This window comes from Prionailurus viverrinus, chromosome D4 (genome assembly GCF_022837055.1).
Source record: "Prionailurus viverrinus isolate Anna chromosome D4, UM_Priviv_1.0, whole genome shotgun sequence".
Taxonomy (NCBI): Eukaryota; Metazoa; Chordata; class Mammalia; order Carnivora; family Felidae; genus Prionailurus; species Prionailurus viverrinus.
The window spans coordinates 22435908-22724265 of record NC_062573.1 but is presented as its reverse complement, the minus strand read 5'-3'; the positions used below and the strand labels follow the sequence as shown (position 1 = coordinate 22724265).

Genomic DNA, 288358 nt, shown 5'->3' with positions numbered 1-288358 from the left:
TTAAGATCAGAACATTTTAATTTTCACCATCTTTTTGATATCTGGCACTTAAGGTTTTCCATTATTAGAAGCCTCAACCATTCTCTGTTTCTACCTTTCCTTAACACTCTACATTCTCAAATACCACATATATTAAGTCAGTAAATCCTGTCAAGTCTGAAAAAGTCTTACCAGGACTCGGCTTCCATTTCATTCCTACCACTGGTGCTACATTGAATCCCTCTCTAGAGAAATTGCAGAAGCAAATATTTCTCTATTCAAACCCACCTTGATTTAATCTTTTGTCCAATTTAAATGGGGTGGAAAAAAAAAGTAGAGCACAGATATTCCAAAACATGACACCATGCCTGTAGACTTGACATTTAGGAAAAGTAAAAAATATAGGTGTGTTTAAATATAAAGTATGGGGGGCGCCTGGGTGGCTCAGTCGGTTGGGCGACCGACTTTGGCTCAGGTCATGATCTCGCAGTCTGTGAGTTCGAGCCCCGCATCGGGCTCTGTGCTGACAGCTCAGAGCCTGGAGCCTGTTTCAGATTCTGGGTCTCCCTCTCTCTCTGACCCTCCCCCGTTCATGTTCTCTGTCTCAAAAATAAATAAACGTAATAAAAAAAATTTAAATAAAAAAATAAATATAAAGTATGAGGTTTATTAATATATAAAATGTAATAAAGAAAACATTGGAGTGCTTATGAAAAAAAATAATGGGATGATTTCATTCTCCTCTAATTTCTCATTGCTTACAAATTAAGGTCAGACTCCATAATACAGTATAAAAGCTTCTTCAAAACTTGACCAACTCTCCAGCCCATTCTTCCCCATGGAATTCTTTTTTCCAGCCATGAATCCATCCATGCTTTCTTTAAATCATTTCTGGAACTCTCTATCTAAGGATACTGCCTCACCTTCTAAATCCCATCTCTAATTCCATTGCTTCAGTGAGAACTTTTTCAAGTCCTCAAGGCAAAGTTAGTTTACTCCCTCTATGTACTCATTTTGTAAATTCACCCATTTTACAACCTATGTTATACTGTGGTTCTTGAATGGTATCTATGACCAAAAGGTTGAGCTCTTCTCATTTTTCATTCATTAGCTCCTGACAGAGAACCCATCACACATTAGTGTTTGTTGAATAAATAAACATATAAATAAAAACATAATGTATTATAGGCTGATAAATGTAAGTAAATAAGTAAATACATAAATAAATGGCTGAAAAAGCTTATTGGCTTTTCTCAAATATGAGCTGATCTCAAAGAACCAGAATAGTATTGTGGATAAAGATGTGATTTGAAGTTGAATGCTGTGGATTTCTGTCCACTTTGACATTTTCTTACTATGTGACCTTGTAAAAGTTATTTAACTTCTTGAGCCTCAATTGCCTTCTCAAAGAAGAAGAAGATGACAAAGCTGGCTTTAACTCATGGATTTTATAACAGATTGTTGTAACCCCAGGGTAGGTCTGAATCACTAATGAAGACTTATAGCTCTTAGCCCCTTGCTAAGATCTCTAATTTCCTTCCTAACCCACATGACTTGATCACATTAAACATGCTTGACATCCAGGCTCTTAAAGCAGAAATTGTGTAGTGGGAATTGGGATGCAGATGTCAAAATAAGAATTATAGTTTATGCTATTGCTAACATCATCCCCTGCCTTAGATCTGAGAATTCTCACCAGCAAGTCTCCGCTCGCCTGAGAGTCTCTTTAACACAGAAACCTGAGAATGAGATAGCTAGAGAAAAGGTTTATTTTATCCTATATGTGAGTCTGTAATTCTTCATCCAGAGGAGGAAACAGAGACCAAGGTCAGAGCTCAATAGCTCAGTGACTATCTCTGATAATTGGAAACCTAGAAACAACCCCCATATACATTATAACCACACACATCTATTCCTGAAGAGCTTCACCCACCTGCTTGGTCCAAGAGTTTTGATACTTTGAAAGGTTACTGCATTCATTGCTTCACTTTTTCCTATCAAGGTTGGGGTAGATTCTTCATTGGACAAGTTACAAATCCTATGACCATATAGCTCTTGAAACTCTATATGCACCTGGTTACACTAGCAATTTTTTTTCAGGAGAGGGGACATCCTCTCTTTCTGTCTCTGTGTCTTTCTTTCCTTCTGTGTCTTTTGTCTGTTTCTTTTCCTGTCCTTCTTATAGACAAATTCCCCCCACACAGGCAATTTAATCTTAATACTTCTATCTAGTCTATGTTCTTTGTTTGACACAGACAAATTTATAACTGGATGATATTTTCTTAACAGCAAATTCAGTCCTAACTCTGCTCTTTTATATATAACTTGTTCCAGAACTTATAGTCAATGACTTAATTATTCTTAAACAACAAGTCCTCATCTAAAAATGCAGGTAATAACAATTCTTCTTTTTTTTTTTTTTTTAATTTTTTTTTTCAACGTTTATTTATTTTTGGGACAGAGAGAGACAGAGCATGAATGGGGGAGGGGCAGAGAGAGAGGGAGACACAGAATCGGAAACAGGCTCCAGGCTCTGAGCCATCAGCCCAGAGCCTGACGCGGGGCTCGAACTCACGGACCGCGAGATCGTGACCTGGCTGAAGTCAGACGCTTAACCAACTGCGCCACCCAGGCGCCCCAACAATTCTTCTTTATAGGGTTTTTGCCATGTCTACAAGACCCTTAACACAGTATCCAGCACACAATAAACAGTAATTTTGTTTACTATAATCTTAGACCCCTAATAGGGGCCTACATACAATGGCGTGCTGGAACAAGCTCAATAGTAGCTTAGGAGAGCCGCTTGTTAAATATTCAGAAATTTTATTAATCAGTTGTTAAGCTATTGGTAACTTGAAATCAGCCAAATTGTGAACATATAGACCAAGGAATATAACAAATGCAGCAAATCAAGGTTTGTTTTCTTTTGTTTGAAAGCTGGTTACCAACCTAGAAATGCTTATATATAACATATTGTATGAGTCTGTCAAAAAAAAAAAAATAGTGGGTTAATGTTTAACATTATGAGTATAGGACACTGTGTATGAACTCCAAACTCCATCTGATAATAAGCACTTCTCACTATAGATTTCCTTCATTATAGTTGTAGTGATGGTGACACAAGCTAAAGTGTGAAAAATAATATTATAAATTCTAAAGTAAGTTGTAAGAGGATTTCCTATTCTGATATTAGAGACAATTCATAAAGGGACATGATTATAAAAGAAACCATTGATTAAATTCTCTTTTCTCATTAACATTCCAAAAAATATTTGTACTGTGGCCTTACTAAATTTATATTGACTGATATGCCACATGTTTTGTTCAGATGAGGAAGAGATTAACAGTTGACAGAAGCAAGGCCGCAAGACTTTTCACTAAAGAACATGCTCTAAAGCTACTTCATTTTACCTTTCCATGGTTGGGACTGTGGCAAAAGCCTTTCCAACTAATGAGCTCATCAACTGAGACTATTCATCCCCTCATTCTCTTTATATGAACCCTATAATTCAGCCTCACCAGTCTACTCCATTACCCAAACTCAGAATACTGTTCATTTCCTTGGATAATTTGCATATGGTGATCTATATCTGAAATGTCCTTTTTTCTTGTCCCATCCAGGAAAATTTGCCTCTTTCCTTTGCCTCCATTCCTCTTCTAAAATCCTGTGACAACCTGGACCCATCACCATTGAATATATCATTACATAAATTCTAATCATTTACATACCTGATTGTCATTTTTGGAGATTTTGAGCACTATGAATGTTTTGGAATGAAAAATGTGTAAGAGCACTTGTATTCTTTTTAAAATTCTGCTGATATCTTACTTTTCTATACAGTAGTGCATAAAGATTCTAAAAATAATTGTCATTCTGAGAAAGAGTGTTGAATGGAATGGATCATATTTTCTGGAAACTTTATTTTACTAACCCAGAAAGTCACAATCTTAAAGGACACAAAATAAAAGCACTTATGAAATTATTTTAGGTTTTACCCAATTATAAAACAGGCCAGTCAATGTAGGCGTAATTCCCATTTGCTAATCTGTAAAGCAAAATGGATTTATCAAGCCTTGCACAATATCTGATAATGATGGGAACATCAGGATGGGTTAATCTTCACCATTCAGCTGATGGAGCATGGTGCAAACAAAGCCAATATGATCATTTTGTTTCCTTTATGATCCAGTTAATTTTGCCTGAGCAATTTGACAGAGAGGTAAGATCTCAAGCCTTCTGGTTTATATTCACTAGATATTATGATATAGAGGGGGAAAAATCAAACCTCTCAGTTAATTATAATATACCCATTTTTATTACCAATTACAGTGTCCTCTCCCATATCACCTGTAGCCTTGCTAATAGTTACATTCATTTCAATCAAAACCATTCATCGATAATCACTCACTGGCAGGAAATGCACATTTCTGTTACAACTATATTCCTGGGCCTGTTGACTGTTTTTTGAGCACCTACATAAGGTTGAAATCCCCTGAGTTTGTGGGTTACAGAATGCTGTCCATACCATGTACCTTGTCTTAAATCCTGGTGCATGGTCTTGACCTGACAGTCTCCAATGCCTCTGACTAACTATATCTTCCTTTCTTTGTCGAACAAGTGCACCATTGTTAGTAATATCTGAGTCCCCTAGGGGCCTCTTTGAAGCACCTTATTGAGGGGAATATTCTCCCAGATACAGCCTCACACTCCTCTGAACTCACTAAAGAAAACATTCCAATATAACAGTATAGCAAAGAGTGGCCAACACCCAGTTTTCCACAGCCATGTGTGAAACTACAAATTACTGTGGGAATGGTGCTATTGATGGGACTCTACACTTCAAAATGATGGTCTATCTAGGAATTGCAAAATACAATCAATTTCTCTCTCCTATTTGTGATCAAACATGGGGCCTTGAAGCCATCTTAAATCTGTTTTATTTAACTTGTATTGTGCATTTTGCCTTTAAGAAATGAAGAAATTTCATGAGGACAGGAATTGTGTTTGTTTTTTCATGCTCTATAGCTAGTTCCTAGAATAAAGCTTATAACATAGATGCTCAACAATATCTTCTGGGTGAAAGAATGGAAGAATCTCATAAAACATATGCAGACAATAATCATAGCTGACATCTAATGAGTGCTTAGTTTATGTGACTCTCTGTTTTCCATGCTTTGTGTAGACATGCTCTTTAATCCTCAAAACACTAGAAGGTAGTTACTGCTATCATCCTTGGAGTGAAGATAAGAATACTGAGTCACAAAAAGTCTCCCTAGATTGAAAAAGTTCATATTGCCAGTTAGCTGACTGCAGAACCTGTGTTCTTACCAACTAATCTAGAACAAGAACAAGTCCTAAAAAATGCAAAGCATGCAAACATGCAAAATGTTTCACATGTCTATAAAAATTCATGTCCATACTCAATTATTATTGTGAACAGATAGATAAAAGTGAAAATCATATTCTGAAGGGCAACATTCTAATAAACAGGAGAAAAGCAATTATGTTGTATCTAAGATTAAATGCAGTTGCTAAGGCAAGCAAAAACAAAGAAACCATAACAACAAATGTGCTCTAAGCCTGACATTCAAGGTATTTGGAAACATACAATTACAATTATTTTAGAGGTGAAAAACACTCTCTTTATTTTCATGGGATAGTCTTATGTGACATTAAATTCCACTTGTGGAAATATAGGAAATGTTAGAATTATGTGCTAGACAATATTTTCATAAGAGGTATAAAAGTAGAATTAAAGTACACATTAATGACAATCAACAAACACTAACTCTACAGAATGTTGACTTAGTTATGCAGACTACAGTTTTGATAAAAGCATAATTCAAGATTAAATTTCTAGGCAAAAGAAGAATAATATGAAATAACATGATAAAATAAGGAAAACAAAAGGAAAATCATAATAGAGCAACTTGGTACTATTGGAGTAAAAAGAAAAACACAAGACAGAAGGAATAATCAAAATATAAGTGAAAAAAATTCTTTATGAAAAGATCAATACAAATGTAAGGAATTGTCACATACCAGGATAAATCAATTTAAAAAAATTTTTAAATTGTTTTACATTTATTTATTTTTGAGAAACAGAGTGAGACAAAGTGTGAGCAGGGGAGGGGCAGAGAGAGAAGGAGACACAGAATCTGAAGCAGGTTCCAGGCTCTGAGCGATCAGCACAGAGCCTGACCCGGGACTCGAACCCACAAACGGTGAGATCATGACCCGAATTGAAGTTGGACGCTCAACCGACTGAGCCACCCAGGTGCCCCGCAGGATAAATCAATTTTAAACAAAGAACCATATACAGGTAAATTCTTTAATCATACTTGAACTACAAAGTAAAGCAGGAAGAGAGTGAACACATTCTCTATGTGTGCACAAATCAGGTTTACTTTATGTTCTCTACAGCATCACAAAATATGAGACATACATATATGGAAAAATATCTCCAATTCTCAAGGAAAAAACTATGAATCAAGAATATTAAGTGAAGTCAAGCTACAACTCACATGTGAAACCAATAGAACAACTCTTTTGGTTAAGGAAGTGTTCAAAATATACACAGTTCTCATATCATTTTGGAAAAAAAGCAAATGAAGATATGAATAGGAAAAGAAATTAAAAAATATAGGCTCAAGAATAGAAAATTCATGGACTAAAAAAGGACTTGTATGCACTGAAATCTAGAAAAGTGTGGTGTTTGTATGTGTACAACACATGTATTTAATATACAGACATACATATATATGCATGCACACGTACACAGATAATTTTTCTCAATATGGTCATTAAACTTAATGTAAATACCAAAATTAATTTGAAGATCTATAATATAAAGTAAATTTTTAAATGAATATAAAATTCATATTATATCAAAAGAACATTGAAATATGTGTGAGGAGGGGCGCCTGGGTGGCTCAATCGGTTAAGCATCCGACTTCAGCTCAGGTCATGATCACAGGTTCATGAGTTTGAGCAACACATCGGGCTCTGTGCTGACAGCTAAGAGCCTGGAGCCTGCTTCAGATTCTGTGTTTCCCTCTCTTTCTGCCCCTCCCCTGCTTGCTCTCTAACTCTCTGTCTCTCTCCAAAATAAACATTTAAAAAATTAAAAAAAAAAAAGAAATGTGTGAGGGGAGGAGAGAAAAATTATGTAGGAAAAGCAAAAGTCAATATGAACTACTTGTCTTAAAGAGGTGTGCTAGGAAAGATGCTATCTCACTCTTGACACTGACATTTAGAGAAACATAAAGTAAAGAATACATGGTGGTATCTGGTGCAAAGAAAAAAAAGGAAGATCAATGAAACAAGATAGAAAATACAAAAACTACTTGAGAATATAATAAACTTAGCTTATGATGAAGGTGACATTTTATATCAGATTGGAGAAAATGATGGATGTTTTAATGAATGCTTTGGGGACAAATGGCTAGCCATTTGGAGAGAAAAGTAACATTAGATTCACACTGCACATCATATATAATAGTAAGTGCCAGATAAATTAAAGCTTTAAATGTAAAAACTGAAACCATTTCTGGAAGAAAATGTTATTGAAAAGGAATCTAATCTTCGTATAGCACAGCATGTCGAAGCACGACACTAGAAAAGAAATAAACAAAGAAAAACCAAGATGAATAGACCAACACTAGGGGAATTTTAAAATATTTTGTCGCCCCAAAATGCACCATTGGCAAACTGTAGGCACAAACTGTGAACATATTTGCAACATGTATGACAAAAGATTCTAAGTCTCAACATTTTAAAGTTCTTACAATTTAATAAACATACCCAATTTGAGCAATGGACAAAAACTTGAGAAAACTGTCACAAAAGAAGGAATACAAAAATCCAATAAATCCAGAGAAAAGTTTTTAATTTCATAAGCAATAAAAAAAATAGAATGACTTTTGATATTGGATTACAAAAAGAGTCATACAGGGGTGCATGGGTGGCACAGTTAGTTAAGTGTCCAACTCTTGATCTCGGCTCAGGTCATAATCTTGCAGTTCATGGGGTCAAGCCCCACATCAGGCTATGTGCTGACAGCATGGAACCTGCTTGGGATTCCCTCACTCTCTCTCTCTCTCTCTGCCCCTCCCCTGTTCTTTCTCCCAAAATAAATAAATAAACACTAACAATTTTTTTAAAGAGTAATACATAGTATGATTAATATTTTAGGAATTTGTTTCTCTTTAGATTATAACGCCCCCTCCCCCGCAGTAATCTCTAAACTTTCATAATATCTGTTGCCCCAAAGAAACTTATAATCATAGTGCTGTGGGAAATAAGGAATCCTGAAACCTTTCCTCCTCATCCACTGGCCTGGCTATCCTAAACGGGAGCAAGCAAATCCAGGTGTCTGGAATTTGACCTGACCGCAAGTAAAGTAAGTTAGAAGAATGAGGTTCAATATAGTCATTGATCGTCAAACCACTTTTTTCTTCAAATAAAACAGAGGACAGGCTTCTGAATGGGAGTGAACTTTTTCCTTCTATCTGAGAGCCCTGCAGGCCTCAGACACATACTTATAGAATAAACATGTAAGAAATGAGAATGAAGACAGAAAGAACTCACATAGATCACATCATTGCACTTTCCAGTGTGGTAGCCAGTAGCTACATAAGGTTGCTTAAATTTAAGTTTACGTTAATTACAATTAAATGAAATTAAAAACTCAGTTTCTCTGTGGTGATAGCACTCTTCAAATGCTCAATGGTCACACGTAGCTACCTTACTGGACAATGCAGATAGAGAAACTTTCCATCATTGCAGAAAGTAATATTGGATGGAACCACTTATATATAGCCTTTTCTAGTCTCAGGTCTAGATAGAATTAACCACACTGACACAAGGCTACACTGTACCATGGACAAATCTGTCATTTATTGAACCTACTTGTTTACGTGTCTGTCTTCCTTGCTAGATTTCAAGCTCCCCAAGGGTAAAGGAATATCTGATTTGTCATTATGAACCACAGGAGCCACTTTTTGAAGGATGTTTAATAAGTAGTGGTTGATGTAAGGAAATGTTGGGGGTAAGATTGAATATCAAATATCCTTTAAGAGAAAATAAAGAAGGAGGAAATCAATGAGTCCTTTGCTGCTTCGTCATCCTTTTTTTTTATTATTATTATCCACTTAATCTTTTATTTTTACCAATCCAGAGGGTTAATTGATTTTGAAGTACCTTTGCAATGGGAAAATAATTTCTCTAAAAATATGTAAATGGACTCTAAGAATATACCTGCATTTCTCCTCAATCCCATATTCCAATTCAAAGCAGGAAAAGGGCATTTCCTTTGCTCTAGTGCTTCTAATTTCTACATTATGATGGAAGCACCAATCTTTTTGTCCCATGCAAAATAAGGGTAAAAAATGCATTAAGTGCATGATTACATACCAATTATTCTTTATGATCTATATAATCAAATACCATCTGGCGGTTTGTAAAAAATTCTACCACAGTAGCAAAAGTTGAATGCCAGAGTCAGATAAACTCTTACCCATCCAGCAGTGCAATCAGGCCTTTCCATAGACCTGTGAAACACCAGGTGATTTGAAAAAGGAAGCATATTCACTGATTCACTGATGCAGTAGCAAATCATTTTCACCTGTGAGTCAAAGTTTGCCTTGTGAGGACCAAAAACACTGAAAGGCAAGAGGCCAATTTCAGCTCAAGGAGGCAAAGGAGCTGATAAATTGAGGTGAGTTAAATACAAATGACTGCTGAATATGTTTTGATAACTATCTGCTGATCTTAACTGAAACAATTCTCAAAATTTTGCAGAGAAATGCTCTAATGGCAAAACAGTATAAAAATATGCTCCCAGAGAATCTGAGGACATATCCCAAACAGCTGGTCTTATCTCATGTTTTCTTTTTTTAAAATCATGCAAATTTTCCCTCAACTTCATATTAAATATGTGCTGTTTGATTATCAAAGTAATGCTTTAAATTATTTACCAAAAGAGAAAAATGACTTACCTGTCTCAGTTAATATAACAAGAACAATGCATAGTCTTTTTGATTTTAGGAAATTATGCTGCATTGAAGGGAGCTGACACTGTATATCAAATTTAGCATGCAGACAACTTATCTGTTCTGTTGTGGCATTACTATATATTTTGTATACTCAGAGACATGCAAATACATGGATATAAATAGCATTTTAAACACAGCTTTATGGGGCGCCTGGGTGGCTCAGTGGGTTAAGCATCTGACTTCTGCTCAGGTCATGATCTCACAGTTCATGGGTTAGAGCCCCACATCGGCTCTATGCTGACAGCTTAGAGCCTGGAGCCCGCTTCAGATTCTGTGTCTCCCTCTCTGTCTGCCCTTCCCTGGCTTGCACTCTGTATTTCTCTCTCTCTCTCTCTCTCTCTCTCTCTCTCTCAAAAATAAATAAACATTAAAAAAATTTAAACACAGCTTTATAATCCATAGTTGAAAAATTAGTAAGGGAAGAGGCTTAAAATGCTGCTACGGAAATGTAGTATATTAAAATGCTTTTAACTTATTGTGAGTGGAAATATTGGTGTTTGTGTCAACTTCCTTTGAGGTCAAATTGTTAGTGTTATATGATAATTGAAATGATCTCTGATCCAGTGTTGTCTGGTTGGTTTATTTTTTATAACAATATTTAATAATATACATTTGATAATGCATACTATATACATATATATATATAAATGTATGCATAGCATGTGCATACAACAAAGCATTGGTTATCTACAAAAGAACACAAATCAGGTTTACAAAGTGTTTTCTCTACTGTATCACTAACTGAAAGAAGTGAATGGAAGAATGTGTACTATTTTGAGAGGGAAAAAATCTGAACCAAGAATAAAGATGATTAATGATGACACCCTTTATATTTCTACTAATGCTATAAATTTCAACCCTGACTAATGGATTGAATTCCATTAGTAGTCACTAAGAATAAACCTCTCCTTCCAATTCTAAAATTTCATTTTCAGTTTGTAGAACACTATCTGACACACAATAGGTCTTAATGAATGCTTTAAATATATGAATAATAGAAGTCTTGATATGTGCAAAAAATATGTTTGGTTTATGTTTTATATTATTTACTGGTTTTGGCCTCAATATTTTGTAAAGGACAATGCTATACTGACTCCATCTTGATTTTTACCTTCAGCTGTAAATGCCTTTTGTTTGTCCTTGACAGACAATAACAATTCAACCTGTGTTCAAGACTTTAACTTGTACCTTCGCCTAGACAAGAAAACTTACAGGGATCTAGAACAAACATTTAATATCATTTCCCCTCCTATTACACTGTGACCTAAATAGAAATCTGTTTCCAATGTAACCATCCCATTAAACACACTTTAAAAGAAAGCGGGTTTGTTCAAGTGTGTGAAGGATCTGATTTAAGTACTATTTGCATAGTTGGGCCCATCAAGGGTAGGGGGTCATCCCTGCACTCATTACATGTCTTATTTGTCCTAAAGTGATATGTGTACCACCATCTCCCAATGCCTACTATTTATTTATTTATTTGTTTGTTCATCATCAAGCGATTTGGAAATTATCATTGTGAATATCGGGACCTAGACAAATAGAATGTTAAATACATATTTTTATCTAGTGCATGATAAAGCATGATCTTAACATGAGTCACTCAAGTTGTTCAAGTTGTTCTTTTGAACTCAGTTTTTTTTTTAAATGTTGAATGGTCCTTTTTTCCTTCCTTTAACCTGCCTCCCTTTTGAGTGAAGACATATTTCACTCTGCACAGTCTAGGAATTTACCAAATGCTCCCTCTCTCCCACATTGTACACATTTCATTCCATAAGGCAAATCTGAAAAGCATCTTGAAGGAAACTTTTTAAAAAATCATTTATTTGTTTGTGTGTTTTCTTAGGCTATTTTGCAACCAGACTTCTCTTTTTGAACAGTTATAAAATTTCCACTGATTTTCATTTAACTTTGTATGACTGCTTTTTAATTGTTGCTATAAGAATCATGATCTTTGCATTAGTATTCAGGGATTCCTAAGAAAGAGACACTGAAGGCACTTGCATTGTATCTGCATTGAAAAGCATCTCTCTCTCCCCCCTCACACATACATATACACCTTAAGCAAACATCTATTTACTCCCCATGGCCTGATTATTGACTACTGCTGCTAACTACCAACTTACTATTTTTTTGCTGGATTAAATATTTTCATTATCACAACATAGGTAATTATAGAGAGGCTTGGTTGGGGTGTAAGGGGAAGGGTCCTGCCTGCTGCAATCTAGATGATTTCAGGTTGTTCTGTTTTTCTTTATAATGTGGTATGCTTTCGATGGGTAAAAGCCCATGCTCCAAAAATATTTTTTGTAACTTCTGTTTTGCTTTAATTAGGTATACTTTTCTTATTTCTGAAGTGAATAAAGTGGATTTTATTTAATGTCTCCTTTCTGAGTGGGTCCCCACTAATAGAGAAACAGATTCGCCAATGATATTTGATGTATGAAATTTAATGACACTTGTTGTTGACCCAAGACCCAGTGGAGAGTAAAAAGCAAGGTCCTTTGCTTAGACAGTGGTTCTCATCACATAGGAATGATATGTGGAAAGTGGACAGATTAAGGGCCCCTGGGGAACACTGGATCTGCCACAAGATCAGATCTTTGCCATTCAAAGAATGGCTGTTCTTTCAGTGGGTTCCAGTGGCTAAAACAATAGTAGATGGCACTATGGGACATGTCCTATTCCATCAGGTTGCTCCAGAAAAGTGGCCAGAGAGTACATTCTTTGGTAGGCCTACATGAGTGAGGATATTGCTCTAATTAAAAGAATGAAGATCTTCAGCCAGACTGCAATTCCACCCTAACTCACTAATTTATTTGATGCAGATAGGCTGGGTCTGAGAACCTAGGGAAGGGTCCCCTAGGGTCAGCCAAGAGGGTCCTTAGCTTCACACATGTGAGAAATAAGCCCACGACCCAATTAAGGGAGGGACGCAGAGACCCAGTGCACAGCAAAGCAAGGCTTTAATGAGTGTTCTTGCAAGAGTGGGTGTCTGATGGGCAGGTGCACTTGGGGCAGTTACAGCAATTTATCTCCTAGTATGCAAGTCCCTCCCCTGGTTCCTCATTGGCTGAGTACTATAGAGGTTATAGTCTTACCCAGACATTGCCTATGCCCACATAAGGCAAAAAGTAGTCTGACTGGAACAAACATACATACCCTTAGGTGATGCAGAGACTTTCAATCCCTCCTCCCTTTATTCTTTGGCACATGCTCTTTGCAAAGCCCATGAAAATAAGCCTGTGAAGCAGACAGGGGAAGAAGAAGCAGGAAGTGAAGTGCCTAAGGGTTTGGGGCTCCATCGTGGGGAGGGTTCATACATGTTTGCAATAGATCGTAAACCTGTTAACTGGACAGCATAGTTTTATTTGGTATTTCTGAAAATGAATCATCTTCCTTATTTCTCACACATAGGGTAGAAATCAAACGTGAGCCAGAGAAAGTGAAAACAGAGTTTATTGAGTAGCATGAGTGACAGACAGAGACTAGCAGATGGAGTGTCTGGGAGACTTGGAAAGGAAAAGAGAATGAGTTTTGTTGTTGTTTAGGGTTAGGGATTTATATTGGAAAGGGGTCTAGGGTATGTGTTTCTTCAGGAATCCAGGGTAGGGTCTGATCAAAGCCAGTGTCAGGTGAACAATGAACGTTATTCCATAAACTACTAAAGGTAGGGGGTACTGATGCCAGCATCAACTGAGGTATGTTTGAAGCTAATGTCCTGGAACATGTTTGGGACCTGGCTCTTCTTAGGTATTTGGGGCCTAGGACAAAACTCAGAGATTGACTAACTTTCTTGCTTCTCCCTTGAAATGGAAACATTTCATCCTTTGGCTTATTCAGAGACAAAATATGGATCATGAGTGAATGGGGCCTAGCAGAAAAGCAGTAGAGATGGAGCCATTCTAAAATGGAGCCCCTTCAGCTTTCCTACCTCACATTCACACCAGACCACTAAAAGACCATTCAAGATTTTATAAATGTAACACAGTATCTGTGTTTAAACTCAAATTCCACACTGTAATTCTTTTGGTTTTCTATTGCTGCATAACAACCCACACCAACATTTAGTGGTTCCAAACCACTGTGTTATCTGCTCATGATTAGACAATCAGAGCTCTGCTGGGAAATTCTGTTGTTCTAGCCAATAGTCATTCATATGGGTACATTCAGCTAATGGGTCAGCTAGGGGCCAGCCTCAGCTAGATAATGGGGCAGCTGGGCTTTTCCCTCTCTCCATGTACTCTCAAAGCTTTTCTTGTGTCAACTTGTCTTTCTAGCAAATAGAAGGATTTTACACAAGGAGGGCTAAAGATCCCAAGAGTATAAAAGTAGAAGCTTTAAAGTATTTTTAAATTTAGGCCTGTAATTGGCACAGTATCACTTCTGTGACATCCTTTTGATTAAAGCAGATCATATACCCAGCCTAAATTCAAGTGGAGTTGATGACTCAGGGGTTGAATACTAGGAAGTGTGGCTTCTTAAAAGTCAATTAACAAACTCCCATAGAAACAAAATCCTCTCAGAGATAAACCTAAAGGTAAAGCTTCATTATAAGATAGTAATAGTTACTGAATAGTTAGTTAGTCTAGGCCCCCAATATAAACCATTTTTCTAGAAGACTCCAACCAATGAAAATCTTAGTTTAATGTCAAACTGTGAAAGTGTTAAACTTTAAAAATTAAAATAAGAATTGACATTTAAGAAGATCACCACAAAAATGTTTTGTGTTATAGAAAACTCTTAAGCAGAAAGTGATTGTGTGTTTATTTAATTTAAGCAGTTGCAGCAGATTGTTGAAACTAATTTCAGGGAACCAATTTTTTGTGTGTAAGTGAAATTAGAAACAACAACAACAACACTAGTGCCCAAGTAGACAAACTTATTTTTCTAAAAACCAACTGTGCTGGCTGCCACAAGGGAGTAGGAACAATTATAATTGCAAATCTAGTGAGCTAGCTAGTGGCATTATCATGTTTTTACTAAGGTACAACCCTGCATTTACATCAGTATAACTGTACCAACAATCACATGAGTTATCAAGTAATAAAATGAGCAAATTCTCCAATTACTGCACATGAGTTTTCTTCCATTTGAGATGTGCATACCCTTTCCTAAGATTGGACTATGTATTCATAATTTTGCTCAAATCAGGAAATATTTATAAAATTTTTCCAAAGGCGTTTGAAGAAGTCGACTCCCAAGAACTTATAACAGTCTAACCTGATGCTTTCATATGCGTTATAGCTCACCAACAACTACAATAGCTTACCTCAGCTTGACACTTAATTTAGGGGCTTTTCCTCTCAGACTTGGAAGAATATTATATTTTTCCTACTTCTTAATTCATATCTTACTCAAAATAATTACATCTCCTTTTCCCAGACCTAGTGGTTATCTGTTTAAATAGCTTTTACAGATTATTTTGAGTAAGATATGAATTAAGATCTTAATTATTTCATTTTAGCCATTTAATTCAAATATAATTAAAATAAAATATATATCTAAAAATCTAACATACCCTATTAAGGAGTAGATAAGAAACATTTCTCTTGTTATAAGGATTCCAGGTTTAAATTTCAAGGGCAGAGTTTCTTCTTATTTAACTTTGATAGAGTCCTTTGATTCAAGCATGCAATTATTTTTTTTTAATTTTTTTTAATGTTTATTTATTTTTGAGACAGAGAGAGACAGAGCATGAACGGGGGAGGGGCAGAGAGAGAGGGAGACACAGAATCTGAAGCAGGCTCCAGGCTCTGAGCCATCAGCCCAGAGCCCAATGCGGGGCTCGAACTCATGGACCGCGAGATGTGACCTGAGCTGAAGTCCGACGCTTAACTGACTGAGCCACCCAGGCGCCCCTCAAGCATGCAATTATTGACTTCTAATATATACCAACAACAATTCATGGACTGTGCAAGATGGAAAAGCAAACCAAATGCAATTTCTCTCCTATGCCCTTCTGGAATTTACAAGTCTAGGAAGTCCTAGAAAAGGCTTTTTTTTTTTTTTTCCTAGTGTACAGGTTGTGAAGTCAAGTTGGTTTTGTATAGGGAGCCTTATGTACAATGTGAATGTCAAAGTAATTGATGCCAAGTGCACATTTTCTCAGATTTTTGCAAGGCTCTCTCCCTCTCTTTTTCAGGTTTCTGCTTAAATAGCACCTTCTTAAAAAAAACCTCTCAGGCTACTCATTAGCTGTTCCTGGAACTGATCTTTTTACTCCTTGGATAATCATTAGCACTTGTAGATCCCATTACAAAGTCACAAAAACTGGGTAGCTTAAAATAACAGACATTTATTTTCTCCTACTTTGGAAGACTAGGAGTGTAAAAATCAAAGTATCAGGGTTAGTCTGTTCTGAGGGCTCTGAAGAGGAGTCTGTTCCATGCCTCTCTCTTAGCCTCTGCTGACAGCTGGCAATCATTGGCATTCCTTGGCTTGTAGGTGCAACACCCCAATATCTACCCCATCTTCACATGGTGTTCTCCCTGTGTTTCTCTGTGTCCAAATTATACTCTTTTTATAAAGACACCAGTCATATTGGATTAGGCCACCCTAACAGTCTGATCTTAACTTGATTATACCTTCAAAGACTACTTCCAAATAAGGTCACATTCACAAGTACCAGGAGTTAGAGTTTCAAAATGTCTTTTTGGGGAATACATAATTCAACTCATAGTAGTGCTTTCAACATAAGTTTCCATTCTCCCCCATTTCCATCATTTGAAGCATTATACTTTTTGGCACTTTGTGTTGGAGTGTGAAGGGTGAGACATATGAACTTTTGGCCAATATGTTATGGAATTGATATCTTTATTTCCATGATAGAGGATTTAATTGCCTTTTAAAGACCTTTCTGAGCTCTCTTTTCCCTTGGACACTGTATTCACCAATATTTGAGGTGGTGGGTGCACAGTTATTCTGGATTCTGACTGTAGAGAAGAGAACTCTCCTGCTTTCACATAAAGGACCTGTAGAATGAGCAAGAAATAGTTATTTGGGTTTTGAGCAACTATGATTTTAGAGGTAGCTTGTTAGTACTGTTATTCTGACTGATACACCTGGTTGATTTTTCTCCTTAGATCCTATATAGAAGTATATATTATCCACTTCTTTTGTTATCTTTAGTGTCTAATTCCCCCACTAGAGTGTAATCTCAATGTGACAGAGAATTTGTCTCATTCTCTATTTAATTCTAATCCTTAGAAGAGAGGTCACAATAAAGGTAATCAACCAAAATTTTGTGGATGGGTGAATGAATGGATGAAAGAATGAGTAGATGTATATAGTACTGAACTATACTCTTCCTTTTTTTGTCTTTAGCACTATATTCTTTTGGTTTTATTTTAATTTTTAGTTATTTTATATTAACAATTAAGTTTTAATGTCCTAAAAGTCATAAACTAGGATTCATCTCAGATAAAGCATAGATTTAGGAGAAAGTCAACCTTGGAATTGAATCATGGTTTTTACTACTTAAAAGCTATATGTGTGTGTGTATATATATATATATATATATATATATATATACACACACACATATATATACACATATATACATATATATATCTTAGGGAAAGGTATTGATTCATGATAAACCATGTTTCTCATCAGTAATAGGAGACTCAGAGAATTGCTCATTATTTAAGAATCAAGTAAGATAATTTAAGAATTTAATAAACTTTATTCTTCTTCTTTATGCTCCATTGTGTTTCTCTTCCCCTCAAAATGCCAGAATAATGGACAGCATATAAAAATACCTAAGAAAACATTTTTAATTGTAATTATCAATAATTAGAAATAATACTGTTTTAAAGTGTTTAATTTTCTGAGTTACAGTTTAAATTAAGCTCATTATTATAATTTTGAAAATTATATTTTCCTATCACATAGTTTCTTCTTTACAAACATATAAGTAAAAATAAATTATTTTGTAAGTTACATTCTAATTGAAAGGTCTATTTGACAGACACATATCAAGCACACTCATTTTATCCCTTTATACTTAAGATTTCAGGAATGAATTCTTATGTTGTCTGTGGCATGTTCAGGTGCCAAAAAAAAAGATAGCACACCAAAGGGAAATGGGTGATTTCCTGAGCCATATTTTTAAAATTCTCTTTGTGTGTTAATGAATCTTCTGGCAATAAAAGATTATATGGTGTGAGGGAGCAAAGGTAATTTATCTTAAAAAATTAGAATTGTACATTTTCCAATGGGATCAATATCCTTACATATATACAATACATGGAAAAAATAAATGGCTAGAAGTTCAAATCTTTATCTTAAACCAGCAACCTACTACCAATTCAGATTCCCAAGAGCAATATGCATCAAGATATATGCACCAATGTTATTTCTGCTATTTTGTTTATCTATTGCCTCAAAACCTTTATGTGGACTCTCGACCATAGTAAATTAGGCCAGATTATAAGGGGATACCAAGGGTTACCTTTTTAACCCTTTTCCTAATGCCTAGACTGGAAGCTTAATAAACAGACTTCTTGAAACCTTTTCCTTAGACACATTCTTCTCCCTAGAGTTCTTATCTTTCAGATGGTGAGAAATATCACACAAAAAGTTCAAGGAAAATACTGCCAAAATAGAGAGACTTAGTAACTCTAAAATCTAGAGTAAAATTGGCCTAAATATACATTCTCAGTATAAATACAGTGTATTTGTTTTCCATTGTTGCCATAACAAACCACTATGTACTAAGTGACTTACAACATCAATTTATTATCTCACAGTTCCATAAGTCAGAGGTCAGGTGAGCTTTGTTCTGGATTTCTCAAGTCCAAAATTAACATGCCAGCTTGCCTAGGCTCTTATCAGGCTGCTCTGGGAACAATCTGCTTCCAAGCACATTCAGGTTATTGGCAGATTCACTTCTTTATGGTTACAAGCTGAGGCCCATGTCCTGTTGCTGGCTTTCAGCCAAGAGCATCTCTTTAAAGTCACCTGCATTCCTCATCATGTTGTCCCCTCCATTTTCACACATACCAAATCCTTCTCATAATTTTAATCCTGCTGACTTCTCCTTATGCCACATCTCATCTGTCTCCCATCCTGAGATATTTCTCTGTTTTTAAGGGTTCATGTAATTAGATTGAGCCCAGCTAGAATAATCCATGATTGTCTCCTGATTTTAAGGTCTGTAACCTCTTTTTTTAAAAATATAATTTATTGTCAAACTGGCTTACATGTAACACCTAGTGCTCATCCCAACAAGTGCCCTCCTCAATGCCCATCACCGACTTTCCTCTCTCCCCCACCCCTGCTCAGCCCTCAGTTTGTTCTTTGTATTTAAGAGTCTCTTATGGTTTGCCTCCCTCCCTCTCTGTTTGTAATTATTTCCCCCCTACCCTTCCCCCATGGTCTTCTGTTAAGTTTCTCAAGATACACATATGAGTGAAAACCTATGATATCTGCCTTTCTCTGACTGACTTATTTCATTTAGCATAATACCCTCCAGTTCTATCCACTCCTCTTTTTTTAAAAAAAAAAAGTTTATTTATTTATTTTGAGAGAGAGAGTGATCATGTGCACACAAGCAGAGGAAAGGCAGAGAGAGAAGGAGAGAGAACCCCAAGCAGGCTCCACACTGTCAGTGCAGAGCCCAGCGTGGGTCATGAACTCACAAACCATGTGATCATTTTCTGAGCCAAAATCAAGAGTTAGGCACTTAACCAACTGAGTGACCCAGGGACCCACGTTCTGTAACCTCTTAATTACAGCTGCAAAATTCCTGTTGCCATGTAATGTAACATGGTCAAAGTTCTGGGAATTATGTCAAGGACATCTTTGGGAAGAGCATTATTCCACCTATAGCACACATTTTGAAAATAATCCAAAGTGAACATGAACTTTTTGTCACCATAATCTTATTCTGTTCTAGAACTCTGGCTCAGATATTACTCTGGCCTTAATATCAGCCTTCCTTATCTTTAGAAATGCAGCTGAGGCTAAGCTTTGAGTTCACTTTCCTCTTTAAGTTTGTTAAGATGTCACAATCCTATAGATTTTAGTAAATGTAACTTTTAGAAGAACAATGGCAGAATTTGTAAATAATTACCATTTGTAAATAATTATGGGTATCATTAATGTAGGCTGCTTTTGTATGATGAATTGGTGATGGATAGTTCTACAAGATCACTCTCATGTAGGAGCCAAATAAACTTTCATTTTCTTTCAACATGTCCGTATGGGTTGGGAAATAGAGGCTTCTCTATAAACTGATTATTAGTTGATATCCGTTTTTTTCTTGTATTATAAAATTAAAAAGTCGTGTTCTGTCAAAAGTTTTAAAGTCATCTGTGCTTGTAGTTATCATTTCATTTGTTCAGTGTTTTTAATATTTTCTCTGGGCTAAGCTCTAGGTATTAAATATGTAAGACAGATATGTACTTTAGCCTCCAGAAGCATATAATCTATGGGGCATCTGGGTAGCTCAGTTGGTTAAGCATCCGACTCTTGAATTTGGCTCAGGTTATGATACCAGGGTTATGGCATTGAGCCCCATGTCAGGCTTCACACTGAGTGTGGAGCCTATTGAAGATTCTCTCTCTCTCTCTCTCTCTCTCTCTCTCTCTCTCTCACACACTCTCTCTCTCTCTGTGGCTCCCCTCCCCCAAACTTGCATGCACACACATGCTCTCTCTCTCTCAAAAAAAAAAAGCATAAAGTCTAGCCTAGCTCATATACACTTTAACAGATATTTTCATGTGTGATGAATGTGTTATTGGAGAAGTACAGGATACCATGGGAGTGAATAATAGTAGTGCCTAATTTAATCATAGAGTTCAGCAAATGCTTCACAGGATTTGGATCTCCAAGCTTCAAAAAAGTGATGAGTGACAATTAAGGAAGTTATTATCTGCACTTTACACTTGGAAAAACAGAGGCACAAAGACTTTAAGTTACTTGACCACAATCTGCAACAATCTCATACAACATCCTAGCCTGGGACTTGAACCCAAAATCCAACTCAAAGTTCCTAATGTTTTGTCACGCTGTGGATAAACCACAAATATGTGCAAATATGTTCAGTCATGAAGAAAAATAAAATTTAAAACCTAATGTAAGGTGATTTATGCAATCATAAATTATTGAAACTATGTATTAGGGCCAAGAAAGCAGAGAAACTATCTCAGTGAAGCCATCAAGAAGGCACATTTCAATTATAAAAATACCTTAAGAATAGAAAAAAGAAGATTGGTATAAATTTTAGTATGAAGGTGCTAACCCTGAAAGTTATTGGTAGCTAATCATTACAGTTGTTATCCAAATTTCTTTTCATTCTAATAGAGTTTCTTCCACATCACCTCCTCTATTTCCACAATTATGTTGTTATTCTTTATTATTGTAAATGGGGAGTTTAATTTTTCTATTGTAATTTTAATCTCCTTGCCTAGGCTCCAGCTACTGAAACAATTTAATTTATTGTTTCCCTTTGATTTTAGATTATTATATACAGGTGGCCTTTATTTCAAACTGTTTTTCCATTATTTCTGTTTATTAACTGACAAAGTATATCTAATGCACTTAACACAGTCCCTGATCCTATTTTGGTATTTATGTTTGTCATTATTGTTTTCATTTTTTAACGTTTTTTTTTTAATTTATTTTTGAGACAGAGAGAGACAGAGCATGAACGGGGGAGGGGCAGAGAGAGAGGGAGACACAGAATCTGAAGCAGGCTCCAGGCTCTGAGCCATCAGCCCAGAGCCCGACGCGGGGCTCGAACTCACGGACCGCGAGATCGTGACCTGGCTGAAGTCGGACGCTTAACCGACTGCGCCACCCAGGCGCCCCTTGTTTTCATTTTTAATGTGTTTCAGAGGCCTGATTTCTTGCTTTCTTTGGAAAATACAGAATGATTTATTGAGTTTTTCTTCTAGTTTCTATATTAAATACTTTTCAGAAATATGTTTTTTGGATACTTGATGGTTCACTGGCTACTGTCACTATCTCTGTCTCCTGGGATGTTGATTAATTTGTCATTTAGAAGACAGATTTATTCATATCATCTACATCTCAATTTCTACTTTCTAATGAACATTAATTTTATTCTGTTCTTCCATATTTATATAGCGTTCTCGTTTCATTGCTTATTGCTTTTTTGGTAACTGATCTGATATAAAAGTGAAAAATTATATTCCTAAAAGGTATTCCCAATGTAGGAATATATTTTAGGGAGTTCACTTTCCAGGTAACATTGCTTATTCACATTACCCATCATATATCTTTATTTGCTGATGTTTGCTTGGAGTTATTTCCTGAAAGACAGACAAAGATGGAAGTAAAAGTAGGACTGTCATTACTTCCAAAACAATACTCATGAAAGACAGGGATGGCTCCAGCTGTTTGATAAATACACACCTTAAATGTCTGATATAAGAGAAAGGCACCAAGAGAGGAAATGAGTCTTTAAATTTATTTTCCCTCAATTGAGATGGCTTTGTTTCATGAGCACAAGTACATCACTACACAATTAATAATTTATCTAAATCTTGCTCTTTTGACTTAAAATGTGCTGGAAATTCTTCCCAGATTCAGACAAAATATTTCTTTTCGGGTTTCTGAACTGTTTTGTGAATTATTCTAACTTTTTATATTTGTACCATGTCTTCATAAAATTTTCCCCCATGCAATTTAGCAAGAACACACACACACACACATACACGCACGCACACACACACACACACGCAGACACACACACACACACCAGGAACCATTAATACAATGTCACATGATTTGGTTGTGAATTTTCTGTTTCAAAGTAAATTTTGAGCATGGATTCAAGCTACTAAATTACTAAACAGCTTAATTATGAAAATAATCTGCTAGAAATCTGAAAAAGACTATTTTTAAGCAAAATAATGTGGCTTTTTGTCCAAACTTCCCTTTGGGAGATGAGAAAGCTTGAAGTTTGTTGCTCAGATGCTGGGATGGGATAGGAATGGCTCACTTTGTACTACAGAGATTTAAAGCCCAGGTTGTTCTAAAAGATAGCTGATAGGGCCAAAGCCAGATTGAATACTTCAGGATAGACCATTAAGCTAAGACTTAGATATGGAAGAGACAGTCAGAGGCTAAACCCAGGTGTTTGGCATAAAGGAAGAAACTGAGTCTAACAAATCACATTAAGAAGGTCCAGGGGCGCCTGGGTGGCGCAGTCGGTTAAGCGTCCGACTTCAGCCAGGTCACGATCTCGCAGTCCGTGAGTTCGAGCCCCGCGTCGGGCTCTGGGCTGATGGCTCAGAGCCTGGAGCCTGTTTCCAATTCTGTGTCTCCCTCTCTCTCTGCCCCTCCCCCGTTCATGCTCTGTCTCTCTCTGTCCCAAAAATAAATAAAACGTTGAAAAAAAAAAAAAAAAAAAAAAAAAAAAAAAAAAAGAAGGTCCAGAAGGCACAGTAACAGGGGGGCATGGAGACCCTGATGCAGTGCCCTTTGAACTGTGAAAGTGTGTGTGCAGATGCACTTGCTGAGAATGTCAAACTAGCTCACAGGGGCTCAAAACTGTGAACTTGCCCTTTAGTTAAATACAATCAGTGTGTCTAATCTGTTGACTTTAGATATTTTGGCATCCAGTAATAGTTTTGAATACTTCAAATACTTCAGCTGGGATAATGATTGTAATTATAGAACAATATATAGAATGATATATGTAACTGATTTTTTAAATGTTACCTGTCTTCACTTTTATTAACTTCTCTAAGTCTCTGATCAGGTTCAAATCCAATCCAACATTTCACATGTGACTCTTTGTTTATGGTTTCTTATGGTTGAGACTTAAGTTATTTTACTACTAATTAGGGTAAATAAAATACATGTTAATATTTGTTTAAGATATTAAATATTCTTCTCTCCGGGAATTGCACACTTTAGAATTAGAATAGAATATAATTCCTCTCAAGGTCAGGAGTCTGCCATCCATACTTTTGTATCCTTTAAAGCGACTACTACTTTTATAAATTGACTACCTATCAATATGTTTTTGAAATTTTTGGTTTTTTCAACGTTTATTTATTTTTGGGACAGAGAGAGACAGAGCATGAACGGGGGAGGGGCAGAGAGAGAGGGAGACACAGAATCAGAAACAGGCTCCAGGCTCTGAGCCATCAGCCCAGAGCCTGATGCGGGGCTCGAACTCCCGGACCGCGAGATCGTGACCTGGCTGAAGTCGGACGCTTAACCGACTGCGCCACCCAGGCGCCCCCAATATGTTTTTGAATCACTAAAATAAATTAAGCAATTATTTGCGAGGTATATAAAACTTAGCATGTATTTACATAAACATAATCTCTTTGAATCCTCAATATAGCAACTATTACCATCTCTATTCTATGAGTAAGAAAACTGAACCCTAAGATCACATTTTTGCTATCATTAATTGTGAATATTTATAAATAAACACAAAAGTAGAGGAAATTAATCACCATTTTTATCATCCATATTCCGCATTTGTAAATATATACTCTCACCTGTTTCAATGCCCTTCCGTTTCTTTGTTTTTTAATTTTTTTTAACGTTTTTATGTATTGTTTTTGAGAGACAGAGATAGAGCTCCAGTGGGGGAGGGGCAGAGAGAGAGGGAGACACAGAATCCGAAGCAGGCTCCAGGCTCTGAGCTGGCAGCACAAAGCCCCACTCTGGGCTCAAACCCACAAACTATGAGATCACAACCTGAGCCAAAGTGGATCAGTTAACCGACTGAGCCATCCAGGCACCCCTCAATGTCCTTCCATTTCTTAAGTTATCATCAAAACATTTTATTTCAAAACATTTACATAATATAGCAGGAATTTCCAAAAATATAGCCATTTCCTTACAGAACCAGTGTGTTTTTGTCACAACTAGCAAGTTAAAAATAATTCCCTGATATCATCATATACCCAGTCTTTACTATAATTATCCATGATTATCGTTTTATAGCTGGTTTTTGAATCAACCCATCTGGTAAATTTTCTTTGTATTATAATACAGAGGCCTTCAAATCAATCATCAATTCACCAGAAAAAAAAAATTTAATAATGTACCTATTTAGAGAAAATACTGGATGATTTGACATTTTACCTCTAATGTGTAACACTTTCCTAGTGTAGAAGTAACAGTTTTCTCTGCCAGTGCCCTTGTGCCACTAATTCTGTAGTTGTGTAATTGCATCACTAGCCATACCAGAAGAATAGCGCAGATCTCCTCCTGCTTCCCCAAATGTCACTGGAGATAATGAAAAAAAGGAAAATATTCCAAAATCATCAAAAACCAACTCAAGACAAGCATGAATCTTAGAAGACTTAGGAAAAGAGAAAAATAGAAGAAAAAATCAGAAATTCAAAACATTGTAAGATTGTAAAGAATGATTTATGATATTAAATTTATCTAATTAAATGAATGTTATATCATTATTAAATGTTAAGTAATTTTTATCAGAAGCAAAAAATGTTAAGTAGTTATTTAGAGCATGGATTTGAAGACAGGCACACTGGGGTCTATGTCTCCACATGGCCCACAATTAGCTTTGTGGCTTTGGGCAAGTTTATTACCTCTCTAAGCCTCGGGATTTTGTTCTTTTGTATTTTGTTTTGTTTTCAGTTTTTTCGTTTTAACAATGGAGAAAGTAACAGTGCTTAACACACAGTTTTTGTGTGAGTTTTAAATATCTGTAAAGTAATGAATAGATCTCGTGGCACAGATTCTATGCTCAGTAAGATCTAGATCTTATTATCACAGTATTTCATACTCCATATATTAAAGTTTATAATATAAATTTTTAAAAACATACATGTAAAAACAGACAAAGACATCATAAAATAAAACTGCAGACCAAAGTTTCTTATGAATGTGAATGCCAAAATCCGCACAAATTCTAGTGAGCCAAATCCATCAGCATATGGAGAATTCTACACCATGACCAGGTGGAATTTACCTCAGGGGTGCAATGTTGGTTTTACGTCTGAAAATAAATTCGTATAATACATTCTATCAGTATAATAGAAAATGAATATCACATGACCATTTTAAAAGATGAAGAGAAAACATTTGGCCAAATTCAACACCTTTTATTATAAAAATACTCAACAAACTAGAAATAGAGGGGAACTTCCTCAACCTGATAAAGGATGTCTATGAAAAACCCATAGCTAACATTTTAGTTAATGGTGAAAGAGCGATGCTTTCCTTCTAATTTCATGAGTAAGACAAAGATGTTTGCTCTTGCCACTTCTATTCAATATTGTACTTAGAGGTAAACTAAATTTATACCAAAGAATGAAGTTGGATTTTTACCTCATACCATATACAAAAATTAACTCACTATTGACCAAAGACCTAAAGTAAGAGCAAAAAAACAAAACAAAACAAAACCCCATAGGAGTAAGTTTTCATGACTTTAGATTTGGGAAAGAATTTTTGAAAAGATTTTATTTTTAAATAATTTCCATACCCAGTGTGTGGCTCAATCTCACAACCTCAAGATCAAGAGTCGCATCCTCTACTGAAAGAGCCAGCCAGGCACCCCAGGAAAGGAGTTTTGATATTATACCAAAACACAAGCAACAAAAGAAAAAAATAAATTGGACTTCATCAAAATTAAAAGCTTCTGTGCACCAAGAAAGTGAAAAGACCCACAGAATGGGAGAAGTATTTGGAAATCATATATTTTAAGCAACTTACGTCTAGAATACATAAAAAAACTTTACAACTCAATAATAAAAAGACAACCTATTTTTTTTAATGAGCATAAGATATGAATAAACATTTATCCAAAGAATATATATAAATGTCTAATAAGCACATGGAAAGATGGTCAATATCACTTATCATCAGGAAAATGTAATTCAAAACCACAGTGAGATACCATTTCAAACCTAAAAATCAAAAAGTCAGGTTACAGGTGTTGGTGAATATGTGCAGAAATCAGGACACTTACACACTGTTAGTAGGGATGTAAAATGGTGCAGCCACTTTGGAAAATAACCTGGCAGTTTCTCAAATGATTAAACATAGGATAACATATGACCAAGCAATTCACTCCTAGGTATATCCCAGGAGAAATGAAAATATATACCCTCACAGAAACTTGTACACAAATGCTCTTAACAATATTATTCATAAAACTGGAAAGGTAGAAACAACCTAAAAATTCATCAACAGGCATGGTGAACCCATGCAATGCTTACAAAAAAATAAACCAACATTATGGATACTCTCCTTAAAATGGAAGGGTTTCTTTATGACAGGGTGGGCATCAGGGACACTCTATATATAGACTAGGCACAGTTCCAATTCACCCCTGTTAGGCCAGACAAAAAGGAACCTCAAATATGAAATGGGCCACTGACTACCAAGGTTTCATGGACAGTGAAATAATAATACAGAAATGGAGTTTCCTGGCTGACACTGCTCTAGCCTACAGCTCCCTCAACATACCCTCAAGCTGACTACATTAGCTAATCTGTCAGATCATAATCTGAGAGGAACATTTGTAGGCCACTATGTGAACATTGGGAATATCTACAAGGATTTCATGAATGTCCTGTGGGCTCGACTTTAGCTATATGCTAAATGCTAGATGAAGAGAACATTTATATTTTCCTAGATTAGTAAAAAAGGGGGGAAAGTTACTTGATACTGTGACAAAACTTCTAAACCCATATTTCCTAGGAGTCTTGAGGATTAAGAGAGATGATATAGGAGAAGTGCTTAACACAGTGAATGAAACATAACAAATGTTCAGCATATTTTACCTATTTCAATAAGGCTGAATTTGATGAGCACCCTAATTTAGGATATAAGCTCGCCATGAGAACAAACAATAAGGAGAAAGTTTTAAAGTGTGACTTGGAGTAAAAGTGATATTTGAGTTAAACTCAGAAGAGAAACAAAGCTTTTGAAAATCTGGGATAAGGGAAGAGGATTTCAGATATAGAGAACATGAGGAAAAATACATAGCATACCTTAAAGCAAATATTTGAAGAAACAGGATATTGTGTATGTGTGATGAGACATCCTCACATTTTCCTAATTCATTTTGCATTTTCTAGTAATAAAATCAGTGTAATTATCCTCTTAGGAAGCATTCTGATGGAAAGCTTTATCTCTATACTGCTATTCAAATAAATTAAATTAACCCAAATTATCTAGGATTTATAAGTGAATGAATAATTAAGAAAGGAAAAGGAAGAAAGATGATAAATGATGGATAGATAGATAGATAGATAGACAGATAAGAGAAAGAGAGAGAGAAATAGATAGACAGGTGCACATAATTGGCCTGTCATTGAATTTTTCAGTAAGGGGACGATTCTCCTTTTCATTACTTTGACATCAGCCTTTCTGGTAAGAGACTTATGTACCCAGTACAAGCAAATAACTGAAATTCCTATTGTAATTCTATGAAGGACTAACAAATAATCTCCAGGTCCTAGTTACCAGATACCCCTTTTGGCTTTTAATTTCCCAACCCCACTTCATTCTCTGAGTGAACACTGCTACCTATTAGGTGTGCGGTTTTTTTTAATTGTTTCCGTGAGTTTACATATACATGGGTATTCGTATTGCTCCGCAACTAGCTTTTGTCACTTAATAGTGAATCTTTAAGTTATTTAGATTGTATATCTAGTTAATTTATTTGAATAGGTAGACATCATTCCATAGTATGTATCAATATATTTTCTTAAACTTTCCACTTAAAAAAATTTTTTTAATGTTTCCTTTTTTTTTTTTAATTTTTTTTTTCAACGTTTATTTATTTTTGGGACAGAGAGAGACAGAGCATGAATGGGCGAGGGGCAGAGAGAGAGGGAGACACAGAATCAGAAACAGGCTCCAGGCTCTGAGCCATCAGCCCAGAGCCTGACGCGGGGCTTGAACTCACGGACCGCGAGATCATGACCTGGCTGAAGTCGGACGCTTAACCGACTGCGCCACCCAGGCGCCCCTAATGTTTACTTATTTTTGACAGAGAGAGAGAAAGAGAGAGCCAACGGAAGAGGGGTGAGGGAGAGACACAGATTCCAAAGCAGGCTCCAGGCTCTGAGTTGTCAGCACAGAGCCTGATATGGGACTCATACTGATGAATGGCAAGATCATGACCTGAGCCTAAGTCAGACAATTAACTGCCTGAGCCACTTTCCACTTTTGATGGACATGTATGCTTTTCCAAATTCATTTTTTGACTTTTCAAGAATTCTCAAACAACTTTGTGATTAGGTATTAATGTATTATATATATTAATATATATATTTCCACGGGGGTAAATAGTACCTTTGTAAATACATTCATAGACGTGGTATTTCTGAGTCAACGTATATGCATCTTTGTTGACGTATACTGCCAAATTTCTCTCTAATGGCCTGTACCTGATTTATTTCCAACTAGCTGTGTTCAACTATGCTTGATTATCCCCCTCTTGCCAACACAAGATATTACAAACTTTTTTTTTGTCATTCATTTTAATTTGCATTTTTCTGATGATAGTAAGGCTGGACATCATTTTGTATTTGTTTTATTCATTTGAATTACTTCTGCTGAATTTAATATCTTTTGAAATTTTTAATGGGTTTGAATTTCTAAAATAAAATGTAGAGTGTGACACATACGTGTGTATGTGCGCACGCATACATATTTGTGCATCTCATATATTATAAGAGAAATTCAGGAAGGAAATATACCAAACTGTTAAACATAATTACTTCTAAACAGAATAGTAGGATTTGAACAAAGTGTTAAGGAAGATATCTAGGGTTTTTTTAATTTTTAAAATAAATATGGATATTAAAATATTAAAAGAATGGGGTGCCTGGGTGGCTCAGTCGGTTAAGTGTCCAACTCAATTTTGGCTCAGGTCATGATCACTGTTCATGAGATCAAGCCCCCACACTGGGCTCTGCACTCATAGTGCAGAGCCTGGTTGGGATTCTCTGTCTTCCTCTCTCTGCCCATCCCCCATCCTGAAAAATAAATAAACATTTAAAAAAATAAATTATTAGAAGAATGAATTTTGCCAGGATATTTCTAAAATAAGATTTTTAAATGTGTTATTGCATATTATTATTTCACTTGCATTTAAAGGGCTCTTACATAAAAGACTTAAATCTTCAGTTCTGGGAAATTTTATTACTTTACTTATTTTATTAACCATTTCTCCACCCATCCATTCCCACTTTTTCTTTGTTCTCCCTTTCTGGTTCTCCTATTTGATGGCTATTGGAACTCCTGGAACTATTTTATGGTTTCTTTTTTTTTTTCTTTGTGTCTTTATAACTGTCTTTGGAAAAAATTCCTTGGTTCAATATTCCCCTAATTCAATTTTCAATATTTCCATTATACTAGTCATCCCATCTATTAAGGTGAGGTTTCTTTCAGTAAATATGGTTTTAAATATCAAAAAGAGAGCTAATTGCCTATTTTTTCCTCAACAATCTGTTCCTGTCTTATCCATAAATTTCTTTTCTGATGATATTAGTTGTTCTTATTTCAAAATGTCCTTCTGTTTACCCTTGGAGTTAGTTCTATTTATTGTTTCTGTTTTCCTCAAATATTTGGTGATTCTTGATCATCTGTTTATGTTTACAGAGGAAAGTAAAGGTTTATCAGCCTAACTGTTAGAATGTATTTTCTCAGCGTGAATGATGCCTATGCTGCTGACAACAGTACAATTTTTATTACAGTGTTCGATGCTCTTCCAGAATGCTAGAGTCCATCTTAGTTGATTTTCCTTAGGTTATGCAAAAGGCTTGTTTTCTAGCTACATGGTTTACACTACCAATCCCGGTAGTGTTGTATATAGTTCTCTCAAGGGCACATTTTTGGATTGTAGTCGTTTCTGACAATCAGCTTCATCTGCTATTTGATTTCAGGGATGGATGCCTCAAAATTGCTGTCTATTGATTGAAGAAAATACTATTCCTAGACTTATTGTGAATGCATGCACACACACATGCAAACACACACATGCTTCTTAAAAATGACAGATAAATATGACAGACGGTTCACCCAATTCCATATAAATGGCTATATATATATATATATATATATATATATATATTTGGTGTGAGTTAAACGCAAGTGTTCAGTCCTCACATATACTCAAACCCTTTGAGTATTCACCATTTTCATAAACTCTATTAGCTTTGATTGAATAAATATGCTAAAATATGAATTCCCTTTTATAAATAAAAGGAGTTCAAATGATTGCTTGCCTTTTCCATTTATTCAGTGTAAAAGGAAATGTCCTTTACTTCCTTTGTTTATTCCTTACTTTCTTTTTCATTATTTTCTTTTCCAACCTTTCCTTCATTCTTCCTTTCTTGTCTATTCAAGTCCCACCAAAAAAAAAAAAAAAAAAAAAAGGAGGGGTGGAGGAGGGTTTTTTTGCATTTTAAATTTAAATAAAAATAATTACATGAAACTGATTCTTATTCTCTATGTCAAATTCTATGGCTTTTCCTTGAGTAGTACTTTAGGATTTTTGCCTGATAACTTTGAGATTTATTTTCTGAAAAGGAAAGTTACAATAAAAAGGTCATTCAGTCATAGATTGTGGAATTGATAAGATGTTGTCATCCCCTTTAAATAGAGAATCAAACAATAGCTTTAGATATATGTCTATAGTTTTATATTTTAAAACTGTTTTTTTTAATTTTTTTTAATGTTTATTTATTTTTGAGACAGAGAGAGACAGAGCATGAACAGGGGAGGGTCAGAGAGAGAGGGAGACACAGAATCCGAAGCAGGCTCCAGGCTCTGAGCTGTCAGCACAGAGCCCGACACAGGACTCGAACTCACGGACCGTGAGGTCATGACCTGAGCCGAAGTCAGATGCTTAACCGACTGAGCCACCCAGGTGCCCCTAAAACTGTTTTAAATCTTTTATGTGAAATGTCTTCTATCTTTAGACCTTGCAGTAGTGTGTCTTCATTTCAAATGCTTACATAAAATGTAATTACAGGGATTTTATAGCATGTTTCTCTCTTCATTCTCTTCTCCCCAGGTTTACCTTAGTAGCAGAGTTTGAGCACATTTCAGCTGTAATCAGGAGTGTCTTAACAGACAGCTAACAAAATGCCTCCAATTTGCCCATTAGAGAACTTTAAGAATGAAGAACTTTAAAACTTCCAAAGTCTCAGGAGTTTTTAATTCTTAAAATTAATATTTTCCTTAGCATCCTGAAATGTGTACATCTGCTAGTCTGAATATTTTAATGAGCTAATGTCTACCATATGCCAAGTACAATCTGCAACTCCCCGTTCTCTGGTGTCTATAATATTAACCGCTTAGCAGGCATTACCTTCAGCAGTCACAATGATAAACATGCAGTTTGCTATTCCGCTCCCATTTGTCACAGTTGACACATAAGCATCGAGAGTGACTTTCCTCTACCCTCAGCTCTGGCAACAGTAAAGCTTATTAACATAGCTGGAACATTTTTAATCTCCTACAGCTCCTGGCTTTCTCAGCCAATAATATTCCTTTGAATATGTGCCACAATACTTGACATTTCTCCTTAATATTTCTCAAATCCATTCTTTTACCTCTACCTTCATGAATGCCACCTTGTTTCAGGTAACCGTCAATAGTCACCTGGATCACTACAACAGCCTTCTAACTTCTTTGCCTCCAGTCTCACATCCTTCAATCTACCCCCTTCCATTTTGCTATCAGAAGAGTTCTTCATAAAGCAGCAACCTTATTGTTACTCTTTGATTAGTTTGGAATTCCTTAACACTGCTTCTATGACCCTTGTCATTGAAGCATTTTCGTCTCCAATTTCATCTTGCATGATTCTCTACTCAATCTCTTCAGACTCAAAATATTTGAAACCATAAGTAGTATCCCTCTTAAAGCATTCTTTTCTCTGGGTTCTAAAGTTTTGTATATGCTGCTGTTTCTGTCAGGAATTCTTTCCCCAACTTCCCACTTTTATCAAGAACTCCCATAATCAGCTGATGCCTTTTCTATGTGAGTCTAAAATACCTTGTATTCACTGTACTTTGTTGTGATTGTCTGCTTACATTCCTGTCTTCTATAAGTGAAGGTAAACTGTAAGTCAGGTTAAGCATTATTCACCATTGTTTCTCAGTCTTTAATACAGTTTTGACTTGAAGAAGGTGTTCACTAAGTGTATCTTTAGGATGCTGTTTAGAGTTAAGCACATTTCTGGAGTTGTACCATACTTTAAAACCATCTGAATAGGTACTAAAGATTTACTATCCAAATTAGTTTTTTTTTTTTTACATTTTATGAATGGATTTAATTACAAAAAATATCCTTCATGATCTTCACAGAGCCCGGCACGGGGCTCGGACTCACGGACCGCGAGATCATGACCTGAGCCGAAGTCGGACGCTTAACCGACTGAGCCACCCAGGCGCCCCAGAAAGATACAATTATTTACAGCAGACTGTGGTAAATACTCTCATAGAGTGCTGATTGCTATACAAAGGGAGCAAAGTGGAAATGTTACTGAATCCCAGTCTTTATATATTATTTGTGTCATAAGGCCACAAAAACAGATAACTATTCTGTTCAAAGTACATTTTTAAATGTCATTTTATCTAAATGTACAGCTAGGTACATAATAAAATTTGACATTTGTCCTTGAAACTAAAATGTTGGTATGAGTTTATAAATTCACAACACACATTTATATACAGACATTATTTAGTTCAAGCACATTAACATCTTTAAACATCTCCATTTTAGAATGAATTTTCTTATATTTGACTTTATTAGTAAGTTACAAATATTGTCAAATAAAGCACACACATACACATACAAAACACACACATACACACACAGCCATTTGAAATCAGACACAAGACTGTCTGATTGTAAATTTAGAAACTCTTTAAACTTTCTAGCACATTTTACAGTTAAAAAAGACCTAGGGGGTTTCCCATGATTTGCTTTAAATGTCACTTAGAGTTTGTGGTAAATTTCAATCTCCTCCAATTGTTCACACATTAGTGTGTACATCAATCTTTCCCCAACCATGAGTTCTCTTATTGGAAATTAAAAATATATGTGGATTCGCTTTTGTGGATTACATTTTCCCTAGCAGTAAGACTTGTACACAGAGTAAATGTAAGGAAGTCAGTTAAACTAAATGAGTCATTGTTCTGCAGACAGACTCCTGAAATGGGATGTACCTCTGAGTCACTTTCCTTTTCACCTTTGTTCTTCTGCTGGTGGCGTGCTAGCAATCAGTCACATTCACTCTTCTCATGAAAATATATTGTTGTTGCCCTTCAGCTCTCCCCTCATAACTTGGAAACCCCGGTAGACATTTAAAAGACAAAGATCAATCTGGCTTTTAGATTGTTAGAAGATTGCATTAACCCCTGATGCACATTGGTATCACAGCAGGAGGTAACGGACCTCTGATCCTACACCTTACAAGTTGGCTTTTTATAAAAGAACTGTCTGATCCAGGTCACCTTATCTACTCCTTTAACAGCCTCTCTCACATAATAATCAATTTAAACCCACCGAGTGTCCAAGTGAATCCGCAGATATTCAACTCATTATACAATAGAAAAGAATCTCCTCGCATCATGCTTTTGTAGCCACATTGTTGCACATCTTCTTGCAAAGATAAACCCAATATCACCACTTGGCAGTCAACCAAACCTTCTTCATGGAGCTAAGTATGTTGGTCATACAGCACTAATCTTTAGGTTAAAGTTCAGTGGGATTAAAAAATTTTAAATGGAAGAATAAGAATTTCAGCCAAACATAAATTCGCTGCCACAAATTTATGTTATTCAAGTCACATCTAGTTAAATATCTCCTCTAGAAAAATAATAGCAGGTTTACACATAAACTATATAATTTAAATAAACAACTCTGCCTGGGAAAACTCTAAATGACAGCCCAGCTGCCAAAAAATAAGCTACACTGGAAATTAGGTCTGAAAGATTCAGGAGTGTCCTTTGTCCTTCTTAGTATACCTTTTAAAGCAAGGAGGCTCACCTTACTCCATTTCAAATGTTTCCTTACACCCCTAGAAATACAACAACTCAAAAAATTAATTAATATGAAGAATTAAACAAGTGAATTAAAATATTTTTTTAGTTGCAAAAGTGTTCTGTGAAAGAGAAAGCAAAAAGCAATGAGCTCTCTATTCCACAGAAACAATGGTTTCTTTTCTTTCATGCATAGTCATGTGGGGCTTAGGTAGCATGCACAATATTGAGTATGAAGTAAATAAACACCTAAGCCGCTGCTGTCAAAAAGACAGAAAATACTATAAAGCTACATATGATGCTCAGATTCCAAGAAACAATTCTCAGTGTCATAGAGAAAGAGAGCTGCAGTATCACTCAGCCGTTTCTATTAACTTGAAATGCAAGCCGACCGAATATGCCAAGCCATTTACAGGGAAATGAGTCTTTTTCTAGAAAGCAACTTATATATAATATGGTACCTTAACGCTTTGCTTTAGCAATGTCCAAGGACTCTCTTGGCTGCTAATATAATAAGCAGGAAACTTAGAAAGGAAACTTAGAGATAGGCATATGCTAAAGACACAGATTGCAGAATGAACAAAAACCATTCCATACGCAGCATATAGGTGATGTCAGTAAGGAGGAGCTGGAGACGGATATTAAGACCTTTCATATGCCTTTCATGGTTCATCTATTTCATAGAACAATACTCTGTCAAGTGTTGTTTGTTTGTTTGTTGTTGTTCTTAGCTAGGGCATTTTATTTGTTATTATTTTTACTTAAATTTTAGTTAATATACAGTGAAATATTGTTTCAGGGGTAGAATTCAGTGATTCATCACTGACATACAATACCCTGTGCTCATCCCAACAAGTGCCCTCCTCAGTACCCATTACCCTTCCAGACCCATGTCCTTCTGTCAGCCCTGATTGTTCTCTATCATTAGGAGCCTCTTGTTTTTATGTTTTAAAACTCATCCTCTACAGATTCTTTTGTGGTCTCTACAAGGATCTCAAGTAAAGAATCCTTTGAAATACTAGATTTCTGCATTCTCTGAATGTCCCAAGATAAGCACAACTACAGAACAGCCACAGCATCCTTAGGGTGCTGACTTATGAAAGCTACACATGCTCATGGTAGAAATTAAGAAAATATATATAAACAAAATTAAGAAAGTAAAATGATCTGTATTTTCTTCAGCTGGAAATGTTGGTGTAAATCTCTCCTATCTTTTCTTGCTATGTATATTTATTTCTGTTAACTTACAATATTAGCAAAGTAGATATTTATGACTGAAAGCACCGATCCATTCATTAAATGCAAATATTATATATTGATGCCATTTATTTCTTAATAGTATACAATCCTATGTATCATTTAAATTTTTTAAATAGCATGTTAATAAACGACGACCCCCTACACGTATGAACAAGTAAATGGGTGATGGAAACACAGAGATTGCTAAGGGGAACAATATGATACCTTTAAAATATGCACACGTATATGTTTTCCTCATATATATATATATATATGTTTATGAGAAAGAAAACCTCTGCCTGAATTGTTTGCAATGAATAGAATAATGCTTTTAGAAAGCTGTTTGGGATTAATAAAATTATAATTCACCAATAAAGATTTTAGATCTAATATTACCAGTTATATAACAAAATTAAATCTATAAATGTCTCAATCATATAAATAGCAAGAAAATGACATGAGGTAGACCATATTCAGATGAAGTAATATCCAAATGACTGAAAAATGCTACTTAGTATACATATAATCTGCAACTAGAAAAATATATGTATAGAATTCATTAAAACTTCAGGAAATGGGGCACCTGAGTGGCTCAGTTGGTTAAGCACTGACTTCGGCTCAGGTCAGGATCTCAAGGTTCATGGGTTCAAGCCCCGTGTTGGGATCTGTGCTGACAGCTCAGAGCCTGGAGCCTGCTTCGGATTCTGTGTCTCCCTCTCTCTCTGCCCCTCCCCCACTCATGCTCTGTGTCTGTCTCTCAAAAATAAATAACATTATAAAAAATTAAAAAAAAACACAAACTTGAGGAGACTATTGTCAATAATGCTGCTTTGTTGGTTATAGGTCTATTCAAGCTTTCTATTTCTTCCTGTTTCGATTTTGGTAGTTTATATGTTTGTAGAAATTTATCCATTTCTTCTAAGTTGTCCAATTTGTTGAGATACAGTTTTTCATAATATTCTCTTATAATTGTATTTCTCTGATGTTGGTGGTTATTTATCCTCTCTCATTTGTGATTTTATTTATTTGAATCCTTTCTCTTTCCTTTTTTGATAAATCTGGCTAGAGGTTTATCAATTTTATTAATTTTTAAAAGAACCAGCTCCTGGTTTCATTGATCTGTTGTTCTATTGTTTTTTGTGTGTTTTTTTGTTTTGTTTTGTTTTTAGTTTCTACACAATTTATTTATGCTGATTGGAATTTAAGTAAAAACTTTTAAAAAATAAAATCAAACTTCAGAAGGCATCAAAGTTCCAAAATTTCTGGGAGGGAAGTAATCCACGTTCTGGGATGTGAAATTGTTAGCATGTGCCATGGTCTGCTTAAAACTTTGACAGTAAATATAGGAGGAAACACAACATATCTTGCTGCAACATGAAAGAATATTGAATATTTGGGAAGATAATTAAGAATATATGTTATTTTCCTGAACAGGTCTTTAGCACCTGAGATTGGTCTATTATAAAACTCTTCATTGATTGTATATTCATTTGAAAGAGGGGAAATAGCTTTAAGGTAGCAAAGATCAAGCTAATTATTTTTGGAGTCAGTACATCAGTGGACTTCAAGAAAAATCCCATAGTTCACTAGAATCCTAAACATTTTTCTTTTGTGGGGAAGGAAAATTAATCTCCTATTCCTTGAGTTAAATTTTGTAAAAATGAATATCTTTCCATAGTTGAGGACATTATTAAAATATGTTTAATTTATTAGGTTGAACATGATTTCATAGAAAAATTACATCAAAAATTTTCTAAATCTGTGCAATGCTCTTATTTACTTATTGTCACTCTATGCTTATCTTATGTTTGAAATCTTATTTCCTTCAAGAAAGATTTTATTCCTTTAATTCATGGATCAATATTTGGTCAAAGCATTTAAGAACTGCCAAAGGATATATGTTTAACCATATAGCAGATTTCATTAATGAATGATCTTCAATTTACATTGAAAGAATAGTTTTTGCCTTAACAAGAATTAAGTGATTGATGAATAAATTAATGCAATGTTGATTAAATATATTAGACATTGTGGGATGAGGCCACATATAGTGTTTAAGCTTTCCCTTCATTGACAATAGATTAAAACATTGAAACATCCACATGGCTTTGAGGTTGTGCATTAAGTCAATTCAAATTCCCTTCCTACTAGACACTTGCTCTCAGGAATCATCAGAGAAATACTTCAGAGCATGGTTGACATCACTGAGTGATGATGTGGTGTAAAAGAAAGTTATGGGAATAAATATGTGGCTGCCTCCAAAACACTTGAGTTGAGCAATTCCTTATTCCAGGCTTCAAACCTCCCTGATGAAGCAATGGAAATCAATCATTTCCTCAGCATGAAGGTTGACCTTCAGAAAAGGGTTGAATGATTTGCTGCAACTTTATAAAGAGGTGCAAAGAGACCTTCATTAATAGTCCATTCAGATTATAAGTCATGTTTTTTCCTAAAGTGATCTTGAAAGAACCTTCAAAGGAACAGAGATCAGAATCTGATTAAAATAGCATCTGATTAGCCATCCTTGACTCAGTCTTCCAAAATTTCCACAAATATATACTAATGAACACACATAAATAGATGAAATCTCATCAAAATACTGAGAAATAATAATGACAATTCTCCCACTAGACTCTTGAAGGAAATTCTACTAAATTCATGATCAGTATAGATGAATAAAGAATCACAAGTGTTAGAAAAATTATTATTTAATGCCTAAAAGAGACCAAACCTGTCCCTCAGAAAGAAGGTAAGGAAACCCACTCTTTTGCCACTACATGAATACTGATTCAAGGGCTCAGGACAGCCTTTTCTCTATATATACACCCAGAATTATCAACTGAAGTGAGTATTCAAACATACTTTCCTGAACCCAACCCAAGAAGTATTAAGTAAAAATATATATAAGTTTAAAACATAGAAATCAACATTTTCAGTAAACATCCTGGATGATTCTCCAGCACATTAAAGTTTGAAAACCACTATTTTATATCATGATAATTCTTTTTTTTTAAGTAAAGTTAAAAAAAAGTAATATACAAGTAATATGAACTCTGACCACATGAATATGACAGGAGAAACATTTCAGCTGAATTTTCCCCATCTACCACCACCATTTAGCCCTTAGATTCCATTTATATATAGATTTCATGAAGACTTTCTCTATTAATGTTGATATGGAGACTCCATAAGGAATCTTTTTTTTTTAAGACTTCTAGGTAAAGCCCAATCAATCTGGCATTCGAGTCCTAAGAAACAATTAATTTCGCATTAGGCTACAGAGAATAAAAATTAAAAGATCATCTGAAAGTATTTGCCTGGACAGAAGATATGAATTTGTCAGAAATCCATTTTAAGATCAGGAGTAGCAATTTCTTATTGTGTAAGGTAGGAAGTGAGGTTGGTGGTTGTTCCACTCCGATTAACAAAATTAGAAGAGCCAGCTATCCCTTAATTTTATAAAAAGGTTATTTACCCAATACTTAGTCATGGAGAAAAAAATACATAAAACTTTCCTCATGATCAAGTGGGTTTTTAAAACTACCTAAGACTATGATCTATAGTCACATATTTGCAGAGACACAGTACAAGAGCTAACACCCTGGGATCTTCATCTCTAGACCATATCTAAACCCTTTCAACTACAGTTGTTGTGATTTCACTGAAAACATACTTTAGAAAATTCATCAAATGTGAAGTTCTTGGTATGACAAAGTATTAGGCAAACTTCAGATCATGTTTGTATAGCTCACCCACACTTTATCCATGCAGTCCTGGTTAAAGCATTTCAAACTAGTTCATAAAAATAAGTGCATCTATAAGCACCCTGGGGGGAAAAAATGTTTACTGAGACAATTCTCAGAGATGGATCCCTCCGATAAGAAAGATTGTGATGAACCTTTTCTGAGGAGGTTTCAGTCAGTCAACAATGTGGAGCAGCTGGAATGCCATTGTTCCCTTTAACTGGAGGGAACACTAGTTTGTGGACAGGAAATGCAGTCAGGATACTTCAATAACAGAATGTGCTATTCTAAATGAGAGCAGCATCTCCCCCTGCATCACTCCCCTGGTTGGCCCTGAAGCCAAGAGGACCAGGAGAAGAACTAGAGGGAATAAACAGATAAACAGATGCAAAGCTAATCCCTCCCACCACCACCCTCCAAAAAACAACAAAAAAATATACACCAAAACTCTGTATTTGGTAACATCATTAAAGAAGTAAATCATTAAATCTAAAATCAAATTTAAAATAAAATCATTAAAGAAGTAAAATTAACTTTATATTAATTTTACATGAATATTTTCAACAAACATCTCCAAACGTATCTTTGGATCAATCCAACTAATCATTTGAGAATCAGAAGTGGAAATTTTAAAACTGATTCATGTCCATGGGTAAGAAGATTTGTATTCATGAAAGACATGTAACTTAGATGAATTATATGTTTTCTCAGACTGGTTCAAGCATTGTCTGAATTTAAAACAGGCTCAAAATTGGTGCCTCTTAAATGTGAGTTGGGTTCTCTTTACTGTAGGAAGACCTCATAAATCTATGTGTGTGTGAGATTAGTAACTGGGAGTGCATAATAAGTACCTGAATGAATAAAAAAGAAATATAATCTGTAGGGAGAAGGCAGAAAGGGCAGGAATACTTGTACAGAATTAGGACAATGAATGTGTTTAAACCAGCACAACCTTTCACACCCCTTCAACTACAGTTGCAAACTACAATGCATCAAAAAAATGAGGTTAAATGGAGAGTTATGTTAACCATTCAAAAAAAAGATTTATCACTATAAATGCTTTGAATGCTCTTAGATGTATTTTGATGATTTTGAGCCCCAGAATATGAATAAAATACATAAATGTGGATATAAAGCAAAGATATATGTGCATATGATAAATATTTGCTTAAAGGTTAATTAACTTAATTGAGGAGATAAAGAAAACTTTCCTAGAGAAGGCCCAAGTGAGATTTCTCTTGAAAGATTGGTAACATTTCAACATAGAGAGTTGACAGATTTCAGAAAATGGAAACAACACAAGTAAAGACATGGATAAGGAAAAATGGAGCTTGGAAAAGTAATTCCAAGTAGGAGAGGAATGTGAGATAAGGCTAAAAATATGCACATGTGACTTAATTCAGTGAAGCAAAATAATCAAAGGTTGGGACCGTGGAGACGTGCAAGTAACTTTCATAGATCCCAGCTAATAGGCATAGCTATCCTCAGAAGGTAGCCAGCTGAACTCTGTGCTCAGGGAAGATCTACCAGCTTAGACAGCTGAATAGGTTAAAATGGAAGAATGCTGTAAGAGAGATGCAGAGGTAAGAGCTGAACTGATAAGTAGAGCCATTTTTGTCCAGACACAGCAGGAAAAAATTAGCATCAGGGTGAAAAGTGTTATGGTATATATTACAAGTGGGAACTGGGAGAAACTCCCCGGGAAATCAGCCTGTAAGCAAGGGTCAGTTTAAACCATGGAGCCCATATCTCTTTGGTCTTATCTTGTACATCTTGATGTAGCTCCGCTCAAGGATTCTTACTTGGCAAGAGTTTTTGGAATAATCGTGTTATTATATTTTTCCTATTACTATAAAATTCTAGTGACTCTCTGTACAATCTGTTGTCAGATCCATGAGCACTCTGGAATTAGAGTTACTATGAACTAATGACAATTATAAATACAATAATGGCTATAATATCAGAATCATTTGATTTGGGAATACAAGTGTTGGTTTGTATCAACTTAGTTAAAATTTAATGGAATTCAATCATCGATGATAAGCCCCATACATCTCATCAATTTGTGCCTGGGGACAGTAATCTGGGTAGGATTCTTAAGTTTCTTTTATCTCAGAGATACTTTCTTAACCCTCAGATCCCCTAAATTTTACTTTATTTCTGTATTCTTCTTCACAGGGAAACCTATGCAATAATTAGACTCACTTAGACATCACATCCTGCAGCCTCCTAATGCACCCTATTTTCCACATTACACAACTCACCACTCTTTGTTGTAATTGCCTCTTTGGACCACTACCAGTCTCTTAATTCCAAGAGGGCAGGGGCAGGATCTGTCTTATTCACTAGGGAATTTTCATCTCCTAAACAGTAGTGTCATGCAATAATGGGTTTTTTCGGTGTGTTTATTTTGAGAGAGAGAGAGATAGAGCACATGCACATGAGCAGGGGAAGGACAGAGAAAGAAGGAGAGAGAATCCCAAGCAGGCTCTTCACTGATAGAGTGGAGCCTAAAGTGGGGCTCAATCTCACAAACCGTGAGATCATGACTTGAGCTGAAATCAAGAGTTGGATGCTTAACCGACTGACCCACCCATGTGTCCCTAAATGTTTTTTTAACTAAATGAATAAAAGAGTGGGGACACAGAAAAGTCCATAAGGTGTGAGTGACTATATTCTGCTCAGCATCAATCAAAACAAGTATCAATTCCAATAATGTAATGAACTTTCAGAATATAATGACCATAAAGGACAGAAAACAGACAATAATTAAAACACACACATACAAACCACAAAGTGAAAGGCTTCAAATCACAAGTGGCTTAATTACATTTTTTTGCTTTGGGTAAATCAAAAGGCTTTTCAAGCTCTACTACAATTATTATAAAGATTCTAAATATTAAGTGCTAGATCTAAGAATAAGTAAGCTGAAGTAACTGAGTGTGAATAGGAACAAACACTATCAAGTCTTCCTTAAGAAATGTCATTTAAAGGTCAGCCTTGCTCTTTGCTTTTATTTTCTTTGGATTTAACAAACCAAACATTATTGTAAGCCATTTCCCAGAAAATGAAAGCAATCAACTCAAAACTCAAAGTCCATTAAAGAAGCTTAAAAAGTATACACTTTTACCATGTATCATATGCTATTTTCACCCTAGGCCATACTTTGATAACTTGTGTTTTTGTCTCTAAGTCCTCATCAGTGAAGTTCTAACATGTAGGATACTAGAATATAGGTTATTTCATCAGGAGTCTTGGTTAGATGAGGAATTAGGAAGCTGCTCACCAATTAAAGAGTTTACACAAGTTATTCCTGACACAGTACAATGAATTCTTGAGTCTAACAGACCGTGCACACTCATTTAGATTTTCAGTGACTTGGTCTATAGCCTCACTCATTCAGATGTTACACTCATGTATTCAGATATTACTTTCAAAGATTGCCATTCATTTCATATATATTTGAGTAGGCATTCCCACACATAAGGACCTGAAAACAAACCTTAAGTTTTTTGAAATTCAATTTTCTCCTAAAACACTCATTAGAAACCTGTTGGAGTACTAGCCCTTTTATATCACCTTGTACCACATCATGAGGATAACAGCGGGTCTGTGCTGCACATGTTACATAATACCAAACATTATACATGTAATTTGGTAAAATCACTGTATGCTCCAGGGAACAGTCTTAACCTTTATCTTATGTTCTTACAGCTAGTGTGTCACCCATAGATCTATAGTCTCTCAAAGTTCTAAGAGTATTAGATAGAAACCTGCTGTTTATGCTAATTAAAGGCCATTGCTTCTGCTAACTTCAGTTACGTTCCATAACTCACACTTATTAGCAAGTACATTCACTTACGTTCTAGGTGTTTGATTTGTGGTTAAACATTTTTCATACATTATAGTTACAATGGTTAAAATTACTGACCTTTAGAGCTAAGTGAATTTGACCTGGGATAGAGGAAGCTATTCATTCCTAGATTAAGCAAGCATAATTTTTAAAAGTATGACAGTCAAACATTACAGAATAGTTTGAAGCTTTGGGGAATGAAGGCAAGAGGATTTTAAATCTCTGTATTTAAATAAAGGTCTCATGGCTTCTGCACCCTGATTAAATTAAATCAGCTGCCTGTAAAACATACTTGCATGCTTAGCATTACCAATTTACTTTCTACTTGGCACACTCTGAAATGTGTCATATCGAAAACTAGCGTAATTCTAATTGACATTGACCTGTGTCAACTGTGGATTAGCAGTTTTGCTTCAGCGATTGCGTCAAGAGTGTGCAATGCCTAATTGCCATAATTTTATTTTAATATAGGCTGCAGCTAAACTAAACCAGCTAAAAATGGCAATGTACCCTTTGAATGAGCTCTTATTCACTTAACTATTTACAAATGAAAGCTAGGAAACAATGTGGAAAGAGGTGAAGACAATTGGATTCAGAATTCAGAATCTATTACTGGATTTGTTATGAACTTGCATGGCCTTGAATGAGACATTTTATATTTCAAGGCCTCACTTTCCACATCTTTAAAATATGGGATGGATTGAACTATTCTTAAAGTCCTCTACAGCCCTAAAATGCCCTGACTTTCAATCAATTACTAAGGTTGCATTTTTAAATTCAACAAGGAAATCACAATATATTCTGTTTCTTGAACATGGTTTATTTCTGCTGGAAGCTGTGCATTTGCTCAAAGATCTGTCATTTTGATCATATTTTTATGCAAATTTTATGTGCATGTAGCGATTATTTTAATACAAATAGGTACTCTAGGGGTAAGATTCTACTGGTTTATCAAATAAAATTTTTTTTAATTTGAATGTTTGAGTGTAATACCCCTAAAGTCATTGCTGATCGAATGGCGTCTAGTCAATTGACAAATTTCTAACACCTGATCCAAATAAACATCTGCAGAGGAACTTTAATTCAGAGGCAGATTGGAGGTTTTGTTATTGTTTTCCTTGTTGTTTTGACAACTTTTGTTGGCATGGTAATAGAAGTGCTTTTGTTTCAGGGTGACATTGACATGGATCTGCTTAAATAAATTAGCATTCCAACATCACGTTGACATTTGGTTGGAATAACAAGTTCATGTCAGTGTGAACTGACCCAAATAATTCCACTAAAGTTCATGAAAAATACAAGATATATTATTATGTATGCTTGCTACCAAAATGGGGTAGTAGCATTGGATTGACATCCATTGCCCTACATCTGATCTTATGTGTGTGCATGTACTGAATACTAATAGCATAGAGAGAAAACATAGGTAAAGAGAAGGAACAGAAGCAGTGTTATTTATGAAGATGTGATTACTGGCACTTTTTCAAAAAGCTATTTTCAATGGAGATGTTACAGGGCAAATATAAAATCCTTTTACCTAGTTTACCAGACCATTCATGTTCTGACCCTTGCCCAACTCTTCAGCCTTGCTGTCTATTTCTTCACTTCTCATTTTGTCTCAGCCCCACTAACTGATTTTATTTATCGTTTTCTGAATATGTCTTCCTTTCATGACTCTGAGACTACGTGCTATTTTCTCTGCCAAGTGTGTCCTCCCTTTCTTGTTCACCTGGCAAAATCCTCTTATTCCTCTCAATCTCTGCTCCAACATGACTTTCTTCATCCACTATTTGAGCAATATTTATCACATACCTTCATGTGCAAGAGGCTGGTATAGATGCTAGGAATGGTTCTGAAAGCTTACAGTGAAATGAAATAAGCCAGCAATTTATAAATAGTGTAAGAGTTCGTGAGGGGGAAATATAAAATGTTATAAGGAGGCACAAGTCACCCAAATGGGTAGAGGCTGGGAAGGTGTCCCACTCAGACCCACCCTTCAAGACTGAGACGATTGTTCACCCATCTTCTGGGAGTGTTGGTGTCAAGAAGACCTTCCTCTGCCCTTCAAGGTCCTTCTAGTTGGACTTAGAATCAAATTGATATGAGCTAGATTAACAGGAGAAAATCAAGCTTAATAGGCATTCATGTGGGGAATCCACAAACATGAAATTCCAAAGATAATGAGGCAACATGAAGCATATATGAGCTAAGGAGAGGTAGGGCCTGAGGATATAAGGAGAGGAAGGCCATTAGCACAAAGGTGAAAGGAGATGTTTTGCAGGTAAGTTTTTTAAGTAAAGGGAAGACTCTGTTAATAGCTTCCTTCCAGGTATAGGCTCACCTTTCCATGTGAATTTAGACAGTTATGGACCAAGAAGAGAGCTTTTATTGTATCGTCTGTTTTTTTTTTAATTCCAAGTATTCATACTAAAGTGGCCCATCTTGCCCTTCGTCCCTACATTTGCAAGGGACAGCTCACAGCTGAGACCATTTTTGAGAATTTCAAATGGCAAAGGGACCTTTCTTGTCTAAATTTACACCCCCTTCCCTGCATCAGTTCAATGTGGAGTAGAAGGATACCAAGACCTGGCTGACCTCTTTGCATCAATCTCTAGCCATTCCAACTTTCATTAAGATTATCAGAAACCTCTGATAAAAATGGGATCACAGGGCAATTTGTGCCCAGCCTAGTTTCCCCACACTTTTTAAGGTATTGATCCTGACAATATTCTGCAATAAACCTCCACAAGCAACTTTCCACATTGGAGTTGTTTACCTGGGAACATGACCTAAGACAGAGGAAAGGTTTACGAGAGGACATTAACATCTGGGATAACAGTTAAAGGGTAAGTAACAGTTAACTAGATGAAGAAAATTGGGAAAAATTCTATATAAAGAGAAACACATGCATAAATTCACAGGCAAGGAAGGGAAAGTGTGTTTTATTTTGTTTGGTGTTTGACTATGAAATTTTGACTACTCATAGAGGGTAAGGTGATCAGCAAAGAGAGATGAGGCTAGATCTTGTGGTAAAACCTGAATCTGAGGCCACCTTGATCTTCATAATTAGCATGGTGATCTTTAATAGGTATTCTTAAGTTCATATGATTGATTTACTAACCCTCATTGTATATCTATAAATCTTACATTTTTTTCCAGGAGGACAATAGAAAGCCCTTGCACATCACAGAGCAGGAATTAAACCTTTTACATAACCCTCACACACTGAAAGCTGTAAATAGCCACTACTAAATTTACACAGGATCAGGAAATGTTGCAGGCCACTGCACCCCCTCACTGATCACCAACGCCATGTACCTTTAAAACTCTGTTGGCACTGCAGAAACTTGGATTTGGCTTTTGGACAAGAGTCCTCCTTCTCTCCAGATGACTGGCCTCTTGAATAAAGTTTATGTACCTTTTTAGGCAACACTCTTGAGTATTGGCCTTTGGAGCAATGGACAGCTGAACTTGGGGTTCAGTAACAAATCCTGAAAGACAATCACATAAGACAGTTGCAACTTAAACTGACGCTATCTGAGGCTGAACCCACTATTATGCAGGGTTTATCTTTGCGTATAGAATAGAGATACCCCTAGCGCCTGGGTGGCTCAGTCGGTTGAGCGTCCGACTTCGGCTCAGGTCATGATCTCGCGGTCCGTGAGTCCGAGCCCCGCGTCAGGTTCTGTGCTGACTGCTCAGAGCCTGCAGCCTGTTTCAGATTCTGTGTCTCCCTCTCTCTCTGACCCTCCCCCGTTCACGCTCTATCTCTCTCTGTCTCAAAAATAAATAAACGTTAAAAAAATTTTTCTAAAAATAAAAAAAAAGAATCTAGATACCCCTTAAATTCCTATGTTAAGGAATTCATTTTTTGCTAAATATTTTATAGAACTCCAAGGGGGGCTCTTTAATGCATACCACATAGCAAACAGACTCACAAATTTCTTCTTTCTTATGTTCCTATCTGTATCCATTTTAAACATTTAAAAATATTTCCATAGGTTCATTGGTATTCCTCCCAACAATAGCTAAAGCTGATTCCTCTCCCCTTGAATGTAGGCTACAAGTAGTGACTCCCTTAATAATAGAATATAGAATAATAGAATGTGACAGAGGTTCTGCTATGTGACTTCTGAGGCTAGGGTGAATAGCTTCTGAGTGTCAATATAGCTAGTGGTTGAAAGGATAGCTCTGCTTTGTTCTCCTCTTGGATCACTTATTCTAACGGAAGGAAGTCACTATGTTTTGAGGACATTCAGTGAGCCCTAGAGAGAGCCCACCTAGAGAGGACCCACTATGTCCCTCTTCCCATCCCATTTCTCCCTATTGGCAGCCTTCAAGTCTGACAGCTAAGGCTCCAGACACTGTGAAGCAGAAATAAGCTCTCCACAGCATATCTGTCTAAATTCCTGATCCACAGAAACCATGAGATAATAAATGGCTGCTGGTGCTTTTAAAGTACAACTTTTTGGGGTGATTGATTTCACACTAGTACGTTAATGCACTTTCCCAAGTCCCTCTAGTCGTTCAAACATCTAAGAGTTCTCTTTGTTTCTCTTGTTTGGATCTACTAAGCATTACCCACTCCAGCTTCTTTATTTTTATTTTTTTCTATATATACCCAGAAGTGAAATTGCTGGATTGTATGTTAAAGATCCATTTGTATCTCATCACCCCTCTTGGAAGGAATCTTTCTGCTCACCATACTCAACTGTCTAGATTCACACAGCTGATAAGTGAGTTTTCCATAATTAAAACTGTGGCTAAACTCAGTCATTGTGATAGACTGCTTCACCTACCCCACACAATGAAGTGCAGTTGAAGAACTTTAAGCAGAGGAATGTATTCAGCATTGTACTGAATATGCTAGTCAGTGACATCAGATAAGAAAAAGAAATGAGGTATAAAAACAATTAAAGAAACAGAAAAAGTGCTCCTGCATGGAGATGCAAGTCATTTCTACATAGATATTTATTGATTCAGTCCCCAGCTTTAAAACCAACAATTATACAATTTCCAAAACCCACTGGTAAGCAGGGCTATGGGTAGAAAGAACTACTATTATCCCGACTCCTTATATTTTATGTTTCTCAAAATATGTGGATTTTTTTAGGTAATCTTGGTTGTGGTTAGGAAATTCAGAACGAGTAGTGCACTTAGGATGGAGTATATGCAGAGATATCCTTGTTTAATTAGATGAGAGTTTCTATACGGTTTTTGTTTCTATGTTCTATGAACCCCCACTCACTTTTTATTAAAATTCTATCCCTGACTGATTACAGTAAAAACCTTGGCTCATTAAAAGCATTTCTACTGACTTTTGGATCAAGCAACAGGGCAGGTTAAATTAACATGGTCCCCTTCACCCTCTAACACAAAGAAATATTGGATAGAATGCAGAGACAACAATAAAAACAAAGAGAAATAAGTAACTTGAGTTTTAGAAGAGAGAGAAGAAATTCTTTTTTTAATCTTTTCTTTTGGAACTCATTGTGTATTTTTGTTGTTATGGTTTCCAAAAATGAAAATGAAAGCAAGATGAAGTAGCATTTCAGGGGGGATTTAGTTAGAAGACGGCCCAACAAGAGCATGAGGTCTTAACACTCATCTGAGGACATGGAGCCATTTGAGGCAAGGAGCTGTGACTGAAAATCCCGCAAAAATCCAGAATCTTAAAAGGTCTGCCTGTTCACTGACAGAACTAAATCGACAGCTCACTTACAAGCCAGGGAAATGATAAGCCATTTACTTAAAAATGCCTGGGTTGGGGTGCAGGAACTGGGAATAGCCTGCACTTAAAAACAAGTTTAATGGTCATATTTAGATTAACTAAATTATTTAGGAATTTCCAAACTAAGAAATTAACATAAAAACAACTCCCACAGAGGGCACCTAATCGCCCCAACCAGCCTGGATTCCTAACGTAGACCAGTACGAACTCCTGGGACCCTCTGGGAGGCGCCTGATTCTGCCATCAAAGATAGCTAGTATCCCTATATTTTGGAAAGAAAGCAACAAACTTCTCAATAATCCACCAGTGAAATAAATAAATAAATAAATAAATAAACTTCTGAATCAATGCAAACATTAAGGATCCCAGCAAGAAGAAAAATGTAAAACTTTTTAAAAAAAATAATGATTTCTTGGGGCACCTGGGTGGCTCAGGCAGTTTAGCATTGGACTCTTGATTTTGGCTCGGGTCATGATCTCATGGTCGTGAGATCAAGTCCCACATCAGGCTCCACACTGAGCGTGAAGCCTACTTAAGATTCTCTCTCTCTCTCTCTCTCTCTAACCCTCTCCCCCACTCGCACTCTCCCTTTCTCAAAAAAATAATAAAATAAAACAAAACAAAACAAAATAAAAAATGATTTCTCAATGAGGGACACACCAAAAATAGAAATAATTCATCCTAACCGATATTCTCCAGATACATGAATAAAAGTAAATTGAAAGAAAATCTAAGACTATGAAATAAGTATTTCAAAATTTAGTGGATAAAAAAGGAATTGATATAAGGGAAATGAACAGGCAGTTTTGTAAAAGAAAATCTGAACGCTTTATATTTCTTGAAATTAACAGTTCAGTGAAAGAGGAGTGCCTGGCTGGCTCAGTCAGTAGAGTATGTGACTCTTAGTCTCAGGGTTGTGAGTTCAAGCCCCATGATGGACGTGGAGCCTACATAAATAAATAAATAAATAAATAAATCCATGAAAGAGTTAGATTAGATATGACAATTTGCAAACTGAAAAAAAAAAGAAAAAGAAAAAGAAAAAGAAAAGATATGAGGACAACACACAAATAAAGAGCAAGACAGAAATGTCCCAGAAGAGAGGACTGAGAGTGCTAAGCTAGAACTTACATTGAGGTAATACCTTCTGTACAACCTTTAAGGTTATATAGCCCTGGCAGTTGATATGAAAGTTCAAAAATTGCAGGGCAGTTGATGTAACCCTACCCACTACCCTACTATTGGTATAGTACATCCCTCCAGCAGACGTGCTATGCAACAACATGAAACATACAAAGAATAGGCATGACTATTTTATAGGTTTTAGTGCTAGAAGGATTTAATAGCAGCCTATTAAGTACATTAGTAGCTCATGTTATAGAAATGTACTAAATGTTCTGTGCCTAACTAAAATCTGACATTTGAACAGTGGTTGCTAGAAACCCTGAGACTGATCTGCCTAAATATATCAATCTTCATCAAAAGAAGAGGCTATTCTGGTGCAGATGAGGAAAGCAAATTAAAATAACCACCATGTTACACAAAAGAGTATCAGCATGTAATGCAAAATCAGGAAACATAAATGTATACAAAAGATAAGAAGAAAAATAATACCCTTAACTGAATTTGCCCAAAAAATTCTCTAATAGTTTCTTGGGGGCAGTATTGGAAGTTATTACTATGTTGGAAAGCTGCTACTATATTAAGAAACATTTTATATATTGATGTAAAATGCAGATGTATATCATATAATTTATGCTTACTTCTTTTATACTTTTATATTAATAAACATTATCTGTTTTATTGCATTATTTGCTTTGAGCTCAAAATAAATTCTTCTGCTATTACTAAATAAAATAACTAGACAAAATGAAAATTACAACTTTCTGTTTCTCAGAAAGAGCCAGTTCAGGTAATCTTATCACACTTGTCTCATAATCCTCACCTGTGACCTGAGTCCTTTAAATGTATCATTAGTAAATAGAATGACAACATAAACTTTTCTATGAAATATACTCCTCTGTGAAAATATTAAGAATAGCAAAATGTGGAGTGCCTGCATTAGTTGAAAGAGCATGTGACTCTTGATCTTGGGATCATGAGTTCAAGCCCCACACTGGGTGTAGAGATTACTTTAAGTAAATAAATAAATAAATACATAAATAAATAAACAAACTTAAAAAATACAGAATGGAAAAATGAAAATCATCAAGGACTTATCCACTGACACATTAATGAATATATCATTTCTCATTGAGATTATATTGAAATAATTGATTATTTCATATTTATAAGAGAAAAATCTTTGGGTTGTTACTAATGAACTCATTATGCATCAGGTAAAGAAAAATGAATGTGCTATACAATGGATGGAAAAGACAAACTCACTATGAAATGACAAACCATCCTGTTATATTGTCTTTAAAGAGATAATTATCTCTATCTTTAAAATATCTTTAAAGTACATGAAATCATCAGTGGTTTGACTCCATTTGGCAATTGAAGAGAGGCTTTGGTGTTTACAGGTAGAGTAATGAATAAAATATTCTCAAAAATAAAGAGTATGCCAAGTAAAGTGGGAAATGGCAAACTGGGATCTCAGGATCATGTAGAGCAGGCCTATGGGTAGTCAGTCCTCTGAGTTGTCTTCAAGTATTATCCTCAGATTTCTTTCTGGGCATCTTGGTTCCTCCATTTAAGAATGAAAACTGCTTACATCATGAAACTTTGTATTATTTACTTTCTCCATAATTTCTTACTCACCTCCATATTTGTCGAAGTTTTGAATTTCCAGTTAGTAATATTGACTAGGACACTATGATTATTATCCCCATTTTACAGATCAGGAAACTAAGGTTCAAATGCTAAATTGTTTGTCTGAGATCAGATCACAGAGCTTACAAAGGCGTAACAAGATCTAAAAGAGCGAGAGTCAGGCATTTGGATTCCAGCCTTAGCTCTTTCACTGTGGGCTTTGGATGAGTCACCAAATTCTCTCTGGGCTTTTTTTCAGTTGTCTGTGAAATGAGGTTTTGGACTCTCAGAAATGTTTCTAGGTTTCTTTAAGCCCTAAAATAGTATCAAGGTTCTTAAAGAATATTATGGATAGTGAAGATTTCAGTCATCTGAAAATGGAGTTCCCCCAGATAGGACGGGAGATAGGGGCATTTAGAACTTGGTAGAGTCCTTTATTTTCGTGCCATGTATTTTCTAAAAAAAAATTTTTTTTAACGTTTATTTATTTTTGAGACAGAGAGAGACAGAGCATGAACAGGGGAGGGGCAGAGAGAGAGGGAGACACAGAATCTGAAACAGGCTCCAGGCTCTGAGCTGTCAGCACAGAGCCCGATGCGGGGCTCGAACTCACGGACCGCGAGATCACGACCTGAGCCGAAGTCGGACGCTTAACTGACCGAGCCACCCAGGTGCCCCTCCTGCCATGTATTTTCACAAGTTGTCTCCATTTCATGTAATTACATACATTTTAATGAAGATTAGTTATTAAAAGTATTATAAAGCATGTGTTTTAAAATAATTATATAAAACTCTTCACACTTTTCCAAATTTGCAAACTCCAAAACATTTTTCTATCAGATCATTAGTTATAATTTTGGTCAGGAAATGTGGTCTCTAATAACTAACTCCCCATGTACAATGCTGGGCCTGTGTGAACATGAAAATAAAAAAGGTATATAAGCTTCTGTAGAGTTTTATGTTTACTTTTATCAACCTGTGTCTCTCAATCTGTGTTGTACATGAGAATTTCTTCCAGGAAGAAAACTCACAGAGGTAAATATATCAGAAACAAAGCAGGATGATTAACAGAATACTCAGAGAGTAGGGACCATAATTGCTAAATACTGCAGTACTGTTCCAACACGAGAAACGATACATACTTGACTGACCTTTTTCCAGAGAATAAAAGAGAAAATATGGAAAGAGAATATAAAAGAGAATAAAAGAGAAAATAAAGAATAACAACCAAAATGCCAGACTGCATTAGATATATGGGGTCTTACTCTCATTCAAATCACTCCAATTTAATGAAATATAGAGGGTTCTCATGCAAGGTGACATGTGTTGAAGCCAAGATTGTATGAAAGAAAGCAACCATAAATAAATATACACGTAAATAATGTAAATATTTATTTATTTTAATATTATGTATTTTATATATATGTACGATTGCACGGGATTGCGTTGACAGGTGGCGTGAGCCGAACTCCTTAGGAAGAGTCTGGGAGGAGGAGCCTCAGCGCAGGGGCACCCAGGTGTTTCTCATCCCAGGCCTCCCAGGCCAGCCGGCTCCCAAGATCCCGCGAGATCAGGCTTCCGCCCGGAAATGTGCCTGCAGCTGCTTGCAGTGCCTCGGATCGATGCAGTTACTTGGCTGTCTCAAAGTTTTCAACACCTAGGAAAAAAACAGTTTCTCTTTCTGGCTTTTATTCTCGATATTCTTTAGCTAAATTTGTTTCACAAATTAAAAAGAAGAAGGAGAAGAAGAAGAAGAAAAAGTGAAGAAGCAGTTTCTTGTTCCTGGTTCTAAGGACACTAGAAAGCCTACATAGAAACCAGGGGACATTGATGACTGGATCTATGTAATAATGGGTGAGTTGCCTGACATCTCTGTATTTATTTTCTTTGGATGTAAAATGGATATAACAATACCTTCCCCGTAAGTAGGGTCATTTTGAAAATTAAAAGTTTTAATAAATGTACGTGGCACATAGTAAGCTCTAAATAAATAGTAAGTGTAATTCTCATGGTGTCATCGTCAGTATCCACAGAGGCAGCAGCATTAGTTGCCATTTATTCCTGTAAATAAGAACTTATCCATTGGATTGTGTAGTCAAGTAACTTATCCCACTGACCTGATAAACACTATTTTATATAATAACCCATAGTCAGCTTTACATCTAGTAGGCAAGAGAATTTGAATTGTTTTATGAATTATACTACTTTGTGAAAGTGAGGAAGTCACTGAAGCAGATGGGCTACACTTGTTTTCTGTGGAAACCTACCAGGATGGTTCCTGGAGAGAAGAAGATTAGTTAGTTCACCCAGAAAACTAAGATATATATATATGCAGAACAAAGTGGTACAGTTGCCTTCCAAGTAAATTTTTGTTTTCCTGCCTTGAAACAGACAATTCTTTATGGCCCTAAAGCATACTAATCTCACTGCAAGGAATCATACGTCCTTGACGAATGTCACCCGTCCAGTCTGTTGGGAAACTAGTGACAGTGTGGGCAAGGATAAGACACAAGGGTAAGTGAAAATTGTCTCAATCATTGGAGATAGAAACGATAGTGTAAAAGAGACATTTTCCTAATATTTAAACTTCTTTCCATGGTAAATTGACCTTGCTATGTAAATTATTTTGCTATAATTTTGGATATGATTTCCTGTTGGCTTATTTAGAATTTTCTCATTTACTATCATAATTAACAACCATCTATACTATAGTTTAGTATTGAAGGTTTTTTTTTTTTCAGGCTTGTTCTACCAGATTTACATTATAAACCATTAGATGTTTTTCTGTATTTCTTCATGCTCTGAAAAGGCAATTATAGTATTAAAACATGCTATACAGACTTAGAGGTTAAATTAATGTAGAAAGCTATTTACTCAGAGTTTATCTCATTATTTCCTTATAGTTTTCTATATCTATCATCTGTGTTTCTTTGAGTCAATTCATAATAGTGGTTTGAATACAATGCATAATTGTAGATACTGAATATATCAGTCAGGGTTCTCGAGAGAAATAAAACCAATAATAAAACCAATAGAGTGGTGTGCATATAAAAATATTTATTTTAGGAAATTGGCTTATATGATTGTGAAGGTGGGCAAATTCAAATCCTGTAGGATAGGTTGGCAGACTAGAAATCCACATAGGATTTCTGTGTTGCAGTGTTGAGTCATAATTCCTTCTCCAGGAAACCTCAAGCCTTCAACTGATTGGATGAGGCCCACCTCAGCATCAAAAGCTATTTCCTTTGCTTGAAGACAACAGATTATAGATGTTAAACAAATCTGTAGGATACTTTCACAGCAGTAACACAATATCCAGAATACTGTTTGACCAAGCAACTGGGAACTACAGCCTAGCCAAGTTGACACACAAAATTTAATCATCATAAACATCCTGCTTTTTAGAGTCAAATTGATAACAACTCTTCTTGAGCATTTTCTCTCTTAGCTTAGCCTTAGTTGCTAATAAATGATCTGAGGTCTCAAAGACTGACAGAACACATGTTTATTCTTTACATACCCTACCCGTGGGTAGGCTTGGCTATGGTTCTGCCCCATATTGTCTTCCTTTTAGGACAAAGACTGGTGAGGCAACCTCTAGCTAAAACACTGCCAGTCTCATGGCAGACAGGAAAAAAAGAGATGATGAACCCTATGCTGGCTTTTAAAGTTGGTATTTATGGTATACGTATTCAGAATGTATTAGCCACAGAAGATCACTTGGCCAAGTCTGCTGTGGGGGTGTAGGAAGGGTTATATAATCCTCTATCCAGGCAGAGCCTGGTAGGTGAAATGGTCAAGCCTGACAACTATGAGACAGTGATGTGTAATCCTCCCACAGGAGGGAGAAGCAAAAAATAGTACTATCTATCATAAAGGTAATTTTCAATGTGTCATCAAAATAGTCTTCTCAAATGTTTAAATAGTTTGAGCTTTCTATAAAATTGTCAATGAATATTCACTATGCAAACAAGGACTTATAGGAAGTAATGTTAACTTCAATGTATTTATAGTAGAACAAGATTTTTTTTTGATGTTTTTTCTTTAAGGTGTGAAAGTGGTTAGTAGTTTTAAATTGATTCTCCTACTTAATAGTTTATATGCTCTGATTAATTCCATAATTAGTAAGTTTGGTAAATATGGGATTATGGAATATAAACTATTCAAGATAAAGATGTCAAATAGTTACAGGTGTTGCATTCTTTCTAGCTCCCTACCCATCTGATCCTTAGTAATGTGACAGAAATGAGCATGGAGATGTAAAAATAAGGGAAAATATGCATCACTACTGAGAGCTATGGAGAGTTTCCACTTAAATTCTAGAAAATGCTGTACCTAATGTGGAAAGTTTAGGGAATAACCCAGTGGGTAGCTTGCTTTTCATCTTCTAAGTAAACAATACAGAGCCCTTTGGATACGTAAACAAAGATTATGTACCCCAAGGATAATTCCACAATTCTGTAGGTGGGAGAATCATAAATAAAGATAGGATATGAGAAATGTAAAGAATACAGAATATTTTACTTGAAAACCCCTTTCCTGCCACAGAATACAGAATTCGAAGGTATCTAGCTGATTGGTGCAAGGACTGGGTCCAAGTCTTCAAACACAAAGTTTGTAGTGATGTGTGTGGCAGTGTTATCCTTAAATGACCAGAGAATCTCTACTGATAGCATGAGAAATGAAGATAAGAATAATTTGAGGAATTAATTGCCGTCTAAGAAAAATGTAAGGAAGTTACATTAAGAAGGATGATCGAAGTAAGAGCTTCTACCCTGAAACAGCAAAAGGCAGAATTATGGGGGTGAGAGGGGAGATGTACAATTTATGACAGGCAATATATACAATATAGGCCTCCTATATTTACTACTAAATGATTTATAAATTAACAAAGAAAATACTAGGAAATATTGTGTGCATACACACACACACACATACCACAGGAAACACCTCAGGATAGCAATTGCTCTTATAATGGCCCTAAAGGAAGCTGGGATCTGAATCACTAGCTTGGCTCAGAGTTTAATTGTGGGCCTAAGAGTGCAATTATGTTTAGACTAGTTTCTCGTCTCATAGAAACAAATCCACTTCCGTTCTTACCAGAGTTGGTAGTTCATTTCTGGTACCCATCCAGAGAGTGGAAAGAGATATTTTAGGCCCTATTCAGTGCACTCTTGCTCTGTACTTCAAGATGGGAGTCCACATCTGTCCTCAACCTATATGTAGTTCTTGGCTTAAGGCCCTGACCTACATGTGTTTCAAGACCTCATGCCCAAAGACTGTGTTCCTAGCTTGCCCTATGTTATGTACCATCTGTCCCCATTTACTGACTTAGGCCTTCTGTCTCAGATAATGATTTCTCTTTCTTGATTTCAAAAATGAATATGTATATATGTATTTAAATACAAAATTATTATGAGTTTAATGCAAGAAGGGAACATTTTATTTTTAAAAAGGGAACATTTTAAAGTGTTCTTAGCCTTCTTGACCCAAAAGTATCCAGTACTTTTTGTATACATAGAGATGCCTTTATAGAGCAAATGTTTCTGTCCTGTTTTATTCTAATAGGTGAGCCAAATTTGGTCTCTGTGTATTGGACCCTAGCTTGTTTGTTTCTTTTGTTCAATTGTTTATTTATTTGTTTTGAGAGAGAGAGAGAGAGAGAGCAAGCAGGTGAAGGGCAGAGAGAGAGAGAGAGGGAGAGAGAATTCCAAGCAGGCCCTGCACTGTCTGCGGAGCCCAAAGCAGGGCTTGAACTCACAAACTGATATATCTTGACCTGAGGCGAAACCAAGAGTCAGACGCTTAATCAACTGAGCCACCCAGGAGCCCTGCTTGAGTATTTCTTTACCGTGTACCAATACCCATCAGCTCAAATATCCACCAGTGCCAAACTTTTTACCCAACCAGTTATTTAAAATATAGTCCAACAGCAGATTTTTTCTTCAGAATTCTTTGGCCCAAACATTCCCTGCCATGCTGCAGAGTGACATCACCTAGACTCGTAAATTCCCCTCTGATATCCTTGCCCCTGGGGAAGTTCCCTTCCCTTCTGAATAGGGACCCCATGCTATAGCCCCTAGACAGACTTCCACTATGTGGGACTTGGTGTCTCATGCAGCTTTATCCAAGTGTCTCCTGATACTGCCTCAAGTGGCCATCTTCCTTGATTATCCCGAAATCCTTTTAACCCCAGCTGCTGTGTATGGGGACTGTAAATGATTCCAATTTGATGCTTTTACTCCTGGATCCAAGCTTCTGTTTTCATTATTAATTCTAGGAGTTTTAGGTTGACTCCATTTTTAAGGCCCTTTCTCATTTTTTCCAGGTAGCCATTTTGTCACGTTTTTCCAGATAGTCATATTTCAAGCATGTTCATATGATTTTACCCAAAACCAAAGTAAAATGAGAGTAGATAACCATTGAAAATGTGTTGTGAAGAAAAAGCATGAGGAAGGCAATCTAGTTTTATTAATAACCAAGTATGATTTAAATAGCAATCTCTGATAGTAGCTGCATGCAAATCAAATGAATAAAACAAAGTTTATTCTGATACAATAACTCCACATAGAGACACAAAATTAAATTTCTCCTTTCCTTTATCCGTGCAAAACACAAATCATAAGAATGTACTTATATAGGAATTTAATTATATGTTCAAATAAATGTATATCTTAAAAAAAAAAAAAGACTCCAGGCAGCACCAGATTTCTTTCCCTCCAAACAGCTATGAAATTTTGGGTTATACGGAGCTTATTTACTGCTTTCTTATAATAAAATGACAATCTCAAAGAGCAAATATTTTTGATCTCAAGATATCACATCATTCCATAAATAGATCCCAAGATATCACAAAATATTCCATGAACACCATAGTTCATATCATAGGTTTTATACTTATTGCCAAGGAACAAAACTATCTACAAAAATTTTATCAAACTGAGATTTCTACATATTAAAGGGGTGATTAGAATTATTTCTCAAAGTGATTATGATGCCCAAATTTTATACATTACTATCTTTTATATCTTTAGTGACAGTTTTTAGCAAACACAAGATAAAATTGAGCATTTACCATTCTATAAAACATTAAATGGCATACAGTCTGATAATAGAACTTCTGATTACATAGAAATAATTTGCATAAACTGTAAACTTACTGTTTGGAAAGTGTATTTTAGGTTCTATATCATAATTATAATTCAGTTTTTTTTTTTTTTTCAACGTTTATTTATTTTTGGGACAGAGAGAGACAGAGCATGAATGGGGGAGGGGCAGAGAGAGAGGGAGACACAGAATCGGAAACAGGCTCCAGGCTCTGAGCCATCAGCCCAGAGCCTGACGCGGGGCTGGAACTCACGGACCGCGAGATCATGACCTGGCTGAAGTCGGACGCTTAACCGACTGCGCCACCCAGGCGCCCCTATAATTCAGTTTTAAAGCTTGCATCAGGAGATGTTAATTCAAATGCTTTCAGCAGGCAAGCAGGTAATATAAATGCATAAGACATTATAGATAGATGACAATCTATCTTGGTTATTTGGTCAAAGATAGAGTTCATTTCTGACTTAAAGCATTAAAATTCTTTTTTATTATTACTTAATAGCATCCTAATTCTCAGATTATCTGATATTATCACTGGCATCAGTTTGCTCTCAAGATTTCCAAAATAATTTCACACGAATTTTTTCACTTGAATTTTACAGTCTTCCAAAGTGCAGTTTATCCCCCATTATCTAATAATAGATGACAAATTTAAGGTCTGGACATGTTGATTAACTTTCTAAGAATGACCTGTGAAATTATATACATAGATTATGTCATAGAGAATGTAGACATGGTTCTGAGAGATGCTAGTCAGCACTGACCTGGAAGCCTTACCCACACCAGCAGCCCGCATAGAAACAACTCCACTATTATTGGACCACTATCATTTTCCTCAGGTTGGAAAGAAAGCAAACCTAGTCAGAGAAAGGGAAGAAAGGTATGATGAATGGAAATTTGCTCTCAAAATTTGTGTTACTAAAGTATATAGTGAGGAAACAGTCCTCTGGAATACATAAATCCTGACTGTGGAAAAGGATAGCGATTAATAGTGAATGGAGTTGGGATTCAGAGGTCCAGAGTTTGATGATATAACTCTTCTGTCATGGAAACAGAGGTCACAACAAAGCTGATCTTACACTGACTCTGAAAGAACTAAGGAAATGGGAATCCCATGTGCATAGGATCCATTACCTGGGACAGAAGCAACTAAAGAGTCACATGGCTCAGCTTCACCAACCACCTGGTACTTTTCAAGAAATCATCTGCATCAAATGAACAGGTTATATGTTTCCTTTCAGAGGAAACTTTTAATTAGAAATTTTAACAATACAGGATTTATTAAAAGATGCAGACTCCTTACTTCAAGTCAGCATGAATAGTCCAAAGGTATTCACTATGTGTTTAAATAAGTAAGGTATATAACAGAAAAAAACAGTAACACAAACTCATTTATTCAGAAGTAAATTATAAAAATAATTTTAACTATTCTTATGACCACTGAATATCCTAAGACATATGGTTCAACAACAATATTCTATAAAATCAAGGACAAGAGATTTCCTATCCCATTGGGTTTTTCTTAGGCAATATGTAGATTTTGACTAACAATCTTATAAGCCCCCACAGAGCACAACTTAACATAAACATTAAGAATTGATGCAATTACCACAAACCTCTCTGAGCAGACATAGACCAAAAGAAAAGTAAAAATTTCTCCAGAGCATGCCTTTTGCATTCACTATTGTTAATTTATTTGCTTGTTGTTTTTAGATCTATCATAAGTATATTCAAGGAAAAGTGAAATCAATAAATATAACAGATTCAAATGTTTGATCAGCAAGTTGTGTGCATATAATGAATCAAAGGGACTTCATTTTCCATTTCAGTTGTATGCTAAAAGATGTGGTTTTATGATTAATAAATAAAAGATATATTTTTATGTTTGCCATAAAAGAATTATGTTCAAGAATATAAAATTTAATTAAATTTCACATAAATTCCATATAAAAATATATTCATGTATATTAAAATATATTCATATACTCATATAAAAACATTTTTCATAGAGAAATCAGTGTGGTCATTGAGAAAAAGGTAGAAGATATTTCTGTATAAAATCACTTTACTAACATAGCATCATTTTGAATAAGCAATACTAAGAAAAACTATTAACAATATATAAATATTTTGAGAAATAAGCATAAGAAATACTTAGTAAAAATGTTAATTTGATTTTCTTAGTTTTTTTAGCCAAAAGGAAAAAAAAGTTCCTATCTCTAAACAATTTCATCATATAAAGACAGTTTAATAAAAACAAGAGTTCCATGAATGTGTTTTGCCCTGTAGCTCTACATTTCACCTAAGTTGGTAAAATATATATCCCAAGGAAATTTAGCAAGAATTTATCAAATAGATAAGAATTTATCATTTTTTAAGTGAAGAAAATTTAAAATTATTCCTCTAATGGCTTTTTTATTACTATTTTTTAGTGTTTATTTAGTTTTGAGAGAGAGAGCACGAGCCAGGGAAGGACAGAGAGAAAGGGAGACATAGAATCTGAAGTAGGCTCCAGGCTCTCAGCTGTCAGCACAGAGCCCGATGCAGGGCTCAAACCCACAAACCATGAATTCATGACCTGAGCCGAAGTCAGACACTTAACCAATTGAGCCAAACAGGCACCCCTACTGACTTACTTTTTTAAATAAAATTAAAACTTAATATTTACATAGTAATAATTTCCACATTGTTCTCCAGAAAACCCAGTGGCTCCAGCCAATATAATATAACCACATATACACAAAAAGTGAATTGTGAGCAGCATATATGTAAATCCAAATACACACATGTATTTGTAGGTTTTTATTATTTATAGTGTTGACCAATTTCCTCAAGTATTTGTATTTTTTTTCTTTTTTATATATTTATATCTGCATTCTCATTATTGGTTTTTCACAATTGCTAATTCTCTATTGTATGTCTTGAATGAACTATCTCCCAGTTATCTCTTTCACTCTCTGCTGGCCCCCCCCAAAAAAACTCATGGATAAATTTATATGTGAAACCTAGCTTTTACATTTTATCCTGATTGTTATTTTATGATTTTGCCAAGTTGATTTCAGTTGTAGGCTAGCTTTGAATTTTAAAAATTGGGAGACTTTTCCAAAATATAAATTTGTCCTAGTTTTTGTTATTTTTATTTACAGAATTAAATAATAGTTGTAAAACAAAACTAAAAGAGTACTAAAGTATATAAAATAAAAATAAAAACTCACAGTTCTTCCCTAAATCCAAATCCCAAGTGTGAATGTTTTAATGTTATGTGTATCTTTCTGAAACTCACCCCTCCCCCACCTTATAATGTTTTGGGGATAAATGTTTAAAACTGTGTGTGTAATAAGCATAGCATGCCTATTTACATACGTATTGTTTTTACACTAAATATATACACTGGACAGCCTTTTCATGTTTAGTGCATACTAATCTCATTGTTTTTAATGGCACCATTATACCTTCATGCAATTATTAGACCTGAAGTAGCATTCCATGGAAGGTTTTCCACAGTATAGAATTCCATTAGATGAAGAGAATCCCTTTGAAAGTGTTGGAAAAGAATTAATGTGATGAGTCCCCAAGAAGGTAAGAATAAATGGAATACAGAGTACAAGTTAAAGAATAAAGAGCAGGAAATATGAAGGGAGGAATTATGCATGGCTTTGCATACAGGTAGTTTGATAGATGTGATGACAGGACATTTTGTCAACTTCCGTCTAATGTCTTATCTTTACTGTCTAAAGTAGAAGATATAGTTTGCTGTGGATAGTGAGAAGAGGTGGTGCAGTGGATTTGGATTTGTTAGTGTCAGGTTAACTAAGCTGTAATTAACTTTCCATAGTTTCTTTACTTTAAGGTTTTGAATTAAGGTCAGCTTCAAGAGAAAGTTGTGTGATATTTGAAAGGTGAAAAGTAAAGAGCTGCTATTGTGCCCTGAAAGGTTGGTGTCAGATCTGAGGCTCCTGTTGCAGCTTGTATAAACTGTAATTCATTTGCTAGTTTATCTTAGTTGGTCAGTGGCCAGCCTGCAACTCCTTCATCTCCTACTGGATCTCATATCTCTTCCTTCAGTTTCTCCAAGATCTACGAGAAGTGCATGCACAACTCTGGTGAAGGTTATGATTTCCTGTTGGAAATGATGAGAGACAGACATGGGTTCCAGTTTTTGCTGAGGACTTAACAGTTTGTCCTTGCTGTCTGTCTGCCTCTTCCCATCCAGCTTTATTTTCAATTACTGACCTAGAGTACAGTGACTTCTTAACCAGACTCAGAAGCAAACCTTCCAGATATTTCCACCCCAGATCCAACAATTGAATCACATAAAGGTATAATCACTATTAATAAGTCCCTTACCGTATATTACTTATTGTGGCTCTGATTCTTGAGTCAAATTCTATGTAGTTAGTATGCTTTGATATTCCAGGAGGGCTTTTCTTTTAACTCTTCGCAGTAAGTGAGAGAAAGCTAATTCAAAGTAAAGAAGAAAAAAGATATGCATGGCTAACTTAACTGGGAATTACAAAGTTGATATGACTTTGATCACATATCATTCAAGGGGTACAGAAAAGATGTTATTAGAGCTCTCTCTTTCTCCACTTCTTGTTTCAGCTTCGTCTTTGCGTTGGCCACATTTTCATTCTGATTTTCTCTGTGAATGACACCTGCAGTCTCTAGATTTATACTGTATCAGACTAGCAACTATACCAGAAAGCAGTGGTGCATCTTTTCAGTAGTTTTAGCAAAATTATTAGGGTTGACTTTTCACTGGGCCAGCTTGAGTAATGGGTTCTTCCCTACATCAATCAGTAACTGACAGTGCTACAGAATGTTTTGATTAGCCAAGCCTGGGTCATGTGCCCATATCTGAAACTCTGAAGTGGGTCAGACCAAAACCAGTGGTATTGTCTGAATGTGGAAGGAAAGTTTTCTAGTTGAAACTCAATGCAGTATGCTCAGAAAATTGAGGAATAGATGTGACGCAGACAAAATCCAGAGTATCCACTACAAGAAAACTGATAAGATTTGACATATCAGTGTGGAGAATGGGAGATAAAACTTAGTAGGTACGTGGAAATGAGTTAGAGACAACATTAAAGGCCCAGTTACAATTGGAATCTTTAATGTATAGAGATTTTGATTTTCAGCACCTTGGTCAGCAGCCAAGAGTTGAGGTATAAGGATAGAGAAGGAAGATGGTTTCTAGAGGGTAATCCATTTCCTTGCCTTTGTCAGCTTCTAAACCATCAGTATTCCTTTTCTTATGACTCTCTTGCCACATCTTCAAAACTAGCAATATGTCATCTCTCTGACCCTTCTTCCACAGGCACATCTCCCTCTGTTTACAGCCCTGAAAGATTCCCTACTTTCAAGGATTTATATGATTCAATTGGTCCCACTGAGATAATCCAGGATAATCTCTCCATCTCAAGGTCCATACTCTTAACCACATCTGAAAAGTCCCCTTTGCCATGTGAAGTAATATACTTACAGTTTCTGGGGGATTAGAGTGTGGACATCTTTGAAGGAAGGAGGGACATTATTCAGCCTACCACACCCATCATCTCCCAATCACTTATGTTATGTGAATCTCTGATAAATGACACATATTATGGAAATTCTTTTTTTAATTGAGATAAAATTGGCATATGACCATATATAAATTTCAAGCTTACAACATTATAATCATCTGTATCCATTAAAAAGTGATCATTTGGTCCCCTATATCCATTTCCCCCACCCTAAAACCTCACTTCCCTTCTGGTATCCACCAATCTGTTCTTTGTGTCTATGAGTTTGTTTTTATTTATTTTGTTTGTTCATTTGTTTTGTTTTCATTTCTGTTTCTTTTAGATTCCACATATGAATAAAATACCATTTTTGTATTTCCTTCTGAATTATTTCACTTAACACAGTATGCTCAAGGTCCATCATGTTGTCACAAATCACAATATTTCATTCTTTTTATAGCTGACTAGCATTCTTTGTGTGTGTGTGTGTGTGTGCGTGCGCGCACACACGCGTGCATGCCACATCTTCTTTATCCATTTATCCACAGATGAGACACTTAGATTGTTTTTATATCTTGGCTATTATAAATATTCCTGCTATGAGCATTGAGGTGAATGTATCTTTTCAAATTATTGTTTCATATTCTGTGGATAAATATCCAGAAGTGGAACAGCTAGAATGTATGGTAACATTTTTCTTAAGTTTTTGAGGAATCTCCATATTTTTTCCATAGTGGCTGCAACCAATTTAAATTCCCACCAATAGTGTACAAAGGTTCCCTTTCTCCACATCCTCTCCAACACTTTTTATTTCTTGTCTTTTTGATGATAGGCAATCAAACTTGTGTGAGGTGATATCTTACTGTAGTTTTGATTTGCATTTCCCTAATAATTTGTGTTGTTGAACATCTTTTCATGTGCCTGTTTGCCTTCCATATGTCTTTTTTGGAAAGATGTGTATTCAGATCCTCTGCCCATTTTTTAATCAGGTTGTTTGTTTTTCTTGTTAAGTTATATGAGTTCTTTATGTATTTTGGATATTAACCCCTTGTCAGATATGTGATTTGCAAATATCTCCTCCCATTCAGTTGGTTTCCTTTTTGTCTTGATAATGGTTTTCTTCAGTATGCAGAAGCTTTTAGTTTGATGTAGTGCCATTTATTTATTTTTGAATTTGTTTCTCTTACCTTTAGAGTTAGATTCACAAAACCATGCTAAAAACAATGTCAAAGAATTTACTTCCTCTGTTTTCTTCTAGGAATTTCATAGTTTCAGGTATTACATTTAAGTCTTTCATCCATTTTGAGTTAATTTTTGTGTATGGTATCTAGTTTTATTCCTTTTCATGTGGCTTTCCAGTTTTCTCAACACCAAGATTTGAAAAGACTGTCTTTCTCTTTATGTTTTTGGCTCCTGTATCATAAATTAATTGTCTGTCTATGTGTGGGTTTATTTGTAGGCTCTCAATTCTGTTCACTTATCTGTGTGTCTGTTATTATGCCAACTACACTGGGTTTTTGTTGTTGTTGTTTTGCTTTTTTGTTTTTGTTTTTTTGTTTTGAGAGAAAGCGAGAATAAGCAAGGGAGGGGGGAAGGGGGAGAGAGCATCTTAAGCAGACTCCACACCCAGTGTGGAACCTGAGATGGGGCTCAATCTCAGGACCCTGAGATCATGACCTGAGCTGAAATCAACAGTTGGCCACCTAACCAACTGAGCCACCCAAGTACTATATACTGTTTTGACTGCTATAGCTTTGTAATAAAGTTTGAAGTCAGAGAATGTGATACCTACAACTTTGTTCTTCTTTTTAAAGATTTCTTTGTCTATTTGGGACTTTTTGTGGTTCCATACAAAATTTTAAATTATTTGTTCTATTTCTCTGAAAAATGCCATTGGAATTTTGATAGGAATTGCTTTGAATCTTTAGATCGCTTTGGGCTGTATGAACGTTTTAGCACTATTGAGTCTTCCAATCCATGTGCATGAAATATCTTTCCATTTATTTGTGTCTTCTTCAGTTTCCTTCATCCATGCCTTATAGTCTTCAGTGTGGAGGTCTGAAACTCTTAGTTAAATTTATTCCTAGGTATTTAATTTTTTGATGCAGTCATAAATGGGATGGATGGTTTTCTTTTTTTCCTTTTCTTTTTTATTTTAGAGAGAGAGAGTGGAAGTGACAGAGAGGGGCAGAGGGAGAAAGAGAGAGAGAGAGAGAGAGAGAGAGAGAGAGAGAGAGAGAGAATCTTAAGCAGGTTCTACGCTCAGCATGGAGCCTGGCACAGGTCTCAATCCCATGACCCTGGGATCATGACCTGAGCCAAAATCAAGAGTCAGCCACTCCAACTACTGAGCCACCCAGGTGCCCTGGGATGGATGGTTTTCTTAATTTCTCTTTCTGGTAGTTCATTTTTAATGTATAGAAATGCCACTGGTTTCTGTAGATTAATTTTGTTCCCTGCAACTTTATTGAATTCATTTATTTTAGTAGCTTTTGGGTGGAGTCTCTAGGGTTTTCTATATAAGGTATCATGTCATTGGCAAATAGTGACAGTTTTACTTCTTTATTTCTGGTTTGGATGTCTTTTATTTCAGTTTCTTGCCTAATTCCTGTGGTTAGCTCTTCCAATATTATGTTGAATAAAAGTGGCAAGAGTGGGCATGCTTGTCTTGTTCCTGATTTTAGAGGAAAAAGTCATCATTGAATATGATGTTATCTGTGGATTTGTCATATATAGCCTTTGTTATATTGTGTTATGTCCCCTCTATACCCACTTTGTTAACAGTTTTTATCATAAATGGATGTTGAATTTTGTCAAATGCTCTTTCTGCATCTATAGAGATGATCCTATGATTTTTATCTTCCTTTTTTATTATTAATTTTTTTTAATATTTATTTTTGAGAGAGACAGAGTGGGAGTGGGAAGGAGCAGAGAGTGAATGGGGAAGGTGTGGCTTAGTCTGAATCTGAAGCAGGCAACAGGCTCTGAGCTATCAGCACAGAGCCTGATGTGGGGCTCAAACCCATGAACCAGCAAGATCATGACCTGAGCCAAAGTCAGACACTTAACTGACTGAACCACCCAGGCGCCCTTCCTCCTTTTGTTAATGTGGTATATCATGTTGATTTGTGGATATTTAACTGTCTTTGCATTTGATCATAGTGAATGATCTTTTTAATGTATTGTTGAATTTGGCTTGCTAATATTTTGTTGAGTATTTTTACATCTGTGTTTATTATTGGCCAATAATTTCTTTGTGTGTATGTGCTCTTCTTATCTGATTTTGGTATCAAGATAATGTTAGCCTCATAAAAAGAATTTGGAAGAGGAGACTTTAATTTTTGGGAAGAGTTTGAGAAAGATACATATTAAATTTTCTTTGTTGCGTAGAATTCACTAGTGTAGCTGTCTGGTCATGGACATTTGTTTGTTCAGAAATTTTTGATTCCTGTTTCAGTCTCCTTACCAGTAATCAGTCTATTCAGATTTCTCCATGATTCATTCTTAGAAGATTGTACAATTCTAGGAATTTGTCTATTTCTTCTAGATTGTCCAATTTGTTATCATATAATCGTACTATCTCGTGTAATCCTTTGTATTTCTGTTATCAGTTGTAATGTCTCTTTCATTTCTGATTTTGTTTATTTGAGCCCTCTTTTTCTTTGTTAGTCTAGTTTTGTTAGTCAATTTTGTTTATCCTATGAAGAACCAGCTCTTAGCTTCTTTTTTTAAGTCTCTGTTTCACTTATTTTCACTCTCATCATTATTATTTGCTTTATCCTATTACTTTGGGTTTCATTTGTTCTTTTCTTACATCCTTTAGGTATAAATTTAGATAGTTTATTTGAGATTTTTCTTATTTCTTATGTTAAGTCTGTATTGCTAAGAACTTCCCTCTCAGAACTGCTTTTGCTGCATCCCACAGATTTTGGTATGTTATACTTCTGTTTTCATTTGTCTCTAGGTATTTTTTTATTTCTTCTTTGATATTGCCAGTGATCCATTGGTTGTTTAGTAGCATGATCTTTAGTCTCCACGTTTTTTTTTCCGGTTTTCACTTTGTAATTCTAGTTTCATAACACTGTAGTCAGAGACGATCCTTGATATGGTTTCAGTCTTCTTGAGTTTATTGAGACTTATTTTATGGCCTACCATGTAATCTAACCTGGAGAATGTTTCCTGCACACTTGAGAAGAATGTATATTCTGCTGTTTTTGGTGGAATATTATGTATATATCTATTTGATACATTTGGTCTAATGTGCCATTTAAGGTTAATGCTACAGAGAATATTTACAATCCCAAATCTGAGAATCTTTTTGTAATGATAGGTTTCTTCATTTTTTTATGTTTATGAAATTTTGGGTCTTCTATCTGTCATATTATTTTAAGTTTTCTTCTTCCTTTTTAAAATTTTTTTAATGTTTATTTTTGAGACAGTGGGAGACAGAGTGTGAGTGGGGGAGGGGCAGAGAGAGAGAGAGGCTCAGAATCTGAAACAGGATCCAGGCTCTGAGCTGTCAGCACAGAGCCTGACGCCGGGCTCGAACCCACCAACTGTGAGATCATGACCTGAGCCAAAGTCGGATGCTCAACCGACTGAGCCACCCAGACTCCCCAAGTTTTCTTCTTCTTCAAATAAGTTTACAAACAAAATAATATCTAATAAACTAGAATATATCATCAAATGTTTTGTGATTTTTCAATACTGTGATTATTGTGTCCAACTCTCTCTCTCTTTTTTTTTTTAATTTAAGTAAGGTAATTGGATGACATACTAATATATTATGCCTGGCATATTGGATAATACAATTGTTACCTTCACATGTGTGCCCTTGTGAGTGGTTGAGAATTCTTATAGCACAATTTTTCTCCTCAAAAGTTGGTACAAATTATTACACTGTATTTTGATTTCTAATATTGAAGAGGCTACATCTAAAACTTATCTGAGTTTTATATGGCATTTGACATGTTTTTTTTTAACTCTGATGTTCATATGATTCTTTGTCTTTAAAGTTTAATACTTTTTTCCAAAATAAATATTCACTTGGTTACTTTTCATTATGTGTATCTGTCGTAAATAGTTTTATGTGTAGACGTGAGTCTTCCCTTAGAAATTGTTTTCCTCTAATTTTTAATTATTTTTTCAGCTATATCTGTGTTTTATTTAATTGTACTAATATCAATATGAATTATATATAAATTATTTTTTCTGACCATTTTCATCTCTGTTCCTTTTCTCTATATTCTAGAACATTTTCTTTTAGCTATGCTCCACATCAATTATTATGTTTTGAACAGTTTCAACTTTATATTATACTGCTTCTAATTTAGTTTTAGGTTTTATATTGATAGTCTCTTCTCGTTTAAATTTATTCCTCAGACATGCCAGAAGCTTTTTCATCTCACTCTATTATTAGCATATTTTTATCTCTTATTTTACAGAACTTTATGCTTTAATTTCCTGAATGATACAAGTTTATGCCGCCTCAAATGTTCTAGTGATAGTATATTTCCTGAAGTAAATCATCCAATGTATGCTTTTGAAGCCACCTTTTTGCATGTTTGTCAAGATAATATGTGGATTATTAATTTGTGGCAGATCAATAGCAAGTCAATAAGTGAGATGTTTTATATTCTTTCATCAACCATTACCCAACATTTGAATGATTAAAAAAAAAAAGACTCCAAGGGCACCTGGGTGGCTCAGTTGTTTAAGCGTCAGACTTCAGCTCAGGTCATGATCTCACCATTCGTGAGTTCGAGCCCCACGTTGGGCTCTGTGCTGACTTCTCAGAGCCTGGAGTCTGCTTCAGATTCTATGTCTTCTCTCTCTCTGCCCCTGCCCCACTCATGCCTGTCTCTCTCTCTCTCAAGAATAAACAAACATTAAAAAAAAAAAAGACTCCAGGTTCTAATCACTAGGTTTGAAAGAACTACCAAAGGGAAGCCAAAATAAAAACAAATAAAATATCTTAAAAACTGATTTTTCTCTTCAGCTTAAAATAAAAGAAAGGGGTCTGTAAGTAGGAAATGAAAGTAGCAGTAATGTAAGAAAAAGAAGTAAGTTAATAGTGAGTGTGAAATTTTCTGTGGTGAGGAAGTAGACTGTTGGGGCTGGGAGGGGTGTCCCAGGTTCAGTCCTTAAATATCTTGCTGCCAGTGACAGAGAAGGGGACATGGGAAAGTAGAGAGAACCTAAATGGAACTAGGTGGGGGGTTGGATTCACATATAGTCCATTCCAGATAATATTTGGAGTCTAGAACTATGCCATGGACTCAACTCTAGGACTGTGAAATGTTATGCAGTCTAGATTTATTTCATTTAAATTGATTCAGGTATTTTGTATAACTTCATGTGTTTGTTTTAATGGTGATTCATGTTTCAGTGAGAACACACCTAAGCAATCCTAGTGTCTCCTTATTTCCCCTTAAATAGTATAGGTGAATCTTGTAACCCCTCCCTGTGATTTATGTCTGAGAATTTGTATAAAGCATACGTTGTATATTCTATGTTCAGTTACGCAGCAATCTGAGGAAAGTTGGTTAGTTTCAACTAAAAAAATTTTTTTTTGCTTCGTTATATTTAGTTCTGTAATTGTCACTATTTTGATTTGGGGTCGTTGGGGGTATTGGTAAACTTTGCCCAGTGGGTGAGGGTTCTGCTCTTTCTGGATTGCCCATTTGCATTAAAATTGCCGAGGAATTAGGTTAGTAAATAACTGAACTAAATGATTCTGCATGCTTTGTCACCTTTCCCACTTTAGCTATCTTTGCTGGTACTTATCTTTAAAACAATGGCTCCTTGTAGGCTGTTTTCCATCTTTTTCATGGTCCAACCTTATCTCCTTTATATTTTAATTATATTAGAATAATCTCACATCATAATTAAAGATCTAGGTCAAAGAAAGAAATAGCCACACATTTTATCACATAGCCCTGTCACCAAGGCCTTCATTCCTCCAAATTAGTGTATATTTTATGGGTTTTCTAAAAGGTCTTCCCATAATTTCCTGCAATATTGCACTACTCTCTAAAAAGGGGAAATGTGCATTTTCTCCTGGTGACTTCCTTTGATTTGGCTCAGTCTAAATTATCTGGAGCATGTGTTTGGCACCATTCCATAATTTCAGCCCTGGTGAAGGGTTTTGTTCTGTTTTGTTTGTTGTACATTTCTTTCTGGTTGTTTAGATCAGTTTCTTTTCTGTCATCCATTATACCATAATCTTTCTCAGAATTCCCTCCTGCATGCTTTTTCATTGTTGAAATATTTATATAGCCTACCAAGACAACTCTGGGAAAACAAGCAGGTCTAGAGGAAAGAGATTGGCAAGCTGCCTTAGCAACAGCATCTGGCACTAGCAACCAGCTGAGGCTTACAATGCTCTGGTAGAGAACACATCAATGCAAACTTCACAAACCTGAGAGCACAGTGGTTCCCTCAGCCTGGGCCTATCGCAGTTTATCTGAATTTCAGTGTTCCTTTAATGTCCTGATGACTGTAAGCCAGAATGTGCTGTTTGGCCTGAAACAGTTGTACTTATCACATCACCACATAGAAAAACTACAGGGGCAAGAGACATAGTGCCACTGAAGAAAAAAATAAGCTGGGAAAGTTCAGTCAACCTTGGGTGAAGTAATTGCAAAGCTGCAGGGGTAACCCAGAGCAATAAACTGAATTCCTAGTCATTTACCTTCCTGCTATAATCACCTTTGCAGCGATCTATGATAATAAATCAGCAGATCTGGCTAAGGCAGCCACTCCTGGGGTAAGACAAGATTAATATCAGAGCTTCACAAATAAGTGTACTCGTTCACAGGATGGAGACAACTCTCCTTTCACACTTGAAAATAAGAGTAAGAAGAGAGCTATACAAGTCTTGAAGTACAGTAAGTAACTGACATTGCTAAAAATAATACTTTTTTTTTAAGAGGGAAAAGCATATTCATATTCTTCCTAGTCACCTTTCTGAGAGAGTATGGTATCTTTTTAGCCCTGGGAAGAGTGACAAAAATCTCCAAAGTGGAACTTTTAAACTGAGGTTTAAACAGTTTATACTTTTAATTTGAAAAAAAAAAGAGTCTTATCTTTTACTAAAAATCAGATTTTATGTAGCTGTATACAAAAATCTTATGTATATATGCGGACTGTTGAATGCTTTTTACCATGAAATTAACTACTGCATTAGAATTTACCACATGGGGAAATAGAGTACAAAATGATCTTAGACTTACTAAGTAAACTATAACATTAAATTATGATCATTGAACCACTTTAGAATATTCAGTTAAATCTATGGTTTAATTTTTTAATATTTATGTATTAAAATTGAAAAATATGTATTGAGTAGATATTCAAGAACTCTGAGGGGCGCCTGGGTGGCTCAGTCAGTTAAGTGTCCGACTTCGACTCAGGTCATGATCTCACAGTCTGTGAGTTTGAGCCCCACGTCGGGCTCTGTGCTGACAGCTCAGAGCCTAGAGCCTGCTTCAGATTCTGTGTCTCTCTCTCTGCCCCTCTCCTGCTCATGCTCTGTCTCTCTCTGTCTCCAAAATAAATAAAAACATTAAAAAAAAAAGAACTCTGAGAAGTTTGGGATAGAGAGTTGAATAAATTGTTACAGTAGATAGAGGTAACAGACATAAGTGAATAATTATGAGAGAATGGAGTGGCTAGCCATCCAGACTTTTAGAAGAGTCCTTGCAGAGATGACATATGGGTTGGGTATAGAAGGATAATTTGTAGTTCATGGGCAGAAGATCATTTCAGGATTTCAGCTAGAAAGAATAAAATGAGCAAAGGAATAGATATATAAAAGGCTATGATAAGCTCAGACAACAGCAAATTGTTCAATGATAATAAAATGTAGAGTACATGAGAAGTGCTCTGAAATTAAAATGAGTAGGGATCTTATGCCTAATAATGAAGGACTCTGTGCATCACAGTAAGAAATGTTAATTTTTTCTAGCAGGCAAATGGCAGGATTTGAGTATTTTTAAGCTAGAGAGTGACATGAGCAGATATGCCTTAGAGTAATATGGACAAAGGAAGAGGGTGAGATTAAATTTAAGGAGAAAAAATAATTCTACTTTCAATCTCTAAACACTCTATAAAAATACTTTTTATCAGTAAAGTCATATTTATTTAAATGTTTTTGTTTAGTTTTACAAATTCAAAAAGTAATACCTTGTTTTTCTACTCAGTTAATGTTCAAAATGAGTTACTCATCTGAAACACACATGTCCGAAACATACATATCAATAGTGAACATTTCAGAATGTTTCACTGTTTTAACTTGATATCCCTGATTATTGATTCCTTTTTTATATTAGAATGTTCTCTAATCTCCTTTCATGATTGTTTTGTTAAGTGTATGGAAGAGGACTTATTTGTCTTGTAGAATCAAAATACAGAGAGCTGGGGCACCTGGGTGGCTCATTCAGTTAAGTGTCCAACTTCAGCTCAAATCATGAGTTCCAGCCCCGTATCTGGGCTCTGTGCTGACAGCTCAGAGCTTGGGGCCTGCTTCAAATTCTTGTCCCTCTCTCTCTCTGCCCCTCCCCAACTCATGCTGTCTCTCTCTCTTTCTCTCAAATAAAAATTAAAACAAAAATACAGAGCGTTTTCTGCTTTTCAAGTGATTGTTTGAAACTTGAAAGCCTACCACTGATTCCAAAGACAAAGATAATCATCTCATCAGGTGGACTCCCTGAAAACAACCCCTTAGAAATAGTTCATTTGTAGGTTTGCTACCGCTTCTGTCAATAATTTTCCACTAAGTCTATTTGATTTGCATGTTTACCCAAAATAGTTTTTTAAACTACAAGAAGTAACAAAGCAAGCAAGTAACACAAAGCAAAAATAATAGTCTTATCCTACATACCTTGAATCCACCCCCCATGATAAGCAATGTCAACAGTTGATATCTAGCCAGTGTTGATATATTTTCTAACTTAGCTAATATTAGCTAATATTCCTACCTTCGAAGGAAAGAAAAAGAAAAGCTGCAAAGCAAATCTCAGCTCAGTCTTCCATATCATACAAATAGCAAGAGTTTAAAGGAAATTATTCTTCTGAGCAATGAGTTGCCTTTGGTGGGGGTGCTGTAGCATTTCCCCTTACTTCTCCTTGTAAGAGGAGAGAGAGCTGCTTTCCTACTCTTCAAGCCAAGTGGATAGGGCTTTTAGAGAGACCCTAGTGCCTGCAAGAAGGGAAGCTGATCCAAATCCCCACTCAATGCCTGATAAACTGCAGAAGCATTTAGGCACTCACTGCTATAGCAGAGGGGGGTGAGTGAAGGCCCTTGGGTGAGCAAAACACACATTTCTTGGAATTTGGAAGCATCCAGTCCCTGAACTTCGAGAACTTCCCTCTGTCCCTCCTGGGAATTCTTCAGGCAAAGCCTGGCTGGAGCAGTTACATAAAGGCAAACAGGACAAGAGAAGAGGAAGGGTCTTGGTGGAGGCAGCTGGGAGTGGAACTCCCAACATTTGGAAGTTTATATGGACCAAGTGCCCCCTGAGGAAAGTAGCCTGGCTTGAGTTATACTTATAGTGTTAAAGTAAAATAAAATGGAGATCTGGCCTGAAACTTCCTCAAGCAGATAAAACCATTTAAGCCATGTAACCAAAATTAAATCTAGCTTATTTCATAATCATAAGCAAAACTTAACTTCGGTTATTTCTTATAAATGCCTCTGATACTTATAAAAGAAACTTAAGTCATCTTCCTGAAGTAGTATAAGATAATCACTTTTAATTAATTCCCTGCTGTCTAGAAAACCCTCATTGTTATAACCAGTCATTATAAAGGTTAAACAACTTCCTCTTTTTCACTTTATAAGACATCCTGTTATGTCAGCCTCTGAGGTTCATATTGGTTTTGGATTTGAAGACTCTCAGTTTGCAGATTGTTCTTTTGTGCCCAGTAAACTCTCACTTAATACTATGTTATTGCTCTGGATTTAATTTTTACCATTTCTGGATTTTTGACAAAAGCAGTCACCCAGGAGGGAGTCATGCTGATACAGGAACACCCAGAAAGATGAAGCCATGGATGGTATGGTACCATCAAGAGCAGAAGCTGATGCAGAGGTTGTAGGGAGACCCCAAGAGATCATCCAGTGATTGCTCCCCTGTATCAGAGAACTGAGTTGTGCTAAGGCAGCTGCAGAACTTCCAAAGAAGCTTCACATCCATGCTCAGTACAAAGCTATGGTCAAATCTTCATAATTTAGTAAGTCAAAAGAGCAAGACCCAGAAGACTATATTTACATGATTCCCTGTTATGAAATTAAAAACCAAGCAAAATTGTGGGGCACCTGGATGGCTCAGTCAGTTAAGTGTCTGACTTTGGCTCAGGTCATGGTCACACAGTTCACAAGTTCAAACCCTGTAGCAGGCTCTGTGCTAACAGCTCAGAGCCTGGAGCATGCTTCAGATTCCGTGTCTCCCTCCCTCTCTGCCCTTCCCCTGCTCAAGCTCTGTCTCTCTTTCCTTCTCTCTCAAAAATTAATAAAAACACTAAAATTGTTTTAAATCAAGCAAAATTAAATATATTGATTAGCTATACCTATATATGTGATCACTTTTTTAAAGCAAAAAAAGAGGCAAGCATAAAATTTAATATAGTTATCAGCTCTAGAGAGAGGCAGAGAGACAAACTAGAGGAGGCCTACATAAGCAGAAGTAAGTATTCTTAAGTTTTTGGCTTGGGTTTGAGGGTACTCATTATATTACTAAAAATAAATATGTATAAAAAGGCCTTTGCTCAGTGATGTCAGTATATAACAAACCAAGGATTATAATTCATCTATTTATGTTCACCAAAGATCCATATTTAGAAGGAGGAGAGAGTCTCACTGTAGTATTTGTGTCCTCTATTGAAGTATTCTTTACTGCACTGTTGTTTTTAATTGGTCACACTTGTCTATATCTTCCAGATGTATTATAGCAGATAGTGTTAGTAAACTTCTATGTCTCTATGCCATGTAAGTTGAGACTGTACATGGAAACATTCAAGTTATGTGCTATCCATCAGCTGCCCCTCAGTCAGCCTTGACCCTCAGCTCTTGCTGCTTCAAACCTCATATTAATTTTCCAATTTGGTGAATCATATGGGTTGAATGATGCTTGCTTTACACCAGTCTTGCTTGTTGTAAGTTTTTCAGAGATTCGTCAAAAACTCTTTATGGTTTCCAGGCTGACATAAATGTCCTCATATTTCTTTGATCATTTGGTCACATTCTGGAAGGTGGGTCAAGTGGAAGAAAGCACAGGCTAACATCACCACGTTTGTAGCAGAAGTCATCTCAATGCAAGTCTTATTGATTTTAAGGTTGTCTTTTTTCCATAAATGCTTAATTGAATAGATCCAAGAACTGATCAATTATTATTGAACTCTTACTAAATAGAAGTAAGAAATATTCTGTTCTCTGCCTTCTTTAAGTAAATCTATTTCAAAGAGGTTTTGGGGGCTGAAGATAGGAGATCCTCCTCTGATGTCACTGTTGTTGCCTCTTCTGTGACACTGTGAGTCATGGGTGGGCAAGGGAAGTAACGCCGTCAGTCTGTTCTCTTGTTTGCACCCAATCCGAGCCATGGTATTAATATATGAGAAAACCTTCAAGTCATACTCACCTAGAACCTCCAGTCTAGTTGTTCCCTCTGCAGGTATGCAGTTCTCCTAGTTATTGGTTTGCCTAATGCCCTGTCCTCTTACGTTTCTGCTCAGTTTTCAGCTTCTCAATGAAATCATCCACCTATTGGATGATTTTGGATTGGCCTCCCTATTGAATACCAGAAATTTTCTTCTTACTCCCAAGATTCACAACACCCCTTACCCTGCTTGAGTTTTTCTTTTGCCAAAGGACTCTCTAATATATTATTTACCTATTTTGTGTTTACCATTATTTTCTGAATCCTCCAATTAAAATGTAAAGTATATAAAGGTAAGGATCTTTGTGTCTTTCACTGACTGATATATCCCATGCACTTAGAGAATACCTGGCCTCCAATGAGCATGTAATAAATTAGAGTAGCATGAATATATGAAGTTTGTAACATGTTCATGGCAGTGCTCCCACTTTCTAGTGATGCTTGTTTTCCTTTTAATCTTTTACAGTAAGTACTCATTTTAATAGGACTCTGGAGTGGGAGAATGAGATCTAAGTAGAAGAGTGTTCACTGCCAAGTAACCAAAATGAGTTTACATTGCCACCTTACCAAAATACATCATACTTTTATCATTTCTAAGTAGACCTAAATGATCTATGTGCCTGATAAGTACCTTCCCTTCCCACTGGAACTGCACAGGTTAAGCACATTTATTATCGAAATAGGATGTCATCTTGTTAGCATGGAAACAGAGCAAGAGATATAAGTTGGAGGACTTTAACTGCCTGTGGCATCAAATAATGTTAGCCTGATGCATCCAATCTTACTCAAGGAAAGACCCACAAATAAATATTTGTGCTGGTTCATCAGGGAAACCTCCTCCAAGCATAATGGTGCAAATATACTGTGATTTTCTGCTCATTGGACCCTGCCTTTGCAAACTTCTTGCAGACCCCTTCACCCTGTAATCACAGAGCCTTGCTTTGTTAAGATGACATTGCAGTGATGCATCCTAACGTGTGCAGACAAGACATCCTTGATTAAATTTTTAGTATTTTCTGAAGTCTTTGATAATACAGTCACAGGCAGCCTCATGGATTATGTCATTTCCAAAGCAGAATGATTTCATGCATTACATTTGTATTCTCCCCAATTTCATTTTTAAAGGGCAATCTTAACTTCCATTTGGGAAAGGCATCATACCATTGCATTCATATTCTTATGACATTTACCTACCTTAGAGGGCTGGTTTCAGGGTCACATCACCAACGTATTTAGAAATGCTTTAAAAATTATCATCTAAATATAATGCAGCATTTCACTTTTTGGTTATTGATACTGTACCTCCTCTCTGAGGGGAATTTTCTGCCCGCCATATAAGTTGGCAAATGTTGAAGTGTTGTGATTCATTGGTCATACCAAATTTCATTATCATCTATTTGAATACCTTCAGTAAACGACATTAAATTACTGTATTTATCACTTTGAACATATCATTACATTTAAAGGATAAGAAATTTCTTACATCAAACAAAAGTTTTATAATTATGTATCTGCTATTATCTTGGATTTTTCAGAGCAGATGAATTAACATTAACAGCTCTCAAGCTTTCCCTTTTTTTGATCCAAGAGCTGTCCAAATTATTTTAATTTCTTGTTACTGACAATTTCAAGTAAATATCCCATATTTTAATGTATTCTCACACCATTTACTCCCTCCCATTGTGCTTGCTGCAGCATTCAGCTAACCTAAATACGAGTCAGGCATGGGGTGCAAGTTCAAGAACAGCTGTGGTTTCTTGTGTCAATTTTTGGATCACCTCTTCATGGATAATAGAGATTTAAAGTAATAAAAATCTTCAGTGACAAAATGGAATATTTTCTTCTTGTTTAGGAAACCGAAATCCCCCAGGCTTTCTGAAGTAATGGCATTGAAAGCTTCCCAAAGTTAACAAGTAACTTGAGAAATCATTAATGAATTGAGCGGTAAGATCTTTATCTAAAACTAGGACAAATGATGGAAGAAAAGCATTTCTTCAAAACTGGAAATATGTAAAAAATGATCAAAGATATTTTAGCAAATCATTTTTTGCAGTATGAACTGTGGGCCTCGATAATATAACCTAAGATACGAAGAGTGCCATGAGCAATATTATCTGTACCTGAGTGAATAAGCTGACATCAAAGATGTCTCTGAGGTTTCATCCCTTACTGAAAGCTGTTACCTTAGCTGGTGTGCTGTGCTGCTGCTTTAGGTCAGAAAAGCTTGAACTTCTTGCTTTCAGATACTCTGAAGAGTGAAGTCATTAATAAAAATGTAGAAAGGTATTCTCATCATGTTCCCTATCAAACCTCATGAGAATATTGTGCGCAAATATAAATGCTTCCTGCTAGAAAAGTGAAGGTGTGGATACAACTTTTGCTATTATCATAATGTATTATAGCGGACTTCACATGTGGGACCGTATGCCTTTGGGCACATCTATACGCAAAGTGTCAGAAGAGTCTGACCCAAGTTCTGAGAGCTACATAAAGCTATTATTTCTAACCTGAGTGGACTGGTAGGAGGTAAAGCATGCCCAAGGAAAAACCAATTTAACTACCTTTTGTTGCCTTTCAGATAAATCAAAAACCTAGATTGCTGAGCCTGAATGTCTTATATAAGTACCTTCTAAAAAATTGTAAATAATACCCTGTACTTGAACAGGACAAATGTGGAAGATGCAGTCGCCTTTATGAAATGTCTAGTTTTATACACATGGGGACAAATCATCTGTGATTATATGGGACTGGGAGGAATGGTTTATTTAAACTCAAATGTTTTATATATAGGCATCTTTTGAGTCACATTACTGAATTATTTTTCTTCTTCTATTTGACCTGATTTGCTTCCATATAATACTAGCCTTAAATTTAAAATGAAGAAATAAGATTCTCTCTTGTTATAGAGTAAAATTAGGTCAAGGAATTAGAAATAAGAACTATCTGGGCCCAATAGAACATAAGACTAGAGAAAGGGATTTTATTCCACTTGTACAATAATTAGTTGTTTGAAAAACAGGTTGCTGAAATGAACTTCATCAATCCCCACATATGTTAAAATAAGATAACATGTGAAAAGACTTTGAAACTCTAAACACAAGATTATTTTTTTAAATTCCTCAAACTCTTAGCATTTCGGTACTGATACACTTTGCTCTTGATTTTTTTCCTTACAACCAAAAAAGTTAAATATACATTGATACCTAACTTATTAAAAAAATCTTATAATTTATAATGAATTATTTAGAAAGAAGGCTAGCAAATCAGAAACTCAAGTTAAAATACGTATTTCCAACAACAACATAGTTTTTCTCAAAGGATAAGATGTTTATAGAATGAAGTTTTTAGGGAAATGCATCTCCTTTTGCTCACCGAGGCTTGACCCATTGCTTTTAAGTTGCTTCAGGCCTTGTGAGTAAATGTGGGAAGTGACCAGGAAAATGGAGGGAATCCAGTGAGAAAGAGCTGGCAGAAACAAAATGGGCGCAGTGGTACTCTGCAGAAATTTACACTTTCTATGAAGTCGGGGAGTGAAATTAAAGCTGTTGAAAAACAAGCCTATTTTGCCAATGCCCCTCAAGTCCTGCTTCCTGAAGATGTAGCAAGGAGACATGCGAGGCTTATTTCTTGAGACAGAATATAGGATTACCTACTGCTTATGGGTAACTGTAAACCCTCAGATGTCAGTGTTATCCAAAGCAGCAGGCTCTCATTATCAACTTGCCCTTTGTATGCTCAGCTTCAGTAACCCTGCTGGGATAATCGATTTTTTTAACCAGCAGTCCTGGGTTCTATTCTCTTGCTACAGTCAGCCAACACTTCCACTTTCCTTTTTTCACCATCCATTTTTTAAAAGCATTCATATCAGCTATTTCCATCATTCCTCTGTCAATTCAGCAAATTTTTAAGCTAAACAATCAGGAGAGAAAATCTCTTACACTATGTCAGAAAGCACTGAATTATTTTGTAGTGATTGAAGGGGTTTCCTGTTCTTCCTGGAGCCATCTAAGTGAGGCTATATTCTGTATACCAATATATGGTGACTCTTTTAAGGAGACATCAGTGCAGAATAGAAGAAACACATGGAAGGAGAGTCGGAAACACTTGTGTTTGTACCCCAGGTCTTTCTCTTAGTAGTTGTCACTTATTATTCTTTCTCGATAGCCTCTTTGTTAAAATGAAGATACTAATCCAAATGATTTTCAAGACTATGAGGGCAGATCAAAAGGTTTTGTAAGTAAATGGGAATATTGTTTTGAAATACTATTTATTTGATTACATCTAGTTTATCTTTAATCCTTGTTGACTCACAGATACTGTATAACGTGTCAAAAGCATCATCCTTAACTTTCAAGACTGATCTAAATCCAGCCAACTAACATGCATGTCCATTATTTCAAATTATGTGAAGAAAGTACTTTCTACATCTTACCACTAGTGGAGACAGACTGTGAATCCGGGTCTTCCAAAACCAAGATGGTTTTCTTTACTTAGAACATTGTGCTTCCCCAGAGGTACTATTTCACTGGCTATTTTAGATAGGTGTCGAACCAATGTTGAGGCCAAAGAACCATCAATCTCCAGATTCAGAAGTAGGCAAAAGTAGTTAGAAATTCTAACCTTGTGAAATGATAAGGATTCAAAACGCCCAGTGTCTGATGAGAAACTACAAATGATCTCATTAAAATGACCTGGAGGAAGAGTAAAAATTCTTCCATGTAGGCTTACAGAAAACTGGAAAGAAGCAGGGATGCTTTACCTCTAACTGAGCCAAGTTGACCACAGCCCACTGACTCCTGAACTGAACCAAGAATACTGGTTTTGATTTTGGTTTTGGTTTAGGGGTCTCAGAGGATATCAGATAGAGTAGTTTCACACCCACTTAACAATATAGGAAATTAGAAATAGTGTCGTTCTCACCTTAACAATAGGAAAAAGCCAGATAATCTACAAAATAATAACTATTCTTGAATTCATTAGACAGCTGAGGTCTCAAGACAGCCTGGTGGCCTGAAGTCTAGGAAGAGTCCAAGTCCCCGAAAGAGACAAAAAGCAGTGGCTTCCCTGCAGCAAACTACAAGGAAGAGATGTCAAGTCAAGGGCCACACAAGCAGACAAGAATACTTCAGCTAAAATATTTAACAAATTGCTAAAGTTCAAATGCTGGGAAAGAGCATTAAGAAATTGAAGTCAGTGCTGCTTGAAGGTATTCATAGTAACAGTTTAAACAAAACAAAACAAAACTCAGTTCAACTTCTGAGTAGATTAACTCCACATATAAAACACTAGCAAAAGAAGAGGTATGTGCATTTCCAGGCATAAATACTATGTATTTTAGAATTTGTTCTGCCCTTAATGATAGGAGTTCAATAAAAGTCATGAGAAAAAGAAGAAAAACAGCTCATTGTCAAAGGCAGGGTCATCAATAGAACCAGACTCCCCAAAATGGTCCAGTTATAGACAGGAATTATCAGAGAATAAATTCAAATTAGCTGTGATTAATATGGCAAATTTTTTTCTGGAAAAAGTAAATGTTATTACATGAATATATGGGAAGTTTCAGCAGAGAGAGGGACTCCATTAGAAAGAAACAAATGGGTATTCTAAAGATAAAAAGCATGATAATAGAGGTAAAAATGCATGTCATGGGTTTATAAGTGGATTAGACATATAGCCTAAGCAATTTAAAAACACACAAAAAAAAACAAAAACAAAGAAACCAAGAGCTATGGAACAACATCAAATGGTTTAGCAAACATTTACTTGGAATCTCAAAAAAAGGAAGAGAAAACAACAACAAATTTAACTATGGATAAAGAAATTAAACCACAGATCCAATAAGGTCAGAGAACCACCAAACAGGACAAATACTCCCCTCTAAAAACATACCTATTGGGGTGCCTGGGTGGCTCAGTTGGTTGAGTGTTTGGCTCTTGGTTTTGGTTCAGGTCATGATCTCATGGTTCACGAGTTTAAGTCCCACATCAGGCTCTGTGCTCTCAGTGCTCTGCTCTCAGAGCTGTGTTCTCAGTGCGGAGCCTGCCTGGAATTCTCTGTCTCTCTCTGTCTCTTTCTCTGCCCCTCCTCACCTCTCAAAATAAATGAATGAAAACTTAAAAAAAAATATTAAAAACATACCTATCATATTTAAACTGCTGAAAAAAAATAAAGAGAAAATCTTGAAGACAGCCAAAGGAAAAAGGCACATTGCATACAGAAGAACTAGAATAAGAATTATTGTGTTAGAAATTATGTAAGCCAGAAGACAGTAGAGTGACATATTTAAAGGTTTGAAAGAAGAAAAAAAATTGCCAACCCAGAATCCTATACAGAGAAAAAGTATCATTCAAAAATGGAGGTCAAATAAGAACATTTTTAGACAAAAGCAAAGAAATTTTATTATTAGCAGACCTTCAATATAATGTATGTTAAAGGAAGTTCTTTAAGCAGAAACAATGTATTACACATAAGCTAAGATCTAAATGTATACATATGTATCTCCAGAAATAGTAAAATGAAGACACATGTAAAGTATATTTCTCTCTTTTACTAAAATAGTATAAAGCAATAATAATGCCAGTGTATCTTGGGTTTATAGCAGGTGTGAAAGTAAAATGTAGATAAGAGAAGACAAGATGGGAAGGAGGAATTACAAGTATGTTGTATGAGGTTTATACTATTTATGAAGTAGTTTAACATTATTTGAAGGTAGATGGTGATTAAAGATAAATATTGCAAACCTAGTCTTTTAAAGAAGTATAAATATTAAACCAGTAATGGAAACAAAATAGAATCCCAGAAAATATTTAATTGAAAAGCCAGCAGAGAAAGAGAAAAGAAAAAGGAGACGTAGAACAAATAGAAACAACTAACTAAATGTAAGATTTGATCTGAACATATCAATAATTCAATTGAATATAAATAGTCTAAACATATCAATTAAAAGATGAAAGATAATGGCAAAAAGACAAAAGATTGTTCGTAGAATTTTTTAGAAAACATCTATATACCATCTGAAGGAAAACAGTGATAGACTAAAAGTACAATGAAAAAATATATCCCAAGTAAACATTAATCAAAAGGAAGTGGGGCACCTGGGTGGCTCAGTCAGTTAAGCATCTGACTTCGGCTCAGGTCATGATCTCATGGTTGGTGAATTTGAGCCCTGCATTGAGCTCTGTGCTGACAGCTCAGAGCCTGGAACCCACTTCAGATTCTGTGTCTCCCTCTCTCTCTCTTTGTCCCTCCCCTGCTAGCACTCTGTCTCTCTCTCTCAAAAATAAATAAACATTAAAATTTTTTTAATAAAAAAAAGGAAGGAAAAGTGGCTATCTTAGTATCAAAGTAGGCTTTAGAACAAGGAACATTACCAGGAAAAAAAGAAAACATTTACGTAAAAATAAGGAATCATTTTAACAAGAAGAATACTAATCTCAAATGTGAATTCATTTACTAGCACAACTATAAAACACATGAAACAAAATTAATGGAATAGAAAGGAGAAGTAGATGTATCCACAATTATGATGGGAAATACAATGCTCCTCTCAGTAATGAATAGAATGAATACAGATGGAAAATCTATAAGGATATGGAAGACCTGAAAAACACTATCAACCAATTTGACATAATTGATATTTATAGAATCCTCCACTGAACAAAAGCCAGTATGTATTGTTTTCAAGTGTACATGAAATATCCACCACGTTGGACCATATTCTAGGCCAGAAAACGACCGTTAATAATTTTTTAAAAATTTAAGCCATGCAAGGATGCAGAGAAAGGGGAATACTTGTGCACTGCTGGTGGGACTGCAAACTGGTGCAGCCACTCTGGAAAACAGTATGGAGGTTCCTTGAAAAAATTAAAAATAGAGCTACCCTACAACCCAGCAATTGCACCACTAGGTATTTATCTAAAGGATACAAAAATGCTTGTTCAAAGGGCACATGCACTTATAGCATGTGTTTATAGCAGCATTAATAATCCTGGAGGACATAAGTGAAGTGAAATAAGCCAGACAGAGAAAGGCAAATACTGTATGATTTTACTTAAATGTGGAATATAAAATAGATTCATAGAAGCAGAGAATAGAATGTGTGGGTAGGGGGAGGGGAAATGGTCAAAGAGTACAGAGTTTCAGCTGTGCAAGATAAGTTCTAGAGATCTACTCTATAGCATAGTACCTACAGCTCACCATACTGTATACTTAAAATTTTCTAAGAGTAAATCTTATGTTGTGTTGCTACTATTACTACTACTAATGGTAATACCCCACACAGTTCATAATTCTACCATATATTTGATAACAAGATCAAACAAACACAGCAAAGTTAGAGAAAATTTGTAGATAATTTCATTTATCAAAATAAATATGAAAAATCTCAAATAAAATTGAGCACTGTAAATATCAAACCAAATCCATCAATATATTTATAAAAGTAAATAATTCTAACATTTAGAATATGAATAAGCAGAGCTTATCCCAAGACTGAAAGAATTTTCCAGTATTAGAAAATTTGCTTATATAATTCACCATCTTAATATACTTAACAGAGGAAATTCCCAGCATTTTATAAAATTTAGCAGTCTTTTATTATAAAATTTTCTGGAAAGTAAGAATATAACATGATTTTCTTAATTTTAATCAAATAATATATCACAAATGTTAGTAAACACAGTGGTGAAACTTTGAAAACATTACTGTTAAAATAAGAAAGATGGTAAGGGTTTATCTTACTGTTCTCACTATTCAAAATTGTACTTAGGCTTCAGCCTAAGCAATAGAACAGAAAACAAAAGTGAGAAGAGGATTTAGAAAGCATAAGATTATGCTGAAATTATTTTCATGCATGTGTTGATCCACAAAGAAAATCCAAGAGCATATGTAGGTTAACAAATGGAAGCAGTCAGAGTTCAGGAAAGTTGTTCTTAGGTTTTGGTCTTCTGTTTGATCACTTTCCTGTTGTGTTCTACTTTCTGAGACCTTAATTTATAGTTCAGTCTATCTGTTGAAATCTTAAAACTTCTCATACATTTTTGTATTCAAGAGCTGTTTCTTGTTGGTGTGTGTGTGTGTGTGTGTTTTTTTCCCAATACCTTTGTCATATAATTTAGATTGTGTTTGTATATGCAACATCACTTTGAGGATATTACTGTTTTTTGTTTCTGGCTTCATCTATCTCTGAGTAATTATAACAATTAGTAGGATTGGTAGTATCTTTTTCATGTTGTAATTATGCCTCAAATTCTTACTGAACCTTTTCTGGTCCTTTTAGTTTAGGAATAACCCAATAAAGATTGATAAGGTGAGGTTTGTTCATTGATGGGCTTTAGGGTAAACAGACATTAAGTAGACATTTTTCACCATGAGACCCCACCCCCACCCCCAATTCAGCAAGTGAAGATCTTTCCTCTTAAGGTGTTTGTTTCTTAGGACACACGTCCTTCAATCTCCTGTCAGTAGGTGTGTTCATATTGGGATGGGAGAAGATAATATGCTGTTACCCTGAGAACAAAGTGGGTCTGAAAGGCCACACAATTCAGAGTAAAGAAATTAATTTAATTCCTTTGTTTTCAGCTCCTTCCTTTGGCTCTACTTTCCGCTGTGCATAAATTCCCTTAGGAATAGCCTTTTCCATTCAAATTCTCTGAAGGAAAAAAAAGTAGGAGGCAACGTCTCAGTCATTAAGAGAATGGAGACAGACTGCTTGGGTTTGAATCATAGCACCACCACTTACTCTATGGGCCACCGTAAGCAAGTTAACCTATCTGTGCCTCAGTTTTCTTATCTGTAAAGGGAATAATGTTAATACTCTACTCTTAGGTTTATTATAGAAGTAAAACAATATTTTCTGTAAAGCACCAAGAATTATACTTAGCACATACTGAATGCTATCTATATAGATACCATACTAAGTGCCACGTTAAGTAACCACTCTCTAGACAAACTTCCAATTGGTTCCCCAGTTTTCTGGCCCATATTTCACAACTCTCTGCCAAAGGCAGTGGGTGCTGCCATAAACAGAACTTATTGATGATGCTTATTTTCATTGTTTTTTCCGGGTTGGTATTTGCTTACCTAGTCCAGATACAACAATAAATCTACTGGTGTGAGTCCATGCTGTACAGAGCATTTAATAGTTTTACTATCATTCTGAGGTAAAGCCTCTTCAGGTTCTTAAGCAGTAGCTTTTCTTTCTTTCTTTCTTTCTTTCTTTCTTTCTTTCTTTCTTTCTTTCTTTCTTTCTTTCTTTCTTTCAAATTCCAGGGTCAGCTATCACTTCTCCATCTGGTTTTTGTCTCCTAAAAATTTGCAGAAATATTTCATCTGCAGCTCTCTCTCCCATGCTCATTGTCCCTTGTGGATCCATAAGATTTTTATTCATGTGCTTTTAATTTAGTAGTGATTTAATAGTAATTTTTCAATTTAGCAATAGTGATTAGATATTTGATCAGAAATCAACATGTCTCATTCCTTCCTTTTTTTTTTTCATTTTTTTTAAATGAAATTTATTGACAAATTGGTTTCCATACAACACCCAGTGCTCATCCCAAAAGGTGCCCTCCTCAATACCCATCACCCACCCTCTCCTCCCTCCCACCCCCCATCAACCCTCAGTTTGTTCTCAGTTTTTAACAGTCTCTTATGCTTTGGCTGTCTCCCATTCTAACCTCTTTTTTTTTTTTTCCTTCCCCTCCCCCATGGGTTCCTGTTAAGTTTCTCAGGATCCACATAAGAGTGAAACCATATGGTATCTGTCTTTCTCTGTATGGCTTATTTCACGTAGCATCACACTCTCCAGTTCCATCCACGTTGCTACAAAAGGCCATATTTCATTTTTTCTCATTGCCACATAATATTCCATTGTGTATATAAACCACAATTTCTTTATCCATTCATCAGTTGATGGACATTTAGGCTCTTTCCATAATTTGGCTATTGTTGAGAGTGCTGCTATGAACATTGGGTACAAGTGGCCCTATGCATCAGTACTCCTGTATCCCTTGGATAAATTCCTAGCAGTGCTATTGCTGGGTCATAGGGTAGGTCTATTTTTAATTTTCTGAGGAACCTCCACACTGTTTTCCAGAGCGGCTGCACCAATTTGCATTCCCACCAACAGTGCAAGAGGGTTCCCGTTTCTCCACATCCTCTCCAGCATCTACAGTCTCCTGATTTGTTCATTTTGGCCACTCTGACTGGCGTGAGGTGATACCTGAGTGTGGTTTTGATTTGTATTTCCCTGATAAGGAGCGATGCTGAACATCTTTTCATGTGCCTGTTGGCCATCCGGATGTCTTCTTTAGAGAAGTGTCTATTCATGTTTTCTGCCCATTTCTTCACTGGGTTATTTGTTTTTCGGGTGTGGAGTTTGGTGAGCTCTTTATAGATTTTGGATACTAGCCCTTTGTCCGATATATCATTTGCGAATATCTTTTCCCATTCCGTTGGTTGCCTTTTAGTTTTGTTGGTTGTTTCCTTTGCTGTGCAGAAGCTTTTTATCTTCATAAGGTCCCAGTAATTCACTTTTGCTTTTAATTCCCTTGCCTTGGGGATGTGTCGAGTAAGAGATTGCTACAGCTGAGGTCAGAGAGGTCTTTTCCTGCTTTCTCCTCTAAGGTTTTGATGGTTTCCTGTCTCACATTCAGGTCCTTTATCCATTTTGAGTTTATTTTTGTGAATGGTGTGAGAAAGTGGTCTAGTTTCAACCTTCTGCATGTTGCTGTCCAGTTCTCCCAGCACCATTTGTTAAAGAGACTGTCTTTTTTCCATTGGATGTTCTTTCCTGCTTTGTCAAAGATGAGTTGGCCATACGTTTGTGGGTCTAGTTCTGGGGTTTCTATTCTATTCCATTGGTCTATGTGTCTGTTTTTGTGCCAATACCATGCTGTCTTGATGATGACAGCTTTGTAGTAGAGGCTAAAGTCTGGGATTGTGATGCCTCCTGCTTTGGTCTTCTTCTTCAAAATTCCTTTGGCTATTCGGGGCCTTTTGTGGTTCCATATGAATTTTAGGATTGCTTGTTCTAGTTTCGAGAAGAATGCTGGTGCAATTTTGATTGGGATTGCATTGAATGTGTAGATAGCTTTGGGTAGTATTGACATTTTGACAATATTTATTTTTCCAATCCATGAGCAGGGAATGTCTTTCCATTTCTTTAAATCTTCTTCAATTTCCTTCATAAGCTTTCTATAGTTTTCAGCATACAGATCCTTTACATCTTTGGTTAGATTTATTCCTAGGTATTTTATGCTTCTTGGTGCAATTGTGAATGGGGTCAGTTTCTTTATTTGTCTTTCTGTTGCTTCATTGTTAGTGTATAAGAATGCAACTGATTTCTGTACATTGATTTTGTATCCTGCAACTTTGCTGAATTCCTGTATCAGTTCTAGCAGACTTTTGGTGGAGTCTATCGGATTTTCCATGTATAATATCATGTCATCTGCAAAAAGCAAAAGCTTGACTTCATCTTTGCCAATTTTGATGCTTTTGATTTCCTTTTGTTGTCTGATTGCTGGTGCTAGAACTTCCAGCACTATGTTAAACAGCAGCGGTGAGAGTGGGCATCCTTGTCGTGTTCCTGATCTCAAGGAAAAAGCTCTCAGTTTTTCCCCGTTGAGGATGATGTTAGCTGTGGGCTTTTCATAAATGGCTTTTATGATCTTTAAGTATGTTCCTTCTATCCCGACTTTCTCAAGGGTTTTTATTAAGAAAGGGTGCTGGATTTTGTCGAAGGCCTTTTCTGCATCGATTGACAGGATCATATGGTTCTTATCTTTTCTTTTGTTAATGTGATGTATCACGTTGATTGATTTGCGAATGTTGAACCAGCCCTGCATCCCAGGAATGAATCCCACTTGATCGTGGTGAATAATTCTTTTTATATGCCGTTGAATTCGATTTGCTAGTATCTTATTGAGAATTTTTGCATCCATATTCATCAGGGATATTGGCCTGTAGTTCTCTTTTTTTACTGGGTCTCTGTCTGGTTTAGGAATCAAAGTAATACTGGCTTCATAGAATGAGTCTGGAAGTTTTCCTTCCCTTTCTATTTCTTGGAATAGCTTGAGAAGGATAGGTATTATCTCTGCTTTAAACGTCTGGTAGAACTCCCCTGGGAAGCCATCTGGTCCTGGACTCTTATTTGTTGGGAGATTTTTGATAACCAATTCAATTTCTTAGCTGGTTATGGGTCTGTTCAAGCTTTCTATTTCCTCCTGATTGAGTTTTGGAAGCGTGTGGGTGTTCAGGAATTTGTCCATTTCTTCCAGGTTGTCCAATTTGTTGGCATATAATTTTTCATAGTATTCCCTGATAATTGTTTGTATCTCTGAGGGATTGGTTGTAATAATTCCATTTTCATTCATGATTTTATCTATTTGGGTCATCTCCCTTTTCTTTTTGAGAAGCCTGGCTAAAGGTTTGTCAATTTTGTTTATTTTTTCAAAAAACCAACTCTTGGTTTCGTTGATCTGCTCTACAGTTTTTTTAGATTCTATATTGTTTATTTCTGCTCTGATCTTTATTATTTCTCTTCTTCTGCTGGGTTTAGGCTGCCTTTGCTATTCTGCTTCTAGTTCCTTTAGGTGTGCTGTTAGATTTTGTATTTGGGATTTTTCTTGTTTCTTGAGATAGGCCTGGATTGCAATGTATTTTCCTCTCAGGACTGCCTTTGCTGCGTCCCAAAGCGTTTGGATTGTTGTATTTTCATTTTCGTTGGTTTCCATATATTATTTAATTTCTTTTCTAATTGCCTGGTTGACCCACTCATTCGTTAGTAGGGTGTTCTTTAACCTCCATGCTTTTGGAGGTTTTCCAGACTTTTTTCTGTGGTTGATTTCAAGCTTCATAGCATTGTGGTCTGAAAGTATGCATGGTATAATTTCAATTCTTGTAAACTTATGAAGGGCTGTTTTGTGACCCAGTATATGATCTATCTTGGAGAATGTTCCATGTGCACTCGAGAAGAAAGTATATTCTGTTGCTTTGGGATGCAGAGTTCTAAATATATCTGTCAAGTCCATCTGATCCAATGTCTCTCAGGGCCCTTGTTTCTTTATTGACTGTGTGTCTAGATGATCTATCCATTTCTGTAAGTGGGGTGTTAAAGTCCCCTGCAATTACCACATTCTTCTCAATAAGGTTGCTTATGTTTATGAGTAATTGTTTTATATATTTGGGGGCTCCAGTATTCGGCGCATAGACATTTATAATTGTTAGCTCTTCCTGATGGATAGACCCTGTAACTATTATATAATGTCCTTCTTCATCTCTTGTTACAGCCTTTAATTTAAAGTCTAGTTTGTCTGATATAAGTATGGCTACTCCAGCTTTCTTTTGGCTTCCAGTCGCATGATAAATAGTTCTCCATCCCCTCACTCTCAATCTAAAGGTGTCCTCCGGTGTAAAATGAGTCTCTTGTAGACAGCAAATAGATGGGTCTTATTTTTTTATCCATTCTGATACCCTGTGTCTTTTGGTTGGCGCATTTAATCCATTTACATTCAGTGTTATTATAGAAAGATACGGGTTTAGAGTCATTGTGATGTCTGTATGTTTTATGCTTGTAGTGATGTCTCTGGGACTTTGTCTCACAGGGTCCCCCTTAGGATCTCTTGTAGGGCTGGTTTAGTGGTGACAAATTCCTTCAGTTTTTGTTTGTTTGGGAAGACCTTTATCTCTCCTTCTATTCTAAATGACAGACTTGCTGGATAAAGGATTCTCGGCTGCATATTTTTTCTGTCTAGCACCCTGAAAATCTCGTGCCAATTCTTTCTGGCCTGCCAAGTTTCAAAAGAGAGATCAGTCACGAGTCTTACAGGTCTCCCTTTATATGTGAGGGCACGTTTACCCCTTGCTGCTTTCAGAATTTTCTCTTTATCCTTGTATTTTGCCAGTTTCACTATGATATGTCGTGCAGAAGATCGATTCAAGTTACGTCTGAAGGGAGTTCTCTGTGCCTCCTGGATTTCAATGCCTTTTTCCTTCCCCAGTTCAGGGAAGTTCTCAGCTATGATTTCTTCAAGTACCCCTTCAGCACCTTTCCCTCTCTCTTCCTCCTCTGGGATACCAATTATGCGTATATTATTTCTTTTTAGTGTATCACTTAATTCTCTAATTTTCCCCTCATACTCCTGGATTTTTTTATCTCTCTTTTTCTCAGCTTCCTCTTTTTCCATAACTTTATCTTCTAGTTCACCTATTCTCTCCTCTGCCTCTTCAAGCCGAGCTGTGGTGGTTTCCATTTTGTTATGCATTTCGTTTAAAGCGTTTTTCAGCTCCTCGTGACTGTTGCTTAGTCCCTTGATCTCTGTAGCAAGAGATTCTCTGCTGTCCTGTATACTGTTTTCAAGCCCAGCGATTAATTTTATGACTATTATTCTAAATTCACTTTCTGTTATATTATTTAAATCCTTTTTGATCAGCTCATTAGCTGTTGTTATTTCCTGGAGATTCTTCTGAGGGGAATTCTTCCGCTTGGTCATTTTGGATAGTCCCTGGCGTGGTGAGGACCTGCAGGGCACTTCCCCGTGCTGTGGTGTATAACTGGAGTTGGTGGGCGGGGCCGCAGTCAGACCTGATGTCTGCCCCCAGCCCACCACTTGGGCCACAGTCAGACTGGTGTGTGCCTTCTCTTCCCCTCTTCTAGGGGCGGGATTCACTGTGGGGTGGTGTGGCTCGTCTGGGCTACTTGCACCCTGCCAGGCTTGTGATGCTGGGGATCTGGCGTATTAGCTGGGGTGGGTAGGCAAGGTGCATGGGGGCAGGAGGGGTAGGCTTAGCTCACTTCTCCTTAGGTGATCCACTTCAGGAGGGGCCCTTGGCAGCGGGAGGGAGTCGGATTCGCTGCCGGAGGTTTGGCTCTGCAGAAGGGCAGAGTTGGGTGTTTGCGCGGAGCGAGCACGTTCCCTGGCAGGAACTGGTTCCCTTTGGGATTTTGGCTGGGGGATGGGCGGGGGAGATGGCACTGGCGAGCACCTTTGTTCCCCACCAAACTGAGCTCTGTTGTCAGGGGGCTCAGCAGCTCTCCCTCCCTTTGTCCTCCAGCCTTCCCGCTTTCCGAGCAGAGCTATTAACTTATGAACTCACAGAGGCTAAGTCGCGCTTGTTGTGGGAACACAGTCCGTCAGGCCCCTCCGCTTTTGCCAGCCAGACTCGGGGGCTCTGCTTGGCCGGCGAGCCGCCCCTCCGCCCTGGCTCCCTCCCGCCAGTCCGTGGAGCGCGCACCGCCTCGCCGCCCTTCCTACCCTCTTCCGTGGGCCTCTCGTCTGCGTTTGGTTCCGGCGACTCCGTTCTGCTAATCCTCTGGCGGTTTTCTGGGTTATTTAGGCAGGTGTAAATGGAATCTAAGTGATCAGCAGGACGTGCGGTGAGCCCAGCGTCCTCGTAAGCCGCCATCTTGCCCGCTAACCTCTCATTCCTTCCTTTTTTAAAAAAAGCTTATAATGTCAAATAGAAGCAATGGGATGCATTTGTTTAGACACATCCGTATGTGTGTGTTCATGTGTATGAGTTTGTGGGTTTTATGTTAGCTGTGAAGTCTTAGGAGTTCCACAGGGATACATATTGGGGATGAGCTGGCTGTGTAGTGATAGACTCCAAAACTCTTTTTGAGGAAACCTCAAATAGAAATGCCCCTTTTCTGTTGAGCTTATATATTGTTTTTACACTTACATCATATTTGAAGAAAAATGTATTTGAGGAAATCGCTAGCTTTCAACTTTGTGGTTACCAAAAGTACAAAGATAATATAAATATATGATTGTGAGTAAAGATATTAATGAGACATTTCATGAATATATAGAAAATATATATAGGGTTCAGTCATGTGGGAAATACACTGGTGGTCCCCAGAAATACAAACTACTTAATGGAATTGGATACTTGAATGGATACAAAATGAAACCTGTGAATCCATGGCAAGTGATATTTCGGGATGAATAAATAAAATATGAATGAGCAATCCAGAAAATAGCCAGGATCTAAGTGAGAAGGTTGGGTGTATTCTATCCTTCAAACTAGAAAGGAAGACCTTAAGCCTATTTGTAAACTTCCCATTCCCATTAAGGAAGCTAGAATAATCGGGGTGTCTGGGTGGCTCAGTCGGTTAAGCATCTGACTCTTCATTTCAGCTCAGGTCATGATCTCACTGTTCTTGAGTTTGAGCCGCATGTCAGGCTGGGGAAGCTTGCTTGGTATTCTCTGTCTCTTTCTCTTTCTCTTCCCCTCCCCCGCTCACTTTTTCTCAAAAATACACATTTTTTAAAAGAGAGCTATGATAATGACTATACAAACTGCTGAACGTCCCCACATTATTGTCATGCTGCCATATTTTTATCTTTAATGTGTTATGCTCAGCCTGTCTTCTCGTAAAACTTATTATTAATAATCTTCAGGCAGTCACTTTGGGGAATTTCACATGATACAGTGGGTGGGGGTACCAATGAAGAAAAAGAAGATAGACCTAGATGCTGAAACCTGTAGCAGGAAAGAAAAGGAGAGCACTTCATGCTGCTCTTCATGCTGGAGAGCACTTCATGCTGGTCTCGGCATGCTCTGAGAAATGCATAAAGTTCGGGTTCACTCAGAATTGTACAATCCTCCAGCAGAAACTTATCCTTTCCAAGGATGAGGTACTGTTTTCTCTACCATGTCAGCAAAAATAAAACAGCTGCTAGGACACATTAGTAGATATTATTAAAATACAAGCTTTTATTCCACTCTCTCCCTGAAAATTTTGAGTCAGCTTTGAATAGCAATGTGCACAGGTCAGCAGGTACTTCCTAGATTTTAATGGATTCATTTGCCAGAGAAGGAAGCATAGTGTCTGAAATTAGGTTAGCATATAACTTCCTTTTATTCTGAGTTGCCCAGAAGAAAAGGAAAAGTAAACAATACCTTGGATTTGTTGGTCCAGATTAGATCCAGATTTTCAGTGCCGTTTCTCATGATTTATCATGTAGTTGTTTTTATCACACTATAGTAAGGGAAAAGAAAAGACAAATCACAGGTATGACTTGATGTCACTGACTGGTTGCTGATATACTGTCCCCACCTTTTCATTGTTAAAAAAGAAAACAAAGAAAATATGAAAATTTGCATGGCAGGCAAAGGTAAGATTATCAACAAATAGGTTCTTTGGTGAAGTGTTTTTCAAACTAGAGTTCATAACCCAATAGTGGATTGTGAAATCAATTTTGTGGCTTGTAACCAGTTTTTGTTTAAGAAAAAAAAGAATTTAAATTGAATCAAATCGATAGCATATAGAATGGACTGGAATAGAAGTACATCTCAAATGTATAGGTTAGTATTATTTCTTAAAATATTTGTTTCAGCTGTGGGCATTTATGAGTGTGTGTGTTGCATCAAAATGTAAAATGTATCGTGAATCGTAAAGTTGTTCAAAAAACATCCCCTTAGAGTAACCATCCCTAAATAAAGATAGTGGAGGTAGGTTAGCAAAAAGTATAGTCTATTTCATCCCTAATCCTCTGAAACAACAACATGACCACAGAGGAAAGGGATTGGCAAAGATTTCTGTTCTTTCCTAGAACAAGTAGAAACTTCTCCACTATAACGTACTATCCTCAGAGACAAACCTAATTATTTCTAACATCTCCCTTTTTTGTTTGAAGTAAAGAAACACATATTTGTGATTTTCCAGAAGCTTTCTGAGAAATTGCAAAGTTATTTTTTCATGTAATAGATAATCCTAAAATGTTTTATTTGTTTTCAAAATCTAGAGTATTATTTTGGGAATGCAAAATAAAAAATACTTTCACAGATTTGTTTACGTGGCTAATTAAGAGTGGCAAGTGACTGAGAAACTACTTGGTTTCCCTATTGTATCAAGTTGACAATAAAATATTTCAAAATACATATACAAGGTAACACTATTATAAGGTATCTCAGCTCTTCCATAAGTGAAGAACCTTAGTTCTTGATGGTTTTATTTCCCCCGGTCCTTTACCATCATGGATATAACAACAGTAACATAAAGCACAGAAAATTATTCTACTAGGAAGCAGAACTGCTTCTATCTTAAGCAGATTACACAGAAGGTAGTGAACACTTTAGGAGCACCCGGGTGGCTCAGTTGGATAAGTGCCAACTTCAGGTCATGATCTCATGGTTCATGAGTTCGAGCCCCGCACCGGGCTCTGCACTGCCGGTGTGGAGCCTTCTTGTGATTCTCTCTCTTCTTCTCTCTTTGCCTGTCCCCGACTTGTGCTTTCTCTCTCTCTCAAAATAAATAAATAAACTAAAAAAAAAAAAAAAAAAAGAGAAAAGAACACTTATCCATAGTAGAGGTTAAGGCATCAATTAGTAGGCCAAGGAAGCCAGCCCATCAAGACTTAAGCAAATGTTGCTAAAATTTTAATGTATTTTGTGGCCTACTTGTAAATTCAAGTATTCTGAACCAAGGCAAAATACAATTCAGTTGCATATTGCCCTTCATTGTGCTTTTTGGTATTCTGGAACAGACTGACATTTCACTTTAGAACAGCTATTCTCTCTCAATGGGTCTGAGATCAAAACTGTTTTCATTGTGGGGTGCCTGGGTGGTTCAGTCGGTTAAGCGTCCAACCTCAGCTCAGGTCATGATCTCACAGTCTGTGAGTTCGAGCCCTGCGTTGGGCTCTGTGCTGGCAGCTCAGAGCCTGGAGCCTGCTTTGGATTCTGTGTCTTCCTCTCTCTCTGCCCCTCCCCTGCTCATGCTCTCTCTCTCTCTGTCTCAAAAATAAATAAAAACATTTAAAAAATTAAAAAGAAAACAGTTAAAAAAAACTATTTTCATTGTAACATGAAAGTGTTATTTGCCTTCTGCTCTCTTCTTGGGAGTATACTGTGCAGCTTCCTAGAGGCTGTAGAACATGTGATATTTGGAACACGGAATATAGAAGCTGACCTAAGAACCCAGCTATCTATCAAGTAAGACATTTAAGAGATTTGCAAAAATGTCACTCTAATCATAATTATATTTTTGCTTTGGAAAAGTGTTATTTCTTCATAAAAATGTTGCTTTGTTAACACGAAATGAGTTCACTTTGACTATTTTCGAATGAATTCAGCATATATATTTTAAAGTTTTATTTATTTAAATTTCTGAGGGTGTAATTTTGATAGTGGTCATTCACATTAAATCCCACATAGAAGAAAAATTTTAGGGGCCTGAAGACCAAAAAGTTTGGTAGCTGCTGCTTTAGGGAAAAACACTCTTTTCCTTAGGAAGAAAAATATAAATAAAATAAAAGCGTGCACAGTTGAATTTCTCTGTCATGAATGCTCTTTGTCTCAACTGTCTATATTCAGTATAACTTCTACCCAAAGTCACTGACTTATTTCACAGAGAAAATTGGGACTTGGTAATTGAGAATTGACTATAAAGCACAAGCATTTTAAGACGTGTGAAGCTCATGAAAAGAACACATCTTGTACCCACACGCATTCTTCTTACACCTTCTTAAAGAGGAAAACAATGAATATATTTAAGAAATATGACCCAAGAAACTTTCCGTAGCATATAAAAATAAGAAGCAAAAGTATATAACCTTAGCTATTCTTAGTAATCTGTGTTTGATAATTCTATTTTATTTAGAAAATCTGAGTATACAATCTTATTTGTTGTTTTTAGGGAGATGAATCACAAAGAAAGATTTGACCTGGAAAATCCAATTAATAAATTAAAGAAAGTATGGATTAGCAAATAAAAAATAGCTGTAAGATTATATGAGACCTTTTGTTTTTATGATGGTACTCTATGACATTCTTTCCTCAAAACATTGAAAAGCTGTAGAAAATTGACAATATGGTAGGAAAATGTGAATTACTACAGTTTTCCCCAAAAAAAGAAAACCTGAAAGGTCAGTGGGTAAGGAAAAAATTAAGAACTCTTTAAAAATTCCCTTCAGATAAACTCTGTGGTACACACACATACACACACACACACACACACACACACACACACACGCAGGAGAGACACAGAGTGGGAAAGACAGAGAGAGAGGATAAGTAAATGAAGCAAAATATAAATTTATATAAATATAAGTAATACTCTCAGTCATCCAGTCAGGCTGCAATGTGAGCTAGCCTTATGCACCTAAAAAATAAGAAAAATTCCATCAAAAGCCAATGTCCAACATTTAAGTAGAGTAACTATATTTACATCATATTTGTAATAGAGTTTTTAAATATTTAAAATGAGGAAAAAGCTAAATTTCACCCAAGCTTCCCTTCCTTAGGCTGTTCTACTGGAGGAAATGTTCCAGCAAATATAAGTCAGCAAGAAATAGAATTGGGGTTGGAAATAAGAAGGCAGTACAGGAGTGGGGAGGAGGAAAGTATGAGAAGAAAAAAATAAAGATGTAGATTCTGATAGAGGGATGCAAGGTTTTCTAGAGATAGAAGATCTCTGATTTTACCTTAGGAAAACAGATTTCTAATTGTGGGAAATAATCAAACTTTAAGGAAGGAGTTCAGTATGCTGGGAGCCATAAAGATAGATATCCCCACAGTTTTTCATCCATCTTCTTCCCTGTTGTTGTTTATGATTCCCATTCTTTCATTGTGGTCACTGCAGTGGAGTCTCAGGAAAGAGAGAGATTACTGTACATCTTCAACCATCCTTCTAGTTTACTCTTTTTTTAAAAAAAATACGTGTATAAATCTCTGTATATATACACACATATGTAAATACATGTATACATGTATGTAGGAATTATGTATTCCTACATACATAGAGAGAGAGAGAAAGAGAGCTTTTAATAGGAGAGTAATTTCTATAAGAATTATTTTAATGAAACAGATACAGAGAGGGTTGAAATGAGCTAACCAAAACTCTTACACTCCTATGGTCTCCTTTAACAATTCAAGGCTTTCAATGAACAAATTTAAAATGTCAGGGAACTATTTTATTTTAGGCAACAAGTAGTTATGAATATGACCAGAATAAGCTCCTTGGACCTGTGGCAATAATGAATGGAGAGAAAACAGGATACATCTTCATGTCTAATGTAGGGCACTGGATCAAGCCGTGAAGAGTTAGTTCCCTCTGAGGTTCACCATGGTGTTAACTTCAGTCCTGCAGTATTTTTTAAATTAATTTTCTTGGGCTTTATTTGTCCTACAAATGAAAATCTTTACCTAATATTAAAATCTGCCATATAATATCATCTGCTTCTACCCCTTCCTAAGGGGCTTTCTACTATTTCTCATAAAACAGAATTTTCTCCTAATCTGTATCATGCATAACCCTTCCTTTTGTATTCCTGATTCCAGTTGTGCATTTAGGCAAACACAATCTCTTGATTTTCTTGAAATTCTAATTAATATACAGCACCTCTTACATTTATTGATTGATCACTTACTCTGTGAAACACTCTTTTAGGCTCTGGACATACAATGGTGAGCAAAAAGTAACAAAGACCTTACTTACCTAGAGTTCAAAAATCTCATTATAATTCACAAAATTACCAAATCATCCCACCAATAATGCAATGTTATAGCTGTTATACTTTTTATGAGTAAGAGGTACATAAGGCTATGAGGGAGAGAGGTTGATTTGAAGAGGTTAGAGGTTTAGGGAAGTGATAAAAAAAAATATTTGCTTGATGAATAAGCAGTTGAATAGATAGTTGAATGAAAATAAGAAAAAGATACTTTCCCTTGAAGCTGAAAACAAAACATTTTTAGAAAAAAAATCTGTCATCAAATTCCAATATTTATGTAATAGGATATTTTTTGTTTATGTGATTGAAGTACATAAATTCATTAAACTAAGCATGAAAGTCTGGTTGGTTTTATGTGTCCATTACCACTTTTAAATAGGATCTTACTTTTTTTTATTATGTTTTGCTCCGTCTGAATTGAATTTATATTGCCTCCTTATTTTATGAAAATCTGATATCATATATTATCAACCTTTTATAGTAATTCCATCTCTTTATGAATTTATGAATACAACTAATTAATTCACAACCTTAATTTGGCAAGGTCAGTAAATAGCATGAGAGATTATAAACATCTGGATGGAAAATCCAAGATCTTTGAATTAAAGTGTTTAGTTTTCACTCGATGTAAATCTTAATAAATAAAACCCCTAGGCTATTTGCACAAGTGACATGTCTCAGAACAAATTGATGGTGTATGTATGATAAACCGTTTGTATGCATAAAAATTCCTGATATTTACTGGAATTAGGTACAGCAGATGTCACATTAACATTTGGCAAGAAAAAGCCCATATGAATGATTGGAGAAAGTAAATAGTCGACAGGGTTTTAATAGAATGTGTGTACACACCAGAGACTTCAGAAAACTATTAAATATTGAAATATATAAACTGACATCGTACTTGGTGGCTGTATTTGGAATGAATGGGCCAAAGTAAAAATCAATGCTTCACAGAGGTGGGGTTTTTCATCTCTTTGTAAATCCTGGAAATGTGTCCTTCACCAGAAAGGTATCGATCAACATTTTTTAGGGATTTGTAGAAAATGTTAGAAAACTAGTACCAAGACTATCCAAACAGAGAAACAGCTTCATTAAACACCCAGAATACAAACAAATGTTTCATTCTCTTCATCACAACAAAATTTAAAATTCACAGTGTTCTCTATTATTGTTATTTATAACAATTATAGTCAAATTGGTATCAGTAATAATTAGAGATGTATAGAGATGGGAAGAGAAGATGGAGGTAAACTGACTATAGAATATTAACCTGAGATTTTTGATTCTCTCCTATTGTGAAGAATGGATATATGTTGGGGGCAAACAGCAAAATAAACAGTATCAACTACCCCCTCCAACTCTTTGAAATAGCAACCATATATGTAAACAAAACTTTCTCCCTTAGCTTGAGAGCTCATTTGTTGAAGTTGAAACCCAAGAAAAGCAAGAAAAGAAAAGAAAAGACAAGGCAAGAAAAGAAAAAAAAGAAAATCCACTTGGCCCAATGTAGCAGTACCCTCTGACAAAGTGGAAGAAGAGGGAGGCTGAACCAAGCTGACCCTTGTCTTAGGAAATGTGAAGTGAAAGACCGGAAGTTACTATTAGGGGAGGAAACTGAACAGAGTGGCAAAAACATTGTATAAATTCCGCATTCAGCTTTGTTAGACAGTGAGCAGGGTATGTACCCAAAGGAAATGAAGAACAGTAAGAAAGTGAAAAATTATTTTCTAAAAATAAAATGTAGCCTATATGAGAAAGAAATACCAGACACTGCTCATGAAAATGTAAAATGATAAAACCATTTTAAAAACTGGCAGTTTTTGCTAACTCTGAATATTTGCCTTCCCTACAACTCAGCAGGTTCACTGTTGGTGTATTCACAAGATAAAAGAGTACATCTGGCCAGCAAAAAACATACAAAATGCTCGTAGCAACTTTATTCAAAGTAGCTAAAACTGGATGCCCATGAAAAGAATAGATATATTGTGGTATATTCATTCAGTGAAAATACTATACAGATATGAAAAATGGACTACTACATATAAAAACATAGATATTATGTTCATAGATATTATGTTTTGAAAAAAGCTAGATACATAAGTGTATTGTCAGTAACATTCCATTTATATTAACTTCAAAACAGGCAAAGTTATCTAATGATTATTAATGTCAGAGTTGTAGTCATCTGATGGGTGTCTTCAGGACAGATGCAAGAGAGTGTTAGAAATAGAGTACTAGAAATAGTCTATATATTCTGTATATTCCTTGGATAATGACTAGACAGGTGTAAATGTGTCAAAAAGTCATGATTATTAACATTCAAGATTAGTGTATGTCATATATCAATTGAAAAGGGTGTTTCCAATCATGGCAAATAGATAACTCATCCCGACCCTTCCTTTGATAATATCTGGAAAAACCAGAAAAGTATGGAAAGAACATCCATCTGGAAGTACGGGAGAACTAATAAGACTGTGAAGAATTCAGGGGCCAACATCCAAGAAAAAAAAGAAACTAAGAGATGTGAGCTCAGAAATCAGGACTACTTTTTCCTAGCTGTATTCTATCGATTCAGGTGTAGGCTAATATCTGCTGCATAAACTCTTAGGGAGACAGCTGAAAGCATGTAATACCAAATAGAGTTTTGACAGGTTAAGTTGACAAAAATTGGAGTTCAGGATTTAGGTATCAAAGGGCTTCAATTTAGAAATAGACTACTTTCATGGTACTGTGGAATCAGATGCCCAAAAATAGAGAAAGGAAGAGAATCAGGATTTAAAGATGTAATTACCACTTTGTAAAACTGAGTAGCTACATAAAGCCATAATTCCCGGGAGCACTATGAGGTAAAAGAGAAAAATCTTAAAAGCAGCCAGAGTGGCAGTGGAACCCAGAACTCACTGGAAGACCATCTTCAGAGTTTGGGGGAATACTTAGTAATATACCCTTTTACTATTTGTAGTTTAATTTAATTATTTTGCAGTGGTCAAACATTTATTCCCATAGTCTGCTCTCTTTGACCTTGAATGTGTCAGCTTTATAGTAGGATAAAATATGCAAACCTGTTGTGTTTTTTGTTTGTTTTGTTTTTGTTTTTCTTCCAAGTTTTTTATTTAAATTCAAATTAGTTAACATGTAGTATTGGTTTCAGGAATAGAATTCAGTGATTCATCACTTACATATAACACCCACTGCTTCTCACAACAAGTGCCTTCAGTAATGACCATCACCCATTTAGCCCATCCCCCAATCCACTGCCCCTCCACCAACCCTCAGTTTGTTCTCTATAGTTAAGAGTCTCTTTAAGATGGTTTGCCTCCCTCTCTGTTTTTATCATATTTTATTTTTCCTTCCCTTCCCCTATGTTCATCTGTTATGTTTCTTAAATTCCACCTAATGAGTGAAATTATATGATATGTGAAAGGGGAAGCCTTTTATACTGTTGGTGGGAATGCATACTGGTGCAACTGACTCTGGAAAACAGTATGGAGGTTCCTCAAAAAATTAAAAATAGAGCTACCCTACAACCCAGCAATGGTACTAATAGGTATTTATCCAAAGGATACAAAAATATTGATTTGAGGGGGCGCATGCACCGCAATGTTTGTAGCAGCATTATCAAAAATAGCCAAATTATGGAAAGAGCCCAAATGTCCAACAACTGACAAATGGATAAAGAAGGTGTGTTATATATGTACAATGGAATATTACTCAGTGATCAAAAAGAATGAAATCTTGCCATTTGCAGCAACATAGATGGAACTAGAGTGTATTGTCTTAAGTGAAATAAGTCAGAGAAAGTAACATGCCCTTTATTTTTTAAGTTTATTTTATTTTGAGAGAGAGAGAGCATGAGTAGGGGAGGGGCAGAGAGAGAGGGATAGAGAGAATCCCAAGCAGGCTCTGCAGTCAGTGACTTGGGGCTTGAGCTCACAAACTGTGAGACCGTGACTGAGCCCAGATCAAAAGTTGGGAGCTTAACTGTGCCACCCAGGCACCCCAAAAGTACCGTGCCCTTTTAAACAAAAGCAAAATGAAATGTTTTCAGACAAAGAGAAACAGATTATTTGTCACAACCAGATTTGTGCTAAAAAGAAGGTAAAAGATATTCTAAAGCCAGAAGAGTAATCCACAGATGCAAGTTTAGAGATGCAAGAAAGAGCATAAAGTAACAATAAATGTAAATATAAATAAATATTTAATATTTAAGTCATAAAAATTTTGTGTTTATATATGTTTATAATTCAAATGTATGAAAATATATGGCAAAATATAATAATAGCATTAAGTCAGAGAGACAAACAGCATTAAAATGTTCTGAAAGTCTTGGTCAGGAAAAGTAGACATGTTAATACACATTAAACTTTAATGAATCAGAAATGCATGTTGTAATCTGTAGCGTATCCTTAAAAATAACAAGTTGGGGTGCCTGGGTGGCTCAGTCGGTTAAGCGTCCAACTTCAGCTCAGGTCATGATCTCACAGTTCATGGGTTCGAGCCCCGCGTTGGGCTCTGTGCTGACAGTTCAGACCCGGGAGCCTGCTTCAGATTCTGTGTCTCCCTCTCTCTCTGCCCCTCCCTGGCTCACACTCTGTCTCTCTCTCTCTCTCTCAAAAATAAATAGACATTAAAAAATAATTAACAAGTATACAAACTATGATGCTAAGACAGGGAAAATATTGACATTAAGTTAAGAAATACATACATATTTAACACATATATATTTAACCCATATAACAAACAAAAGATCACAATGGAAATTGGAAAATATTTGTAAATACACAATGATGAAAATATAGCAAATAAATTATGTGGGATGTAGTTAGATTTGTGCTTAAATGCAGAATGTATAGCCTGCAACTCTGATATAGCAGAGAACAAAGCCTGAACAGAAATTTTCTTTTTTATAATATTTATTTGTTTATTTATTTTTTCAATATATAGTTATAGTTTTTTTTTAATATAAATTATTGTCAGGTTAGCTAACATACAGTGTATACAATGTGCTCTTGGCTTGTTGAGAGAGACAGACACTGAGTGCAAGTGGGGGAGGAGCTGAAAGAGAGGGAGACACAGAATCGAAAGTAGGCTCCAAGCTCAGAGCTATCAGCACAGAGCCTGAACTCAAGAACCACAAGATCATGACCTGAGCCGTAATCAAGAGTTGGGTGCTTAGCCGACTGAGCCACCCAGGTGCCCCAAATTTTCTAAGTATCAGTAGAAGATAGAAAAGGACAGCACATTAAAGTGGAGGAATGAAAATTATAAAGATAAGAGCCAAAATTACTGAAAGAAAAAAAAAATTAATGAGGAGGATCAAGGAAGCCATTTTATGCTTGTATACCTTTAATCACAGAAGTAATACAAGGTTTTCCTGCAGGTGCAAGCAGCCTTAAATCCAGGAACAATAAAGATGGTGGAGCATGAACAGGACTGATGCTGTTAAATCAGACTTGCAAAAGGCCCATTGAGTTTAAGATGTTAGAGGTCCATTAGAGATCTGATGAGGAAGGGGAAAAGAAGGGGTAACTGAACCAGAAGCAACAACTTTTTTAAAAAGAAAAGGAAAAGAAAACATAGAGCACAACTAATAACCAGTGAGAGTAATATGAATCTTAGCTATAGATGTATTTTTAAAATGAACATAATTTCCATTAGCTCTTGTTAAGAACGGTTGCAAGGATTTAAAGAGAACATTAGCTATTCTGGATGTATTTTTCCAGAGGTACTGGGTAGAAAAGGAATACTTCTAAATGACCTGATATTCTTACCAGAGGATATAGGAATCTCCTACAGTGTAAGCAACCAAGAGAACATAGGCTTCGGACTAAAAATATTTGATGGCCACAGTAGGATGTGGGTCAGGGTTAAGCTATATATTCCTCCTGCTCATTTTGGTAGCAACAAACCCCAGAATATATTCGGACTAGTAATTAAAAGGTCAGAGCAATAATGGAGGGGAAAAAATTGTTTATCTAGACCTGGATCTGAGAGGAAAATAATTTCGGTGGAGTCCAAGTGGACTCTAAAACACACTGTTTTGGGGGCACCTGGGTGACTCAGTCGGTTAAGCGTCCGACTTCGGCTCAGGTCATGATCTCGCAGTTTGTGGGTTCCAGCCTCCCCCCCCCCCGCCCCCATTGGGCTCTGTGCTGATGGCTCAGAGCCCGGAGTGTGCTTCGGATGTTGTGTCTTCCTCTCTCCGTCCCTCCCCTGCTCACACTCTCTCTCTCAAAATTAAGTAAACATTAAACAAAAATTTAAAACACACTGTTTTCTAGCATAAATATACTAAAAATGTTAACTGTCTTCTAATATTGTTCTAGCTATACTGATTTTAAAATAGAGCCTCTTGAGAGCACAATTAATAAATGCAAGATAAAGTAAGATAAAATCATTTCTTTATCTCATCATACCTTGTAGCCTTAAAGCTACCTAATCAGAATACCTTAGAGGAAGAATTTAATGGTAAGTGAGAGAAGATGAAAGCCTAAATTTCACAAGAAAAAGAGACAATAGAAAATCTAAGAGCTAAGTTTTCTGATAAATTATAGAGAATGTACTCTGTTTTATTACTTTCAGTCTTACAAATTAATATCTCAGATCATATTTCTCATTTTCACCTTTTCTATATTTCCATGAGGAATATCTGGCATGTCATTTCATTTTGTCTCATTAATAGTAATGACTCAATGTGAAAGAATTGGATTTTGAATTGTCCATTACTGTTAATGGGAACATTGAGGGAAGGCATCTTCCATATCTAATGATGTCAGCTTGTTTACTTTTGGAAAGCATGACTTCCAGGGTTTATACAGGAGGAAAACTCCCTTCAGAAATAATCTTGTCAGGTTAATGTTGAAATTCCTTCCACAATAAACTGTTAGATTTCTCCCAGTTCCCCAAATCAGAATTAATCACTGTGTGCCCACTAGCATTTTTGTCATACTTCTTCAGGCACTTTTTGGTCTAACTTTATTATAGTTTCTCATAAACATGAATACCTCACCATGAGGTTATAAACCACTTAAAGGTAAGAATGAATCTATCTTTTCTTTTTCCACCATACGCAGTAAGCACATGAAATAAATGTTTTTGAATGAATAGAAAATCAGCTTAATAAGAAGCATGTAGTATTTTACAAGTCCCTATGGGGGGAAATGCAGTACTATTTAGAGTGTATTTGTCTTACCATCCTAACATATGTACATATATATAGTTGGAGCATAAGGGATTCAGTACACAAGGGAACTGGGAGGAGATATTGACTCCTCAGGGGCATGTAAAGAAGTTAGTGCACAATTGGAATATTAAATATAACCTCATGAATCTTGTTTTCCCTAAGCAAAAATGAGCCAGACCACCCAGGGAAGATAACAGAAACATCAAACATAATGATGTTGAGGAGCAAGAGCAGATGAAACAAAGTCACGGCTAATTGTATTAGACTGAGAGATAGGCAGTCTCTTTAAACTGGAAATCAGCAAATCAGTACCAGGGGAGAAAACTTTGGAGTCATGGGATAACTGCTAGAGGGTCTAGTACCCATGTATAAATCAGTCACCAAGGTTTGAACCAGTGTGATCATAACTCAGCAGAATAGAGATTAAATCTAACTTTCCCAGGAAAAGGGGGCTAGGACATGCAAAGGGAACAAAACACCATGACATACATGGATGAAAATCTAACCCCCACTGCCTCCTAGAATGTCTCTATCAAAAGGACCTTCAAACAAACAAACAAACAAACAAACAAACAAACAAACAAACCAATTTATTGCCCCCAACATACAGTGTGGTTATTAGAGATTATGTGATTAGGAAATATCCCAAAATCTCAGCTAAGAGTTCTAGTCTTTTCCTATGGGTCTACATAGACAGAAAATCTAGGACCATTTGCTATCACAATTACATGGAGTCCTTGTCTGTTGCACATGTAGGTATGGTGTGGCTAGACTGCAAATTTGTGCCAGTTTTATTCAGTACTTTTCAGAAGAAGAAATCAGCAACAATATCCTCACTAGCCCAGTTAGAGAATGATCCTTCAAGTTTGAGAATAGAACCTCTCTTGGTACATAAATTGAAAAACTTTGCTTTTCATGTAATTAATATTAGCTGAATGACTCTTGCAATGCTTTTATTGCCAGAAAGCTCTTGCACTTGTAGTTGATGAGTAGGATCTCCCCCATTTCATCCTCCAAGAACATGGAAGTAAAGTTATCTCATAAGAATACAATATAAATCAAAACAGTGAATCAGAACATAACTATACAAAGTATACCTCAAAAGAGAATGGTACTAAAACCAGCTAAACTTGGTACCAAATTTAAAGGTTTGTAATAGAGGGTGGATGGTGCATGAAAGCATAAATAAGCGTTATATATTATTAATTATATATTATATATTATGAAGAGTTATAGAGACAAACTTTGACATTATTTCCCATTTCCATTATTACCCAAATTCCTGTGCTAATATCCTGAGCAACTTACAAATCTATTACAATTATGAGATGGATATATTGGGTATCAAGTCTGATGTCATTGAACTGAACATCTCAAATAGCCTGATTTGACCTGAAAAACATACTGTCTTTGGCCCATGCAGTTTTAAGAATTAAGCTTATGTTTACAAAATAGAAATTTCTCCTCAAATTGAAATTTTGGGCTTCTCTTGAAAAATTAGGTCTGACAGTGTTGGGATAGCATTTATGCATGATATGACACCATTCTTAGTATCTGCAGAGTGGCTGTCTCCTTGTGATGGCCCATAACTTCCAGTTTGCAAGTACCCAGCATTAATTCACAAGGCCAGCTTCATACATTAACACTATATGCTTGGCAGCTAAACATTGAATTTCATATCCCTTGAACCAATCTGAAATTCTGGAGGCATTTCTGTAGTTCCTATTAATAAGGACAAATTACCAGCAATATTTCGATGTAAGTTTTCTTATTAATTCAGGTGCATAATGGAAAGTCATTGTCAGTAATTTTTTTCTTTTTTTAAAAATTTATTTATTTAAATTCAAGTTAGTTAATATACAGTGTAGTATTTGTTTCAGGTGTATAACCCAGTGACTCATCACTTACACAAAACCAGTGCTCATGCCAACAAGTGCCCTCCTTAATGCCCATCACCCATTTAGCCCTTCCCTCCACCCAAACCCCCTCCAGCAACTCTCAGTTCTCTGTATTTAAGAGTCTCTTATGGTTTGCCTCCCTCTCTGTTTTTATCTTATTTTTCCTTCCCTTCCCCTATGTTCATCTGTTTTGTTTCTTAAATTTCACATGAGTGAAATGATATGATAATTTGTCTTTCTCTGACTTATTTTGTTTTGTTCCATCCATATTGTTGCATATGGCAAGATTTCATTCTTTTTGATAACCGAGTATATTCCATTATATATATATATGACATCTTCTTTATCCATTCATCAGTCGATGGACATTTGGGCTCTTTCCATAATTTGGCTATTGTTGATGGCACTGCCATCAACATTGGGGTGCATGTGCCTCTTCATATCAGCATTTTTGTATCCTCCTTTGAATAAATACCTAGCAGTACAGTTTCTGGGTCATAGGGAAGTTCTATTTTCAACTTTTCAAGGAACCTCCGTACTCTTCCAGAGTGGCTCTACTGGCTTGCATTCCCACCAATATTGCAAAAGCATTCCCCTTTCTCCACATCCTTGCCAACATCTGTTGCTTCCTAAGTTGTCCATTTTAGCCATTCTGACAGGTGTGAGGTGGGATCTCCTTGTGGTTTTGATCTGTATGTCTCTGCTGATTAGTGATGTTGAGTATCTTTTCATGTGTCTGTTAGCCATCTGGATTTCTTCTTTGGAAAGTGTCTCTTCATGTTTTCTGCCCATTTCTTCACTTGATTTTTTGGGGGGAGTTGAGTTTGACAAGTTCTTTATAGATTTTGGATACTTACTTGATATGCCGTTTGCAAATATCTTCTCCCATTCTTTCTATTGCCATTTAGTTTGGTCAATTGTTTCTTTCACTGTGCAGAAGCTTTTTATTTTGAAGACGTCCCAATAGTTTATGTTTGCTTTTGTTTCCCTTGTCTAGATATGGAGACACATCTAGTAAGAAGTTGCTGTGACCAAGGTCAAAGAGGTTGCTGCCAGTTTTCTCCTATAGTATTTTGATGATTTTCTATCTTACATTTAGGTCTTTCACCCATTTTCAATTTATGTTTGTGTATGATGTAATAAAGTGGTCCAGGTTCATTCCTCTGCATGTTGCTGTCCAGTTTTCCCAACACCATTTGCTGAAGAGACTCTTTTTTCCATTGTATATTCTTTCCTGCTTTGTCAAAGATGAGTTCACCATACATTCGTGGGTCCATTTCTGGGTTCTCTGTTCTGTTCCATTGATCTGTGTCTGTTTTTGTGCCAGTACCTTACTGTCTTGTTGATTACAGCTTTGAAATAGAGCTCGAATCCAGAATTGTGATGCCTCCAGTTTTGGTTTTCTTTTTCAACATTACACTGGCTATTTGGGGTCTTTTCTGGTGGCTATACAAAGTTTAGAATTGTTTGATCTAGCCCTGTGAAGAATGTTGGTGTTATTTTGATAAGAATTTCATTGAATGTGTATATTGCTTTGGATATTTCATTCTTTTTGATCACTTTGGATAGTATAGACATTTTAACAATATTTGTTCTTCTAATCCATGAGCATGGAATGTTTTTTTATTTATTTGTGTCTTCAATTTCTTTCTTTCTATTACTTTCTATAGTTTTCAGTGTACAGATCTTTTACCTCTTAGGTCAGTAATTTTTTTGTGAGCCAGTAAGTAATTTATGATAAAGTCAACAGACATAATTGTGCATTCAAACATGTACCTCTAAAATTCAAAGTTTAATCTTTCTGATAACTTAAAGATATTGGAAGTGTAAAACAGTTGATAAACAATAATCCTAAGTCATTACTCTTCTAATAATAAACAATTAGAGGGGTGCCTGGGTGGCTCAGTCGGTTAAGTGTCCGACTTCGGCCCAGGTCATGATCTCATGGTTCGTGAGTTCAAGCCCCGCGACGGGCTCTGTGCTGGCAGCTTGGAGCCTGGAGCCTGCTTCAGATTCTGTGTCTCCCTCTCTCTCTGCCCCTCCCCAGCTCATGCTCACACTCTGTTTCTGTCAAAAATAAATAAACTTAATAAAAAAATTTTTTTAATTAAAAAAAATAGTTTGTGTAGTGTAGTCTTTCATTGTAATAGATGTTTTAACAAGCAAGTATGTGATATGTAAAGAAAATAATTTGTTTATACTCTACAATCATAATAGATTTCCCATAGGTAATCATATTAAAAACTAATTTGGATTAAAGAGATTGTGAAACCATTCAAAGAAAAGTATTATTCTAGTATGGGTATATGGGTATGGAGGGATAGGGACAGATGTATTTTCTTTTGAGGGGAGTATGCATGGGGAGGGATATGAGGTATTTGAGAGACAATTCATAGTGGAGATTTGTCTTGTTAGGAAATACTTGTATTTATTGGAAAAATATATGAAATAGTGAAGAGGATGCTATTATAATGTTCTGAGTAGAGATACCAAATCCTCAGTGCTACTTCGTTCCTCTTCTGTTCATGTATTCTTATAATAGTTCCACTCGTGAGGTATATAGTATATTCAGTAATTATGATTCTTGGTCCTCATAATATCCATTATTTAAAGAAGGTGCACTTTTCTAGACCCTGCCCCTCTGGTTTATTAATTGAGCAGAAGTGTGTCAATGGATTGAGTTTTATGGTAACTGTATTCAGCTATCAACCAACCTGCTTACAGTGGCATAGCAAGTTGAAACACACCATTCTGCCATTAAGCAGATACATACCCCCTTCTCTCAAATATGCTCCCCCTGCCTCCATTCCCTAGAGAGTTGGGAAGTGGCATTATACTTCCTATTTTGACATTACATGATTAGTAGCATCCCAATAATTATATTTTCTCAGACTTCTCAAAATCGGCAAAACGTTCCAAATCTCTTGTCCTCCCAAATTCAAACATCTATGTGTCAAAATAATAAAGAAAATAAATATTACATGCCAGGAAGGTAGAGCCATACATTTGAAGAGTGTTAGGGAAGGTCATCCAAGGTAATGTAGAAAAGCAATTTGAAAAGAGGGCAAAATATATTATCCCTGAGAATCTTTACTCTGAAGGTGTACCCTCAGAGGACTGAAGCATAGCTCAAATGCTAAGGACTAGGTTCTCATGTAAGTGATACTCAGTAGTTCCAAAAATTTGCACTTACTTGTATCTAGGGACTTTATCCCCCAAAGGATCAAAGCCACCAGGGCCTCCTATTCCAGGGCCTCCAGGATCATCCACACTACCAGCATCATCTGCCATTTGGTGTTTTCTTGGAGAGGAAGTTAGTTCACTTTTAGATGATATAAGAATCAACCTGACTTCATTTTCTATGCTAAAAATTACATATACTTCAAGTAACTGCAATATGATTTCACAATTAATAGAGTTGAGTCATGGGCACCCGAGTGGCTTAGTCAGTTAAGCACTGGACTCTTGATTTTGACTCAGGTCATGATACAAGGGTCATGGGATTGAGCCCTGTGTTAGCTGGCACTGAGTGTGGAGCCTGCTTAGGATTCTCTCTCTCTCTCTCTCTCTCTCTCTCTCTCTCTCTCTCTCTCTCTCTCTCAAAATAAATACATAAACTGTAAACAGTAGAGTTGAGTCAGATACTCAAGGTATGGAGGACAGTTGGGGTGTAGGAAAGGCTTAGTGTTAACGAGATAAGAAAATCACTATCCATTAGATTCCCAGTAAAGATTTAACAAAACACAAAATTTCAGAATTCTAGGATTACAGAGACATTTACAATTTATCTAGTTAAATTTAACATTGGCTTTATAGATGAGGAAACAGATCCACATAGGAGAAAGAATTTACAAGACACAAGAGAGCCTGGGACTTAAATATGTCACTCCTTATGGCAATAATGGGCCTTCCTCTGTACCAGACTTCATAGCAATATATTTTGCATGTGCATTTTATAAACTAATATGGTATATTCAAACTATTATAATTGTAGGACAAAGTGTAAGTTCACAGTCTTAGATTTAACTTTATTAGAGGTAAGCAGCTGTCTAGTATATCCTTTGGGAGAAAATAATCCCAGCAGTGATGATGCTCTCTTCATCATTGTCTATAAATGTACTAAATTATTTATTAACGAATATCACAGATGTCAACCAGAATGGAAAACTAATAACTTATAGTGCTTTAATTTATTTGATTTACACATATTGTCAGAGACAACCTTTATGGAGGAACATATAATAATTAAGCACTTGTCAGAATGGCTAAATGTCACTATAAAATAAACTAGCATCCAAATCTCTTGGGACAGTTTTGATATGTCACCAGTTCTCCTGGGAAGGGAGGCTTTTGAAAGCACCATATTTGCAAAATGTAGCCAATGTGGCAGGTTAATAGAATCAATAGATTTCACTTATGGAGCTAAGATTAATGACTAGGCAAAAATCCAAGCTAGTTATGGGAAATAACAAGTAACCAAATTTTAGGAACAATATGGGTAAGAATTGATTATTTTAAAGAGGGGTCAAAATCCTAGTTTAAATACATGGCTATAAAAATCTCTTTCTTTCTCTCCTCTCTCTTCTGGTTTTCCTCTCTTCCCTTTTTCCTTTTTTTTCTTTTCCCTTTCTTCGTCTATTTTTTCTTTTTTTTTTCTCTGTTTGTTTATAAGAACTCCCAGAACTATCTAATCATTTATAGTGTGTTATGCACTCTCTGCTGTTTCTTCCTTTTTCTTACAGCCAACCCTGCTAGAGGATCATTAGTTTTACAGAAAAAAAAGCGTTTATTTGTAACATTTTTTGAATCATTTTAACATTTATATCATATTTTAGCCCACTTGACCCACTTGGGAACTTTGCTGAAGGAGGCTCATTGGTTAATTTCCTTTAGATCTAGGGCTATTCATGAATTTTTAGATCTATTGATTCTTAGATGGAACATCTCAGAGATAAAAAGTCTGGAGCATTCCTGTGGGTAATGTCTGTCTTTATTAAGATATAACAGTGATGTAATGCTGCTGTGATTCATAGTACAATTAATTGTTTTTTGTTTAAACGCATGAGGGTTCAGTACTTTACGTTTTTTTCTCTCCTCTTTACTTTTCATTATATAAGTCTGTAAAAATAAATTAACAGAGAAGTTAAGAGGGAGTCTGCTTCTAGCCATGATGGAGTAACTGGCAGTTGTTACCCTCCTTCCACAAACAACTATAAAATTGGACAAAATATATGAGGCAATGGTTTTTAAACATGGGACAATAGATATGGTAGGATAGTCGTCTTTCAGAGAAGGGAGATGTATAAAGTCAATCCCAGGTTTATCTTCTTCTGTGTGAGGTAACTTTCCAAACTATGATTTAGGGAATCAAGTCCAACTGAAACCCTGCATTTCATTGAAAATAAAGAGATTAAAATAACTGAAATTGGTAGAGTTTGAAGCTACAGAAGAGGGATTTGCATGGGGGTTGCAAGGAGGACAAAATGGGTGATTTTGAAATATCCTTGACTAATGGCTGGCCTGTCTGTACACATCATTAGGCTTCATGGGACCTATCAGGGAACTCCGTGTATTCACAGTTGTGGGGCTGTGAGGTAAATGGGGATATCAAAGGTTGTGGGTTCTGAGACACGTTGAAATCACAGTTCAGTCATAGTGAAATAACCTCACTGAGGAACTCAGGCTTTCAGCTGAGACTAAAAAAAGGCCATTCTTTAAAAATAAGTCCTCAATTTTAGGGGTGCCTGGGTGGCTCAGTCGGTTGAGCATACGACTTCGGCTCAGGTCATGGTCTTGCAGTTCGTGAGTTCGAGTCCTGCATTGGGTTCTGTGCTAACAAACAGCTCAGAGCCTCAAGCCTGCTTCAGATTCTGTATCTCTCTCTCTCTCCCCCTCCCCTGCTCATGCTCTGCCTCTCTGTCTCTCAAAAATAAATAAATGTTAAAAAAAAAAGTTTAAAAAAATAAGTCCTTAATTTTAGAAAAAAGTATGTTAGAAAAATGTCCTGAAAGCTAAGGATATTCCTGAAACAGACCTGCCATAATGAGGAATAAATCCAAGCGTACAAGATCAAGAGGATCCATTACTAATTTATTTCCCTACCAGGAAATTTAATACCTATTTAAATAAGTCAACATAATTTAAGCTCACAGCAACATATTATTTCTAACACCCAGTATATAATAAAAAAATTAGTATACATACCAAAAATAAAGCAAAAAAAAAAAAAAGTGAAGAACATTGGTCAGTAGAAACTGTTCCTATCATGATTCCAGAAGTTGTAATTAGCAGAAAGTAACTTTGCAGTACCTTTTATAAATATGTTCAAATATTTAAAAATAAAAAGAATGTAATGATTGAAAAGGTAGGGTACATCACATTAGAAATAGAAACTATAAAATAACCAAATGGAAATTCAAGAACAGTACATTATCTGAAAACTGACATCTATAATTTACTTAATATAAAATATTGAATGTTTTCCTGCTAAGACCATGATCAATAAAAGGATATTTAGGATATCTTCTAGTCCTAGCTATTCTAATAAGAAAAGTAAAAGAAAGAAAAGTCATAAAGATTGGGAAGGAAGAAGTAAAATTATCCTTATACCAGATGTCATGATCATTTACACAGAAAATCCTAAGGAATAGACATTAAAAGCCTACTAGAATAAGTCAACTTCAAGAAGTCAAGGGATAAAATAGTAATCAATAAAAATTAAATGTATTTCTACATTTAAAACAATTAGCATTTAAAATTGAAAAAGTCAAAGTCATTTATAACAGCATCTAAAAACATGAAATACATGATACTCCTAACAAAAGATACACAATACCTATTCACTGAATCCACAGAAATTCTGAGAGAACTTTAATAAGACATAAATGTAGTTACATAAATGTAAAAAAAATGTATAAATGTACCATGCTCACGGAATGAAGGACTTAATATTGTTAAAAATAAGTTATTTCAAAATGAAATGCCCCAAACAAAATTACAGTACATTTTTTTTTAAGAAATTGACAAGTTCATTCTAAAATATATATGGAATTAGGGCCACCTGGGTGACCCAGTTGGTTAGGCATCTGACTCTTGATTTCAGCTCAGGTCATGATCTCATGGTTCATGGGATCAAGCCCTGTGTCAGGCTCTGTGCTGACAGCGTGGAGCCTGATTGGGATTCTCTCTTTCTCTCTCTCTGCCCTTCCCATGCTCTCCCTCTTTCTCTCAAAATAAATGAATAAACAATAAACACATATATATATTTCTGGAATATATATACGAAAATTCATAATGTATATAAGTTCTATATTTACTATAAGGCTGCAGAAATGTAGACAGTAGTATTGACATTAGTATAGACAAATATATCAATAAAAAGTAGACTATGTATATGATTAATTGATTTCTGTTAAATTGGCATGTTTAATTGCTTTTGATGTTTTAGAATTATAATAAAATAATCATTTAGGAAAAAATTAATCTTTAGAGCAAAGAAATAAAATTTAAGCTTTAGAATAAGGCCACTTTCACATGATCTTCCATTTCCCTTCTTCATAACAGTATTTTTCAAAAGTCAGTTTCTTTCCAAATCTTCAAAGGAAATAAAACATCATAAGAAGTGTCTAAGTACCCACATCAAATTCCATCTTATGGAGTTTAGATAGATATTGTAAAGTTACTGCTACTTGGAAAAATAAAGCATCCTCAATTGTGGCTCTACACATACACATTTTTTAAGCCATATATCAGCTAGAGATTCAGGTAAAGTCAAAACCCTGTGCTGGCTGATAAAGTCCATCATTAGGAGAAAAAACTCAGTTTGAGTCACTCTCTGACATAAAACAAACTAAACTTTTCTGAGGAATAGTTCTGCATGGAAGGCAGCTTCAGGAACGAGTCTCTAACACAACATCTAAAATTTAATGTCTACTCTCGGGGCACCTGGGTGGCTCAGTCAGTTAAGCTTACGACTCATGATCTCATAGTTGGGGTAGAGGGTGGTTTGAGTCCTGCTTCAGGCTCTGCACTGACAGTGAGGAACCTACTTGGGTCGGTCTCTCTTTCTCTGCCCCTACCCTGCATGTGTGCGCGCGCTCTCTCTCTCTCTCTCTCTCTCTCTCTCTCTCTCTCTCTCTCTCTCTGTCTCAAAATAAAATAAAACTAAAAATAATGTCTACTCTCCAAAAGAAAGGAGAGAGAGCAAGCATCCTATTATACTTTCTTTTAATGTTTATTTATTTTTGAGAGAGAGACAGAGTGTAAGTGGGGGAACGGGCAGAGAGAAGCAGGCTCCAGGCTGTGAGCTGTCAGCACAGAGCCCCACGTGGGGCTTGAACTCCTGAACCAGGAGATCATGTCCTGAGCTGAAGTCGGCGCTTAACCAACTGAGCCACCCCAGGCACTCCAACAAGCACCTGTTATAATCATAAGCCCTATCAAACATTCATCACCACTCAGTGCCAGATACAGTCACCCAAAGTGGGCATATTTCTCCCACACTAGCAGTCTTATACCTACCACCAGATGAAGTTAGCAGGCTTATAGGTGTATCTCCTGGTGCCAGCAGTTTTTTTCATATAATATAGACTACAAAGTTACTCTCTCCACACCTAACTCTTTCCTTGAGTATTGAAATGAGGGAATCCCTGTCTATGATTTGTACTGATTTGTTTATCTAAACTTGAAAGGAAATTCTAACTCAAAGTGACTTCTTAGAGATCATATATTTTGAATCAGAAACAGGCTTACTTCAAGGGAAAACTGAGGGTAAAATAATAGATAACTGGAGTTAGAGTTTTCTGACCAAGTACTTTGCCAATTTGTGGACACTAAATGCAGCTGAGATGCTGGTTAATTAAATTCTAACACCTCATGGCTTTTGATAAAGTGAAGCTCTGCCTGGAGAAGCAATTATAAGAATCAGCCAAGAGCATGGGGCGCCTGGGTGGCGCAGTCGGTTAAGCGTCCGACTTCAGCCAGGTCACGATCTCGCGGTCCGGGAGTTCGAGCCCCGCGTCAGGCTCTGGGCTGATGGCTCAGAGCCTGGAGCCTGTTTCCGATTCTGTGTTTCCCTCTCTCTCTGCCCCTCCCCCATTCATGCTCTGTCTCTCTCTGTCCCAAAAATAAATAAACGTTGAGGAAAAAAAAAAAAAAAAAAAAAAAAAAAAAAGAATCAGCCAAGAGCAAACCGCAGATCCTAAGATCTGGGCTATATTCACCCTGTGTGGTTGAGTGATTTTTTGTAAGTCATCTCCACTCTGCTATGGAACTCATCCATTGACGTTTTTTCATTACGGTAATGTTCAGGTCTGTAATTTCCATTTCTTTCTTTTTTATAAATTCTATTTATTTTCTGAGATTTTCAGTTTTTTCATTTGTTGCAAGATAATTTTTTAAACTGAATTTTAAACCATTTCAACTATAGCTACTTCCAAACCCATATTAGGTAATTCCCACGTCTGATTCATCTTGATGTTAGTGTCTGTCAAGTGTCTTCTCTCATTCAATTGTGATTTGCTTACTGGAAATTTTGGATATTTTGAGATTCTGTATACATGAGAAATAAAAATACATATGTACAAAATTAACTTGTACATGAAGGTTTATAGGTGCCTTATTCATATAGTCCAAAAATTAAAATCACAGGATGTTTCCCATCAGGATAGGATAATCAAACTTGGAATATTCATATAATGGAAAAATAATTAGCAATAAAGATAAGTGAATTGTAGATACATCCTGCAATATGGATTCTTCTCAGAAATATCACATTGAGTTAAAGAAGGCACAGAAGAGTATATGCTGTATGATTCCATTTATATAAGGTTCAAGAACAAGATAAACTAGTATATGATAATAAAAACTAGAAACATGGTTGGCTATGGGGAGAACAGTTGACTAAAAAGGGCATGAAGGATATTTCTGGAGTGATGAAAATGTTCTAAATTTTTATGGAGATGCCAGTTGCTTGAATGTACAGATGTGTCAAAACTCACTGACTTACACACCTAAGTTCTATGCATTTCATTGTAGGTAAATTTTCCCTCAATTAAAAAAAAAAAACTACACAAATGAATAAAAATAAATAAATAACTGATGCACTGGGAAAACAATTTTATTTTTTAAAAATTCTTATGTAAAAGAATACTTTGTAATTCATAAAAGCATTCTGTCAGGCATAAATTTCTCCTTTCCTTAGAATGGGATTCCCCCCTGGACATTAATACCAGAAATCTAACAAGCGACCAATATAGAACATGATGCTGTCTCAGTCTTCAACTCTCTGCCACTACCTCCTGTTTGCACCTACTTCTGGATTTTTCCATAACTTCTTTAGGAATCTATAAGGGCCTTCTGAGTGGCTCAGTTGGTTAAGTGTCCGACTTCGGCTCAGGTCATAATCTCACAGTTTATGAGTTCAAGCCCTGTATCAGACTGTCTACTCTCAGCACAAAGCCTGCTTTGGATCTTCTGTCTCCCTCTCTCTCTGCCTCTGCCCCACTTGCGTGTGCTCTCTCTCTCTCTCTCAGAAATAAATAAATATTAAAAAAAAGAAATCTATAAAATGGCAGTGATGAGGAGGTCATAGTGATTGCATTGTGTACTCAATGGCAATGCAAGTTCATTTTGATGACTTGTAAGACATCAAATATATCAAAAGACAATGTAATAAATGAATACTACTGAATGGATAAAAATAGGCCACTAAAGACAACAGACTTCCCTAGGTTAAATGAAGTCTTTTGTGACATGCTAAAATAGTGCTGAGTAGAAAATGATACTCATGTGTAAAAGAAGAACATATCATCAGAAAGACAAAGAAGGGTGGTAGAGTTCACCTTACTTTTCCTACTGAAGTGCTGTCTCTTTCTGCCTGGGTGAACAGTGCCATCTAGAAGTAAAACAAAGAACACACTAGTTGTTGGTGCATCTGTCAGCCCCCCTCAAGGATCCCTCTGCTATTCCTGACTGATTATAGCTCTATTCTGTGGCCTAATCTTCATCACCCAAGATAGAGGTCAAGGGTAGATTTTGGACCCTCTACCTATTCACACAGTAGCTTATGCTCTGGGCTGTTACTCTCAAGCATTATCATTTATTGTTAATCATATCCAATCCATTATTTCAAGAAATAAATCGTCTCCCTGAAGAGGTAATATAGGATATTTACAATGAAAACATCATGGGCAGCTTTCCACAATGCAATCACAATAATCATTTATAGTAATAAATCCTAGGTAAAGACAGTCACTATAGTAAATCCAGACATTGGAGATATTATTGCTGTCATAATTACAGAATTAAGAAATAAAGGGTGTGCTGAATTATCTGAAGAAAATCATTCTTGTGCAAATAACAACAGCTGTTCAAATTTCTAAGTTGCTAAAATCCTTAAGCCATAACTCACCAGTCTTCATATGAATATACCTTTTGTTTTGATGATTCTTTTTTCAGCATGGCTGACAATTTATTTCATTTACAATATCAGGCACACAGGTGACCACGATTGATAAAATTTATATTGCAGAGGAAGCCAAGAAATTTTTTCATTTAACTTAAAAACAGGCCACTAAAGAAGAGATGAGGAAACAGACCTACACTTTGGTCCTCATGCTGTCTTCATAAAGAGCTTCAAAGAAAAGGGGTAACTGGATTCTTCCAGTAAACCCATCTTGCACAAATCTTGTGGGCATTCTAGGCTTACTAAACATGTTACCTGTCCTTGTGCAAAAAATATATTGTATCCCCACGAATTGTGCCAAGTTTACTGTGTACTGATAATGTACCATTTAATGTGGAAAGCTTCACCAGAGCCGAGCAGCTATTTGGAGATGGGATAACCTTCATAATAACAAATCTATTTGGTCTGAAGCTAGTCCACGTTCCAGTGATAGTTCTACTACCTCTGGACTGAGAGTTCAATCTTAGAACCAGAAAAATAAATAATGATAGAATAGTTTATTGTTGGAGTTTAATGCCCTCAGTACTCTTGATCTGCTATACAATTACTGGAGAAGGCCACTGCAATTCCATTAGTAGGAAAGCAGATTGGCATTGAAGAAAACAAATGTTCATTCTGCATAGTTGGTTTGGAGAAGAAAAAACAACATGCTTCGCACCATCTACCAATCCTACCACAAAAGTATTTATTTTAATACCCTTACAAGTCTTTGTATAAAATTGCTAATGTTAAAGCTTTTAACATGCAGACGTACACACACACACACACACACAATACATAGATAAGCAAGCAAACAACTGAATGATTAAGTGCATTTGAATTTGGAAGACCTTTTTTTTTGTTGTCACATATAAGAGTTAATTCCTATTTTTATTTGTGTTTTAGCAAAAGAAAATGCTTGAGGCCTTCCCTAGAAACTACACCGACACAGACATTGTCAATGTTAGTGTGTGTATGTTGCACCTGTACCCAACTAAGACCTCCAATATGAGGAAGGCAATATAATAATGCTTTCTAGTCACCACATCATATCATCCTGATTTTAGTATCACTTTTCATTATGTTTTCTCATGTTTATGTATTATCTGTCACTTACAATAGGGCAGACACCTCTATTTTTCACTATGAAACTATACTTAAAAGATTGCTGGCACATGGGGCGCCTGGGTGGCGCAGTCGGTTAAGCGTCCGACTTCAGCCAGGTCACGATCTCGCGGCCCGTGAGTTCGAGCCCCGCGTCAGGCTCTGGGCTGATGGCTCAGAGCCTGGAGCCTGTTTCCGATTCTGTGTCTCCCTCTCTCTCTGCCCCTCCCCCGTTCATGCTCTGTCTCTCTCTGTCCCAAAAAAATAAATAAATGTTGAAAAAAAAAAATTTAAAAAAAAAAAAAAAAAAGATTGCTGGCACATAAATACTCATTAAACATCTGTGAGAGGGAAGGGTTGACAGTGCTCAATCAGCTCTGAAAAGGAATGGCATGTGGGTGGGTGAGGAGAAAGACAGTTATCTGTAACTATGAGATAGAGAGAACCCTTAGCCACCTATAATTTCCTAAATATAATTTATTTATATTATCATAAATAACTTGCTTTTCTTCCTTAGTAATTATGGGTTGTGCTTGGCCATCTTTGAAGATTTCTCAGTCCAGAGAGACTGCACTGATGGAGGGCACGACTGTCCATTTAAGTCCTTTGTCTGTTAAAGTCCTGGGTTTACACAGAAGTCTAGTGAGATGATATTGTTTTAGGGTAAGTTCTTCTCCCTGAATTCTGTCCATACTTTTTCAAATCCAAGTTTGATTTTTCTCATCAAGTAGAACTGAGAATGAGTACCTGAAACATAGCAAATTCTTTAAGTTAATTCGAAACCTGAGTAAGCAAGGACAACCAGCTAATCTTGCTTGGCAACAATCTCCACATATGCTAATAATGGTTGTAGCATTGTGTTAAAGCACATTTCAGGAAACCAGAGGCTTTTAAGTGGATTGAATATAAGCCTAGTAAAAATAATTTAAAATCTTTAAAAAAAATTTTTTTTAACATTTATTTATTTTTGAGACAGAGAGAGACAGAGCATGAACAGGGGAGGATCAGAGAGAGAGGGAGACACAGAATCTGAAACAGGCTCCAGGCTCTGACCTGTCAGCACAGAGCCCGATGCGGGGCTCGAATTCACCGACCGCGAGATCATGACCTGAGCCGAAGTCGGCCACTTAACTGACTGAGCTACCCAGGCACCCCTAAAATCTTTTTTTCTCTAAAAACATAATGTAATAGTCAAAGTCCTCCAGAAAAACAGTCTAGTATATATGTGTGTACATATATACATGCACAAGCCTATGTATATATACATACCTATATATTTTAAAGGGTCTTTGATTATAATTTTTAATAGTTTAATTATGGCTTTTGAGTAAGGTAAAAATTTTACCAAATTAAACATTCATACCAATACTAACATACAACCTATTTTCAGAAACCGGATATTAAAATCAAGGTAGTCCCTGTCGATACAGCATAGAATGTGATGGGGAAAGGGAGGAAGATGTAGCTTAAATGGCCATCTCAAGCAGAAGCTTATAAGAACTAAAATTATTTAACTCCTAGAAGCATAGGAGTAAATTTTCATGACCAAAAAGGAACACCATACCCATTAGCAGATACTCCTCATTCCTCCCTTCTCCCAGCATCTGGCAATCATGAATCTACTTTTGCCTCTATGGTTTTGTTTATCTATGCATCAGCTCATGAGCATTTGAATTGTTTCTACTTTTTGGCTATTATGAATAGTGCTGCTGTGAATGTTTGTGTACAAGTTTTTATGTGGACATATATTTTCAGTTCTCTTGGGCATATACCAAGGAGTGGAATTTCTGGGTCATATGGTAACAAGTTTTAAAATTTTGCAGAACTGCTAAACTATTCTCCAAAGTGGTTGGAACATTTTACAGTGCCACTGGCAATATATGAGGGTTCCAATTTGCCATATCTCATCAATGCTTGTTATTGTATCTTTTTGAATTTATACAAATTTTTAGCCATCGTAGTTAGCGTGAAGTAACATCTCATTGTGATTTTGATTTGCATTTTTCCCAGAAAATAATGTTCAGCACCTTTTCATATGCTTAGTGGCCATTGTAGATCTTATTTGGAGAAATGTCTTGAAATACTTTGCCCATTTTTTTAAATCTTTTTTTTAATGTTTATTTTTGAGACAGAGAGAGACAGAGCATGAATGGGGGAGGGTCAGAGAGAGGAAGACACAGAATCTGAAACAGGCTCCAGGCTCTGAGCTGGCAGCACAGAGCCCGACGTGGGGCTCGAACTCACGGACCGCGAGATCATGACCTGAGCCGAAGTCGGACGCTTAACCAACTGAGCCACCCAGGCGCCCCACTTTGCCCATTTTTTAACTGGGTTGCCTTCTTATTGTGGAATTGTAACTGTTCTTTATGTATTCTTTTTTTAAAGTTATTTATTTATTTATTTATTTATTTATTTATTTATTTATTTATTTTGAGAGAGAGAGCGGGAAGTGCAAAGAGGGAGAGAGAGAGAGAATCCCAATCAGGCTCTGCACTGTCAGCGCACAGCCTGATGTGAGGCTTGAACTTAGGAATCGAGAGATCATGACCTGAGCTGAAACCAAGAGTCAGATGCTTAACCAACAGAGCCGCCCCAAGTATCTTTATGTATTCTTCATGTGAGTCCCTTTTCAGACATATAATTTGCAAATATCTCTCTCAGTCTATGTGTTGTCTTTTCACTTTCTTGATAGTATCCTTTGAGATATAATGTTTTTAATTATAGTGATGCATGGGTCAATGAAGATATATCTAGAGTATTGTGCACTTTTGAGCAAGAAAGCGCCTGATGAAAAGGCTGTCTAAAAAAGGCCTACTTTTACTCCTCTTCCTTTAGTCAGCCTGATGCTGTGTATTACATATGTGTGCTAATACCTTGAAGCAATTTTTAATCCATTTATCATCTTTTGTCAGCTCTATAAAGTTGGCCTAGTAATTGGCCACACTGTGTTTGACACTTTTTATATAGCCAGCTTCTGGAAATAACATCTTACAAATCAAGAAATGAATATATTCTCAGAAGTTTCTAAACAACACCTTCATTGACTGGGATCCAAGTATAAGAACTTTGCTATTTAGTTCTTCTTAAAAATTCACAAAACAGGGGTGCCTGGTTGGCTGATTTGGTTAAGTGTCAGACTCTTGTTTTCATTGTCTTGAGATAAAGCCCCGCATTGGGCTCTGTACTGGGCATGGAACCTGCTTAAGATTTTCTCTCTCCCCTCTGCTTGTGCCCTGCTCACACACGTGCACTGTCTGTCTCTCAAAAAGAAAAAAAAATCGCAAAACATAAGCCACTCATTGTTGGGGGATGAGAAGGAAAGGTATGGGCTCAAACCTAATTCTATATCATACTTAAATTAAGGTATTAGCATACTTCTTTGTATAGTGCTTCTAGAGTTCAACACCGTGCCTGGCACATAGTAGACTCATATGAATATGTTTGTTCTGATGAATATGATTACATATACATTTGTATATGTATTTAGAATAACTAGTGAAATTGAACATCTTTTCATGTGTCTGTTGGCCATCTGTATGTCTTCTTTAGAAAAGTGTCTATTCAGGTCCCCTGCCCTTTTTTTTTTTTTTTTCCCTTGAGTGAGTGAGAGAGAGAAAGGCGGGGGGAGGGGCAGTGGGAGAGGGAGAGAGAGGATCTTAAGCCTAGCATGGAACTTGATATGAGGCTTGATCTCAAGATTGTGAGATCATGACCTGAATCAGATGTTTAACTGACTGAGCCACCCAGGCGCTCCCCTCTGCCCATTTTTAAATCAGATTATTTGGTGTTTGGTGTTGAGTTGTGTAAGTTCTTTATGTATTGTGGATATTAACCCTTATTGGATATATCATTTGCAAGTATCTTCTCCCATTCAGTGAGTTGCTTTATTGTTTTGTTGGAAGTTTCCCTCATTGTGCAAAAGTTTTTTGTTTTGGTGTGGTCTCAATAGTTTATGTTTGCTTTTGCTTCCTTTGGCATATCTAGAAAAATGTTGATAAGCTTATGTCCAAGAGATAACTGCCAATGTTTTCTTTAAGGAGTTTTATGGTTTCAGGTTTCACATTTAGGTGTTTAATCCATTTGTGTATGGCTAATAAATAGCCTCCATTTTCTAACAATCCAATAAAAAACAAACTCCCACATCACCTAGTATAAACCCAACCCCATATAAGACGATTCTAATTCCATCTCACTGAGATTATTTTCCTCATAGGATACAGTTTTCCTTGCTGCAGCAAGTTAAGAAACCTAACATTTGTGTGACTACAGGTGTGTTATTGGTGGTCTTTGGGCACCAGGCTTTAATAAAACAAACACAAACTATGGAAAAATTACTGGTAGATAGAAGATCTTGTTGCAGGGGCACCTGAGTGGCTCAGTCAACTAAGCGTCCAACTCTTGATTTCAGCTCAGGTCACGATCTGACATTTGTGAGATTGAGCCCCATGTCAGGATTCACACTGGGCATGGAGCCTGCTTAAGATTCTCTCTCTCCCTCCCTCTCTGCTGCTCCCTCATGCATGCCCACTCTCTCTCTCTCTTTCTCAAAAATTCTGCAAAGGTCTTGTTGTCATCCTTGTTGTTTAGCAGTGGTGGAGTAGGTTGGAAGGTGAGCCATGGTGGGAGGAAGAGCAGAAGAAAGTTATGTACCCTGGATGAAGATTGGCTATATGAGAGATGGAAAGACTTTAGATTTGCTCTATTTTTCTTTCCCATATTGTCTTGCTTGATTTCCATGTTGCCCTTATTCCCAGTATTGTCCTTCATTCTGCCTTCACTATAAATCAAAAAAAGAAACTCAGCAGCACTGTTGCTGTTGTTTGGATCGTTTAATAACACCCCTTTCTTTGCTATCTCATTCTGACCCAGTTCAGAAATAGATGCAGATTAAGAACTATGGATATCAACAGAGGAGTTTTGTTATTGATAAGAGCTAGGTAAGAGGTTGTGACTGAGGTTTATGATGAGATTGGTTTGCTCATGCTCTCTGCTGACCCTCCCAGCCTAGATCTTGTGGCACTTGAACTGAGGAAAACTTTGGTTTTCAGGGCAGACCTAACTACTGAGGATTTCTTCCTAGTACTAGTGTAAAATGAAAAAAATGAAGAAGAGAGGCCAGGTTCCCAGTGCTTACAAATTATCTCCACTCAGGAAATAAGGACCATCAGTGTCACCTGATAATCTGATACCTTATTCTGGAAGAGCTTCTGCAGTGTAAGTTCCAATGCATGCAAAACATGTGTAGTAGATAATAACGCATCCCCCTAATACTCTCCAGTGCTTCTTCTTCATCAAATCCATTGAGTTTATCCATGACACCTGTGATCATATAAGAATGTCGTGATCTTCCTTGGGAGGGAAAAGGACAGCCTCATTTCCATCTTCATGTAGCCACTCCTTCCATATCAACCATTGTTTTTTTTGTGGGCATCCTTTGTACCTCTGATGGTCAGAATAGATTTTGCTCCCTAGAAGGCATTGAAATGGGTGAGAACAGCCTACTTAATTAATTCATTCCAATGCTACACTGTATTTGAAGCTACATGTTCACTCCCTTCTCCCTACACTGCCTTATAAGGGTACTCAGGCACCTTGCAGCGATGTAAAATGGCAATATTAACATTCTCTAATAACAAAATACAGCAACATCAAAATACAGCAACCAAGGTTGAACATAAGCCCCTCTTATTATTAAATTTCTGGGAAAATTTAAGTTCAAATATAATGCCTCTGTGGTTAAGTGCACAGACTCCAAACCAGATTATCTGAGTTCAAATCTCAGTTCTTAAAGTTACTTAGTTTGTGATCCTGGGAAAGTTCACTAACTTTCCTTTGCCTCAGGTTTTTCATCTGACAAATGGGAATATGATAAGACTTACAGAGTTGTGATATAATATTTATAAGGCTTTTTAGAAATATCCCTGGCAGATAGCAAGTGCTTTATAAAATTATTACTTATTACTGTACTTGTAATTTAAAGTCCAAAAATTACATTGAAGTCAATTACCCCTACATCCCACAATTTCTTATTCTGCTGAATATCAGCTAACATGTTCTCCATCTTTAGATGCTTGAGGAGATCCATTCAGTGGTATTCCAACCTTGATATTTTTATTAGAAAAGCTATTGCTTCTGGCTTATTGGGCTTTAGTACTCCTGAAGTTAACTCATTCCAACCCACTCTCTGATGTACCTCACCTTTGTTATCAACTTTATTGAGCTATAATTTACAAGCAATAAAACTCACCAATTTTCACTGTATAATTTCATGAGTTCGAGAACTGTTTACCATCTTGTAATCCCCACCACAACCATGAAATAGACTTTCCCATCACCCCAAAAAGTGCCTTTGTATCCCGTTTTTTTGTCAGTAACTTCTGCCCAACCCCTGGCTCTTGGAAACTGCCAATATTCTTTTTATCCCTACAGTGTTGCCTGTTCTAGAATTTTATATAAATGGAATCACACATTATATAGTTTTTCTCTCTGGCTTCTTTCACTTAGCAAAATGCTTTGGAGATTCATTCATTTTCTTGCATGTCTCAGTAGTTCATTTATTTTTATTAAGTAGTATTTCATCAAAAAAGTATTTTATCATATGGATATACCAATCTTTTAAGTTTCATTTAAAAAAAAGGAAAATGATAGATTTTTTTCAGACATTTGAGATAAAAGGACAAAGAAACTCCAAAATCCTGTTTAGCTGTTTGGAGAGCTGAGGAGATCAATATGTGTCATATACCTATAACCCCTTTGTAAAGATAAATATCTTGTTCATAATATCTGTATGTTTGCTGCATTAAAATGATCTTGTGCTGTATGTCTATCTTCTACTTATTCAAACTTCTTCTGCATTAACTCTTCACTGAACCCACTACCAATGCCTCCAACTATCTTTGTTTCTACTGCAGTTTTCTCCGTCAAGAATTCCTTTCCCTCCATTATCAATCTATCAAATTCCTTCTTGTTTATCCTTTATAGCTCAGCTGAGAGAGCACCTCCCTGTCATGTCTTTGCGGATCTCTCCAACTAGAATTACTTCTTTCTTGGTGTCCCCAAAGCACCATGTATATAACTCTACTATATCACTCACTTAATGGTGATTTATTAACAATTTCAGGTATGTCTCCATTATGGAAAAAGATAGTGTTCAACTTTGTTTCCCCAATGGTAAGTTTAATGCTCAACACCAAAGCAGATATTCAATAAATTTTTTGTTTGATAAAAGAAAGAAAATGAATAAATGAATACATTAAAGTGCTCTCCTGTTGATACACATCCGTCATAGGTAAATGCAAGTATGTGAACACAACTCACTGCTCTAAATTGCTTGGAAATCTACTTCTTTGTACCCCATCGGGTTTTGAAACAGGGAGCAGGGAAATCTGTTAATGCTCGGATAAGTCTTGCTGAATTTTAAGGGAACAACTGCAATCCACTGAAAAGTGCACTTAATTATTCACAGTGCGTAGGGGTTCTTGTGACATGACTAGCAACAAGCTCCTGGCCCTTCAGACAGGAAGGATGCATTCGTAATTAAACCGTGACCCATGCTGTCTCCTGCTGCCAGATTTCCTTGAGTAGTCACTGGAGATGAAATTCTAATTATGACATTTGAAGAAACAAAATTCTCCAGGGGAAGCAGCCTCCAAAGACAGACTGTATGTCGACAGCTGTTGTGGAAATTACTTATTTTAACCTTTGCCATAAAAATTGTAAAACTGATCCAGCTCCTTCTCTGTGGCAGACATTTTGGGAGATGGATTTGTAGGTGTGTTTTGGGGATTAGCCTAAAGCCAAGACGGCCTCATTTTGCAACAGAAGTTCCATTAAAGTTTCTTAAATTTCATTGAACTTCTGTTCAGGAAGTCCTTTTAAATTCTGATGAGCTGACATTTGAATGTTTCTGTAGCAGATGGCTATCAGCTAAAAGAAGTGCACAATATTTTATTCTCACTAGCTGAAACAAAATTTGAAGGCTATGATAGATTTTTTTCTAATTAAAACTCTGAGAAGCTTGGGTCATAGATTTTATACATTTAAATGAAAATTCACACTGCTTTGGACTAAAACTCAAGTTTCCAAGTGAAAGGTTTTTTGTTTCAAAACGTACTAATGGAAGCACAGTTCTCCGAGATACCTATACTGTAGCCACTTAGAACAACGTATTTAAACATCATTGCACTAATCAAATACTATTTATTAAAGTCTACATAACTGAGAGTTGATTTATCTATCCATTATTTTTCCAGAAATTTCTATTCAAAGATCTCTTTTTTTAGTAGATAGCTAGTCTGTATTCAATAGGAGATTCAGAAGGATTGTTTCTGACCCACAGGGATTTCACAACCCTAGTGGAAAGATAAAATTAATACACAGAGAGACTCACATATAGTTAGAAAAGAAACACTAAAATGAAAAAATATCTTGTCAAATCTCAGTATTTATAGATGATGAGTCAGGATGGATATTTTAAGTGCTTTACCCAAAGATACACATCTAATTAGTAGCAAAGTTTAAGATGTGCTTTTACCGGTTTTTCTCATGGTATTAAATGATTTAAAAAAAAAAACAGAATGATTTATATGTTCTAGTGATTTTGCTTTTCTGATTGAACACTGATACAGAATCCAAGTTTTTATAACATCAAAACCCACACTCTTTCTAAAAATGCTTTTCACTGTTTTATTGATGTTTTACCATATTAATAAAAGGCCTGACTTGGATATACTGAAGACCTTAAAGTTCTCCCTTTCAAAATGACCTTCTCACCAAAAATAGAGCCAAGATGCCTCTTAAGCCTCTGCCTCACTCAACTGTGTCATCATCAACCACTAGTAAATAACTCCAGACAAGTAAAGTGCTAGCTGTTTCAGAGCTTGATGAATAGCTTTATGGGCCCCTTCTCACAGCTGTCATTGTTCTGACAGCTTGATTGAATACAACTCTTGCACCATACCAAGGGGAGCTGCCCACAAAGGGCACCACATGTTTCTAAGTGCTTCTGCTCTCATGCTTCCAGGACAACACTGCAGTACAGAACCAGCAACCTGTTACTCTAAGGGGAGAGTAAACTCTGATCTCCTAGAACCTAACTCACATCTTCTATGAAAGATTCACAGGTCAAAATTCATCTCTTCTTATGGCATGTACGTATATCCCTATGGAATTAGATAATGTTCCTCTTCTAAAATCTAATCAGACCAAATGGTTGTTGAGCAATGTTTAAACTTATTTCAGTTGAGCAATTAAAAATTTAAGAAAGGGAGTAAGCATTAAACAACAGCTTCCTTTCATTTCAAAAGGTATCGATTTTGTCTTGTTTCTCTTTGTGTCTGTGTTAGTTCTCCATAGCTCAGTCTGCTAATGCCCCCACTTGCCTATAAACTCTTCCCTGTTGCAGTTTCTGTGCTAACCCTGACATATGCAAGAAGTAGATCACCATTCTCAATTTCTCATTCTTACCTTCTTGGTCTGGTCTCTTGTGGCTTAGATCTAATGCCCCCTGAGAGTCAGAATCCAGTGTGCCAGCCCAGGTTGATGGCTTACCATGTTGCTCTTTAAAATAGCCTCAGTAACAATGAAATTTGAGACTAATCTCCCCCACAGGTAATTTCTGAGATCTTTCTTGCCCTCTAAGTCAGAACTTTCTCCTTTTCCTTTTGTTGCTTTAATTATAAGGCTCAAGTTACGCTCCAGTCCTTCATCCTAATTTCTAGTTTAAGTGCTTTAAACTGAGTAACATCCAGATAAATAATGCCTCGTACTCTAGAACTGTATGTTCTGCCTTGCCACACGCAGTGCTAACACACTGTGCAATCCAACAGCTCAAATTGGGTCATGGTGAGATGGACTCATAAATTTCTTAGGTCTCAAGTACTGATTCCACCTTTATCCCCTGCTATAGTGCTTTCTCCCACCAGCACCGAAGGTGCTGGATTATCCCTGAGAGTTTTATGACACTGTAGACACCCACATTCAGCTAACCAGTTCCTCTAGTCACTGTTCTGTGTTGTTATGCCCTTGTGTTTTGAATTGACTCAGTCCGTGACTTCACTCTAAAACTGAATAATTGATCTTGTAAGGCATGTGCAGCAGACGGGTATGTAAGAAATACACAGTTTTGAGGTGGAAATAATCCATACCACAGTCCAGCCCTATAGTTCCTCTACTGGGCATCTGTGCACAGTCCTAGGATGCACATCTGATAGATGAGGCACTCATATATAGCCTATAAATATAAACAGAATCTGTATTTCCCAGGCCATAGCAACCTAAATCATAAATAAGGGTATCTTACCACCATAGTGGCTTCATCACTCTCTGCTCTATAGGAATCATCCTCACTCAAATACACCCCACTGTGGTTCAGGGTTTCCCCTTTAATCTTCTTGTTTATTAAAATAGCATGTACTGTTTTCCTCCTCCTCTGATCTAGCTCACTGTGATGCTGTGCCTGTCAATAATGATTCAAAAAGAATGAGCTGTATTATTGATGTCTGCTGGCACCCACTGATGCTGATGCCAACACAAGTTTTAGATGTTTGTCCTGTGGAAGTCAATGACAGAGGTTAAGAGCATCTATGTTGATGTTAAAGATGCCACAGCCTGCTATGTGTTTGCTCGAGTAGTTCTGTTTGCCCGTCGATCCTTTCTTTTTCTTTTGGAAACCCTGTCTTCTGCAGAGAAATGCTGTTCCTCCAGAACGAAACATGAGATCTGAAAGGTTACATATTCTTAAAAGCATCCCCTTCTCCCTCTGTCCCCATCCCCATCTACATGATTAGCTTGGTGCTGGGTACCTAACTCAAATTAACTCTCTTTTTGGATTTTGTAACATGACATTAGATTAAGCAAATGTCAGCTTTTCCCAAGAAATAGGTGGCGAGGCCCTGAAGATTTCAGCTGCATAGAGCTTTCCATGTGTGAAGGCAAATTTGTGGCAGGAAAGAACGTTGTCATAGAGAAAGAGGAGGACAGGAGAAATCTAGAGGGTTATGTGGCCTCATTAACTTCTTGCGAAGTGTTGTACCCAGTGTCTAGCTTTACTTCTGCCTTTCCTGCAGTTTTAGGACAACCCTAGCCTCTTGTCGCTGTATGTAGACACACATATCTGAACAATGGGCTTTATCCCCTGAACTTATTGTTGTTGTTGTTGTTGTTGTTGTTATTATTATTATTATTATTAGAGTGTTGATATCAATATTGCTAAATACTGGGCTCTCATTTTCCAACTTCATTTTCCCCCTAAATATTCTCATTCAGGTATTTTATTTTTATTTTTTTTTTCAGTTTTTAATTCCAGATGTATATGTATAACATACAGAGTTATATTGGTTGCAGGTGTACAAATTAGTAATTCAACACTTCCATACATCAAACTGTGCTTATCACAACAAGAGTACTCCTTTTTTTAAAAAAAAAAATTTTTTTTTAACGTTTATTTATTTTTGAGACAGAGAGAGACAGAGTATGAACGGGGGAGGGGCAGAGAGAGAGGGAGACACAGAATCGGAAGCAGGCTCCAGGCTCTGAGCCATCAGCCCAGAGCCCGTCGCGGGGCTCGAACTCACGGACCGCGAGATCGTGACCTGAGCTGAAGTCGGACGCTTAACCGACTGAGCCACCCAGGCGCCCCAGCAAGAGTACTCCTTAATCCCCATCACCTATTCCCCCCACTCCACTCTGGTAGCCATCAATTTGTTTGGCATAGTTAAGATCTGTTTCTTGGTTTGTCTCTCTCTCTCTCTCTCCCCCCCCTCTCTCTCTAATTTTTTTTCCTTTGCTTGTTTGTTTTGTTCCTTAAATTCCACATATGAGTGAAATCATATGGTACTTGTCTTTCTCTGACCAACATATTTCACTTAGCATCATACTCTCTAGCTCTATCCATATCATTGCAAATGGCAAGATTTCATTCTTTTTCATGGCTGAATAATATTCCTATATATAATATTCATATATATGTATATTATATATTTACATATATATTATATATACATATATATTATATATGTGTGTGTGTGTGTATATATATATATACACACACACACACACACACACACACACACACACATACCACTTCTTCTTTATCCATTCATCAATCGTTGGACACTTGGGCTGTTTCCATATCTTGGCTTTGTAAATAATGCTGCTATAAACATTGGAAGGCACGTATCCCTTTGAATTAGTGTTCTTGTATTCTTTGGGTAAGTACCCACTAGTACAATTGCTGGATCATAAGGTAGTTTTCTTTTTAACTGTTTGAGGAACCTCCATACTGTTTTCCACACTGGCTGCACCAGTTTGCATTCCCACTAACAGTGCATGAGTCTTCCTGTTTTGCCACATCCTTGCTGACACCTTTTGTTTCTTGTGTTGTCTCATTGTAGTTTTGATTTGCATATCCCTGATGATAAGTGATGATGAGCATCTTCTCAGTGTCTGTTGGCCATCTGGATGTCTTCTTTGGAGAGATGTCTGCATATCTTTTGCCCATTTTTAAATTGGATTATTTGGTTTTTGGTGTTGAGTTGTATAAGTTCTTTATATATTAGCAGATACGTCATTTCCAAATATCTTCCCTCATTCCATAGGTTTTAGTTTTGTTGATTTGTTTCCTTTGCTGTGCAGAAGCTTTTTATTTTTATGTAGTCTGCAGTTTATTTTTGCTTTTGTTTCCCTTGCCTCATGAGGGAAACTTCTAGAAAGAAGTTGCTATGGCTGATGTCAAAGAAGTTATTGCCTGTATTCTTTTCTAGGACTCTTATGGTTTCAGGTCTCACATTTAGGTCTTTAATCCATTTTGAATTTATTTTTGTGTGTGCTGTAAATAGTCCATTTATTTTTTCTCTTGCATGTTGTTATCCAGTTTTCCAAACACCATTTGTTGAAGAGACTGTCTTTTTCCCATTGGATATTCTTTCCTGCTTTGTCAAAGATTAATTGGCCATATAGTTGTGGGTTCATTTTTGGGTTTTCTATTGTGTTCCATTGATCTTTCTGTCTGTTTTTGTGGCAGTACCATATTGTTTTGATTAGTATTTTGGGTTTTTTTAATTCTGTTCCATTGATCTATGTGCTGTTTTTGTGCCAGTACCATACTGGTTTGATCACTACAGCTTTGTAATATAACTTGAAGTCTGGAATTGTGATGTCTCCAGCTTTGCTTTTCTTTTTCAAGATCGCTTTGGCTATCTGGGGTCTTTTGTGGTTCCATACAAATTTTAGGATTGTTTTTTTCTAGCTCTGTGAAAAATGCTGTTAGTATTTTGATAGGGATTGCATTAAATGTGTAGGTTGCTTGGGGTAGTATAGACATTTTAATAATATTTGTTTTTCCAATCCATGATCATGGAATATTTTTCCATTTCTATGTGTAATCTTCAGTTTCTTTCATCAGTGTTTTATAGTTTTCAGAGTACAGATCTTTCACCTCTTTGGTTAGATTCATTCATAGGTATCTTATTATTTGGGGTGAAATTGTAAATTGTATTAATTTCTTAATTTCTCTTTGTGCTGTTTCATTATTGGTGTATAGAAATGCAAGAGAGTAATATACCTTTATTTTGCATCCTGTGACTTTACTGAATTCATTTATTCTTCTAGCAGTATTTTTGATGGAATATTTTGGGCTTTCTTCAAATAGTGAAATTTTTACTTCTTCCTTACCAGTTTGGATGCCTTTTATTTCTTTTCATTGCCTAATTGCTGTGCCTAAGACTTCCAGTACTATGTTGAATAAAAGCGGTGAGAGTAGACATCCTTGTCTTATTCCTGACCTTACAGAAAAAGCTCTCAATGTTTCTCCATTAAGTATGATATTAGCTGTAGGCTTTTCATTTATGGCCTTTATTATGTTGAGGTATGTTCCCTCTAAATCTACATTGTTGAGGGCTTTTATCATGAATGGATGTTGTACTTTGTCAAATGTACCTTTTCTGTGTCAATTGAAATGATCATAATGGGGTGTCTGGGTGGCTCAGTTGGTTAAATGTCAGACTCTTGATTTCATCTCAGGTCATGATCTCATGGTTCATGAGTTTGAGCCCCGCATCAGGCTCTGTGCTGACAGTGCAGAGCCTGCTTGGGATTCTCTCTCTCCCTCTCTCTCTGTCCCTCCCCTGCTCGCTCTCTTTCAAAAGATACATAAACTTAAAAAAATTTTTTTAAAGCTTAAAAAAAAAGAAATGATCATATGGCTATTATCCTTTCTCTTGTCGATGTGATGTATCACATTGATTGATTTGCAAATATTGAACCACACTTGCATCCTGGGAATAAATCTCACTTGATTGTTGTGAATGATTTTTTTTTTTTTTAGTGTGTTGTTGAACTCAGTTTGCAAGTATTTTGTTGAGAATTTTTTTTCGCATCTATGTTCATTAGAGATGTTGGCCTGTAGTTCTCTTTTTTTGTGGTGACTTTATCTAGTTTGGGTAACAGGGTAGTGCTGGCCTCATAGAATGAATTTGGAAGTTTTCCTTCCTCTTCTATTATTTGGAATAGTTTGAGAAGAATGGATGTTAACTCTTCTTTAAATATTTGATAGAGGGGCACCTGGGTGGCTCAGTCAGTTAAGTGTCCAACTTCAGTTCAGGTCATGATCTCATGGCTCGTGAGTTAGAGCCTCACGTTGGGCTCTGTGCTGACAGCTCAGAGCCTACCTAGAGCCTGCTACAGATTCTGTGTCTCCCTCTCTCTCTCTGCCCCTCTTGCACTCACTCTATCTCTCTCTCAAAAAATAAATAAAAACATTTAAAAAATTAAAGAAAAAAGTTTTGTAGAATTCACCTCTCGTGAACCCATGTGGTCCTGGGCTTTTGTTTTGGGGGAGTTTTTTGATTACTGATTCAATTTCTTTGCTGGTTTTTAGTCTGCTCAAATTTTCTATTTCTTTCTATTGCAGTTTTGGTAGTTATATGTTTCTAGGAATGTATCCATTTCTTCTCAGTTGTCCAATTTGTTGGCATATAGTTTTTCATAATACCTCTTATAATTGTTTGTATTTCTGTGGTGTTGGTTGTAATTTCTCCTCTCTCATATGTGATTTTATTTATTTGAGTCCTCTCTTTTTCTTGATAAGTCTGGCTGGAGGTATCAATTTTATTGATTTTTTTCCAAAGAACCAGTTCCTAGTTTCATTGATCTGTTCTATTGTGTTTTTTCATTTCTATATAATTTATTTCTGCTCTTTTAGTGTTTCTTTCCTTCTGTTGGTTTTAGGTTTTGTTTGTTGTTCTTTTTATAGCTCCTTTAGCTATAAGGTTAGGTGATTTTCACTCAGGTATTTTAATCCTCTCACTTGAGGTTTCCATTATGAATCCACACAAGCTATGACACATTCAGAATCACGTACTCTGTTTTCTACTATCTAAAACAGGTACAGTGACTCAGACAAAATTTCTGTGTCTTCATTCTCTGTTACCCCTCAGCAGACTTTTCAACTTCCAAAAAAATTCCAAGAGTCTCTGTCCTGTCAATAAAAGCTGGATTACCAGGTCAGCAATATAGAACTCCAGGGACTAGAGTAGGATCCAAGTAGGGCATCATAGAAGAGATGGTAGTGGAGATGAGTCATAAAGAATGAATTTGATTTTGTACCCACAGATAAAATCTGTGATGTACTACTTTAAAAAAAATATGTTAAAGATGTGTATACTCTTTCAGTGTGCTCCAAAATCACTTCCTAGAAGAACAAAAAAAAAGTATTTCTGAAACCTGACTAGCTAGACAGAATTCAATAAAACTTGTATCATTTCATTCGCTTTGTTTGAATTCACTAGGTTTCTACTAGTTTTGCAATAACTAAGTTAAGTTTTGCCAGCGAAAATAATAACAAAATAAAAACTCTCAATTGTCTGATTTCTGCCAAACCTGTAAGTTTTATCAGCATTATAGATTTCCCGTAACATTCTCCTCAGATGCTGTTTCCTGCATCTTTATTTCATTTGCTAGAGCAGAAAGTGGAATATAGATCTGCCTGTTCAAGGAATGGATGGACAAGTGAAAATAATCTGTCATTGTGTCCTTTTGTGAATGAAACATTGATATAAAACAGGTAAAACCCTGGAAAGAAATATGAACATTTGGTCAGAGTACAGCATGCTTTCTTTGCAAAAGATGCATCCAGTGCCTTTTAAGGAAAATAAGCAAGAAATGGAAATAAGGGGAATTTCATTTTCTAGCTGAATACAGACAGTTGTCATTAGTCATCTTTTCAAACTCTTTGCCTTCTTACTTAACGTCATCCGATATTCTAAATGTTTTGTTTTGTTTTTCCCTAAGGGAAGTCTTAAAAATATGCTAGTGAAACAAAACAGATAGATATTGATGTGTATGTCACTTTCATGGTCAAAACAAAACAAAAACAAACACAAAAACAAAATTCTAGTGGAATTCCCTTGTTTACGCAGAAGCCAGTTCCTGCCTCCTCAAAGGGCATGGACAGCCCTCCGGGCAGGGACCTGTCTTCCTTTTCAGTTTTTTCTCTGCCTCCAGTCCCAGTGCACCTTTTGTATTTCCATGATTTTGCACTCTCTGTTTCTTATCCCACTGTCTCTCCTAAGAAATTCTGGAATATCCTTTGACCCCACCCTTGTGTTGCCGCATCTGTATTTCTTCCTAGTGTGTCTCTGCAGCAGTAGAGTGTAACACCCTTCTGTCTGTGTTCTCAGTGCGTGTTGATTACACCTCTGCTGCAGAATTTATCAAACTGCCCATGGGCATCTCTCAGACAATAGCCTTGAGGCTCTTTCAAGGCAGAAGCAAGGTCCTCAGTTCAATTAATTCTAAGTATTTCTAACCCCTGTTTCAACACGTGGAATAACCTCAGATCCAACAGTTTGCTGGAATCAGCCTGTTCTTGTTGTTTTAAGTTGGTGTAAACCCTATCCTACACGGAAAAGGAAAGTCAGTATCTTCCTCAAAGGATTTTGTGGGAGTAGGAGGACCTTGTCTCTTTTTAGTGCCTCCTGTTCTGATTTTCTTCTTCCATTGAATTCTCCATTTCTTTTCTTCCTTTCTCTTCCCATGCATGCTACCCAGTTGCAGCACTACACTGTATTAGACACTGCCCTTAAAGATATCCTTTTTTTCCTTATTCTTCAGAGTCCCCCCGGACCATTCCTTTTACCTGTACACAAATTCCCCTAGTTATCCCTTCCTGTTAGGTCCATTCTCCTGCCTTAATGTTGGGTGTCCTCTCTTCTTTGATTTCATTATTTCTCCTCAGTTTAAGCACCATCTACTCCAGAAAAGTTTTGCTCATATGGCTCATTGGCTCCCTCCTGACAATATCCTTAAAACTATCATGCCACTACCACAATTGTCATCAAGAAATTTTACTAGACAAAAGTTTTTATCTAGTTCTTCTAAAAGCAGCTTCTATATAACTCCAGCAACACTTGTAATGAGTATTTGATTATCAGATCCTGTTCTAGGCTCAAGGAATACAATCGTGAATAAAACATGGCACTGCTCAAAATGATTTGAAAACCTAGTAGAGTCCTGTTCATTTTTGAGAGCTTTAGTAATTGACACATAAGAGGAACATAGGAAAAGGCACTATAAAATTATGAAGGTAAATGGAGTCCTCTTTTCCAGTGGTTCATATGAATTTTATCTGGCATCATGTGAAATATGACTACAGACAGATTAGTGTGGTTAATGAACTTTACCAGTCCCTTCCTAACTTCTAATTCACCGATTCTTTCATTCACCACTCCTCCTAGACACAAATTCAACCTCATGAATGTACAGTAGCTTTGGAATTAGAGATATTTTCATAGTGAATTGTGCATTGATACAATGGAACTGTGTAAAAGACAATATTCTTGAGAAGCATTTTACATATCTTATTAAACAATTAACTGAAATGATTTTAAAAGTTACTTTCTCTTAAGAGATTAAGAAGCATAGATAAAAATTGCCTTGTAAAAAGGATGTGAAAGATGGCCATATAAAGCTTAAGCTGATACTTATATTATTTAATAATAGTGTAGATCATTCCTTGAAAGGCTTTATGCTTTTGAAAAGAGACTTTACTGAAAATGAATTAAGTATTGAATGAACTAAATTGATTTAAGAAATTTAATGATTTCTAGTGTAGTTATATTTTGAGAAAAGACTTGGAGCTTTCCATTCTAGGTATTTCATTAACAGATTCATTATCACTGCCATCATACTAACTGGTTTTTTAGTATCTAGCCACCCTTTGTAATAATTTGGGATTCTTTTTGAAAACTGCAGGTATGCCTTTGTCCTTGCTGTATTGTGCATCTGAGGGACACAACATCAAACTTTCCTGACTCCTCTTTATCCGAAATGTTATTACAGGACACAGGTGTCTATTTCCTAAAAAGCTAATGAAGCTTTAACCTCGAGCACCCTCAAATAAAGGGACCTTTGGGAGGGCTCTAACTTTAGGTTCATATGGTTACATATTTTTTGTAAATTGCAAAGTAGGATATTCTAACCTATTCATACCTACAGATAAGTATTCTAATTTAAGTGCCATTTCTTTCCATTCCAACTTTCCGGCCTCTGGAATAATCAGAACATTTTTTATTTTGGCTAAAAGGAATTTGAATCAGAGATATAGTCAGTTTGGGTTTGTTGGTATATATGTGGTAATTCAGAGCCACATATATATATAATTATATGTAACTGTATGTCAATTATATATGTAACTGTATGTCAATTATATATGTAACTTAGAACAATGTCTGCTTATAGTTAGGGTACTGTTAGCTTTATGATATAAAAATAGATTCCAGAAATATTCCTACTGTCCATTGTGCCAACTTACCCAGTTTGTATCATGAAGAATTAGAATCAGAATGATTGCTATTGTAATATGAATATAACTTATGATGCTCAGCATCAGAAGTACTTTGGAGTGGAGAAGAAAAGATGGATTTAAATGTGTGGAGCATCTGTGCAGTTGAGAGGTAATTGTTATTTCTTGGTTTTGATTTTGTGGGTATGTTAGGCAATTCTCCAACAGATGATGTGTAATCTGCCTTAAGCAAGCTGAGTGTGTATGAGGTACACATTTCTGTGTTTGGTACAGGCATGCATCCACCGGGCAACAAGGGGAGATAGCATCCGTCTGATTGACCTTTTCATTCCGGATTACAGGGGCTGGTCAGTGAAAACTAGTTTCAAGAATAACATTTTGATTGGAATGAATCCCTCCCAGAGTCTTAAAATTAGATAATCTCAGAAGAAACAGCGAAGGACTTCCTAGTGTAGAAAATAAATTTTAAGTTTGACTATCAGTTTTCTTGTCCGACTTGGAGTGAGAAGTTGAGAGCCGGGAAAACGCATTTGAATTTTAATAAGGGATTTCAGAAGAAAATGCCCTGGATTACAGACCCAGTAACATGAGGCACGGGGGCCTACTGGCAGCTCTCAAACCACGTGTTGCCTGATGGAAAGGCAAATACCTCCTCATACCTCTAGAAAAAGATATGATTTTCCAGAACCTTCTAGTGAGTCATAATATGGAGTCTATGAATAGGAGACCAATCCAACAAGAAAAATATGTGTATAGTAAATCTCATTTTGCTTCCTGAAGTGCTTCATGTTCTGACTGTTGACAGTGCAGTATTTTGCTTGGTGCATGTCCTTCTAGGAAAAGAAAAAACAGAGTGAAATCATTAGACTATAAATTTAACATTAATAGAAAAATGAATTATTCATCCATATTTATAGCCTGTGTATAAGTGTCTGGCCTTTGCCATCATAGCTGTTTTTCTTATGTGAATTAATAATAGATAAAAGCCTATTTGCTTTCAAATGGCAGAAGACTCTTGCTTGGTTTTTTTAACCCTAAATTAAAAAAAATATATATAGTATTAATAAGGTTGGTGTATCATATATCACTTCTGATACCCTCAGGCTATGCAATCACAAAACTTTCAACTTTAGTGCCATTAGGCTGCAACATTATGAACTTCTGTAAGGGAGATAACAGCTTCAGTGCAATATCTTCCTCCTGACCAACAGCGGTCACTGAACATAGGACTTATAGGAATATATGTTTATAGGGATATAAATGCTCTGAAAGCTACTGCTAAAAATAAAAATAAACAATTTTAGAATTATTTTTAATACTTGAGAATTGAGAGTTTTGTGTAGAGAAACAGCTCATGATTCATCCTTGAGAATTCAAATCATAGTTACACTTTTAAATAATAAAATAGTTGAAGGGCACCTGGGTGGCTCAGTTTGTTAAGTGTCCGACTTCAGCTCAGGTCATGATCTCACAGTTTGTGAGTTCAGGCCCATGTCGGGCTCTGGGCTGACACCTCAGAATGTGGAGTCTGTTTCAGATTCTGTGTCTCCCTCTCTCTCTGCTCCTTCCCCATTTGTGCTCTGTCTCTCTCACTTTCTCTCTCTCTCAACAATAAATAAACATTTAAAAAAATTTAAATAATAAAATAGGTGCAATATTCTTCATCCAGTTAATTGTATCTGCCTCATCTACCTAATGGACAAGGTATAATGGAAAGAATTTGTGCTTTGGATCTGGCTAGACCCCCTTTAAATCTTGGCTCTCCCAATGATTAGATTTATCATTATGGTCAAGCAGTGTTGTCTGTAATACAGTTTTTATCACCTGAAAAATGTGGATTATAATGGATAACTTGGAAAGAATTTCTGCAGGTTATATATAATAGTGAAATGTTATGATTATTAAAGTCTCAGCTCAGTTCCCTCTTTTTGCAAGAGCCTAATCTATTCTTTCCATTTCTACTTCTCCTGAATAGGGATATGTAAACTCCTCTCAGTCCCTTCTGAAAGTGATGTTACTTCATGACATCAGTTTATATTATAAGGAACTTCATAAAAATAGTCTTGTTATGGGGCACCTGGGTGGCTCAGTTGGTTGGGCCTCTAACTCTTGATTTCAGCTCAGGTCATGATCCCAGGGTTGTGGGATTGAGCCCTGCATCGGGCTCCACACTAAACATGGATTAAGATTCTCTCTCTCTCTCTCTCTCTCTCTCTCTCTCTCTCTCTCTCTCTCTCTCTCCCTATCCCTCTCTCTCTCCCTCTGCCGGTTTCTCCATGTGCTCTCTGTCTCTCATTAAAAAAAAAGCCTATTATGGTTATCACAGCATGCACTGATCAGTGGATAACACTTTTTATAAGATTATCCATATGCCCTCTATGGAGACCCATAAGAGAAATTCATTTTTGGTTTTTCTTCCAGAAATAGATTCATCCTAAACATCAGGATGGGTTTTTATCTTATGTGCACTATGAGTTGTATTATTAATAGTGGTACATTAGTTTAGAGAAAAATTAATGTCCATCTTTAGCAGATGTGTGTAAACTTATTACAAATTCATCTTCAAATCTATTGTATTTCCAAGACTTAAGGTCTCATCTCCTGCTTAAATATTTTTAAATTTTGCTTTATTTATATAATCTTAGCAATTCTAAATTCTTTTCATAAGAAATTAGAATATAAAATATAAATTAATTAGGGGTACCTGGGTGGCTCAGCCAGTTAAGCATCTGACTCTTGGTTTCAGCTCAGGTCATGATCTCATGGTTCCTGAATTCAAGCCCTACATTGGGCTCCATGCTGACAGCACAGAGCCTGCCTGAGATTCTCTGTCTTCCTCTCTCTCTCTGCCCGTCCTCTGCTCTGTCTCTCAAAATAAACAAACTTAAAAAAAATTAAAAATAAATAAATAAATAAATAAATAAATAACAATGCCTCATTCAGAGTTGCTTTCAAGATTATGAAATAATGTATCTGGTGGCCCTGTGTTTTGTTACTTGTCAAAAGTTAAACAAATGCTCAGTAATATATATGTCAGTGCTCTTTGTATGTGCACCATGACTCATTCTTTAACTTTTCACATGTGCTTTTGCTCAAGTTTTTTTCACTAAGATTTATTTGATGTAGATGCAGTAACCTTTTTTCTTCTCTTAGAAATTAGCATTATTGCATATTTATAAATACATAAAATGGAACAATTCAAAAAGGCAAAAATTTATACAATGTGACTAAATTATAGGCAACAAACTGACAGCCAACCAGACTCAGTCAAAGTGAGCTATGCTAAAAAGGCAAAAACAGAGCAACTTTAAATGTGTTATGAAGACAATGCCTTCTCCAGGCTGCTAGAATCTCCCATCATTTTTTGTTCTTATATCTAGCTTAATGCACACATGCTATGTTGCCTGCTGGCCCCTATGGGCTTTTTACCTTGGTAATCTATAATCTCACCACTAACCTTGGAGTAAAGCTAAATATAAATAAAATCACTTAAAGGTCATTTTTTTTTCCTTCCCTTGTGTGCAAACCTGTTTCCTTCTGGCCTCCTTTCTATCTTTTTGGTCTCTGTGAAGACAGCAGGATATGGGCCATTTGGGGACAGAAGAATTCATCAAGGAAGCAAGCTCCATCTAGTCCTGGAGTTTCTTTCTCTATCCCCTTTCTCCCCTCCTCCTTCCCCTCTCCCCGCACACCACTCTCTGTGTATGTGCCCTTTGTTTAGTTACAAGTGCCACTATTTTAATAGATGCAGAGCCATTTAGTTTTTCTAATCCATCTTGTGTCAGTTATGATAAATTGTGCCTTACAAGGTATTCATTCGGTTTACCTTAATTGTTAAATTTGTTAGCATAAAGTTGTTCATAAGGTTACCTTTTGAATCTTTTAATATCTGTTAGATCTCTGCTAATATCCACTGTTTAATGTCTCATATTGGCAATTTCTGCACTTTCTCATTTTTCTTGATCAATCTGAGTAAAGCCTTATGAATTTTGTTGATCTTTTCAAAGAGCCAAATACTGCGTTGTCTGTACTGTTTTATATTTCACAGATGTCTGTTCTCATGTTTATTATTTCTGTTCTACTTTGGGTTACTTAGCCTTTCTTTTTCTAGTTTCTTAAAATAGAACTTTTGGTCAGGGTTGAGTAAGTAAACTTTTTTAGTAAAGAGCCAAAGGGTAAATAGTTTGAGCTTTGCAGATTGAGGATATTCTATAGACATGTATTTTTATACATATGCATATTGAAGATATTCTATATAAACATATCTGACTGTATAAAATGTATCCATTTAAAAATATAAAACAATTCTATTTGATGGGCCATAAAAAAGTATTTACCAGGATTTGACCCACCAGCTGTTTATCAAGCCCTGCTTTAATCACTTACTTTATATCTTCCTTCTTTTCTATTATAAACTATGAAAGATAAAAATTTCCTTCCAAGCACTGATTTAGCTGAATCTTACAAATGGTTATATTTTCATTGTCGTTCAAAAAATCACCTTTTTGATTTCTCCTTTTACCATGGCTTTTCTTGAATTTTTCAAATTTCCAAATGTTTGGGAAAAGATTGCTCTAGATAAAACATTGTTACTGATTTTAATTTTTTTTTCAACTTTTTTTTTTATTTTTTTTATTTTTGGGACAGAGAGAGACAGAGCATGAACGGGGGAGGGGCAGAGAGAGAGGGAGACACAGAATCGGAAACAGGCTCCAGGCTCCGAGCCATCAGCCCAGAGCCTGACGCGGGGCTCAAACTCACGGACCGCGAGATCGTGACCTGGCTGAAGTCAGACGCTTAACCGACTGCACCACCCAGGCGCCCCTGATTTTAATTTTAAGTCCATTGTGATCACAGATAAATTCTCCCAGATTTCAATCTTTTGTAACTTACTGAGATTGTGTTTATGGCTTAGCATATGTCCTATCTTGTTGAACATACACTGTGGCCTTCTTAAAAATGTGCATTTGGCAACTGTTAAATGTAGTGTTCTATAGTCAATTTGGTCAAGATGGCTAAAGATGTTCTATGTCTTTACTGATATTTTGTCTGGGTGTTCTATCAATTACTGAAAGAGTGGTATCAATATCCCAAAATATATGTTTGGATTTATTTATTTTTCTCTTTATATCTGTCAATTTTTGCTTTGTATATTTTGAAACTCTGCTATTAGAAGCAGACACATTTTTAATGATTTTCTGCAGATTTAATCCATTTATCATTTTGAAATATCTCTTTTAATCTCAGGTAATAGATTTTATCTTCATCATCTGATATTATCCTTATTATTTACTTGGTATTTCTTTTTGCATCCTTTTAATTCATTCTCTGTGTGTCTTTATATTTTAAGTGCATCACTTCCTTTTTTTAAGTTTATTTATTTTGAGAAGGAGAGAGAGAGAGAGAGTGAGCATGAGTGTGGGGGGTGGACAGAGAGAGAGAATCCCAACCAGGCTGCACACTGCCAGTATAGAGCCCGATGCGGGACTTGAACTTACCAACTGTGATATCATGACCTAAGCTGAAACCAAGAGTTGGACACTTAACCAGCTGAGCCACACATGTCCCCCACTAAATGCATCACTTCTAAACAGCATATATTTAGGTCTTGCTGAGATTTTTTTCCTTTTCACTTATATATGCATATTAGTTATAGTAATTAGTTGATTTACATTTATGTAATTATATATATGGGTAAATTTATGTAATTATAGATATTATTATGTTTACCCCATTCTGTTAATTATTTTCTATTTATAATCTCTGTTTCTTGTCCCTCTGTTGCTCGTTTTTGACCTTCTTCATGTTCATTGAATTTTTTTAACATTCTCTTTTAATTTATATTTTGACTCTTTGCTATATCTCTTGGTATTAATATTTAGAGGTTTCTTTCTGTAATGTCTCCCAAAGTAATTAGAGTTCACATACTCTTAATATAAAATGTAAGAACCTTGAAATTACCCACGTTGAGCTGTGTTTTCCATGTGTATTACATCTACATATGTTACTAACCATGCAGCATGTTACAATGTTGTTTTAATGATCATATGTATTATAAATAAATAAACTAATAAACTAATCTTTTATTTTACCCCATATATTTATCATTCCTGGTACTAGTCTTTCCTGAAGAGCAAATTTCTATCTGGTATCATTTCTCTGTGGCCTGAAAAACTTTAACATTTCTTGTATTATAGGTCTGCTGGCGACATTCTGTTAGTTTTAATTTATCTAAAAATGTCTTTATTTTACCTTTGTTCTTAAAAGATATTTCATAAGATATAAAATTCTGTCTTCTGAACTGTTGTTTCCACTGAGAAATTAAAGTCCTATTTATTATCTCTCTATGTATACAATCTAAATCTTGTGTTTGTCTTTGTTTTTTAGTGGTTTGTCTTTGATGCACCTAGGTATAATTTTCTTTGTTTTTGTACTACTTATGGTGTAATGATTATATTCAAATAGAGCAGCTTAGCAGGTCAGCCCAGTACTGGGGTGTTTTAAAAATATTTGATCTACACATTCAATGCAATCCCAATCAAAATTGCACCAGCATTCTTCTCGAAACTAGAACAAGCCATCCTAAAATTCATATGGAACCACAAAAGGCCCCGAATAGCCAAAGGAATTTTGAAGAAGAAGGCCAAAGCAGGAGGCATCACAATCCCAGACTTTAGCCTCTACTACAAAGCTGTCATCATCAAGACAGCATGGTATTGGCACAAAAACAGACACATAGACCAATGGAATAGAATAGAAACCCCAGAACTAGACCCACAAATGTATGGCCAACTCATCTTTGACAAAGCAGGAAAGAATATCCAGTGGAAAAAAGACAGTCTCTTTAACAAATGGTGCTGGGAGAACTGGACAGCAACATGCAGAAGGTTGAAACTAGACCACTTTCTGACACCATTCACAAAAATAAACTCAAAATGGATAAAGGACCTAAATGTGAGACAGGAAACCATCAAAACCTTAGAGGAGAAAGCAGGAAAAGACCTCTCTGACCTCAGCCGTAGCAATCTCTTACTCGACACATCCCCAAAGGCAAGGGAATTAAAAGCAAAAGTGAATTACTGGGACCTTATGAAGATAAAAAGCTTCTGCACAGCAAAGGAAACAACCAACAAAACTAAAAGGCAACCAACGGAATGGGAAAAGATATTCGCAAATGACATATCGGACAAAGGGCTAGTATCCAAAATCTATAAAGAGCTCACCAAACTCCACACCGGAAAAACAAATAACCCAGTGAAGAAATGGGCAGAAAACATGAATAGACACTTCTCTAAAGAAGACATCCGGATGGCCAACAGGCACATGAAAAGATGTTCAGCGTCGCTCCTTATCAGGGAAATACAAATCAAAACCACACTCAGGTATCACCTCACGCCAGTCAGAGTGGCCAAAATGAACAAATCAGGAGACTATAGATGCTGGAGAGGATGTGGAGAAATGGGAACCCTCTTGCACTGTTGGTGGGAATGCAAATTGGTGCAGCCGCTCTGGAAAGCAGTGTGGAGGTTCCTCAGAAAATTAAAAATAGACCTACCCTATGACCCAGCAAAAGCACTGCTAGGAATTTATCCAAGGGATACAGGAGTACTGATGCACAGGGGCACTTGTACCCCAATGTTCATAGCAGCACTCTCAACAATAGCCAAAATATGGAAAGAGCCTAAATGTCCATCAACTGTTGAATGGATAAAGAAATTGTGGTTTATATACACAATGGAGTACTACGTGGCAATGAGAAAAAATGAAATATGGCCTTTTGTAGCAACGTGGATGGAACTGGAGAGTGTGATGCTAAGTGAAATAAGCCATACAGAGAAAGACAGATACCATATGGTTTCACTCTTATGTGGATCCTGAGAAACTGAACAGGAGCCCATGGGGGAGGGGAAGGAAAAAAAAAAGAGGTTAGAGGGGGAGAGAGCCAAAGCATAAGAGACTGTTAAAAACTGAGAACAAACTGAGGGTTGATGGGGGGTGGGAGGGAGGAGAGGGTGGGTGATGGGTATTGAGGAGGGCACCTTTTGGGATGAGCACTGGGTGTTGTATGGAAACCAATTTGACAATAAATTTCATATATAAAAATAAATAAATAAACAAAAATATTTGATTTGGGGGAATAATTGATTACGGTCTACACTTATGTTGATTCTGAACATATTTTCAATATCTTTCTCAATACAGAATTCCAGGAAGCAGTTACAAATCTCTCAGACTTAAAGCCTTAAATGATAAAGTTTGTCTTTGTATACTGTATTTTTCTATGTAAAATTTTTCTATGCATTTTTCTATGTATGCTGTCAACCATCCCCTTCCAGAGTTGCTTTCTATAAAGAAAACTAATGGCTTCATAATGCACTCCATAAAACATTTATTAATGAATTAGATTTAGAAGATAAGCCTTATTATATGCCTTCCCTAATTCTTATATATTTATATATATTATATGTGGATAATATATATAATTTATATATTTATATTTAATATAATTATATATTTATATATGATTATATATTGCCTATTATTTATTATATATATATATTATTACAAGAATTTAGTATTAGCATTATTTCAAATAAGCATTTGCCATTTATATTTCATCTTTTGAAAATCCAAGGCACCCGAAAGTTCAGTAATTTTCTCAGAGTCACTCAATTACTGAGCACCAGAGCTGGCATAACAGCTTTGATCAGGGATTGTCTGATTTGAAAGCCTGACCCTTCCATCTTAACTTCACTGACTCCTTTAAAGAAAAGTGATGAATCTTATTCTTAAGTCTGAAGATAGGTTCAAACTCAGCCCCACTGAAGAAAAGCTAAACCCATAATATATGGTCTTAGATCATGTCTTCTTTAAGAATTCATTTTAAAATATTTAAGATCTATTTCATTTGTTTAACCTCACATGGAAATACTGCATTCTTTTGATCATCAGAGTTAATTTTCAAAACATTTTAAAGATTTATCTTCAGCTGTAACCTCAATCCCTTGTTTCATACTTGAATAATATTTTCTATTCAACTCCAAAATGATATTTTTCTGTTAAGTACACTTACAGCTTCTAACACAATGCAGAGTTTAGGAGAGGGAAGAAGGAAAGACCAGGAAGTAAGCCAGATACTGTGTTTTTTTTGTGGAAAGAAAATGTTACTATTTGAGTAATATTAAATTATTAATTATAGTGACAGTGATAATAAGTAACACTCATAGAAAGCTTGCTATATTTGAGGTACTACCTCTAAACATGTCACATTCATTAATTCATTTAAAAATTTCAACAAGCAGTGAGCGTACTATTATTAATATCATTTAATACATAATAGGTATTATTATTAACATCTCTATTTTACTATTGATAAATGGAGATTCAAGAATTCTAACTTAAGTAATTAATTAACTTAAGTAATTAATACATAGTGAAACAAGAATTTGAAACAAGAGAGAGTAAATCATCATTCTTTGGTTACCTGATTACCAAACGGAAGAAGAGGAGGAGGAGGAGGAGGAGAAGGAGGAAATTACCCAAAGCAGAGACAGAACTGGAGCATTGATCTCTACGCTATATATTTCATTTTGCCCAAGTGCTTCCCCAAGCTACAAAATTATCCACATATCAGAGCACAGTGTTAGCTGATGACAAAAAGTTTAAGATCACGAACGTGGATATGTTCACATGGGAAAGAAATCCCTGTGCTAGAGATTGAACCCTTTAAATCATTAAAATCAATAACTCACTCTATTTTTAATGAATCCTGGCTTAACAAGCACATTTATGAATGCCAGTATTTCTTCACTATAGTAATAAATAGGAAGAGTAAAAAAGTATAACTTTCTTACCAAACACCTATCACAAAATAATTAACAATCTTATTTAAATATTTTAAAAATGTGTGTATGTTTGGATGTGTATGTGTATATAACCGGGTTTGACCAAAATAGTTGTATTCAATGTTTCCATGAAAATAACACTATAGAGGCAAGAAAAAAAAAATAAAACAATTAGGCTTTTTTTAAACCATCAATATATGATATAAATGTAACAAACATTTTAAACAGTTTTACTCTAATAGTTCGGCAAAATTAAAATGAACTGTCCAATTTTATTATCAAAGACTTAAAAGAGTAAAGGAAATTTCCTCTACAAAAAGATATCACATATTTTTGGCATAATGTGTCTATTTCCAAAATGGTTTCCAATTTGCAATACCATATGTAGTACACATATGTATTGTGCTTTTTAATGTGATTTTACATATGAAATTGAAATAAAAAACTCATTTCAGTTTTAAGTTAATAGTTTTATCTTTAATTCTAGACTTGTTGCTGGTCAAATATATGTTAATAAAACATACTTAATACTTTGGACACAGTAGATAATCTTTCTCCCTGATGATTTATCTTAATAAGTTTTCTGAATCCTTAAGTATAAATTATCTATGCAAAAAACTGATTTCCCTGGGAAAATGTGTTAATCGATTTCATATATTTGTGCTTTCCTACACAAATATTCACTGTGGACATTGGTAACCCTACGAAGAGTAAAATAGTTGAATTTTCCTATTTGTGTCACCACCAAGTCAGTTTCACCTACCAATCTCAGAGCAATATCTCTGCAGAAATTTAATAGTGCTTAGTCCAGGAAAAAAAAAAAACACAACATCTAAAACAACTTATAAATTGCTGATGCCTTAAGGCAACCACCAACTAAATCTTAGACAGTGAAAAGAAATTCCAATTTAATTTACTATGAAATCCATACATTTGTTAGAAAGGTACAGGCCACGGGCGCCTGGGTGGCTCAGTCGGTTAAGCGTCTGACTTCGGCTCAGGTCACGATCTCGCGGTATGCGAGTTCGAGCCCTGCGTTGGGCTCTGTGCTGACTGCTCAGAGCCCGGAGCCTGTTTCAGATTCTGTGTCTCCCTTTCTCTCTGCCCCTCCCCCGTTCATGCTCTGTCTCTCTCTGTCTCAAAAATAAATAAACGTTAAAAAAAAATTAAAAAAAAAAAAGAAAGGTACAGGCCAGACCAATGTTTCTGAGCATTTACTTGGAGATTCTATTTAGAAATTTCCCAAATGAAAGAAGGTTTATGTGAGCAAGTTATATCTGAAAACTTCCCTAATCTGGAGAAGAACACAGATGTCAAAATTCAAGAAGTATAGTAAACTTCCATTAGGTTCAACAAACTGACCATCACCAAGGCATAGCATAGTCAAATTCACACAACACACAGACAAGGAAAGAATCATGAAAACATCAAGGCAAAAAAAACCTTCCTCAACCCACAAGGGAAGACAGATCAGTGGATCTGTCCACAGAATCTTGGTAGGCCAGAAAGAAGTGGCAGAATATATTCAATGTGCTGAATTGAAAAAATAAGCAGCCAAGAATTCTTTATCCAGTAAAGCTCTCATTCAGAATAGAAGGAGAGATAGTTTCCCAAACAAAAACTAAAGGAGTTTGTGGCCACTAAAACAGCCTGCAAGAAATTTTAACCGGGACTCTTTGAATGGAGAAAAAACAAAAGAAAACAAAAAAGACCAAAGCAACAAAGACCAAAAAGGAACGGAGAACATCACCAGAAATACCAACACAATGGCATTAAATTCATATCTTTCATTAATAATTCTGAATGTAAATGGACTAAATGTTCCAATCAAAAGATATAGGGTATCAGAACGGATAAAAAACAAAACAAAACAAAACATCTATATGCTACCTACAAGAGATTCATTTTAGACCTAAAGACACCTGCAGATTGAAAGTAAGGGGATGGAGAACAGTCTATCATGCTAATGGGTATCAAAAGAAAGTCAGAGTAGCCATACTTATATAATACAAACTAGATTCTAAAACAAAAACTGTAACAAGAAATGAACATGGGCACTATATCATAATTAAGGGGTCTATCTACCAAGAAGATCTAACAGTTGTAAATATTTGTGCCCCCAACTCAAAAACACCCAAATATATAAATCACTTAATCACAAACGTAAAGAAACTCATTGATAATAATACAATAATAGTGGGGGGCTTTCACACCCCACTTGCAGCAATGGATAGATCATCTAAGCAGAAAATCAGCAAGGAAACAATGGCTTTGGATGACACACTGGTAAAGATGGACTTAATAGATATATTGAGAACATTTCACCCTAAAGCAGCAGAATACATATTCTTCTTGAGCACACATGGAACATTCTCCAGAATAGACCACATACTGGGTCACAAATCAGCCTTCAAGAAATAGAAAAAGATCAAAATCATACCATGCATATATTCGACCACAATGCTATGAAACTTAAAATCAATCACAAGAAAAAATTTAGAAAGAACACAAATACTTGGATATTAAAGAACATCCTACTAAAGAATAAATGGTTTAACCAAGAAATTAAAGAGGACATTAAAAAGTTCATGCAATCCAAAGAAAATGAAAACATGACAGTCCAAACCTTTTTGAATGCAGCAAAAGCAGTCATAAGAGGAAAGTATGTAGCAATCCAGGCTTTCTTGAAGAAGGAAGCAATGTCTCAAATACACAACATAACCTTATACCTAAAGGAGCTGGAAAAAGAATAGCGAATAGAGCCCAAAACCAGCAGAAGATGGTAATAATAAAGATTAGAAATCAATGATATTGAAATTTAAAAAAAAAACAGTATAATGGATCAAAGAAACTAGGATCTAGCCATATTTATCAAAAAGACAAAGGAAGGACCCAAATAAATAAAATAATCAATAAATTAAATAAATAAATAAACTAATTAATTAATTAATGAAAGAGTAGAGATCACAACCAACACTGCAGTAATACAAACAATAATAAGAGAGTATTATGAGCAACTATATGCCAACAAATTGGGCAATCTGGAAGAAACGGATACATTTCTGAAACTTGCAAGCTATCAAAATTGAAACACGAAGAAATAGAAATTTTGAACAGACCCATAACCAGTAAATAAATTGAATCAGTAATCAAAAATCTCCCAACAAACAAGACTCCAGGGCTGATGGATTCCCAGGGATATTCTATCAAACATTTAAAGAAGAGTTAATACCTATTCTTTTGAAGCTGTTCCAAAAAACAGAAATGGAAGGAAAATTCCCATACTCATTCTATGAGGCAGGCATTACCTTGATTCCAAAACCAAACAAAGATCCTACTAAAAAGGAGGATTACAGACCAATCGCCCTAATGAACATGAATGCAAAACTCTCAACCAGATACTATCAAACTGAACTCAACAACACATCAAAAGAATTATTCACCATGCTCAAGTGGCATTTATTCCTGGGCAACAGGGGTGGTTCAATATCTGCAAATCAATCAACATGATACATCACATTAGTAAAAGAAAAGATAAGAATGGCATATTCCTCTCAATAGATGTAGAAAAAGCATTTGACAACATACAGCATCTTTTCCTGATAGAAACCCTCAAGAAAGTTGAGATAGAAGGAACATACCTCAAGATCATAAAGGCCATATACAAAAGACCCACTGCTAACATCATCCTCAAGGGGAAAAAATGGGAGCTTTCCACCTAAAGTCAGGAACATGACAGAGATGTCCACTCTCACCAGTGTTGTTCAACATAGTACTGAAAGGCCTAGCCTCAGCAATCAGAAAAGAGAAAAGGCTTTCAAGGAAAAGGAAGCCTTTGGCAAGGAAGAAGTCAAACTTTCACTCTTTGCAGATGACATTATACTCTACACGGAAAACCCAAGATCCACCAAAAAACTTCTAGAACTGATCCATGAAATCCCCAATGTCACAGTATAGAAATCGGTTGCATTTCTTTATACCTATAATGAAGCAGTAGAAAGAGAAATCAAGGAATTGATCCCATTTACAATTGCACCAAAAACCATAAAATACCTAAGAATAACCCTAACCAAAGAGTTGTAAAAGATCTGTACACTGAAAACTATAGAAAGAAATTGAAGAAGATACAAGGAATGGAAAAACATTCTATGCTCATGGATTCAAAGAACAAATATTGTAAAAATGTCTATACTACCACAAACAATCTACACATTCAATGCAATCCCTATTAAAATAACACCAGCATCTTTCACAGAACTAGAGCAAATAATTCTAAAATTTGTATGGATCCAGAAAAGACCCTCACATAGCCAAAGTGATGTTGAAAAAGAAAACCAAAACCAGAGGCATCACAATTCCAGACTTCAAGCTGTATTACAAAACTATAATCATCAAGACAGTATGGTACTGGCACAAAAACAGACACATAGATCAATGGAACAGAGCAGAGAACCCAGAAATAGACCCACAAATGTATGGCCAACTCATCTTTGACAAAGCAGGAAATAATATCCAATGGAAAAAAGACGGTCTCTTCAGCAAATGGTGTTGGGAAAACTGGACAGTGACATGCAGAGGAATGAATCTGGACCACTTTCTTATACCATACACAAAAAATAAATTCAAAATGGGTGAAAGACCTAAATGTAAGATAGGAAATCATCATAATACTATAGGAGAAAACTGGAAGCAACCTCTTTGACCTCAGTTGCAGCAAATTCTTACTAGCCATGTCTCTGGAGGCAAGGGAAACAAAAGCAAACATGAACTATTGGGATCTCATCAAGATAAAAAGCTTCTGCACAGTGAAGGAAACAATTGACAAAAATAAAGGCAATCTGTAAAATGGGAGAAGATATTTGCAAATGACATATCAGGTAAGGGGTTAGTATCTAAAATATATAAAGAAATTGTCAAACTCAGCCCCACCCCCACAAAAATCCAATGAAGAAATGGGCAGAAGACATGAAGAGACACTTTTCCAAAGAAGACATCCAGATGTGTAACAGACACGTGAAAAGATGCTCAACATCACTCATCATCAGAGAAATACAGATCAACACCACGATGACTTACCACCTCACACCTGTCAGAATGGCTGAAATGAACAACTCAGGAAACAACAGATGTTGGCAAGGATGCAGAGAAAGGAGAACACTTTTGCACTGCTGGTGGGAATGCAAACTGGTGCAGCCACTCTGGAAAATAGTATAAGATTCCTCAAAAAATTAAAAATAGAACTACCCTATGACCCTGCAATTGCACTATGAGGTATTTATCCAAAGGAGAATACAAAAATGCTTATTTGAAGAGGCACATGCACCCCAATTTTTATAGCAGTGCCATCAACAGTAGCCAAATTATGGAAGGAGCCCTAAATGTCCATCAACTGATGAATGAGTAAAGAAAGTGTGTGTGTGTGTGCGCGCGCACACACACACACACACACACACACACACACACACACACAATGGAATATTACTTGGCAGTCAAAAATAATGAAATCTTGCTATTTGCAACAACATGGATGGAACTAGAATGTACTATGCTAAATGAAATAAGTCAGATAAAGACAAATATATGATTTCACTCATATGTGAAATTTAAGAAACAAAACAGATGAACATAGAGGAAGGGAAGGAAAAATAAGATAAAAACAGAGATGAAGGCAAACCGTAACAGACTCTTAAAGACAGAGAACAAACTGTGGGTTGCTAGAAGGGTGTTGGGTTTGGGGATGAGCTAAATGGGTGATGGAAATTAATGAGTGCACTTGTTGGAATGAGTACTGGGTGTTATATTTAAGTGATGAATCACTAAATTCTACTCCTGAAACTATTATTACACTATATGTCAACTCACTTGAATTTAAATAAATTAAAAAAAGGAATTTCGTACATGGGTGGAAATATATTAATTTAATGTTGACCAAATGAGTTTTTTTCAACTCAGTAGTATCAAGCATAGTAAAAAATGGACTTTAGAGTTATTTAATCTATAAAACTACTGTGAAAGACAGTGCTTTCCCTGGAAATATCAAGTAATTGAAGCAATTGTGTGGGTTAGATGGTGAGGTACTCTATTTTCTTCTGGTTTTCTAACTAATAAGATTTGCTATTTTAGTGCAGGAAAAAACCTCTGGGCCCTTGGTATTTGACTGAACTTTAAATACTGAATGTATCCAGTGTTGCTTCAGTCTGTTCAATCTGCATTCTCAAAACCATGTCTACATTGGAACAATGAAAAAGTAGAATCCATGATTAAGAAAAGGTGAAGGTCTGCTACTGTCCTCATCTGTCACACTTAGTAATTTTAAATTCAAACTTGTGGATTTGTAATTTACTTGATTAAACAGAGATTGTCTTAAAGTTTGTAATATTTATGAAAAGTTCTCCTAAACAGATCTGTTATTCTAACAGTTACCAAAGTGTTTAAATTACTTCAAGGGCACCTACTTGGCTCAGTCAGTTCAGCGTGCAACTCTTGATTTCCACTGCATGATCTCATGGTTGTGGTATAAAGCCCCCCATTGGGCTCTGTGCTGGGTGTAGAGCCTGCTTAAGATTCTCTCTCCCTCTGTCCCTCCCCCATTTGTGCACACATGCATGTTCTCTCAGAAAATAAAAATAAAAATAAATAAACAATTTCAAAAGTAGTACTATTTTCAAATTTTCAAAACTAGGTACTTTTGTATATAAGGTGTAATTGCCAATCATTAATCAACTTGTCTCAATACTTATTTCTTCTCCTTTGTAAGGCTGATGTTCAGACATAAACTAGTGTAGGATTACTATCAGGAAATATGGTAATACTGACATTCCTATATAGATGTTATTATTAAAGCTATATTCTTAATAAAACATTTCAATTTAAAACATTTCCACAATAACTAATAAATCATTAGAGGTTATAGTATCTAATGCAAAAAAAGTGTAGTTAATGCATTCACACTCTACTTATTTCAGTATAGACTACTTCAGAAAGGAATATGGTAATATGTAGCAAAAAACAAAGATTTTCATGACTTTTGCTATAGTAATTCCACATTTGGAAATTTCTCCCAAAGGAATTATACAACAAAAGAAAGAATGTATATGCCCAAAGAATATTCAGTACAGCATTTTCTATAATAGAGTAGTAAATGTTCAACAATAGGGAAAGGCTTATTAAATTATGGTGAATTAACATAATGGGATAATACACAGCTATGAAAAATGATGATTATGAAGACAAAGAGGAGACAACTATTTGTAATACAATTTCAAGTGCCAAAAAAGTCCATAGATTGTAATTTATACTTGACATCAACTGTGTAAAATAAGCTATTTGCAAGTAGTACATGAAAACAATAAGCAAAAAAGAAAAGAAAAGAAAAATACCTGCTACTTTAGGGTAGAAAGAGTCATGGGTAATTGATTTTCCTTTTTTTCCTTTGCATTTTATTAGTCATAACAGTAAGCATGAGCATGACAATGAAAATAAAAATGCCAATATTGTATCCAAGGTGAAAAGCCACATCACAGTCAGAAAAACTGGAACACTTTTAAGGGTTTTTTTTTAAATAAACTTTATTTTTTAAAGCAATTGTAGGTTCACAGCAAAATTGAACAGAAAATAGAGAGTTCCCATATACCCTCTGCCCAAACACAGTCACAGCCTCCCCTATTGTCACCATCCCCCACCAAAGTGGTACACTTGTTATAATCTATGATCTTGCATTAACACATCATTATCGCCCAAAGTCCATAGTTTATTTTAGGGTTCAATCTTGGAATTATACATTCTATGAGGTTTTTTTTTTACATTGCTTCATGGGGAGTTCCGTATGATTTATGAGTTTGACAAATGTTTAATGACATGCTTCCACCATTATAATATTATACATAATGGTTTCACTGCCCCCCCCCAATGCATATTAGCTTCTTTCACTTAGTAATATGCATTTAAGATTCCTCCATGTTTTTTAACAGCTGGATAGCTCATTTCTTTGTAAGACTGAATAATATTCCATTGTCTGGATATACCACAGTTTATCCATTCATCTACTGAAGAGCATCTTGGTTACTTCTAAGTTTCAGCAATGACAAATAAATCTGCTATAAACAACCATGAGCCAGTTTTTGTGTGGACTTAAGTTTTCACCTTCTCTGAGTGAATATCAAGGAGTATAATTGCTGGAGCACATGGTAAAAATATGTTGCTTTTTATAAGAAATCACCAAAATGTCTTCTAAACACGGCTGTATCATTTTGCATTACCACCAGCAATGAATAAGAGTTCCTGCTGCTGCATATCACACCATTTGGTGGTGTCAGTGTTCTGGATTTTGGCCCTTCTAAGAGGTATATAGTATCTCATTGTTATTTTCCTTGGCATTTCCCTGAAGACATATTATGTGGAACATGTGTTCATAGGCTTATTTACCATCTGTATGTCTTCCTTGGGGAGGTGTCTATTAATGTCTTTGGCTCATTTTTCAATTGGGTTGCTCATATTCTTGTTGAGTTTTAAGAGTTCTTTATACATTTAGGATAGTAATCCTTTATTAGAAGTCTCTTTTGTGAATATTTTCACCCAGGCTGTGGCATGTCTTTTTATTCTCTTGACAGTGTCTCTCATCAGAAATGTGTGGTTTTAATGAAGTTAAGCTTATCAATTTTTTCTTCTTGGATCATGAATTTGTTGTATCTAAAACGTTATTGCCAAGCTCAGCATCATTTAGATTTTCTGTTTTCTTTTATAGGTGTTTTAAGTCTATGACACATTTTGAATTCATTTTTATGAAAGGTGTAATGTCTGTTTCTGAGCTCAGTATTTGCAAGTAGCTGTCCAGTTGTTCCAGCCCTAAAAGACTATCTTTACTTCATTGTAGTGCCTTTGCTCCTTTATCAGAGATCAGTTTACCATATTTGCATACGTTTATTTCTGAGCTCTCTATTCTCTTCCATTAATCTGCCTGTTCTTTCACCAATACCACACTGTCTTGATTTCTGTACTTTTATAGTACATCTTACAGTTGGGTAATGTCAGTTCTCCATCTTTGTTCTTCCCCTTCAGTATTGCATTGGCTATTCTGGGGGTGGCGGGAGGGGTTCCTTCTCCATATATAACTTTAGAATCAGTTTGTCGATGTCCACAAAATAACTTGCTAAGATTTTGATTGGGATTGCATTTAGTCTGTAGATCAATTTGGGAAGTACTGAAATCTTGGAATAGTCTTCCTATTCATAAACGCTAAATATCTATTTATTTAGTTATTGATTTCATCAATGTGTTATAGTTTTCTTTACATAGATTGTGTACATATTTTATTAGATTTATACTTAATTATTTTATTTTTTTGGAGTGCTAATGTCAATGGTAATGTCCATGACAGTGATTTGTAATTTGAAATTCCACTTGTTCATTGCTAGTATATAATGAAAGTAGTTGACTTTCATATGTTAACCATATAGAAACATTGCTATGATTGCTTATTATTCCAGGAAGGTTTTTTTTTCCTGCTGATTTTTTTGGAATTTCCTACATTGACAATGATGCCATCCTTCTTTGTCTATTTACTTTTATTTCCTCCTCTTGTCTGATTGCATTTTCTAGGACTTCCAGTACAGTGTTAAAGAGCAGTAGTGAGAGGGAACATCCTTGTCTTGTTCTTTATTTTATTGGGAAATATTCAAGTTTCTCATCAATAAGTGTGGTGTTGTAAGTTTTTATAGATATTCTTTATCAAGTTGAGGAAGTTTCCTCTATTCCTAGTTTACTGGGAGTTTTAAATCATGAATAGGTGTTGGAATTTGTCAAATTCTTTTTCTGCATCTATTGATATGATGATGTGATATTTCTTATTGATTGTTGGGTCACATAAACTGATTTTTGAATGTTGAAATAACTTTTAATGCCTGGGATAAATCCTACTTAATTATGGTGTATAATTCTTTTTATACGTTGTTGGATTTGATTTGCTAATATTGAGAATTTTTGCATCCATTTTTCATGAGAGATATTTGTATATAGTTTTCTCTTCTTATAATGTCTTTGTTTGGTTATTTAAACATATTAGGATATTTATGGCCTCCTAGAACAAGTTAGGAAGTACTCCTTCTGCTTTTGTCTTTTGAAAGAGATTATAAAAAACTGGCATAATTTCTTTCTTTAAATGTTTGTTAGAGTTCACCAGTGAACCCATCTGGGTTTTGTGCTTTCTATTGTATAAGGATATTAATTATTGATTCAATTTCTTTCATTGACAAAGATCTATTTAGATTGTTTATTTCTTTTTGTGTGAGTTAAGGTAGATTGTGTCTTTCAAGGAATTGGTCTATTTCATCTAGATTACAAAATATGTGGGCATGGTGTTGTTTATAGCTTGCCCATTTTCTAAATAGCTTGTTCATTTTCTGATTGTGGAGTTTCAGTACTCTTTGTATATTTTGGATAAAAGTCCTATATTGATTTTGAGCCAGATGGGAGCATGTGCCTTTACTAAAACTACACTCTATAGATTAATCTCTGAAGGAATATATTCACTATGATTATCTGGTAAAATAGTCGCATGCAGAAAAGGAACAATTAGAAGACATGGGTACATTATCAGTTCTAATCTAACATAGTTGGTAAGTTTCATAAGCCATTTAACATCTAAATCAATCCCATATATATACAAGTTTAATAATTGGTTAATAATAAGCACTCTAACCCACAAATTTCATACAAGTTACAGTCTAGTAGAGAAGTTTATGGGACTCAGTTTTTTGCAAATGATAGGTGAGCACTGCCTTCCAAGCCTTTCCCTGTTTGCCATGTTGAGATGACACATTCAGATGGTGGTAATGGTTACATGCCTATCAAGGATGAAATTCTGACAGATACTACAAGCCTGACTGTTCTCAATGACAGATATTAAGAAACAGTTTTAACGAATGATTACTACAAGAAATAATAACAGCTATTTTTAATGATATGTTTAATATGTATGATATATTGTAATAAGCAGTTTGCATCCACTGCCTCTCTAAGCCTTGCAAAAAAAATTATCAGAAAGTTACATTTATTATTCCTGTTTTACAGAGAAACAAGTCTTTGAGAACACATTGCTTAAAAAAATTAAACTAGTTTTATTTTAAGTGTTTATTTATTTTTGAGAGACAGAGCAAGGGAAGGGAAGAGAGGGAGAGACAGAATCCAAAGCAGGCTCCAGGCTCTGAGATGTCAGCACAGAGCCTGGCACGGGCTCTAACTCATGGACCATAGGATCATGACCTGAACTGAAGTCAGCCATTCAACAAAGTGAGCCACCCAGGCACCTGTAACTAAACTGGTTTCATCTCCCAAATACAGTCACTGCTAACATTTCAAAGTAGTTTCTTCAAAACTTCTGCTTTACATATTTTTCAGTGTTAATTAAGATTCTTCTAAACATTATTTTTAATTATTTCATTTCCTTAATGCTAGATATTTAAGGTTTCTGAAAGTTTTAGTCTGTAGAAATAATGCTACAATGACCATATCTGAGCATAAAGCTTTATTTTTTTACTATATTTCAGATGATGCCCTTAGGATAATTTGAGAAGAGGTATATTTTTCATTTTTTAAGATTACTGATTTAAATGGGCAATTTATTGTCCAGAAAGTTTGCACCAAAATACAATATTTAATTTATATGAGACTAATACATATAGATATATATAAATATAGATGCACAATTTTAAATCAGTTCAATATATTTGTAATATTTATTTTTCAAAAAGAGATTTGAAGAAGCAAGCCAATCTGGCATATGTGAATGAGAATTTCAGAAATCACTGCAAACATCACCCTACAGAAAATAAGCTTTCAACTCTGCTGGGATAAAAATCACTGAAGCAAATAAAATTTCTCCATTCATAGATTACGGAAGTAAATTGGTCAGAAAGGGTAAACAAAAAAACATCAAAGCTAATGGAAGAGACAGATGCTAGATAAGAAGATGAGTGTGTTGAGCTGAAGACTAACGTTTGTTAGGCTTTAAGAAACAGATGACTAGAAAATAGAAGATTCCTTCTTCAGGGCTGTCAGAGTAAAACGACTTATAAATGATCAATTTTCTCTTTTGTAAAGTTAGAAACAAAGGATTACTTCAACAGACAGCCAAAGAAAAGAAGGGTTACTGAGAAGAAAGGGAGCAGATTGCTAATGGGAAATGACTCTCAAAAAAACTAGTCAATTTTTAAGGAAAATGTTGAAACTTCAAGAAAATTAAATAAAAGGAGTAGTTAATCTAGAGAATAAAGATTAAGAACCAGAAAAGGTCTTGGCAGCCATTAAAGCAATACATTATTTTCTTCATTCAATTCTAAACATTTTCTGATTACCCAATAGATGCTGGGCAGTGAGTTAGACCATGAGAAATAAAGAATACTTTAGACCATGTCTTTGGCTCTCAAGGTTGAGAGTCTATTTTAGGAATAAACAAATGAAGGTAATTATAACACCATGTAATACTTCTTCAGTAATGATCAAAATGTACATATCCAAGCAAAGAGATGCCTTCTTTAAACTGTCAATTAACAAAGTTGAGAAAGTTGACTTTATGATAGTAGCCAATATTGTTAGAAGTGAGTAATATATACACACTCTATCCACTATTAATGACCTTGTTAGTTGATACCACAAGGTACCAATGAAGGGAAATTTGACCCAGAAAAAAACTATGAGGAGTTTTGGAGATTTTATGTTCCTTGCAAGCTAAAAATTTAGCCTACAATATTTATACGGAGGTCGGCAGAAGATAATGTAGCCACTATATCATTATTTTCTTGTGCCTGTCCTCCAACCCCCAGTTTCCACAGGGGAAAGTGAAGAGGGCCAGGTGATATACCCATATGTGATAGATTGCAATAGAAGAGAGGAACTGGAACCTAATTACATGGACAGTAGTAAGCTGCTTTACCATTGTTCTGGAGGGAGACAAGATTTTCCACTACATAAATATCTATGAAAATTATTTGGAATTTACAAAATTGTGCTTATAAAATATAGATAATTGTCTCTTGAGGTACCCTAAATATCAAAAGTCTCAAAAATATATTGCACAAAAGATGAGATTATCAAAATCAGATTCAGGGGCACCTGGGTGGCTCAGTCGGTTAAGCGGCTGACTTTGGCTCAGGTCATGATCTCACAGTCCGTGAGTTCAAGACCTGCATCAGCTCTGTGCTGACAGCTCAGGGCCTGGAGCTTGCTTCGGATTCTGTGTCTCGTCTCTCTGGGACCCTCCTCCATTCATGCTCTGCCTCTCTCTGTCTCAAAAATAAATAAACAAAAAAAAAATCGGAATCAAATGAATTAAAAAAAAATCTTATTCCACATGGAGATAACAGTTTCAAGTGTATAAATAATCACCAGGCATAAGGATAGCAAGGAGAGGTTTGAGACCATCAGTACAGTTCCCCAGGTCCTTTCTTGTCACATTGTGCCTCTAAGAATAGTTTATAGTCATGTCGGTTACAAGAAAGGGGACTGTTTCAGTCATTCCCTACTCATTCAGTCACCTAATTTTGTAGTCATTTACACAGCATATATGACATATTCCAGGGACCTATTCCTTATAAAGATAGGTTTGTTTATCACAAACAATTCTAGACAGATTGTATAGACCCTGCTAAAAGCATTCCATAATAAAGCCGCCTCTGCTAGCAGATATCAATGGATCTGCTGGAAGGTATGTCATTAGCGTATTTATTAGGAGGCAGGTAAGGTAGGTGCTCTAATTATTAACTTTTGACAACTCAGTTTCTTATCCATAAAAAAAAGATAAATAATACCTATCTCATATGTTTCTTTTGAGAATTAAATGTGCTAATACATATGTTAATACATGTAATGCATGTATTTTGAATAGTATATCTTTCATACTATCTCATATACATATACGTTGGTTAACACCATTATGATGAAACAGTAAAGTCTCTTTTAGGAAAGTGTGTAAAAACTTTGGTATATCCATGTGATAAAATCTAATATAATATTCTTAGCTTTTGTGAAATATTTAATTCAATAGGAAAATGCTCAGAATATATAGTTAACTAAAACTAGCTTGATTCAAAACTTTGTTCCTATCATATACCTATTTTGCAAGATGCATGCATATCCACACACATATATACAGAATACCAGAAGAAAAGTCCCCATATAATATTCACTGAAGCTGGGCAGATTATTATTTCTTCTTTATACATTGTAATATTTTCCACATTTTCTATAATAAGAATTTATCTTTTTGAAAGGATTAGACCTACAACACTTTAATCATGGGAAGATTTGGCACTGCTAAATAAAGTGGGGCTTTTTTTTAATGTTTATTTTTGAAAGAGAACGAGACAGAGCATGAGTGGGGAAGGGGCAGAGAGAGAGGGAGACACAGAATCTGAAGCAGGGTCCAGGCAGAGCCCCGCCCAGGGCTTGAATTTACAAGCCGTAAGATCATGACCTGAGCAGAGTCGGACTCTTAACCTACTGAGCCACCCAGGTGCCCCATAAAATGAAGCTTATTAAATAACTTTCTGTAGATTCCATTTGTAGTAGTATGTGAACCTTTGTAGTAGCATGATGAACCCAGATTGATTCAACAAAATCCTTTTGTACTAGGTTTTACAAATTGCAGGAAGAATCTGGTTAAGATGAAAAATATTTGCATTAATCTTCTTATGGTGCTTTTGCTTTTTAAATTTGTTTGTCCCCTAAACCAATGCTTGGTTTACTCCTCTATTTATAATGCTTGTGACAAATGAGACCCTAATTAATGTTTCCTACATGACAGACAGGATTTCTTTTTTTTTTAATATGAAATTTATTGTCAAATTGGTTTCCATACAACAGCCAGTGCTCATCCCAACAGGTGCTCTCCTCAATGCCCATCCCCTCCCTCCCACCCCCCATCAACCCTCAGTTTGTTCTCAGTTTTTAAGAGTCTCTTATGGTTTGGCTCTCTCCCTCTCTTTTTTCTTTTTCCTTCCCCTCACCCATGGTCTTCTGTTAAGTTTCTCAGGATCCACATAAGAGTGAAAACATATGGTATCTGTCTTTCTCTGTATGACTTATTTCACTTAGCATAACACTCTCCACTTCCATCCAAACTGTTGCTTTTGTTGCTACAAATGGCCATATTTCATTCTTTCTCATTGCCAAGTAGTATTCCATTGTGTATATAAACCACAATTTCTTTATCCATTCATCAGTTGATGGACATTTAGGTTCTTTCCATAATTTGGCTATTGTTGAGAGTGCTGCTATAAACATTGGGGGTACAAGTGCCCATATGCGTCAGCACTCCTGTATCCCTTGGGTAAATTCCTAGCAGTGCTATTGCTGAGTCATAGGGTAGATCTATTTTTAATGTTTTGAGGAACCTCCACACTGTTTTCCAGAGCGGCTACACCAGTTTGCATTCTCACCAACAGTGCAAGAGGGTTCCCGTTTCTCCACATCCTCTCCAGCATCTATAGTCTCCTGATTTGTTCATTTTAGCCACACAGAGAGGATTTATTTTGTCACTCAATAGCAGGAGATGTTTAGCTGGAGATTGTCTTTGCTCTCCAGCAGGAATTTTGAATGATCTAATGGCTCTTTGAAGCTAGAATGGTATGAAAAAAAAAAAAAAGGAAAAAACTCCGAGACTCCACATTGATGATTGCATTAATTGTATGAAAACAGCTTGATTATAAAACCAGTCATTTACTAATTCATAAACTACATCAATTGATTATTTGACTGTATTTTCCTAACAAATATAAGTGAATTATTGACTTACTGGAATTGAAGGACACCCAGGGAATCATCTAATTAACATAGAATTCAGGGCAGTCCACCTACCTACCAAGTGATTAAATTCAGCTGATTTGGCCAAGCAATTTTTTTTTTCACTGTATAATTCATTTCCTTTGTGAATTTCAGCACAGGAGTTAAGGAGGACAGTTTTCTCAATTACAAGAGGACTGTTCTTTCATTCTTTAGTGTTATCTGAGTAGATGCATTTCTCCACCTCTTTCAAACAGGCTCTGAAGACCCACATTCCCGATTTTACAGATGTGGAAACTGAGATCCAGGATTAGCTAAGTGGTTGCTTAAAACAAAACTGTTGGAGATAGAAATGGAGCAAGGACCTAGGTTTTGACATCCAATTCCATGTAATTCTTGGTAAGCAAAACCAACTCTTTTTAAAGCACTATTTATCCAAAAAGCTACTTGAATCAATTATAGTAGATATGTACACAGGACTTTTTTTTTGTGGGGGGGAGTCATCTGGAATGAGATGGTCAGGTGTAAATACCATAAACAAATAGATTGGTTTTCACGTAAATGGGTAATCTAACACAGAAGTCCGTCTGTGAAATGAGTTAGTGTGCTATGTGGAACCAGGAATGGGAGATAACTGCAACACGGACAGCTCAAATGGATTAGAATTTCATCTATGGCACACTCTACACTAAGCCTGCAAGAAAACACAAATTCCAGGTCTGAGTAAATGATGAAATAGAGGGGCTGACTTGACCAACTTGACCTCAGATTTTAGTTGAGTCTGGAGATGCAGATTAACCAGAGACACCTAAACTGTAAGACTGGGAAAGGCAGAAGATGTCTGTGTACGCTTAACAAAGAGAAAAAAAAGTAATTTGTTAGCCAAACATACACGATTGCATTTGAAGGCTTTTTCATAGATTCTGAAGGAGCAAGGAATATTCAAATATATGCTGATAATTTCTCTGTACTTTATCAATGATACTAATTACCAGGACTTCTTCAGAAGAGGTTGACAGGCTATTCACTTAGCCTCAGTAGCAAAATGTATGAAATGGCATTGCCGAAGGGTTTTAAACCGAGAAAAAATTGAAAACATAGCCAGCTGCCAGATGGAAGATATGTTTGCAGAGCTCAGAAAACTGCTGCAGAGCAAACACTGCTGAACAATAGCAACTGGGGCCTGCTTTGGCACTTGTTATCTATTTGCAGTCATTCATAAAATTTTAATGTTTGGACATTAAACAGAGCACAGAAGAGATATTGCTATGGTCTGCTAAGTGTTAGTGCTGGATTAAGACCTATAGTCAGAATTATGAAAAACACAGCAACACAAGCAGCTATAATGATTGAAGAGAATGTGACTGCTGTTGTTTGTTCATCTAGGAGGATGGCACTTACTGATAAAAATACAAATTACTGCATATAACTTATTTATGATCAGCATGGAATCCTATGACAGCATCAGGCTATCCTGTTTGGCAATGGTATATACTATCATTGGCCAGGTTTATGGAAGTAGTCTCAGAAAATATCTTTCCTCAGGGTATCAATACGTAAGAATGAAGGACTGTTATTTGAGCTTGATTTGCCTAATTATCGTGGATTACTCTAAATTAGTAGGCATAATTTCTGAAGTCAATCTCTGCAGATGCTTTGTGTTCTACAGGAGATATAAAAAGAATGTCTCCAAAATACGATGTGTAGAAGAAGAGTGCAGAACTTGGAGTCAGCCAAAGGAAAGGCGTTTACCTCTCTGTGCCTCAGTGTTTTTGGTCATCTATGAAAACTGATAATACCTAGTTCACACAGTGTTGGAATAATTTAATAAAATACCATAAATGAATGCTCTGATCATAGTCCAGTTTACGACAAGGACAAAGAACATTTGACTGTTGCTACCAGGTTCCTCTTATAACCTAGAATTATAAACAATGAGGAGGGAGTGAAAGTCTGTCCATCAAATACCCTAAGAGGGAAGTTACCTTCTCTTTATGACTCACCACTCTCTACCCCACATTCCACACATACCTCAGTATTAGTTATGACTTATTTAACCCCATTTCAGGAATGATCTCTGCACACCTGCCAGCTAAACTCCAACCAGTGTGAAAACTAGCCAAAAATATATTAATAGTTTTCTTCTTAGCAAGTAGAATTCAGAAATAGTTCACAGCTGACATCCATGCCTGATGAATGAGTTTCTGGAGGTGTTCAAAACTCCAGGTGTCTGTAAGATCATCATGCTGAAACTTCTTGACCTACACTAATGCTGTGCAGTGTCTCTGTGTGAGTGACTACAGACTAAACTCCCTCTGATAGGCTGGGAATACTGAGTCTCTGGCCTCAGCTTGTGGTCATTATTCATGCTCCTTACCAATGTCCCCTCTGTTGCTCTCAAAGCTGTAATGTCACACAAAATGTCTGCCCTATTTAAAATAGAAATTTTTTTGGAACAGATGTCTGCCTGGCTTGGATTTGAGTTTGGCCAGTGTCCCTGGGGTTTATGATCCTAGATTTATACCACCATTTACTTCTTCCTCACCTTGTGCTTGCACCCTGTCTTGGTTGCACTCTCAAATCCATATAAACTAGTGCCAGTTCACATCCATTCGGTTACTGGCTTTCCGTTCTTGGAAGAGTTCCTAACATCAATAACGCAGCTCAGGCCTAAAGTTTAAGATACTCTTGGTTGCTTTATAAAGGCTCATTTAATGTAAAATTCATGCAATGGGAGAAGCTAATTTGTGGCTTCTATGTCTTATGAAGTTGTTACACCAAGTTTGCTTAGGTTAACAAACTGGTTTTCTACTGAAACTGATTTCTTCACTTCCATCTTATGCTCCATATTCAACAAATAAAACATTTTATTTATTTTTTAATGTTTACTTATTTTTGAGAGAGGGAGAGAGAGAGAGACAGATACAGAGCATGAGTGGAAGAGGGTCAGGGAGGGAGAGAGAGAGGGAGACACAGAATCTGAAGCAGGCTCCAGGCTCTGAGACGTCAGCACCAGAACTCAATGTAGGGCTCAAACTCACAAGCCGTGAGATCATGAACTGAACTGAAGTCAGAAGCTCAACCAAGTGAATCACCCAGGCACCCCCAAAAGTAAAACATTTTAAAGGAAAAGAACCAGTTTTAAGATGTTATAAGAATTCACCCTGAGGGTTCCTGGGTGGCTCAGTCGGGTAGGCATCCTACTCTTGATTTTGGCTCAGGTCACCATCTCTCAGTTTCAGAGTTTGAGCCCGCATCAGGCTCTGCACTATCAGATTTTCTCTCCCATCTCTCTCTGTCCCTTCCCTGCTTGTGCTCTCTCACTCTTTCTCAAAATAAATAAACTTAAAAAAAAAAGAATTCACCCTGGATTCTGTAAGGGGGAATAATGGCTTAGGAAGAATGAGAGAACACATTCTCAGTCAATGGAGAATGAATGTGTGACTGTCCTGTATCCAGAAAAATAAAAGACCCAGAAGTGGAATATTATGCTGTGTTATAGAAATTTACAGAAAAGCCTAAACTCTTCTTTAGAAAAATTTTATTTTCAAAGTTGTTTATATCTATTCATGCCATTTATACTTCCTAACAAAACATTTTGGGCAACAGACTCCTGCATAAATTTAATTTTTAGAAGCATCCAACTTATGTATGATTAGAGTACACTTCTAGAGTTTAAGACATTTGAAAATGTTATTTAAAAATAACGAATAATTTTTAAGATCTCTCTATTAAAGAGCAATGTATAAAAGAACTAGAAAGTGGTAAATACCTCTATTTCTAAAAAGATGATGAATAGATTCAGCAGTATGGATCTAAATAGGTAAATATTCACTAGTGAAACAAAAACTAGAAACCCATCTAAGTTGGCTAGGAAACATCATAAAGAATGAACCTCAATTGTGGGATACATTGATAAGTATTAGTTAAAATTCATTATGTGTCATGTCGCGACCGGCGCGACAATCACCGAGGTCAGGGTCCTGAGGGTAGGAGAATGCAAGAAAAAAAGAGAGAAGAGAAAGTTTGGGAACAGGAGGGTCCCCTGGGCTGATGGCCCAAGTGACGGCTTTATTGTTGCTGTACACAATCTTTTTTTTTTTTTTTAATTTTTTTTTTCAACGTTTATTTTTTTGGGGACAGAGAGAGACAGAGCATGAACGGGGGAGGGGCAGAGAGAGAGGGAGACACAGAATCGGAAACAGGCTCCAGGCTCCGAGCCATCAGCCCAGAGCCTGACGCGGGGCTCGAACTCACCGACCGCGAGATCGTGACCTGGCTGAAGTCGGAGGCTCAACCGACTGCGCCACCCAGGCGCCCCCACAATCTTTTATAATATAAGACTCTTATGGATCAGGTCATTCTAAGAATAAACAGGTTTCACATGATCACTGCCAGCCAAAACATTTAGTTCTGTATACCTTGTGAACTTTCTGAATGGGTCACAAGACCTTGTTGATAGATTGCTAGCAAAACACAGTTCCCATGTTTGTTTCTATCTGACTCGGGGTAGAAAAAGGGAGGTAGCATTACTGCCAACATCTGCAGACCACAGGCTTCAGGAATTAACTTTCTCAGCCTTGACAAGGCTTTCGTATGCCCTTGAAAGTGGGGGAATGGGAGGGGGAACCACCGGGTTGGCTTGAGTCAACAGGGAACGTTGGTCCACCCGGTCTCAGCCTGGCACCGGGGCCCGGCCCCCCACAGTGTCAGATTATAGAGGTCCCAACCTAGGCAAGTCCCAAGCATTGCTCAGCAGTTTTGGGTGGGAGGAACCATCTCCGGAAGGAAGGAAGGAAGGAGTGCTCCTTGTCTGCAGAATGAGTGAAGTGACCAATCGTGTCTTTTTATCACCCCCTACACCCAAATAGTCTCATTGTCTTTTCCTTGTCCACGTTTGTAGCTAAAATCTTGCTGACAGACAACAGCAAGAAATCACAACCTATTTTCCATGATGAAAAAAGAACAAGGAGGGAAAAGGTAGTTAGTCGTATTTTTTTCCCTCATTCCTCTTTGTCGTTTCATACTTCCCGTAGTGTTTTTCCTCTCGTGTTCTTGTTTCCTTTTATCATCTCTGTTTTCCTCTCCATCCACCTATATCTCCTTTTCTTGATCCTTTCTTTTCTATCATCTTCCTCAATACCTCTTTTCTCTCTTTTTCTATTTCTTTTCTTCTCCTGAAAGACTGCAGAAGTTCGTATCAATCATTAAATAAGCTTGGAGCAAGTATTCAGCATCTTCATATGACTTATAGATCAAGATATCAAAAGCTCACCACTAGGAATACTTTAAAGCCTTTATGAATAAACGGTGTCAGCTTCCTCATAAAGACCACTAGAGAAACCTGTTAACCCAACAAAACTGAATTTATTAAACTTACTGAAGCCAAGGAGAGCACCATCTTGATAGTTTCAAAATTGTCTTAAAAGGAAGAAGTTTGGGAAAGTCTTGAAATTTGGAGTCTCTGATAAAGTGTATGTTAAGGTCTGTCAAGATGGAAACTAACTGGGACTGGGAAAAGCTTATGATTTATCCTTCAGTATTGCTGTACCAGCAAGTCAGGATCTTAAAGCAAGCCTTGACAATTGCTCCGATAAGCAAGTTGTATCTAGGTGATGAACTTTTGTCCAAATCATTTACCTGAATAGTTTGGTTTGTAAAAATTTCTTCAAGGAGTTAAAAAAAAAATATATATATATATATATATATATGGGGTTGCAGGTTTATTTTCCTGGTTAAAAATTTCCTGAGCATGGGGTGCCTAGGTGGCTCAGTCAGTTAAGCCTCTGGCTCTTGATTTTGGCTCCTGTCAGGATCTCATGGTTCATAAGATCCAGCCCCTTGTTGGGCTATGTATTGTCAGCGTGGAGCCTGCTTGGGATATTCTCTCTCCCCCTCTCTCTGCCCCTCCTCTACTCATATTCATTCAGTCATTCTCTCTCTCTCTCTCTCTCTCTCTCTCTCTCTCTCTCCCTCTCTCTCTCCCCCCCCCAAAAAAAATAAACATTTAAAAAAATTCCTGAGCAAGTTAAATCATATTGATATGAGTAGCCTCAGTCCTTAGTCCTAGTAGTTAAATTCTGTGGATATCCAGACTGTATGAGAAATAATGTAATCAAGAGCTTTTAGATTGGAGATACAAGTCTGGACATTCAACACATGGCTCGCTGACCAACAGTGTTGCTCATCTGGGAACTCATTAGAAATGCAGAATCACAGATCTCATCCCAGATTCATTAAATGAGAATCTGGATTTTGACAAGATCCCAGGTGATTCTTACATGCACATTCGTGTCTAAGAATTGGTTAGAGGAGTATTTCTTGGATGTATCTGAAAGCAATAATCCTCTGATGATCAAATGCTGATTCCTAAGCCCAAACTCAGACTTTTTGGTTCAGAATTTCCCAGGGAAAAAGCTAGGCAATCTGCAGGTTTAGCAAGTGCAACAGGTGATATTAATCAGGCAAATTTGGGAAACTGTTCCAATGCACAGAACTAGATCTAGGAAAACTATTAAAACCAGCTAGATTTTGACTACAATTTCTAAAACTTTGTTCCATCAGAAGAATGAGCTGCTTTGGGAGGTAATGAGCCTTGGTCACAGAGCTATTGTAAGTAGAGGCTGACCATCTCTAGAAATGACAGGGAAGGGAAGTTTGTTCTCTGTAGGAGATAAAACTAGATGATTCTGTGTTTCCTTCCAAATATAAAATGTAGAGTCTTCTAAATCCAGCTGTGATTTCTCAAACCAATTTGTAGAGACACTTGGTAATAAAAGCCAGAGGCAAATCCAAGAATAAAAAAAAAATGACCCCCATTTCTGTGGCCCATTCCCGCTGCTGCCTTTCATTAGAATTTGCTGGTAATTCATCTAAACTGTGATCCCAATGGCACCAGGAACTGAAAATAGATCCACAGGTTCCAGGAAGTAATTAACGGTTTTTCTACTGAGCTCAGCTTGAATTAACTTCGAGGAGTCTTGCAGCTGCCTAGATTTTTCACACCAAGTCATGTCATGGTGCATAATTTGATGCTGTAATTTATTCACAGTTAATTCTTATTAAATGAAGCCCAGTGGCAGTTTTACCGTAATAAGGAAAGAAAGTACTGCTTGTTTTATTGCCAGAAAAATGTTCACTGAGGTGAAAAATCGAGACTCACCTATGATCTGTTAATATACAGGTAATTGTTATGTGGAGTTCTCAAATTGAGCAGCTACAAGAGTTCTCAAATTGAACTGCGATGAAGTTCCACCTCTATTTCTCTTTTATTACTCTGGTTATTTGAAGATTAGATTCAATTAGAGTTTCGCCCTTCTGGTTCAAACCCTAGCTCCAAGTTACACCACTCACATAGGATTTTGCAGCAGATATTGTAACAACGTCAGACAGCCGTCATTTCATTCAGGCATGTGCTCTCTCTCTCTCTCTCTCTCTCTCTCTCTCTCTGTCTCTCGTATTAAAGCTGTTATGGAGGAAAAAATAGTCGCTCTGAGGAAGGAGGAAGAAAGGAGCAAAGGGGAGGGGATCTGACAGGTGTGAAAATTGGCTTTGTCAGTCTAAGGCATGGACCTTAAATGCATAACCCATACTCCATGCCAGTATGCATCACTTGTGTGAGTTGAGATTTCTGTTGGGGGTGTTGTTGCCATGATTGGATAGAAGTATAAAGAGGGGAAAGGAAGCATAACAGGTTCTGCGATGTTCAAACAGTCATTTGCTGGTAACTTTTTTTTTTTAAGAAAACAGTCTTTTCCTCAAGTTTGAATCTAAAACATAATACTTGATCCTGCCCAGTGAGTGGCATAATCCCCCACCAACAATTTCATGCTAGAAATCCCCAAATAATGCTCAGTGTTCCTTCTTCCCAGCTCCACATTCAATTTGTTCACCAACTCCTGTTTATTTTACCTACTAAAATGCCCTTGAAAATAGCACATACCTGCCAAAGTAATGAGTTAATAATTCATTCTTTCATTTACCATGTATTTCTCAGCAACAATTACATATTGGACACAGTCTTACATTAGGAACCAAGGTTCCTGCTACTCAGGTAGCCCCTTAATTATATAACAAGCCTCTGTCTTCTCTCCCCTACATAAGTCTCTTTCTTCAACCAGAACATTTGTACCAAGGTGATCTCTATGGCAGGTCTGACTCCACTGAAATCTAAATGTCTTCCAACTGGCTGAAAAAAGTTTCCCAGTTTGAGTAATCATGAAAGTCACCTGAATTCTCTGGAAAGAAAGAAAAAGAAGGAAGGAAGGGGATAAGAGAAGAAGGAAGGACAGAAGGAGAAAGGAAAGAAGGAAAGGAGAGAAAGGGAGGGAGGGGGCAGTGTGGGGGGGAGGAAGATTAATCTCCAGGCCCTCTCCCTTGTCAGTTCTTATAGGGGCCAAGAAAGCTTTTTACTAGGCTGCCTGGAATTCTTATTTAGGGAAGTTCAGAAAACAAACACTAAAGACTTCAGCCAAAATATGTAGGTTGGCATTCACAGTTCTCCATAATCTACTCTGACCATCCATATACATAGTACTTCACATTCTTTAAGATACTCTGTATCCTCCAGTCCATTTATTGACAACCTTGTTTGCAAACCAAAATAATTATGAAGTTTTGTAAATATTCCACACATGTAGGTCTCATCCCTATAACTCTGGAGTACACGACCCTATAGATCTAGAGTGTGGCCTGTAAACAGCCTCGCGGATTTTATCTGATACACAACCAAGTTTGAAACCTGTTGCCCTAACCACATCACATCAGACTACCAGCCTTTATTCAAAAAGCCAATCCCTTTGCTCTCACCATGATGTTGTTTCCCTCTGGTTAGGATAATGTACTTCTCTCCCTTTGCTAATCTAGGAAACCAATTTTCAGAACCCTCTTTAATTATCACCTCCTCTGTAAAGACTTATTTGCCCCACCTCAGCTAACAGAAGTTTCCCTCTTTTGAGTTTCCATAATACTTTGCTCACATTGCTAGCCTCTTAGTGCATTGTCTTATATCTGTTGAATAAAACTGCCTCTTCTATTAGATTGTGAGAGTCTTACAAGAGATGGTGATATTTTTTCCTTCTATACCTTATGTCCTAGCAACATATCTAAAACAAAAGGTTGGAAAGTAGAATGGGAGAAAGGGGAGGTTGTTGAGAAGGGAACACAATGGGTGCTGTTACTATCATTCCTCAATTTCTTCACCAGAGCGGTGATCACATTGAGTATTCATTTTATGATAATTCATTGAGCTATATAATTGTGATCTGTGTTCATCTGTTTGGAACATGTTTTACCTCAGTATTTAGTTTAGAAGGGAGAAAGAGAGATGGAATAAAAGTGTCCACCATAGTGAAGCTGAACCCATGGTCCAAACTCAGGAAGGAGACTAGCTGGTTCTTTGTCTCTCTTCTACATTATCACTTTGTCCTGAGCCATTTCCTTTAAAGTGGTTGGGATCTACTGTTCTCTGCCATAGTTTCCTCTTTTATCAAACAGAGCCATGGAATTTATGGTATAGTTCTTGACAGTCTGGTGTAACTTAAAATAAGGAGTGTCAGATTACTATTAAATAATTTGAGAGAATACAAAATTCTGATTCTAGTCAAATTCTGATTTCCAGCCTTTTACGCCTCCACAAATTAGTAGTTGTGAGCTTCAAACATCTTATTCTATGTTTTTGAGACCCAGTTTCCCATATAATTAAATCGATTTTTTCATTTATTAAATGTACTATATGCTAAACTCTATTACTATATGCCAGACTTGGGGCTTAACACTGAAAACCAGACAAGCTTGCTGCCCTTAAAATGCTTACAGACTATTGGGGAAAGTATGATTACAACAATATCAGGTAAGAAGTGCCATAAAAGCCCCTTATGGAATGTGCATGCCTATCGGAAAAGATGAATACCTCCTGTCTAATCTACCTCATATCAAAGTCCTATTATGAATTTCTAATGATATATGTACAATTTGGCCATACCTAGGTGGCAGGAGAGGAAGAGGGACAGATTATAGAATGGAAAGCACATTGCAAAAGTTAAAGCCTTGGGTGAGATTTGCATCTTATAAAGTTGACTCTTGGTTGACTTTTGAGTGATGGTTACCTATTAACAGTGGGCATTTGTTACTTCAACTCATACTTACTGAATCTCAATCATGTGCAAGGCACTATGTTAATGACTAAAAATAGAGCAGAAAAAAAGACAGAGCTCATCTCTGCCTTTGGAAGATCACTGGAGGAACAAAAACCAGACAATTAAAATATACTACAAGGAGTATAATAGGGAGGTTGAGATTATGTCTTTCGTACATTCATATCTGAGAGAAACTGACCTAAACTTGGGAAATTGGGAAAGCCTTTCCAGGCCTGAAAGATAAAAAGGAATTAAGCAAGAAAGGAAAAGAGTGTGAAGTTCTGGGGCAGTGATTTGTCCAGTGGGAACAACACAGACAAAGATCCAAAAGAAAAGAATACAACAAGTTCAGGGAACTAAGAAAAGTGTAGAATGTCCATGAGGAAATAAATGGTAACTTCTGAGGCTGCAGAGGCTGATGTGAACCATTTCATGATAGATTCTCACAAACTTGGTAAACTGGGTTTCAGAGTTTTGACTTATATTATGGAGGTGAACAGAGACATCAGAACCCCTTGTAAGTATTTTAAGCAGCAGAGTGACATGTGAGTCATATTTAGGAAAAAAAATCACTTAAATTGCAATTTGAGGGGCACTCGGGTGGCTCAGACAGTTGAGTGTCTGACTCTTGGTTTCGGCTCAGGTCATGATCTCACAGTTCGTGAGTTTGAGCCCCGTGTCCGGTTCTGCGCTGACAGTATGGAGCCTGCTTGGGATTCTCTTTCTCTCCCTCTCTCTCTGCCCCTGTCCCGCTCATGCTTGCTCGCTCTCTCTCACTCTCTCTCTCTCTCTCTCAAAGTAAACAAGTAAACTTTAAGTAGCAGTTTGAGAACTTCCTGTGGTTAAACAGAGGGGGGCAGGAAGGTAAACCAGGCTAGGCTCCCTGGCAATTTATACTCAGCACATAACACATGGTGTGCTGGGCCATAAACGAAGGCACAGGATAAGCACGGTGCACTTTCAAGAAGTTAACATTTTGCTTAGAATTGGGGATAAAATAAATTTGTGTTCTGTATTTCGGGAAGTTTCACCACATACTCGTACATACAAATTCAGCAGCACCTTACTATTCTCAGGCAGCCAAGCTCATGTTTTCATCATGAAAACTTGCAAAGTAGAAAACTATTTGTAGCAACCAATTAGGAAACTTGGCACTTGGGTGCAGTCCCTGAGGCTTCCCAAAGAAACAAGTAACAAAGATGATAGCACTGCTCAGCCACAATTAGTGACTCAGTACTAAGCAGCAGTCATGAATATAAAAACCATGGGATGTACTTAGATGTTTATTTAAAGTATGGGCTTTATTATTGGGGAGATGCAAATTAGTCTAAATTTCAGTATCTGTTGTGTGAAAAAAAAAACTGAACAATTACTGCACGAAACTCCCTTTCAGCAACATTTAAAAGCCAATCATGCAAATTTTGAAGGAAAATCATCAGAAGTTTGGGAGCTAAAAAGAGAAATGTCTTGACTAGGAGCAAAACAATAAAAAGAACAATCAAACAAGCAAATGAAAAATTGTCTGACACTGTCTTCAAGATCACTTTCAAAATCATTTTGGAAAGAAATATCATATTTAGAAGTACATTTAGAAAAGTGCTATGCTGCAAATATGGCCAAATCTGTTTTGAGTCAAAAAGGGGTAACCAAATACTTCCCATAGAGATCTCCCAAACCAGCACATTTTAATATATTACAGACATAAGAACAACTTGTGAAGAGATTGAGGTAAACCTGCTTATTTTTACAACTGCTTGAAAACATTGTTATCACTTGAAAAATATTTGTAATTATTATTATAAAGACATTTTCCATAATTTGAGTGAGTTTTCTAGTAAAAAAGGAGTTTGAAATTGTATGTAGAAATTTCCTGGGTGACTATAAGATTATTTGTGATTTTTCTGCGCTGGGAGTTGTATCAGGATACCAGGTGTCATCAACATGGTCTGAAAACTAGCTTATGGTTTTTTTCACTTATAAGCCTCTTAAAGACATCTAGACATTAAATAAGTAAAACAGAAAAACCCCATAAATGGAATAATTTAACAATTCTGACATAAATGTAACTAATTCTGTTCCTCTCTCATGCACCTATTCCCTTCAGAACCATACCAACAATTAGTGCTATGATAGCAGCAACCAACACAGAGTGGATATTTCACTAGAGAGGTAAACTACACCCAGTCTGGGGAGTATTTTATTACAGGAATGTGCATGCTTTCAAAGGTATTATGTAATTTGTATTCTAGAAATGCTCATTTTCCAATTCCAGTTCATGGGTGGGAGGTTCTCCCCACCCCTTAAGGAATTCTCTGGACACCAGCGAGGCATCCTACAATTCCACATAATTCTGACATTATCTACCCAGAGATAGTATCCACTAAGGGTTCAGTCCTACAAGAGTCACCTGCCTCCCCACTTCAAATGGCACTTGCAAGTCCAGGTTGTTACCTCTACTTCTGACCAATGGGCGGGCGATAAGCCAGAGGTTTCTATGACCCCTTCCTTTGGCTCAGTTAATTTGGTGGAATGGCTCACAGAGCTCAGAAAATCTGTTTACTGGGGCAAGGGTGAGGAACTTCCACACTCTGAGGGAACCACTCTTCCCAAACCTCCACGTGTTCACCAGCGCAGAAGCTCTCTAAAACCTTGTCATTTGGGGGTTTATGGAGGACTCATTTACAAAGGTATGATTGATGACATCATTGACTGTTGACCATTTAACTCCATCTCCACTTCTCTCCCTTCCCTTGGAGGAGATTGGGAATGGATGTGGGGTCCAGGTACCTGAATATTCCAATGTTCTAAATCACAAAGGTGGTTTCCTTGACAACCAGCACCGCACCCCCCCCCCATCCAGAAGTTACCTAACAGCTTTCCAAAACTCACCTTATTAACATAACAAAAGACACTTTTATTGCTCTTATCACAGGAAATTCCAGTGGTTTTAGGAGCCAGGACCTAAGAGCAGACCAAATTTGTATTTCTCAGAAATCATAATATCATAAATTCATAGAAGTTTTGTTTTGTTTTGGGGTTGTGTTTTAACTTATATAATGTTTTGAAATACTTAGGAGTCTTGAAGTGAGAAAGGGAAGGAGTTCGACATTGACAGGGCTCAGAGGACATCCACATATTGTAGAGTTGAATAGGCACCTCTTTTGGAACACAAGGGATGTGGTATTTCTATCAGTTTCTTTTATTTTCTGTATAAGCCTATTTTCCTCTTTTAAGCTGCTGTGCCAGGGGACTCTTGAACAATTGAACTTTACAGGCCCTGGTGACTTTTTGGCCATCTGCCACATAGCTCCTTTCTCAACTATAAAGCTATACCACAAAATTGAAACTAGAAGAACATGGTACCTCAGGGTTTGGGCAATTCCATTTCAAGAAATAATTTATGTGATTAACAACACAGTAAGAAACAAAACTGTGAGATATTGTACAGTCCTGTATTCAAAAAAAAATTATTTCTACAATATTTCTATTAGAGATAGGGGAGCCTGACTGTCCTGGCTTCAACTGAGAAAAGAAAAGTTGCAAATTGGCTTGCCTGCAGACAATTTTTTTTTAATCCTCAGTTTCCTAAAGCAGAAGATAAGTCTTTACTTCTCATATGTAATATCTGATTATGATATATTGAGTGCAGTTTTTGACAGATTCATTTGACTAATGTCTGTCTCTGAAGTTCTGAATCTTCTCTCGTTACCTTATTACTATTACTATTATTATTATTATTATTATGAGTCATTTAGTTCATTTAGCACTTAGCAAACGTAAAGTTTTATTTCCTGGTTTGAGCCAAAAATTCTCAAAATTAGTTGGATGTGGAGTTATTTTTTAAAATATCTATAAGTAAGGATGCCAGGACCAACAGTAACCATCTAGAAATGCTCTCTTTAGTGAACCTGCCTGTTTATTTCTCTAGACTATAAATTAGCTGAAGGTGTGTGTGTATGAGTGTGTGTGTGTGTGTGTGTGTGTATATTTTTTTTATTTTCCTTGCAGAACATAGAGCCACAGAGTGTGCCAATAAATTTTGATGAATGAATAAATGAAACAGGAAAAAATTAATGAATGAAATATCTAAAGTGTCACTGAGCTAATGGTATATATAAGAAAAGTATTAGATATACAAATTAGTTATTATAAGGCACTTTACAAGGAATACCAAGGACACTGTTTTGTCTCAGTAGTTAATACTACTTCTTTTGTCTTCTCTGAAGTCATCCTGAAAAGTAAATTGTGACTGTTTTCTCTAAATGACTCAAAAATGAGAACCCCAAAGATATTCCTTGAGGAGAGGAGGGACAGAAAGACATTTCACACAAATAAGGAATAAACAAACAAAAGCCCCAAATTATGACTCAAGAAAAATATGTTGGTAGTACAATGTCTGAAACAAATTGTCAATTCTGTCTTAACTTCTGATGTTAAAGATTTTTATATGTCTGTATACATAGTACCTTGTACATATAAGGCATTTCTTTCTATGTCAAGCAGATTATGGCATTCTTAAGAAATTTTCAATTGCAGTCCAACTGTTAGGGTTCTGCTCTCCAAAAAAAAAAAAAAGAAAAAAAAAAGGAAAACCAAAATGTTAATGAGAGTGAGAAATTATGCTCCCGAATTGTCCTGAGTTTCCATTTCTGATATCATTCTGTATCACAACTTCCTTCTTCCTCATCAGTATCTCCCCCACTAGAACATAGGCTCTTTGTGTCCAGAAACTATGTCTGATTCTTGTATTTCCAGCAACCAGCTCAGTGCCAAGCTCATAAGGGGTAAAGTAAGTAGATATCTATCAAGTGAACAAATGAAAGAATGAATGAGCATAAACATGCGTCTGGAATATCTGTAGAATACGATTTCAAGTTTATGCACTGGCAGATGAAGAAGACTGTCAGGATTAATCAGAAATGAAAACTATATTCTGTACAGCCAGAATTTAAGAAAATTGTTGTGATTCACATGTACCTGAGCTTTACTGCCTCATTTCCCCTTCTGTTTGGATTTTAACACAGGGAAGGGAAATTCAGCACTTACAGAATACATTAGAAAGAGACAAAATCTATGCAATCATGAAACCACAAAATGAAGAATGAAAATTTAGGATACCTTATTTGAAATTATTATGATAAAAGTAAACATTTGGTGGAATACACAATTTTTTTAAATAGGAAAAAAAAGATGAAAGCAAGATTATATTATAATTTTATAACACTTTTCAGTTAATAAATCATCTTTAAAAATTAAAATTGGCAAGCATATATTTGATGTATATATAGTTGTATATATACATACATATATATATATATGTATATATAGTTTCCACATACATGTCCTAGATTATAACAGCATATATTCATAAAAGTTATTAGATAAATATCATCTGAACTTCATAAAACCTTTATAGGTAGCTGAGTCCTAAATATGATTATATTTACAGGTCAGGAAAATGAGTGTTAAGGAAGTTAAATTACTTGCTCACCCACACAGGACCAAGATTCAAGCAGGGATCCTGACTCTAGTCACATGAAAAGTGTCAGCTTGCATGGTCATCAATTCCTAGAGAGCTTATGAAAGGTATGTGGAAGTGAAAGAGCATTTCAGTCTGGCTTTCACCCAGACCACTTTCCTGTGTGCTTGTTTGACCTGCCTATGTGTCCATGGCTCCCCAGTCCTCTGGATCCTAGGGCCGCTGTTCCCTTACTCCTCTTAGCCTACCATTTATCTGCTTTTGCCACCCCTCCCCCAGCCTCAACCCCAGTTCTCAAGTGATGATATTAATCCTCTTGCTTCCAATTCAGAAAAGTAATCAGACTTTCTCCTGAGATGCTGGCATCCCAAACTGTCTTTGGGACCAGGTATAAAATATTCAAGATCAGTGTGGGGTCTATAATGCATGCTAAATGTCATTTAATCTTGGCGCTGAACCTAGCTGTCCACCTTTTTAGCTTTAGCACCAAAGAGGAAAGCAAGGATCTGTGCTCAGACCTCCTGAGAGTCTCACGACGGGTTGTGAGTTACTCAACTTTTGTCTGCAGAAACAGAAGCATGGGGGCGCCTGGGTGGCTCATTCGGTTAAGCATCCACACTCTTGATTTCTGCTCAGGTCATGATCTCACAGTTCCGTGAGTTCAAGCCCCACATTGGGCTCTTGTGCTTACATTGCAGAGCCTGCTTGAGATTCTGTCTTCCTTTCTCTCTGCCCCTCCTGCCTTCTCTCTCTCTCTCTCTCTCTCTCTCTCTCTCTCTCTCTCTCTGTGTCGCAAAAATAAACTTAAAAAAAAAAAAAAAGAAAGGAAGAAACAGAAGCATGGGCTTCAAGATGTTGGTCAATATGCATGCGTCAGGGAAACAAGCCACATAGATTCTCTTCTCCTATCACCTGGAAACCACAGACTACCCTGGCTTCCTGGCTCCCCAAGGACAGTCTCATCTGCTAAAATACTAAAAAACAGTGAGTTGTGGTATTGGTCAGGGAGTGGAATCATCATATAATGCAACCAGACTTAATCCAGTGCTGGTCTCCTGGGGTTTTACCCTACTACCTAATCAGTACCTGAAGTTGCCCTCCCTCCCTCCCCTGCCAACCTCCCAGCCTTCTCCCACCACTTTGGACATCAGTCCACGGAGGTTCTTTCTATCCTTGTACTAAGAACCAGAGGCTCCTGCCTGTAAGCCAGACCACAGGAGCCTCAGGCAGCAGTGTACTTACAAGTTATACAATTTTTTAATTGTCTCACTGAATTTTCAATACAAAAGTTAAAATTCTCAAGATTTCACAGATGAGGAAAGTGAGCTTTAGAGAAATTAGAAGTGATGTTATAAAACTAATTTAAGTCAGAGGCCCAGTTGAAATGTAGGCAGTCTGATTCCAGCTCTGGGGCAGGAGAAGGGCAGTAGGGGGTGGTGGGTACAGACAATGGAGACTTTACCATCACATGTGATGCTCTGATACCTGCTGCCCTAGGCAGTGGCATATACCAAGGAGGCCTTTCTTGTCACAGTGCTTAAAGCCCAGTAATGCTGAATTAGAGGTGACCCACTGGTAATGGCAAAAAAGCACCAATGCAGCATTTGGACCATTTTTAACCCTAGTTGCTTTAGTCCCGATAAACTGTTAATGGAACCACACAGGGAGCGAGGATAGACCAAAGGACTTCAGAACATGGACATATTGGAGAAATTTTGGTTTTCCCTCCAAGAGAGTCCTTTCTTAGGAAACACTCTCAAACAGTTCATGGCAGATTTGTACAGAAAGCAGAATCTATTCAGTGCCTCCCAATTACCCAAAGTCCCTGACTCTCTAACACATCTTCAAGGGCTTTGTGTTCTGCCTCTGCTCACCTTTCATACCTCATCTATCCCTTCAGCACACTACCAGTATGACCTGTCTGCAGTTCCACAAAAAAAGACTGTGTTTGCTCTTATGTCCAGGTTTTTTGTTCACACCTTTGTTTCTGTCTGGAACATACTTTTCAAGTCTCTTTTTTCTTTTGTTATCTTCCACAAATAAGCTTAGCCATTATTATATTTGGAAAATCTCTCTGAATTCCCCTAATTACATTAGTTACCCTGATGTGTCTTTCTCTGATCACACACTGTACTGTACCCTCTTGGTGATGATGTCACTCAAACATAAGCTCTTGAAGACTCGAGACCTTTCTATATGCTAGAAATATGTCTGGTACATCGTGTACACTCCAAAAATATTTATTAATTTAATTTTTAATTGTTACTATTAAAGAGAATTGTTAGTTTCAAAATTGTCTAAATTTATAGGAATTGGAGTAGTAGCAAATGTGGACAGAAATAGAGGGATAGAACCATAATAAATGGCAAGTTAAGTTGGGGTAGATCAGGAGTGGCCTTTGTGCTAGATATTTTTTCCTCCCTTCTTGATGCATTTTCCTTCCTAATCTATCCTGCTCTGGGTTCCAAGAGGCCAAACTCTGGGGACTATATTTGCCATGTTCCCTTACCAATCTGACTTCCTTTTGGGTTCTGCTAGGGGATGCACCAGATGGGAGGTTATGAAGCACATATTGAGACATTTGTTTTCTTAGCTCCCTACTTGCCAGGCTGAATCCCAGCTATTTAATTTCCAAAGTGTTCATCTTCTATGAGTGACCCTCTCCTGAGGCTGCAGCTCTCACCTAGTTCAGGAATAGAGGCTAAAGTTTGCCATCAGTTGGGAATTTCTCTTTACACTCCCCCCCACACATTTGTAAATGGCTGCCTTTGTAAACTTGTAAATGGGTGCACCATCTTCCTTCAAGGAACCTAAGCTATACAGCCTTATATTTCATGATATTTGGACTCAGTTCTGTAGGAAATGAGAACCCAGAAGGTTTTAGAATATCAAGATATCCATACAACTTGAATGTTAGCAGGAAGAAAAAAAAACCTGTCACATTCTTCTCCTTAGGAGCAGAGTCCTTGTCTTATTTGATGCCGTAACCAGTGCTTAGAGGACTATATGATATACATGGCCCACAACACATGCTTATTAAACAAAATAAGTAACCTTGGAAACAATTGATTAAATCTGTGTAGCCTAAAGCTTGGATTTTAATCAAGTACAGACAAAGGGAGTACTTTTTTTTTTTTCTTTCTAAAAGAGTCTCTAGTTATTGGAAAGAAAGAGCAACAAAACAGGTAGATTCCAGAAAAATCCTAGAAGCTAAAAGCTGGCAATCTAAATGAGTAATTCACCAAGAAAGTAGGGCCTGAAAATCACCTCTTCCCATGTAGGTGTTGTTGTACTGGCTCTTACACAGCCATCTATACTGTGACCACAGATAATTCCTCTCAGTGATTAACTGCATGGGGACAGTGCTGCAGTGAGCAATTATTGCTTTACAATCCATAAGGACAGACCAGGATCGAAGGCATTATTGCCAGCAAGGCACCATTTACCTCATCCTGCAGACATCACTCTGATATCAAAAGGTGGTTGACTTTGATAAACTTTCCAAGTATAGAGCCTGTGAGGATATTTTTAGAATCAGGAAGCCTGCAAGATAAGTACAAGATGCCAAACAGAACTGAGGAAGTGAAGGGGGGAAAGGAGGAGGAATTAAACAAAGAAAAACACTGCTAAATTTCCTGAACAAATTCTTCTACTTCCCCCTTGTGGCCAAATTTCCCAAGAACTATGATTTTTTTATGCCTCAAAGCAACATTTATTATTATTCTTTGGGTCAGATTATAAAAATAAAACTTGTTTATTACAAAAGATGGAAAATGCATTGGAGTGGCTAGATAGAATGCCTTGTGGGGATGCATAAATTCTGCAATGGGGTTTTATCATGTTTTTACGAAAGCTTAACCAAGAACAAAGAGATACATCCAGGAGCTTGAGTGGTATAGAAAGGTGAACTCCTATCTGCCTAGAAACTCCTTTAACTCTCATGATCACCCTGTGTGGTAAATAGCATTATCCCAACATTAGTAATCTAAGAGTGGCTATGAAAACTCTTATATATTTGCTGCCTACTGCGTTCTAGTGTGTACAAGCATTCTGCATAAACTCATTTAATCTTCAAAATATCCCTATGGGGTTAGGTGAGAAAACCAACTTTTATTTAACTTCCCAAGGTAATACAGCTTATATAAGACAGAGATAGACCTTTAATCTGGTCTTTGAACTACAAATTCTCCAGTATTTCCACTGTTCCATGTTGCTCATCATTTTCTCTCTGAATTCTTCTTTTTAACTTTCCACCAGTTATTTCTTAAAAGTAGTCTTGCATCCCCCCAGTAGGGACACCTATGACTTCTAGGGGATTCTTCCACATTTATACTGTTCCATAAATCTTCCACCTACCAAAGATGGGATAAAGATTCTTGTCTTGACCCTGTGCCTTAATGACATATTCATATTAATAATTAGTGGGATGACCAGAATTATAAAATGGGCTTTGTTCTCTTCAACCCACTCTGCTCCTAGAGTAGGGGACACTATGGAGGTAATAGTGCAGCATTATTTTCTTTAAAATTATAGTAGACACATTTGGATTTAAGGGACAATACACAGGGGGAATTATCAAATTTTCTGAGTTGGAAGTGGATGAATAGAGAGGTACAGAACTTGTGAACTACTGTATTTGGGGGAATATTTGGAAAAAACTGCAAAATCACATATGCCTATTCAAAACACTGTATAATAGAGAGGGGATAAAGGAATATATACTGTTTGCTCACTTATCTCTTTTATCCACACCAGAAAATCTTAATTCTAACTTTAGGACTGCAGGATATGCTTAATTCTGCCAAGTTACCCCGTAATATTTAAATGAAAACGTATATTAATTAGCATCTTAAAAATATGTTATGCAGGCTATTGGAGGAGTTGTCATAGGCTAGGTGGATGGGAGTAGAAGCAGAAAACATGGGACAGTGATTATCAAATTCCCAGTATTTACTATTTTATTTCTTCAGTGCCCTAGATCATTTGGTAATGACAAAAGGCTCAGCTGCTGCTTGGGTTTAATTCCTGGCTTTACAGCTCACAAAAATGTGGCCCTGAACAAGTTACTTACCCCATCTAAGCCTCTGACCCCACATTTGTGGTGATGAAACCAAAATTTGTTGTGAGGCTCAAATGAGTCCTTCCCTTAAGCACTTGGTGTAAAGGACACTCAACCGATGTTTGCTCTTTGTGTTAGAGCTTGAAAATTACTCCACTCAAAATTTACCTTCAAGAGAGCATCTGTGAATGACTGGCTAACAGTGGTTATACTGTGGCTGGAATCAGCACCAGGAACACTCTGGATAGCATTATTTCTTTGGTGATTTTTCTGCTAATAAGACTCCTTTTCATACTTTAAAAGCTTGAAAATATATCTGTTATTTATATAATAATTATGTTTTCAAATGCAGTTGTATGTATTTTTTCATTTGGTGTGACAACCAACACTTTAGCTTCATGGCTACCATCCTGTTTCTGTGACCAGTCCTGCCACTGGACTCTTTAAAAAAATTTTTTTTAATTTTTATTTATTTTTGAGAAACAGAGAGTCACAAAGTACAGGCAGGGGAGGGGCTGAGAGATAGGGAGACAGAGAGAGACAGAGACAGAGAATCCAAAGCAGCCTCCAGGTTCTGAATTTTCAGCACAGAACCCAAAGCAGGGCTTTAACCCACAAACTACGAGATCATGACCTGAGCCGAAGTTGGCTGCTTAACCAACTGAGCCACCCAGGCACCCCTACCAGACCCTTAAGTTTTGATTAAGCCTTCCCAGAAAGACCAGTATGAGAGCACCCACATTTACCCAATGAATGAGGCTGGAAGCTAGGCTGGAATTTGGAAAAATCACTGAAAGTTCACATGGTGCCTTCCTGCCCTCTGCCTTTAAACAACTGTATAAAATACCTGCTGGACGATGTGACAACCACCAAGAGGTTGCCAATTAAGTTTTTGACACTGATCATCATATCATTATGTGAATTAAAAACAAACTGATATGTATTTGTCTGATTATAAAAGCAAAGCAACTATAGAGAGACATGAAAAAGACAATGAAACAATCCTTTTGTTGGTGGCAGTGGAAAGAGACCCTGTTAATGTTTTAATGCATTTAATGTCACTATTTTTCTATGAATTTTTATGCTTTTGCTTTCTTTGTTATAGAGGGATTAAAGATGCATAGAATTTTTAATTAATCAAAGAGTAAAAAAATATATATCTCTTGTTACAGTCTTCTCAGACAGTGGATTTGATTATCTGAAGTTGCAAATACAAATTGGTCTTAAAAAGACAATAGTATTAAGGACCCAATTACCCACCACCTATCAGCACCATGAGGACCAAAAGCATAGTTACATTAGTCTCCTCTTCTGTTCCCATAGTATTTTTGTCATGTGTTCTAAACCATAACAGATCTGTCTCCCTACAAGTACCCTGTGAGTTCTTTGAGAATAGGATCTATGAGTGCTATGTCTTGGGGAGAGAGATCAATGTAATAGTTAAGAGAGAGAACTCTGGAGTAAGATTGTTCAGGTGGGTTTGTTCATTCAGCTATTCAATGTTTTGGAGAGTTACTCAGCTTCCTCATTGAAAAAACCAGGACACCAAAGGTTTGTTCCAAGAATAAGAAGAGGTGATCCACAGATGAAGAAGTTAGCACTTAGGTAATGCTCAACAGACATTATGTTACACATCCAGAAGCAAACATTGAATGTAGCATGGAAAAGGTACCAAAAAAAGTATTGAATTAAATATTTTCAGCCTGAGCAATAATTATGAAGTTGCAATCTAAAAGATCTGATCCAGGCTTGTCACTGACTCATTGTGGGAATTTTTATGTGTCATCCTCTCTGGGTTTTGTCTTTCTCACCTGTAATATGGGAATACTGAGTGACATAAAGCCAAACCGTAATAAGGGTCATACAAAGATATTATGCTCAAGCACCATGGGTAGATTTTCCTGAGAATGAATTCCCAGAGAAGCACTAATGACTCAGAAAAGATAAATGCTTTTGAAGGTTTTTTCCGTACTTTTTATCTCTCTCTTCCAGAAAACCTGCGCCAGTTTTCAAATTCAGTAGCAGAGTACCTGAATTCGTATTTTCTCTCACCAAAAAGATGTCTGTTATTTTTAAAATGATTTCCCAATTTGATGCTTTCTTCCATCCTTATTGTTTTGTATAGATGTTTTGTTGTTATTGCTGTTGTTGACCCTTGGTTTCTCTGTGTTTTACGCACATATCAACAATTCGTGTTGTACGTTTGTGTACTTTCTATTTCCTTTATCCATTTTTCTAGAAGACCACTCCACATTTCCTTATAGATATGTAATATCTCATTATATATTAGGGATATTAACATGATGTGGGATTTTCTCATCATTGTTGGAGGTACTAGCAGAGGAATGATTATGAAATAGAACAGTAGGAAACACTAAACCATAAAGGTTACAACAAATACTAGCCTTTTTGGTAACATTATAAAATAATCCCTAAAATCTTAACTTTAAACCAAATTTAGACTTAGAAAACTCATTTGTATTAGTCTTTATACCCTATAGAGTTTATAGCCTTCTATTTATAAGCATTATCTCATTAGCAAAATCCAGAACTTCTGGGGTACCTATGACAAATTGTGTGAAGAAGAGTTTTAAAATGGTAAGATTTTAAAGTTGTCATGTTACTTAAAAACAGCCTGTTTTTGCAGTTAGAAGCTTGAGTGAATTCTCACTGATTAGAGTTTAGAACCTCTTAAAAAAATTTAATGAACCAAAACAGTTGTTCTAATATTAAACACCCTCTCAGTAAATCTTAAAGAGGTTTAGTATTGAACCAGAATAATCTCTTTTTTTCTAAATTCAGAAACCATTCACTTTAATACATATTAAAAGGTTTTGAAACATTTTGGCAAAATAAGATTAGTTTTCTTTTTCCTCAGGATTATCCCAAATACCAAAACCAACACCAAAAAACAGAAACAAAAACAAAACAAAATAAAAACCTTAGCTTATAAAGAAAACACATGGCCTTTATTTTTAAAAACAAACCACTTAGTAATTGAGCTACTACTCCTGGAAGGCTTCTTTCTGTTAATGGATTTTTTTGTAGCTTTTAGTTCATTGCTATTAGTGAGAGTTATATACACCTTCCTTTCTGTCACCAGAACACCTACATTTATGTGTTTATTATCCCAGAGTCCTCTTTGGGAAGAAGTATTAGCCTTTGTATCTCCAGAGCCACACAGGGCTTGGTCCTTCACAGATATAAAGTAATATTTTACTGAACTGAGTAATGGTGAATACATATACAAGATGCAAGGTATGAATTTACCCTCTTCCTACTGATTATAGAAAGAAAAGAAAAGTTTCAAAAATGTTTAGCCAACATTTTCCAAAGTGACATACCATAGATAGTGTTGCCGGAGATATTTCAAGGTATCCTCATAATAGTGGAAAAAGTTAAATATTTGGGAAATATTTCCTTCTCTTAGAGATCAATGTACCAGTGCACCCATGAAGTCTCTGAAGAAATACTGCAGCATAAGGAAAAAGACCATTTCATACACATCTCTTTCAGCTTCTAAAATAAAGAGACAATAAGTTACCTGGTTTATTTGAAAAGTTGCCAGGAGCTCTTGGGTGACTTAGTCGGTTGAGCATGTGACTCTTGATTTCAGCTCAGGTCATAATCTCGTGGTTTGTCAGTTCGAGCCCCGCGTCTGGGTCTGCACTGACAGTGTGGAGCCTGCTTGGGATTCTTTCTCTTCCTGTTTCTCTGCCCCTCCCCTGCTTGTGCTCTGTCTCTTTCTCAAAATAAATAAATGAAGCTTAAAAAAAATTGCCAGAAGATAATAAATAAAATTGAACATATTGCCTTATGAAAGAAGAACAGAGAGCTATATGGTAAGAGTCAATAGAGAGAATTATAGACTAAGAAACAAAACAAACTCATTAAATTAAAATTTCATTCTGCAATGGGGTGCAGTAAGTAATAGACTTGACCTGCAGAAAATAAAATCAATAATATGGCAAATAAACTTGAAAAACTCTAAGAATGCAAGGTAAAAAGACATAGAGATTGGGGCTTCTGGGTGACTCAGTCAGTTGAGCATCCAATTTCGGCTCAGGTCATGATCTCACAGTTTGTGGATTCGAACCCTGCATCAGGCTGTGTGCTCACCGCTTGCTCAGAGCCTGGAGCCTGCTTCAGATTGTGTCTCCTTCTCTCTCTGCCCCTCCCCCACTCACGCTTTGTCTCACTCTGTTTCTCAAAAGTAAATAAATGTAAAAAATTAAAATAAAAAAAGACATAGAGATAAATATATGACAATGCGATAAACACTTGGAACAGAATCACAGATCCAACCTATGAATTAAGTGCACTACTCTTGAAAAGATTAATAGCAAGAGCAAAACCAAGATACAGTCTAAGAACTTCTGAGGAAAAAAAAAATGAATAAAAAAAACTAGAAACTACACATAAAATGACCTACTAAGTTAAATGAAAAACACATAAAAAATCATATCATATCCAGATTTATCCTGGGTTCTGGCACTTTTAACTCTTTACTTTGGCCATGTATATATACAAAAATGAAGGAAACAATATAAGGAACCCCTGTGTATCTATCACTCAGCTTCAACAATTACAAATATTATGTTAGTTTTTCTTTTTTATTGTATCCTCTTTTTACCTTTTGGGAGGAATATTCTGTACTTTGTGTCCTTTTGCCTATAAATACTCAGTACACAACTTTAATAAATAAGAACAAATTTTTCATATAACCACCATAATATTAGCACATCTAACATGGTTAATAGTGATCTTAATTTCCCAGACCATAAAAATACAGAGAAGTCAGACAACCATCTGTTTGCAGCTAAAGTATCTTTAGTTTTTAAAACAAACCAATGAAAACAGAAACCACCTTGTATAAACATAGTTTATTTATTTTAGAGAGAGAGAGCGTGCATGGGCACATGTGTGTGCATGTGAGTGGGGAAGGGGCAGAGAGAGAGAGAGAGAGAGAGAGAGAGAGAGAGAGAATGAATCCCAAACAGGCTCCAAACTATCAGTGCAGAGCCTGACTCAGGGCTCGAGCTTATAAACTGTGAGATCATGACCTGAGCCAAAATCAAGAGTCAGATGGACACTCAACCAACTGACCCACCCAGGCACCCAAACCTTGTATAAACATTCTTAAGGCCGATCTTAGAATTGGAAGGGCTGTGAAAATGAGGATCTCCAAGTCCAAGCTTCTTTAGCTTCATGGTAGATTTGCCTCTGGCTGGAACCTGTATGCCACTTGGTAGCATCCCATTAAGAGATGGAAAGACTCTACAGGGTATATGATTACATGACATACCAAGTGAGGCTGGACTTCAGTCAGGGAATAGAAAATCTATTTGTCTTATTGCTGCTTTTTCCTCAACATCAAGGATGGTGTTTGATACTCAAAGGACACTTAATAAATATTAAATGAATGAACTATGGCAGTAGAATACTCACAGTCTCATCAAAGATTTCCATGCCTCAGACAGACATATCAGAACTACTGGATTGTAAGCAGGAGTGATAGGAGGAACAAGGAGCTTCTCAGCAGTAATAGATATGGACCAAATAAAAAAAAAAAAAAAAAAAGAGGGGCTTATTCCATTTCCTTGGCACAGCATAGGATGCAGAGACCTTAGTACAACACCAGAAGGTTGAATCCAATTAATGAATTAGACTGAAATTTTGGCTGGCAAGACAGGATGAGGGTTAAAATGCTAATTATTTTCTTTGAAAGGAAATAAATGCTATTTTTCTTGCAAAGGTGAGGATCCATACCAAGATTCATAACTGCTATATATATATTGGGTGCTTAAATTATGTTAGGCATTGTCCCATATATAATTCCATTTAATGTTATAATGACCTACTGAGTCTGTAGTACACAGGGGTTAGAGTCTCAAGTTTTAGTCTCAGACAGACTTAATTTCAATTTCTATTTGTTAATGCATGACCTAAGGGAAGATTCATAGCAACTGTAATCATCAGTTTCCTGGTCTGAAAAATATGAATATTGATACTATCTATGTCATTGGCTCATTGCCATAGAGATGAAATAAGATAATATATAGTAACTTTCAGTATATACCTTAGCTAATAAATATTTAAGTATATACATATACATAAGTATGTACATATAAACCTAAGTATATATTTATATGTACATATGTATACATATGTATGATACATACATATATAGAGACAGACAGACAGAGAAAGATAGAAAAAAGTGATAAAGAAAATAACTTACCAGGGATATATAGACATGGTAAATATAGAGAAAAGATTTAAGTACAGTTTTTTTGCCATATAGCTAGTTTCCTTTCCAAAGCCATTAAAAATAATTCTATCTTTTTTTTAAGTTTATTTATTTATCTTGAGAAGACAGACAGAGAGTGTGAGCAGGGGATGGGGAGAGAGAGAGAGAGAGAGAGAGAGAGAGAGAGAGAGAGAGAATCTCAAGCAGGCCCCACATGAAACCATGAGCCTGAAACCAAGACTCGGACACTTAATCAACTGAGCCACCCAGTCGCCCCCCCAAAATAACTCCATGTTAACAGTTGCCATCTTAAAACATTTAAACGCTGCCATTTTTGGTATTTCTAATTCTGAACTTTTTTTTTTTAATTTTTTTTTTTCAACGTTTTTATTTATTTCTGGGACAGAGAGAGAGCATGAACGGGGGAGGGGCAGAGAGAGAGGGAGACACAGAATCGGAAACAGGTTCCAGGCTCCGAGCCATCAGCCCAGAGCCCAACGCGGGGCTCGAACTCACGGACCGTGAGATCGTGACCTGGCTGAAGTCGGACGCTTAACCGACTGCACCACCCAGGCGCCCCACTAATTCTGAACTTTTTTAGGGTACTATCATTTTACAATTTTTCCTGATAGAACTACTGAGGTAAATATTATTACAGACCAAATTTCCAAAGTCGTGCCTCTTTCTTGCTGTCTTTTTCCAAATGTTGAGGATTTTGTCTTGCCAGATTATCTTTTTTTTTTTTTAATGTTTATTTTATTTTTGAGAGAGAGAGGCAAAGCATGAGCCGGGGAGGCACAGAGAGAGAGGGAGACACAGAATCCGAAGTAGGCTCCAGGCTCTGAGCTCTCAGGACAGAGCTTGACATGGGGCTCGAACCCATGAACTGAGAGATCATGATCTGAGCCAAAGTCGGATGCCCAACCGACTGAGCCACCCAGGTGCCCCTGGATTCTCTTTCTAATTGCTTTAGGAGATAAATCTAATTGTCATGAATATATTTTCTGGAAATCAAAACTGGAGAATAAAGCTGTTCAACAATATTTTTCATGGTCAGTATCTACTGTCATACTTCATTTTTCTATGAAATAATCACTATGTTGGCTTTTGGCTCACTTACCCTTCCCAAATCTTCAAAAAAGATTAAACTGGAATGATGTCTTCTGAATATTTTTTTTCATCGCCTAAGTAGCTTGACATTTCATAATAGTTCAGGTACAGGTTTTAATGTATCTTCCTAAAAGAGATGTCTCAAGTTAACCATACTTTCCGTAATACCCCCTTGGCCTTTTAGCAATCCTCATAGTTTATCTGGTGAAACAGCTGGCTGAGAGTAGCAGAACTGTTTGCTAAAGAAGATAATCAGATCCACTAAAGTATTTAATAGCAAGTAGTTTGTTCCTATGAACCACATTTAAGCATTCTTGAGAGTTCTCAAGAATTTAAAGTACCTTAAAATGTGCATAGTTATCTGAACCAGCTTGTTCCCTCTTGCAAGTCCTTTCCAATACACAAAAGAATTCACTTGGGATCCTATCGGGCAATATAGAATCTGAGGTCCCATCCAAATGTAACATATTAGTATTTAGATAAACAGAGCTCATGTTCCTAGTAATGATTTTGCATATAAATTATTAAGTTCTACTCTAAACCACAGGAAATTTTTCATATGTTAACTATCTATATAAATCCCCTTTTGGATTGTATTTGTCCAGTTACAGTGGCTAAGGTTTCTCTTCCATTCCTTACAATATAATCATTCTGTATCCTTCTACCCTCTTTTAATTTTCTGCATGCATCTTGGGTCTGTCTGATATCTATATCCCCCTCCACCTAATATTAAGCCCTATGAAAAAGCAGGAAATCTAATTTGTTGTTGCTTTCTTGCTCCACACCTAAGACAGTAGGATAGTTAGAGGGTGCTTTATGACTCTTAAATGAATGAATAAGCAAGGTCCTCTGACACTTCCTAAATCCCTGTAACTGACGTTAGATGTTGTAATAAATCATTGATCGAGATAATGCCCATTTTGGTAACAGTTGATTTTCAAAGTAAGTTGTTTCACCAAAAATAAACCTGTTGTTAAAAGATAAACTGAGGCATATTAAAAACTTTGGAGAGTTTATTTGAGCATGTATCACTTTCAACCAGGCAGTGCTAAACTGAAGTGGTTAGGGATGTTCCCCCCTGCTCCCACCCCTACCAGGAGGTTTTCCCTACCAGGGAAAACACCTACACAGAAAAAGTGGAGAGGGAAAGAAAGGAAAAAATGTGATTGGCTGTAACTTAAGCCTAGTTGACTGTTTGGGATTGAGTGTTCTTAGTTAGTGGTTTGCTTTCATAATCTTGAGGCACTCACAGGCTTTGATTTTGATGTGCTTACATAGACAGCCATGGCATTAGAGTCACAGCAGTCAGTGGCCTCCTTAATTAATTAATTTAACACCACATTATTAAAAATAAGTTATAAAAACAAACTTCTGAGAAGAAAAGAGGAATATGAGGTAGATACTTCCAAAGTCCCAATAAAAATAATTTTTCTGACAGGAATTTCATTAATTGTGTTTGTAAGCCTGGAAATATTGCTCTAAAAGTTAAGCATCTCTGATTAAATTCTCTTGGGGTAAACTGAGGTCATGATATACAGAGACTTTCAGGCAATGCAAAAGGCTTAGGGTTTCTGTCTGTGATAGCAAGCAGTTGAAGAGTTTTACACAGGGACAAATTGTACTGTTTTGCATTTTTTAAAGAACTCCACTATGGCTTCTCTGATAAAGGAAAGAAGAGTGTGGAGTGCCTGGGCGACTCAGTCGGTTGAGTGTCCGACTTTGGCTCAGGTCGTGATCTCGCAGTTCATGAGTTCGAGCCCCGTGTCGGGCTCTGTGCTGCCAGCTCAGAGCCTGGAGCCTGTTTCAGATTCTGTGTCTCCTTCTCTCTGCCCCTTCCCCGCTCATGCTCTGCCTCCCTCTGTCTCTCAAAAATGAATAAAAATTAAACAAAATTTAAAAAAAAGAAGGAAAGAAGAGTATCTGTGAATCCAGATCTGAAGTTTACTGAAGAGGTGAACATGTGGGATAATGGGGGGCTTGTTCTGTTTCTGTACTCACCAAGCATTCTTCAGACTTTAACTTGCCTGTGTACTTAATAACCACTTTCTAGAAATGCCAGTAAAAACAGTGCTACTTTATGTAAAAGTTTCACTCTTCTTTTTAAATTAACATATTAATATTCCGATTTTCTACATCATTTTGATGAGCTTAATTACTGTGATTCCACTTGTGTTGGAAACAAACAAACAAAAAAACCCTTTCAGATTTCTAAGACTGCAAAGCTGATGATCATAGCCTGGACTTGGGCAAATTCACCAAGATAATGGCACCTAGTAAAAAGCCTGGTGAAAGACAGCTAAGTCATCTTTTTCTGGTCACATCCTGAACCTCACATTGGCTATGCTTCTCTTCAATTTGAATTTAGAATATTATGTTGATCTCTCATGAGAGCTTAGAATTTTCCTTAGGCCTCATGGGCCTCTTTACTTCACAGCTGCCAAAATACACCCCCTTTTCTCTATTTTATTTATTCGTTTTTACTACAAATGTCAGTTTCTTAAAGAGCAGTCATAGACTCAACTGTAAGGAAACAGTCTTTATTGTCCCTGCAGACCACAGATTCCTTCAATAGTTGGGCAGACAGGAAGGAATTAAGTAAATCTGGAAGGAAGATGAGGTAATGAGGAAGATACATATGGAAACAAATAGATTTTAGACTTTTCTTTGGGGTTTTCATAATCCTCTTTCTCACTCTGATTCCCGACACCAGCAGTACTCTTAATAGCTAGCAGTAACAGCTACCAATTCATAGAGACCTTACACATATTACTGTTAATAATATTTTTATTATAAACAATAATTTTTTTATTGAGCTGTTAGAGTTTTCACTGTACCGTACATGCTCTTTGTCTTACCCTATGCTTCGAAAATAGATACAATATGCCTCTTGGCTCATTGAAATTGAAGACATCTGTGTTCTAATCTTACTTTGTTTCATGCAGCAAAGGCACATCAGAAGGGAGATGCTTATTAGTTTATATATTAGCTTATGTTTATGTAGCTTTGTTCCGTGTTTTTTGTGCTATTAGCTTTTACTCCTATATTGTTTTTCTCATGTGTACATCCTCGAATTAGCTTTGCTTATTGATTGGCATTGTTGTCATGAAATCTTGAGGGCCTGCTTCCAAAATGGGTCCATAACTGTAAGCTGATCATAAAAGCCCTATTTTAGTCCTGATCTGGAAAACAAGAAGGAAGATAAAATTACTTTTAAACCTCTAAGTCACAAGGAGTGCCATAATACCATTCACAGTACTAGAGCAGGACAAATTTAGGAGCTAGATAAAGTCCTCATTAAAATGAGCTGACAATAGCCCAAGACTGTAGAAAGGCACAGGGGGATAAATAAGGTTATTTTCCACCCACTTAGGTTTTATATCAATCAAAAGAATAAAGCCAGAAGTCAGCAGATGAATATCAAATTACTTATGTTTGTTATTAACAAGGCAGAAATTTGAGAATGTGGCTTCTTTTGTGAGCAAGTAAGCTTCCTCATACTTAACTCCTGAATGGGAAAACCTTATTGACCCATTTATGGTTAGATTCAGAGTAGACCTCACTAGATGGTACCTATATTTAGAGGAACAGAAACTAACATGTGTTCCCAGCAATTAGCTTACTCACAAAAGAAAAAAAAAAAAAGAGAAAGTGCCTGAGCTGTTAATGCTCTAGTTTTCTCCAAAACTCATCAACTAGGTATGTCATTTCCCTCTCCATCCTTCTAACTGCCCCCTCAGGGAAAGAATAATGGAGAGTAGATACTTGCCAGGAGCAGCACCCTAATGAAGGTCCTTCCACATAGAGGGAGATATCAGGAACTGGGAACAAATATTCCCCTTTAAAAGTACGAGAATAGTCCATTGCATAATTGTTCTTCCTCCTTTCTTTTTTTTTTTGAAGAGAACTCTCTTCTTTACCTTTTTCATATCTCTTTTGTATATCACTGAGTGGCCTACTGTGGCCTACTGTGACCACACAATCTTTTTTCCTTTTAATTGTAAAATATAAAGCCCATATAGATAAGTGACTTAAACATGTAGAGTATAATAAAAAATTATAAGCATATGTCTGTTAATCACCGTCTAGATTAAGAATCATAAAAAGGGCACCTGGGTGGCTCAGTCGGTGAAGCATCTGACTCTTGATTTCAGCTCAGGTCATGATCTCACAGTTCATGAGTTCAAGCCCGCATCGGGCTCTGCGCTGACAGTGCAGAGCCTACTTGGGATTCTCTCTCTCCTTCTTTTTCTGTCTCTCTCAAAATAAATAAAATAAACATTAGAAAAAGAATTATAAAATTACTAGAATCCCCAAATGTCCCCATGTGCTCATTCTGTATTAAAATTCTCAATCTCTCGCTAATAGTTTCTGATTATCAAAGTGATCATCATCCTGATTCTGGTGAAAGTCATGACCTTGATTTTTCTTTAAATTTTACCATCCATGAATGCAGCCCTAAAAATGTAGATTTTTTGCCTGGTTTTGAACTAAATATAAATCAATACTGTATGTATTTTTGCATTTTTCCTCTTTTAACCCAAGAGTGAGACTCCTCTATGTTGTTGCACGTAGCTGAAGCTGGCTCATTTTTCACTGCTTTAAAGAAATCTATTTATGAATATGCCAAAATTATCCATTTGTGATGGTTAATTTTATGTGTCAACTTGATTAAGCTAAGGGATCCTCAGGTAGCAGGAAAACATTGTTTCTGGGTGTATCTGTAAGGATGTTTCTGGAAGAGATTAGCGTTTGAATATGTAGACTAAGTAAAGATTGCCCTCACCAATGCAGTGAGCATCATCTAATCCACTGAGGGACAGACCAGAACAAAAAAAGCAGAGGAAGGGAGAATTTACTCTCTGTTTGAGCTGGAACGTCCATATTCTGCCCTGGACATCAGTGTTCCTGATTCTCAGGCCTTTGGACTTGGACCATGCTACCAGCTTTCCTGGTTTTCCAGCTTGCAGATGGCAGATGGCGGGACTTCTCAGGCTCCAAAATTACGGGAACCAATTCCTGTAATAAATCTCCTCATACATATACATATACATCTGCATATACATATACATATCCTATTGATTCTGTTTCTCTGTGGAACCCCAAGTAATATACCATTTACTTTGATGAACAGTTGGATATTATGAAGAATGTTGCTCTGGACCTTCTTGTACATGCATTATGATTCAGAAGGTCCCCAGTTTCTTGAAGTAGACTCTCTAGGAGTGGAACCTCCTGTCGGAAGGCACATGAAAAAGCCATCTTGGAAACAGATCCTCTAGTCTCAAATGAGTCTTTGGATGACTATAGGACTGATGAATATCTTCACTGAAATCTCATAAAAGACCCTAAGCCAGAACTGCCCAGCTAAACAATGCCTGTATTCCTGACTTTCAGAAACTGGGAGATAACAAATATGCATTGTTCTAAGGTACTAAATATGGGATAATCCATGAAGCAGTAAAAAAAATATCTATTTCACTTGTTTTATTTTTCTCCATAGCACTTATTACTATCATACCATATAATTTATTTATTTTGATATAGTATTTCCAGAGCATAAATGTATGGAGAGGAAATCCATTTGTTTTTCCTATTGATATGTCTTCAGCATCTATAATTATAGTAATAACATTTATAGTAATAACAACATAATATTTATTTACTATGGAAAATGCCTATTAGGCATCCATGTAGTGATTTCAAGTAGGCAGTCCAGATTGACTGGAGGAAGCCATGGCTGGAGATAAAGATTTGGGAGTCATAAGCATACTGAGAATGTTCCTGGAACTGAGTGAGGCCGTGTAGCACTATAGATAGAAAACAAAGGTTGTCCCAGATCACATATTTCTAGTACTCCAGCAGTTAGCAAGGAAGAGATGACAAAGAAAATTGAGGAAGAGTAGCCAGTGATGAAAGGGGAAAAAATACCAATTATCAGAAAGTGACAGCAAAGAATAAAAAGATAGTAATAATTGTAGAATGTCTGTTATTTGCCAAGTGAGACACTTTAAATACTTTTATCAAAATAACTCTGTGAGGTAAGTTTTATTACTCACAGTTTGTAGGAGGAAATCAATGTCCTTGCAGACTAAACTCTTGCCCTAGGTCACATTGCCAAGAAGTAGTTGAGCTAGGAGTCGATTCCAGATCAGTATAGCATCATGTCTCTCCACTAAATCATTCCCAGAATTACTGTTTACTACCCATCTATTCTGAAGATGGGACACTTGTGTTACCCTTTTTTACAATCATATTCAAATTTTTTTCAGTTAATATGATACAATGACATATAGAAAAGCATGGAGGCAGGTTGAGGTTAACTTACAAGGAAAATGTGAAACATTACAACTCGGAAAGTATGTATCAGGTGCCCAGGGGGACACTTTGAAGACAGTAGCTACTTGACTTTCTCACTTACCTTGGTACCTTTGCTGACTTTACCTGTATGCTGGAGTACACCTGAGTAAACATCATAAATTTTGTTTGGTGAAGGAGAAATCCCTAGTCATAAGTAATGACTATGTCATACTAAAAGTGTAGTCAAGCATGATGTTTCTTGGATGAGTAGCAATTGAAATTATTAATCATTTAATTGAAGAATTCACTTTAGAGAAACTTGTGAACAAACCCATGCTAATACGGTCCTGCAGGTTTCAATTCATTTTCTCTAGTAGAAGAAAAGTAAACTGTTGTTTATCATCATAATAACAAGTCATCATATTCTAAGATGTCAATAACAATGAGAAAGATTTTGGTATAAAATGCTATAATATTTTCAACCTAGCAATTTGCAACCAAGAATACTTCAAGTGCCTGTGCATGAATGGTTTTCAAGTGGGTGACATGATGACTAAATATGTTAGAAATATCTCTGTAGTGTTCCCAAAACTTATATGACTGTCCCTTTAGCCATTTTTTAGTCTATCCAGATTTCTTGATCCAGCTTCCAAAGGAACTCTATTTGAAAACACTCTCTATATGCATAATGGGAGAAAATAAGCCTCTGCCTAAAAATTATATAAATATAACTTTTATATATTTATATATCATAATATAGGTAGTATTATGGAATATGTTACAATATAATGCATATATCACAAACATATAATACAGATTATATATGATACATATTGTAACACAACTTGCATTATATAATACATTTAATATGCAGATAATAAACATATAATGTGATATATGATCACATAAAGTAATTACACCTATGATAATATATAATAATTATTATATTTATATGCAATATATACATTACAGATACTTTTATGTATGTTTATAATGCTAAATTCCTAAATTCAATGTTTGACCTAAATTATTACTCAAAGAGCCTCCTAACAGGTTTCCAGTCATATTCCCCTCAAATTTACCAAGTGCATGGCTTGGTTTCTTTAAAAATTTTTTTTGAACATTTGTTTTCAAAAATGCAAATATGACTGTGCCATGTTGTCTATTCAAAACTCTTCAATAGGGGGCGCCTTGGTGGTTCAGTCAGTAAAGCATCCTACTCTTGATTGCGGCTCTGGTCATGATCTCACGGTTCATGAGTTTGATCCCTGCATCAGCACAGACCCTGCTTCAGATCCTCTGTCTCCCTCTCTCTCTCTGCCCCTCGCCCCATGCTCTCTCTCTCTCTCAAAATAATAAATAAACATAAAAAAAAAAACCCACACAAAACCCTCTTCAGTAGTTCCCTTTCGACTCCAGGATAAAACTGAAGTTTCTAAGGTGGGCTACACCCTTCATTACGCATCCTCTGCCCTGTGTGCTGGCTGTGTCTCTCGTTACTTCCTTCCTTGCACTGTTGGCTCCAACAATTTCAAGCTACTAATCAAATTTTCTACTCACACAACCCTACGCATTTACTCACGCTTCTCCCTGTACCTAGAACAGCATCTAATTCTTTCCCCCTTACTGGTGCTTGTCTTCTAAGACTCAACTCAAGCATCACACCATCCTGGAAACCTTCCTGAGCTTTCTAGACCTGATTGCAGGAAAATACAGTTTGCACTTTCTTACCACTTTAGGCTAGTGATGTTGTAACTATTTATGTAGTTTATCTCCTTTGCTAAAAGTGCTCTCCTGGAGTTCATTAGCATAGGCTTTTTTCTCTATACTCCTCGCCTAGGGTCCATAATTATGCCTGAGGATGGTACCCACTTTACCTACCTCAGTCACAGAACATGGAGAACCAGATGACAGCAGGGCCTGCTGAAGGAAGCCTTGCCAGGGACACCACCCAAATAAGTTCAGGGAGGATAAGAGAGGATGTATTACTTGAGAATCCTATATTTTATATATAGTAACCCCACACCACAATAAAATGAATGTCACTTAGTTTCATTTCATTTTCATTCAAATGTCATTTCATTCAAATGTCATTTCATTCAAATGTCATTTCAGTGAATGTCTCAGGCTTTGAACAGTTTAGTAATCCCCTGTCTCATGAGAAGGCTTTAGAAAGATGGCTAGACAAAATGACCATGGGTGTTTCCTCCTGCTACCTTTCCTACAAACCTCCACTCCCCTTCTCCCTGCTAGTCATACAACTTTAATTTTCTTTAATGATTTTTTTGTGTTTAGTTATTTTTGAGAGAGAGAGTGTGTGAGCAGGGGAGGGGCAGAGAGAGAGAGGAGGACCAAGGGTCTAAAGCAGGCTCTGCACTGACAGCACAGATCCCGATGCAGGGCTTGATCTCATGTGAGATCATGACCTGAGCCAAAGTTGGATGCTTAACTGACTGAGCCACTCAGGCACCCCCAACTTTACATTTTTATAACAATCTATAATAATCAAAGTTTCACATACATCGTTATCATATAATCTTCAACAAAATTTGGTTGTTACACATTAATGTCTCTTACAGGTAAGAAACGTGAGGATGATAAATGTAAAATAATTAGCCCTGGTCTAATAAAGCTAATGAGCAGCAGAACCAGGACAAGATCCCAGGGCTTCTGAATATAAAACTATGGTGTATTCAACCCAGTTATTTTCAACAAAGCATGTGCTTCCAGTGCCCATGCATGAGTAATTCTCAGCTGGGATGAAGAAAGACTAAATATGGTAGAAATACCTCTATAAGTGTTCAAAAATCCGCATGGCTGTCCTGGCTGCCATTTTTGAGCCCTCACAACTATTTTGTTCTAGCTGCCCAAGGACCATTATGCCTTTTGTTCTGAAAACCACTCAAATGCATAGCACATATATAGTTTGAAAGAAAAAGCATGTAAGTGAAAACGAATAGTCTCTCGAGACTCTTTATTTATGAATGCATTTAAGCCAAGAATCCCATGTGTAGCCTAGCTGTTTCAGCCCAGAGTTCAGTCGGACATGTTCCTGCCTACCTATAGAACTGAAAGGTTGGAACTAAAATATTTATATGAGGGACTGAGATTTCCTTAAGAAAATCTCAGAAGAGGGAAATGTCAACTTCCTAGGGATTCACATTTCCCTAGGGCATCTCGCCCTGAGAAAAGACCAAGTTCACTCAGAAGGCTTGCCAGTTTTGCAGACCTCAGGAATTGACCTCAGATGAGGAGTAAAAGGAGGATTTAGGGTTTCTTTCATGTTCTTTATCCTAACCCACCAAGGCATTGAAAATGGCAGAAACTCAGAACAGAACCTCTGTCCATAAATAAAAGGTATATTTGAGGTGAGAAACCTCCCTTGCCGGTTGTGTTTCAGGAACTTGAGGGTAGTGAGCATGATGCAGGATGGTAAGTTGCTTCCACAATTGATAGGGACCCCCAAGTCATCTTACCCAAAGTTTAAACATTCAAATGCAAATAGTTTAGAAAGCCAGAAAAATGTGTAATGCTGTTTTGATATATTTCCACTAAAAATAAGATTAAAAGTGAACTGTCACTTAAAAGGGATTATTACAATTAATGGGAAATAAGTTTTGTGAAACACCTATTTCCTGGGATATACCAGCTAAAGGAGAACAAAAGTAATGAGAAAAGATCTTTAATACCCTCCACTTCAGATCTGATACTCAGATCTGCCTGGTCATCATTCTGACATAGAAATATCTTGAAGCTGGTGAGAAATGTGTGGTCCCGTGAAGCACATTGTGAACTGACAGTCTTCTAACCCGATCACAAGACTGTTTCCACTGGTATCTATTGCTGTCCTCAAAATATTCACCTGTTTGTCTGCCAGCATGTGCTTTTTCCTTTTCCTCAACTCCCTGATAGAGATATTTGATAATTTGTAATAATTTAAATCATAAATTGGTATAACACAAATGGAAAACACTGCAGACTAGAACTACACTTTACATTAAATCAGCAAACTAGGAAGTAGGGACTGTGGAAGAATCAACCAAATAAACAGTTGTGGTTCTTTTTCTATAGGATAAAACATCCCCTACCTGTCGGGGAAAAAAAAAATAAGACAGATTCATGTGAATTTGGGCAGGGAGAGGGAGTTGATAAAAGTTTGGGAGGGTTATAAAGTCTTGTTTACTTAAATTCAATGTCTTAATTGAGGGCTGTCTTAATGTTTTTAGGCCTTCAAAGTTCTTTGCTAAAAAGACATGTGGCATGGTTATATACCACAGTGTTCATATTGTGGGGTGTTTTTGTTTGTTTTTTCTCCTCTTCTAAATAGACCATTGGGTGTCATTTTCTCTCCTTCAGTATACTCCAAAACAGAAGTAAAAATTAAAAGCTCATAGGCTTACTTTCCGGGATGCTTTCCCTCCTCACAGAAACCACGTAAGGTTCGAACTGACAGACAGCAGAGGGGAGGAAAAATGGCAACTTAAATAGGAGATGAGTGATCATAGGAAGAATGAGGGGAACATGGGTAGGAGAATGAGAACAAAACTTCTAGAGCAGTTTCTTAAGCGGGGTTCTTCAGAAACCTAGGTTTCCACATGATGCCACTAGGGGTTCCTTGAGAGACTGTGAGAAAAATAAGTGATACATGGTTTTTGGAACTTAGTGCTCTGTGGAACACTAGCACCTAGAGTGGTAGACAACAGCCAACATGCAGCCTTGCTTGTGATCTCATCAGATGTCTTTTAACCCAAATGGCAGCGTGCGGAAGGATTGTGTTCACTTGATTGAGTCTATTCTCGGTGTTTGACACAAGATAAAAGAGGCTGATGGTAATTGATGAGCATGGTATTGAATTGAGGAGCCGATGACAGGTTTCATCCTTCTAAAACCCACCTTCCCGGAAGCTGTGTTGGTTGGATCTTCCAGGTGCAGCTGCCAAGACAGAGTTAGAAGTGAAAGAGAAGTACTGGGGGAAATTCCTATGAAAGATGAAGAAAGAACAGAAGTAGGTAGGGGAAGCCTTTAGACTGGAATGCTGATCTGACATCTGTGAGAGGGTAAGGAAAGAAAGGAAATCAGGTTGGCAGATTTTAAGATGACAGTGCAGTTTGTGGACAAAGTCAAGCAGCTGAACAGGTTACTGGCGCACAAAGATATCCCAAAAAGGCTCTCGTTGGACCTAAATTATCAAACCCTGCTACCCAGCCACACTCAGTCGTTCATTATGGGCTGCCTGGGAAGAACATGGCCTTGGTTCAGACACTGCAGTGCAGTATCCTCGCAGCTGACCAGCAGATTCTCTCTTGAAATCTGAGCAGCACACCTCCGTGGCTGCCACATTCCACCTCTTAGGCCGCACGAATCTACTTTTCCATACATGTTCAGGTTCCAATTGACCTCTTTCTGTGGAGAAACTTAGAAGCCAGAGATTAATGGGACAAAGTATAGTAGTTGGCATCCCTCCTCCACTATCCATTCTAAATATCCATTCTCTGCTTGTGTCAGTGACTTAAATCAGGGTGTCACTGTAATCCACATTCCCAAAGTGATCCTATCCTTCTCAAGCTAGAGTTGCTGCATCTGTCCCCACATTGGTCACAGTTAGGCAAGGGACTATGGAAAAGCACCCAGTGGGATTGTCCAGGTTATCCAGCAGGTATTTTCCCTACCCCCACTGTTTAAATAATTTTCATTCCTTATCACACATTTCCATATGCTCATCCACACACATCTTCATTGGACCTCCTTACTCTGATCTTCCTGTCCTTCTCCTTTTAGATCCCTGGCCAGCTGGTCAGGCCATTTGCTTTTGCTCACAGTTCTATATATCTTCTTACCTAAGACCATGTCTCCTCCCCCACAAAATGAGTGACCACTCTGCTCATTGAGAATATTTTTCCTTACAACTGTATTCAAGGCTTCCCCTAAGTGTGGCTGTATTGTAGCCACCACCCATTTTTGGCTTATAACCAGAAATTAAGCTGACCTCTCTATGAGCCAAACTTGAGCTTCTTCTCCTTTTTCTGTGTTGTCATAGGTGCAAGCTGAGGGAGGGACAATTGTTGGGTGACATGAAGTCCTGCTCTTCCTAATTGGGCTTAAACACAGATACACACCATTTCTATATTACTGTGGACTGTTGTTGAGCCTACCTGACCTCATTGACCTGGTAGGTCTGACAGAATCCAACTCACAGTATAGAGTTCTGAATGCATGGTCACTTGGTTGCTCATATTCAAGTGTTCCACCTCTATTGGACAAATCACAGAACACAGGAGTTGTGTCTCAAAAAGTGTATAATTCTCTGCTGAAGAGGGCATGTTTTGATTCCAGATCCCCTGGGACCTGTGCCACAGTTCTCCTACAGGGAATTTGCAAAGCCTACCCTCCTACCATGGACTCCTCTGTTACCATACATTCTTCTGGATCATAGGACCCAAATAAAAGAGTTTTTTTGTACCACAGTGTAGACCACTACAGTGTTCTTTCCAGCTTCAGTCCCACTCAGAGCTGGAAGCCTTCCACACCACCTAAAATATGGACCAAAACATTATTCCTCAGTGTGAAATGTGTTGCCTCCAGAATCCAAGGAAGTCTCCTGGGCATTGTGCTTCTTTTTCAGTAGTAGGGAATGCAAAAGGCAGAAATGTGTCTTTCCACTTTGGAGGAGGTATTCTGCCACAAATCAGAACCCGAATCTTTAAAAATTTACCCAAGTGGCAAGACATTGAATCTTTATGAATTTTATCTGTCTCTTTCTGTAGCATATAAATCTTACCTAACACCTCCAGCATGCTAGCCACCTCTTGTTAACCTTGCCTGATCAACATGATGGTATCAATATAATAAATCACTGTGATATTTTGTAGTATGTCCAGACAGTCTACATCTCTTCTGATTATATTATGGCAGAGAACAGGAAAGTAAATACAGTGTGGAATAACACTGTAAATGTATTTTGTTGTCCATTCTACATGAATACAAACTATTTGCAATAGAAAACAATGCATTTGAGAAACCAGTGGCTTCATACTATGTGCCTTAGGCCTTTGTAATCTGTTCCAGCCAAGATACCACATCTGCTAGAGCAGCTACAATCAGGGCTTCCACTGGGGTGAGTTTGCAGTAGGATAAAGTCATTGTATAGAGGGGTGCTTGGGTGGCTCAGTCAGTTGGGCATCTGACTTCGGCTCAGGTCATGATCTTGCAGTCTGTGGGTTTGAGCCCCATGTCAGGTTCTGTGCTGACAGCTCAGAGCCTGGACCCTGCTTTGGATTCTGTGTCTCCCTCTTTCTCTGCCCTTCCCCCACTCATGCTCTGTCTCTCTCTCAAAATACTAAACATTAAAATATCTTTTTATTTTTTTTTTTTAATTTTTTGTAATGTTTGCTTATTTTTGAGAGAGAGAGACAGAGAGTGAGCAGGGGAGGGGCAGAGAGAGACACACACAGAATCCAAAGCAGGTTCCAGTCTCCGAGCTGTCAGCACAGAGCCTGACTTAGGGCTAGAACTCTTGAACCATGAGATCATGACCTGAGCTGAAGTCAGACGCTTAGCTGACTGAGTCACCCAGGCACCCCTAAAAAATTCTTTTTAAATAATAAAATAAAGTCATTCTCCAGAATATATGTATTTTCTAGAGGGACAAGACTTAAAAATTTAATGGTGATATAATAATGACTACCACCTTTATATCCTTAAGATCCTTAAGAATAGAACTAATCTCTCCTGTCCCCCTGGAGTGCCATATTGTATTGATTAGTTATATTTTGGTGGGGAGGGAAATGGTGGGGCTTTCATCAACCACTGAATAGGTCAATTCCAATTATATATATTCAAGGACCTGAGAGGTGGCCATTTCCATTTTACAGTGGACTATTATTGGGCTTATATGACTTTATTGACCTGGTAAGTGTGACAGAATCCAGCTCTTCATGTAGAGTTCTGGATGCATGGTCACTTGGTGCCCTATGATCAAGTGTTCTATCTTTACAAGACCAGTAATATTGGGTGGACTCACAGGACCAATAGTTCTGCTGCAAATCTACCTTTAACAAGACTCTATTTATTACTTGTTCACTGTAGGCTCTCCCTCTAATAAGATCCTTGATAACGCTTTGAAGCTGCAGTTATCATGTTATCATATTATTCTATCCCTGAAACACAGTGATCTGCATAAATGACTATAGGTGTTTTAAGGGAGAACATTATAGTCTAAATCTGCCATGGGGTTGCTTGGTCCTTCCTCCTCAGGAAGGGACTAACCACCTCTTTAGTCATAATGTTCTAGCTCTGAAAACTGGCTCAAGTTAAGAATTTGGCAAAAGATCATGACTTTCGATTAAAGTTGCCCATCCACAGTCTCTTGAATATGCATCCTTACCTTCTTTTGATTGCATATATTAAGCAACACTCTTGTTGGCTGCTAATCTATGTTACCACTGGGGATACCGTATTCTATTAATCATCTCTAAGCATATTCAGCTGCCCCTCTGAACTTGTCCATCATTACAATAATTGCAATCTCCTTGCTGCAGCTTTGGGACCTCATCATCTGCATTATATTAACAAACCAAGCTTGTGCTCATCTCCGAAGGCCTTAGTGAATGATGTGTTTCCTAAAGCTTCCCATCAAAACTGATGGATCTTCTGGCCACACATGATATATCCACTCTGGCATGTCTACTCCCCTAACTCTTTTAAATTCTTCCTACACTGATGACCATGCATGCCTCCCACAAGTCTGTAACAAATCACCTGATGTAACAGACAATCAGAGGATATTTTTCATTATAAAAAAGGAATTTTTATGTGCCACAACCTAACTGTCCTGCTGTTGCTTTGCTGTTTTCAGAAATATTGCAAAACATGGATTGTGTAAGTTAAAGTTGCATTATGATTACAAGGTTTTTATTTCTGAAATGTCTCATTTAGTTATTTCATATGCCCTTTTGTTTTATATTTTATTAATATTTGTGTTTTACAAGCAAGTCTGATTGTCCAGTGTGGAGCATCTTTGAAGACAGGATGTGAGATGGAAAAGGAAGGTTCTAGAGTTAGGCCTATGAACAATTCCCATCCAGTTAGTTATGAAGAATTCTAATCTTCTTGGTTGTTTCACTGCATTGGTACAGGGAGACAAAGAGTAAATTCTTCTCTTACCAGTGAGGCTAGTTTTCCATGGACTTTACATGACCTGATAATCCAAGCTGTCTTGATCTGTTGCGTGTTGTTTATGGCAGGCAAGGTAAAGATTTATTTTTTTATTTTTTAAGTAATATCTACTCCCAACCTGGGGCTCAAAACTACAACCCTGAGATCAGAGTCTCTTGCTCCACTGGCTGAGTCAACCAGGTGCCCCTATGGCAGGCAAGTTAAAGTGCTGCACTGCCTCCAGAAATCTTGGAAAGACACTTAACTGCAAATCACCTCCATTTGGAAAGGAAAGGTGATGATTAGAGTCTCAAAACAGAGTAAAGCTTTTGTCAAGAAAAGCTTTTGTCATACTCATTTTGTCATACTCATTGAACTCATTGTTGCTCAAAATCAAGTTACTGAGCAACAAAACATTGCCTGGAAGAAAAAAAAGTTTCACGGTGAGAAAAATGCCTGTCTATAGTGAGTGAAATAAGATTCAGCAGGAGAAATTGAAAAGATTTCACCCTTGAAAAAATATGTCAATACAGAGATGATGTGTCACATAATATCAAATGGAATTTTGTGTAATAAACTGAAAAACAAGAGCTTTTCTGTCCAGGTTGATGAAGAAACAAGTATCACCTATAAATGCTATAGCATTTGTAAAATTTGCAAATGATGGAAAATTTTAAGAAAGATTTTACTGCTGCAGTAAGTTGCCCAGAACAAACAGAGGTAAAGATATATTTAACTTTTTTTTTTCTACTTGGAGAAAAATAAAGATGTGTCTTAGAGAAATTACATTGCCTTCCGTCCTGATGGTACCCCATCAATGGTTGGCTCTGTGAGAAGGTTTCTTTCTGTAATTGCTAAAAAAGAAAATTCTAACATTGTATCCACGCACTGATTTCTTTGCAAGAGGCGAAGATGAAGTAAATTACATTCTGGTTGATGCTACAAAAGTAATTAGCTTTATTAAGCAACAAGAGGTTTACTTGAAAATGTTTTAAAACCTGTGCAAACCTGAATAAAGAGCATATAAATTTCTTCTAAATGCAGAAATCTGGCAGCTTAGCAGAGAAGAATTCTCAATATGGTGTTTGAACTAAATTATATATTGTAGGAGTACTAGGATTAAAAAAGAGTAGTAGCTGGATTTTGCTGAGTGGTTTGAAGGAGAAGAATGCTACAGAAACTAGCCTGCTTAAGAGCTATTTTTCTTCATGTGAACTGGTTGGACACAACTGAAAGATTCTTGGACTTAAAAGGAAACTGAATTTTGGGGGGAAAGAATTTCATGTTTCAAAAGAAAGTCTTTTAATGTTTCCACTGCTGCCAGAATTTGAGAATATAGGAAGGGAATCAAGTTATATTGAAAACCACTTAGGAAAACTGCAGAATAGAAAAATGAGTAGTTTTTCTTTTCTTCTCCCTTTAACACACACATATGACTGGGAATGACCCTTTCTCTGAACCTCCTGCCCAGCCTGAGAACTTTGAAGAAAAGAACTCTGTGAGCCACAGACTGATTTAATACTCAAGGTGATATTTATTCACTGACCTTAGATCACTTCTAGGTTTCTGTGAATAAAGAGTACCCTGCGATTCATTGGAAAGCAATGAACACTGTACTGAAGTTTTCCAGTTTTGAATGAGTGAGCAAGCTTATTCAGTTAGCAATCATTAAGAGCGAGGACAGAAATTATATTTCTGTTGAACATGAAATTTGTGTGTGCTTATCTCAAGCTTCATCCAGAATGGAGAATTTGTGCAGTGAAAATGAAACACAGATTCCACATTAAAAGATAAAATGATTCTTTATTTCTAGTTTCAAAAATAATGCCTTTATGTATATATAAATCTGTAAAAGAGCAATAAACCAACACATGTGTATAATAATTTTGCAACTGCTAGAATTAAAATAGAACTAGGATTAAAGTAGACAATGATATGTCCCTCAGTTAAAAATTATCAAAGGCTTGCATGAAATTGTTTCAGGATATATATTTTATTGTATTATATTGTCTTATGGTTTTAATAAATTTACTGTATTCAACATTGTGAACAAATTTTCATATTGTAACCCACATTACTTAAAGTAACACATATCTTTATTTAAATTAAATTTACTGAGCCTACCTTTAGAGCAAGTAAATCCTATTTTCACTTAAGATATTTACTTAACACAGGCAAACTATAGCCCACAGGCTAAATTTGGACTATATGAAATGTTTTCACCAATAAAGTTTTATTGGAAGACAGCCATATCCATTCCCTTATGTACTTTCCATGGCTGCTTTTGCTTTCAGCAGCAGAATTGAATAGTTGCAACAGAATAGTTGCAACATGGCTTCCAAAGCCTAAAATATTTATCATCTGCCTTTTATGGAAAGAGGTTATTGGCCCTTATTTAACAGAAGTTTATTATGGTTACCTAAAGAGTCTTCAGATCCTTGAAAACTTAAGAAAAAAGCTAAGCTAAGCTTAACAGTCTGGTTGGTTTCTCCCTCACCAACCCCCATCCCCAAGAAGTTTGGCTATAGAGTCATTCTTGGTTTAAATGGAGAAAGACCTGATTAGTAGCTTGAGTAATAAAAATTGGGGGTGCCTTGGTGACTCAGTCAGTTAAGTGTCTAACTTCAATTCAGGTCATGATCTCATGGTTCGTTGAGTTCAAGCTCCATGTCAGGCTCTTTGCTGACAGCTCAGAGCCTGGAGCCTGCTTCTGATTCTGTGTCTCCCTCTCTATCTGCCTCTCCCTCACTCATGCTCTGTCTCTCAAAAATAAATAAACATTAAAATAAATTATTTTAAAATAATAAAAATAAAATTTTATGCAAAGACTTTTAGGTCCAAGGATAAAATTTTTAAAAACCAAGTAAGAAATTTTTATTTAAAGTTATTTATTTATTTTGAGAGACAGAGAGAGAGAGAGAGAGCACCAGCAGGGGAGGGGCAGAGAGAAGGAGAGAGAGAGAATCTCAAGCAGGCTGTGTGCTATCAGCAGCTGGATGTGGGGCTTGAACTCAACAAACTCTGAAATCATGACCTGAGCTAAAGTCAAGAGTCGGACGCTTAACTGACGGAGTCACCCAGGCACCCCTAAAATCAAGTAAGAAATTTAAGAAAGGGAACACTCAAACTTCTCTTTATCAACACTACTGACTTGCATGAAGTTTATTTCTTGTGTGGAGAAGGGGAACTATAAAAAAATTGTCTAATAATTTGACCAAATAAATAGATCCACAGGAAAATATCATTCTGTGCTCAAAAGAACATTGGCAACTATTATAAGATTATTACATCTACTTCCTGATAATCCTAAGGCACCCTGAATGACTGCTATAATAATTTTTATGTAGAGGTTCCCAGAGAACCCACAATTATTTCAGTAGTTCCTCCAGGATAGGAAGATTGAAAAAGACTGCTCTAGAGGTTGTAGAAGTACAGTGGAAAGGACCCAAAGAACAAGCCGTCTATGAGTGCGATCCCATCTTAGATCATTATTTATCAGTAATAGTGATGTGAGGATTATCTGATAAATAGCCTGCCTCCCAGGAAATATGTAAGCTTCCCTGTTACAAGTGCAGAAATTGTGGACACAGAAGATGGACACATATGAGATAGAGGTGGGAAGAAAGAACCTCACCATTCCATGGCAATAAATCTGACAGAAGCAGTTGAGAATGTTTCTAAGAGTAGCACCTTATAAGAAGACTTCATCTCTCCCACTACAGAAAAAAAGGAGCATTCCCTTGACTAGGAGAGAGAACGGGGCAAATTATGAAGTATAAATGGAACAGAGTCCAAGTGCTAATTCCTACATCTTACCTCCTTGAGTGAAAGTATGGGATGAAACACAGAGACAAAGTAAGAGATAACAGAGTTGAAAGGTAGAATGGGGCATGAAGTTTCCAGAACTTCCCCCCACCACCCCATGAAATACAGTTCACCTTTGAACAACACAGGGGTTAGGGACGGTGACCCCCCTGCACAGTCAAAAATCTGTATAATTTTTGACTCCCCAAAAGCCTAACTAATAGCCTACTGTTGATTGGAAGCATTTCTGATAACATAAATAATTGTTTAACAGATATTTTGTATGTTATGTGCATTATATACTATATTCTTACAATAAAGCTTGAAAACAGAAAATTTTATTAAAATTGTAAGGAAGAGAAAATACATTTATAGTGCTGTATAAAAAAATCATGTAAGTATACAAGTATATATAAGTATATAAGCATATAAGTGGACCAGCACCATTCAAATCTATGTTTTTCAAGGGTCAACTGTACTTTCTTCTTAGTACTGGCCACATGGGTAGGTCATTTTTGATTAAGGGGTTGAACAGCATCATATTGTATCAATTTTTTCTTAGTGGGAGAAACCGGAGATTCCACTTAGTAGATGGATCTTAATGACTTAACTCCTCAGGGCTGATACCAGTCAGGTTATTGTCCAATGAATGCAAATTACAAATGCTTACTTTGCTATAGAATAAACTTTATCTTGAAGCATATTTGCTTACTTTGTTTCACTTGAGACTGAACTAGTTTCTTAGAAAAAATAGAACAGAGAAAATAAGAAGAGAGAGAGAGAGAGAGCGGTAAATTTTGGAAACAGATCCCAGATTTTTAATGACACCAAAAAGAAGGGAAGGCATGTAATTTGTAAAGTACCCTCAGGGCCCTAAAACATGATTAGTCAAACACATAGAAAACATTTCAAACCTTTTCTTAATTGTGACAGATGGTTGAGCATTACACTTCTGTTTCAAGCTAAAGGATGTTCTGCAAATATATCTGGTTGGAGCCCAGGCTATCCAGGATAGTATCTCATTGCTCAAAAAAGTTTGTGTGTGTAGTAGTGAACTGTTAGAGTTGCTCCCACTAGTTGTCTGGGTGAAACAATCGTTATTGAAACGAAAACCCTTATGTAATAAAATTTCAGACATGAAGGAATTAAGCCGTCCACATTCCTCTCATTTTAGATATTAAAAAACAATAACACAAACAAATGAAAACTGAGATTTAGATTGGTTAAATGAAATCCTCCAAACCACACAGCTAATTAATTGCAGAGCTGGAACCCAAACTGGAAACACCTCGTTTTTAGTCAAGTGCTATTGCCACTCTCCATCACGCATGTGATGGCACCAGGAGTAATGAATGGCAAAGAGATGAAAAAACAACTCATCCAAATTCCTACAGCTAGTCCACAGACAATTTTGTACACATCCGGATCTTCCCACTTCTGCTTCTAGGATTTCTGGCACTAGACCCCATATGACAGCTTATAAAATAATTCCCAGGGCTCTTAATTCTCTTCATGGGGCAAAGAGAAGAGCATCAACTTTGGAATTAAGCAGGCCAAAATCCTTTTTTAAAAATTGTTTTTATTTTTTTGTATAGTTGACAGACGACGTTACATGAGTTTCAGGTGATTCAGCTTCTCTATATGTTATGCTATGCTCATCACAAGTGTAGCTACCATCTGTCACCATACAACACTATTACAATATCATTGACTATATTCTCTATGCTACGCCTTTTATTCCCATAACTTACTCATTCCATAACTGGAAGCCTGCATCTCCCCCCTCCCCTTCACCCATTTTGCCCATCCCCCCACTCCGTCTCCTCTGGCAACTGACAGTTTCTTCTATTTATAGGTCTTGTTTTGCTTTTTGTTTGTTTATTTTTTTAAGTTTATTTATTTATTTTGAGAGAGAGAGTGAGAGTACACAGGAGGGGCAGAGGGAGAGAGAATCCTAAGCAGGCTCTGCATGGCCAGACAGAGCCAGATGCGGGGCTCACTGCCACAAAGCATGAGATCATGACTTGAGCTGAAATCAAGAGTCAGGTGCTTAACCAACTGAGCCACCTACATGCCCCTATTTATTTTTTTTTTAGATCCCACATATTAGTGAAATCAAGTGGTATTCTAAAATAGACCTAAATTCTAATCTCAACACTATCACTTGCTAGCTGTGTGCACCTTGGCACTATACAAGTCTCATTAAGTATCAGATTATCAGTTAATCATGTGTAAAATGGAGACATTAACATCAATATCTTAAAGTTGATAGGAGTTCTAACCAAGAATGTATATAAAATACCTAGCACAGTGTCTGTCATATATCAAGTACTCAGTAGATATTAGTTGAGTCCATTTTCCTCTATGTTGATACAAAAATGTTGATATTCCTTATACTATATATTGCCACTATGTCATTAATTTGGAGGGGGGGAGAAGAAAATCTTCTGTACAAATCATATCATTCGTCTACTTAGATCTTTAAGTCAGTTTGCGGGGTGGGGTGGTTGAAATAGGAAGAGGGAATAAAAAGGAAGGTGAAAGGGTGTATCCAGAAAATTCGTACCCATCCACAAGTGAATTGAAACATCTGAAAATATATAGGCTTTGAACTCTGGTGCCATCTGTTTCAGCCCCTGTAATTAGCTGTGATTTATGATACGACCTGTCCTTAGGAAGTCTTTCAAACACCAACTGTACCCAGAACCTTGTAACAGAAACTCACTTCATCCCCTTAGTGTCCGCCCACTCATACATCTGGAAGAAATATCGGTCTCAAACTCCAGTCAAATATGAAACCCTGTGGGGAGAATAAATAGCGATAAGAAGCCATGTAGACTGGGTCCCTTTGGCAAGGAGGTTAGAAGAAACTGGCTCTTATGTGTATCCTGAGGTTAGGTGTCTCTAACCTGTTACTGCCTTGCATCAGTAAGTCAAAAGGCAATCTCAAATCCTGACCTAGTGAGGTTGTGAGTATTATTCCCATTTTATGGATAAGTAACTGACCCAGATACTTTATAGAGATTTATGTATTGACCAAGTTCACACAGCTTGCAAGAGACAAAATCAGTATTGCTGATTTAAAGAAAAGAGGGTCCAGAATGGATCATCAGAGCAAGGGTTACAGAGAAGGTATAGGAATTACAGTCAAATGACCCAGGAACAGAAGTGGTAGCCATTGCCTACAATGGGGCTTTAACTTCTCCCAGACGGGTAGAACTAGTGAACAGACATGATGAATGCCAACAATGTTGGCAAAAAGCAACTAAAAAGTACCCTCAGCAGAGATTCCTTCTTGGGCCTTTAGAATGTGGGCCTTTGCACAGGCGATTGACTCTATGTGGAACACTCCCATCTCTTCCTAAAAGGACCTGAGACACAAATAAAAATATTAATGATGCTGAAGAGTTTTATCTCTGTTCCACTGAGGAAAAATATTGAAGTTCTCCCAATAATGTGCACAGAGATCATCTGGACATATCAGACTGTAGCCAAAACCTTCATGGCTTAAAGCAACAAAAATTATCTTTTGGTCCTAAATGTCAGAAGTCAGACATGCGTCCCACTGGATTACAGTCAAGGTGTCTTCAGAGCTGCATTCCCTCTGAGGCTCTCAGGGATGATCTGTTTCCTTACTTTTCCTAGTTCCTAAGGGCCACCTGCCATCCTCACCTTAGTGTCTCTTCTTCCATCTCTAAAGCACATCACTCTGACTCTACTTCCATCATCACACCCCCTCTCCCTGCTCCCAATTATCTTTCTTCCCTATTAACAGGACCCTTGTTACCACAATGAACCTATGTGAGTAATCCAGAATAATCTCCTCATTGCAAAATTCTTGATTTAGTGACATCTGCAGAGTCCCTTTTACCAGGTAACATATTTATAGTTTCTAGAGATTAGGATAGTGGCATCGTTGAGGGGCCATTATTCTATTTGCTAAACAGGTCTTCCTAGAATGTTTCTCCTGATATCCCATATTGGAAATTTCAAAAGCAGCAGTGACTTCTCCCTCTCATTCTTTCTCATATCCAAACTCTAAAACATCTCAAAACTTTCCTGTCTCTGTCCCATTTGCATCCTAAATGCAGGCTCTTTTAATTTTTTGCATAGATTGTTTCAAAGGCATCAAAATTCAACTTCATGCCAACAGTTTCTCCCTGCCCCCATCCATTTTGCAATGTTCTTCCAGAGTTATAACTTAACACACAGTTATGTGTCAGACCCTTGTTTAAGGTCATAACCACTCATCATCTAACAGGATAAAATCCATACACCCCAATCTGGCAATCAAAATCCTTTCAATAACTTACTGCAAACTTCTTCCAATCCCAGCCATATAAAACTTTATACAAAGTTTTATATGCATTACATCCCAGCCACACAAAACTTTGTACAAATTTCCCTGTGAGATCTGTGAGCATTTGAGGATGCTTTGACTTTACTCATTGTATTGCTGAGTGCACTTAATCTTTTTCTTAACCTAGTGGGATTCAAGTCAGCCTTTTAATACACCTACCAACTCTATGAAATTCCCCTTGTCAATTCCTCCAAGTATCTTTTCTCCAAATGCTGTACCCTACCAAACTAGTCATTCCCATGTATGTCCCCAACAATCCCTAGTTCTTTTTTTATTATTGCATCTATGACATTGTTTTCTATTACTTGTTATCATTGTATGCTATTTCCCAAACTATGAGCTCATTGAAGAAGGCAGGGACCGAGTCTCATTTTTATTTTTTTATTTTTTTCTGACCAATTGCTTAATCTAGCCCTAGCTCATGGCTCAAAAACTTTTTATTCTGAGTAAAACTGGGACTCAGACTGGCTCTTGGCAGAACAGTGTGTTACTGACACCCGGGAATCATCTTACTAGTATTGATATGCATGTTCAATTTTGTTTGGGGGTAGATTGACAAATAAGAAAGAAAGAACAGGTTCTTACATTTACTTTTTTTTTTTTACACTGATGTTTGGAGAGATAAAATGAGAAAGTGGAAGACAGGATACACCTGTTGTGATCCAGCCTAAGAGCTAGGTCTGATGTGGATGGAAAGAGCAACAACTGGAAAAAGCTAAAGGGATTGCAAGAAGTAATGTTGTAAAACTTTAGAGAATAAGTGCTATTTTAGAGGTCCCCAGAGCAGAATTTGACAGAAGTAGATGCAGAGTAATTGTCCTACCCTACCATAGTCTGTAGGATGAGAGGGTTTGGAGCAGTGACCCATGAAAAATCTCTGTTATGACCAAGTAATAGGGGAAATTATGGCACCCAGCAAAATCTTCACTCTTACCTAAAGTCTCAGTGGTCATACAGGTGCAGAGGGCCTCCTCTCAAGAGGTTTTTGGTCATCAGAACTTTGGCAAATATATCATAGCAGAAGAACATGAAAAAATTTATTCAGAACTCATATAAACTCCCTTTTGGGGATTCTCAGAAATAGTTGTGTTTATTCCAGAAGAATCAAGCAGACGGAGGTTCTGCCATTGTGCAGATTGAACTAGGAGTCATGAGAAAGTTAGTGTTAAAGTTCATGCAACCTTACACTTACCCAAAGCTGATGAGGCCTCAGGTCATTCAGGTTAAATAAAAGATTCAATTAATGAATCAATAATAAATACATGTTGGGACGGAGGTCGGAGTTTTTTTGATATTACCAAAATGCAGGTTTTATTTTCAGTCCCAGGTCTATCCTTTGCAGGAAATTATGAACTCATGTCACTGAAGGTCTGTTTCATATAGGAGTTAATTATTTTAAAAGCTTACTTCAGTCACTGGCACATATTCTAGATTTGATTCCTGAGCCTTTGTCCTTAACCCAGAATCAACCACAAGTCTATACATTTTTTTCACCCGTGGAGCAGTAGTATCATTGAACTACTATTTATCCACTACATGGCATAAAGGAAAGCTAGATATGTAATATGACTTTTACTAGGAGATGAAAGCATGGTGATCTACTTAGCCTTGCTATTAACTAGGGGGAAAACAAAATAGTATACAGAATTAACAAATAAATGGAACATTAATATAGTGTATCTATTCTGTTGTGCAAGTGCCTATGAGATGGGAAGTTGAAATATTGTCTAACATTTTGCCAGTAGGGAGAAAAAAATAACAGCAGATGGGCCAAGCAGAAGGCAGAACGAAATCATTTTCTATTCTTTTCAGTGTAGTTTTTTTTGTTTGTTTGTTTCATTACAGATAGGACTGTGATAGATAATTCTATCTATCTGTGATAATAATTCACAAGACATGCATCAGCTAGCCTTGCAGTTATATTATACATGTGTTTTTTTGAGGGCTACTTTCCCAAGCAAGGTATTAGAATTAAGGTCTTTTCTGGGAGGGATGGTTAAAATAAGGGATCCATGAGGAGTACAAGAATTCTGCAAAGATGGTAAAAATGGAAAAGCTTCTACTAGGGAGCTGCATTCTGTGATGCCTCTGTCCTGCATTTAATGTTGACTGATTTTACCCATGAAGATGTTTATTAGTTATCATGCACTACTGTGATCTTGTTCAATTTGTCATCAGGAGCAAAGTGGTGTAACAGCAAAGGCAACAGATGTTGGGGATGACAAGCCAAATTATTGGAAACTCAGCCAATAATTTCCCCTCAAAAGTAAATGGTTTGACTTTATAATCTCCTGAATTCATTTCTTTCATGAGCAGCCCATGGGTTTGCACTGTTGAATTGGAATGCCATCTGTTTCCTGGATGCAGATAACCTTGATTCCTGCCCCACATGATAAGTCCACCCGTCACAGTTCAACTAGCATTCTCTTGTTTTTGCAAACCATTTCTTCCAACTGCAGCATTCTCCGTCAGGACCACAACTGGAAGACTGATAACATTCCCCCAGGAAATTGGCATGTTTTAGCAGGCCTACTTCAAATCCAAACCTTTGAATCACACATTGTCCAGCCTATTTTTAAAATATATTTGTAATGGTAGCAAAGCATGTTTATAAAAAGTCTCTGTAAACTTTTATGTTGAGACACACTCACTTATTACTAATGGAAGCTAGTTTTATTTAAATAATACCTTATACCAGATTGCTATTGGCCAAATATATATTAATTCATATTGGTTATAACAATCCTGTGATGATTATTCATGATTTACAGAGGAGGAAATCAAGACCTTGATAATTTTTTATGAATTTTTTCTTTCTCTTTTCTCTTTTCTTTTTTCTTTTTTCTTTTGTTAGAGTGAGAGAGAGAGTGGGAGAGAGGGACAGAGGGAGAAAGAGAGAGAGAGAGAGAGAGAGAGAGAATCCCATGCAAGCTCCACAAACCCATGTCCCTGGGATCATGACCTGAGCCAAATCAAGAATTGGACATTCAATCAACTGTGCCACCCATGTGCCCTATTTATCAAGTCTTATTGAGAATTACCTGGGTGTGTTGGATAGGAAAGGCAGTAAGGGTATAGCTTATCAATATAGTGGATATAGATTCTATCCCCATGAGTCTTAAATCTAGTAGAGGAGACAGGGCTTAAATATGTTATATTGTTAATTATGACAAATTATATGAAGAAAATAAAAGGGTGTGAGCAAAGATAACAACAAGATGGTTTAATTTAGATGAGAAGGTCGGGAAAGCCTTCTCTGAAGAAGGGACATTGAAGGTGACCCCACAGAGATGATTGGGAGTTATCTGGGCAAAAATACAAGGAAGACTGGGCTAGGCAGGCCTTCAGGAAGGCTTCAGTTGGGAAAAATGTTAACCTTTTCCAAGAATGGAGGAGAGTTAAGTGAAATAGCTTAAAAGTAAACCAAAGGAAACGTGGCATGAGGAAAAACAAAGTAGGAAACGGGACATATTATGGGGTCACATTAAAGATCTGCCTGACTTGCCCAATGTCACACAAATAAAATAAGGCCTCACTGAGACTGGGTGCTGTCTCTTGACTTCTGTTCTATTTCTCTTTACCTCTTTATGGTGCTTTCTTCATTAAAGAAAGAAATGAAGTACTCATATAGGATCATAGATGTGCATAGATGAATGGATGCTGCTGTGGAAACAAACAAAACAATAAACCAACTTGTTGCTCCTTCAGGTTTGTTCCCTGAAAACGTGTTTTGTTGTTTTTGTTTGGTTTCCTGGAGGACTTAGGTTGGTCATGTGATGATACATTGGTGAATGAGCTTGTTTTCCAAATTAATCATGAGTAGAATCATTGCTTTACATGAGCAGCTTTGTGTCATTGTTACTCTGAGTCAGATAGTTCATTTCTTTGGGGACAAGTTCCCTTGCCTGTAAGAAGAGACGGCTGAGAGAAGTTCCTAAGAAGCCTTTATCAATTGCTCCTGGCAGTTATCTGCCAACCACAAGGGTAATCAGCCTTAAGATGCAGTTGCCCTGTAGATAACAGAGTGGAAAGAAAGAACATAAACCCTTAATGAAATCATTGAGCCTTTGTATCAGTCAGTGTCAAAACTTGTTCTACCTCTCTGCTTTCTGTAATGGGAATTAAGAAAATAATAATGAAGGCATTTCAAATTAAGCTGATGGAAGCAGATTTCTCTATAGTTGAAACCATCAGTGTATATATCTTTTCTATTTTAACATAAATTCAAGGCTGTATTACATGTGTTCTAGTATATTCTGGTCTTGTTAGTACAAATTTCAAAGGCATATTTTTTTGAGAACTTCAAGAGTGTAAAATTTCATTCTAGGCAAAGATGAATGAGGTGGGCTCTTTTCCCTAGAGTTGCATACAAACATGAAAGGGAACAAATGAAATTTACAAATGCCAGTTATCTAAGACAGAATACATATGTATTATGAGCATGTGTAAGATGTGTTGCCTAGTAATCCCACTTATGTCCTGCACCCTATTTCTCCCTTTCCATATGATTTTTGATTGTTTATATTATTTAATAAGTCAAATCCAGACCTTAATTGAGCCAGCAGATATTTTTCAGGGAAAGGTACTTTATTTTTATGATACATACATGTATACATTTAGACTCTGAAAGTTGTAATATTGTTTCCTTTTTTTCCCCCATACACTGTAACTCTCTATATCAACTCTAGTATAGTTAAATAGTGTGCTCTAAAAATAAAATCAAGAGCGTCAGGATGGCTTACTTGGTTGAGCATCCAACTCTTGATTTTGGCTCAAGTCATGATCCCAGGATCATGTTGGGCTCTGTGCTGAACATAGAACTGTTTAAGTTTCTCTCTCTCTCTCTCTCTCCCTCTCTCTCCTTCTGCCCCTCTCCCCCACTTGTGCTTTTTCTCTATATAAAGAATAAAAATAAATAAAAATAAAAATAAAAATAAAATTAATGTACACTCATAACCTCAGAATGTAACCTTATTTGGAGATAGAATCTTTGTAGGTATGATCAAGGTAAGGACTAAAATGAGAGAGTGGTTGTTGAACTATATTTCTTACCTAAGAAGACATTTTTAAAAATGAGAATTCTTCTGGACTGTGGGTGGAGGATGAGCTGAAGAGCAGCCAAACAGATGGTGCTGAAGGAAGTCTCTAAGATGGAATTCTGAACTCACATCCAGTTGGCATTACAAGACAGGGTGGCAGGAGACCCTCAACATGTTTGGTGACCCAGTAATAGAGGAGAGCTAGACGAATCCCTTCAAAAATAACAGTAATTGTAATCAAGATGGAACCTTGGGAGACCATAGCAGGAGTTTCCCAGCCTACCATAAGATAGGCACAGTAGAGCTGGTTGCCTAGGATTTCGGTACTAAATTACCTAAAGCAGCCCCGCTTATTTCCCATGGCCCCAGGGAGGCCTCATACCTTCCAGCCCCTGAGATTAACAAGGAAGTTATCTGGGAATAGACAGCTGTAGACCTTCTATGAGGTTTCCTAGATGCAGAGTACTCCCAAATGCAAACATGAACACCACAGCAGTTACTACATGAAGGAATGGAAATGGCGTCTGCATTTCATGGATGCAGGTCTGTGTTCCATATTTGCTTCTCCTGTTATCCTGATGCCATGTAGTTGCCTTACCCTACACCCAACATTCCCCCTGCATTGGGATGCAATTGCAGGAAGAAGTGGAAGGGAGGAAATATCCATTTGAGGGAATCACACTGAAATGACTAAGAGCAAACCTGAATTCACTGGTTTAGCTAGAATTGCCCAAATCAAGTTTCTCTGCCATCAGGTTAAACAGTAGCTTTAAATAGAGATTAAATTTAATTATAAACATGACACCTAATCTCCCTATTTTGTCATCCAAAGTCTGTGGACTTCGTAATTGTGTCACTGTACAACAAAGAGTAAATTAGTTGTAAGAAAGCAAATATATTTATATTTGTTATAAATAGCCTTACCCACTATAAAATTGAATATTGGATAGAAAATAACTCGGTCTCTGTATATCCTCTAACAACACATATTCTGTGTGATATTAGCTCTTTTCCAATGTGTCATGATAATACACAATATTCTATATGCAGTTCTTTACACCGACGTGTTTTCTTTTTCTCACTTTCCAAGGTGAGATTATTGTAAGCAGAACTTTAACAAAGCCATACACAGATTTTATAAAATGAAAAAATCGAAACATCCTAAACATTTAAATAGAGACTCGCAATCAAGTAAATGATGATATATTGTGAATTACTGTCAGTTACTAAAAATCAGAATTTCAAAAAATATTTAACACTGGAAAAAACACTCAGGTTACATCAATCTGGCAATGATATAGAAGGTTAATCATATAATATGCTCTGCTACTTCTTAATTTTAGTATATTTATTCCTTTCTCATCTGGGTAAAATACATTTGTTCTTCATCCATACATAAATGTCGCCTCTTCACTGATTATCACTCAAAATGAATCAAAATCATCCTCCTATGTGCTTCATCTATGCTCTGCACTTAGATTTCATTACACTGGTGGTTTGTCTTATTTCTAATCTTGCTGTGTCCTCCTTATCTTTGTATCGACAACCACTAGCATTGAGATTATCCCAGTTAGCTGCTCAGTTCTTGTTGATTGCATAAAAAAAGACACAGGACCCTGAGTTTAGATCATATATGCAAAACAAGATTTTTGGTTAATTGAGGAGTTTGCACTTTAAATGGGAATTGTCAATATTGATAAACACTAAAAAGGAGAGGCAAAAGAAAAGGAAAACTGACATTGATTTCAGAATTTGCACACAAATTTATTGAACATTCATAAAGCGAAGGCTTCAGGAAATGGCATGGAAACTCTGATCACATATTTGAAGGAGGGTATCTTTCTTCCGTGGATTCTGCCAAGAGGTCAGTTGATCAATTAGAGAGCTGTCACACCAGCAATTTATCTTAAAGCTAGACTGCTCTTATCAGCAAATTGTTTGATTAGCATTAAAGTCACAAGACTGTGTTTCGTTTGAATTGTTTTTCCTTTGTTAATTTTCCAGAGGGGATGGGAGGTATAGCTCCAGGGTAGAGCATTTGACTGCAGAGAGGAGGAAATTAACTAAAATGAAGAAGAAATTGTATAAAGAAACTAAGTATGGACTAATCATTGAAACTACAAATGCCACTTATTTCTGTTATTTATCAAGAATTCAAATTGGGCTTTCATTAATATTATACCTCAAACTCCAATTGTAAATCTATACCCTGACTAATATGATAAACATAGTCTGGGACATAGTTCTGATTCTCAATATATACTACTTTTAGCTATCTTAAGCTCTATTTGTGGTAATTGCTAGTTTAAATTTCTGCTAATAATGGAATGCTTATGAGATCTTGATTGGGTCTTTCAGTATTTGTCATGGGTCTAACTAAAAAACTCTGAAGTTCTTACATTAGGCAGGATTGAGGTATTCTGTAGTTTGGGTTTACAGAAAACTGACAAACCATTAAGGGTTGACAGATCCTTCCTCTTGGGCCCCTCAAATCCCTATCATGCAAATTAGAGGTCTGCTCAATTGTAACTAACTAGTAGTGTGAACCAGCCATATTCTAGGACCTTCAGGAGAAATCTGAAGTAGATGAACCAAGAATCTGGGACATTTAGAGCCAGAATTTATTTCTGCTTAATTTTTTGCCCTTCTGCTCCTGCCTGCTAAGTGACGATTTAAAAGTACCTCCATATGAGCACAAGTCCAGCCTCTGGACCCATGTCCTATTGCAATCTCACTAACTGTTTTGAGTCATGAGCTTATTAGTTCTGACTTGTGTTGTCTTTTAGGTTCCTGTTGCCTCCATGAAAGTAATGGAATCATAGGCCAGGACTACAGCCATTATCTAACCCAGGGGTTCTCAATAGGAATAGTAGCGCTTTCTGGGGAACATTTGAGAAATTTGTGGGTGTATGTTTTGATTGTTGCAGTTACTGAGAATCTGACTCGTATGTAGTGTGTGGGAGTCAGAGATGCCCTGTAATGTGTGGGACAGCTACCCAAAATGAAGATTCACCTCACATCCTAGGTGATTTGCAAATATCCTTTGAAGATCAGTGGTTCTCAAACTTCAGCCTGCATCACTTGGAGGGCTTATTAAAGCACGGAGTGGTGGTCCCCACCCCTCACCCCCAATTTTGATTCAGTGTGCCTTAGAATGGGGCCAGAGAATGTGCATTTCTAACAAATTCCTAGGCGATGCTGATGCTGCTGGTCCAGGGACCACACTTCGAGACCTATAGGTCTAGATGGGTAGTCTTCTAGGTAGGAAATCTATTTATAGTTCTGAGTCAGGAAACGATTTATTTTACATATAAATGGCTATTTTGGGGGGCATCTGGGTGGCTCAGTCAATTAAGCATCCGACTTCAGCTGGGGTCATGATCTCACGGTTTGTGGGTTGGAGCCCCGCATCGGGCTCTGTGTTGACCACTCAGAGCCTAGAGCCTGCTTCAGATTCTGTGTCTTCCTCTCTCTCTGCCCCTCCCCTGCTTGCTGTCTGTCTCTCTCTCAAAAAAAAAAAAAAATAAACATTAAAAAGATTTTTTTAAATAGCTGTTGTTGCATGGTTTTAATATACACTGAATATTTTAGTACTGCAGCTACCATATAACTTAAGAGATTTAAATTTTGTTGTGTTTAGGCTTTCAGAGAGGATTTCAGAAAATCCTGTCACCCAAATTAGTCATCACCAATGCCAATGACAGCACCCGTACCACAAACCTCTACCAGCCTGCACCTACAGCTTTTGCATGTAAATATGTAACAAAGGAGATTTGAAACTTCTTATAACAAACTTAGAACTAAATATTATTAAATCAGTAAAGAGCTCAGAAACCACAGATTTCTCCATATTTCACTAATATGTTATTTCAAAATATTTATAAACACCCTAGAGCAGCATAGATATAAAACAGCCAACCTATTATAACACAGATGTAAAAATTACATATTAAAGTCATTAATTTGTTTTGAGTATGCAAGCTGGTTTTTAATCTTTTTTTTTTTTATTTCAGTTTTTATTTGAGAGAGAAAGAGCATGAGCAGGGGAGAAGGGCAGAGAGAGAGAAAGACAGACAGACAGACAGACAGACAGAAGTTTAAGCAGGCTCCACGGTCAGCAGGGACCCGAAGCAGGGCTCAAACCCACAAGCCTGAGAGCATGACCTGAGCTGAAATCAAGAGTTGGATGCTCAACCAACTGAGCCACCCAGGTGCCTCAGCTGGTTTTTTATCTTATTCTAATATTGTTCTCAGAGGTCTATTACACATCTCCTCGACATCCTCTTCATTACTGTTTACTTTCCCAGTCCATTCCCCACCACATGTCAAAAGATACAGTTTCTAAGGTCCTTTCAAGTATTACAGACCCATGGAAAGATTTCAACATAAGGCATAACTGTTTTTTTTTCTATTGCTACCTTTTCCCATGTCACAAAATAATTATTTGGATATTACACTTGAAAATAGGATGCACTTCACTTGCAATTATAATATGTGCCCTCCTTGTATCTACTCCTCCATCTCCACTTTGTCTTGGCATGTTAGCTTGTTTTCAGTTAAGGTTATTTCTCTCCTTTTCCTACCATATACAAATAAGTCTGATCTTTTTTTTTAATTGACTCTGACACTATTTTTCTTATTTAAATGTGCACTCTTGTCTCTTATTTTCCTATATTTCTTCTGTGGAATGTTTCCAGACCACCTGGCATGAAATAAATCCAAACATTCATCATAAGGAAGTGCAGTTCTCTGACCACTTCAATATGTCCTTCTGTAAGGCCATAACTGAACATTTGCCTACTGAAATATACATATTATTTTGTTATGAGTTACTTTCTTTTAATTTTTTTTATTAGTTTGCTTTATGTTTGAGAGGCAGAGAGACAGAGAGACATGTGGGAGAGAGGTAGAGAGAGAGGGAGACACAGAATCGGAAGCAGGCTCCAGGCTCTGAGCTGTCAGCACAGAGCCCGATGTGGGGCTCGAACCCACGAACTATGAGATCATGACCTGAGCCGAAGTCAGACATTTAAAAGACTGAGCCACCCAGGTGCCCCAACTCACTTACATTACTCAGGAAAGGAACCATATGTCACTAACAGTCACCCTGAAGACTCAGCAGACTTAAAGAGCAGCCACTATTCCTTTTCCTGGCCTTCTGAGTTCAGAGCAGAGAGAGGAAAGAGAAGCAGTCTGGGGCTAGGGAGGAGGAAGGTAGTTAAGCTCTCACTTAACTGCTGATACAAAATCTCTCTCAGAGCTGGCAGATGTTTAAAAATGACTCCATTCCGTCAGGAATGGGAAAAGATATTTGCAATGACATATCAGACAAGGGCTAGTATCCAAAATCTATAAAGAACTCACCAAACTCCATACCCGAGAAACAAATAATCCAGTGAAGAAATGGGCAGAAAACATGAATAGACAGTTCTCTAAAGAAGATATCCAGATAGCCAACAGGCACATGAAAAGATGCTCAACGTCGCTCCTCATCAGGGAAATACAAATCAAAACCACACTCAGATACCACCTCACGCCAGTCAGAGTGGCTACAATGAACAAATCAGGAGACTATAGATGCTGGTGAGGATGTGGAGAAATGGGAACCCTCTTGCACTGTTGGAAACTGTGAGATCAGGACCTAAGCCAAACCGGTCACCCAACCAGCTGAGCCACCCGGGCGCCCCGATGGGTTACTTTCTTTTAAATTCATCTTTATAGTTAGGGTATTATACCTATTTTGCGGGTAATTATATCTGTAGTAGATTATATTATACATAAACTTCATTTCAGGTTAACAAAGAAGGCACTGAAATATTTGTTATAAAAGGGATGCTGGCCCTGATAGAGCTGAGAACCAGTGATCTAGTCCAATCTCTTTGGTTATTTTTTGTATAAATTAGGTTCATAGTGAATATTTTAAATATATTTACCTAAGAAACCACAGCTATTTAGAGAAACTGACTCTTCTAAAATCTGACTATACCAATTTCAAATCCAATGATCCTACAACTAGAATAAAAGTAATGTAGTTGTTTTGTTCTTTTCCTTACTTCATTGTAAGAGGCAAGAAGTTGAGTACAGAGATTAATGTAATTTCTGATCATGGATTATAACAGCAACTGAATTTTTGTTATGGCTTCGGGTATAATTTTTCTATGGCAAATTTCACTTATTGGTTTTCTCCACCTGAAATCTATAAATCCACATGTTCTTGTTTGACTTAAAGAAATTGTGTTGTAGATGATCCCTTTTTCATTATAGCATACCTTTGATCTGCCTTCAAATACTAAGAAATTGGTTCAGGCAGCATTTTGAAAGGGATACATTTCCCAGGAAAAGGCACAGAAATGGAGGCAATCATCTTCAACTGACAGAAAAGAGTGGTGAACTCAAAAGGGCTGAAAACTTAATCAATACTGAATCAGACTAGGCACAATGAAGTACCAGATTATTAGATAGCAGCCTTCAAAAGTGCAATACTTACAATCCAGGAGGAGCCTGGGAGCTTTGAAAGCTTGGCTCAGCATTTATTAAGCACTCCCATTGCACACATCATAGATTGCTGAGAGTTGGTCAAAAGTTTACTACCACCGAATGCAATAATTGAGTATGTCTTTGTGTGTGACCTGGAGAAATGAATCATTTTCACCAGCTTATATTTTTTTAAACTCATTACCTTAGCCTTCTATAGAATCAATGCCACTGCATTGGTTTTATTGCTGTTATTACTGTTGTTATTGTTGTTTTATGGCTATATATTTTTTTGTTTTTTTATGTGGGGCTTTCAGCAATAAGGTCATTATTAGAAACAGGAACATGAAATTAGGGCAAGAAAAAGCTTTGATTATTCTAAGGAACCACATAATTTTGTTTTCTTCTCTCTGATCATAAGAAATATGTAACACATGTAGTCTCTCATCTTTTCTTCCAAAAAACTCAGAACCCAACTTGGAATACAACTGCAGGAAATATTTAGGCCTTCACTGTAGGCATATTTGTCTTTTCTTTCCCACTCCTCTAATTTTTTCTATTTCATTATAATTTCATAGAATTATTGTTGTAGTACACCTTAAGTCTTTCATTGAACGATGTGGAGGGCAGACAAACAGATTTGAATAAATAGGGTCAAGATGCCTGTCCCACAGGCAACCACTTTGATTTTGATAATGCAGGAGTTTAGTTTCTTTTTTAAGTTTCCATTTGTCTTAAACCTGAGAAATAGATATTCTGTCTTAGAAAACACAAACACCCGAGAGCATTTGCTTGGAGCATTCAGAAGGCATAACTAGGGGAGAAACATTAGGTAATAGAATAGATTTTGTATCTAATGAAAGAACATTCTCAAACAAAATTAAATAATTCATGAAGCTATCTTAGTCCATAGCTTGACACAGGAAGAAGAACAGTGAGAGTACAACCTGCCTGTGTCCCAGCAGGGAAAAGGAGAGGCAAAGGGGTAAGGGTATCCTGGAATTAATAAGCTTACAAGTGAGCCAACATTGCCTCTAACTGTCATGATCTTGGCTCTGAACTTTTGTAAATCTCTTAGGGAAAGTAAAGGCTATCATGAGAGAAAATAACACCATAGTTAGTGGAAGTGTCTCTGAAGAAACAACATGTAAACAGAGACTGGAAGGGTAAATCCAGCCAGCCGGGTGAAGAGTGGGCTGTGGAGAACATTCCAGGCAGAGAACAGAGGTCCCAAAGTAGGAGAGCACTTGATGCATTTGAAGAATAGGAAAGACCAGGATGGCAGAAATATAATGAGCAAGAGTAAAAGCAGTATAACACTAAGTTGAAGACATGGTTGTGGGGAGGTTTTAAACAGGGCAAAATAATCTGATTTGCATCTTTTATTTTCTTTATTTTTTCTAAGTTTATTTATTTATTTTGGGAGAGAGAGAACACATGTAGGAGGGGCAGAGAGAAAGGAAGAAGAGAGAATCCCAAGCAGGCTCCACACTGTCAGCATGGAGCCCAATGCAGGACTCAAGCTCACTAACCATAAGATCATGACCTGAGCTGAAACCAAGAGTTGGATGCTTAACCGACTGAGCCACCCAGGCACCACTTTATTTTATGTATGTATGTATGTATGTGTGTATGTATGTATATATATATATTTATTGAGAGAGAGAGCACACACATGCACAGGGTGAAGGTGCAGAGGGAGAGGGAGAGAGAGAATCTTAAGCAGGCTCCATGCCAGTGTGGAGCCTGACACAAGGCTCAATCTCATGACCGTGAGATCATAACCTGAGCTGAAGTCAAGAGTCAGATGCTTAAGCAACTGAGCCACCCAGGCACCCTGATTTGCATTTTTTAAATATCACTTTGGCTTCCATGTATAGAATAAACTGTGTGTGGAGAAAAGGAAGGTGGGCAAGAGAAAAAACAGGTAAGAGACTATGCAGTACTCTGCGTGAGAAAGGATGGAGATGATATCTGCAAAGGTGGCAAGTGGGGGCCAGGTTCTGGATGTATTTTGAAGATAGAATTGACAAACAGAATGAACATGATAAGAGGGTAGAATGTGTAACAATGGTTCTCAGGTTTTTGGCACGAACATCTAAGTGGATTATGATATTTAACTCGATAAGAAGATTGAGGGGAATTGTTAGAATAGAGTAGGAAAGTGGTGATAGGTTTCATTTGGGGCATCCTCATCTTGGCATGTCTATAAGACCTCTCAGAGGAGATGCCAGGTAGTTCATTGGATAAATAAGCCTGAGTTTCAGATCTGAAGTAAAGATATACATTCTGGAGTCAATGGCATGTACACAGCTTTAAAAGTCATAGTAATAAATGCTATCACCTAGGGAGAGAGTATAGAAAAGAAGAAAATTTAGGACAGAGTTCCATACTTTCCTGTATCCTCTCTTCCTTCTGCCCCTTCTCTCCTTGGAGTAAGCCAAGGGAAAAAAATATAAAGAAACTTGTGCTCCATCAGGTGCTAGACTGTGATTGAGTGGGTGATATTTCCTCATCATCCAGCAGTCAGTAATGCAAATTCTGTTAATTGATTCAATGGAAGATTTGCTTGATAACTGGATGCTGATCTTTTTTTTTTTTTTAAGTTTATTTATTTTGATAGAAAGAGTGAGGACGAGCAGGGGAGGAGCAGAGAGAGAGGGAGAGATAGAATCCCAAACAGGCTCCACACTGTTAGTGCAGAGCCCAGTGTGGGGCTTGAACTCAGGAACCACAAGATCATGACTTGAGCCAAAACCAACAATTGGATCCTTAACCAACTGAGCCACCCAGACGCCCCTGGATTGTGATTTTATAACAACCTTATCTCATGGGGGGTTTTAGTTTGTTTTTGTCTTTGCATTTTTGCACTCTATTTCCTACTCATTTGATCAGGGAAAAATACCAAGGATCCATAATTCTAATTTTCCTATTATTGCCACCACTGTCTTTGGACAAAATGAACAAAGACCATGGGATCAAGAAAGGCAGCCAGCAGAAGGAGTCACAATAATAAAAAGGAAGCCTGAAGGAAATAGATTTATTTAGGATTTTCAATATTTACAAAGTAAATCGCCTTTGATTTTCCTACAGAAAATATTTGGGATAGAGTTATATGAAATCCCAATACCTCAGGTATCATGCAGACACTGGAAGCAGGGGAGATAGCGATAAGCCTTCAATGATCTTACACTGTATTTCATAGTGCATTGTACATTATTTAACTTTCAGAACAGCACTCACTTTTTTTTTTAATCTCCCATTTTACAGGTACAGCAATTAAGGCTAGTTTGTCCTGCAACATCCAAAAATAAGAGAAGATTTAGTATAACATTTTGTATAATAGCTATGTTTAAGGGTTAAGTGATGGGGTATGAGATATATAGATACAGATATAGATATAGATATAGATATAGATATAGATATAGATATAGATAGATAGATATATCTATATATATATAAAGGCAGAATCTCAGAGTCATGTCATAGAATTAAACCTTGTTTTTATATAATTAAACAGATTTCTTGGTTATAGCCAGAGTCCTCACAAACTAAAATCCATAGCCATTTTTAAAAAAGCCCAGAAGAGTGAAACATACATTGCTTTTTAATCTTTTCTAAAGATATCAAAGGAGTTTCAGTCACATCTACAAAAAATGTTAAATGAGACTTTACACCAAATTAATTATTGGGGAAAAAGAAAAAAACCAAATTTTAGAAAATTCAGAGATAGCATCAAATTCTGTTCTCTAAAGAGGTCCCTGTACAATTAGATTTAGTACATTACCTGACTGTGTGTTTGAAGTAGTCTTTTAATAGAGATGCAAAACAGGAATCTGGGATAGTTCTAGGATAATGGCTAAGTGTTCAGTAGGGATGGATGTTAAGTACTCCAGTTTATCACATTCTGTTTATTGCATTTTGAATACCTTAAAATGACAATTTAATGTAGCTGAAATTATAAAGAGTGGATTTTCTGCCAGCCACTTTTTAGCAAAAACCTGTGAGATATGACCAGAGATCAGAGGCTAAGTCTTTATTACATTATGGAAACAAGAATGAATTTCTAAAAATGAAAGGGCAACTCCCAGCTGTGAAGAGTTTTATGTTTGTTTTTAACAGAGTTTCACTCCCAAGCCATGACTTACATTTAAGAGCTTCCCACTCCAGAACAGACCCTTGAGGCAGGGAGTTTTAAATCATAAACGTAAGGAAACATTGATTTGTTGAAACTTTTGAGGCATTAAATATAGCCTTTGTGTGACCTTAGCCAGGATGGGAAAACATTGGTCAATCATGAAACACTGACTCACTGGAAGGTAAAAACCTTCAGTAGAATATCACAGCCAAGAGAAAAATTTCATGTGATGAGGTGTTTTTTGTATTTGTTTTCAGGAAAAATATAAAATATGATATATCCTGGCTTTAAAAAGTAAGCACAGGAAACATAAAACCTGTATCTTTTAATTCTTCTTGTAATGGGATGATTCAACAACAACAAAAATACATTTATTACTATTATTGATATTTAAGGGAAGGAGGGGAAACAGGCAAAAGAAAAAAAAAAGATGAGATAAATAAGAGAGTTAAGGTAGAGATCGAAGAGTGTTTCCACCTGAGAAGTAGGGAGGAGAGAGAGAGAGAGAGAGAGAGAGAGAGAGAGAGAGAGAGAGAGAACATATGCTTAAACATGTGCTTAAAGAACATCTTTATTATTAGGAATAGGTTTTGCTGAAGATAACTGAAAAAAACAAAATAACAGTGGCTTAAACAAAGTAGATATTTATTTCTCTCTCACATGAAAGCTTGCGCAGGCAGGACAGCTCTAGCATTGGGGGTCCCACAACCATCAGCAACCCTAGCTCATTCACTCGCATCGACCTGCCCCTGGTAATATGGTGCCCCATGCATCGGGGTGGCTGTTCAGAGGCTCCTTCACCAAGTTCATATTCTAACTGTTCTTTGGGAGTACTGGACAAGGAAAAGCATGCCTTCTTCCATTAGCCAAGTTTTCCTAAAGTTGCATGTTTTGCTTAGTCCCGTGGCCATTCCTAGATGTAAACGAGTCCCTGGAATGTAAACATTATTTCAAGTTTCAAATTGGAGTTTCTGTCACTAAGTAAAAAGGAAAGAATTGATATTTCTACACACAATTACTCATTTCCACCAAAACTCATCATTTAATTGTATTTTCTGGGATCACAAAAATTAGGTTTTTTTGAAGTTATAATAAACGAATATGTCCCCATTCTTCTGAACAGTCATATTTTTCTATGTTTAATCATTAAGTAATATTTTGGAAGATAATCTGCATCTTCCCATGAAATTTTGAAATTTTTCTTTAGTTGTAGAAAGGAATTACTTTGAGATTTTAAAAGTTAATCTGAGGCTCTTATACTGTTCAGTCAATTTACTATGTCTGCTCATATCCTTAGTATTTTCTTCCTCCTACAAAGCTAATTTTCAGGAGAATCTTTTGGTGTGATTAGCAAAGGCATCCAAATTTCATGTATTCTTTCAAAAAAGATCAATTATTAAGTGTAGTATTAAATGTAATTAAGTTGTTTCTTTTTGTGACACTATATGCAAAAATATAACTAAGAAGAAAATGTCATTTGTAATGCATATGCCTCCATTTAGAATTAAGGAAATAAAGCTATTCCTTCTATTGGGAATGACTCTAAAATAATTTATGTTGAAGAAAAAATAACACCAAGAATTATACTTATGTAGTATTTACCAACATTGGAATGCATAATCAAACTTGGATGACTAGACTGTTACATGACTTTCAAGGCTAGGCTATGAAAAGTTTCTGCCTGGCTTTCTCTTTCTTTCAGGACATGAACCCTTGCAGCTCTGAGTTCTCATGTAAGAGCCCAGCTAGCCATGCTACCATGCTCGAGACTCTGAGGGAAACTACAATGAAACAGAGCAAGATGCCCAAGAAGCCCCAGTTATGAGGTAAGGCGGTGACAGAGAGGCTCGACATAACCTTCTTCTGGCCCCTAAACAGGTATTATCTAAGATGGGACAGGATGTGCCAATGTTTACTGAATCCATTGATTTGCTACCTATTTCTGCTGATTTATCTGATCAGAATTTATGCAATGATGATCTGGGATCAATCTCTGGAAAATTTGAAGCGAGAGGTTACAAAACCTGAAGGCTTGAAAAGCATAGGCGGTATATTTATTTTACTTCAAAAAGTAAAAATAAAATAATTCACTGAACAAAACAAAGGCTTTCTGAGGCTTTGAACTTTTATTACAAGAAAGTCTTCCTCTTTTTTGGAAAAGAAGAAAAATGATATCTAGATTAGGTATAAATGCAATGGAAATAAAAATATATAGTTGTAGAGCCCTTTCATAGTTATTATTTTATTCAAACTCCATGGCAGTTCTCTATTTCCACTCTAGAGATGAAGAAACTGAGGCTTCAGGGAGGCAAAGAATATCCCTGTTCAAGAACGACTTCTTTGGGGCGCCTGGGTGGCTCAGTCGATTAAGCGTCTGACTTCAACTCAGGTCATGATCTCATGGTTCATGAGTTCAAGCCCTGCATCAGGCTTGGTGCTGACAGCTCAGAGCCTGGAGCCTGCTTTAGATTCTGTGTCTCCCTCTCTCTCTGCCCCTCCCCTGCTCATGCTCTATCTCTGTCTCTCAAAAATAAATAAATGTTAAAAAAGTTAAAAACAAACAAACAAACCAACTTCCTCTACAGCCACACTAATTCAACTCTCCTTTATGAGTGTTTACAGGACCATGTTCTTCTCCTTCATAGGGTTATAACATTTACAAATTGCATTTATTTGTGTGAATAGTTAAATATTAAATTTGTCTTCTCTACAAGATTGTACATTTCATTGGAGCATGATTGTCTGTTTTGGCTAACCATTGTAATCTGCAGCATTTCCCATATGTCTAGTTTATTATTAACATTCAGTAATATTTTATGAATGAATTAACGAAGTCATCCTCTCCAATATCAATGAAATAATATGCAAAAAACAGCAAACTATCAAAGTGAATCTGAACTTCCAAATCTATAGCTTTTCAAGTATTTTAAGAAGACTTTCTCTCCAGACTATTTATGGTGAAATATCATGCAAGTTCACAAGATATTTAGAATGCTCTTCTGGGGTGCCAGGGTGGCTCAGTCTGTTAAGCATCCAACTCCTGATTTCAACTCAGGTCGTGATGTTGCAGTTTGTGAGTTCTAGCTGCACATGGGGCTCTGTACTGGCAGTGTGGAGCCTGCTTAGGATTATCTCTTTCTCCCTCTCTCTCTCTGCCCCTCCACTGCTCTCTCTCTCTCTGAAAATAAATAAAGTTAAAGAAAATTTTAAAATAATAAAATAAAATGTCCTTCTGCTGAGCCATAATTCATATTTTTACTCATCAGAGGAAAATAATCACTATCAAATCACAAAAGTGGAGCTTTGCTTCAAAAAACAGACACATGGATCAATGGAACAGGATAAAGAACCCAGACGTGGACCCACAAATGTATGGCCAAATCATCTTTGACAAAGCAGGAAAGAATACCCAATGAAAAAAAGATAGTCTTTGCAGCAAATGATGCCTGGAAAACTGGACAGTGACATGCAGAAGAATGAAACCAGACCACTTTTTTATACCATACACAAAAATAAACTCAAAATGAAGGAAAGACCTAAAGGTAGGACATGAAACCATCCAAATCCTAGAGGAGAAAACAGGCAGCAACCTCTTTGACCTTGGCCGCTGCAACTTCTTACTTGACACGTCTCCAGAAGCAAAGGAATCAAAAGCAAAAAATATACTACTGGGACCTCATCAAGATAAAAAGCTTCTGCACAGCTAAGGAAACAATCAACAAAACTAAAAGGCAACTGATGAAATAGAGAAGATATTTGCAAATGACATAACAGATAAAGAGTTAGTGTCCCAAATCTATAAAGAACGTATCAAATTCAACACCCCCCCAAAAAAACCCCAAATAATCCAGTAAAAAATGGGCAGAAGACACGAATAGACAGTTTTCCAAGGAAGACATCCAGATGGCTACAGACATATGAAAAGATGCTCAACATCACTCATCATCAGAGAAATACAGATCAAAACCACAATGAATACTACCTCACACCTGAAAGAATGGCTAAAATGAACAACTCTGGAAATAAGAGATGTTGGTGAGGATGCAGAGAAAAGGGAACCCATTTGCCCTACTGGTGGGAATGCAAACTGTTGCAGCCACTCTGGAAAACAGTATGGAAGTTCCTCAAAAAATTAAAAATAGAACTACCCTATGACTCAGCAATTGCACTACTAGATACTTATCCAAAAGATACAAAAATGCTGATTCAAAGGGGCATATGCACCCCAATGTTTATAGCAGCACTATCAACAATAGCCAAGTATGGAAAGAACCCAAATGTCCATCAACTGACAAATGGATGAAGATGTGGTACATGTATACAATGAAATATTACTTGGCTATCAGAAAGGATGAAATCTTGCCATTTGCAACAATGTAGATGGAACTAGGGTGCATTATACTAAGCAAAATAAGTCAGTCAGATAAAGATAAGTAACATGATTTCACTCATATGTGGAATTTAAGAAACAAAACAGGTGAACATAGGAGAAGGGAAGGAAAACAAAATAAGATAAAAGCAGAGAGGGAGGCAAAGCATAAGAGGCTCTTAAATACAGAGAACAGGGTTACTGGAAGGGGTATGGGTGGGGGTGGGGGCTAAATGGGTGATAGGCATTAAGGAGGGCACTTTCTGGGATGAGCACTGGGTGTTATATGTAAGTGAAGAATCACTGGGTTCTACTTCTGAAACTAACACTGCACTGTATGTTAACTAACTTGAATTTAAATTTAAAAGATATTTTAAAAGTGGAGGTTTGCTTCAAAGAAGTTTTTTCATTTATTCATGTATTCAATTATTTATGTATTTTTTCCAGCAAGCACTTTTTAGTACTTCCTTTGTATTTTTTTTTTAATTTTCTTTCTCAACGTTTATTTTTTTGGGGACAGAGAGAGACAGAGCATGAACGGGGGAGGGGCAGAGAGAGAGGGAGACACAGAATCAGAAACAGGCTCCAGGCTCTGAGCCATCAGCCCAGAGCCTGACGCGGGGCTCGAACTCCCGGACCGCGAGATCATGACCTGGCTGAAGTCGGACGCTTAACCGACTGCGCCACCCAGGCGCCCCATTTCCTTTGTATTTAAAACTACGTTAGGTGCTATAAGGAATAGAATATTACATACAACATGCAATTTCTATCTCAGAATCCTTATAATCTACTTTAAGAGACTAGAAAATCATATGTCACCTTTTGAAATGGAAGGTGATTAACAAATAATTACATTCCAAAAGTGTTGTTCAGGGAATTCATCCTAGTAGACATGTGTTGAAGACTGAGGCTGTTAGATGTAGTTTCATGGAAAAGGCCAGAGAGAAACAGAAAAAAAATTATGGACTGATTGTGGAAACTGGAGGTGTGGCTGGAGCAATGAATGGGTGTGTGGCAATGCAACTGGGAGAGGGAATGTGGTGATGAAACAGTGGGCAAAGGCCAGGTCATGAAGGCCTTTATGTTCTCTTAACCCCAAAATCTGTTGGAAGCCATGGCATAATTTTCCTGTCACCAAGTCATCCTGGAAATAATGTAGGTGGTAGAAAGGGATAGGGTGGCAATGGCTTATACAAGGCAGAGAGAAGCTATGAGTCTTCTAGATAATACAGATATGAAACATCAGAATATTGAAGCTACTGTTTTTGGTTATTAAGTGAGTATCATGAGGTGGAAGGGGTTGAGTAAGATGTAGAAATAGAGTATTGGTCCTAGGATTCTTCCTTCCGAGATTGGAAGAAGATGGCACCATTAATTGAAAAAGAAAAAAGAGCTGATGAGCATAGCAAATTTGTGGTTAATCCAAGATTATTTGACTACACTGGGACTTTCAGTACATTGACCCCACCATTTTTTTTCATTATTCACTCTCTCAATCCATGTCCTCACTTTCTTTTTTACCCAGCTCAGACTCCATGCCTAGCATTAAAATAACCCTCTTGTATATACCCATATATCCCTTTCCCCCTCTCCACCTTCTATTAATCACAATTTTCTACCTACTTCTTCCTCTGTACTTTAGTTGCTAATTGTATTGGGAGAAAAAGCATAATCATGCTCATTTGTCACACTTTTTTTAAAGCCTTCAGCACCTGAAATTCCCAGGCAGTCTCCCATCCAAGTACTGACCAGGCTAGATTCTGCTTAGCTTCCAAGATCAGACAAGATTGGGCACATTCAAGTTGGTATGTCCACAGACTCATTTGTCACACTTTGAAGTCAAAATCACAAATGCATAGCCAATTTTTACCATTGCTGTACAACTCTACAACATTTCCTTAATTTATATACTCCCTTACTCTTCCATACTACTAACCATTTCACATATTTTCCTCCTTTCTGCTTGAAATTTAAAAGCCCTTTCTTTAACTTCTGAGGCTCTTCCCTCTCACTTCATTGATAAGTCAACATATATGGCAAAAACTGCATACTGTCAAATTAGCCTTGAAAATTCCTTGGGAAGTTTCACATTGGAGACTGACATGTCTTCTCTTAAGAAGTCTAATACAACCAGTTTCTGCTCTGGCATTGGAAATTCCCTTAGGTTAGTATCCGCTAAAGTATATAGACTACATTCACAGTCTTTAGTCATTATAATTGACAGCTAGGTACTCACACTGTGAAAGCTGTGTGAGAAGTGACTTCAGCTGGGGAAAGAGCATATTCACCTCTCCCCTCTCACTCTGGGGCATAGGCTAACTGAGTGAAATGGAAGGAAAATGTTCATATAAATTTATATTTCTATAGGTTTCATCTCTCATTTTTTGGAGAATGGGAGCTGATGAGTGTGAAATGTTAATTCACATTAAATAGCAGATGTATGATGCGACCCCGCTGAAAAATAGGATGCATTTTCTGCTACTTGTTAAATGTCATCATCTACTTAAAATGCTTAGCACAGTGCCTGGCATATAGTAAACAATAAGTGTAAGCTATTAGTAGTAGGAGTGTTAATATTCAAGAGTTGATGTCACAGCCAAGTGGAGAGGGCACATGAATAGGAAGATAAATGGTGGTATACGAGAAATACTAAGTAACTATTAGAGGTGCTTTAGAGCAGAGAGAGCTCACCATCAGATAAATCCTCAATGATTAGATTTAAAATGTTATCTATAAAAATGCATGAGATTATAACAGGAAGAAAGCTAGCAGCTGTCAACCAACAGTTCAGATCAGATACAGGATCTGAACACTGGAGATCATTTCCAGACCATTTCCAGAAAAATAAGCCACAAAATCAGAGTCTACACACATAATGCTTTATGGGTTTCAGGAGATGTTTGCCTTTGTTATCTGTCTCATTTAATCCTCATGGAACTTGGTTGATGAATGAGGATGGGAACACCTTCCCTTCCTACTAATGGAGGAAACTGTCCCTTGGAGGACTGTGACTTGCCTAGCCTCCTTCCACTCCATGTCAGAGCCTGAACAAGAGCTGCTTGGGTTCTCTGACTCTAAATCCAGCCCCTTAGCCATTGTTTCTTCCTGTTCTGCCTGCAACAATCATTCAAAGAGAATAGCATGTGCTCTGGTAACAAGAGCCCGGTTTAATATATTGCTTAAAATATTTCGGTGCGTGGACAAGTCCATTTAAAAAGAACAAGAAAATCTTTAGAAAGTTGTGCAACCATCAATATTGTTATTCCATTAACTAGACATGCTGGTATCATCTTAATTTAAATATTTGTAAGCAGAAAAGAGATGCTCATTTTTATTCACAATGCCTTTCCTATCCCATCTGGCACAAGCAATTTCCTTGTGTGTGCCTTTAAACTGTGTTATAAAGAAATTAATTTTACCCTGAGGGCTTTCGCTGTGAATCTCACAACCTTCATTCTGGTTATTTCTTCAGTTTCATCATCAGTAACAAATTGTTCTTGTGGGGGGAATTGCGCCTGTCAATTTTTCTAGTTTAGCCCATCAAATCTTTCATTAGGTGTTGCCACTAACAAATAAATGCCTTTGTTTTCTTTCCAGAGTTGTTGGCAGCTATTATAATTATTTTATCAGGGAAACACAATTTGCATTGGTATATATTTATTAATTGGAAAATTACCTTTCAAATTAGTTTATAATGAGAATGATTATGTTTACTATCACTTAGACAAAGTGGTAAATAAAAGAGTCAATTCAAATAAAGTATGTGATTAATAATTAAAAATACAAATATGTGTCTAGTAATTGCTTAACTATATTTCCTGTAGAGTTTGTCTCAATGATTTCAATAGGTGATCAGAAAAATCTGCTGATGTATGACCTCAGCTTCCTAAAGGTCAAGGGCCTTTAGACAAAAGAATAGAAAAATGCTATTACTTTTATTAATTCTTTCTCAATTCACTCCTCTAAGCTGGACTTGGCTTTGTCATCAGGGCCATAAAGATAGACATGTCATAACTCCTGGCTTCAAAGAGGTCAGTCTAAAAATGTCACAATGTCAACAGCTATCAATTATTCAACATTTTCTACATAATGGGAAGAAGGCCAGGTTTTCTCACAATGTACATAAATATTTTGTCATTTAAATCTCTTATTAACCTTGGAAGGAAAACACACTATAAGGAATGTGAAACTCGCAGAACTTACTTCCTGAAGGCTCTAGACCTAGGCAATAACAGAAGGCTGTGAACCTCAGTCTCTTTCTCTGTCTGTGTCTGTCTCTGTCTCTCCTTCTGAAACTATGACGGAGATAAGAGCCGGAATAGTGGTGGAATCACCAGGCTATACAAGCACAAAAGAGCTTCTGCCTTACTTTACCTGACCCCTGCTTCTCAGAAGGTCCTGACTCTGAATGTTAGTCAGAGAAAAACCTATATGCATCGAGCTCACCATTTTCTAACATGAAATGCTCACTGTCATTAGAATATCCTGGAGATAATGTGTGTGTCCACAGCATCCCTCTCCACAAATCACCAGGCATTGCTGAGGCTTTTGGTCACAGCTTAAAGATGTCATTGTGCTCTAAGCCTGGAGCCATGACCACTCAAACTCCCACTGTGGTATCAAACCCCATCTTTAGTTCAGATAAACATGTATTTCTGAACCCTAACTGTGTGCCAGGAACTGAACTAAGAGATAAATGAAGGATTAACACGTGATGTCTGCCCTCAGAAATTCTAAGGGAGGACACAGTTTAAGCACATTTTGATGAGGATGAAGAGCACAGTAGAAATTTATTCAGAGATGAATAGCAAATAAAATAAAATAAAATAAAACAATAAAATCTTTAAAAAAGAGAGAATGTTTGCCTTGCTTGGCATGGGGGCAGGAGGTGGGGGAAGGATCTAAGTAAAGAACGTTTAAACATTTAAAACAATCCTTAAAATATTTATCAAAAATCGAATTAAAGAGGTGATAAAAGTACAGACTGAGGTAGACAGATTAGATGTAAAGCCTAGTTTACTACTTCTCTTAGACCAAATTTCCTTACCTGAAAAAATATTAGTAATGACATCTACTTTTTTTGTTGTATATTTGATGCTAAAATGAGATAGTGTGTTAGTGCTCAGCACAGTATCTAGCACTTATTATTTGAGGCAGAATGTGTACATATAACAGAATTAGTATTTAAGTTTTCAGGACACGTGCAATTTACCTTCAGAGATTCTGACTCATGCAGGATATAGGATACCAGGCTGTTCTGACAATTATTTTAGATAAGTATGGCCAATATTTGTGTTTCTGGAAGGGAAGAGAACATCAAAAATGCTAGTTTGTATAATCCTATGATTGACAAAATACCAGATAATACTGCTTTTTGGAGTTTTTAAGTTTATTTATTTATTTTGAGAGAGAGAGTGTGTGAGCAGGGAGAGGCAGAGGGGGTGGGGAGAGATAATCCCAAGCAGGCTCCATGCTGCCAGCACAGAGCCTGTTGCGGGGCTCGATCCCACAGACTGTGAGATCATGACCTGAGCTGAAATCAAGAGCTGGATGCTTAATGGACTGAGCCACCCAGGCAGCCCTGCTTTTTGTTTTTTAATCATAGGGTTATTATGAACGCTTTAAGCTGGGAGACCTCACATACACTCAATATAAACCTGTATTGATGTGTCCTAGACCAATATGTTCTTACATGCTGATGTGAGTGGACCGTAGTTCTTCTGTAATTGCCTACGGCACTACTGTATTGTGGGTTTCTCACAGCAGGGACCATGACTTTTGTCCTTGAATCTTCACTGCATGACATGTAGCATGTGCTTATTAATAAGTGCCAGTTGAAGGGAAACTGATAACTTTTATCCACTTCAACATTATAAATTTCATTTTTTATGATATGTACATACGTGGCATAATTTCAGTTTCTAATCACAACATAATAGAATTATCGAGAAAATCACACTACTGAGGAAATTGATGTAATTAGCGTCCCTTTAAATTCACATTGTGATCGGGGCGCCTGGGTGGCGCAGTCGGTTAAGCGTCCGACTTCAGCCAGGTCACGATCTCGCGGTCCGTGAGTTCGAGCCCCGCGTCAGGCTATGGGCTGATGGCTCAGGGCCTGGAGCCTGCTTCCGATTCTGTGTCTCCCTCTCTCTCTGCCCCTCCCCCATTCATGCTCTGTCTCTCTCTGTCCCAAAAATAAATAAATGTTGAAAAAAAAAAAAAAATTTAAATTCACATTGTGATCACCAGCCTTTATTAGATACTCATGTACAACATGCAATGCTACTCTGTTTCTCCAAGAAGCTTATTTTTCTATTCTTTAGTCAAATAATCACTTTTTATTACTTTGCACGCCCCCTCCCACCACCACTTTATTATGCTGACCTTGTCTGATAAATCACAGATAAACAGAAGCCATGATATGGGAAGCACCCCCTCTTCCTATCACTAAGTCAACAAACTTGTCTGACACTGCACTTCTCTATTTCTACCCTTCAGTTGTGAGGGAGAAGCTCCCTACCCAGCTGAAGTCATTCCTTCACTCCATGTCCCTTTGCCACTCACTTTGAAAAGGCTGAGCTTCCTGATTATTCCCCCCGTCTTCCACATCATCAGTCTTTCCCTCTGTAATAAATTATTCCTGCTGGCATACAAAGGTCGACCCCCAGCACACATCTTTAAACAATATCTCCTTACATCCTCTTTACCTGGTCCCCATTTTTCTGCTTACTTTCCTAGCCAAACTTCTTACAAGGGTTGTCAACACAAACTGTCTATACTTCTCCCAGAGGGTCACTCTTCAATCCCCTGCTATTTAGCTGCCGTCCCCACCATTTCTCTAAAATTATTCTTGTCAAGGTGTCCAGTGACCCCCATGCTTTCTGCTCTCACTGGACCTTCAACCATGGATCGTCCCCTCACAAATTACTTTTCTTTCTTGGAATCTACAATACCACTTCACTCTAACTTTTCTCCTCTCTCTGCATTCTCCTTCTCAGAGATGTTCCTCCACGCTACAACTTTCCTTTCTCTCTACTCTCTTTCACTGGGTGATCTCATTCATTTCTAGGACTTTGAATATCATACATGTGCCAACAAGTCCCCAGTGTATATCAATGACCCAAATCTTTCTTCTCATCTCAAACCCCATGAAGCTAAATCCATTTAACATACAAAAAATGAAATACATGTGTTTTTTTTCTTTTAAGATTTATTTTTCCCTTTAATTTCAGTAAGTGGCATGACATCCTACCCAAGTGCCCAAGCCACAAATCTAAACATTTTTAATGCCGCCTTCTTGTTTATGTTTATCAACAAAGGATTTATATACCTTGAAAATGTATCCCTTCCTTTCCTTCTTTCCTGCCAGCATCTGACACCAGTTCACCATTATCTTCCTTCCACCTGAACAACTGTAACAAGTCTCCTACTGGGACACTACACTTTCTTATTTTTCCCCTAATTCCCAATGCATTATTTATACACTGGCCTAATCTTTCGTAAAATCCCAATCAGATTATGAGACTCCTCTGCTTAGAACCCTTCTACAATAATTCCATATTATTTATAATGAATATAAATTGCTTTTGATAGCCTACAAGGAACACTTTGATCTTATTTACATCTCCAGCTAATCTCTGGCCATTTCCTGCCTTACCCACTATACTGCAACACATAGGTGTTCTCGCAATTCATGAAGCCATGAAAATCATTCCTGTTATGGGGCCTTTCTCTCCTTGGAATGTTCTCCCGCACTGTTTATGTAGTTAAATGCTTCACGTTCTCAAACGGCTTTCTGAGAAAATTTAAACATTACCCACGTTACTAAGTAGGAAAAACACTCTTGAAAGCAACTTTTTTGTCTGTCATATTCATTGGTCAAATTCATCAGGAACCCATGGGGGAGGAGAAGGAAAAAAAAAAAAAGAGGTTAGAGTGGGAGAGAGCCAAAGCATAAGAGACTCTTAAAAACAGAACAAACTGAGGGCTGATGGGGGGTGGGAGGGAGGGGAGGGTGGGTGATGGGTATTGAGGAAGGCACCTGTTGGGATGAGCACTGGGTGTTGTATGGAAACTAATTTGACAATAAATTTCATATATTTAAAAAAAAAGAATGAAAAAAAAAAACAACAAATTCATCAGAAACAACAAATTCATCCATGTTGCCAATCCATTGGTTGTTTCTGAATCTTCTTCTTACTCGTTCTACCGACAACATTTGGCACAGCTTTTCAGTCCCTCTTTCTTAAAACATCTTACTTTGCTTTCTGGCAGGGGTATACTGGAGTTTGTTTTGCAAGAGACAACTGTTAATTGTTTGGAATTTTGCAAGCCTATTGTTGGATAATAATACATAGCGTAAAGTTGGCCATGGTAGAAGTTATGCCACAGAAATTGGTAAGCATTAGATATCAGGGCTTTTAATTTTAGATAGCTTTTTGTTAAACATTTATGGTCACGGTGTCGACTCTGGGACATTGCTCCTTTAGTTCTTCTCCTGCCTTGCAAAAGCATATTCCTGATCTTTCAACATTGGAATGCCCCAGGGTTATCAGTTTAGACCTATTCCAGGTTGTTTTGTTTTGTTTTTTTTAATTTTTTTTTAATCTATACTCATTTTCCAGGGGATTTTATCCAGACCCATGGTTTTAAATGTCGTCTCCTTATTTGATAAAAATTTCTCCAACATTTTTATCTCTAGCTTTGATTGCTCTGCTGAACCTCACATTTCATCTATCTAACTGCCTTGTTAACATCTTCATTCCAATGTCTAAATAAGCACCTCAAACTTAATATTTTGAAAATGAATATTTGATTTACCACCTCTCTTTCACACATGCTCCTCCAAAAGTCTTCCCCATGTCTCTGGCCAAAACCTTGGAGTTACTTGACTATTCTCTTGCTTTGACACCTCATATCTAATCCATCAGCGAATCTGTTTTTTAATCCCACCTTCAAAGTATATCCTGAATCTGACTACTTTTTACCATCTTGCCTGCTGCTTTCCTATTTAAAGCACTATAATTTCTTATCAAAATTTTTGCAATAACCTCCTCACTAGTATCCCCACTCCACCCTTGCCTGACAGCAATCTATTCTCCACTCACCAGCATTAAAAATCCTCTTGGCTTTCTGCCTCATTCAGTGGAAAATTCAAAGTGATCACTAGGACCCGTTAGGCCATATCAACCTGGCCCCTAGCTGTCTATCTGACCTAGTTATCTTCCACCGTCTCCCTCATTCTCTAGGCTCCAGACACACTGGTCCCACTGATGTTCCTGCAGGTTCTAAGAACACTTCAATAAAAACTTTTATACCTGCTGTCCTCTCAGACTAGAACATTCATTTCCTGGATATCTGTAGGGATCATTCCTTTTTTAATTTTTTTTAATATAATTTATTGTCAAATTGGTTTCCATACAACACCCAGTGCTCGTCCCAACAAGTTGTAGGGCTCATTTCTTCCAGCTCTTTACTCAAATGTCACCTTATTAGAAAAGACTTCCATGATCAACCCCAATACTTTTATTTTTCTTTTATAACCTTTATCACACTGTGTCATAATACTACATTCGTGTGTTTGTCATGATTCTCTCCATTAGAATATAAACTCCAAGACGTCAAAGATTTGATCTGTTTTGTTTACTGCTCACTCCTCAACTCTTAGAACTGTGCCTGGCACTTAGTAATTATTTGCTGAGTAAATGATGAGTTAAAGTTTTTTGTGTATTTATTTACTTTTGCTGAGTAATACGCTTCCACTCCATGAGAGCCCACCAAAAAAAAAAATTTAAATTTCTAATTAAATTATCACAGAAGCTAGCCCTAATATACCTCCTTATTCTTCCACCTAATTTTCCCACAGAACTAAATTCAGCGTATCAAAACTGAACTCATCATTCTACCCACTGAAACAAGTCTTTCTGGCTTTACTGCCTCCATTAGAACAATGTATCCTCTCAGTAATGTGAATTTCAGTATTTAAGGCTTTTCACCTTTTATTCTACTCCCTTACTGTAATGTCTTACATCAACAGATGCCAATATTAAATTATTACTTCTGTAAGGACGCTTTGTCTCTTTCTTTTCATTCCCATTGCCAGCACACCAGTTCAGAATTTTTTGCTTGAGGTATTTTAGTCATCTTTTAACTACTCTCTTGGTCTTCACCTGTGAGTGCTTTTTTTTTTTTTATCACATTATTTACTAATTAATCACTCTACATTATAGCTCACATACTCAAATCTTCAAATGTCTAAAATGATTTATTTTAGCTGCAGTGACCATATAATTTATTGTCCAAACAGGACACTTTGAAAGTGAAAGGGCACTGTCATTAATTACATTGGGACAGCAGGTATGAACCAGAATTCAACAAGCAAAGCAGGATATGTGGTCACCTTAACTTCCTGGGGAGTGTCATGCCTTTCTTCTTTCTGGAAGAAAAACTGTTTTTTCTGACATCCACTCCATCAACATAATTCAGTGATATAAATTGAATCATCTGAGCCAAAATGAACATTCCATTCCTTTTGTTAGTAATTGCTTTAGGAAGGAGCATGTGATGAATTTTAGCCTGTGAAATGTGAGAGGTAGCTGCTTCAGGGAGAGTGATTTCTGAAAGATGTTTCTATACACATATAAAGACAGTTCTTATTCTTCTGCTGGCTGATATCTTGTCTGGATATTTGATGCCTGGAGCCACAGTGGGCAACTTGTGATGATGAGGTGGCTGGCAGGAGACAAAGCTGATGTCCTGGCTTCAGCAGAAAGATGAAAACAACTTGATTCTTTGATTAAATCATTGAGATACTGAATCAACCAAACCTGGGGTACCCTGTATCCAAAAGGAAGGTAGTCTTCTGATTGTGTGAGGTAATAAATTTTGTTTATTGTTTAAATGAGTTATGACAGCATTTTCAGTTACTTGCATTCCCATTTGATGCAAATCTGTCTCTCTCTCTCTCTCTCTCTCTCTCTCTCTCATTTTCATGACCCTTCACCTTATGGCCTCTCTCCCCTCTCCCACCCCTACTTACTACAACCTATTCCAATACACTTCATTTTTTAAACCACATTGAAAGACTACAGTCTCTTTTTGAAAATATTTTTTTATTTCCTTTGACCAATCTTTGTGTAGGCTGCCCCACATTTCAGAAATACCCTCTGTTCATTTCTGCATACTAATGTCCTTAGAGCAGTTCATCTCAGATATTATCTCCTCAAGAACATTTCTTGATTGCTGAAATGGTCCTTATCTTTCTCTCTTTTGAACCTATGTTGCAATGAGTTCATACATCTTTCATCACCCAAGTTTGACCCCATCCTATTATGTACAATCCTAAATCTTCCCCCTACTCTTATTCTTCTCTGTAAACTTTAAACACCTGACACAGGATTTTGCATATGCAGGAAATATTTCTTAAATTGAAATTCTGAAAATATTTCACTATCTGTAGTTATTAGTGAGTTAAGTAATATTTTCTTATAATTTGCAAGGCACCACACTTAGAATACTTGGGTCTCTGCCCTCAAATCACTATCGTAAAATTCAGAATAAGAAAAAAAATGAGTATCTAATGATTAACGCATTTTTTGATTGCAGAAACTTGCTACAAATAACGTAGTACTTCTTTTGCACATACCTGCCTAGGTAACTAATTGGCCAAAGTGATTCTTTTATTGGCAGTATATTTCTACAATATATATCAGACATTTTAAAGAGATAAATGGAATCTTGCCATACATGGTGCCAACTTCTTTATTGAATTAAAAGGGACAGGAGAAAATACAGAAACATGTATCAGTTTATGGTTCCGCATCTTACTCAGATGAAATGCCTCTGATTTAGCATGTTAATATTTTAAAGAGACTTGAAATTCTACTATATATGTTTCAGTTTGTTTGTTCGCAATTAATGCATTATACTTAGCATTACATATGCTTAGGTCAAAATCAGTCTTAAAAGACACCAGTTCCTTTATTTTAAAATACTGAATTTAGTAAGAGAGATAAAGGCAGGGGACAGGAAAGAACTTAACACTGAATGAGTGCCTAATATGTGCCAGGCACTATGTTAGGAACTTTGGGTGCATTTTCTTATTTTATCCTGAGAATCCCAATCCTATGAATCCCAATCCTATGACTTAGGTTTTTTTTATCTCCAGTTTACGAATGAGAAATTTGAGGCACAGAATAGTGCCCACAAATATAGTTGTCAAATAATAGAGCCAGGATTTGAATTCAGGTAATTGATTAACTAAAGCCAGGCCAACTTTACCAAATATATAGGTAACCTAATATTTTGGATTTAAGGTCAAAAGCTATGTTTAGCAATAAAGAATTTTTAGGATATAAATTGAGGAACTCACAAGTTAGTAAAAGAGGCAAATGTTCACAAATAATATAAAGAAAAATCCAGTAAGACCATAGGAGTTCAAAACTGAAATGCTAAGGTATCTGAATTTAGATTCCCCTGAAGGATTGGGTTGGATAGGTTATTTATAAAATGAGCACAGAAAGCACATGTGAAAGAATGCAAAGGGAGACAGGGAAGGGCAAAACATCTGTAAATGGTGCATTAATAAACAAATACTATGAGCTACTAGTGCTTAATCTCACTGGGAGCCTCTGAGGAATTGTGTGGAATGCACTTCAAAATTACTCTGCTAGCAGATAGGGAAGCTGGCATAGTTACCTACCCACTCTCTTCTCTCCTTGTATAAGGATTATCCCAGGGAGGTGTTAAATTCCCAGCACTTCTGGGCTTCCTTGCTTTCTGAGCACTGGCACTGGAGAAAGCCCTAAGGCAGAGAGTCAGAGATGCAAGCACTGGAGGTGGGAACCTGTCAGACTGCACCCATGCACAGGCATAGGACCTTTCTGCTCCTCAGAGACGGATGGGGTGAGCAACAGTACAGCCACATGTGGGAATGTCAAGGAGAGCATGTTTAAGGAATATTGAGGGAATCAGGGAGACATCACAGAGAAGATGACTTCTAAACAGGGGCATTGAAGGATGGGTAGAATTTAACTCCGCTAGGTATGGTGAGAAAGAGAAGCAGAAGAAAGTATAGTTGAGTTTTGTTCAATTTCAGTCTACCCTGACCTCCCAATTTAAAATTGCCTCCCACCCTTCCTGCCATTCCTTACCACAATCCTGACTCCTCCCCACTTATTTGATGTACTGGTTTTCTACAGCAATCATTAATACACGATACAAATTATTTGTTTGTTATATTTATTGCTTACTGTCCATACTACTCACCGTCACTAGCATGTAAGATCCAAGAAGGCAGGGATGTTTGTCTGTTTTGCTCACTAATGTATCCTAAATACTTAGAACAGTGCCCAGCACTTAGTTGTTTAATAAATATTCATTGAGTGAAAGAATCAACCTTATCATTCAGCTCTTGAGCTACTGGATGCCTATCTCTAACTTTAATGAAGAGGGAGAATCTGGAAAGAGAAGGAAGCATGAGAAAAAAATTAATGTATTTAGTGTGGGACCCGTCTGAATCCAACATACCTGTGAGACATCCCAGTCTTGTTTCAGTACCCTGAGGAAGGGAGAAGGGCGGCAATCTAAGCTTGCTTACCACTCTGTGTCTGCTGTTTTAACGTGATATGCAGCATCTTTTCAAGGATCTTTTTCCTCAGGAAATTATCTGTATTTATAGTATTAATATACTCTAGTAGGCATGATAATCTCACATTTTTCTGGCATCATCTATCCTCAAGGGCCTCTAGGCTTCTGTGCTGAGAAGTTATTTCTCTTGCAGCCTTGCATTTACTTCTTTAAACTGAGAGCATCTGTTACAGGAGCTGATTCTACTTGGCAGCTCACACTCACTCAATAGTGCCCTTAACATCACTACTAAACTCAGGAGTCTGCTTTCCCTGGGACTCACTCTTCTGCCCAAATATGTCAGAGGATTTTCCTCCCACACTGGGTGGAACTGTGAGATACAAAGGCTTTAGATGTGGACACTGTCTTTTGATTTTGTGTTCTAAGCAGTCTTACAAGCAAGATTATCTCTTGGCTAGAAACTGATACATATGCTAGTTCTTGGAGATCAGACAGACGTAATATATGTTTAGTCATAGCCCATGTCCATTTCTGACATCACGTTTACACCTGCTTCACCTTGGCAAAATGAAATCCACTTATATAGAGCACCATAATTTGGAAATTTTCTTAATTACATTGCCGTTTACCTTTGTGCTAATGATGAAGAAATGGTTTATTAAGCAAATTTAAAGAGGAAAACCATTGTGAACAGAATGCGTAAAGTTTATAACTAATTCAAGGAAGAAATTTTAAGCAACCTCGAATACTTTAGAAACATCATTTACATGTAAATACCTGGGGTAATAGGCTAATTACAATAGTTTTTATTTCTTCATTGAAACTGTTTCCCTAAAGCATTCTCTTAAACTGCATTTTCATATTCTATCATCTAGTTTCCTTGAAAGTAAAACAAGTGGGTTTTTAAATTTTCAATAATTTCGATTTGTCACCGATTATGCTTCCACCCAATTAATGAGGTTTGCCAACAGTGGATTCACCAGTGATGATGCAACATCATCAGATAAAAATGTCAAAGCCCAGTGGCAAATCTAGACATCAAGCAATTCCAGATTTTACAGAGTTGTGTGAAAAGAAAGGAAAAGCACTGAGTGGATTTTATTTAAGCCAGCTGCTGCGGAGTCCCCTCGTGGACTACAGCACAGCAGGGGGCGGCCAAAACTATGCAAAGCAATCCTTTGATGGAATGCTGTGCCTTTAGTTGGTGAAGAATGAAACATGTAAAATGTTACCGCCCTTTGATGACTTGCTGCAAGTGTCTTCATTGTCTGACCATTGATGTTTCCATTTCCTCTTTCACACTGCAATCTCTAATGTCTTTTTATCTTAATAATTACAAGTGCTAAAAGGCATCTCTTATGAATATGGTGTGGCTGTTTTCCTCCCTCCAGTTATGGTTCTGTCTCTACTTTAGCCAGAAGCTGTCTTTATGTATCTACTTCACATGAAATTGTTTTCAAAAAGAATTTGAAAAAACATGTCTTTAGTGTATTTCCTAGTAATCAGTGCGATGCTTTTAGTTTTTGTTTTTAACTCTATGATATGATTGTATATAACACTACCCTTTGGTATATAGATTCAGTGAATGAGTTCTTCTATGAAGAGTTACTCATACCAATTTCTCTTTGGTCACATTTTTTTTTTAATTCTACAAAGAAAACTTACAAACCAAAGATGGGTGGGAAACAGACATGTGAGGATAATTACTGACTGGGACACTGGTGAAATTAGAGGAGTGTGAATGGTCCAGGCTTACACAGGGCTGATCGGTTGTGTCTGTGCCCAAATTAGCTTCAGCATCAACTAAACAACTGAGTAAGACAATTTAGGTGTTCGTGCTTGGCTTAAACTCTTCTCTGTTAGATCCACACTGAGACTCCTACACTGATTCAGAGACTCCCTGGATCTGTTTCTTCAGTAACAATATTTTCTTGTCTCCTACAGGGTGTAGAGGAAGTTCTTCATAACATTTTCATAAACATTTTCATTTACCCTACCCACTTCATCCTTCCTGACCTTTTGTGGTAAGTGATGCTTCTGATTCTGTAGGCCTTTCCAGAATGCTATGGAGAAAGCAATAATCTTGTTCTCACGGTATCTCTCTGCAAACTCTTAGATTTGAAATTTTTCATTCTGTTACATCAGGTGCTACTCCACTCCCATTTCCATGTTCCTACGTTTGACCTTAGAGTTAGAGAAATTATCTAGACTATGTGTTTAGAGTATGTATTTCTGTCTCTTATTCTCCTTATTGCTTGTGGTTTTCATAAGGAAAGGGAATTGAAACCTGAAGTTGAGCATTCTTTCTTAGAAACACCTGAAATTAGGTGTTAGGTGAAACAGGAATGAGGGGAATGGCATTCCAGGAAAAAGGCAATAACACAGTTTCTAGCTACTGTCAGGTGTAATTGTGGTAGCAGAATATTGTCATACCTATCTTATATTTATTTTTTAAATTTATTTACGTTTTTATTTTAATTCCAGTTTATTAACATATAGTGTTATATTAATTTCAAGTGTACAATATAGTGATTCAACAGTTCCATACATCACCCTGTGATCATCACAATGAATGCACACCTTAATCCCCATCCCATATTTAACCCATCCCCTCCTCCCAACCATCAGTTTGTTCCCCATAATTAAGAGTCTATTTCTTGCTTTGTCTTTTTCTGTATTATTTTTTTTTCCTTTGCTTGTTTATTTTGTTTTGTAAGTTTCACGTTCGTGGAATCATGGTATTTGTCTTTCTGACTGAGCTGTTTCACTTAGCATCATATACTCCAGCTTCACAAGTATATATATGAGTATATGTGGAGTATATTCATTATAAACTCTAGCTTTTTGCAAATGGCAAGATTTCATTCTTTTTTCATGGCTGAATAATATTCCATTGTGTATATGTATGTGTGTGTATATATATATACATATATATATATATATATCACATCATCTTTTTCATTCTTCAATCAATGGACACTTGGGCTACTTTCACATTTTGGCTATTGTAAATAATGCTGCTACAAACATAGGGGTGCACATATATCTTTGAATTACTGTTCTTGTATTCTTTGGGTAACTACCCAGTAATGCAATTGCTGGATCATAACATAGTTCTCTTTTTAACTTTTTGAGGACCCTCCATACTGTTTTCCACAGTCTACATTCCCATGAACAATGTAAGAGGGTTCCTCTTTCTCCACATCCTTGCCAATACCTGTTGTTTCTTGCATTGTTGATTGTAGCCATTCTCATAGGTAGTATCTCATTGTAGTTTTGATTTGTATTTCCCTGATGATAAGTGATGATGAGCATATTTTCATGTGTCTGTTGGCTGTCACCTCCATATCTTAATCACCAGAATATACCTTACATGGCAGAAGGGACTTTGCAGGTGTGATTAACTTGAGGATCTTCAGATGAGGGGAGTATCCTGAGTTATTCAGGTGGATCCAATCTAATCACAAGGTGATTAAAAGGTAAAAAAAAAAGGGGGGGGGTGTAGAAAAGGGAAGATCAGAGAAGATGACCAGAAGCAGAAGTCAGAGAGAATCAAGATTTGAGGAAAGCACACTCCTGGGTTTGAACATGGAGGAATGGGTCATAAACCCAGGAATGCAGGTGGCATCTAGGAGCTAGAAAAGTCAAGGAAATGGATTCCCTTGAGCCTCCAGAAGAAATGTGCCCTACTGACCCATTTTGGACTTCTGACCTTCAGAAATTGTAAGACAATAAATATGTATTGTTTTAAGCCACTAAATCTGTAGTATTTTTTTTAATATTTATTTTTGAGAGAGAGAGAGCATGAGCTAGCAGAGTGGGGGGAGGCAGAGAGAGGGCAACAGAGAGAAATTGTAAGACAATGAATCTGTGTTGTTTTAAGCCACTGCATTTGTAGTAATTTTTTTTATGTGTGTTTATTTTGAGAGAGAGAGGGCGTGAGTGGGGTAGGGGCAGAGAGAGGGAGGGGACACGGGATCCAAAGTGGGTTCTGTGCAGACAATAGAGAGCCCAATGCAGGGCTGGAACTCATGAACTATGAGATAATAACCTGAGCCACAGTTGGATGCTTAACTGACTGAACCGCCCAGGTACCCTTAAATTTGTACTAATTCTTTGGCAGCATTAAAAAACGAATAGTACACATAGGGAAAACTAAAGGGAGGAAAGGTGAGTGTGCAGTGAGGTAGAAGATAGTGAAGTGTCTGGTATGTCAAGCTAAGAAATTTAAATTTTATCCTGAATGACATTAATGGCCACTGAGAGATTTTAGGCAGAGAGATTTCACAATTAGCTTTGCACTTTAAGCTTTCCACTCCAACAACCATTGGGATGGAGGAAGGGCCGAAATTAGAAGTAAATTGATTTGGTGACTGTCTCCATAATACAGCCAACAAATGCTATGTTTATTAGCTAAACTAGTCAATGAAATGGAGAAAGAGTAATAAGCTGAAGATACACTAAGGAAGTAGAATGATTAAATATGGAGTAACTAAAAAGTAGAATTCTAAGTGACTCACAAATTCTGTGATTGGGAGGATGTTTTTATTTTTCTTGGAGATAAAAAAATAGAAAAGAGGGATTAAATTTGGTAAAGGTGCAAGTTTGATTTTAGATGTTCTGTTTAGATATTCTGGGCCTATAAGTTGACAGGTAAAAAGATATTCAGTGGCAGTTGGATATATGAGAAATGGATTAGGATTGTTGACACACAAAGATAGAAAATAAATAACAAGCAGAAAGGAATTATAATGAACAATAATTTAAGGAAGATTCCCATTTCTTTTGACTTCATTTATATCCACGACTTTTACTAATATTTATAAACCAACAATTCCAAATTTATAACTCTAGCTCTAGTCCTTATAATCTAACCTGAGCTGGGATCCTTACTTAACTATTTTCTGGAGAACACTACCTTGACATTTAAAGGCTTATTAAATCTTACATTTTATCTTCCTAGTTAATAGAACTACCACTCCTGGGTTTCCAAGCCAGAAATCTCATGTCCTCTTCAACAACTCCTGCTCTCTCACTCATATCAAATCCATCACCAATTCCTGTCCATTCTACTTCTCAGATATCTCTGGAACCTATTCCATCCACTCTCTCTCCACTGCCATTTCTTTGGTTAACACTCCCAGAATAACTTTTTACTCATTAATGCATCTTCTTCCCTCCAATCCATCCACTGCACTAGCACGGAGGGGACATGATAATAACATTGCTCCAACATGGCATCAGGTGCCCACAAAATCCCTTTGAGGCAGGAAAGAGACACCTTGCTTTCTCTCCTTTTATCAGGGGGCAGATTCCCTTGTAGGGACTGTACTCTTCCAAGCACATTATTGACCAGAATCAGGTCAGATGTTCACTCCTTCACCATCCACTAACATAGGGAAATGATTAGTGTAGATTACTCATGCTTAGTTTTATGAACTTAGCATGTTACCCATGACATAAACCAGGCTTTTTTAAATGAAAGGAGAAAAAGGTGTGTGGATAAGGATGATGGTTTATAGACAACCAACACCTGCTGCACCCGGAAATCAAGAAAAAGCAAGATGGGGGGAGGAGTCGGCTGCACCTGATGGTCCTTTGCAAGGCAGGCCCGCCCTCACCAAAAAATGGAGGCCATTAACCCAGTGCTGTTCTATGAACCAAACTTGGACATCTGATCACTATATTCCACTACTCAGTAAGAACTGATAAAGAGTTGCTGACTCTAAATGGACATAGAATGAGATTTCACAAGGATATATATGGAGGTTAAATGAAAATATGTTAGAAGATGAAGTAAATTTGTGAAATGCTGTTCTTCCTACATTTTGCCATCAAGACTGATCTTGAGGATCCTGGGAAGATGGCAGCGTAAGAGGACGCTGGGCTCACCGAACGTCCTGCTGATCACTTAGATTCCACCTACACCTGCCTAAATAACCCAGAAAACCACCAGAGGACTAGCAGTATGGAGACTCCGGAGCCAAGCTCAGACGAGAGGCCCATGGAAGAGGAGCCCCTCCCAAAGCGGATCTCTGAAGGAAAAGCGAGCTGAGCCTGCCCCTCCCGCCCCTGTGTACCCTACCGATCCACCCCCGCTAATACGCCAGATCCCCAGCACCACAAGACTGGCAGTGTGCAAGTAGCCCAGATGGGCCACGCCACCCCACAGTGAATCCTGCCCCGAGGAGAGGGGAAGAGAAGGCACACACCAGTCTGATTGTGGCCCCAGCGGTGGGCTGAGGGCAGACATCAGGTCTGACTGCGGCCCCGCCCACCAATGCAAGTCATTCAAGACAGCACAGGGGAAGTGCCCTGCAGTCTCGCACCACTCCAGGGACTATCCAAAATGATGAAATGGAAGAATTCCCCTCAGAAAAACGTCCAGGAAATAACAACAGCTAATGAACTGATCAAAAATGATTTAAACAATATAACAGAAAGTGAATTTAGAATAATAGTCATAAAATTAATCGCTGGGCTTGAAAACAGTATAAAGGACAGCAGAGAATCTCTTGCTACAGAGATCAAGGGACTAAGGAGCAGCCAGGAGAGCTAAAAAATGTTATTAATGAGCTGCAAAATGAAATGGAGACAACCACGGCTCGGATTGAAGAGGCAGAGGAGAGAATAGGTGAACTAGAAGATAAAATTATGGAAAAAGAAGAAGCTGAGAAAAAGAGAGATAAAAAAATCCAGGAGTATGAGGGGAAAATTAGAGAACTAAGTGATACACTAAAAAGAAATAATATATGCATAATTGGTATCCCAGAGGAGGAAGAGAGAGGGAAAGGTGCTGAAGGTGTACTTGAAGAAATCATAGCTGAGAACTTCCCTGAACTGGGGAAGGAAAAAGGCATTGAAATCCAAGAGGCACAGAGAACTCCCTTCAGACGTAACTTGAATCGATCTTCTGCACGACATATCATAGTGAAACTGGCAAAATACAAGGATAAAGAGAAAATTCTGAAAGCAGCTAGGGATAAACATGCTCTAACATATAAAGGGAGACCTATAAGACTCGTGACCGATCTCTCACTGAAACTTGGCAGGCCAGAAAGGAATGGCAGGAGGATTTAGTGTGATGAACAGAAAAAATATGAAGCCGAGAATCCTTTATCCAGCAAGTCTGTCATTTAGAATAGAAGGAGAGATAAAGGTCTTCCCAAACAAAAACTGAAGGAATTTGTCACCACTAAACCAGCCCTACGAGAGATCCAAGGGGGATCCTGTGAGACAAAGTACCAGAGACATCACTATAAGCATGAAACCTACGGACATCACAATGACTCTAAACTCATATCTTTCTATAATAACACTGAACGTAAATGGACTAAATGCACCAACCAAAACACATAAGGTATGGATAAAAAAACAAGACCCATCTTTTTGCTGTCTACAAAAGACTCATTTTAGACCTGAGGACACCTTCAGATTGAGAGTGAGGGGATGGAGAACTATTTATCATGCCACTGGAAGTCAAAAGAAAGCTGGAGTAGCCATACTTATATCAGACAAACTAGACTTTAAATTAAAGGCTGTAACAAGAGATGAAGAAGGGCATTCATTATATAATAATCACAGGGTCTATCCATCAGGAAGAGGTAACAATTATAAATGTCTATGCGCCGAATACCGGAGCCCCCAAATATATAAAACAATTACTCAGACACATAAGCAACCTTATTGATAAGAATGTGGTAATTGTAGAGACTTTAATTTTCTACTTACAGAAATGGATAGATCATCTAGACACACGGTCAATAAAGAAACAAGGGCCCTGAATGATACATTGGATCAGATGGACTTGACAGATATATTTAGAACTCTGCATCCCAAAGCAACAGAATATACTTTCTTCTCGAGTGCACATGGAACATTCTCCAAGATAGATCACATACTGAGTCACAAAAAAGCCCTTCATAAGTATACAAGAATTGAAATCATACCATGCATACCACAATCATACTTTCATACCACAATGCTATGAAGCTTGAAATCAACCACAGGAAAAAGTCTGGAAAACCTCCAAAAGCATGGAGGTTAAAGAACATCCTACTAAAGAATGAATGGGTCAACCAGGCAATTCGAGAAGAAATTAAAAAATATATGGAAACAAATGAAAATGAAAATACAACAATCCAAACGCTTTGGGACGCAGCAAAGGCAGTCCTGAGAGGAAAATACATTGCAATCCAGGCCTATCTCAAGAAACAAGAAAAATCCCAAATACAAAATGTAATAGCACACCTAAAGGAAATAGAAGCAGAACAGCAAAGACAGCCTAAACCCAGCAGAAGAAGAGAAATAATAAAGATCAGAGCAGAAATAAACAATATAGAATCTAAAAAAACTGTAGAGCAGATCAACGAAACCAAGAGTTGGTTTTTTGAAAAAATAAACAAAATTGACAAACCTCTAGCCAGGCTTCTCAAAAAGAAAAGGGAGATGACCCAAATAGATAAAATCATGAATGAAAGTGGAATTATTACAACCAATCCCTCAGAGATACAAACAATTATCAGGGAATACTATGAAAAATTGTATGCCAACAAACTGGACAACCTGGAAGAAATGGACAAATTCCTAAACACCCACACGCTTCCAAAACTCAATCAGGAGGAAATAGAAACTTGAACAGACCCATAACCAGCGAAGAAATTGAATCACTCATCAAAAATCTCCCAACAAATAAGAGACCAGGACCAGATGGCTTCCCAGGGGAGTTCTACCAGACGTTTAAAGCAGAGATAATACCTATCCTTCTCAAGCTATTCCAAGAAATACAAAAAGGAAGGAAAAATTCCAGACTCATTCTATGAAGCCAGTATTACTTTGATTCCTAAACCAGACAGAGACCCAGTAAAAAAAGAGAACTACAGGCCAATATCCCTGATGAATATGGATGCAAAAATTCTCAGTAAGATACTAGCAAATCTTATTCAACAGCATATAAAAAGAATTATTCACCATGATCAAGTGGGATTCATTCCTGGGATGCAGGGCTGGTTCAACATTGCAAATCAATCAACGTGATACATCACATTAACAAAAAAAGAGAGAAGAACCATATGATCCTGTCAATCGATGCAGAAAAGGCCTTTGACAAAATCCAGCAAACTTTCTTAATAAAAACCCTCGAGAAAGTTGGGATAGAAGGAACATACTTAAAGATCATAAAAGCCATTTATGAAAAGTCCACAGCTAACATCATCCTCAATGGGGAAAAACTGAGAGCTTTTTCCCTGAGATCAGGAACACAACAGGGATGTCCACTCTCACCGCTGTTGTTTAACATAGTGTTGGAAGTTCTAGCATCAGTAATCAGACAACAAAAGGAAATCAAAGGCATCAAAATTGGCAAAGATGAAGTTAAGCTTTCACTTTTTGCAGATGACATGATATCATACATGGAAAATCCGATAGACTCCACCAGAAGTCTACTAGAACTGATACAGGAATTTAGCAAAGTTTCAGGATACAAAATCAATGTACAGAAATCAGTTGCTTTCTTATACACTAACAATGAAGCAACAGAAAGACAAATAAAGAAACTGATCCCATTCACAATTGCACCAAGAAGCATAAAATACCTAGGAATAAATCTAACGAAATATGTACAAGATCTGTATGCTGAAAACTATAGAAAGCTTATGAAGGAAACTGAAGAAGATATAAAGAAATGGAAAAACACTCCGTTCTCATGGATTGGAAGAATAAATATTGTCAAAATGTCAATACTACCCAAAGCTATCTACCCATTCAATGCAATCCCAATCAAAATTGCACGAGCATTCTTCTCGAAATTAGAACAAGCAATCCTAAAATTCATATGGAACCACAAAAGGCCCCGAATAGCCAAAGGAATTTTGAAGAAGAAGACCAAAGCAGGAGGCATCACAATCCCAGACTTTAGACTCTACTACAAAGCTGTCATCATCAAGACAGCATGGTATTGGCACAAAAATAGACACATAGACCAATGGAATAGAATAGAAACCCCAGAACTAGACCCACAAACGTATGGCCAACTCATCTTTGACAAAGCAGGAAAGAACATCCAATGGAAAAGAGACAGTCTCTTTCACAAATGGTGCTGGGAGAACTGGACAGCAACATGCAGAAGATTGAAACTAGACCACTTTCTCACATCATTCACAAAAATAAACTCAAAATGGATAAAGGACCTGAATGTGAGACAGGAAACCATCAAAACCCTAGAGGAGAAAACACGAAAAGACCTCTCTGACCTCAGCTGTAGCAATTTCTTACTCGACACATCCCCAAAGGCAAGGGAATTAAAAGCAAAAATGAACTACTGGGACCTTATGAAGAGAAAAAGCTTTTGCACAGCAAAGGAAACAACCAGCAAAACTAAAAGGAAACCAATGGAATTGGAAAAGATATTTGCAAATGACATATCGGACAAAGGGCTAGTATCTAAAATCTATAAAGAGCTCACCAAACTCCACACCCGAAAAACAAATAACCCAGTGGAGAAATGGGCAGAAAACATGAATAGACACTTCTTTAAAGAAGACATCCGGATGGCCAATAGGCACATGAAAAGACGCTCAACGTCACTCCTCATCAGGGAAATACAAATCAAAACCACACTCAGATATCACCTCACGCCAGTCAGAGTGGCCACAATGAACAAATCAGGAGACTATAGATGCTGGCGAGGATGTGGAGAAACAGGAACCCTCTTGCACTGTTGGTTCAGCCACTGTGGAAACCAGTGTGGAGGTTCCTCAAAAAATTAAAAATAGACCTACCCTATGACCCAGCAATAGCACTGCTAGGAATTTACTCAAGGGATACAGGAGTACTGATGTATAGGGGCACTTGTACCCCAATGTTTATAGCAGCACTCTCAACAATAGCCAAATTATGGAAAGAGCCTAAATGTCCATCAACTGATGAATGGATAAAGAAATGGTGGTTTATATACACAATGGAGTACTACGTGGCAATGAGAAAGAATGAAATATGGCCCTTTGTAGCAACGTGGATAGAACTGGAGAGTGTGATGCTAAGTGAAATAAGCCATACAGAGAAAGACAGATACCATATGGTTTCACTCTTATGTGGACCCTGAGAAACTTAACAGAAACCCATGGGGGAGGGGAAGGAAAAAAAAAAGAGTTTAGAGTGGAAGAGAGCCAAAGCATAAGAGACTCTTAAAAACTGAGAACAAACTGAGGGTTGATGGGGGGTGGGAGGGAGGGGAGTGTGGGTAATGGGTATTGAGGATGGCACCTTTTGGGATGAGCACTGGGTGTTGTATGGAAACCAATTTGACAATAAACTTCATATATTGAAATAAATAAATAATAAATAAATAAATAAATAAATAAATAAATAAATAAATAAATAAATAAAAAGAAAAAGCAAGATGGTAACTTTCTTCCAAATTTAAAAAATAAATAAAGAGAAAGAAATGCTTAAATACACCGGTTAAACAGTGACATGCATCTTTATTTTTAGGAAGGTTCTTTCAAGACTCATTCTTATAAAGTTTTTTATATTGTTGGAAAATATGTGCATTGAATTCCCAATAATTATATTTGCATAAAGATACAGAGGAATGGATCAAGATAGTGATACATTTTTATATTTAAACATGGGAAAGCACATGTGCACACACGGGGTTAGATCTATGCTCATCTAAATAGACATCATACAGTTCACCTCACGTCATTCATCCAAAGGTCAGGCATAGTGCATTCAAAAAATTATTTGATCTCCATATGACTGTCACTCTTTTCATATTCATTCTAGAAGCTTAATATAACACATTCTGATTTGCTTCTCTATTGCTCCCATCTGCCCATTTATAGGCCTCACAGCAATGGTCCATGGTTTCCAAATAAAGGGTAGATGGAGCCAAATGAAGAGAAGAGACTATCACAGTCTTTTAAAACCACAGGTTTCAAAATGCGTTGTATGACACATTCTGAATGTCAGTAGCCTCTGTGTTATGTTTTCTTTACTTGGTCTTAAGCTGGAGCCCAATTTCTATTTCTCAGCAATGTATTATCTTGTTAATTATTTTACTTTCATGTAAAGCATTGAACATGTTAGATATCCGTGCACACGTACATTGTAAATAACAATAAATAACTATTACACCAAAAGGCTTACGTTTCTTATAGCAAGTTAACAGTATAATCTACCAAATGTCCATTACCCACATTTTTTTTTCATGTACATTCCTCTTGGCTCTGTCTATTCTAGAATTTATGCTGATAATGAGCTTTTGAATACTGATTTTTTTTATGACACAAGGTCATATTTGAAAGCTTTTTATCAAAATAACTGAAGATGTAATCTTAAATACACCTCATCAATACAGCTGTCTTTAATCTCTGGGGATAAATAGTGACAAATGAGGCTTAGTTTTTGACTTGTTTAGCTGCTGCTGAAACAGAGTGGCTGTTTTAATGGGGCTTTGAAGTGGATAATAGACATGCAGTAAGCATTCTGAGGTATGATAATGAGCTCTATGTATGGATGCAGGACTATATTTTTCAGTGTGTTTCTGCACAAGAAAGTATTTGCAATTTATAAAAGAATCAGAAGTCTATTTACATGGCCACTGGGATGTGTGCTAAATTTCCTTATGCATTTAAATATCCCTATTTTCACACCCACTACAACCATTATTTAGTTTGCAGATTCATTAAACTGTATAATGTGTTCTTATTAACTGCCAAAGAAATCATGTCAAATTAGGTGTGGATTTTTATTACTTAAAAAAAATAGCACACAATAATGCAACATGCTCAGATGTTTGAATGACAAAATGGGTATGAGGAGAAAAAAATCTCTGGCTAAAAATCTTTCATCCTAGCCTTCAAATTATGTCTTTAATGTTAATGTACACCAATTACAGGAAAGTACTAGTGGTTTCAGGATAGGTTTGAGGAAACCAAAACTAGATTCTCTAGTTGCTGAGCACATGAATGACTACAAAAATGACTACAACCAGAATACAGCAGCCATGGAATCCTGACAGAGAAGTAGAAACTCTTGCTGTTGCAAATCTAAATTTGGTTAGTATGAAAGAAAGAGTAAGCAGAGGTAATAGTAAAAGCTGTGTTTGAGTGCTCAGACAAAATATTCTGATTTCCTAATAAAATCAACAAGTGGTTTCCTGCAAATAAGATAATGTGAAAACACATGCAAGAATGAAGAATGTCATAAGGCTTCATATTTCCCATTATATGTACCCAACAGAAGATGGGAAGATGGTTTTATGAAGACAATGTGGACTTTGGTGCAGATACAAAAATATTATCCTATGTATAATACTTCCTAGTTAGAGGATTGTGAGCAGATTATATATCATCTTTATTCTCAGTTTTCTTATCAAAACGTGGCAGGGTGTGTACTTCTGACTCAACTGATCAGGAGACTTCATTCTGAAGGGACTTCTAAATACTAAACAAGATAGATATTGTATGTATATATGCTCTTTAAAATATTACTGGACTCTCAAGAAATTAAAAAAAAATTTGTGCCCCAGCACAAATTCTAGTATCAGACCTGCTATCAGAAGACTACAAAACATTAGCAAATCTAACAATATATAAAATACCCATAAACATATAAAAAGGATAAGACATCACGTGCAATTAAGTGGCCATATAGGGGCGCCTGGGTGGCGCAGTCGGTTAAGCGGCCGACTTCAGCCAGGTCACGATCTCGCGGTCTGTGAGTTTGAGCCCCGCGTCAGGCTCTGGGCTGATGGCTCAGAGCCTGGAGCCTGTTTCCGATTCTGTGTCTCCCTCTCTCTCTGCCCCTCCCCCCATTCATGCTCTGTCTCTCTCTGTCCCAAAAATAAATAAACGTTGAAAAAAAAAAAATTTACAAAAAAAAAATAAGTGGCCATATAAATAGACTGAGAAAACCTACATGATTATCTCAGTAGAAAAAGCATTTGCCAAACTTTAACATTCAATAAGAATCTAGGAATAGGGGCGCCTGGCTGGTTTAGTCAGTAGAGTGTATGACTTAATCTTGGGATTGTGAGTTCAAGCCCCATGTTGGGTATAGAGATTATTTAAAAATAAAATCTTTAAAAAAATAAAACTGGAATAGAAAGGAATTTTCTGGAACATCCTGGGATTGTGAGTTCAAGCCCCATGTTGGGTAAAGAGATTGTTTAAAAATAAAATCTTAAAAAAAAAACTGGAATAGAAAGGAATTTCCTGGGTGGCTCAGTTGGTTAAGCATCCGACTTTGGCTCAGGTCATGATCTCATGGTTTGTGAGTTTGAGCCCTCTATTGGGCTCTGTGCTGACAGTGCAGAGCCTGCCTGGGATTCTCTCTCTCCCTCTCTCTGCCCCTCTCCCACTTGTTCTCTGTCTTTTTCTCTCAAAATGAATAAATAACCTTAAAAAAGAGAAGAATTTCCTTAACAGGATAAACAACATCGAAATCTAAACCTGTAGTTACTATTATACTTAATGGTGAGAGACTGAGTGCTTTTCCTCTAAGATTGAGAAGACAAGGATGTACTCTTACTACCCCTAATCAACACAAAACTATAAGTTCTGACTAGTGCAATAAAGCAAGAAATAGAAAAGACTGGTAGCCTGGATAGAAAAAATGTATGCACAGAAGACATGTTGGTTTATTTAGAAAATTCCAAAGAATCCACAAAAGTAGCTCAAATAATTGAGTGAGTTTAACAAGGTCATAGGATACGAGGTCTATATATAGAAAGCAATCATTTCAAAATGCCAGCAATGATGGGACACACATAGGCCAGACGTTCCCATTCCAAAAGGGAGAAAGGGGAAAGAATAAAGGAGTGACAGATTTCAAGTTAAGTCCAAAACCCAGTAAGGCAAACTCCATTAAACCTTAAGGCTCAAAAATAATCCTCTTTAGTTTGAAGCTCTTACCTCCAGACCCACTGGGATGGCAACAAGAATTTGGTTGGAGGCCATCTGGCCTGTTGAGGTGGTCATCCTAATGATCTCTGGATCACTCTTGGAGTCCTCTCTCTCTCTCTCTCTCTCTCTCTCTCTCTCTCTCTCTCTCACTCTCACTCTCTCTCTGTTTTTTGTTTGTTTGTTTTGAAGGACAGCACAAGTTCACAGCTAAATAGCTCTATGGTCCAGTTCTGTGGGATTAAAAAGTCCAGCAACTTTCCTTCATTTCATCCCACTTTCTCTGTCCTCTTAAGTTCAAACTGGCAGGGTCTTCTCTGGTATAATGTCATCCCTGTTCTTTTTAAAAAAAAATTTTTTTAATGTTTATTTATCTTTGAGAGAGAGGGAAAGACAGAGCATGAGTGCAGGAGGGGCAGAGAGAAAGAGGGAGACACAGAATCCAAAGCAGGCTCTGGGCTCTGAGCTGTCAGCACAGAACCTGACGTGGGGCTCGAAATCAAACCGCGAGATCATGACTTGAGCTGAAGTTGGACGCTTAACCGACTGAGTCACCCAGGCGCCCCATGTCATCCCTGTTCTATTTCTACTCTTTTCTTAAGATGACTAATAAGATCTGTGGCTCATGCCCATATTTAATCTCATTAAAAAAATGACAAACCCTTGGTGTTCTCTCTCTCTTTTTTTTTTTTTTTTGTAATATGAACAGGCTGAGAATTTTACAAAGCTCCATGTTCTGATTTCTTTTTGCTAACCAATTCCATCTTCAATTTATCTCTCACCTGTAATATTTTAATATAAGTAGTCAGGAGGACCCAAGACACTCCTTCAATACTTTGCTTAGAAATCTCAGCTAAAAATACAATCTTATTGTTTGTAAGTTCTATTTTCCAGAAAACACTAGGACACAAACATAATTCGGTGTTCTTTGCTACTTTATAACAGGGATTACCTTTTCTCTATTGTCCAGTAACATGTTCCTCATCTCCATCTGGGACCTCATCAGAATGGCCTTTACCATCTGTATTTGTACCAATGTTCTGTACATGATTATTAATGTATTTTTAAGAAGATAGAAGCTTCCTCTATAGCTTTCCTCTTTCCATTGTGAGCACTCACCAGGGCAATTTTAATTGCCTTTAAAAATCCTTTTACAGCAATATTGGATTTTGCTAGCATTTACCTCAAAACTCTGCTAGCCTCTGCCCACTATCTACTTCCAAAGACACTTCTATCTACATTTCTAGGTATTCATTCCAGTGGAACCCCAGTTCTTGGTACCTATTTCCATCTTAGTTCTATCTCCCATCGTGGGGTTTCCGCTCCTATGACCTCATGTAAACCTAATTACTTCCTAAAGGACCTACCTCTCAATACCATCACATTGGTGATTAGGAAGTCAACATAGGAATTTTGAGAGCATAGAAACATTCAATCCATAGCACTACCATACTACCCTACCATAAAGTTTGTCAAATTCTACTGTTACTACCTATTCACTTTTCTACCTTCCTGTTGGACTGCAGAACAAGATCTTTGCCATTTTTATGGTCGTATTGCATGTATCTAGCACAGGGACTGTAGGCCCCAAATTAATATTTATTGCATGACCAAGGAATTGATATGTAGAATACAGTAATATAATTTTTTTTCTTTTTATAATAGAATGTTTTCAATATTTATTAATACCTCCCTAAGGGGTAGCAAATACAATTTTATTTTATGTTTTCCAGTGAATTTACACTTCTTTTCATTAATTTTTCGTTTGTTATAACTTTTCCTGAGAAGCAGAAGAAAAAGAGAAATTGCTCTCAGCTTACAAATAAGATCATTGAAGCTCAAAGCAAGTAATATCTCTTTTAGAAGTTAGTGCTAGCTTTCAGATAGAAATCTCCTAAAAGTCAGCATTCAACACACAAAAATGATTCTTTCAAATGTTCAATATTATGATGGTTCCTTCTGTGATGTGAATAGAAAAATAAAGAGCTCTGTATTTCATATAAAGAATTATAGGGTGCCTCTGTGGCTCAGTCAGTTAAGCATCTGACTCTCGATTTTGGCTCGGGTCATGATCTCACATTTGTGAGGCTCAGCGCAGAGCATGAAGCCTGCTTGGGATTCTCTCTGTCCCTTTCTTTCTACCCCTCCCCTGCTCTCTCTCTTTCTCAAAATAAATAAATCTTTTAAAAAGCTTAGAAGAAAAGAATTCTATATCTTAATGTGGAATGTGAATGATGTAATCAGCTAAAATTCACACAGCTAAAAAAGGGTGTTCTCATTTTTTCAAAACATGGCCCAGAAGATATTGAAAATACCATTTTTAAGAATTGTTTTTTTTTCCTTTTTCCCAATCCAAGATGTAGTGAAGTGTTGAGGTGAGTAATTGTTTCATCATTCATTCTAAACTCTACACGGTGCAGACTACATAAATTCAAGCCTATTATTCCTATGGTATTTATTTCAGGTTGATGTCAATTTACAGCTACAAGAACATTTAATTGAACTGTTGAAGAAAGGAGATGAAGCATTTCTGGAAATAGGAAATTACACTGATATTGGTAGACTGTAAAGAATCAACTTATAGGTGCCTCTAAGATCTGACATAGGAGTAATTAGTTCCATTTTATTAATTTCTAATTCTGTCTTCTATTTGTAGCACTAAAGGCATTATACTAATAATGGAAGAAATAAATAAAAAGGAAAATCTCTTACAATCCCACCTCACTAACAAATCCTGTGTTTTCACATTTTGTGTTCTCTTGATCAAAGGAAAACAATTTTGTGTGTTTGGAAGGATAGTGTACATTTTAATTTTTTTTAATTTTTTTTTCACTTGACATTATGTTATAAACATTTTTATATGTTGCTCTTCTTCACAATAATACTTTTTTTAATGTTTATTTATTTTTGAGAGAGAGAGAGAAAGAGAGAGAGAGAGCACAAGCAGAGGAGGGGCAGAGAGAAAGGAAGACACAGAATCCAAAGCAGGCTCCCGGCTCTGAGTTGTCAACACAGAGCCTGATACAGGGCTCGAACCCACAAGCCATGAGATCATGACCTGAGCAGAAGTCGGATGCCTAACCTACTGAGCCACCCAGGCACCCCCACAATAATACTTTTTTACTGCATGGTTTCTAGTCTACAAATTGATACCCTAGTATTTACTGAACCAGTTCTTAGTTTTCAGACATTAAACTGCTTTCAGATTGTCACTGTTATAAATAAGTTAGCAATGAGTACTTTTGCATGTGATTTTTACTTTTTCCTTAAAATAATACCGAGTGTCAACAATAGCAACAGCAGGTCAAAAAACATGAAAATTTTCAAGGTTTTTGCTACTTCGTGTTCAAAATATGACTACAATTTATACTCTCAGTGGTGTGCATTAGCGCACTGGTTTCAACATAAACTCGCATATATTTGCTAATAGTTGTGAAAAGATACAGCACTGGATTTTACTCCTTTAATAAATAGTCACATTAGTTTTGTTCTGTATGCGATTGTTGGTGTGTGGACTCATTATCCCTTTGTAGATTGTAGCCCCCTGATATAAGAACTCTTAAGACAATGACAAGTTTACAAGGGCAGCTGATAATCCTCTGAAGGGAAAGCGATCCCACCCCTAATTTACCCCTTTCCAATTTGCTGGTTCATTCTTTAAGTGTGTGTGATAGGGACTCATATTACACTTTATTCTTACCACAAAATCACCAATTCAGTATTTTCTGATGTTGGAACATGATATATATCATTTTGCACTTGATCTTGTAGAGGAAGTAGGGATTAAGATGAGTTTCTGCAGGCTCCATAATTGCATAATAGTGTACGTATTTCTGTTTGACATATAATCTAAAATTACAGAAGTAAAATAAGAAGAATCCCTGCACTTATGAGCGCCACCGAAATTATTCATGATCACTATTGACACTTTGATTCTAAGGGGATTTATTTTTTTTTAAGATTTAATTTTTTTAGTTTTATTTATTTTTGGCAGAGAAAGAGAGCATGCACATGTATGCACAAGCGGGGGTGGGGGGTGGGGAGGAGCCGAGAGAGAGGCAGAGAGAGAGAATCCCAAGCAGACTCTGCACTGGCAGCACAGAGCTCCATGTGGGACTTGAACTCACAGACTGTGAGACCTCGACCTGAGCTGAAATCAAGAGTGGGATGCTTAACCCACTGAGCCACCCAGGCACCCCAGGGATTTTTTTTTAACACATGAAATGTTGAAATGTTTTTAAATTATGAAATTTTGTCAAAATAACTGCTATGTACCACGTGCTGACTACATGCTAGATATTTCTATATACCTTATATCTAATTTTCCCAACAATCCTATGAAATACACATTCATTGTCCCCACTGTGCAGGGTAGGAAAAAAGGACTCAGGGATGTTAGGGGTGTTGTCCAGGTGCAAGCAGGAAATGGCTAAGCTGAATTTCACATCCGATGTTGTCTCTCTAACATCTATAACCTTTCATTTATATTGAAGTCATTTAAAAGTATATTTTCTTCTCTAAACACCTATTTTTATTATAAATAACACTTTGACATTTGTATATTTTAATTCAAAACATGATGAAATTATAACCAAAGTAATCAAAACACTCAACCAGTTATTATTTCTGCTTATAAACTAATAAAAATTTCTTTCCATATGAATGAAAAAAAGAACTAGTATGAATAAAAACCACTTTGGGAGCCTTATCTCCCAGTGCTCTTTTCTGACAACTGTGCTTTGTGGGTAACAGCCTCATTGGCTAGTCTTTGAACATGATTTTCACCTTCCTGCTTTTGTATCTTAGTTCATTTTCAACTGCAAGCCTCCTTCTCGCACTATTAAGGGCACAATCCAAAGAATATCTTCCTTGTAATAGGTTTTTTTTTTTTTTAATTTTTTTTTCCAACGTTTATTTATTTTGGGGACAGAGAGAGACAGAGCATGAACGGGGGAGGGACAGAGAGAGAGGGAGACACAGAATCGGAAACAGGCTCCAGGCTCTGAGCTGTCAGCCCAGAGCCCGACGTGGGGCTCGAACTCCCAGACCGCGAGATCGTGACCTGGCTGAAGTCGGACGCTTAACCGACTGCGCCACCCAGGCGCCCCTTGTAATAGGTTTTTAAATCATGTCAATCAAAGTTAGTCTTCCCTCTTTGGAATAGCCATACTACTTTAGCCGATAACACTTCTCCATTATTTATATCCCATGCAGTGTATAGAAAGAACGTGAGCTTTGAACTTTTACAGGTGTGATTAAATATTCACCTCTAATCTAAATTATATCACTTTTTAAAGATCAGTGTGTCAGTTAACTATTGCTGTGTAACAAGTCACTCCAAAATCCAGTGGCTTAAGACAATAAGCATTTCTGAATGCTTTTTTTTTTTTAGAAAATGAGAACTTTTAAGATTTACTCTTAGCAACTGTCAAATATATAGTTAGTATTTTTATTTTTAATTGCAGTTTTTAAATGTTTGTTTATTTTTGAGAGAGTGCAAGTGGGAGAGGGGCAGAGGGGGCGGGGGCAGAAGATCCAAAGCAGATCTGCACTGACAGCAGTGATCCCGCTTGAAATCATGAACCTTGAGGTCGTGACCTGAGCCGAAGTCAGACGCTTAACCCACTGAGCCACCCAGCTACCCCCAGTATTATTAATTATAGTCTTATAATTAACTGATAGTCCTAGTTCTCTTAAATCTATGAGTAAGCTAGGTGGCTTATGGGCTAGCTGGGCTTATTTCTACATCTGCAATGAGACTTATATCAAGGGTGCAACTTTACTGATCTTGGCTGGGTTCCTTTCCATGTTTGGTGGTTGGCTGGCAATAAGATGATCTAGGATAACCTCTCAGGACAACTGGCTCTTTCCACACAATTTCTCATCCTCCAGTAAGCTAGCTTCAGCTTTTCCCACATGGAGGTGAGAATGCCAAGAGAAAGTAAGTGGAAGATTTCTTAGAACCAGAGCTCAGAAATGACAGTCGATTGTACTGCATTCTGTTGACCAAAACTAATCCAAAGGAAAGTTCACATTCAAGTCATGGGAAATAAACTCTACTTGATGGGAGGAGCTGCCAAAATCAGTGTAATGGGAATATCTACATTTCAGAGCTACTATAAAATAAGGTATATGAGTAAAAAGTACTTGGCAAATCCTTTGAATATATAAATTCAACACATGCTAAATTATGTGTTCCTTATACATCTTGGTCTCCACATCCTGCACATGGTAAGTCTACAAGAAGTACCAAATGAATGGATTATAGAAATCTATAATTTAGAAGACTTGAAAAAAATTTTAATAAAAGTTCAAAAGTTGAAAAAATGTTTTAATAAAAATACGCAATTAAATAGACACATTGTCTCAAAATTATATTTAATTCAAGTTATGTAAAATACCTAACAAAATAAAAACTGATCCTAAAAGCATGACAATTTTAACCATTTTTCTTTAAACTCTTGTTTCCTAATTCATATTTTTATGTCATATAAAAAGTGGGAATTTTAAAAGGAGGTATTTGATCATTTTCAATATATAATTTGTGCAGGACCATTATTTTGGCAATAGATTTTCTTTTATGGGAGTGAAATAGAGTATATAAATTCTGCATCGCACGCTGGGAGAAAATCAGTATGGCTACACACTTCTCATGCTTCAAGGATTTTTACTATAATAGAAATCTACAGGAACATAACACCTTCGAACTTCACTGCCTCAGTGTGTCTTAGACAGACATGGTGAGAATGCATTCCTGTCAGTTTTACTTGCTGAAATAAAGCACACATAGGGTTTAGTAGCCAAACAAATATGCTGACTTTACTTACGATTTTAGAAGCTACCTTTTCTTGTCAAAGAGCTTTGCAACAATAATCTGAAAAAAAAAACCAAACCAATATGTCAATTTTAGAAATGGGTAAATTAGAGAAAATTGAAATACCTGTGTTTATATATGTAGTAAAACTCAGAGCTGGAATATGAGTCCTACAAATGGATAAAATTTCTCTCATTCAATAAGAGAATAAAATCTTCTATCATAATGAAACCCATAATTTCCCTAATTTATCTCCTTTTATAGGTTCATATGTTTCTACAGAATCCTGAGGTGGTAATTCATTATTTCTAACATTTGATTGGCATCTCATCTTTTATACACGTCAAAGGCAAGTTTTTATACCCATTAAAAAATACACAAGCTTGAATGTGCTACATATAATGTTTAAGATTTTTAAGTTAATGTTTCAAGATTAAGTAGTTCAAAAACTCAGACAACAATACTGAATAACATAAAAATCATGCTCAGGACCTGGTTTTTTCATACTTTCACATTATTCCATATTTGCTTTTGTTGTAGTTGGGGTTCTCTCTAAAATCCTTGGTATTTCTATTACCTTTGCTCCTTCTCAGAGGTAATCTGGTCTCATTAATTCAATGTTTATCATTTATAGTTAGGTTTTCTAATATTTCCATACTTGCATTTATCTCTAATAACATATAATTTAATTTTGTAGAATTTTAAGCTTGATATAAATGATATCCTATTACAGGTATTATTTTGCAAATTGCTTTGTTTTACTTAACATTATGTTTGTGAGTATCACCTGTATTAACGTATGTGTTGCTCTGGTTTGTTTATTTTGACTGTTATATATTTATAGCATTCTATTTTGTGACTGTATCCCACAATGTATTGTTTCTCTTATTGATGGACATTTCAATTATTTCTAATTCTTTCCATTTTCAACCAGTGCTGTGCTGCTGTGAAATCTTGAACATTTCTCTTCGTATACACATGGAAGAAATTCTCTGCTAGAAAAGAAGATGCTGAGTTGTAGGGAATATACACCTTCAACTTCACTAGACATTACCAATTTACAGCTCATTCACTGCATATGAGAGTTCCCTTTATCCACATTTTTTTTCCTTTAAGTTACATGCTTTCTTGTTATAAAGTAACATACTGTGATCCCTTTCTCCTCTTTGACCTCAGGGTATACTCGGCTACGTAGCTGCCAGACACTTTCTTCATCAAGATCATGGATCATCATTACACAGTAGGGAAGAACTATATCAGTTCCTCCACCATGGTTTGCAGCAAGAGAGGTTTGTTTCATTCTGTGGGAGGAAGATATCAGGAATATTGAAAAGGGGCACCTCTCCCTGCTTCCATACGGAGGGAATGTGTGATTAAAGACTGACTATCTCCAAGTGAGTCCTCTGCAAATAAACATGGACAAGACTCATGGAATTTTGTAGCCTGGGAATCACTAAACATCCTTACTCCTTCACCCCCAGATTCTCCTAGAAAGATTTATATTAAAAGGCTCATTTTGTCTTTGGAATGAGGCACCTTTGGTATGCGTTGTGTGACCATCCAGGAGTCAGCAAATTTCCCCATCCTCCCTCCATCCCCCAGAAAGTGATAAACCTCTTTTGCCTAGTGCTCTCATTCTGATGTTCCAGGTAGCATCGAGTTTGCCTGATATTACAGCAAGACATTAACCTCTTCACTTCCTAACTGCCTCATTGATGATAGGAGAATCAGAGGGAGAGTTGGGTGATCAGAGGGAAAGCATTTTCTCAACACAGCTGGAATGTAGCAAATCCTGAAATGTAACTCAGTCCTGCTTCTTAGAAAAAATGTTTTTTCTACTATACCATTTTTCCAAAATGATTCCCTTCAGTTTCTCTAGTTTGTCCTCTGAGGTGGGTGTTTTTTGTGTCTTTTTTTTTTTTTTGTATTTTCTAGAGAAAATTGGGTTTTATGATATATTTCTAGAAATGATATATAAGCATGAACTTTAGACTCAGTATTATATAGACCCTCTGCATACAGTATTCTGTCTCCTGTCAAGTCATACAAGACACAGAATTTCAGAGCAAGAAGGGATCCTCAAAAAGATCCTCAAAAAACCCTATATATATATATATATATATATATATATATATATATATATATGTGTATATATATATGCGTGTATATATGTGTATATATATATATGCATATATATATGCATATATATATATGTATACACACGCGCGCGCACACACACACGTATATATATACATATACATATATATATGTGTGTATATATATATATATATATATATATATTTTTTTTTTTTTTTTTTTTTAGTAGGCTTCACACCGAGCACAGAGCCCAACACAGGGCTTGAGCTCACAGGCCTGAGATCAAGACTTGAGCTGAGACCAAGAGTCAGATTCTTAACTGACTGAGCCACCCAGACATCTGGTAAAATTAAATATGGGAAGAGGGTGTCTGCTAGAAACATGCAGAGCCGTAGTCATATTAATTTTTCCTTATTGTAACAGTAAAGAAAGAATAAAACTAAACCACAAAATCCTACCAAACAGAGATAACTAGTAAAATATCATTGTCTGTCTCTCCACCTGAAGGAAGCATTAACAGGAGAATAGATAACTAAATTGGGTATTTACTTAACACCATAATAATTATCATAATCCTCTTGGGTTTGATTTCAGTCTAGGCATTTATTAAAATGTCTTGAGCAAATTATTTAATCTCCCCGAGCCTCAGTTTCCCCATCTGTAAATACAGGGAAATAGTTTTGAGGATTAGATGTAATACATTAGAAACTGAGAACAATATCTGCCAATTATCAGTGCTAGATAAAGCCTAACTCTTATTCTGTCTAAGTGAAAACGTAGATTGTGCTTCATTACGATAGGAAAGATATTTTTATATTTCATGTGTATTTTATTTGGCTGTATACACATAGTTTTACATAGAGTACTCTATATTTTTCTTTTTTTTTTTTTTTCTGAAATTTATTGACAAATTGGTTTCCATACAACACCCAGTGCTCATCCCAAAAGGTGCCCTCCTCAATACCCATCACCCACCCTCTCCTCCCTCCCACCCCCCATCAACCCTCAGTTTGTTCTCAGTTTTTAACAGTCTCTTATGCTTTGGCTCTCTCCCATTCTAACCTCTTTTTTTTTTTTTTCCTTCCCCTCCCCCATGGGTTCCTGTTAAGTTTCTCAGGATCCACATAAGAGTGAAACCATATGGTATCTGTCTTTCTCTGTATGGCTTATTTCACTTAGCATCACACTCTCCAGTTCCATCCACGTTGCTACAAAAGGCCATATTTCATTTTTTCTCATTGCCACGTAATATTCCATTGTGTATATAAACCACAATTTCTTTATCCATTCATCAGTTGATGGACATTTAGGCTCTTTCCATAATTTGGCTATTGTTGAGAGTGCTGCTATGAACATTGGGGTACAAGTGGCCCTATGCATCAGTGCTCCTGTATCCCTTGGATAAATTCCTAGCAGTGCTATTGCTGGGTCATAGGGTAGGTCTATTTTTAATTTTCTGAGGAACCTCCACACTGCTTTCCAGAGCGGCTGCACCAATTTGCATTCCCACCAACAGTGCGAGAGGGTTCCCGTTTCTCCACATCCTCGCCAGCATCTATAGTCTCCTGATTTGTTCATTTTGGCCACTCTGACTGGTGTGAGGTGATACCTGAGTGTGTTTTTGATTTGTATTTCCCTGATAAGGAGCGACGCTGAACATCTTTTCATGTGCCTGTTGGCCATCCGGATGTCTTCTTGAGAGAAGTGTCTATTCATGTTTTCTGCCCATTTCTTCACTGGGTTATTTGTTTTTCCGGTGTGGAGTTTGGTGAGCTCTTTATAGATTTTGGATACTAGCCCTTTGTCCGATATGTCATTTGCGAATATCTTTTCCCATTCCGTTGGTTGCCTTTTAGTTTTGTTGGTTGTTTCCTTTGCTGTGCAGAAGCTTTTTATCTTCATAAGGTCCCAGTAATTCACTTTTGCTTTTAATTCCCTTGCCTTTGGGGATGTGTCGAGTAAGAGATTGCTACAGCTGAGGTCAGAGAGGTCTTTTCCTGCTTTCTCCTCTAAGGTTTTGATGGTTTCCTGTCTCACATTTAGGTCCTTTATCCATTTTGAGTTTATTTTTGTGAATGGTGTGAGAAAGTGGTCTAGTTTCAACCTTCTGCATGTTGCTGTCCAGTTCTCCCAGCACCATTTGTGAAAGAGGCTGTCTTTTTTCCATTGGATGTTCTTTCCTGCTTTGTCAAAGATGAGTTGGCCATACGTTTGTGGGTCTAGTTCTGGGGTTTCTATTCTATTCCATTGGTCTATGTGTCTGTTTTTGTGCCAATACCATGCTGTCTTGATGATGACAGCTTTGTAGTAGAGGCTAAAGTCTGGGATTGTGATGCCTCCTGCTTTGGTCTTCTTCTTCAAAATTCCTTTGGCTATTCGGGGCCTTTTGTGGTTCCATATGAATTTTAGGATTGCTTGTTCTAGTTTCGAGAAGAATGCTGGTGCAATTTTGATTGGGATTGCATTGAATGTGTAGATAGCTTTGGGTAGTATTGACATTTTGACAATATTTATTTTTCCAATCCATGAGCAGGGAATGTCTTTCCATTTCTTTAAATCTTCTTCAGTTTCCTTCATAAGCTTTCTATAGTTTTCAGCATACAGATCCTTTACATCTTTGGTTAGATTTATTCCTAGGTATTTTATGCTTCTTGGTGCAATTGTGAATGGGATCAGTTTCTTTATTTGTCTTTCTGTTGCTTCATTGTTAGTGTATAAGAATGCAACTGATTTCTGTACATTGATTTTGTATCCTGAAACTTTGCTGAATTCCTGTATCAGTTCTAGCAGACTTTTGGTGGAGTCTATCGGATTTTCCATGTATAATATCATGTCATCTGCAAAAAGCGAAAGCTTGACTTCATCTTTGCCAATTTTGATGCCTTTGATTTCCTTTTGTTGTCTGATTGCTGATGCTAGAACTTCCAGCACTATGTTAAACAGCAGCGGTGAGAGTGGGCATCCTTGTCGTGTTCCTGATCTCAGGGAAAAAGCTTTCAGTTTTTCCCCGTTGAGGATGATGTTAGCTGTGGGCTTTTCATAAATGGCTTTTATGATCTTTAAGTATGTTCCTTCTATCCCGACTTTCTCAAGGGTTTTTATTAAGAAAGGGTGCTGGATTTTGTCGAAGGCCTTTTCTGCATCGATTGACAGGATCATATGGTTCTTCTCTCTTTTTTTGTTAATGTGATGTATCACGTTGATTGATTTGCGAATGTTGAACCAGCCCTGCATCCCAGGAATGAATCCCACTTGATCATGGTGAATAATTCTTTTTATATGCCGTTGAATTCGATTTGCTAGTATTTTATTGAGAATTTTTGCATCCATATTCATCAGGGATATTGGCCTGTAGTTCTCTTTTTTTACTGGGTCTCTGTCTGGTTTAGGAATCAAAGTAATACTGGCTTCATAGAATGAGTCTGGAAGTTTTCCTTCCCTTTCTATTTCTTGGAATAGCTTGAGAAGGATAGGTATTATCTCTGCTTTAAACGTCTGGTAGAACTCCCCTGGGAAGCCATCTGGTCCTGGACTCTTATTTGTTGGGAGATTTTTGATAACCGATTCAATTTCTTCGCTGGTTATGGGTCTGTTCAAGCTTTCTATTTCCTCCTGATTGAGTTTTGGAAGAGTGTGGGTGTTCAGGAATTTGTCCATTTCTTCGAGGTTGTCCAGTTTGTTGGCATATAAGTTTTCATAGTATTCCCTGATAATTGTTTGTATCTCTGAGGGATTGGTTGTAATAATTCCATTTTCATTCATGATTTTATCTATTTGGGTCATCTCCCTTTTCTTTTTGAGAAGCCTGGCTAGAGGTTTGTCAATTTTGTTTATTTTTTCAAAAAACCAACTCTTGGTTTCGTTGATCTGCTCTACAGTTTTTTTAGTTTCTATATTGTTTATTTCTGCTCTGATCTTTATTATTTCTCTTCTTCTGCTGGGCTTAGGCTGCCTTTGCTGTTCTGCTTCTAGTTCCTTTAGGTGTGCTGTTAGATTTTGTATTTGGGATTTTTCTTGTTTCTTGAGATAGGCCTGGATTGCAATGTATTTTCCTCTCAGGACTGCCTTTGCTGCGTCCCAAAGCGTTTGGATTGTTGTATTTTCATTTTCGTTTGTTTCCATATATTTTTTAATTTCTTCTCTAATTGCCTGGTTGACCCACTCATTCGTTAGTAGGGTGTTCTTTAACCTCCATGCTTTTGGAGGTTTTCCAGACTTTTTTCTGTGGTTGATTTCAAGCTTCATAGCATTGTGGTCTGAAAGTAAGCATGGTATAATTTCAATTCTTGTAAACTTATGAAGGGCTGTTTTGTGACCCAGTATATGATCTATCTTGGAGAATGTTCCATGTGCACTCGAGAAGAAAGTATATTCTGTTGCTTTGGGATGCAGAGTTCTAAATATATCTGTCAAGTCCATCTGATCCAATGTCTCATTCAGGGCCCTTGTTTCTTTATTGACCGTGTGTCTAGATGATCTATCCATTTCTGTAAGTGGGGTGTTAAAGTCCCCTGCAATTACCACATTCTTATCAATAAGGTTGCTTATGTTTATGAGTAATTGTTTTATATATTTGGGGGCTCCGGTATTCGGTGCATAGACATTTATAATTGTTAGCTCTTCCTGATGGATAGACCCTGTAACTATTATATAATGTCCTTCTTCATCTCTTGTTACAGCCTTTAATTTAAAGTCTAGTTTGTCTGATAGAAGTATGGCTACTCCAGCTTTCTTTTGGCTTCCAGTCGCATGATAAATAGTTCTCCATCCCCTCACTCTCAATCTAAAGGTGTCCTCAGGTCTAAAATGAGTCTCTTGTAGACAGCAAATAGATGGGTCTTGTTTTTTTATCCATTCTGATACCCTATGTCTTTTGGTTGGCACATTTAATCCATTTACATTCAGTGTTATTATAGAAAGATACGGGTTTAGAGTCATTGTGATGTCTGTATGTTTTATGCTTGTAGTGATGTCTCTGGGACTTTGTCTCACAGGGTCCCCCTTAGGATCTCTTGTAGGGCTGGTTTAGTGGTGACAAATTCCTTCAGTTTTTGTTTGTTTGGGAAGACCTTTATCTCTCCTTCTATTCTAAATGACAGACTTGCTGGATAGAGGATTCTTGGCTGCATATTTTTTCTGTCTAGCACCCTGAAAATCTCGTGCCAATTCTTTCTGGCCTGCCAAGTTTCAAAAGAGAGATCAGTCACGAGTCTTATAGGTCTCCCTTTATATGTGAGGGCACGTTTACCCCTTGCTGCTTTCAGAATTTTCTCTTTATCCTTGTATTTTGCCAGTTTCACTATGATATGTCGTGCAGAAGATCGATTCAAGTTACGTCTGAAGGGAGTTCTCTGTGCCTCTTGGATTTCAATGCCTTTTTCCTTCCCCAGTTCAGGGAAGTTCTCAGCTATGATTTCTTCAAGTACCCCTTCAACACCTTTCCCTCTCTCTTCCTCCTCTGGGATACCAATTATGCGTATATTATTTCTTTTTAGTGTATCACTTAATTCTCTAATTTTCCCCTCATACTCCTGGATTTTTTTATCTCTCTTTTTCTCAGCTTCCTCTTTTTCCATAACTTTATCTTCTAGTTCACCTATTCTCTCCTCTGCCTCTTCAAGCCGAGCTGTGGTGGTTTCCATTTTGTTATGCATTTCATTTAAAGCGTTTTTCAGCTCCTCGTGACTGTTCCTTAGTCCCTTGATCTCTGTAGCAAGAGATTCTCTGCTGTCCTGTATACTGTTTTCAAGCCCAGTGATTAATTTTATGACTATTATTCTAAATTCACTTTCTGTTATATTATTTAAATCCTTTTTGATCAGCTCATTAGCTGTTGTTATTTCCTGGAGATTCTTCTGAGGGGAGTTCTTCCGCTTGGTCATTTTGGCTAGTCCCTGGCGTGGTGAGGACCTGCAGGGCACTTCCCCTGTGCTGTGGTGTATAACTGGAGGTGGTGGGCGGGGCCGCAGTCCGACCTGATGTCTGCCCCCAGCCCACCGCTGGGGCCACAGTCAGACTGGTGTGTGCCTTCTCTTCCCCTCTCCTAGGGGTGGGATTCACTGTGGGGTGGTGTGGCTCGTCTGGGCTACTTGCACCCTGCCAGGCTTGTGATGCTGGGGATCTGGCGTATTAGCTGGGGTGGGTAGGCAAGGTGCACAGGGGCAGGAGGGGCAGGCTTAGATCGCTTCTCCTTAGGTGATCCACTTCAGGAGGGGCCCTGTGGCAGCGGGAGGGAGTCAGATCCGCTGCTGGAGGTTTGGCGCAGAGTTGGGTGTTTGCGCGGAGCAAGCAAGTTCCCTGGCAGGAACTGGTTCCTTTTGGGATTTCGGCTGGGGGATGGGCGGGGGAAATGGCGCTGGCGAGCGCCTTTGTTCCCCACCAAACTGAGCTCTGTTGTCAGGGGGCTCAGCAGCTCTCCCTCCCTTTGTCCTCCAGCCTTCCCGCTTTCTGAGCAGAGCTGTTAATTTCTGACCTCCCAGACGCTAAGTCGCGCTTGCTGTCGGAACACAGTCCGCCCGGCCCCTCCGCTTTTGCAAGCCAGACTCGGGGGCTCTGCTTGGCCGGCGAGCCGCCCCTCCGCCCCGGCTCCCTCCCGCCAGTCCGTGGAGCGCGCACCGCCTCGCCGCCCTTCCTACCCTCTTCCGTGGGCCTCTCGTCTGCGTTTGGCTCCGGCAACTCTGTTCTGCTAATCCTCTGGCGGTTTTCTAGGTTATTTAGGCAGGTGTAGATGGAATCTAAGTGATCAGCAGGACGTGCGGTGAGCCCAGTGTCCTCCTAAGCCGCCATCTTGCCGCAACCTCTACTCTATATTTTTCAATGTGCTGTGTGTTTCTCCCTTTATTTTCTTAAAGTTTATTTATTTATTTTGAGCGAGAGAGCACAAGTGCAAGTGGGGGAGGGGGAAAAAGAGAGGGAGAAAGAGAATCCCAAGCAGGCTCAGTGCTGTCAGCACAGATCCCCATGTGGGGCTCAATCCCACGAACCTTGAGATCATGACCTGCGCTGAAATCAAGAGTCGGACACTTCACCAGCTGAGCCACCCAGGCACCCCTCTCTTTCCTTTTTTATAAAGCAAGCTATCAGATCAATCAAAAACTTGATTATGTTGGCACAATTTTATCTTAGGAACTGGCATCCTGCTAAGCCACACCCAAAAAGTAATTATGTCGTGGGAAAGACAATCAGTTCAGTGGAAGCATTTATATCACACACCAAACCACAACTTCCTCTTGAGCAGTTAGATTTATATGTGCGTTACAGATCAGAAAAAAGTGACAAGGTCTATAAAATATGACTTATATTAATATGAAGAATATGTGTATAATACACAAACATATATTTAAATTAGGAGAAAATATGCCAGAATGTTATCATGTACTTTTCTACATTTTCTGAATTCCCAGTATGAATTATGGTACTTTTATAATAAGAAAATTCATAAAAGAAAAGTAAAGGGATGTCTTCTCCCCTCTGTTAATTGTTTATATCTGAAACATAATACTTTTTTAAAGTTTATTTATTTGACAGAGAGAGTGAGCAGGAGCAGAGGAGTGGCAGAGAGAAAGGGAGAGAATCTCCAGCAGTTTCATGTGGGGCTTAGTCTCACCAGCTGTGAGATCATGACCTGAGCTGAAATCAAGAGTCAGACACTTAACTGCGTCAACCCAGGCACCCCAATACATTTTTTAATGGAAGACAAAGACAAGTCTGCAGGTGTCCAAATTGATATAATACTTCAATACATGACTGACGGAATACTTTATGTCATGAGTTAGGCTGCCTCTTCATGGCTTTGACTGTGCTGCTGCAACTGCCTGTATCCCCTTTTCTCCTTTTGCCTCCAACATTCCAGTATCACCTTAAAGAAGAAAATTTAACCGTATCTCCAGGTACAACTTGTTTCTCCTCCTGATTTGAGATCTTATTAATTACCAAGAATTGACCTCTCCTATCTTTGTGACCCACTGTGGCTTGAACATAAATATATTTATCATGAAGCTGAAACCATTCTTTTTGCACTTTTCCAAGGAGATACCTGTACCTTGGGATTACAGACTGTAATTCATCTTTGTTTCCCCAGTATTTAACAGAATAGGTGCTCTGTGAATATTTGTTAAAGTAGAAAGGAGAAAGAGGGAGAGGGAATGAAGGATGGATTGTGTTAAATTGGAAATAGGCTATTGTAATGGACAATAGGGCTTCAGTCAAGAGAATTCTCTTTAAGAATGGCAGGAATTGGTCTGAAAGGAATCTGGCTGCTTTCAGTGTTAAGTTTTTATCTGTATCCATCCTAACCCAGCTATGATTGTGTATAGGTCCAGGGAGAATAAAAGGGGCTGTGTGTCAGTTGAAAGGTCTGTTTCACTAGACTCAGTAATGATTTGGGACTCCAACATCTCTGCTGTGGAATGCTTCATTTTACAACTGAACATAACATACTTCACCAGTGCAGAGGCATTAGCGTAGTGGTGGTAGTAATGCTGGCTTTTGCCACCATAGGCCACTGGACATGGTGCCATTAAAATAAAGACAAAACAGTTTTGGAGGCCAGAAGCTGGGAAATCTCCATCATGTTGGTGATCCTGGCTGTGACATCAGCAAATCTTAAGAGTAGCTGTTATTCAATAAATAGTGGTGATAGAGATGACCTGATTCTAAGGCCACCAAGAGCTATCTCTTCTTAGGGCAGATCTATCTTCTTGGGGCAGCATCTCCATAGAATTGTTAAGGCTGGTGGTGGCTGTGGAATCCTGAATTAGTTAAAAGAATTTAATTAGAAGTTAACTTCTTTACCAATTTATTTATCATAGTCCTAAGTTTTTGCAGGTGCTGGACACATAGGAATGAAATGAATTTTCTTTTCTTATGGAGCTATAATTTTAGGAGGAAGAAACAGAAAATAAATAGATGAGTAAATAAATAATGTAATTTCAGGTGTTTACACCCAGGATGCAAAAGAACGGAATCCAGGATGACTTCTAGGTTTTGGAGAACGATTATGCTGTTTACTGAAACACAGAGTGCTGGGGTTTCAGTGGGCAAAATCAATGTTTGATTTTGGGTAAGTAAATTTTGAGACGTTGACTTGCATGGAAACATTGATTAACCAGTTGGATAAAGGATTAACCAGTTGGATCACAGCAATGAATCTCCACTGCAGAAAGCCTGAAATTAGGGCTAAGAACATTGGTAGTGCAGCGTGGAGCAGTAAGTAAAGGCTGACAGCCAGCGGCTCCCTGGACTGACTTGTAGTCCTTATAGCCCATCTAGGGGTATTCCCACATACGTTCAAGGATGTTTGCTCTGAAAGGAAAGGAGCTGGAATTGTTTCAGGAGCACGTGGGAACTCGAAGGGAGCAAGATTTGAGTGCTAACTCTCATGTGATCTCATTGATACCTACAAATTAGTAAGGTATGGTGTGTTCTGGTAATAGATGCACATGCAAAGTGTTGCGTGTAATTATGTAACGAAGTGTCCCAGTGCGATTGTGTGTTTTCACTGTATGAGTAATTCACAACATTTATTACTGTCTCCAGGTTAGTGATGTTATATTAGTGGAGACAGTGTGGTATAATAGTAGAGTACTGGATTTGGAGCCAAAGTGAGGTAATTCTCCTTGAATGAAGAACATGTTGCCTCAGCTGCTGGATGTCCTATTGGCAGACAGTCTTCAGCTGTCACCACCTTCAGGGATTGCTTCCACCACTGCAGACAAGCATGTTTGCTAAGCTCACAACCGTTCCTGGGGTGGCCCACATCCAAAGTGGAGAGACTGTTTACAGACCACAGAGAGAGCTAGGCCTCAGCAGCCCCAACACTTCTCATGCTGGATGTTTGAGTCTTCCCAGCCCAGGCATCAAATATGTGAGTAAAAGTTTTAAGGTGACCTCAGCCCCAGTGATCACCTAACTACCACTGCATGACCCCAAGTGAGGATTGACTAGCTAAGCCTAGTCAACCCTCAGATGAGCAAACTAAATGAGTGTCATTATTTTAAGCCACCATTTCAAGGTGGTTTGTTCACAGCTATGAATAACTGCAAGTATAATTGAATTATTTTACTTCTTTCTGCCTCAATCTCTCTATCTATGATATGGGAATCTTTTTATTAAAACTTCTGAACCTATCTCATGAGAATGTTGTGGAAATAACCTTAATAGTGTATGTAAACTTGCTTTATAAGCTGTAAGATGCATTAGAGGTACAATTTATTATAATTATCACCATAAATCATCATTAACTGGGAAGAGAGTGTACAGAATACCAGAAGAGCATGGCTTCTGATTTCAAGGGGCAATGATATCAGCTTTCAGTTAATTATAATTTATCCTAAGCACATAAAGATTCGTGGTCTACATATTGGGAAAAATTAAATGTAAATAGAAGGGTCTTAAATGGGAAGGCGAATGGAAGTCAAGAAGTAGGTTTAAAAACAGTAATGTAACATTCACTTTTCTTTATCTAGCTCTTCCATATATCTCAGATCAGAACAGTATTTTCAAGTATACTTATAGAGGGTACAATTTTGTCCTGTCCAGCTTCAAACATAGAAACTTGGCACTTAACAATTTGCTCTTTTGCACTCACTTAACATTGCCCCTATCCTGTCTTTGTTCTCTTCCCCTATATACTTCAAATGCCTGTATCTCCAACTTGATATAAATGTATGTAAAGAAACATTCCAGAGATTTTTCATAGAGTAACAATCATAGGAGTTACATAACACATGCTTATAAAATAAATATAAAATCTAAACAGTGCAAATGTGATTTGAAAGATAATAAAGGATCGATGATTACTTACTACCAAGCTTTTTAAAAATTTCATTGAAAATTGGGAATTCAACTACCAATGTGACCAGATTTTTTAAAAATTTTATTGATTTTCTAGATTCCAAGATTTTCCCCAAATCTTCATTAATGCAGCCTGCCAATTATTCCAGTTCCTGCTCCTTCCTTGGCTTTCTGGGCACCTCTGGGATTGCAATTCCTGAGCCCCTTATAGTAACAGTTGTGTTAAATTGTGAGTGTAAATTATTTTACTTTGGGTGGAACATTTTATTTTATTTTTTATTTTTAAATTTTATTTTGAGACACACACACACACACACGAGTTGGGGAGGGGCAGAGAGAGAGAGAGAACCCCAATCCCAAGCAGGATTCGTGCTGTCAGCTCGGAGTCCGATGCGGGGCTCAATCCCACAAACCATGAGACCATGACCTGAGCCAGAATCAAGAGTCAGACACCCAACTGACTGAGCCACCCAGGTGCCCAAGTTGGGTGGGGCAATTTAATTCTGGTTCTAGACCATCCCAGAGCTCATGTTCCCTCTGGAAGAGATCCCTCTTCCCCCTGCTGACCTACAGTGGATCTATAACATGAGCAAGAAATAAACAGTCGTTGCTTTTTAAACCTTTGATTTTTTTTTTGTTTTTGTTCTGTTTTCTTTTCCCATAACATAAGATACAATCTTACTGATAGAGCCCCTAATACTTAGTGACCAGAACTGATTGATGGGCTTGGCAAAGCTTGAGGACAGCTGAATCACAGCTCAAGTACAATTTCTCTCCTTTCCAGTTCTTTGTCAGTGGAATATAAATCGGTTTAGTAATTCAGCACTTAATTTGAGATGCCAACTTGTTACCACAGCGAGCACAAGCCAGCACTTCTAATCATATGTACTCTTTAGGCTTTCCAAATTCTATGTTAAACGTTGCTAAAATAGGCTAGCTATAGTGTCTCAAATTATATCTGGAGTTTCCTGAGGTGGGTTCCACAGAGAATACAGTGAGACTAGAGATTGGTATGCAGAAAGTTAATGCGAGAGTGCTGTCCAGAACAACACCTGTGACCAAGTGCAGAAAACAGAAGTGGCCCCAGGGAGATGCCGAACTACGATGCAATCACGAGGCCTCAGCTGACTGTATGGACAGCTATTTAGATGGCCCTTTCTATTTGCCCTAGTTGAAGCAAAGGAGCTTTTGTGTCCATGCACCAACCATTCACTGGCGGTAACTGATCACAGAGAGGTGTCATTTCAGCTGGGCAGCTGGCTTCAGAGGAGAGCACACTGGGAAGGGGCTCAGTTGTGAGCTATCAGCAGCCACCACTCCTGGCAGCCGAAGGAACTTCTGCCTCTGTCCTGAAGGGGAGTCTGTGGTGCGACCCAGCATCTAGTACAAGAGTAATAGAAATTCCTAATAAGATCACTGGAGCCTGTACTAGGTTATCTCCTATGGAAACTGCTACCTCTTAGTTTTTGTCCACAATGATCTGTGCACTTAAACTGTTGTTTCCCAACTCCAACTGTCAGAAGCATATTTACCCTTAAGGATTCAGCTCAGACACCATCTAGGAAAACCCTACCAGGAAATACCTCTTGATGTTGTTTTCAGCTATGATTGTTTTCCTCTTTTGGACTCTCTTGACACTCTACGCCAGTCCTGTGTTATCAGTTTGCTTTGAATGGGGAAAAGGTCCTCTAAGTGAATGACTATGAAGCTGCTCATCAAATCTGAGGCGTAGAGAATTGAAGATGGAAGATGGTAGGGTTGGGGGGGATAACATGAGAAATTCAGATAGGACATTCTAGTGCCATTTGTTTCTCTGGGGTCCCACACAGATGACACTCAGCTTGGGAGACCCAGAGTATCTGCTGTTCCATGTTATGTCCTGTAAGCTAGGTTCTTCTCTCTTTCTCCATATTCTGTGGACTTTCCTTATTATTATCCTAAAGCTTCAGTAGAAGATTGTTTACATGTCCCATTCTTGACTTGTTCTTGTTTCAGAGACTTAGAGGGAGAGCTTGGCCTTGTTTCAGAGACTTAGAGGGAGAACACGTAGTTTCCAGGCCTTCTGCCCCCATTCCCACCCCTGACTCCATCCCATGATGGTTGTGGTGTTAAATATTGAAAATTTTGCTTAGGGTGAGGGAAATGTCAGAGAATAAGAATCTGAGCTGTCAGGTCTAACTGTTCTTTTCTAAGTAGAACTCATCCCTAGAGAGTCAACCTCTGCTTATCTGTTTTAATTTTTATTTTGCAGGGAAGTAATTTCTTTATACTTTAAATTAACATTATTCATATGCATGTTTTATTTCTTCATTAGACCTTAATTTACTTGAGATAAACAGTAAATTTGGGGAAATCACTAGAAGACTGAATTTTCCCATTGGCAAAATGAGTGGCTATAATTC

At 36.9% G+C, this 288358-nt stretch overlaps 1 long non-coding RNA gene across 2 annotated transcripts; it reads left to right on the top strand.

The window, feature by feature from the left end:
* The first annotated feature begins 53936 nt into the window (after window positions 1–53936).
* On the top strand, window positions 53937–273404 carry LOC125150432 (uncharacterized). 2 transcript variants are annotated; one of them, XR_007146344.1, is made up of 4 exons: window positions 53937–54183; window positions 54721–54843; window positions 235092–235215; window positions 273330–273404. It is a non-coding gene; the product is annotated as an uncharacterized LOC125150432 (long non-coding RNA). The 2 variants fall into 2 exon arrangements; XR_007146345.1 differs by lacking the exon at window positions 273330–273404 and adding an exon at window positions 253293–253357.
* The last annotated feature ends 14954 nt before the right edge of the window (window positions 273405–288358 follow it).